We start from the raw sequence: 230,287 nt of genomic DNA on the forward strand, positions 1-230,287 counted from the left end.
CTGCACATTTGTGTCACTCGTTTGGGCTCTGTCACCACACACCTTCAGCAGGGCAGCGCCGCACAAACAGCACACAGGATCCGGGCAGGTGGTCACCAGTTCCTGGGAAATTACATGTTCCTCGAACTGCCACTCAACCTGCATTAAAGATCACCCAGTTTCACAGAAATTTGGTCTTGCATTGTTCTCTAGGCTGCCACTGATGTTTATTGCCTCACGATTAGCTAGAAACAGCTTTATTCCACAGTTGGGTTCCATAGTCTCACTCCTCCTTTCCCTTATTCTCATCCTAAACAATCCAAACAACCTTACCTAGATATAACACTGGACCTGGGGAGTGTAGAGCAAACACATGGCTACTTTGAATCATGCAGAGTCAAATCGATTTAGAAGAGGTACTGCTCTTTTTGGAAAGTATTCATGCCAGAAACCCAGAAAAATCTATAAGAATCTGATAATTACAAGAATCGAAAAATTATTCACAGAATCCATAACTTAGTCCTCCTCTAAGAAGGGAAATGAATAGGCAATATTTTGACTTGATTATCCACAGGAAAATTCTTGATTTAAAGATTTGCATGTGAGCAGAATCCAATTACATGACTTCTAAAAGGAGAGGAAACCATTTAAGACACATCAATATAGCCTATTGATAGGTACCTATAATCTTAAACATTCACTGTTCTAAAGTTGTAACTTCAAGAATCTTGTATTGAAAAACTTTGGGATAGTATCTCTGAAATAGATTCCAGAGACCAGAGCTTTTTCTATGGAAATTGGCTAATCCCAAGAGCTTTTTAAATTAGCTATTTAATTCCTGTCTTTTTAAAATGCACTCCAGTAACACATTTGATCCTCACTTTTGTACTAAAACAAGGTACCACATCTTAGGCTCACAGCCAGCACACTGGGAGTTTTCTAGAAAATAAAGGTAATGCTTTTCAGAAGAATGATCTCCAGCCAGCTAGTCTTGGATTTATGAATCTGATGAGCTTCATTCAGAAATATTCATCCTTTGCTGAACTGAAAAGGTCATTCATTTTTCAGCCCCATCAAATAACCAGCTGATTTTGTTGCATTACCTACTGAACATTTCTGCTTCTCATCAGAAGAGCTAAACTTGCCATTGAAATAGAGGTGCTCAGTGAAAATCAGACACATTGTCTAACGAGTCGGTGCATGGCCCATTCCAGCTGATGCCCTGCCTACCATTTCACACACTGAAATGCAAGGCACTTCATGCTGAATATATTTAAGAATATAATACACAATCAAATCTCCATCCTGATTCATGGCAATAAGGGGAGCATCCTTTTCAGTCATTTCAATCAATCAATCTGCATATTAAAGAATCTTTTCAAGATTTTAACAGTGAAAAACCCCAGGGTGAAGAGTCATGGCCCCTCAGGGTAGCATTTCAGAAGGCTTATTCCAATACCAAAAGCCAAGCCTCTCTGTTCACATGCCAAAAATCAGGTATGTGCAGAGAAAAAAGGGATATGGAGGGAACAAGGGCTGTGTGCATCTGCCCTGTCTGAGGTTGACTTCCTGGCTTTCCCTCAGGGACTCCAGAAGGAGTATTGCCCCTGTTCTATGAACAGATTTTTCTATCACCAGAGTCAGCCTGAGCTGGTACTGAGGTGACTGCCAAGGCCATCACTTAACTGGACAAGGCTGTAATCCATTACTGAAACAAATATTGCAAGTGAACTTGATAGATCAGCTGTTTAGCTTGTTGCTTCCACTTCCCAAGCAGCTGCAGCTCTTCCCAAACTCACTGTATTGATTTTCTGACAACAATGTCACTACAGTGAAATCATGATGAAACAGCAGATAAGAAAGCAAGAGTGCCAGGTCAGCAAAACCAATTCCCACAACACCTTAGAAATAATAGGAGCATTCAGGAAGCCAACTGCTCTTATGAAAAATAAAATAAAATATTTTTGGAAATACAGGGCAAAATCCTGCTTTCCTTTTATGTGAAGTACCCTAATTTCAGTGTACGAGGTCATACTAAATTCCTGCAAGGACCAGAAATGTTCCTGTGACCCTAAAAGCTCCATAGCAGGAAATTTGTAAACACTACCCTTGCTGCCAGGGCACAGATTGCTGTAAAACTGTATGTGAGAACAACTGTGAAACAATTGCCTGCCAGAGATGTTGCTGGGATGTGGCACAGTTCCAGCCTGGTGCAAGTTCTGGGGCACGTAGTGCTCTGTACTTGGCTGCAGAGCAAAGCATGCAACTTACAGGGGCATCCAGGGCAAGATGAAGTGTCAGTGACTGAAGCAAGCCAAACCCCAGCAACAAAGCAAGGCTAAAGCAAAATTCAACACACCTGGAAGCAATTATTAAGTATTTCCTTTCCATTTTGGGGTGGGGGAGGATACACTTTAAACACTGCTCAGCCTAACAGAAGGGAAGAAGTGTTGTTATAATGCAATAACCTTTATTAAAACAAGATGATACATCTATATAAAAAGTAAATGTGCATCTCTTTACCTAGCCTCTCCTGTAAAGCCAAACTGTCACTCCATACCTCAGCTCCCAGTCCTAGTTTTCAGAAATTCATTTTGAGTCTGCTGCCTGATAAGCTCTTGCCTTTAGGTGTAAAACTCAAACTTATCTCCATTCTCATTCTTCAGATACCGTGTCTTCAGTCGCCTGCTCATGCACCACTTGTTCCCTAAATGCTTCACATTAGCATAGAAATGCTTCCTCTAAATTACCTTAGTTCCTTTTTTTACTTAAGAGGGGTTTATGTGAAAATTAAATGTCTATGAGTTAAGACCATATTCTAATCCTAATGCAATAATACTTTTTACTGAGCATAGGTTTTTAAATTAAGAATCTGTTAACATATGTTCATTCATCAACGAACCAAATTTATCCCTGTGTCTTGCCATGTCCTGATCCTCCAGCCACTGAGCAACCTTTGTACCACTGGCCCTGCCCCTGAATGTGTTCATCACACAGGCCAAGCCTGGATAGTTGGAATGCAAATATATGCACAATTAGCAGCATTGCTGGACCATTTTAAAAACCTTCCTGAAAACACATTAAGTGATTTGCTGTATTTTTATGGCTTTTTTCTCATGGCCATTGGCTCAAAAATCTTGCTTATTCTCAGGGGATCAGGAGAGAAAGCAAGAGCTCTTGGACACAGGCTCCCTATCAGGCACAGAGCCTTGTAGGCTGCTCATGGCTGTTGTAAGTCCTAATTGCCCCAATCTGGGGCAGAAATCCCTAGGAACTGTCCAGTAGCAACATGACCTATTCCACTCACCCTCACCACAACTCCCCTCTGCAGAGATGCTTCACTTAGAAAGAAATGTCACACACGAGCTCTGAGCTGCCTCTCCCAGGCCACACTGCCACTACAAGAGCTCAGATTCAAAGGCTAAGTACATGAACGATGAAGGGGAATAGATCTGCATCTGTGATGTGTCCAGTGGCCTGAAAAAATAGAGTTCTGTATGTACATAATGATGTCAGTGTGCTGCATTTTTGTCACCACTAAACCCAGTAAATGCCAGAGATACATTGCTTTCACTGAAGTACCAGAAAGCCAAGATAGAAACATTAATAGCTTTGTATAATGAGGTATTTACTATTTGTGTTAGAATAACCATATGTCAAACAAACTTTTTTAGACAATAACATGGTCTACTGTGCCAAACATGTCATCATCTCCTCACTGCCACACTTGTTCATCAGTCCCCAGAGTACCCAGCACAGCCTTGTACCAAAGGATGCTAATACATTCTCTAATAGCCAGTGTGGGTACAGGAAGTTTATTCTCCATCTGGATATCATGGGATAACCCCTTTCTCCCTCCAAGGCCACCCATTTAACACAGAAGCAGAATGCCCATCACCAGCAGCCTGCAAAGTGAGCCCTTTACATAAGTCAGAGAAGAAGAAAGAAGACTGGGCATCTTGATTTAGCTTCAGTAACCTAATGCAGAAGAACTGCTGGGAACACTTGAAATAATTGTCTTAATTATAGAACAGAAGTACTAACTAAATAGTTATAAGAGATTTTTTTAAAGCACAAACCATTTTAAATGCATCATCTGCCTGTGCATTCAGCTACCCTTTCTGTAAAATTATGTTTAGATTTCTCATTTCTTCCATTTTGCCTTCCCACAGGGACAAACTCAGCAGCTACCCAAAAGGCTGCTACATGACGCCTTCATACCTAAGGCAAGAAAACCCAAGGCTTCCATATGAGAATAATTTATGTCTATTGTTTTAACCAGGGATTACGGCATATAGGGATGCACATTCCTGGTGCTCAGAGCAGTGAACAGGACTCCAGCTGTAAGCCCACACATGCATTTTCTCGGCATCTCCTATATAGAGACTGATAAGTGAAAATGAGGAGCCATTATGAGTTGCTGTACCAAGACCTGAAGCCTGCAATGAGGAAAAGTCCATTGATTTTTTTTATATGATTTAAGAAATCTAAGTGTAGTTTACAGGCTGCACCACAGTCAAAGCCAGCAATTGTGAAACATTAAACTTCCAAATAATTCTTCATTCAGATAGACATGACAAAGGTAAATGGCTGGCTACCACTCAGAGCAAAGCACTTACCCAAATTATTCATTATGAAAGGACTAATTAAGCAACAGGGAGCCTGATCACTGTTCTGAATGAGACAGGAGTGAGACAAAAGCTCACCTGTGCAGGAGGGATGAGAGTTCAGGAAAGCCATGCTCATTTTGGAAAGAAGACAAAGAGAAACTGACACATTTCATAATTCATCTATGGCTGCAGGCATGGGACAGGACCAGTAGATACACTAAAAGATTCCACATTGAAACCCAACAAGACATAAAAATGGCAATGAAATGCATAAATTTTTTCTGTCAGTACGTGTGCAAGAGACCAACTCTGAAACCTCTCCTTACACGTAGGAGATTTGCCTGAGCATTGCATGTCCCTGAAGAGGTGTGCAGGTGTGCTCAGGTACCCAGAGCCCAGCAGGAGAAGGTGCCAGCAGGGGCACAGCAGTGCCACACAGCCCACGGTGCTGTGCCAGCACTCCATGGCACAGACAGGAGACAAATACCCTTACAGCAGCAGAGCACCCCCAGAGCCTGAAACCCACAGCCCAGACAAACGACAGACTCACTTGTAACACCTCCCCAGATGAGTTTTCTACAAGCCCTCCCAGAGCCCTGTTGCCATCACCAACAGGTTGCTGGTGCTCATCTCCAGCTCAGTTCAGCAGACGGTGCTCCCGAAGCAGCTCCACCCCCACAGCCAAGCCTTGCTGAGGGGTGTCCCAGCACCATCCTCACAGCCAAGCCTTGCTGAGGGGTGTCCCAGCACTATCCCACGCTCACAGCAGCCACCCCACCATGGCTCAGCTCCATCAGCCCCGAGGCACCTCATGGCCACAGCTCCTTGAGGTTGCACAGTGGCCTGCACCACTCCTGAGTGGCATTCCTTGCTCCAGCACTTAGTCCCAGCTGGTGCTCTTTCATGTGTTTCATCAGCTCTTTACACTGAAATGTGCCTGAGCACAGCAGCCCCACCACCTCTCCCTGTTGGAAAATGTACTGATTTTCCTGCAGTTTTGGCAACATCCTCCCAGCCCAGAGCGCAGCAAGGCCTCTGCACTGGAAAGGGCTTTAGCTTGGGCACCTTCCAGCAGGCTCCTAGGGGAGCACAGAGCCTACAGCAGCCCTTCCCATCCAAGATGTTTCTGGCAAAGACACACCATTCCATAGAGCAGCTCCCCTCCTGCATTTATCCTGCCCACACTCCCCCAGGACAGCTCCCAGCACAGCCAGTGGCTCCTCTGTGAGGCTGAGGGCACACAGCAACCCCCTGGCCCAGCAGGGCACAGACAGAAATAACAAGGCACAGAGCAGACCCCGCTTTCCATCTCCTTTTGCCAAGAGGAGAAAAGGCTGAGCAGCACAACCCGCTAACAACTTTCAGGCGTCCCTTCTCTATATCCAGTTCATTAACATCCCTCATGGACCTGTGGGGCACCACCTCTCAAAAGGCAGCAGCTGCCTCTCAGACGTGGCATCAGATACAACATTTCCCATGTAAAGTAAAATAAAAGGAGGTGTGGAGCCAGAGCAGGGGTGGGGGGTGCTCATGTGTGCCTAAGCTGTGTCCTGGGATGAGGGTTCCTGGGTATTTTAACCCAGGAGTTCTCTGGGCAGTAGCCACAACACTGTACTTTTATACTGTGTATTTTTACCTCTGCTCAGCATGAAAGAACATGTAATTAGGGACCAGATGTTAAACTCTTACAAAACCAAAGTGTCATGGTCAGCACGGGCTGCTGTGTGCTCATTCCTGTAGAGCAGCAGAGAAGCACAAAGAACTGTTTTCCACCACTTACTCCTTACCACTGTACCTCTTTGAAGCAAGTGTCCTTTACCACTGACAGCTCCGGCAGTTTGTGGTGGAGCTACAGCCACCACAGCAGGTGAAAAGCACATGAGCCCGAGGAGGTCAGCAGAGTTCACCCCCAAACTCTGCTCTGGCAGTCAGACCTTTCTCACTGCTTCCTGAGCTGAAAGACCCCCAGTGCCTCCAACCACCCCCATATGACACTGGCAGGGTCTGATGCTGCCATCACATCAGAGATCCATTTAGGTTCTAAAGACCCTTTGTGATATCAAGTCCAACCATTAACCCAGCTCTAAGCCATGTTGCTAAGCACCACATCCACATGTGTTTTCAACACCTCTGGAGTTGGGGACTGGACAACTTCCCTGAACAGCCTGTTCCACTGCTTAGCAAGCCTTTCAAAGTGATGAAATTTTTCCAAATATCCAATCTAAACCTTCACTGATACAACCTGATCCACTTCCTCATTTCCTATCACTTGTTACTTGGGAAAAGAGAGGTCAAGCATATATAAGGTGCTCTGAAGAACAAAACAGGTCACCACTCAACCAACCAGTTAGTACACATAAAAACACTGGCTGAGCGTGCAAAGTGTCTGTTTTTAGTAAATTGACCAAATAATTGACATCTGAAGGGCAGATCCCAGACCAGTACAGCGAACATACATAGGAACCACCAGTGGCAAATAAGCAAGTAATGAAAGCTGCCAAGAGTGTTTCTCAAAGTTACATAAACACTAAATATGTCACTTTTCCATTTTATGTCTCCCATGATAAACTGCTATGAGACATGCACATGGCTTGAAACAGATAATTGTTGATAACCCTGACTAGTGGGAGAAGGAACCATCTGGCAGATGGAAAACAAGAAGGTGCCAAGAATTTAGCAGACTAGGGGGCCTGTGAATTTATGCAAAGAGGTCTGCAGAGAGGAATATTTAGACAAAAGTTCAGCAACTCTGTTTCTATCTATACACAAACAAATTGGAACATCAAAACTATCCAAATAATTATGAAAATTATTCCTGTTTGAAATTCATCTTGAAACTGTGAGGAAAATCAGTGAATCTCAAACTGTGAACATGGAAGTGAGGAATTCTTTTTGCATACCATAATTAATCACAAATGGTTACAGTACATAGCATCACATTTCATCTTCTGTCCTTCAGGTTTCTATCCTCGCTGCTTTTAACATGCAAATGCCTCTATTCATCCTCTCCTGACCTTGTTCCATGGTATCATTTGTTTCTTTCCATTTTCCTTCACAGTATTTCTTTCTTCCAGTAGCAGAGAAATAGCAACTTCTGATAAGCCCCGCTTTGTATTCCTTTCCTTTCTTTGAAGGGAATTTCTTCTGCCTCTGCTCTCCTCTTTATCCCTCCTGGGTAGAACAAGGGATATCGCTGGATGCAGCGTTCTAATTGAGAATCCTCATTTTTCCACTGAGATCACTGCTCATTAGCCACTTTGCTGCTGACCCTTTGCAACAGCTGAGCTGCAGCCAACATCTCATGCAGTTAAAGGGAAGTGAGGACATGACCCATGTCAGTAGTCACAGGCCAAACACAATATTAATTTATGTAACATATTTAGTGATTTTGGGGCTGGTTTTGCTGAAGCATCATGGATCACCACAAGGACCACACAGCACTGAGGTTGGCCAGGGACATTGTGCAGTCTCTGTCCTTGAAGGCTTACAAGACCCACCAAGACAAAACCTGGAGCAACCTAGTTTGATCTCATAAGCTGACCCTGCTTTGAGCAATAGTTTGGACCAGAAACCCCCCATAGGCCCCCTCCAATACAAATTTATCAGGCCATGACTTCCAGAGGCACCCTGAAATATAACTCTCACTGACCCCTGCATAATATTCCAATTCCAATGAAAATTGCACATGCAGATATTCTTGAAAATCCAACTTAAAGCTTACTAGAATCTTCAGATTTTTTAATATTGTATCTGTAGACCCCTTCCAGTTAGCAACTTCCACTTCAATTGATGCTGTGACAAAGGTGGCTCAGCAGATCCTTCCTCCATCAGGCTAATAATTTTTCATTTGGGGAGTTCCTGCAACCACATTTTCATCTTGTTTTTCAGCATGAACATCCTATTTCCACTCAAATCCCATCAGAATAATGACATTATATCCAGACAGAAGTTTGCAGTACCTCATATTAAAAGACCTGCAGGCTGTGCTGGCTGGCTACTCACCAATTTTTCTGAGAAGAACAAAGAGATGGTAACCCACCACTTGATCTCAATTCCCTTCCCACCACCCTGTTTATAACAAGAATGTTCCTGTCTCAGAACTACAGTGGACACCAGAGAGCTCACCCACATCAGTTGGTGTAAATGGGTCTCTCACAGACAGAATTTTCTTCTGTGAAGAAATATGCCATATAGTTTTACACACATTTTACGGCTTTGTGTTTCACTGCAGAAGTATATGATTCTTTAATCCCAGTTCTCCCATTTTCAAGGCCATTATATTATGATTTTTTTCATAGCTTTCATGGTGTTGATCCATGTGAGGAATGCCAGCTCTTTGTGGATCAAGGGAAGATGGGACACCTTATATTTTGCACTGATTCTCACTGAATTTGCATTGACCCAGACTCTGCACAGTCAATAATGGAGGCCCAATCTTGTGTTCCTTTCATAATCTCATGAAGCAGGGAGCCCCGAGCTGCAAATTAAAATAAATACAAGGAAGTTTTCCAACTTGCAAATATAAAAAATTCTGTGTTGTACCAATTCTATGCATTTTCTTTGCAAAAATTATAACTTACATGAAGAATCATGATGTCACAACAGCCAAGAGCTGTTATTTAGACACATTAACAGAACTCATCTGTTGCCAGGGAATCCAGATAAACCAGATAAACCTTATTTTTTACTTTAAATGTGTGCAATATAATGAGTATTGCTGAAATGTTATTCAATGTATTCTTTAATTATAAAACATGCACATTTTTGTAAGATCTTGCTCAGGATCTCCGATACAAAATGCAAACCCTGTGTACTGACTGCCAGGATAACGAGCAGAAAGCACTGACAGTTGAAGTCAGATACATCAGTGGCAAGCAGAATCACACTCACTTAGAGCCTCCAAATTAAATCTGCTTACCTTATTCATGTGCATAATTCCAGCAGAGTAATATTTATACAACACCCTTAACTGAAACAGCAGTAGAATAGGAACATTTTTGATCCATTCAATGAAGTAACATAACACAGGCACCATTTGCCCCATGTCCAGCCTGTTCCTGTAAAGCAGCCCAGCCCCACACAACTGGGCACAGCTGGCATCTACCACTCCAAAGGGACCCATGCTTACCTTTATGGGATGCACAGGAGCAAAGCTGGAACACCAACTCCGAGACCACCTGTGCGGTGTGCAAGGGCTTATGTTAAACGCCTTTCATTTTCAACACACCACTAGCAATTAGAAATGAAGGGGGAAATAATCTCACTTCTCATGGTCTACAGGATGAGAAACACTTCTTTCAGGATTGCTTATAACGACCTGTATTTCACCTCTAAAGACCCAGGTTCTAATCATAATGGAAATACAAGGCTTGTGGGTTTAAATTATGTTCCTCTTCCCAGTCACGGCATGAAGTTTAATGTCTGACAACTTACAAGGTGATTGGAAAAATAGGGGATTTCCTCCTTTTGTTAAGAAAGAATGAAAAATACTTGATCTAGCACTTTTTTCATTGTCAGCTCCAAGGTTAGCAGCAGCAACTTGCACAATTCTACACATCTTGTGGTTTAGTTGAGTCAGTGCAAGACAGAAGGTTTTCCTGTTTTCATGCACTGAATGATCATTGCAATTCACCTCACCTGTTTGATGTTCTGGCTTTGTTCACAGCAGAAAGCACCATGTGGTTGCCCATTGGCCTTTCTCTTCCATCAAACAGCCAAGTCTTCAGAACCATCTTCCTCCCATGCAACTGAGTGCATGCTGTTCCTTCACCAATACAAGCATTAACTTCAGCTGAAGAAGCACACTGTAATTATTAAATCAAACAGAAAACAAATCCAGGACTATTTTCAAACTTAAAAGTCAAGTTTATTCTGACCACAGCTAGCTGTCCCTCCTCACAAAAGGAAAACTTCTTTTGTAACCATGTCCTTCATCTTTCTGATACCCTATTTTTTCCTGTAATTTTCCACATTTAAATTTTTTTTCAGTTCTGTTTGGCTTGTTAAAGTTCCTCCAATTCTATTTCCTGAATATAAAAAAGGGCTAAAAATCATCTTTTAATTGCCAGTTGTTCACATACATATTTGATAGAGCAGCATTAAACATAGGCTTTAGACCACCAGCATTTTACACAAGCAGGACCCCATTCAGTTCTCCTGAAGCTTTACCTAAACAAACATACATTCCTTTATTTTCACAAAATGAACATTACATTATTTCTTCTGCTCACCAAAGCACACCGGGGTACAACTGTACAGTATGTTGGGTGACTCCTTGCTGCAATGTAGTAGGTGGAGCTCAAATTACAGACCAGATTCAGATGCTGTAACTCTACTGGCAATGTTTGTATCAGGAAAGTGAAGCAGATGCTTGCAATGCACCACTATTAGAATAGCAGTGAGTGCTCTCTCAGAACGACAGGATGATCTTTTTAACATAATTAGGAGCCAAAGGACATTTTTGGAAGCTAAGTCAATTGAGCTCATCTGTTTCACACTCCCGGTGGCAATCAATTCCTGTTCACTTTTACCCATCTTGAAAACTTTCCCAAAAAAAGACCAAGGAGTTCTGCACGCAGAAATTACCGTGCTTCAGCTCCCAAAATCAAGAGCTTTTACTGTAAGGTGCTGCCATGAAAAGCCCTCATGTAGAGACCTCGGCAAAGTTTCAGGCTGAGGCAGCAGGAGCTGAGGTGGTGGCAGTGTCCAGGGGTGGGCAGTGTCTAGGGGTGGGCTGGCGCTCCTTGGGCAGCTCCAGAGGGGCTCCACTCAGCAGCCTGCCCTGCCCGGCTCCAGGGGGGCTCCACTCGGCAGCCTGCCCTGCCCGGCTTCAGAGGGGCTCCACTCAGCAGCCCTGCCCTGCCCGGCTCCAGAGGGGCTCCACTCAGCAGCCTGCCCTGCCCTGCCCAGCTCCAGGGGGGCTCCACTCAGCAGCCTGCCCTGCCCGGCTCCAGGGGGGCTCCACTCGGCAGCCTGCCCTGCCCGGCTTCAGAGGGGCTCCACTCAGCAGCCCTGCCCTGCCCGGCTCCAGAGGGGCTCCACTCAGCAGCCTGCCCTGCCCTGCCCAGCTCCAGGGGGGCTCCACTCAGCAGCCTGCCCTGCCCGGCTCCAGGGGGGCTCCACTCGGCAGCCTGCCCTGCCCGGCTTCAGAGGGGCTCCACTCAGCAGCCCTGCCCTGCCCGGCTCCAGAGGGGCTCCACTCAGCAGCCTGCCCTGCCCTGCCCAGCTCCAGGGGGGCTCCACTCAGCAGCCTGCCCTGCCCGGCTCCAGGGGGGCTCCACTCAGCAGCCTGCCCTGCCCGGCTCCAGGGGGGCTCCACTCAGCAGCCTGCCCTGCCCTGCCCAGCTCCAGGGGGCTCCACTCAGCAGCCTGCCCTGCCCTGCCCGGCTCCAGGGGGCTCCACTCAGCAGCCTGCCCTGCCCTGCCCGGCTCCAGGGGGGCTCCACTCAGCAGCCCTGCCCTGCCCACAGCAGCGCTGCCGGAGCAAGGGCACGGCAGAGGGGAGCAGGCAGTTTCAGAAAGCAGGCACGGAGAAAAAGCAAGCACCGTGCTCTACAAGCAGGTCAGATTTTCAAGCACTGCCCCAGGACACAACAACCGAGGAAAACAAAAATCCCCACTGGGTGCAGCCCAAAGCCAAACATCCAAAGCCCTCTGAGCACTGCACTGAACATGCATAGCGGTAACACAAAACACATTCCACAACAATACAAGTACCTTAATCTGTATTTTAAATACCAAATTAACTATCCCTCCCATTTCTAACAGTGTTGTCTGGAATCTGGGAATACATCCTAACAGGCCAATTAAAAGATCTCCCATTGCTAGATTTTATGTTATTTCACTGATGTTGGAAATGAGCTGAGGGAACCAACGTGTAATGCAGTCATTCAGCAACTGTATAGGCAACCTTATGCAACAATCTTTTAACTAGTTTATTAAATGTTTTTCCTTTTCAGAATAAATTCAACATCTAATGCCAAAATTTCATTAAGAACTCAAAAATCTTAGTAGCCAGTTATCAGCTGTTTAACTTGAGTTACAAGAAATAGACATATTACACATCACTAAAATTTTCACACATACACCCACACATACACACACACTTATCGGCATCCTGTTTATATTAATTTATTTGCACAAATCAATCTCCTTTTTCCTACTCATACTCTTCACATTTTCTGAAGGCACAACACCCAAATAGGCAATGTAAAATGTACTTCCTGTAGAAAAGTCTGTAGTCTCCTAAGAGAACAGTTTGGCAAAACTACTTTTGTTTAAAAACTCAAGTTCCAAAATGAGCCTTCAAAGAGCAGCAGAGAACACCAAGATTAAAAACTACTTAGGGTGTCTGCATTTTTCATATGCAACACACCACTTAACCTTTAATAAATCAGGACTTTTTCCAAGAAATCACAAAAGCAAAAGTAGTAAAATCTTTTTCTTTTTTTTTTTTTAATCATCGAGTTTTAACGATGGGACAGACTCTAGGCAGAGCTCCCAGAAAGAGCCAGACCACCATCTGGCTCCATCACAGAGCAATGACAATTCACAGGCAATGAGTCTCCAACCAGCGCTCTGAACTCAAACGCTGGGCTGGCTCCATAAAAGCTCTATTACAGCCATGAACACACAGCTGTACATTTCCTCCCTCTTTGTACATAAATATACCCTTGGACACAGACAAAGGGAAAAAATAAATCATTTTTATGCATTTTTCTATGCTTCCCTGCTATGCCTGTTACCAATTAATGTCAAGAAATATCTTACGTATCTTATGTTTTGTTAGCACTATAGAATATATATCATATATATAATTTTATTTTTGTTTTCACACATGCTAATGTTTCCAGAATGATAAATGTCTTTTTAAATCCTGCATTTCTTGTCACGCTGTAAATCCACTTCTATTTGACAGTGACTCCTGGACATACATGTCAAGACAAAAATAAATACTGCTGCGATGGCAAACGTTTTAAAACTCTCAGGACACTAATACAGTGGCACTTGAAAGACTTTTTAAATACAACGGAAAAGACAATAGTTAAATAGAAACCTGCTCTGACACAGCCATAAAACCTGCACTACACTTGCAAGATCTGTGTTTGTTTCTGCAAGAGCAGCTCCTGATCTCTGAACACGCCAAATGTTGCACTCCAGCCCTCCGCCCATACCCTTTAAGAAGTCCACGCTGTTATTTTAAGCAAGCATCCCCTCCAGCTGTACATAAGCAACACTGTATTTCCCAAACAATTGAGGTAATTATAAAAATGAATATCATTTATTATTTTCTTTTATTACTATCATGTCTGAACATTTGCTTTCATACAAAAGTCTGATTTTCAGCATCATGTTTTCCAAGGGCATCCCCTCCGCACCAAGGGAGATAAAGATGAGTTAGGAATTGTGCAAGAGTTTTTGTTACCATCTTCAAACCCACAAGAACTTCATGAACACGATTTTGGTACAGAATAACTACCTGGAGTTTGAGAGAAGGAAGAAGGGGTTTTACACATATTTTCAGTTCCACTTGTTTTGTTTGTTTGTTTTTAAATCGCATCTAACCCAAAGCAAGGGGCGGGCAATTAAAAAAAATTAAAAATAAAAAAATAAAGGAAGAACGAAATCATCACATTACTGTATGTTACCCTTGAGCAGTCTCTGGAGGAAATCGGAGCCCAGGCTGCTTTTCCCGGCTCCCTCCCTCCCTCGAGGCGGCCGGAGCGGCTCCTCCGCCCGGGCTCCGCTGCCCCGTCACAGCCGCGGCTTCCTGAGCAACGTTCTGCTGAGGTCCTTCACCTCCTCGGGGCTGCCCACCCGCTCGTAGCCCAGCAGGGCCATGGGCTGGTGGCAGTACTCCTCCACCTGCTTGATCTGCTGGTAGCTGAGCGCGGTCCTCCAGGCACTCAGCGCCTGGGTGGCGTTCCTGGCCGACACCACGAACGGCTTGGAGGAGTAGCCGGGGCCGCTGGTCATGTTGAGGGCGAATTTCTCCATCTCCGGGCTGACCGCCAGGTTGACAAAGCCGTACACCTGCCGCAGGGTCTTGATGGGCTCCACCACCAGGTCCTCGTAGCGCACGGCCATGTAATTGCCCCGGAGCCAGTCCGGGGGGTGCAGGGCGGTCTGCAGGGTCTTGGCCATGCTGCTGCAGATGACCTCCATGGCACCCAGGGCATGGTAGTCCGAGCCGCCCCCCGCCTCCTTCTTCCCGCCCAGCTTGTGGCCGGCATCGAGGAAGGGCATGCGGTGGATGTGCGGGTCCCGGCTCCGCACCACCTGCAGGCTCTCCCGGATCAGGCCGTGCCGGGACTTGATGCGGGAGCTGGCCACGGCCCGGGGGTCCCGCACCAGGTGGATGACTTTGAGGTCCAGGCTCGGGTCCCGCATGAGCGGGGCGAGCACGGCCAGGTCAAAGACGCGCACGCCCTTGATGACCAGCGTGCGGTACTTGTGGCATTCCTCCTGGAAGCGGCTGAGGCGCTGCGGGGGACACTTTTTACACACCCGGTCGTCCACCATGCCCACCACCTCCTTGCGATAGGCCGGGCAGAGCGGCGAGGAGCAGATGACCTTGTTGGTGGCCGCCCCGAAGATGCCGAGCGTGGTGAGGTTCTTGCCGGCGCCCGCCGTGCTGTAGAGCTGGAAGACGGAGAGGTCGCACCGGTACAGGGAGCTCAGCATGTCGCGGGCCGCCCCCTGCAGCGAGACGGCGTCCCCGGGGTACAGCTTCTGCCAGACGTGCCACACCGGCTCGTAGAGGAAAAACACCTCGGGGTTCTGGTTGAAGAGCTCCCCGAAGAAGGACGAGCCCGAGCGCCAGGTGGTGAAGACGTAGACCAGCTGCCGGCGGGCGCTCCCCGGGCCGCGGCTCCCGGGCGGTGGCGGCGGCGGCGGGGGCTGGTGGCGGGGCCCGGCCGGGGGCTCCCCGCAGCGCCGCGGCTCCCGCCGCCACTTGTACTCCAGCAGGTTGAGCGCGGCAAGCAGCAGCAGCAGCGCGTAGCCCAGGCACAGCGCCAGCGCCTTCCGCCGGCACACTTTCATGCTGGGCGGCGGCGGGGCCAACTGTTGCTCAGCGCCCCGGCGCCCCGGGGCCCGCGGCGGGCAGCAGGGCGCGCCGCCCCCGGCGCCGAGTCCCGGCCGGCCCCCCGCGCCCGGCCCGCATAGCGCAGCCGCCGCCGCCCCCGCCCTGCCCTACTTAGCGCCGGCACGGCCGCCCGCCCGCCCCGCGCCTCTCCGCGCCGCCATCGCCGGCGCCCGCCGCCGCAGCGCAGCTCAGGGCGGCCGCCGGGGCCGGGCCGAACCGCGCTCCGCTCCGCTCTGCTCCGCCCCGCAGCGCCGAGCGGGGGCCGCGCCGCCTCGCCGGAGCGCATCGCATCCCTCCCCTCCCCTCCCCGCCCCGCCCCCGCCGCGCCGGGAGAGCCCCGGTACCGCCGCCGAGGGGCGGCCCCGATCCGATCCGCGCCGCCCGCCCCGCGCTCGCCATTGGCGGCCCCGCCCCGCCCGGCCCCGGGGACTCCCGCACCCACCGGAGCCCCCCCGGCCCCGCACCGCCCCAGGGGAGCCCTTCTCTGCCGGGGAGCTTCCGGCAGCCCTGCCCGGCCCGGCCCGCACTGGGCACTCACAGCACGGCGGAGCTGCGCCGGTAACGGGAAAAACAGGAGAGGGGGAAAAACCTGAAAGGCCTGAGAGGATTCCGGGCACAGCCCCCCCGCCCTGAGCTTGGTTTGTGCAAAAACTCGGACTTCTCAAGGGTTCTCCAAAACATTAAAAAAAAAAAACCCTCACACTGGATCTTCCTGACAGAGCTCAGCACAAACCCATCCGCCCGCAGTTCTTCACTCACAGTGTGTTTATAACGGTGCCCGCTCACCGCGCGGCCCCTTCGGTCGTGGGGCGGCCGGAGCGCGGTGCTGCCCCGGCCCGAGGGCGGCCGGCCCGGGCGGTACCGAGCCCAGCCCGGCCCCGCGGGGAGAGCCCAGCCCGGCCCCGCTCCTGCCGCCCGGCTCCGCCAGCCCCGAGCCGCCAGCTGGGCCCCGAAAGTCCCTGCCCCGGGTGGGAATTCAAACGGGCAGCGCTTTCTCCTGTATCTCGGAGACACAGCGCTGTGTGAAGGGCAGCGTAGGCAGTGCTGCAGCTCCAGGCAGCACCGGGGCTGTACAGACCACCACATCCCCCAAATGAAAAGGGCACGGAGGGGCGGGTCCCGCGGGGACAGCGCACTTGCGGGACACGGGTTCCCCGAGGGGCTCCCAGCAATGCCCGGTGACTCTTACGGAATTTTCTCAGCGGTTTCCTCCGCCCCCGACCGAGCTCGGAGCACGCCGGGGCTGCTCAGGGGTTACAGAGCACACTTGGTGGTTCTCTCCTGTTCACTGCTTTCCTACCTAGCAGCTCTCACACTGCTGCAGCCTTTCCCACCGTGCACAGATACCCACGGCCCCGGGAAATTGGGAGCCTGGAGCTGCTGGGTGGCTGCCCCTGGCTAGACCAGTCCCTCCACAACAGAGGACACTGGTGAGATTTTGCTGGGATGTTTATTAACAGCACAGATCTGACACTACAGCAAAAGCTTTTACACTCAGAAAGCAGATAAAGCACAAATTCACCCGGTGTGTGTCTTGACTGGTAGCACACTGTTTAATAAAGGCAAGAAAACAGTACAAAAGGGTGAAGGAGCTAAATGTGTAAACAATCTTCATATCCCTTATCAAAAAATTTCAGTACTCCTCCCACATTTTCTGCAGGGATATTAACAGCCACGCTCCCTTTCTGGAAAATCTTCTAAGCTCCTTCCAGCCTCAAAGTGCAGGGTAAGATCTGCAGCAGGGGGGCTCCTCTTTTCTCTGCTTGCTCCTCCGGACCTCGGCAGGGCAGGGCAGGGCAGGGTGGGGCGGGTCAGGGCGGGGCACAGGGCAGGGCGGGGCAGGCAGGGCAGGGCACAGGGCAGGGCAGGGCAGGGCACAGGGCAGGGCATGGGCAGGGCGGGGCAGGCAGGGCAGGGCACAGGGCTGGGCAGGGCACAGGGCTGGGCAGGCAGGGCAGGGCAAGGCAGGGCAGGGCACAGGGCAGGGCAGGGCTGGGCACAGGGCTGGGCAGGCAGGGCAGGGCACAGGGCTGGGCAGAGCAGGGCAGGGCAGGGCAAGGCAGGGCAGGGCACAGGGCAGGGCAGGGCTGGGCACAGGGCTGGGCAGGCAGGGCAGGGCAAGGCAGGGCAGGGCACAGGGCAGGGCAGGGCACAGGGCAGGGCAGGGCACAGGGCAGGGCACAAGGCAGGGCAGGGCACAGGGCAGGGCAGGGCTGGGCACAGGGCTGGGCAGGCAGGGCAGGGCAAGGCAGGGCAGGGCACAGGGCAGGGCACAGGGCAGGGCACAGGGCAAGGCAGGGCAGGGCACAGGGCAGGGCAGGGCACAGGGCAGGGCACAGGGCAAGGCAGGGCAGGGCACAGGGCAGGGCAGGGCAGGCAGGGCAGAGCACAGGGCAGGGCAAGGCAGGCAGGGCGGCAGCGGGATGGGAGCAGGGAGCTCCCCTGGTGTGCGACACCGGTGCCACCCTCCGCGCTGTCCCGGCTGCGACACGGCCACCAAACCACACAGGCCAGCTCAGAGCCCTCCCACAAGCTGCCCGTGAGGCTGGTGGCAGTGTTTAAATGTTACCGTGACTTTTCATACAGAAGTAATTTGTTAACAGCAGACTTTAAATAATCATTAAATATTCATGAAAAAGTCTCTATTTCATCAAAAATTAGGGGGAAGGGGAAGCCATTTTTTTTACCCTACCGTGCTCCAGAGGAAGTCTTTGAAACCACATTGTGTGCAAATTATTTGTATCTAGTTAGCAAAAGAAATGTGCAGTTTAAACCTGACGAACTTAAAAGGATTGACTTGTAACTCTTGAAACACAATATATAATGAAAAATAATAAACCTCTGGAGCATCTTGTAGCATAAAATTCTTGCAGTTGCTTTATTCTTTAGTTCTAATTCATGAGTTCTTCACATAAAACAAGACTTCTGCTTTTTAATATATTTTAATAAAAGTTCCCATTAAATATTATGGCTTTCTGTGCCCACTACAGATGAAGTGACCATCACCTAGCGAAAACTGAAATGTTTCTTTTTCATTCTGGAACGGTCTGTAGTAGCATCAATTAGCCTTTATTAGATGATGAATGACAACGGCAGGACTGAAACACTGGAGTTCATAAAGCAATATCTCCCACCACTATTGTTCTGCAGCACTAATGCAATAAAGGACAGACACTACAGGGAGCAAAACCAATCCATAGCAGTGAAAAATCATTACAATACCATGAAGTTCAAATTAATCCCTTCTTTCCATTTCACTCGGTTGAGGAGAGATATGAAATTTTCTGAAAAAACCTACAATGCCAGCTCCAGTTCTTACAGCATTTAAAATGTAGCAAGCAACAAATAAAGATAAGCAAACATGAACTGCAGGTATAACATTTGAAATGGTAAAACTCATCAGTAAAGGCAATTATGAAAAGCTGTAATTGGATTGTGCACCTTCCCTGCTGTTACACAGTGGTTCCATCTCTGAAGCAGCGAGGCAGGAGTGCAGACAGCAACACTGCCTTCACCAGACTGCTCCAGCACAACGAGGAAAACACGAGGCCCAGCAGCTCTTGAATTCAACCTACGTGCTGCTAAACAGAATCTTACTTTTCCAAACTGGAGCAATGTAGGTATTTGTGCTGTGCAGGTGGATCCAAGTGCCCACGCACAACACAACTGCAATCAATCAGGTTCAGTGCAGCTGCTTTATCTGATCTTCTCAGAAGTTTCAGATCTGGTAGTCAAGTTAGCACTTTGAATAACTCAATATTAATGAATATTGAATAAGTTTATATGGAAGAGACTTATACAAGCCAACTTTCAAATTACAAGTTTGGAGCTTTTTTTTTTTTTCTTTTTAAATCATTTATATATGTGTTGCAAAGCATTAGAAACATTATATGGCAAAGAAACACAGAAGTATAAAAAAAGGTAAGAGGCACAGAAAGTGTCAAAGAGGAACATTCTGCAGCTGAACAAATACAGCTCTTCACAAATATATTCAGGTATTTCAGTGTACATTTTCCACCCTGTATTTTACTTCATGTCAATCTATTTTAGGTTCACTACTTTCAGTATACTAGATCACCCATGTCAAATAATAAAAAGTTTCCTTTCTTCAAAAAGAAAAATTCATCATCAAAAAAGTAAAATTCAAAGCCCCAACACTTCTTTCTAGGCCAGCTTTACTTTTTGACAATTACATGTAGTTTCCTTTGAGGAGCAGAAGAGAATGCTCCTTTTCCAGATTGTTACATACTACAAAATTTAGAAGTAGGGTGGCTCTATTTACTTCAAACTCTGCAGCCAGCAATGTGTAAAGGGAGGGATAAGTACCTGCAATTAAAATGCCCCAATTTAAAATATGAGGGGAAACCTTTTTTTTTTATTCAATACTTAAATATGTTACAGTTTAGTATTTTATATTTAGTAAATATGTTTATGAGTTTTACATGTAATATTTAGCCAACCCAAATCCTGACTAGCTGAATTTCTTTCTCCCTCAAAGTGATACTGCCCCAGTCAGAATTCTCCCAGATCCCCTCCACAGCATCCCTTCATTTAAGCAGTGGGGCTGAAAAAGGTTTCATCCTTACTGGAACACTTCCCAACTTTCTATTTTTTCATGCTTTAAGATTTGCCTTTCTCATGTTCATAAGGATGCAATGGACACAAGGAGAAGTTTTTCCTGAAGTCAGACCTGAGCAAGATTTTATCTTTTAAAAGAAATTGAAAGATGGAGATTTATGCTGTTATATACCTAGTGTGAGATAAGTTCTGGGTGCTGATTAAATAGCCTTGTATCTAGCCTAATCTATCCAGGATAAATAGAGATCCTCAAATTAATTCTTCAAACATTGCCCAAAAGTGAAGCTAAAGCACAAATTATAGACCACAAAATGTGAACAAAATTTATATGAAACTGAGCAGCTCTCAAAACTTGAGAAACCTATGGTTTTGTTTAAGACTGTATTTTAGTCTCACCACTGGAGATGCGTGAGAAGAATCTGTACAGTAGCATTTAGAATTGCAGGTGTTTATATTTTGCACCCTTCCTTTTAGTATTGTGCATAATGTTTTAACAGCACACTCAACACATCACATTGCAGTGGCAGCTGATTTCCCTCAAAGCACACTTTTTTCCAGTAATGTTGAATCCTTCAGCAGCCATTCCATTAAGTGATGGCAGCCCCAATCTGCTTCCTAAAGAATCCATTTTCTCTTGGATCTTCCTTCTGAACTGTGTGTGCAGAAGCAGCTGCCAGGGACTGAAATTAAAGCAGCCACTCATAAACCAGAAATACAAAGCCAAGTGGACAACCTGTCTGTAACAAGCTGTTCCCTTCCACCCCAGTTTCTCTTTCATGTTCCCTTCCAGTAGCACAGGTGACATTTTCAATAAACTTAATTTCAATAAATATTTATAAATTTTTGTTTGTGCAGCTGAAGGAATTCCAGAACTTTGCAAATGTCCTGGGGACACTGCAGTGTAGATTACTCTCTATTTGACTTTTATTAAAATTAGAAATCTTTTTTTAGCTGTTGTGTAATTGGTTCAAGTTCTAAAGGAAATTAAGAGACTCTACTTTTATAAGCATGTACCTTTAGAACCACGAGCAGCGCACTGTTTCACATCAAAAGCTTCCCAAACCTTTAGCAGGTCACACCTAAGAGCTACCTCAGCCCCACACATTCAGGCATCTCTAAACACCCTCCAACTAAATCCATGGTCCTGGGTTAATGACTATCCCAGCACCCTCCACCCCCGGGCCTTGGGGTGCCCAGGAGCCCTTCAGCTGCTCAGGGCAGCCCTTTCCCTGGATAACATCCCTGTCCCATCCACCCCAGGAATGTTCCATAACATTCCTGAAGGCTGGCATGAAAGATGAGTTTTCCTCTGGTGAAACTGCCTAGAAATCAGGTTTTATTACAAACTTATCTGCTTTCTTTTAAAAGAATTATTTAGTACAATAACCCTGTGCAAAAACAGAGGATGAGAATCTCCAGCCCCTTAGTTCACACAAGGGTCAGAATCCAAACCCAGTCTCATGTCTAAAAGTTTATAGCCAATTCTTTTCCAGAATTTGCCCAAGGCAAAAATCTCCATTCAGTTCATCAGCAGACTGTTCTTTTCTCATAGCACAGAGAAGATAGCCTGAAATGCCAGGACAAAAAAAAAAAAAAAATCACCAGCAACCCAAGAGATGCAGATTTTGTGGTGAAAATGCCCAGTATCAGCTGCAGTCCAAACCTCTATGCCATAAGTTCAGAAGATTCATCTCTACCCTCCTGAGTCTCTATTGCAACAATGTGGCCAGTGTTTGCTCTGGCAGGATCTAGCAGGTGAAAACATTTGGCTAAATCATTCCTGAAACACCAGAGGTGTACCTCTTTAGCATGGCTCAAGAAAGATGAAAACTGGCTTTTACTCCCAGGGATGGCTTTGGTGATCATTCTGATTGCTGGTAATGATCCTGGAAGTTCAATCCTGGGCACAGGCTGTTCCATCTTCCACAAATCCAAATGGTATGCATCAATTCCACCCTCCTCTTCCCACGCCAGCTAAATTTTAAAACAAGAACAGTTTGTCATACAGAATTAAGAAATTCTGCCAGGTTAAATCTTTCTGTGAAAGATTTCTGAGAGCTTTACACAGACCTTATGCTTACCCTTTCTCCTTGCCCACCTCTCTACAGGCATAGTGACCATACACAAGCTCTAATCTCAGACCTAGGTCCAGGCTCAGGAGGCGAAGAAAGATTCAGGAAACACATTCCATGGTTGTTTGCACACAGCCTCTTAGCAAGGTCTTGAAGAGTCAAACTGACGGTCTGCATTTAAGGCAAACAGCTACAAGTTCCCCAGTTCACACAAGAGTAAAAATAGAGCAAGGTCCAGGGATGTCAAAACATCCCGTGTTTAGGAACTCTGAGCTCTAAGTGGAGATTCTCAGTAACTGGGATTTGTAATCTATCCCAAAGGAATACTCTGGGCTCCAACATCAAGTTCATATCCCAGCCTTTCCCATCTTGTGGGGGCATCTGAGGTCTCTTTCCTCTTTTTCATCTTTCACAGACCTTGCAGAACCTAAATTACCTTGGAGCCATTTGCTCCTCTCAGGTTTGAGTGCTGTGTTCAAGCGTCCCTGGAGCAAAGGGGAGAATGAGAGAGGCACAGCCTGTAACAGCTCAGAGCTGCTAAGGGATGTCCCCAGTTCTGCACCCCACCCATGGGCCCGCCCACCCTGTGCCCACTCACCCCCTCCACAAGGCAAGCGGTCAAACAAGGCAGCAGAAAGGACAGAAGAAGGGAACAAGAGGCACAGGGAAAGCTGGAACAGGACCTGCCTCCAAATCAGCACCGAGGTGTGACACTGGCCCAGCCACAGTGCTCAGGGTCCCACTGCACATCCACGCCCTCCCTGCCCTTCCTGCAAACCGCTGCCAGCGCTAACGAGCTGCTCATCAGCTCCCTATCCCAGCAGCAGTCCCAAGTGGGAGTTTCCTTCGTTCAAGAGAGATTTATACAGACAGCTACAGAGCGAGCAGGCTGTGCCTCATTAATGTGTTAGAGGAGCACAAAGGTCACTGTTGACAGAGGAACAGCAGCAGCCATTAGGGTTGGATAACACAGGCACAACAGCATCAAGCAGCAGAAGAGCTGGTGAGGCCAAGGAACTGTTCATGCATAACAGGCACGAACATTGCTCTCTTCCAGGTTAAAAATAAAACCATTTCTGGATATCAGCAAACTGACAATTTTATTGTTGTCATGTCAATTGGAAAATTTTCTGTATAAAATACAAACCCAAAGCAAGTAAGACAAAAAAAGTTATTGTGAAACTACGATTTCCTCTTTAAATAACCACAAACAGAAAACTTTCCAGCTTATGACAGAACATCCCAGCACCAGACCAGACATCAGAAGTGGCAAATGACACAGGCTCACCCATGAAAGCCAACACCGTAGAAACAGAAGCAGGTGGAGGAAAAAACAGTATGCAATTGTCTAAGACTTCTGTATCCTACAGGGGAAAGAGATTTGGACAAAATTAAATTAGCATTTTAGTTGTGATCCTTACAAGAGTGGCTTACAAAATGAGGAGCAGCAGCTCCAGCAGCAGCAAGAACCATCAAAGTACTGGAAGTCTTGCAACAGCACATGCAGCAATGAGAAAAAGAAATTTTAAAATACTACTATGAGCTGTTTTAATAAAATTACCTCAGTAGCCTTATTCAGAAAATGATACGATTTTCAGACTGACAATATCAGGTTTGTAATTTGATAAATCTTGTTATACTGAGCAGTGCTTGATTTTAAGAGAAGATAACTAAAATTCCCATCTAGGATATGCCACTGTTACTGTCTTCTCCTTTAGAATATTCACCTTAAATGTTCAGGGTAGACTGAGAATAGTTGAGAACCCTCCCAACCCCAAACTCCTCACACAGCTGTACAGAAGTGCAGCAAGCTAACCATCTATAAACTACCAAGTTTAGACCTTAGTCCATCTGCAGCGACACAGCGGTGCTTTGCATTTTTACTTATTCAGAGCATTAATTCCACTGAAGCGCTGCCAGTGCCTGTGGAGAAAAACCCCACAAGCAAGCTGCCTCAAGTGATTAGAGAGAGAGTCAGAACAGATTTGCAATTTGTGGCTGATCTTGCTTTTCTCATCCCAAGATTCTGGTTTTTAAGGCGTTACATGAACTCTTTGCTCTCATGTCATCAGGACAGATGAACTCACATGAGTGATAGTTGTGATTCTAAATACACACTTTGGAAAACATTGATTTGTTACCCTTGTTCCTAAGTGGTTGTTGATTCTTACACTTCAAAACTTGCTAAGGGGAGGTGGGGGGAGACCGCATGCGCTTGTACAAGTGTCTGAATAATAACCTGACACTGACATTCAGAAACCAACTCTTCCTCAAACAGTATTACAAAAAATATACACAGCTGCTGTACAGGGAAGTCAAAGGAAGTCAGAGTTTAAAAAAGGCAGTTCAAGTACAAATACTTCTGTAGCACTGGGAAGATTTTAATTGTTGCAAGGAGGCTTTATGCACTCTGCAGCTTTCTGCAGCAGCACAGGGCCCACAAGTCAGCACTGTGCCTGACCAAGCCTTGTGGGGACACTCCCAGGGCCAGGACTGGCTCAGAGCAGATGCACCTGCAGTTGTGTCCCTTGAAGCATCGGGATGTCCGGGAGTGCAGGGCAGGTTTCACCACAGCTCATCAGAACAGCAGCTCATCAGTGTCTAGCAGGGATCTGGGAACACATCAGGGAGATTCTCTCTCCAAGGTCACCCCACGCTGTTCCTGCCCACATGGGAGTTCTCAGCCAGCCTGGAACTGGGCTGTACAAGCTACACTCGGTTCCTCTGCTTTGGACAAGCCTGAACACTGAAGCCTGAACACTTCCCTCTGGTTTCCCTAAGGGAGGGCAGGAGAGGAGCCTGTTACCCACTCATGTCTCCACACCCTCCCCAGGTGAAGAGCTGGACGTTCACACACTGAGGGGTCTCAGAGGATAATGAGCTCCCTCTTCCTCTACAACCACCATTGGGAGACACAGGCCCACACCTCCTCAGGACAGGACTTTATTTCACAAGGATTCATCTGAATGCTACTTCCTGAATCCCAGATCAGTTATCTCCATTACCCATTCAGCACTTCACCCCAAAAGGCTGCAGAAACAGAAATCACACAGTAATGGCACACAGTGACTGTACCTTGTCACTGCAATGTGACCTAAACAAAAATGAATTTCATAAGCAGCCTGGTTTTAAGTCTTCAATAGTACTTTGCATCTTCTACAAAATATTTGTTACCAGATGCCCTCCTTCCCACTTTTCTTTGTGGAAAAGCCAAGCTATAAACAAAAGTACAAAAGCAGGAGGAAATTAGGACTAAGCAGGATCAGAAAGATACTCTTTTCTACAGGGCAAAAAAGCCCAGGCAATCCAGTAAAGGATACAGATTCTTAATTGCTCTTAAGAGACTATTGGGTAAGAACAGCTGTTTTAGAGCCCAGGACACAAAGCAAAGAACTAGAGGTATGACAGTGGTATGCAGAGCACAGGTACTGCAAAAGGCATTGCATAATAGAACAGTTACAAAATAAACCCTAGTGGGTGTGCCCCTTTAGCTCTCTTGCTACTTGGCTTAAGCTTTCTATTATCACTGACGAGAATTCTATAAAAGCTGAAATGAAAATTAATTATTGAAAAGTACCTGAAATGCTAAGTGATTTTCTACCCTGAGGGTTTTTATCTATTAAATGAAATATACAATTGATTCTGCAGATAAAATACTCCTGTGGCAAAGCATCTTTAGTCCCATTTGACCCAGAACACCGACATTTATCACTCCTCCATTTATAAACAGCTACAAGATAAAAGTAATAAAGAAGTTAATTGGATCTGAAGTGATCATCTTCCCACTGCACAGTTAGGATTCTCCCTGTCCCCAGCTGATTTTACTACCTACTTTTCTCTCTAGAAAGCCTCATCTGGTCTGTGCCAGGTATGAATACACAGCATTTAAGAAAAAAATAAATTGGTTTATAATAGTTTAGCAACTAAAAATCTCTACTGAATCCTACTGTGAAACACTATGTTACAGGAAGGAAAAAAATACAAAAAATAAACTCTGCATATTTGTAAAACATTCTTTATAATGTATTACAAAGAGAAAAAAATGTGTATTTTTTTCTCATTATCAATGCATCTATTTAATACTCATTCTAAGAAAGTCTTTACAGTATGCATGCATTTTTCCTATTTTTAGAGTTCCAGATCACCTCAGAGTTCTCATTAGCAAAGAGAATTTCTCAATTCTCACATATGCAAAAATTTACATAATCTTATAACAATGTCTCTCATCAGGAAAAAGAGAAAAAAAAAAAATTTTTTTCCTAAGACCTTTTAGATCCTGCTTCTGGAAGTGCAGCCAGTGAGGCTATTTACATGTGCAACAGGTTTTCCCCAACACATTTACCAATCTCTAACTGTGTGAAGCCTGTGGATACACCAAAGTACCAGCAGTGTACCAGCAGGCCATCATCCAGCACTCTGTGCCTGCAGCTAAGCACAGCTTTGGCTTTTACAAACAGTTCACAAGAGGCCAGATCCCTTTCGATTTTATATTTTTATTACAATCTCCCCACACCTCCATGTATAAACACTGAACCCTCCCCCTCTCCCACGCACAGAAAGGTTGCATGGTAAGGTGATGCAATTTAAAGCCACATCAATGCCTAACATACAGAACAGGTTTGGAGAAGGGAAAGTCTAACATGAAATAAGGAAGTTAAACAGCGTCTTGAATCAAAAATCTAAATAAATATGTAATAAAGTTTAATTTTTCCCACCTTGAAGAATTTTCACAACAGAGGAATAACTTCAATCAAACAATGTAAAAGTTTCCTTTTGCAGGAAAAATCAGTTTTAGAAAACAAGAGTGTACTGAAGGCTGCAATTATTGTATCTGTATGTAATAGCACACAGATCCTCAGGCTTGCTGTCCTGTAGTGTTCCCCAATTTGTGTGCCACAAAGGTGGCTTGTTACTGAGACATCACACATATGCTACACAGACGATGTCTTTGCAGAGGCCCTTTTTAAAAAACAAACTGAAACATTACTGTGGTGTTACAAACATTCCCTGTGATTAAAATGGAGACACAGGAAGCAAAGAGTTACCTGTAAAGTTTATCAGGGTAGGTAGCAGACTGTTCAACTGTTCTTACAGTAAAATCTCACAGCAGGAAAGAAACCCCATCCACTGGATTCAGAAGGTGCCTTTATCTGGACAGTGAAAACAGGAACAGCCACACTGCACTGAGCCATCCAGCACTGCAGTCTGTCTGAAATACACAGTACTTCCAAACAAACTCTGCACTCCCTTAGGGATCTGGAACACCAGTGGGGCAAGAAAACAACATCTTCATTTTCTGTTCAGATTTTATTTGAAATCTAATTCAAATTGTCAAAGCTACAAAAAGGGGGAACATTTGGGTTATTTCTGCTATGTCACAACATTCTAAAAACAAAATATCACTACTGCCAGCAGATCAGTAACACACATTTCTGATGAAACTTCTAAACACAAAAATGTTTCTTTTGGGAAATAGTCACAATGAAGATATTTTGTACAATATAAAACAATGACAGGTCTACAGATGCCGATACTCATGAGAATACACGTGCATTCACAAAAAAAAAAAAATCAGGAATGCTTTTTTGTTTTTAAACAGACTGCTCAGGCACAAAAACAAAACCGCATTTCCAGTAAGTGACAGCATCATAAAAAATATTAACATTGTCAGTGTTTGCTTTTCTTTGACTTCTTGTGAGATCTGTGAGGAGAACGAGACTGAGACCTGGATTTTTTCCCTGACTTCTTAGGGGATCTGGATCGTGATCTTCTTGATCTTTTGGGTGTCCTGGACCCAGATGGCGACCTGCAAAAAACCAAAGTTTTATGTCAAATACTAATAGATAAAAACACCTTTTCCTGAAGTTATTTGTATTCATTTATTGAGCAAAATGAGGAAAAAAAATATTTTTCCCTAGTAACAAAAGTAACAGGATATCTTGCTTTTGAGAAAAAGGCCATTTTTGCATTATAAGGTTTTGAGAGTATTTTAACGTAACTTTAGTGCTTAGAATCCACATGAAAAATAACACACACTCATGTCCTTAAACCCACATCAGGAACTCAGAGCCTTTCACAAAAGCCTCAACTGGCTTGGTTTTTGAATGAATTGCAGCCTGTGTCCATACAGAAATTAAAAACGATGGTCAATTGTGTTACAGGGAAATACTTTTGATTCTCATCACACATATTCAGATTGCGATGCAACCCCACAGAAAAAAAAGGGACACTGAATAAATGTACTGTCATTTAACCCACACCTAAAACATTGATCTAATATAACGAAAACTTCATGAGCATCATATTAGCTCTAAAAAAAGGCTCAACTACTTTTCTACTTTTATTTGAAGTCTTTATTTACATAAGCACAAGAATACTGTGCTTTGTTTTGTGCTACGATTTTTTTAACACCATCAAAGGAGTTTTCCTCAGCCTGACTGAGGAATTTTATATCAGTAAGATATTCTCTAATTCCAAAAGAAGTGGAAGGTGAACTTTCAAGTTACAGCAGCATTAGCAGAATAATAAAATTTCACCTCAAATTTAACATTAACTAAAGACAAATATTTGTGTCAGAGAGGAGGTTAGGAAATACCTAGTTTGGAAACAAAACCCCATAAGCAGTATCCAATTTATTTTTCCCTTAGAAAACAAACTATGGGAGTGAGGAGCTTCATGTAAACTAATAATCAGTGAAAGGCTGCATGGTGTCACTGTAATTTGAGAAGTTCTACAGAAGGGCTACAGAAATTTTAGAAGGACCACAGAAGGCTTATCCTCTGAAAATAAAAAGCTAAGAAAGCAGCATGGTGCTCTAGCTTAAAGCAGCATTTCTTCAAATCACCAGTAAACAGGTAAACAACACCACAGCAGAGCAGGGTCTGGAGCTACAAGGGCAGGAGGCTGTGTGCACTTCCATCCTCGGTGCCCAAAGGAATTAATGCGGAACTGCACTACAGAGCACTGAGGAAAGTACCAGAGTACCAAATGCGCTCTGCTGAAACATCCCCGCCCCAAATCCCAGCTAAACACACCCATTGGCTCCCTGAACCGATACCAGCTCACCTTTTGCCTTTTTTACTGACATCTCTGGGAGAATCTTTGTGTGAGGAGCGGGAGCGGGAGCTCTCCTTGTGGGAGCGCTCGGAGCGCTCGGAGCGTTCCGATTTGGGCGAGGGCGACTTGGCTCTGCGGCTGCCGCTGCTGCGGGACGGGCTGGGGGAAGCGCTGTGCCGCCTTTTCCTGCCCACGGCGGCCACGCACACGGGGAGGGAAAAGGCACAGTAAGAACAGCTGCTCCTTTCTGCAGGGATTTGCTTTAGCCAATGGCATGGCCAGTTGTTTTTAAGTAATTAAGATATTGTAGGCTTTTTGTTATTACAACAAAAAAAAATCAAGCTGAACGCATGCAACAGATTTTTCTCTGCTTGAAAAAAATTAAGGCCTGTGAGTCATTTGGTAGTGTAAACACATTCTGTCACAGCTCCCTGAAAAGTAAGGCCTTTTACCATAGCTACACTGAGAACCATGGCAGAGTTTGCCTATGCAAGCATCAGAAGATCAGTGTCTAATCAGCGACCCCAAACCCAGGGCTCAAAGGATCTGCACTATGAGATGAGTAACACTGAAACTGCTGCGTATCATTTGTGGTCTGTCCTCAGAACAGTTGTCTGACTGAGGCACTGCAGGCAATTCACTGCTACAAGACAGTTAACTCCATTTGCAACTGGTAATCATTTAATCATGCTTCCCCAGGGCATAAATTAGCCAAAGGGCAACTCTGTCCAAAGGGAAGTGGTGCCTCACCTGGGGCCGGGTAAAAATGACAATTCCTTTGACATTTTGGAACATGTTTTAATAGCCAAAGCATGGAGTTTGTTTGGGTTTTTGGTTTTTTGGGTGGTTTTGTGTTTTTCTTTTAAAATCAGATGTGTGATACAAGGTAATTTCAAGGCTGCCACTGCCTACAAAGATACTGTGAGGGTTTTCCTCCCATCCACTTTAGTCCAAGGAGAGCCATACCTCTCTTTTCGTGTAGGTGTACATTCCTCTTTTTCCTTCTTATCTTTGGACCTGGTCTCAGACTTTTCCTTGTCCTTTTTGTCTCTGTCCCGTTCTCTTTCCATCTCTTTTTCTTTTTCCTAGATTATCAGAAGCATCATGATTTCAGATGAGATGTGAATAATTATTAGAGGCAATCAAGCTAATGACAAACAGCATAAAAGCAGTGAGCACTGATGGAACACAGCACATGATCTGAACTAATGGTCACACCCTCCCAGCTCTTCAGCCCTTTGCTTCTGCTTGGGACACAGCACAAACTTTCACAGTAACACAAACTAACAAAAACATGAAGGGTATCACCCTCAGTGAGAAAATCTGAGTGTCTAACTGGAAATGAACAGTCTTCAATGTTACAAATTTCACAGAAACATTACAGCTGTAATAGCTTTTCTAAACTAAATTAAACATGGAAGAATACCAGGAACTTCTTTCTACTTTAAACATGTGCATTCATCCTCATTAATCCAGACTAAAAATTTATGTAGTCTCATAACTAGAAGCTATCTAAAGACTAAACAAGAATACAAGCAAGATTCTGCAAAAACATGTAGTCTGTCAAAAACCAACAACTGTAGTCCATTTCTAGGTATCAACGGGACCATTTTGAAAGAAAATATATCATCTGAGCACACCAAGTCGGTCAAATAAAAAATAACTATAATAATAATCTTATTAATGCTGTTTAAAACTAATTTTCTCCCTTCCTTGGGAAGCCTTTAGCACAACAGATCAATTACTAAATGCAAAATGAGAAGCCTGATGAACATCTTCAGTTGAGAGGTGTCCCTTTCCTTTTCCACACCTAACAGTTTGCCTCATGCAGTAGATCATGGAGTGGTCTCTAACGTTCCTACACGCTCTGTGACACCCAGCTGTACAGTGGGAAACACTACAGGATTTGGATTAAAAAAGGAGATTATCTATTCTGCAGGAAGCACTTGGACTTAGACATGCAGTTTGACAGTACAGTCGCATTTTAACAAGAACTATGTGTTGTTATGTTTAAGCCACCTTACATTCAATAAACTCAAAAAAAAGCCTATCACAGAATCAGAGGCAAACATAAGAACAGTTCTTACCCTCTGGAGCAGCTTGTCTCTATAGTGTTCAACTTGTTCCTGAAAACTCTGGCCTGGCTTCTTGGGTCTTTTCCCAGATTCTAACTCATCCTGAAACTTCATCACCTTAAGCTGTGAAAATAATACTGACCATTAGATTATCTGACTTATTATTATCATCCAGTTAGGCGTGTGGCTGAAAACGAAATTTCCATGATATATGATCTGTATTCTTCATTCCTTCTATACAAGCTTGTGCACACAAATACTAAATTTATTTAAACTGGGTCTAAGTAACAAAACCACACACTCGCCTGCAGGCACCTGCAGTTGTTTACAGACATGGTGAGAACTAAAAATAGAGGGATTTTTTTTCTGTTATTCTACTGAATTCTGTTCCCATCATTAGTACACTGCAATCTTGGTTTATTTCTTGGGTCATTATCTGTTTTCTTCTTTCAAAATGAAATAATTTACTGCAGGTGTCAATATATTCTTTCAACTTCTCGTCTACTTTAAAGTTTCCTTTGGAAACTGTCTTTTTTCCATTTAACCCTCAATGTTAAAATCAAATGACTGACATAATTAGGACATAAAACAATGCACCTCCTCTTCAGGGTTGTTTGCATGGAGTGGCTGATTTGAAAGAACTGATTTTTACCAACATAATACTTTTTCATGTGCTAACAAGCATAGCAACCAGATTCAGTTCCCAAGTGCTGCTAAATGTAACTACTAAATTTGCTGTAGTATCCCCAACAGAGTCACAAAGTTAAGCAAATGTCAGAATTTCTCCATGTGCTGGGTCTTCCTGTGGGTTGTTTTTCGCTTATTTGTTTGGGTTTTTTGGTCCAGATGAACTAAAACCTTCTTCGAGTTGATTCACATCATGAAACTTCACCCACATCTCTTATCATTTGTCAATTCTTTATTCCCAGAGACATGTCCTTGTACAATCGTTCAATTTTTTTTTTGGAGGAGAAGGTGTCTCTTTTTTGGGGAAGGAGGAAGAGCTTGTGTTTGTCAGCCCTCTTCCAAATGTTCATGCTCTGACCCTCCTGCACATCCTGTTCGAACACCAACATTCAATACATGAGTAGATTTTTTCAGTGGTTGAGCTTTTATTTCCAGCAAACACACTAAGTTGTTTTCTCTTCAAAAATATTTAATTCTTCCACATTGGAAACACACAAAGGAAAATACTTTGCAACTGTGTCCGTTTGGATTATCTGAAAGGATTCCTATTCTCCAGGTCCTCAATTCCTTAATATGAAGTAGTCACAAAATCAAACTCTACAGGTTTTTTCTTCCCTCTCAAAAATCCAGCAGACTGGATCTAATTGGCCCTTCCAATTACTGACAGAAAGGAAAGGTATCACAAAACCACACCAATCACAAGTATGTTAAGAAACATAAAACCCAAGCAAGGATAACACTGTTTTGAACAAGATCCCCTTTCCCTTCAGCTACAGAGCTTATGCCAACACCACATTTTTCATTTTAGTCTCAAATATAAGGGAACAATTTGCTTTTCGGGAAAAAGAAATAAAGTAATATTTTAAAAAACCACTGTTATCTCATACCACAGTAAATTTCCCAGAGCAGAGTTCCCAGTTCAGAGACTGCAATGCAGAAGTGTCAGATATCACTGGAGTTGCTGTGAGCAATCTCTACATAATGCTCCACTGCAGGATCACATTTCTCACTAACGAGGAGCTCTTTCCCATGAGCTCAAGACTAACACTCCACAGCCTAACTCCTGTCTATTGGTTCTCATCTGGAGCCTTCCTCCCTCTCTTGTTGAACCCACCTGAGGAGCGTTCAAAGGCTTCAGCCTTAGTTAGAAGCTGAGGCCTTGATTACAGCCCACCCAGGAAGCAAGCAAGCCAAAGGAACGAGTAGGGTTTTGCTATCATAGCTCAGGGAAACCAGACTGCAACAAACCAAAGCTCTGCTTTTTACATTTAGATACCAACAGGTGTGCTGTCAGTAGCCTCCCTCACTTAAAACTGATTTCCTTCCAAAAACTGTTCTTTTCTAATCTTCTGGTACTGAGTCCATGCACAGGGTGTTCAGTGCAAAAAGGCCTTTTCACAAGAGGTGACTCCACATTACACAGCCTCTGGACCTGAAGTGTTCAGAGGTTATCTCAAGTTACTTATGTTCAAACATAATTAATTTGAGATAAATTAGCTGCATGCTACATATTAGGATGAACTAGGAAGCTCATCACCATGCACTTGATGGAATATAGGAATATCTGCTTGGTGAGTAATGTAAGTACTCCAATGTAGACTGACTAGAGACAGGACAGACATCCAAACAGACCAAAGTGTTTTGGTTTTCTTTAGAACAGTCATGCCCCAGCAATGGCTGTCACAAGCCCTAGATTTTGCCAAGAGGGCAAAATATTTCTTTGAAAGCTTGACTTTTCCAGCAAGTCTATGAGCAGTGGAATTTCTGCAGCCTACAATATTATCAACAACAGATGACAGATAAACTGAGGCCCACATGTGAAATATCTCTTCTTCCACAGAGCCCTCTGGCATGCTCCATCAGACTCACAGGTTGCCAAGTGTCTTGGAGCTACGCAATTTCTTGCTTTTGGCCTTTTGTAAAACAGAAATAGAGTCAAAGATTTAAAACAGACCAGAATCTTCTGAGTAGTCATCGCTTTCCAAGAAACAACTGCTATAAATAGTGAAACTATTGGTTAAGCAAAAGCCAATTTGTCTCATCTGTTATTATTAAGCTACAACCAGTAGGATATTTAATAGGGAATCTTTATGCCATTTTGCAGCAGCCTCAAATGAGCCAGCTACAGAAACCTCCACAGACTGCAAAAACCAGAGAGTTATATTTTGTTCTAGTGACGATTACAGATAGCTCCAGTGACCTGACAAACAAATACACAAAAGTTGAGTATTCTGCACACTAAGGAACGTAATCCAGAGAAAGAAATAATGGAAACTGCATGGAACTTCTTGACAAAGATAACCACCTGTCCTTTGTGACATCCAGGAAAATCTCTTTGGCTCTTGGTAGAACAATAAATTGGGACTTCCAGTACCGTGAGGGGGCAGGGGGAGTTTGGTGTGGAGTATCTGTGCAGGGGGCAGGGAGGTACTGAGAGAGCACAGGCACAGGATGGTGTAACAGGATCCAACCCTGCCCTCCTGCAGCTGGGGGGATCAGCAGAAAGGCTCAGCAGGAACTCTCCACACCCTGGTCTCCTGCCTCAGCCACACTCTGCTTTGAGGTGTCAGGTGGCCAACACAAAGGTGAGTAAAGCCAGCTACTAAAAAAGACTAAAATCCTGTTTAACCCTTTTGACAGCACTGATATGTCTGGATTTGTGATGAGCCTGCAGCTGTAGATGAAGCCTGTGCTGTGCTTTTTTGTTTGGAGTAGGATTATCAAAATTTGTGCAGTAAGGTGAAGGCAGAAGTAAGATATAAGATACCCCAGAGAAAGATCCAAAGAGGACTGTGCTGCTGCTTCATTTTGTCTGTGAGTTTATCTACGCTCTAAGGGATGCTTAATGAACAATTTAAATAATAAAATTCCCATTTTCCTACCACTTCATAGCACTAAGGTCTCTTTACAAAGAGGAATACACCTTTTTTTTAGATGTCCCAGGGGGAAGAAAGACACACAAAGCACCATAAAGACCCCTCTGAAATTTGAGTTATAATATAAAGCAAAGTGCCAGTCTTTCCACACTTTAAAAAACAATTAAGAAATCACAGTTCTTCAGTGTTACAGGAAAGGCTCTGCTCCTGCTAAGTTCTGGAAAGATTTCACACTTCAGAAGGATTAACAGGGGCATGAGGGAAGCAAACAAAGGGTTACTAACTTGCCTCCTCTGATGGCACCAGCCTGATGGCCCAGGCCAAAGTCTGTTTCTTACTTCACTTTCTCCTTCCAGCTAACAAGCTTAATTTACTAACTGTGCCAAGAGAAAGAACTGTTGCTTTATTAATGAATTTCAAAAAAATGCATAAAAAAAAGGTTTTCAGCTTCCCTGGCAGCCACTGTGTAGACTGTGTAGTAGAGATTTACACTTCACCAATTTTTTGCCAAATATTTTACAGAACATTTTTTACAGTGCATATTAGGTGGCACAACTGTTAAAGCTGGTAATTGGTTGTTTTTTTCCTCAGCTCCTTTCCTCAAATTTAATAATGGATGTGGGTTTTGGCAGGGATTGGGTACATACTAAGAAGAAAGCATGAGTGTGAATGCTCTGAAGTAGTACAGGGAGTACTTTCCTGTCAATGACAAACTTGAGGAAAATTTTAAATACTCCTACATAGTGTCTGAAATGTTCTCAAAAGAAAAAAAAGGTTTTCTCATGACAATTCTGAAAGTCTAAAACCAAAATGGTAATTTACTTACCAAAAAGAATAAAATGTAAGCATGCACTTGAAAAACACAAATATTTGCCACCTAAAACTTTTACTGACAGAATACATTGATGAAAGAACTTAAAACACTTGTGAAGTGTAAAACTAACAATGGTTAAAGCAAATCACTGCCTAATTTGCCTCCACAACTGCCAAGATACTGTCTTTAAAACAGACACTTGGTCTGAAAGGAGCTCTTTCCATAACTGCTACAATCAATATTACAATCAACACGAAAATTAGTTTCACTTGTACTTTCATTAGTCTAACATCATGTATTTTCTACAAAAATACTGCCACCATGAGTCAGGTCAGACATAAATCCCATTCAGCTTCTTACATTCAGAATTTATTCACTTAATACAGCTGTATCAAACTGCTGTGCAAAGCAAGAGATTTCTAAGTGTTTAGTGAGAGTCTATTAATTTAAATAAAATCTAAATAGTTAAAAGGAGGCATATTTAAGAGAAACAACATTTGTGACATTTTAAAATATTATTGGCTGAACATCTTAGAAGAGTATTACGGAGCTTTGCCAATGTCTGATTATAGCTAACTAGCACAGTATAGTGTGAACAGGTGGCAGCCACAATTCCACCTTCAAAACGTCACCCAGGTTATAACCTGTCATTTGAAGATGCTGCAACTGCAATAAACATTTAGCAACTTCTTAATATCATTTTAGTGCACTGAATAGAAGCTACAAGAATTCTGGTATTCAGTGTCCCCTGGGTTTGAATACTGAACAAAAGCCAGGAAGTCACATACCATTTTAAACCTGATTTTACATGGCAGCATATGTCAGATCAGCTTCACTGCTACACAAAGCTGGTGCTAAATTCCAGTTCTAGTCACCTTCTCAGTCAAGCACAAGCTCAGAAGCCAGAACAAAGCCATACAAACTCTGCTGATCAAGTTAAACAGCTACACCAACACCTGTGCTTGAAGAAAGGAGAGAAGAACCAGGGAGCCCTATGAACTGCACACAAGGCTTCAATTAAAATACCTCCAATTCCACAACTATGTGGGTTAGCTATATGGCTGAGACAGTGAAAAGAGACACTGCTAAATGCAGTAAAATACAGACACTTCAAGGTTAGAAACGGAGAAAACAAGAAAGTAGGGGACTAAAGCCACATCCAGAAGGTAATCCTAAAAGTTCATTTGCCAAAGGGAGGAAAGCGTAAGGGCACCCAAGTGATCTAAAGCTACAGTGGTACTGAAACACAACACTGGAAAGGAACATTCTCAACACTTTTTTTTTTTCTCCATTATTTTAAATGTCAAAACCAGGCAAGGTAACGATGTGAACAAATAAACCTTTACAAAAATACACCGGACTACAACAAAAACCCACTATGTAACAGGACTATAATTATTTCAGTAAAAATAACTCTGAATTGTATGTAGAGAACTCAGGGTGGGTTGAGGACTGGAAAGGTACAGAAGGGTGGCACTAAACACCCCATGCTCACCTCTATCTCTCGGAGTTTGGCACGCTTCTCTTCACTCATTTCTGAATATTTGACTGAAGACTTGGATTCAGGCATTTCCTCTTTAATAGGATTGGAATACATGTGTTGTTCTTCTGACTTAGAACTCTGTGTATCTTCTTCATCTTCACTTTCTTCCTCTTGACTTTACAGAAAACATACAGAATTAACTAAGATGTCTCAGATATCTTAAGTACATATGAAATGTATTATTTCTCTTACTTAGTTTCTATGATTAGTTACTAGTTTTGAAATCGGTGAAGTTAGATTACGTAAGTCTGCAGCTACAAATTAGTCTCCATCTGCCAGACAGCTCTTTCTCATTTAATTAAACTGTTAAGTTTTTATTACTCACACAATTTATACTTTTCATAGAATGAGAGTGCAGAAGAATTCAGGAAATTTACAGTCATCGAATACGTATCTACCTCAGCTACAAAAGAAAACCCACTCCCTCAGCAGAACCTCAAAGTGCTGTAATGGTGCTTCTCAGGTATATTAAGTTTAATAGAAGAATAATATTTATTAGTTTTGCTCTTGAGAGATAAAACTGAGAGATGGCAGATATTCAAAATTATATTCCCAGGCTGACCACTAGAGTGCTGCAGGACTCCATCCAACGCAGGAAGTATTTACAGCATTAACTAAAAGATACTCCCAGCTGTCTGAAGAGCAAAGTAAAAGACAACTCAAAACCAACTTGTGCTGGCATGGAGCCTATCAGCATCCAACGAAACACCCCAGAACATGACTCACTGTGCCTGTCTCAGCAGCAGAAGGCAGAGGTTTAGATCCACTCATTTATACCTGATAGCAACATTTCCATACTACTACCTTAGCTCTTACTATTTGATGCTGAATTCTCAAATCAGCATAAATTCAAGGGTTATAGTTAACAACTCTACCAAAAGATGTAATTTATCATGTTAGAAAAACATCACAGAGGCTGGAAGCATGCTGAACTAAAATCATGAGTTTTCTCCATTTTCTTATTTTCCTACTTTCAAGATTTCATTTTTTGTTCTAATCAAGTAATAACATATCTATCTTACAAGGAGTTCCAAAGACACTCAACCTTAGATACATAAAATAAGTATGTTTTCATTAGAATGAAAAAGTATTTACTTTTGAATTTCCTCCTCCTCAGATTCTTCATGTTGGTCAAAAAGCTCCCACTTAGAAGTAGTAACAGCTAGAAGAGACAACAGTATAATTTCAACAAAAAAAAAAAAAGCTACCACTTAATCAGAAAATTAGTATTAGTAACATATATATATATATATATATATATATATATATAGTATATAGCACATAATAAAAATTACAATGTGGTAAAATTTACCAGCATCTAGCACTTAATACAGACTTTCTATTTCACAAAAATATTCAAACCAGTTCATTATCAGAATATTTACTATTCATAGAACTATCCACTCATACTGCATATCACATTGCAGTAAAGCTTTCAAAAGCAGAAAAGTATTTGTCAGTTTGTAAAATATTGTATTTCAAACCAGGATTTAAGAAGACTGACAGCCACATACCCCGATTTTTTTTTGTTGTTTTCAGTATTTATTCTTAATAAACTGGGAATTACTTTTAAAGGTTGGTATGTCATTGAAGTAGAATAACCATAATAGAATACACTATTTTCCTTTTTGGTTAAAAATTCAGTGAACAAGTTATAACAGAAAATCCTACCATGTTACAATGTGAATCCTATTAGCATTTTAGCACAGATCAGCTGAAAATAATCATTACATAAAGATACTTTCAGAACTGACCTTGAGCTTCCAGTTCCGATTCATCCACTGCTTCCCACTTCGAAGGGGCAACTTTAAATATGGGCTCATTCTTTTTTGAGTCTTCAGTTGTATCCACTGTGGAGAAAGACACAGAAAAATAACTTATAAAGCTTTTTAGAAGGTGAAACCGAAAAGTACTAAGATAACAGTCAGAATATTGGACAGATTATACAATCTTACTATTTACAAAGCAAGCAATCAGGGTTTAGATCCTGACGTGTAACATGGGAAGACACCCCCTGTGTTTCTGAAGCAATTACTATCTAAAGACAGTAAAGCATATTGAAATTAATCAATTTTACAAAGCTACATGCCAGATCAATTCTAGGCTGTATTTCTAAAAACTACCCAGGAAGAAAAGATCAAAGACTGAAGTTTCAATTTGAGAGTTGAAATATTTCGTACAAGGAACTCCATCAAGATCATCATCCAGTGATTTAATTGGGACTCCATCCAGATCATCAATAGGAGCAGCATCAATAGGAATTCCATCCACATCTTCCAGTGGAGCACCATCGAGCTCTTCCTCAATGGGAGCACCATCAAGATCATCTGGTACTTCCTGAAAGCAAATAATATGTCATTTATTTTAAGTACAAATCTACATTGCTCTCCTTTATTTCTCCAATTATCAAATAATTTCTTTTTAAAGAAGCACTTTTATAAACACCAAAACCTCAAAAAAATCTACTTCAACAATTTTTGCTAGCAAATAAAGTTGCTTAATGTAGAGGAAATAATACAACAGTATCTTCCTATAAAAAATTACAGGCAAGAACTCGGAATGTGTCCACAATGTACTGGAAGCTTTCCAATAACTATATTCAAAAGAAGAGCTATTAAGTTGAGATTTAGCTCAAAATCAGTAAATTACTCAGATAAATCATACTTCCTTGATATGAAAGTTTCCCCATGACCACTAAAATGAACAACTGACAAAAAGGGACTATTTGGCAGGAACACCAATTTAAGGAATACACAAATCATAGATACAGCTGTGTATTCTAACTTGTTAGGTACAGGCACTGTCCTTCATACCTATGTTTTCACCCTACTCTTCCACTCTGAGGAATCAGCTTTAGTTAAAGTATACTGCAGCCTTCCCTTCCACTGCTCTGAAAGGCATCTTTCCACACAGTTACAATGCCTGAAACTCCACTGAGAATTCAGATGGGTATTACAGAGTATTTCCAGCACAAAGGAAATATGTGTCATTCTGTACTAGTCTGCTACAAAACACTTTCACAATGTAACTCCACCACACCACCTATTCTACAAGCAACAAACACATGAACAGAATTAACAGTATTTGCTTTTGAAAATATGTTACACCTCTATTTAGGAGCAGCGACTTGGAAGAAAGAGAGGTTTATTCACCCTAAAAGAGCAAAATAATCCTTGCCAGCCCTATTTTACATTAACATATTTGTTCCCTGCCATCTGAAAGCATCACTCCTGAGGTCACTTACCTCTGTTTCTTTATCTTCCATGATATTTACAAGTCCCAAGAAAATATTCTGTAGTTTGATCAGAAATGGTTCTGGATAGATTGCCCAATCCTCCCATGCTCGGAAGCATGTCATCACCCGTTGCTAGAAGCAAGAGGAAAAAATAAATGCTAAAACATTTGTATTGAGAAATTTTATGTGATGGGAAATTAACCACAGAGTACTGCTGTAAATAACTGCTCTTAAGTAGTTCCATACTGAAGTATGGAACAATACAATGGTACCATGCTGGGGAAGACTAGTAATTTTACAAAAATACATATATAGGAACTACATTTTAAGAAATCTCACTTGGGTTTCATTTTCCCTTTAAATTCCTATTACATTATCCATTTCCTGCTCCAATGATAGAAGCAGGTGCCTCTACCAAATCTAAGAGAAAATATCTGTTTGTAAAATAAAACTAAAAACTAAAAATTAACATTGGCTTATACATATTATTGAACTAGAATTGTGTTCCTACTTTCATTTTGTTCAGCCTGCAGAAAAGAAGGCTCTGGGGAGACCTTAGAGCCCCTTCCAGCACCCAAAGGGGCTAAAAGAAAGCTGGAGAAGGATTTCTTACAAAGGCAGGTAGTGTGACAGGACAAGGGGGGAATGGCTTTAAGCAGAAAGAGGATTGGTTTAGATTAGCTATTATCAGGAAACTCCTCAGTGTGAAGGTGCTGAGGCAATGGCACAGGTTGCCCAGAGAAGCTGTGGCTTCCCCATCCCTGGGAAGCATCCAAGGCCAGGCTGGATGGAGCTCTGAGCAGCCTGGGATAGTGGAAGGTGTCTCTGCCCATGGCAGGGGGTTTGGAACAGGTGATCTTTAAAGTCCCTTCCAAACCGAATAACTTTATCATTTTTCTTTTTAAAAAGCATATTTGAAAACATGTGTTTCAGTTTGACACACTAAATGTAATTGAAGATGCAGATATATTAAAAAAATCTGTCTCTATGATATAATTTACCTAAGTTTTAAAATAGCAGATAACTAAAACTGATTCTCAATCTAGAGCCATTGAGAGTAGGAGGACAACCAGGATGAAGATCTTTATACAGACAAACTACTCTGTAAGCTTTGTACTTAAAGCTTCTGACTGAAAAACAAGAAAACAAACAAACAAAAAAAAGTGCAGAGGCATAATGGAAACAGAAGAAAACAGGTCAAGTATGAGAAGCAGAGAGCATTTGACCTCAAAAATCACTCTCAAGTACCCATTGTCAGACTGGTTATCAGAACTCTAAAATAAAGCCTGACACAAAAATAATATGTTTAGAACTTTATGCTGCTCTGCCCAGGAGCTTCTCTCCCACACTGAGCACTTGACACAAGTTCACTTCTGAAATTGAAACACAGGTGGCCCAAGAACAGTAAGAAAGCTAGAAGGCCTTGTCTGCAATTGAAGTAATAGATAAATATGCTCTCAGCTCCACAACTGTACATCTACTGGTACACTTCAGCTGGCAGATGCTCATTTCCTTCCTTAATTTCAAGGCTATCCTTGCAAAAGAGAAAAATTTTTTAAAATTATTCTTTTTAAAGCCTAAAAAGGGACCTTGATGTCTAAGCCACCTATCATAGTATGCAATCTCTTGTGCAGGAACATCTACTTATGTGACTTCTATGTCATGTAAATAACAATGAAATACATACCTTGAAATTTTCAGACTGTAAATGGCCTTGTATTGTACGGTAAGTAGCATTGAGATCAGAGAATATCTGACATAATTTTGTTTCAAAACTAGAATTAAACATATACATTTCTTTAGTTAAACTTTGTAATATATGTTTTCTGGACATACATAATTCATGAAAATACCTGGGACACAGGACTCAAAAGAACAAGGTTCTGATCCTTACAGTAGCCATGAACTGAACTATAAAGCAAATATGATTACTATATATTAAATCACCTTGGACAACAACAGAACTGTGAAGGGAGATCTTCACATCTGCTGCAGTCTCTTTATACACCTTGGAAAGATTGGAGGACGATAAAAGGAGTTTTACAACCTTAAATAGAATGAAAGAATTGTCTCAAAATTCAATCTGTATTTTAAAAAATTCTTAGTTATACTTGTATTTTAATTTATTCCGTGAGGCTCTCAATGAAAGCACAGTGGGCAACAGCTGCCCAGCTTCCCTTGAGCTTCTCACAATGTGCAAAAAATAAACCAGGACATCACAGACACACTGCAACAAGAAACATCAATTGCAATCACTAGTTTTGTAACATGCTGAGTACGTCCCACCATGCTGGCCTAACATTAGAGTGACTCCAGAAACTAAACACAAACATTTAATATGAAAAAGATACTGTCCCTTGGACATTTTTCCTAAATTCTGTTCAGCACCTCAGAAATAAAGTACCTAATATCTCCTTATACCTTATTCAAAGTTTATGGAACGTTAACCCACCCCGCCCCCCTCCCCCCAATCCCCATTTTAATAAAATTAAATATGTTTCAAAAATTTACTTCTTTGTTTGAAGTATCTGCTATACCATATCTTACATATTATCTACAGGCTCCTTCTGTCCAGAGGCACAGGAGGTACTCTCACCTTTATGGAGTTCCATGCAAGTGGTCCCGTTCAAAGGGCACATACATTTTTTGCATTACCAGCATGCTACGTCTTACACATTTTCATGCAAACAGTTATAAATACCATCAGTCTGTAATAGCAGTAGCACAGGAAAGTCTGGAATTTCCTACAGCCACGCTTATCCAGAAATGTACATACAGAGATGAATATAAGAGGGCTTTTTTAACTGCCAATCACCTAAAATATTATACTTACAATTTTCTATAGTAGGAAGCATTGGCAACTTTAGCTGAGGAGTTGTATAACACATCCGACACCAGATACAATCTTGCAATCTACAATAAAAAGCGTCACATTAAGATAACTCCAAATTAAATTCTCCTGAAAACAAAGGCATTTTCACAGAAAGAATATAAGACAGTTTAAACTACCTGGAAGTACCTAATTAGAATTAAGTGGAGAACAACTACATTATTAATAAACATGTTAAGAGGCAATTACCCCCTGTTATACTATAGGGTACTAACTACTGTAACATATTACCACAGCATTACAAAGGAGAATCATGGAAATCCCATTTTAATCGCCTCATTTGAACAGATCATTTCACTGTTTCCAACTTCACAATAAGCCAGAATATTATTTACAAGCAACTCCAGAAAGAATAAAAAATACTTAACAGAATTCCATAGGAAGAGATCATACTTAAATTTAAGTCCATATTTTAGTACAAAGCTTCAACACTACTGAGACTTATGAAACAATGCTTGTAAAGTACATGGATGTGCTGCTAAGTTAGCTCTTCCCCCAAAATACAGGATTATGGAAAATCTGCACACCTTCTTAGGAAGAGGAGTCTTGAGGATGGACAATGACTCTGTAATGCAGTCCACAATTTCTTCAGCAGCTTCTGCATTATTTAGACAGAAAACCATTGCGTCTCCAATGTCATTCTTCCGAGGTGTTAATCCACGTAGAATTTCCTCTAGTTTGTCCCTCTGTCTGAAATATCAGGAAATTTAATACTTTCAATATGAAATGAAAAGTACTTTTGCAAATTTCCATTTAACATTGGTCTTTTGTTTCTCCATCCTTAGGATGGAAAAAAAAATCAACAAATTTTCAGTATTTTGAAATTCTTTTGCCTGAGTTCTTTCAGTTGTTCATGAATTTATGTGTCCATATTACATGAAGGGCAAAAAATTCTTAATCAAGTCTTGATTACATACAGAAATCAAGGGAAAATAGGTGAGAAATACCTAATTAAGCACGTCAGGATTTCTAAAGTAATTATTTTTCTGGATTTAGTTTAGGCCTAAACCAAATTGATAAATTTAAAGCATGCAAGTTGTTTCTGCTACAGAATAAGAGAAACTGAATGCATAAAGCTAGTAATTAAACAATTACTTCACATTTTCCCTGACCTCCATATGCAGAGAACATTTTTAAAAGTCTTTTTTTGAGCCTTTGCAAAACAAGGTATAAGAAACAAACTATTAAAACCTACAGAATCATGACTGGTGTTGTAACTATGAAGAAAAGAATTAAACAAGCAAAAAAAATCCACATGCTAGTAACACATTTGTAACAATAGCAGCAAAATTAGGAAAAGCAGGTCTCTATTTCCACTACCAACAGCCATCCCCAGTACAATGACACCTCACAGCAAAGAACTCTGATGGATCTCTCTCTTCCTATTTATTAACAACTGCTCCCAATTTTAATTTCTGATGAACAGCATCAGTAAGTTTAACATTACAGGAACGGTTTAGTTTGTGAGGTCATAACAATGTTGAGAAAGATGCTACATATACTCAGCTACAGACTGCAGCAGAAAATGGGGAAAAACTCTCAAATTCCTAATTCCTTTCAAATTAAGAGTTAGTAACAATTGGAATGAAAGGTTCAATGATGACAAAACTAACCAAATCAGGAATGTATTAAGCAACAGGTATGATCAGAAGCACTGAGGTGAAGAGACACTTACTCAAACATGTATATAATACTATGACAAGTATGACAAGTTATGGGAGGGCACATTAGAACTACAAAAACACAAAGGGCAAAGCCAGGCAGAGTAGCCATCAAGGCAGCACCATCAATCAGTGGTGGTACATACTCTTCCTTAAGTGCACCCTTCTTGTTGGGTTCCTCCACAAATGCCTCCGTCTCTTGCTCTTCTGACATCCCATGTAAGTATGGATTCAGTGGTGGTGGCCTCCAGAAGGATCCATTCTTGAACATACGGAAATCTTCTGTCCTCCACTTGGTTGGAGCATCCCCCTATTTAATTAATTAAAACAGAAGTAGTTTAATTTGGTGTCATTTTACTTCACTATGCTTGAAGCTATGAATTATCACTAAAATTCTACTTGCCTGAAGAATCGAATAAAGCTTCCATCTATAATACACATGGGCTGGAGTCTGGTTTTCAAATAAAAACCTAAACAAAAGAGCATAGAAAAGACATAAAGCATATTACAAATCTTGAACTGACACAAATTTAAAGGAAGCAATTAAAAAAACCCCAGTGAAACCCTATTCAGAATCCCACCTCAGCTGCAGAGTGAACACAATGAGCTAAAATCATGTGCACCCACAGCCACGCAGAGCACATGCAACTGCTCCACACACTCACACACACGCAATCTGCAGAGAACAGAGCTCCCCAAAGGCACAGCACTGCTCAGAACTCAAGAGCAGAACAAACAGGGTCAGAAAGAACACCTGTGCAACCTCACAGCAAAGCAGAAGAATCATCACTGCAAAGAGTCATTACAGGAGCAACTGCAACCTCAGCACAAGTGGTGCAGGAGCTTGCAGCTGCATAGTCAGGTGACTCATCAAACACCGAATGACCAGAAGTTTTCTACCAGTAAATTGTCTGGCAGAACACTGGCAACATCTGACAGAAGATGTGAGGGACAAGCAGCCCATTTTTAATGGCATATTTTCTCACTTTGCATACAAAAAACACAATGAAGCACTTCAAACTTACTGCAAATAAAACACTCCTAAAAAGTCATTTAGCACTTCCCTGAAAACTTTTTTTCACAGACTGCATCTCACAAGAAATTTGGAAACTCATCCTTTTTTATTCTATTAATGACAAGTGCTGGAAATTCTCAAAACTTCCCTATGCCAGCTGAAGTTTAATTCTATTTTAATTTACATAGAAGAAAAATTACTTCCAGCTCCTCCTGGAGAGCCTGAACCAGGCTCCAAGAAGAGTGGACTTCACATTGAGTTTGTCTTTTTGAGGGAGGAGAGGGATTTTTTTCTTTATTTAAAACGTATGCTACTGCTTCCACTGATTGTGAATCCCTCAGAGGAGTATGTTATTTATTTAAATATATAGAAACGTACTAAATAGTGTATTTGTGTACCATTTTACTTATTTATATGTACACATTAGTAACAACTGAAATAAAAGTGTGTTCTTCCTTATAAAAGGGCAGTACAGCCATAGGTGCTATTTGTGAAGTTTACATCTGCACATAAAGATACATACAGCAAAAGCCAGGCTTATTAGTATTTCAAGAATGCAGAATATTAGCAACAGTGAAAACAGGTGGTGTAATTAGCAAGTGAAGCAATGTAATAAGCACCTGAACATTGGGTTGTTGATTTCTCGGTTCATGATCATGGCTTCGAACATGGGCCCTTCCCGAACCACAAACTCTATCATTCGATGTATCAAAGCGAGCAAATTCCTACAACAACAACACAGTTAAAGAAAAATTGATTCAGACCTAACACTATATAAAACTACACTCCACCTAAGATACTACAACTGTGCAGGAGATTATTTTGCTGTATTGTTAAGAAATCTGCATAAAAGATAAGGCAACATGGAACATATTATAGCTTTGCATCACAGACACGGGCATTCTAAAAATCAAACCATGCCTAGCAGTTGTGGAGTAAGAATTTAAGAGACCTCCTTCCTGAATTTCCAAGGCTTAGCCTACAACCATGTCTTGCTTAGCAGAAGCCTGACACACAAATATGGGCACCTGTACACCAAAGTACAATTAGCTATCAAAAACTAAGCCCTCATCTACACTGTCTAGAAGATTGAAGTGTTAGCTGAAGTTCTAAGGGGAACAAGTGGCTGAGTATTTTGCTCAAAATAAAACACACATGCTTCTGAATAGTCAACAGAATCTGCATTCAGCTTTCAAACTATTCAAGTATGAAAGGCAAATAGCCGCCTTCTTGATGGCAAACAGGGCAATGTATTTATTAAATTTAGATAATCTCTTTTTGGTTAAGACTTAACTATTGGCATAGAACAAAGCTGTCCATCCTTTTGTGTCATACCATCCCATGTTCCCTCCCTCATACACCCAAGAGAACTAAATCACAATTTAAAAAAAATAAAAATCTGTATCACTTCATTCAGCACTACATCCTGAGACAGGCAAAAAGTGGATGTGAAGTGTACATTTTTCAATGCAGAGTCACTTCTAAGCATGCTAACAGGAGTCAGTGACAAAAACTTTATCAAAAACAGTGATAGCCAGTTTCCACCCCTTTGGGATTTTATGGGAACAGGGTCCTGAATTTTTAAAATAGATTACCTACATATAGCAAAAGCTTCACAGCACGTGTCCTTTGAATGTGATGCAAGCCAAAAAAATACAGATTTTTACATTTTTTAACTTATTTTCTTAGATGCAACAAATGGATATTGGTTCTTTACATATAATTAATGAGATTTCCGTATAGCACTTTTTTAATGATTGAAATTCCATAATTGCTACATTATAAAGTTGCAGAATTTTCTGTTAGTTCTTAGCAATGAGGTGACTATTTTCTACCAAGAGTATTCCAAGTTCTGCCACAGATATAATGCACTAGATTAAAAAAATCAACTTAAAAATGTAGTAATAGAAACCTAGCCCTACCATCTGCAAGTGTTCTTTTAAACCATCAAGCATTGAACCTACATTTGCCTCAAATATTACACAAATAAAATTAAACAGCTACCAGTTCAATTTTCCTGTCTGCTTTTTATAATCTCAAAAACATTGCAAAGAGGACATAGTTTCAACAATTCTGTAGCCATTTTATTTACAGCAGTGTTCTGAAAGTCTAAACACCCAGACTCTCCTTGTTATATGAACTGTATTTGAAAACATCAGCAAGAAATCTATAATTAGCTTTCAAGTCTCTGAGTTATTACAGCATTTGTTTATTTTAAGGCAAATCCAGTGTGAACACTTCTGGCTTCCTGCAAACCATCATTGGTTTTCAGCTAATTTTTCTTTCATCAAGTAAAATCAAGTTGTGTAAGAGCAGCTTATGCTTGAAGAAGAACATCTGCTTCGTGAAGACCTCCAATGCATGAAAATAGATTCAGCTCATCCCACATCTAGAAGAGGCTGTTACAGGCATCTTGGTATGGAAGATGTGACTACTACAAAGTGAATTTCTCAGAAAAAACAATTCATCAAATATACTCAAGGTTTATTGTTTACTAAGAAGTAAGAGATGTTAAAAATGGTACTGAAAAATTTTAATTGAAGGAGAATAATTAAATGCATTATCCCACTGAAATCAGTCAAAATTTTTGCACGACAGGATGCACTGAGTAACAAATGGTCTTAGCAGTTGTCATTGGCAATTTCCACAGTCATCAGGAATCATTTTAAGTGTTTTCAAATACAATTCATTTAACATGAGTTCATACAGGCTTTTATAATGCTACAGTAAATAAAATGGACATAGAAAAATAAAAATTTTTCTCTGACAACTACTCTGTGAGCACTGTACAGTTTTACCAGTACTTGTTCTACTACTCAATATGTTTCTCAAATCAAGACTCCTCCTGGTCGCCCCAATTATTCAAGTCTCTCCCCAACAAAAATTGTACTGTCCTAAAATTCCATCAAAAATACAGCACACTGGAGCATGTACTGACAAGTTTGTTAATGCACTATAAGCAGCTTCACAAATCTCCTTCTGCCCCCTCCCCCCACATGAAAAAAAGAAAAAAGGGACTTTGTGACAATTAAGATAGTGTAGTAAAAAACCAATAGTGCATTATTTTAAAATGTCATTTAGCTTAAGTTGGCCAACAAAAAAAAGGTTTTTCATTTATAATAAAACCACATTTATTGGAGCCGATCGTACCAATGTCTGGTCAAAAACTGTATACTTTCCCAATCCATCCCATGATGTTTTCCTGGTCCCCCGCTGCCGCAGACAGTTCAGCTGGTGTTGCTCACCAAGGCCAATGTCAAAGAGAATTTGGTAATCTTTTGTGCTTCTTTACTTTTAAAACAGTGTTGTGTTCCTATGTTTGGGAAAAGGCTTTAGCTTAACTGAGCAAGAGTACACCTAGACTAGCGTGGAGGTAGGAAAAGTGATGGGGACCAATATGAAAAAATATCCTTGCAATAGTACAAAATTATCTTTTTCAGTGACAAAAATTATTAACTGCTGCATTAAAAAAATTAGCAGAAAATCAAAAGTGATTTTCAACTGAACTGGTTATAAAATGTACAAGTCAAAACCTCACAAAAAAAAAAAAAAAAAAGAAAGAAAAGAAAAAAAAAAAAAAAAAAAAAAAACCAACAAAAAAAAAACAACACAACCTAACAAACAAATAAAAAAAACCCCACCACCCAAACCAATAAAACACCGCCCACAACTGCCTCCCAGTACACAGAGGTTTATGTCAGGACTTATGCTGCATCTGTAAGACAATATTTCACCCCAGTGTTCACCCACAAAACTACTCTGCCTCTATTTCTAGTGCTCAAATTAAATGAAAAAGATAGTTACTTAATTCTATCCTCACTTAAAAAAAAAGAGTTAATAAGACAAGAATCGTTAGACTGGAAACCACACACATTTCTTTTAAGTGTCATAAAATAACCATTGCTCAGTCAAGCCATTACCTTTTCCACAACATCACCATTTTTCTTTAAAATTCCGAAGGGGAAATTTTCTATATTTAGATCAGTAATAATAAAGAAAAACATGTACCTTTCTGTTGGGATAACCACTTTGACTATGGCTTGCGACAGAGTCTGTATATGAAGTCACATCAGATAATAAACATAGAATATGTGAGTATTGTTAACAAGTAACAAGCAAAAATATACATATGCAATGAAAATACTACACATCTATCACAAACTTAGCAGGCAATCACTGCTGTGAAGTTATAACTAAGCAATTACACAAAATTCAAATGGTTGTGTCAGTGAACCATGAAGGTTCACTAATTGCAAAGTATCAGAACATTCCTGTCAGAATGTACATTGAGGCACTGAATAGGAACTATGCTGAATATATAAGAAAGGAGTTCTTAAGTTTATGAAAAGATTCTAAACTATTTGACTTGGATCACATTGGTATTACTTTATTCCCAAGTCTTACAAAAAACAGCCCTAACATTTAAGTGTCATTAAAAGAAATCAATAAATTCTTACAAATGTAAATCAAGTTGGTTTGTGATTTCAAGATACTTACCCTTTTATCAGCTAATATGCCACAAAAATAAAAGTTTGAAAACTGACTCCATAAGTAGCATAAAATACTTACTTATTTAATGTCCAGATAAATTACCTTCTACACAAAATACATCAACTCTTCTAGGAGTAAAAAATAATGCTACCCCAATTAAAATGTAGGATTTTCTATAAGGAAACAATTTAGATACTGCAATTTGGCAGCCAAGAAAAGGGGGGGACGTAGGAGAAAAAAATCCAGGGAGCCTGGAGGGGGAAAATGATAGCCAGATTTTAAGCAGCACTAAATTAACCAAGAGCCAATATACTGTACCCTAACACAGACATGAAACAGAGCTTCAGGAATTAAGTAGGTTCCCTTGGGCTACAGCAGGGAGCCAGAGAATTTGCAGACTAAGGGCTGCCAAAGTCAGCCTGAACAATGCAAATCTATGAAGCCATTGAAATACTGTCACAGATGTAGTATTTAACAATGAGATACGGCCCAGGGTACTGTAAGTTACCTTCTCAAAATCTTCCTTGTTTTTTGGTGGTGGTAACATTGGAGCATTGGGATTCTTCAATCTCTCCCTAGGCTGGGCATTGAAAGGCAGTCCTGACGGGGGCGGTGGCAGGGTGTGCTCCATCATGGAGGGTGGAATGTAGATTGGATGTGGTGGGATAGGTACAGCTTTGCCCCAGCCCAGCTTCATTTCAAACGACATAATCATCTTGCCTGAAAAAGGGAAAGGAAAAAACCTCCATCACCATGACGTTATAAATTTCTCCTTGTTAAGTGCAACATTTAGGTTTGCTTGCCACCGTTTACCTTTTGCTTACTTTGTTGATTACTGTTATTACATCTATCTGACTACAACATAGGCAAATGAAGGCCTATTACACAAAATGTTTTATTAAGTCTTCCCAAATGTCTGTCTTCAGGACACTACAGTACAAAATTATTACTGTTTGACATTCAGTAACAGTAGAACAGTCAAGTGTAAACTAAAATCACTGCCAGCCTGGTATCTACTGGAGTTACAGAATGCATCTCACTTGTCTGATAAAATAACCTGAAAATGTGCTTACAGTCTGCAAAGATAATTACAGCCCTGAACAGAGAAATCTGTTTACCATTTAAATTCTTCAATGCTCTTTCAGCATCTCTCCTGTTCATAAAGGCAACAAAGCCACAATTTCTTTCTCTTGCTCTTTCTTCATCAGTTCTTGGCCACATGATTTTAACACTCGCTAATGGTCCAAAGCGGCCAAATTCTTGACATAACATCTCTTCGTTCATCTACGTGAAAAAAAGGTAAAAATTAACATTTTGCCACTGTATTTCTGTGACAGTTGTCTATATTATTGTCCAAATGTCAAAATTTTAATTTTTTAGTTTCTTGAAAAACACCACTTACATTGATAGCCCCCCAATGCAATCTACTGCAGAAACAAGAATCTAAAAAAATTGCAATTTAACTGAGCACATTCAAATTTTTAAGATATGGTCCACCTTACTTAGGGATATCAATGGAAAAAGAATTTTAACTACGCTAGAGATTGGTAGTCTAAACCGTAACTTTTCAGCATTATTTACAGAGCATTTATTCCAATGAATATTGCAAAAAAACTTGTCTGGGCCCAAACATGCCAACACTGCACTCCTTGGCTCCAAACTTACCTGAGGATTGATGTTTCCCAGATACAAATTTGTTGTGCTTGGATCTCCAACATCATGTGACCCTGGTGCATAATCATCCAGTACTAAAATAAAGGAAAAAAAAACCAAAACAAAACAAAAAAAGAAGTCATAACCTCTGCTATGCATTTAAATGACAACATTAAATTGAGTAAGAAAAGAATCAGTATTACCACCAGATGATCTGTTTCTTCTTGAAGGGGCGTCCACTGAATATAGAAAAGAAAAATATGTACAATTTAGTCTACGAATCATGTAGCCTAGACTAACATAAAAAATAAAATCTACTTACTTGAACGCCGCTGCCCATCTGAATCAGACTGGGGTGGTTCAAAACGACTCAATCTACCTTTTGTTTTGTGCCTTTCATCACGCTCCTCTTGGATTCTACAAAGCGAGTTTAAAGTAAGCAACAACTTAAAACCATTCTGAAGTTTTTATTCTAAAATCATGATTTAACTTTGCAATTACGAGAATTTTTAATATGAAATAATGAGTTTGTTAGAACTTCCAAATTGCCAATATGTCTGAACTTCTGTTTCATCAACTGGAATATATCAACCAGAATTATTCCAGCTGCATGCTTCCTTATTCATAGTGTCAAGGTATTTAATTTCCAAACAAAACTGGAAGAACTGTGCTCTGATAAAGTGACTCCAATTCCACATCCAAGTGCCAGAGATCCGCACACCACTCAGGTGACTTTTCGAGACGCACAAAACTCCTTAGTGTCTATTCATCCTTCTAGCTTTTCTAAGCCTTACTCACAGGCATACCCACATGACTATTTCCAGAATAAACTGGATTTTGTCTGAGTTTCTGAGGACAGTACTCACAAGTAACTATTTGGTTCCCTGCAGCCTGGCCTTAAATCCTGATATGAAGATACTGAATCCCAGGAATACAAGGCTGCCAGTTCAACCCACTGACACCAACTAAGTAACACGCAGCAGTGAGGCTCAGGTGCTCCTCACAAAAGCCACATATGGATTTAGAATCTTGTACCTTTGCTTTCTAATGCATAGAGATTCATTTATTTTCTATCTCTAGCATCAGGATGAATATATGGCACTCAGCTGCACTCAATACATGTACTGCTCTTTGTTGCCTTACAACATACATGGAAGCGAAACAATCGGCTTTTTCAAGCATTCTCCAGTTTGCTTTTAATACTATATAAGTTGGAGTCTCTGAACTTGAATTACAACTCTCCTTTCTGCATTATACAAAAGCTCAAGCTCCTCCTACAAATTCCTCTGGATATAGTTTAGAAACACTGACAAAGCTCACTCTTTTCTAGAGTGACAGATATTTCATACTGTCACCAGTGCTGCCCTGTCCTGGGTTTGCTGGGCAGGTTTTGGTAGTGGGGGGCTACAGGGGTGGTCTCTGTGAGAAGCTGCCAGCAGCTTCCCCCACGGCTGATGAAGCCAACACCAGCCAGTTCCAAGAGGGTCCCAACAACGGCCAAGGCCAAGCCCAACAGCAATGGCAGTAATTAAGCCTAAGTTATTTTAAGCTAATTAGGTATACCATTTCACAAGCATTTGAAAGACAAAAAAATAAAAACCTTCTTTGGGAAACAACTGAGCAAGAATGATCTTAAATATTATGTGTTGTTTGTTTACAGTAAAAATTAGCAAACTTACTGCTTTAATTCTTCTTTAAAAAGTTCCAAATTACTCTTTTTCTTCTCCTTCTCTCCTTTCTTCAAAGGCTAAAATTAAAGATATATAAAACAACATTTCAGAAGACAAAATGAACAGGATTAAAAATCATATAACAAAACTTTTGATAATTTCCATGCATATTTTACCCACAGCTTTCAAACCAAGGTAACTACAGGAGGAAAAAACAACAACAACAACAAAAACCAAAACAACAACCAAACAGACTGAAACATTCAGACTGAGCACTATCAAACACAAAGCTAGAAAATAAAACATTGAGGATAATTGAAAATAAACTTTGTTACTTCTCATTCTCACAATGCAGCACATGTGACCAAACATTCTCTCTACTACATACACATTTAAAATAACTGTGAGGTGTTTTGTCACTTTGTTCCATTTGGAAACTAGGATGCTGACTACACCCCTAGCAAACCATCATGCTCTAATGAATTTGACAGATGTGTGTACATATATATGTAAATTATTTTACATATATATATTCAATTATTTTATCCACAAACATTCTACTTGAAAAGAATTTCCTTCTCTTGCTTCCTTTTGGATGTAAATACAGTCTGAAAAAAGTTACTTTAGGTAGTTCAAGATCCTCAGGAAAAACTCTTGAATGACAAAGAATATGGACACTGCAATACTACTTTTTTTTTAGCAGTAATATATGTTCCTTTACTAACTCATGTGAAATATTATCTTCAACAACATTGTTTTTATATAATCAAATTTAAATGAAAACGTTTCCAATAGGCAGACATACAAAATATTTGTGTTACACACTACAGCTTTGGAAAAACTGGACTTCCTACTCACCCCAGGCAAAGTTGTTTGTTTGTTTTTGTTTTTGGGGAGGGTCTGCCAAATAAATAAAATCATTTTTACCTCATTATCTTCAATCACCATTGGACAGGGCAAGTGAGTAAACTGCATTACTTCACAAGTATTTATGAAAAATTTGAAAAGCAGTAATAGTCTTACAGTACAAACACTTGCATATGACAGAACAGAGCTCAGAAAAATAAAAAAATGCTACAATTCATTTCTGTATCTGTAGAGCTTTACATACAACGCAAATCAAAACTGCCATCCAGTAGTATCCCACTGGCCTAACAGTGACATTTGTTTAAAGCTGGAGGGAGGTCATGATGGAGCTGCCCACAATTATCAGATTACATTCCTTTCCCACCCTAACAGGCAGTGTCATACATGTTTCACTTAAGCTTTAAAATTGTAGCTCTGTTAAAAGACTTTTAAGACATCCAAGACATTCATTACACATACACAGTAGTAACAGTAATCATATGCAATTATCACTTGACTTGAAGACTGCTTGTTCATATCTCCAATATTTTCATTACTTTTTATGATGAACCTTGGTCAAAAAAAAAACAAATCCAAAACAAAACAAAAGGAAAAAAATCTCCATCAAACCATGCAGAAGACAAAATAAATTAAATAAAGCAAAGTGTTCAGCTTCAGAACTGTGCAAGTTCTGGAACTCAAAGAGGGACTTCTAAAGGGATTTCTGAAACTTCACCTCCAAAAAAAACCCAAAACAAAACAAACAAACAAACTCAAAGAACCCTATCGAGAAAAACTTGGATCAACACAAAGGTCAATTTATTTTTTGGTTTTAAGTTTAAAAAAGAAATCAAAACCAGATGGTAGCAACAGGAATTGAGAATTGCTTCTAAAACCAGAACTTCTCAGGACTGAAGAAGCTCTTACTTTGCAACAGACACTAATCCCACATCCATGAGAAGTTTGTCCACATTAGCAGCACCACAGTAAAAGGACAGTGCAGCACCAGGTGTGTTGTGCCACAGACAGGGCTCCTGGGCCTCTGCATTTCATCACCCTCATATCTGCTACGGGTTCAGGCAATTCCAAATGTTCCACCTTCTCTCAGCATGTGACACGTGCAGATAAAACTACTCTGCAGGGTCACATGGCCCTGCTCCTAAGCACTTCTAAATACATCAGGATGGAGTTAAGATTCAAGCAAGAAACTTACAGGCTTTTTGGTTTCTATCATTAGGAGGGATGGAGGTTTCTCATTGGATGGCTGATTCGGTTGATTTTTTTGATCTGAGAATCGTGAGGAAGGCTTATAGATTTTACCCCGTTTTTCATCTGTTTCATGCTCCTCTGAAATTAAAGGCAAGTGGAAAGAAAATTTTATTAAGTAATGGTGCAAAATACTGTTCATTAGAAAGAATGCTGTTCTTTAGTCCTGGTCATTCAATTTAATATATTATTTCATTTTTAAAAAGCTGAGAATATGAATTTTACATAACTTAACATCTTTTAATATCAAGAAAAAGAACGTAGATTACATAGTCTAAACCAAAGCATTTTTTTCTTCTTATGGTTAAAACATAAATCACACCACTGCCTACCTCAGTCAAAGCATAAAGTAGATTTTAGCAGCAAGCTTTCTTATCTGCTTCTAATGTAACATATTAATTTTAAAATGCAATTCAAGGCCAATCTTCATCTTTACTCAAAGCCAAATGACCCACCACCTCCAAAAAAAGATTAGTTATACCTTTAGATGCATTAACGATTCCTCCTCTTACAAATGTTTTCACTTTATTGCCATCACCTCCTTCAAAGGCAGCAAGGAATTCTTCATAAATTTCTGCAGCAGCCTTCTCATCCTCCTACATAGCAAATGTTAATCTATTTACTATCATCACAGAACAACCTTCTCTAGATAGTTACTCTCAAATTAGCTATGTGACATTCCTTTTTATTTTCTAGAGATCAAGCTACAAACTGCATCACGGGAGTTTCAATTTTAGACAATTCAAATTTCTGAGAAATGTGGGCAGAACACAGCAAATAACACTCAAAGCCAGTGAGGCTGGTGTGCTCCAATACGTTCCTTTCCACAAGTTTACATGGCAATGTAACATTCCAAAGATGCCAAACAGAAAAGCCCAAATCAAAGGCTTATGAGCCTGGAGCTTTGTTGGCCTCAGCATGAAAGAACAGTGTCCGTTCCATCTCAGCCTTTATGGCCAACCCACATGGCTGAAGGAGACCAACAAACTACAGGACCACCCTTCTGCATCTCCCAGAGAACAAGTTAATTCAATGAATTAAGCTGAGACAAAAATTTAACACTATCATGATCTTTAGGCCAGCATTTCCAACAACTCAGCAGGAGATAAGCCACTGGAACACAGTATGAGTTATGTTTATGAAGTTCAAACTCCAAAAATTTCGAAACTTCCACGTTTACCAGATACCTATTTCCTAAAATCTGGACACTCCTGAGTAATATAAAATGCAGTATCAAACTTAAAGGTTTGTATTAGTTTCCAATACAATCATTAGACAAAAAAATACTTTACAGAACTAACAAGGATGCGTACTGAAACAATTTCAAAAATGACAGGTATTCTTTGTAATGACTGAAACCCAATGACAGACAGCAAAGGAAGAACAGAAAATTACCTAAGGCGATGGTTGTCCCCATCCTGAGCAACACATCAATGGATTACTGTAATTCCCTATTTCAGGAAGCCAGAGAACTTGATTTCTCACAGAGAAGAAAAGACTAAGCCTCTCTGTATTGTAAAGCCATGATGCCAAAAATACATCATACATGTAAAATACAATTCACTTTTGCTCTTAGGTACAATTATCAAAATTAAGATATTTGGTGTAAAAGCTGGTTGCAATCTAAAAGCAAACTTATTTGAGTTATGCATACAAAGGAAAATTTTCACTATATACCATTACCTTCTTTTTTAATTCTTCTTGCTCTTTCTTGCTCAGAGTCCGTTTGGCAGCACTCATTTTGCCAATACTGAATGCTTTAAGCTTACTTTCCATTAGAGGCTGCAAAGGGAGTAAGAAAACAGACACCAAACTGCTTACAAAACAATTAAAATAATGTTACTTTTGACCTTGGTCTAGACCAGTAACTCAAATAAAACAAAGAAAAGCCTTTCTGTACATATCTCTGAAGTTGTCATTATCTAATAGAACTAAAAAATCTGTGTGGCTTTTAAAAACAAACTATCCTTGGTTTAATGAGAAAGCTTTTAACATACCATTCAAACACAGCTGAAATCTGAAGGACACTTGCTGTAAGAGCCTGGACATTTATCACTGTGCAGTGCTGCAGTTTCTAAACCTTCATGCTTTGCACTACAGTTCTTTCCCCTTCCCTCCCCCATCCCTCAAAAAAGCTTTTCTGACTATTTTGCCCAGAATAATGTTTGTGCAAGGTAATGGAACAACCAAATGGAAGCTAATTTCAGTTGTACTTCAAGGTAAAAATTAATAGCTTTGCCAGAACAACAAAATCCATTCTAGATGTTTTCAGCTATCAGTTAAATGAAACAAAAAGCCTCAAATTCAGCTCCTGGATTGTTTGTAATTTCTTTCCAAAATTCTTGGTGATGAAAGCACTCCACATAACAGTAAGTTCTGGAGTATGGAACTGGAATTCTTGAATCTCTATTCTGGTGGTTAACAGGCAGTAAAGCATCAAGAGAAGAAAGACAACAGGATGGAGAGCATGTTCCAAAGACTCAGGCAGTGGGAAGTTAAATGAGAGAAAAGATTCTTCTCTGGAAACTCCTACCTTAATACAGTAACTCATGAAGAATCAGCACAACAACAAAGCCCCAGAAGAAAAGAAACCATAAGCTATGAGCCTTATCTTCAAAATATTTGTGATACTCTTACACAGAGCACATAGTGATGCTTAAAACTATGGGTTTTGCAATGGCAGTTCTTAAAAAAAATCAGCTCAATAAAACATGAAGACAAATAAAGTGAATAACTTAAACGTCAAATTAGTTATTCACTAATAAAATGAATAACTTACTGTAAAAAAAAATCTGATACCAACTGGAAAGGGTTTCTCCTAGGAATAATTTTCTTTGCAAAGAGTTTTATGTCTAGTATCAGCTTCCTATTCAAAAAAGGTTTACATTTAAAAGCACCATGAAAAATAAACTGGTTGAAATATCTTCAATTTATAATCCTTGCTTAGCATCACAAACACCTCTTAGATCTGTGCCAAGCACAGGACCAAGTAGCTCCTATTCCTTCAAAAGTGTTATCTCTCCATGACTGAAGGTAAAGTTGTCAGTGACAAATTTATGCAGGGTTGTCTGTGAAGTTATCTGGTTTATGACACCATGTTTGTCAACGTGAGCTGCTGTGACAGGTTTATCAGAAGCTTTTAATTCATCTGTGTGATTTTAAATTTAAGAAAATCCAGTCTTCCAGTTGTCTGAAAAACAGCTTCTATTTCAGTATGACTAACAATTTACAACCTTGGCAAAACATGAGCACACAGCTACGGCACAGCAATGCAGGCAGAACAAATACCACACTCCTACCCAAGGCTTATCCTGTCATCAGAAAACAATCTCTCACAGTAATGTCACAGGATACCTGCAGATCAGCCACATAAATATTGGTTCCAGTGACATAAGGGAAGCAGCTGCAAGATAAAGAGTTCTGGTACCAAGATCTGCTCAGTTTAGTAAGGGTCTCAGGGAAAAAAACAACTTCCAAGTGGCAGGAGCAATATAAAGTTAAGAAAATTGAACTAACTCATGCTTGCTACTTAGATCCCAGTGGGCAATTATAACATTATCATTAACCATAAGCAGCTTCACAGAATTCCTAACAATAGAACTGTACAAAACTTGAAGGTCTTCCTTCTTCAAAAAATGCGAAATACTGTGAAAAGAGTAAAGCAAATGACAGAAGCAAAGAGAAAGTTGCAGCTCTGTGGTCAAATCTCTGTATGAAAGCCAACTCCTGTTTAAACAGAACATTGCATTGACTGTAAGGTGGCACAAAGCACTCAAGTTCCAGTTCCATCAGTACAAAATACTCACAAGAGATTTAAGAGTAATTGTCCAAATTGTAGCAAGTAAATGAAATCAATAAAACAAGCTACTTCTTTATGAAAAGTTTCTGCTATCGCAACTCGAATAATGCTGTCTTACAAGCAATTTAACAGCTGGTAATTGACTTGCATGTACAAAATCAAACTGAAATATTGAAGAAAATCCAAACCACAGAATGAATTGTCTGGTATTAATTCCCAGTTTGGCTCTTGCTGCCTGTTTTCATTTTAGCTCACAAACAGGTAGGTCTTCATGCAACATACCAACCACACAACCAGGCAAAGGTCTCATCACTGAGGGGTAAGGGGTAGGGTGGCCAGCAGGACCAGGTTATTCCTCTTACCTTTTTCTTTACCATATTCTATTAGAAAGAAAAATAAAGGATGGAATTAGGGCCACATTGTCTCAGCTTAGAGAAGCCAATTACATGTGAAAAGGCATTTCAATATCCCATGACTCCTAGGATTGATCACCTTGTATTCTCAAGCGTTTCTCAGTATAAGAGACAAACCAGAGAGTCCTTGCAGCTCCTTTCTGTTCCAGTACCTACTGTGGATGCAGCACCACGCAGCACAGCTCCTACACTGCTGCTTGTTTTGAAAGTTTCAAGGAGTATTTTTAAACATGAAATCAATGGTTCATTTGCAAACACCTACAGGTTACATACCCAATGCACCAGACTCTGCCTGCAGCAAGTAGTTTTCTTCAAAAACAGGCCTATTTTGAATTTGTGGGTTTGGTTGGAAAATTTTTTTTGGGTTGTTTTTTTTTTGTTTTTTTTTTTTTTTTTTTTTTTTTTGTTGAAGTGTTTTGGACTTACATGTGAATCAGCAGATCCAGCAGTATGTGCTGCATCTGGCCCTCTGACCTGAGGAGAGAATGACAAGGAGGTGAGGCACTCAACAAGAAACAAACAAACAGCCTCTGGGGGGTTTTTCCCAGCTCTTGCAATGTGATTTTCATTTCAATTTCAACATCCAAAGACACAAGAACAAAGACACATATAATGTATTTTAATGATATATCTGACCGAGGTCACATCAGAAACAATATCAAAATAAGGCAAATAAGGGACAGACCTAAAGACAGACTATTAAAAAATCTGAATTTCCACAGCTGGATTTTATAAATACATCACTAATGGCATGACTGGGAAAAAAAGTTAGTTAGTTACATTGCATCTTCAAGAGTTGTCTTAAAGGCTGTTAAAGATTATATAAAGCGCTTGATTACTTTTGGCTTCCTATAGAACAATTTCCAAAACCGCTTTTACTATGCTGTGCATAGACAGAACCTGGCCACCTCAAAAACCTCAAATTGTGACTAGGTACTAATTGACATTATTACTTGAAACCCTAACTGAGCTTTAACACCTAAACGAGCATACATGCAAAATCAGGTTTTAAATAAGCTTAAGTGATGGAGAACAAGCTTTTAAATTATGTAATGCCCGAATTCCAGAAAACCTGACATAACATCTACTAATAAGGTATTGTCTGATGCACAATTCATACCTTAATTGAAATTTAAGTCAAAATAAAACATTTCCATTAGCTGAAATCTGTTCATTAGTTAAACCATTAGCATTACTCCTTATTACCAGGAGTTTATAGTTTATACCAGAAAGAGTAATAAATGATGCTCATTTCCAGTCTTTCAAAACCAACGAGCATCAAATGCTACTCTAGAAGATAATTTACTAGGCCTTGTTTTTATTGTGCATCCTGCATTTTCATCAGCTAAGACAGACATTTCTCTTTCAACAACTACATTCCTATGTTATACAGTAAAATCAATTTAGGAAAAAATTGTCTTCAACAGAAAGCACTTCAGCAACCAGAATTAATTGCACAAAGATAAAGAGCAACACAAAGATACAGCCCTTCCAAGGCAGAAGGAAAAGGCTTTTAGGAATATGCTTGGAGGCTTTTTAAGAAAGAGAAATGGGGCAGGAAAAAAACCCGTGTAACTCTCAAAGATCTCCCAAATCCCCTTCCCTGCAGCACTGTACATGACTCACAAGCACATCTCTGCACAGAAGCTAATAACAAGTTGAGTTCACATGCAGCAGCAGCAGCTCATTAGAATACACATGGAAGCAAATATCTCAAGCATCTTTTACTAATGCCACTTCCTGCAAACTTCTCCTGCTGCATATTGCTGCTGGATTTTTTGTGATCCACAACTGCCTGTGGCACTCAGCTCAGTAATCTGTTATGCACAGGTCTCCATACTGCACAAACATAGCCCAAGGAAAGCTGTCCTACCCTCAAGAGTTTATGAATGTGTAGCCCAACATCACACAGATAGAAGATGTACACTGTGCAAAAGAATTCCAGCACGTTAACAGCATTCTTCCTGCTGCCAGCTGCCACCCTGAGGCAACCAACACAACAGCTGCAATTCCAGCCTTCCAAAATACAATTTGAGACCTGCAGTTAAAAACATCAGTACCAAAGGTGGAGTGATCCAGTGCTGTCTGCCTCAGTGTACTGACAGAGACTGAGCTCCAGGAAAGGAGCTTGTCTGGCAACAGCAGAAGGGAATGGCCACTTCCTGATCCTCCACATCTGCTTCACTTATGGAAGTTTTAGATAGTGACACCTCCCAACAGGGCTGGTGCTGAAGCTGCTAATAGGGAGGACAAAAACAAGGCATTACACAGAGTAACAAACAGTGGGAATGCTCAGTACAACGACAGATTATCCTCAGGAAGAAAATAAAAAAATAATTTTAAAAAAGACAATAAATCTGCTTCTCCAGCAGCAAGCAGATGATGCTGCTCAGAAAAGCTGCAGCGTGTGGCAGCACACAGAGATTCTGTGGGAGTACAGTGGCACTCCCCAACTCACCAACAGGGACCATGGCACTGTAGAGCCACTGATCATTAGCTGAGCAGCAGAATTTCTATTCAGGTGCACTCAGAGAACTTCTAAAAGCAGTTTTAGCTTTCAGACCAACTGTACCCCACAACTACTAGCACCTTTGGAGAGCCATATTATCTTCCTCCTTCAACAACTCTTATTTTTAAGGTCTTCTCTTTCCTATGTATAAATTTAGTTCTACCTTTGATACTGCTTCTGACCAACCAAGCAACTGTTCTGACAAAGCACAAGATGAAAAGGTTCTTGACAAAATTACACATTGCTATCTGCCAGTTTCTAAATAGCAGTTATTTTAAAAAATCACAAATTCTCCCAGCACTGCACTTTGCATCCATCTGCACTGCCTTGACAAAAGGGGCCATTTTGTTTCCTTAAGAGTCAGACCAGCTGCACTGACTCAGCGGAATCGGTGCCTAAGAGAGGGAAACATTTTGGAAGACGTTGCCCACCTGTGCTGAAATCTGGAGCAGGGTTATTTTTTCTGTTCTCATCATGTCAAGTAGCTCAACTGAATTTAACTGCTGAAAGAAAGACACACAAAGCTCTGTCCTACACGTGATGAGATGTGAGGACAGCTCCCTCATGTTCAAAATGCCACAGAAAAAATGCAGTGAATCCAACTTTCAGTCACTGCCAGCACAGACAACTGATAAATGCCTTCTTACGCCCAATTCATTGCATCTCTGCATGAAAAATATCTTCTTTTTTCCCCTCAATTAGACTATTTTACAGCTGGATCACTTTTTCCATCAGTTTCACGCTGCACATTTCTCAAAGCATGTACCAGCACAGCTGAAATGCCATTTCAGCAGCTGCATTGCTCCTGCAGTAAAACACAGCCCCGTCAAACCCCAGTCCTGGAGTCACCCAAAGCTTCACTGCTGAGTCCAGCCAACTTCGCTCAACCTCCAAGAGAAAAACCAAAATCGTCAAAGGACCATACAAATGAGATTTATGGCAGATGTCCATGAAAATGCCAAAGCAGAGTCATCTCTGAGATTCTGATCTTTACATTTTCTTCCAGCTCCATGAAAGCTTCCAAGGAAAATAGAGAACAGCTCTTTAAAATCCTCCTTCCTGCCCACAGTTCACATGGCCACAAATCCAGCTCCTTAGGGTTTCTTCAGACTTAAAAATCTCTTAGTAAAACTGGCATGATTGTGTTATTTTACAAATATTTAAAATACGCTGTATACAATAAATTTTTTTTTTAAATTAATACTGATGTCATTTCATGAAACAACAAAGAGCAACAAAAGCACCAAAGCTGCCAATAGAATCCAGGAGACAATCCGTGGTCTCCTAAATGCTAAATGGTATTTTTATAACTGTAATGGCTACAACTTAAAATATAAATGAAGGCCCTGTCCTTGAAAGAACCAATAGCTTCAGGGTGAAATGTCTAAAAGAAACTGATGAAAACCATTCCTGCCCTGTTTGAACATCTTCCATTGATCCTGCCCCCACACTGGTCACACTGAACTACAGCACAGCTCCTGGTCTAGCTGATCACCCACGAAAGGGAGAGATGGGAAGGTTCAGCCAAACCATTTCCCAACTCATCCCACTGCCAAAATCATGCCAAATGAACCAAAGAGGACAATGGTTGGTAGGGAAGAAGTAGCTAAGGCTGGGACTAGTTTGTGTCAGCACTGACAGCAAGGAAAAACAAATGGGAATACATGATAAATTAAAATGTCAAAATCCAGCAAAACGAGGTTTCCAGCTTGCCTTATCCTTTTTATTCTTCCTTTCTCTCTAGAAAGGAAGGGCTTGAAAACACCTGCAGATTATGTTATGGCTAATGTAATGTATTCAGTCTTTACAGTTACTGGAATAATGCAGATTAGTATTAGCCCCTATCTGAGTAGTCATGACTTGCAGACACAAAAGTACATGGACAGTGGCTTTCTCTGGAGCTATTTGTACAGAATGGTATTCCCCTAGAACCTCAAACTCCAATAACAGGTACAGCTTTTGAGATGAAAAAGGGAAAAGTACAGCTTGGTCCAAGTGAAGTATTTCTTCTGCATATGGTACTCAATTTGAACAGCAGTCTATGTAAGAGCAGCAGCCATGCCAGACAGTCTCTATGCTCAGAGAATAAAATAACAAAATGGAAAAGTCACTGAGCAGCTAAAATTTCAATTACATGAAGATAAAAACTGAACATGTGTATCTGTCATTTCACAATTGTGTCCTACACCAATGTCCTGTGTAGTCTTCGGCAATCCCTACTTTCTCCTCTTTACTTATCCTTCTTTCCTACTTGCATTTCTCCAAATCTGAAGCACCATTCTTGCTATTCTAATCTCAAAATGCCAAAGGAATATTTAATGCTTTTGCAACACATTTCACATGGGAGACTCTCAAAGTTATTTAGCAGCTGCCAGTATCACACAAAGCAGCTGCCACCACAGCAATGCAGGCACTGGGGGCTCCCTGAACCTGTACCACCTCCAGCAATGCTTTTCAAACAGTGAATCAAACACATAATGCCTGGCTGAAAAGATGGATTCTGCACTATAAATATATATAACTATACATATATAATCAAAATAACTGGGTCAAATTCAGTACTTGGACTCTAAGACTGAAGAACAAACAGCAACCATTCTGAAGAAGAGAAGTTACTTTATTTCAGGCACTGGGTCACAGCTCCTCACAGAGCACAGGAAATAAAAGGTCATTGTGTCTTCCCAGCAGGTATCTAGAAGCCAGCAAAGGGCACACCTTGGAACTGCCACTGAAACATATCCTATGGAGTCTGAGAGATATCAAAACATTTCTATTTGCAAAACAAATATAACTTTCAAATACAATGCACCAAAAGAAGCCTACGACTTCAGTTTTAACTACGTAAGTAAATGAATACTAAAATGATTTAAAATAATCAAAATGTCTGATGAATAATTACTTCAAAAAATTGAGCAAACTGGTTATTTGCTCAATTGTTAAACCATAAGCATTTTCATAAAGGCTCAACTATAAATACACATTTTAATCCTTGTCTGAATAAACTAACTAAATCAAAAAGACTATTACTAATTTCAATATCTGAAAAGTCTCGATGTATAAACACATCACAAGCATTGATGGAATAACAAAACAGCTACTGAAAGGACCACACACTGTTCAGCCCTCCAACATTTCCCAAGATCTGCTTCTTGGGAAATAAATCCCAAGAGATAGGCACATCTTATTTTATTTCACTTTTCACAGAAACATTCTCATGGATCCAACTCTGTACTATCCCTATTTTCTTTGGCACATAAAATAATATTGACAAGAAGGAACAAGCAAGATCTAGAATGTAAAGCATGGGAACAATAGCAGTGGAACACAGCACGGGTGTCTGGAGGAATGGGAAACTGAGGGATGAGGGGAAGTGCACACAGGTGGTGAGGGAGGTACAGGACCTCCTCATCTGACCCTACAAACATTCCCTAAGTGTCCTATTGACTTCCAGGGGATGGAGGAGTTAACTGTCTGAACATACCTCTGCAGAACTGACATCCAGGACAGAAAACAATTCCTATGAATTAATTATTACTGTAAACTGAAAAAAGAGTATCATCAGTCCAGAAATAGCAAATTACATAACCAAAATAGCTTATAATGTAACTGCAAAAAGAAAGGAATCACACTGGGGTTGGCTTTCTGTACCATGCTATCAGCTGCATTAATCAATAATTAAGTATTCTATTTCTAATTATATTTGAAATCCCAAAATGTCCTATTCCCTGAAAGCTACTGCCCACAAATTAGGACCTATTTTACTACTCAAGTTTTCTGTCCAGCTCTTATTTGCCATTCGAAGCCAAAAACAAGGGGAAAAAAAAAACCAAAAAACGTTTCCTGGCAATATTTGGAACAGATCATAAAAGGGAAATAAAAATAAAATTCTACATCTAATAACAACTGAATAAACAAGCAAAGACTTTAAGTAACTACATTTCACTACCAACTGCACTAATTATTACAGTTTCCTAACAGCAAAATAAAGGAAAAAAAATAATTCTGGTTTTGCTTAATAAAAAGATGAGCCAAAATTATTCATTTATAGCACTGGAAATTCCTGAGCCATAAGACACCTTCCTCTTTGAATAATTTACACACTCACACACCAAAACCTGAAGGATTTATATAGTCCTGAGCTAAAACCTGAAACGAAAGTGAATGAAAGGGCGTAATCCCCAAACCATGAGCCGCCAGCGCATCCCCCAAATATCCTGCCTTCCACCCTGTCAGCAGGAGCTGCGAGCGCCGGCAGCTCCGGGCTGTGACCACCCGCTGGTTTCAGAGCACCGCTCTGGGCCAAGTTTCCCAGAACTGCAGCACTACCTGTGCCCCGGGGCTGGGAATCCACCCCGCAGGAACTACAGGAAGTGCAGCGGGTACAGGAAAAAGCGCGGGGAACGCCATGGCAATTCTACGGAACTTGTAATTGCATCGCACTTCAAAAGAACCCGCTCCACCTCAATTCGTCCTTTTCCTTCACGCTCGCGAGTCGGAAATCGCCCTGGGGGGCCTCAGTCCCCGGGGGCGGGCAGTGCAGTGAAGGCCGGAGTGGGCACGGCGGGGCCGGGGCATTACGGACCAGCCGCTCCCCAGCCCGGGGACGCGCGGGCCGGCACAGCGCCTCCTCCGCCGGGCCCCGCGTCCTCCTCCGCCGGGCCACGGGCACGCCACGGGGACACAGACGTGCCCGGGGCGGCCTCGGGCAGCGGGGGTGCCCCGCAAGAGCCCCGGGACCCCGAGCCCCCCTCCCGCCTCCCGCCCCGTGCCGGGCCCGCGGTCACCCCGGGCTCCGAGCGCAGCAGGCCGCGCCGCCCGCGCCTCGCCGCCCTGCCGCCACCGGTCCCCGCCGCCGCGGCAATGGGCCGCGGGCCGTGCTCCCCGAGCGCAGCGGAGCGGGCCGCGGGCCGTGCCGCCCGAGCCGAGGGGAGCGAGCGCGGGCCGTGCTCCGGGCGGAGCGGCCTCACCTTCCCGGCGGGTTTCTGCGAGCCGCCGGGCGCCTTCTCCGCCATCTTGCCTCTCCCCTCGCCCAGCCCTGGCGGCGGCCGGGCGAGCGCCGATCCCACCGAGCCCCGAGCGGAGGGCGCGCAGCCGATGGCCGAGCCGCCGATGGCTCCCCCCGGCGCGGCAGGGCCGGCCCCGGTAACGGTGGGAAATGGAGCGGGCGGCCTTTGGAGCGACCCGGAGTGTTACAGCGCACCGAGAAAAGCCCCTGAATGCTGGAAAGGCTAGCGCGGCTAATCCTTCCTTACTGGATTTGATACCGCACTACAATTGCAACTTTATTGAACGCTGTTTAACTGGGGATTATAACCAGCGGTTACATTTATTATGAGTCTCGAATCCCTGTGCTTTCGTGGATTTTTCAGAGTGTAATATGCAGGGGCTGAGATAACACTTAAGGAAAAGACAAGAAGATACACAGAAATTAATGAAAGCTTTAATCCACCCAGTGCCCTGTGAGGGAGGAGGGAGCGGGGCCTGTACCAACAACCACCTGGGGCAGCCGAGAATGAAAGTTCCAGAAGGGAGGAAAAAAAAATAAAATAAAAGGAGCGGTTGAAGAGGGCAAAGGCAACTGCAGAGGGCTGGAAGTTTTATAGAGGAGGGCAAAACTCTCAGGAAACCTCACCGACTGCAGATGTTCGTCCAGCTGTGCAGGGACATGGCCTGGTGAGCGCTGCCCACAGCCGTGTCAGGGTGAGGGCCCAGCTGCGAGCGCCTCCATGGCAGCTGTCACCGCGTGTCACCGGCACCCGGCAGGCCGCTCTGGACCGGGACGGCACAGAGGCGCTGAGGGCAGGGAGGTGTCCCCGAGGGGCGGAGGACGCGGGTCAATGTGCGGGAGGCGCGGGGCGGGCAGCGGGAAGGGCGGACGGCGTTTCCTATCCCGGGCACGGCACCGCGGGCACCGCCAGGGGGCAGCCACGGCCCGCGCCCGCCTCAGGCGGCCCGTGCGGCGTGACGTGACTCCGCCCCAAATTACACAAAAAATGGCAACATAAAAAATAACGATCCCCATCGTTACTTGGGTACGAGCCGCTGTACGCCGCAGTTCAGTCCGCAGCGGGCCAGGCGGTGCTGCTACAGCCGCGGCAAAGGCGAGGCGGGGGGAAAGGCCCCGCGGCAGGACGCGCCTCTGCGGCTGCGGGAGCCTCGGCCGCCCCCCGGCACAGCGGGGAGTGTGCGGTCACGGTGTGACAGCCCGGGCTCCGGAGAGCGGGGTGTGGGTCTAATACACGGCCCGGCAGCCCAGGCTCTCTCCGGAGAGAGGGGATGTGGGTGTAATACACGGTGTGGCAGCCCAGGCTCTCTCCGGAGAGCGAGGTGTGGGTCTAATACACGGTGTGACAGCCCAGGCTCTCTCCGGAGAGAGGGGATGTGGGTCTAACACTCGGTGTGGCAGCCCAGGCGCCAGAGGGAAGGGATGTGGGTCTAACACTCGGTGTGGCAGAGGGAAGGGATGTGGGTCTAACGCTCCTCGGCTATCCCAGCCGTGCTGTTCCCGCGGCCGGCACGGTGCTGGGTCGCGCCTCCACCTTGGAAGAGCTTGCACGGCTCTCCCGGATAAATTTGAGGTGGAGTCACTGAGGCTTGTAAGGAAGGAGGGAGAATTAAACCCACGCATTGACAGGCAAAATTCTGCCAGTCTTTGTAGGATATTTTGAGCCCCAAACTTTCCCGTAGAGGAGTCCTTCCTTCCACATGAAGGGATGCCGTTGGTGAAGGAGCATTACGGATGGATTAGACAGGATTTACTGCCTCAGAATCCAAGCCAAGCCCCTCTCTTCCCCCATCTTTCTCCCTGTTTACTTGAGAATCATTTCACTGGCTGGCAGAGGCACAGGATTAGCACCATCTGTGACCTGCTTTTGGGGTGGTTTTTGACATTGTGCAAACAGGTGCAGCGGTGAGTGGAAAGCAAACCAGCTGGGGAACTTGTACTGGCAAGAAAGGGCGTTTAGGGCCACAGGAGAAGACACTAGATGATGCTCAACTCTCCTGGGACCGTGTTAATAAACCTGGCATGAAAGATGACTGACACTTCTAGATAAAAAACAGTTATCTAGCTGGAAAGAGGAACGTGCCCTTGGATGATAGAGTTTTGGGGCCAGTAATGTTTAGAAAATTTGTGCTCCATTTGGCCTCAATCCCTTTATTTTATCCACCTCATTAATCCATTTTAATTATCCACCTCATTGTTCAAATCCTCTGCTTTCTGCTTAGTCTCTACGCTCTTTTGTAATTAATAAACTGCACCAAATTAAGAGCATCACAATCCAGAGCATGCTGTGAAAAAGAGGAGATATAGTTAGAGTTTCAAAGGTCATCTCTGAAGATAATTTTTCAGAATGAACTGTACTTCTCAATCTGTGCTATTTATAACACATTGCAATAGTACAGTAGCACTGATGTACAGTTAGTGAATGAGAACATATGCCACTGTTTTGGGCTTAATGGGACAGCAAGGGCAGAAAAGAGGGTGGGAAGGAAAGGAAGCAGTGAGATGCAGAAATCCATGGAGAATTAATGCAGGAAAGGGTAGGCTAATAATAACAACAACAATAATATTTAAAAGTAAATTGTAGGCATTTTTCATTATAATGCAGTAGGTCTGGTTGCTGCAGACCCAGGAATTGTTTATTAGCTGTTGTTACAATGACAAGTATCATTAGGCAATATACTTGGGAAAATCATGAATTATCATAAATAATTAACACTAAGCTACATTAAGTAAACCACATGCTGCAGTGTGTTACACTTGTCTTTCTGGCTGCTTTTCCCCCCACTTTCAGATGAAAGCTCTCCACTGCTCTCACTCCAGACCAGGGCACAGAACTGTTGCAATTCTTTAGCAAATGTGAGTGTGAGGGAATGGGAGAGGGAGGATTTAGGGTGCTGTGGAAGTTCCCTACCCTGGGGCAAAGGAAGCATGTCTGAGGACATGGGGCAGGCAGGTAATAATAGTAGGACAGAAGTGCAGTGCTAAGTGTACGGGTTTGGAATTCTGTAGTTTCACACTTTCCTGTGTAGTTTCACAGAGTGGCTCACGGATCACCAAAGCCACCGGCTGTATGTGTGCTCCCCAGTGCTTAGGCAGCAGTCTTCCAGTTCTTCCCTTATTCCTCCCCCCACCTCCTCCCACCCTAGGGATGAAAAGCGGCAGCGAGGATTCTCAAAGCAGGCAGCTGCAGCTCCCCCGTGCACTCGCGGGTTGCTAGGGAGCCACAGAGGAGAGGCGGGCAGCGCTCACAGCCGGAGCACACAGAGCCTCAGCTCCATTGAGCTCCCTGCTGTAACAGGGACCATCGGAATAACGAAGAGCCAGAGGGGCTGTCTGGGAGAGGGCAATTTGCCTCTCAGGTTCCCAGCAGTCCGGACTTGCTGCCAGTGCTCTGCTCCCTGTCCCCCGGCAGGAGGCATCTCTGTGTTACTCCATCTCTCAGTGCTGGTGCTTTACCTTCTCTGGGCTGAGTCCGGCTCTACTCCTGCCATTCCTGCCACTCAGCAGCTGCTTTCCCTTCCAGGACCCCACTGCTCTCTCCTGGGACACGTCTTATCAGGGAACCTGGGCTCTTCCCCCCCGCGGGATTCCTCAAGCAGTGAGACACATTACGCAAACCAGTCTCGGGGCAACGTCTGACTTACACTGTCTGTCTGAGAAGGGTCAGTCATTTGCATTGTAGTTTGCAGGCATTAGTGCAAGTATCAAATAAATGCTTAATTTCCCAAGTTCTCCTGCAGCTTCTTGTCAGAGAGAATTGGCCTACGTGGCCAGAATCCAGATGTGCACACCTATCATGTTTGAAAGCATGGAAGTTCAAGATGAGTACAATGCCAGTCATTCCTTTGCCATACTGGGAGTCCCTTCTGTCAGGTTACAAACGGTGAGTAGCAATTTGTGCTCTGCAAAACACTCCCACTCAGCACATACAAACAAAGCAATTTCTTAGTTATGCACTTTGTGAAGGTTCAGTCCTGCAACCCTTGCAAAGGCCAAGTTGTACTTTGCTCTTGCCATGAGCCCCTGGAATCTGGGACAGTGGTGGATTTTGACCTGAAAACATGAAATATGCCCCCACCCAATATGTTATTCTTCATCACAGTGGAACTAATTTCACAGCAATACTTATGTTCAGATTTGCTGCTGTCAAGAAAAAGGCAATTTTTACCTCAAACCTTTCACTTTAAAAAGACAACAACAAAGCTTTCAGAGAAATTTTCTTAAAATGTGAAGCATTTTAACCAGTTTGCTGTGTTTGGTGTTTTTTCAGATGGGTCTCATTGCTGTTTTTTAAAGCATAAAGGATACAAACCTGAAGATATTCAGCTTCAGGGTAAAGAGGGCAGAAAATTAGAAGCTCCAGATCACAGACATCAAAATGAACATTGCTGTGCAACCATGAGGTGTTGGTTATTGTTATTCCCTTCTACAATATTTACCTTTTCTCTCCTCCAGGTGAGGCTTTAAAATATAGGTATCACTCCCACTTTTCTTCGTCTATTAAGGTATTAGCTTTATAGAGTATAATTGACCCTAATTAGTTACTCAAGAGGGAGAAAGTGATGCAAGTTTTCCTGTTTATCCAGTCTTAAAAAAATAGTGGAGTATCCAAAGGCAAGTTGATCACTTCAGTATTAGATCAAAGCAGTGTCTATTCAATTATTACAAAGTATTGTAATCACTGCAGTAAAAAGTTACCCATCAAGCAAGAGATTGATACACATTCAAGAAAGGATAAAAAAAACCAACACAGAACAAAAGAACCATTTTTGTATGTCTCTGTGTCTCTCCAAATGTTCTTCCAGAGAAAATGCAACCATGAGGTACAGCAAACAAAGTCAGATGAGGCTAAAGCTTCCCTTTCTTTAACAGCTACTCTTTTTAAATGGAGCCAATTTCTACCCTCTCTCTTGTTCAGTGGGGTTCCATGGAAGATGTCACAACAGAGTTACTAAAAAAATTCAGTGCAGGAGAAAAATCCAGAGGAAACAAAGACGGTAAATGTTTTTACTCAAAACTTACTGAGAAAGAAATCATCAAAATCTGTCTTAGAAGTGAAGATATAAAAAGAAAAAAGATATTATACAGGTGGAATTGCGTGGTAGAGGATAAAGTCCAAAAAATCCTACTAAAACTGATATTTGCCAGCATGAGTTCAGTTGGGTGAGGCTAAAGGTTTATGTTCAAAAGCATCTTAAATCTTCCAAACACCATCACTGTATATTCACATTAGGACTTTCTTTTTAAGGTTTTGCTATTTTGGGGGTTTTTTAAATAGTTTCTTTAGTTATTCAAAAAAGCTATGTATAATAGGAGAGCTAAGTACAACCTCTTCCTTACTGTGGTGAGTATGTTTGAATGCAAAACATGCATTTAGCTTTTTTTATTTTAAATTTCCTAGCCTAAAGGCATAATTTCACTGGGTAGGGTTGAAGTACTTTAGATTATTTTTAGGGCTTTTGATATTTCAGAAAAAATAACACCTCAGAAATTACTTCAGCATTGAATAAAGAAAGGTATAATGTAGAAACAAACTCACACTTGGTATTTTAGCACATATTTTCCTTTGAGTCTTCATACAGCACTGATTTAACATTAGCTTCCATTACTTACCTCATTAGGCAGTACCTTCATCAGTGTTCTAAGAGTCTTCTAAAAGGTTACTGGGAGAGAAAGCCTGCAGAAAATTCTACACATGCTAAGAGAAACCATGGTATATGCTGACCATGCCCTTCTAAATATAAACTCTGGTTAGAGAATGCAGAGGCTCTTCATGCACTACATTACGTGGACTCCTCTCTGTGACCTCCAGATGTCCTGATTCTCCCTGGCTTACCACATAATAGTCATGTAATACTAACCTTGATGGACTACATATGAATAAGAGGCTATTTTGAGGTTGTAAGTGCTTCAAATTGTAAGGTTCCCTGCACACTATCCCACAGCTGGCTTGGGAGGAGAATACTCAACTCAATGTAATATGTATGCAGTAGTCTTTATAAAAGCCCAGGCTGTGCTCAGAGATCATTCTCCCTATGAGGAGTCTGCCTTGGAAATAAGCAAAGACTTAGATTATTAGCAATGAGTTTCATAAATATGTCTGCTAACGCATTGGTGTGTACCTCCACCAACACCCAGACAGTCCAGTGTCCACCAGAACTGCCAATTTTGAATCACAAGCAAACCCCACCTGCTCCTCCCAGCCTGGGCTGCCCCAGTGGGTGTCTCTCCCAGGCAGCCAGGCCATAGCCCAGAACTCCTTGAGGCACAAGGGCTGAAATCCTCCCACATCCCTGAACGTCAGGAGGCTGCAGGAAAGTCAGAACGTGTCAAACAAGCCCGGCCACTGCTGCAAGGCCAGCAGTTCCCAATCAGCAGTGGATGCTGTCGTTCTTTAGACACGATCTGTTGCAACAGCTGCTGGTGGCTTTCCAACAGCCTCTTTAGTGCAGGTCTAAAACCTGATTGCTCTCAGTCAACCAACCCCTTCTTATCTAACCTGATGAGAGAGACTGAAGATCATGGTCATTTTGGCCCTCTGTATAGGGCGTGCAGTGTCACTGCCATAGGGGACTGGGGGACAGGATCACCAGAGCCCTACTGGGAGCACCTGCGTGTGTGAGGTGGTGGGAGCAGGGTAGGAATTCTCTAGTGAACAGCCCCCCTCCCCACTGCCTGCATCTGCAGGGATGCAGCACCCAGTCCAGCATCTGGCCTGTCTCTTCTTCACTGTGGCCTCTCCAGTGAAGAGCAGCACTATGAGAAGCCTGACCTCTACCAGAGGCAGTTTCCAGTAATCCCCAAGAGCTTTTCCTCTCCCTAAATCCCACACTGCAGAGTCCACGAGGAGCAGGGCCCTGCTCACTCCTGAGGCTCCCTGCAGGCAGAGCCCTGTCAGTCACTCCCCAAGGAGTGTCCCCTTGCTGTGTCCCTGCACTCCAGCAGGCATCCCCTCTAAAACACATGGATATCACAGCATATTAGGCCTGCTATCTGAAAAATGTCTTTTCTTTAGTATTTTGCTGCTCATGTAATATTTTGCTCCCCATGTTGGCTTTTGAGCACCGTTCAGTTATGTTTATTTTCTTAGCAGGTCTCTTGTGTAATTTTTGTAAGGATTATAAGCAGTGTCACCAGTCTGCCCTACTTTTGAATGAAAAATGCATTGAAAATCACCTTCAGCAACACAATTTAAAGACTTTTTTTTCTGCTAACTTAAAATACTTAATTCTGATTGCCTCCTTGTTCAGAAGATTTTTCAGATTGCCATGATTTACTATCAAATAGAAGATTTTTATGAAAATCTTTGAACAGAATGTCCTAGTTACACTTGACCTCAGTTTATACCATGTGACCATGCACGTATCTGAACATCACCATGTAAAACGGACTTTCGGCAGCCGAGAGGTATTGGATGTTTAAGACCATCTGAAAACAAACAAAAAGAGAACACGTTGAAGCAGCAGAGAGCAATCCCTCAGCCTGGCTTCTACCTGCACCTGCACTAGTGACTTAACCTCTATTTCCTTCAGATGCCTTAAGGAACTGTAACACCCGTACAGCGCTTTCCCCCGTATTTTTATATTCTGATTATGTAACTGTGCTGCTTGCATAACCGCAGCGACAATAAGTGTAGGATTTGCCCAAGGATCAACGCGGAGCAGCTCCCGCAGCCGTTCCCGGTGTCGCTCCCCGCCGCCCGCCCGGGGCGCGCAGATCAAGGTGGGTGCCGTGTGTGTCAGTGACGTTCACCCCGCGCAGCCCGGCCGGGGACGTGCAGCTTAAAATAACGTTTGCATCCACTGCATGAGATAATGCCCCCAAAGAGATCAGGGCTCAGCGGCCTTTGGCAGCCGCACACAGGACAGGACAGATCGCCGCCCCGCTGCCCCCCGTCCTCTGTCCGGGGCGCTTCCCCGGGGATGCCGCAGCCCCGCGGGACCATCTCCCTTTTCCCGGGGCTCCCACCCGGCTCCTGCCGTAGGCGCGGGCGCGGCCGCGCTGGGGGCTGGGCGGGCGCCCCGGTGCCCCCTTTGTGCCCCCCTTTGTGCCTTTCCCAGCGCGGGCCCCGCGGGCAGGGCCGCTCCGAGCGCCGCCGGGGCCGCCTGACCTTGCTCCGGGCAGGGGCTGTCCCGGCCCGCCCCCCCGCGGGCCGCATCAATCATTAACGCCGGCTCGGGTGTCCAGCGCCTCCCACCCCGGGAAACCCTACCCGGGGCGGCGGGGGCGTCTCTTCCCGCTCCTCGGGAGCGCTGGATGCGCCGCCGGTTTCCAGTTACCGCGATGCGGGGCGGCGGGGCGGGAGGAGCGCGGCGGTGCCGCCACTGCCCGTGCTGCAATGAGTGATGCTGCCGGGGGCGGCGGCGGGGGCGGAGAGGCGCAGAGCTACCGCGGATCCTCCGCCGGCGGCTGCGGGCGCAGCGGCTCTGCCCGGCCCGGTGGGCGGCGAGGCGGCGGGCCCGGGGCCGGCCGGGGCAGCGGCAGCATGCCGGCGGCCGAGGGGGACAAGAAGGAGGCGGCGCCGCCTCGCCCCGCCGCCCTGCTGCGCTGGGACGAGGTGCCCGAGGACTTCGTGGAGTGCTTCATCCTCTCGGGCTACCGGCGGCTGCACTGCTCGGCGCAGGAGTGCCTGGCCTCGGTGCTGCAGCCCACCAACGAGACCCTCAACTTCTGGACCCACTTCATCCCCCTGCTGCTCTTCCTCAGCCGCTTCGGGCGGCTGCTGCTGCTGCGGGGCGCGGGGGACGTGCCCTTCCACCACCCGGCCCTGCTGCCCCTCTGGTGCTACGCCTCGGGGGTGCTGCTCACCTTCGCCATGAGCTGCACGGCCCATCTCTTCAGCTGCCTCTCCCCGCGCCTCCGCGCCACCTTCTTCTACCTGGACTACGCCTCCATCAGCTACTACGGCTTCGCCAGCACCGTGGCCTACTCGTACTACCTGCTGCCGGGGCTGAGCCTGCTGGACGCCGGGGCCATGAGCCGGTACGTGCAGCAGCGGCTGGGCTGGCAGCTGGACTGCAGCCTGCCCATCGCGGCCTACCGCCTGCTGGTGCTGCCCGTGGCGCTGGCGCTGGCCGTGGGCTGCACGGCCGCCTGCTGCCGGAGCCGCGCCGCGTGCTGCGCCTACCCCTTCGCCGTGCGCACCTTCGTGTTCGCCATGCCGCTCAGCATGGCCTGCCCCATCATGCTGGAGAGCCTCTTCTTCGACCTCCGCGCGCGAAACCCCACGCTCTTCGTCTACTTCTACCGCCGCTACTTCTGGCTGCTGGTGGCCGCCTTCTTCAACGTCAGCAAAATCCCCGAGCGGATCCAGCCGGGGCTCTTCGACATCGTGGGGCACAGCCATCAGCTCTTCCACATCTTCACCTTCCTCAGCATCTATGACCAGGTGCACTACGTGGAGGACGGGCTGGCTGAGTTTCTCAAGGCCCCGCTGGCTGTCCCCACCTACCTGGGCACGGTGGGCTACATGCTGCTCCTGACCGTCTGCCTTGCCGTGGTCGTCAGGAGGTTCCTCAACGTCGCAGACCTCTGCAAGCAGGACTGACCGGGCTGGCGACCCTCGAGACAGCGACCACTATGCCGGTGACCCTTGGGCTGGAGACCCTTGGGCCGATGACCTTCAGACTGGTGACCTTCAGAGCAGACCCAGCATGTCCTGAAGAAGCTGTGAAACCTGGGAGGAACACACCTGTGGAAGAGCCAGGTCCCTCTGGTGGAGGTTTGCTGGAGAAAATGACCATGGCAGAACTGCTCGTGCTCTTTAAACTACTAGGTTACCAGGGGAAGCAAGCAAATGCTTACTGGTATGTTGCTGCTTAGAGTATAAGCTGAAATAATTTAGCTCTGCAACTAGGAAGAATGCATGAATGGTGAATGCCACTTACTAACAATTAGGTCTAAACTAGCTCTGTATATACATATATATTTATATATCTAGCTATATATTTATTAGCTACATATATGTGTATATATATGTATACACCTGAAGACATTTGTGCAATGATTTCTCATAGACTTTTAATCAACTCCTATGTGAAATTTCCTAGCAGATTATGCACTGACATTTATCTTCCTCTCTGATATTGTAACAGGCCTTTGCAGCCACATACTGGATTTTAAATGCAAACAAATCGATAGCTATCTATAGTTTCTAAGGTCTTACAGCCTTTTCAGCCAGGGAACAATAGATTTAAGAGAGAGGAAAAACAGCTGTGAATTATTACAGAATTACCAGTTGATGGAGAGACTTTAATTAGACAGACAGTGAGTGGTTGGTGTAGCCACTTGGATACTAAAATAAAATAGAAGGATATGTAAAATAACTGAACCAGAAAGGGGTCAAACTGGTTTGGAACGGGGGCAGAGGAAGAAGAAGGATACTGCATAATGGAATGGCTCTTCCCTCTGCATGTCAGGAACATCTGTTGTGCTAAGGGAGTTGCTAAGGGGCCCCTTTGTCTTCCTGGGTAAATCACCCCCAAATCAGTCCTCTAGAGTCAAAGTCAGATGCCAGACTTTCTATAAACCCCTGCCAAGCTTGGTGGGAGTTCTGTGGATATAAAGAGAGTAACTGATGCATGAGATCTAATTCTCGATCTTTTAAAAAACTACATGGAACTAGTTTATACTGCTCTTTAATTAGAGCACTGTCAGATCTAACATCCTAAAATTAGTTGCAGAATAAGATACTGCTGAATCTGAATTCAGCACCTAAAATCTGGCTGTACAAGTACTGGATACTGGCCCTTTTTCATCATTCCCCACGTTTTCCTATTCTGATTAGTTGTGGCTGCAGCTGGATGTGTTGAAGTCCTCTTTCAGAAGCTTTGGGGGAGTTCAAAGACAAGAATTAGGAGGTATTTTCCAAAGCAGTATCTTTTCAGAGCAAACCAGGTATTTTCCTTGTCACACGACAAAGAGCTAAGTACAGATCGATTTACTCTCTAGATACATTTTTGTAAACCGTGTCCAGATTTTAAGCAGATGCATTTTGCTTTGGTCTGACAGAATTAGTGCAATAATATTACACAAGGGGTTTACAAATCGAAGTTCATGTGAGAAACTACTTGTGTAACCCATTGTCAAAAGAAGGGCGGTTTCCTTAGGAAGCCCTTGTGTCAGACTGCATAATAGTGTAGGAGCTGTTTCACTCAGCTCCTGTTGTAGAAATGTATTTCTGCTTGGGTCTTTCCCATATTTGTGGACATGGCATCTGAATCCCAAGACAATGTTTTGAGTCCAGTCCTAATCTTCTGTAAGACAAAGGCTCCTTTGTTTAAAGTGGGAATATAGGAAGGACTGTAGCCCAGGATTATGAAGTCAAATCCTTAACATGGGTCAGAGTCATCACAGACCCAATAACTGATAGACCCTCTAACAATGTAACAGCTTTATGAAAAATTCTCAATGGAATTGCATAAGCTAAAAGAAAATTACACTCACTCAATTTAGCTTTTATCTCAACACATTTTAAGTATAATGGTGTGAATATTTTAGATTCTTAGTGAACAATGAAAATGACTTAACAAAAAATACATACTCTTTGCCAGACACAATTCTGCTGGTATGTAATTTCTGGAAGGTTCGGATGTGATCTTTTAAGGAGATTGACTAGAATTAACTGAAGTAGCAGTTCCCAAATTGTGGCCTCTTGAGTTATTGCTGTTGGGCCATATAAAACTGCATGGCCCTGTATGAGTGGCTGTGTTCAGTTTTCATTTGCCAACCTGCATTAAAAGAAAATGGAAATCACTAAAATTAAGTATTTTACCTATTTTCACTAACTTTTTTTTGTCCTAAACGTAGCATTGCTTTCTTCAGCTGCCAACAAAGCAGAAAATGATCTGCACCACTGGGAGAGGAGGCTGGTTAACAACACTCTTATTTCTTGAAACGTGCTTTAATATTGTGAAAACCCTGAAAAATTCACAATAGAAAGCCACTGGATCAAGACCTGCAACGATGTCATGCTATGAATTTCCACAACTGCATAAAGAGGCCAAAATTCTTTGAGATGCGCTGTATTCAAGTTAAAATAATAGAGGCATAGTAGTTAGAGTCCAATGACTCATCCAAACTAATTATGTAGAAAGGGTTTGCCTGGGAGATGGCACTAGCACATCCAACCAGCAATTAAATATAAAGAAATAAATCAGAAAGGCCAGGGACAGCAAACCTCAGCACTAGAAGGCAGCTCAGAAGCAAACAGTAAAGGCCAAATGTAAAAGACCAGGCTTTTAAAGCATACTGTATAATGAATTATATTTGTGCTTGTCAGTCACAATGTAGAGGACATCTCAAGAGGCAATGTCAAAAATGGCTGCTGCTAACTTGTAAAAATACATTTGATATTTGGAGTTAGGCCACGCGAGGTCATCTATATATATCTCAACAACAGATAACAGTATAAAGTTTGGATTGCAACCAACTGCAATTTTACTGGAATCTTACTGCTGTTACAGGAGTTGCCTGTGAGCCCCAGTCACAATGAAGATTGTGTACCTGGCTCTGATATTATGAATATTGCTTCATTCAGAAGTTTGTGTTGGGAAAGTGTTTAGGCACGTGTATGGGCCTGAGCACCTCATGGAATTATTTGTAAAAGCTGGTTGCAAGCACTGCTGTCTGAGCCACTGTGAGCAGGCTGCTGAATCCAGAGTGAATGGCTACAGGGAGATGTGATTAGAATTTAAGATTTCTAATTAATGGATTTTTGTTTGTCTGTTTCTTGTTAAAAAAAAAAGTGACTACAAATTAAAAAGGTAAAGTAAGTGTGGAGAATATCTAGGGAAATGTTATCTGAGTGTCTGTGTCTATTCAGTGAAGGGCATGTATGTAGATAATTGTTCATTTGCTGTGTCCAATGGACAGAACAAATCTGAGATAAAAAGATTAAAATTGGAACAAGAGATCTATAATTATAGTGCTTGAATTTGCTCACATAGAAGTGAGTCAGCATTTGTGTGACTTGTAAGGGTGCAGGATAACTTTCTGGTGTGAAAGTACACCACTGAAGAACATGTGTAAGCATGTCCAGAGCTCAGACGAGGTCTAACCTGCAGACTATATCCATAAAGAAATCCTAGAAAACTAACCTGCTTGCAGAAGTACCTGTCATGATGTTTTTATAACCTACCATAAGGTCTACACTGTGGATTCCACAGCTCATGTTTAAAACCAAAAAGGCTTTTCAGTTTTCAGGCCTTTTGTAGTAGAATCTGTGTGGGTATGGGAGCCAAGGTGGGGACTGGAGCACAGGGGTGGCCTGTAAATGCCTGGGTGTGTTTCTGTGTTTGGCCAGCACTGACCTCCAGACTGACACACCCGTGCTGATGTGAAGTGGCTGTTGCTGGGGCCACTGCCCAAAGTGTTGGTGGCATAGACACCCCCCCTTGCATTCAGCATGTGCCTAGGACTGCAATCTACACTGGCATATATTCAGTAAGCCTGGCTTCTGGGCACTTCTGAGTAGCCTGTGAGCTTCAAGCTCATCTTCATGTAAGATCGATAAACATGATGTGTAATTACTCTGTTTTCTGTGGTGATACAGTATTTCTTCTGCAGTGTATTCATTTGAATGTCACTATCCAGGATATCTCTGAAGCTCTGAGCAGCTTCATTAGCAAGACTGGAATCTACAGTCTGGAAACAAAGGGAAAGGTTTCATCTGCATGCTCCACTTGTAGAAATGTAGTTAAAAGTAGATGTTGGGTTTTTTTGCTAAAATGATCGTCCTGCTTAGTTGTCCAGGTGTTATGCTTATTATTTATTTCTTGAGTCCAGCTACTTTGTCAAGTTTTTGTCAACAGTGCACCTACAGAAAATGACAGTATGAAAGTTTTCCTTCGTGTTTAAGTAAACTCTCTGAGGCAGCACATTCACAGAGCGTTTTTGCACTAAACTCAGTTGATTACCATCCACATGCCTTACAGAAGCAAGTCATACCTGTAGTAATTGCCCAGATTAAACTGTTTTTCATTGCCTGTGAGAGTAAAAATTACCAAGTGGCCAGTAACAAGCTGAGGAGTCAGGCACTCCTGGGTTCTTATCCTTGCTTTGCCACTACCTGTTCTGTAATCTAGGGCAAGTTGTTTAAACTGTGTTCATTTTGAATGAATTTTAATTCATGTGAAACACTGGAATTGTACCGGGTTGAATTTGACCCTTTGTGTCTCAGTTTCCACATCTGTAAGATGGGGAGAATATACCTTACCTACCTCGCAGGGTTGTTCTGAAGACTAGCAAATGTTTGTAAAGCACTTAAAAATGCAAAGACCCTCCCAGGTGCTAAGAAGAAATATTACTGAACTCCAGCAGAGAGAATGTTATCTTTTTCCTCATCTCATAGGGAGAGGAACATGAACGTTTCCAGGTCATGAACTCTTGGGACAAACCCTTTTCATTGCCATACTCTGGGATGTTCACATCCCGTGTCTTGTGGAGCTGATGGCAAAATTTCCACTGGCTTCAAGTGGGGGGCAATCAAGACCCAGGCAGTATTAAACAGGCTGACTAAATGCTTAAGGGTCAGGAGTAAAGAGAAAACATACATGACTTACATAGGCTTTTCTTCAGAAATTCTCACTGGTAACTTGTGCTGAGGAGCATTGTAACACCCACGAGGCCTCCTTGTTCATTTGGCCATGGGTTGTATTCCAGTTACTATGAAACAATGGAGCAGGATTTCCCAGCAGTGTCTGTAAGACTGAATATCTCAGTTGCCACTGGGAATTTTGAACTACATCAAACTGCTTCTTACCAGAGTAAAAAGACCTGAAATAAATGAAGCTTTTAAGAAAAAAAAAAATGTAATCATTTGAGAATATAAAATTATATTGATCAAACAACTTTCTCTTTTTCCCTCCTGTTCTTCAAAACTAACAACATGGAGTTAATCCTATGGTTGGGTGAAATCTGAACTTGGATCTTTTGACCACAACTGTGTACTCTGTCAAGGAGCCCTGAATAATCATCCTGCTAACCCACTCTGCCCATCAACTGGAAGGGCTGGTATAAAAAGCACCACTGAGAAGAGGACCATATTTTTAAGAGCTTTTCTAACTGGCAGCAGGAGCTGAGGGGAAAAAAAGAAGACATCAAAGGGTTTGAGTGGCTTGTTAGTCAAGGTCTATACCTTTAGAAATTCTCCCAATATCCAAGTATATTCCTAGCTTTTGTTAGACACCTCTGAGTCAGGGCTATATAACCAACACTCAAGTTGCAGCTGAGACTTTACTCTCTTCTCCTCAGATGAGATGCAAGATGGTAGTATCACATGCACTGAAAGACACAGACCTCCATTCAAGACACTTGTGTCTTGGAGCTGGGTGTGGAATAAAGTTTAATAATTTTCACATCTTGCTTAGACAGATGCTGCTTCATTCCACTGAATTCAGTAATAAATTATTGACCAAGACAAAGGAAGCAGGCTTTTGCTCAAAGTTGCCTGGAAGGAAACACCACCAGCAGACTTCTGCTTTCAGGGCAATTGCTTCTTGGGCCATACTCAGAACATGGAAGATTCTGAAGCAGGGCTTTGCTATTTCATGGGAACACCTTAGGATTTGTGGTTGTAGCTGGGGGTTAATAGTGCAGAGAAACAGTTTATAGCAAGTCAATTCTGTCTGCTAGAGGTTCAAGCACGCTTTAGTAGGAGGTATCATGTTTAAGGGGCTGTGCATGCAATGAACAAAAAGTGTGAATTTTGTGTGGTTATGTTGGGAGGGTTTGAAAATTTCCTCTTTGTACACTTTTGGATGCTGACTACTGTATATGTAATGACTATGCATTTTTAGCAAAAAAAAAGGGGTGTGATCTATAAATAAAGTTGATTCTGAGTTCATTTTTGCAGAAATGCATTTATAAAGGTTTTTCTCATTTCTTAGTATAATTTACTGTGACACCTGTGGGATCAGAAACACGATGAATTTAGTTATCTTCAAACAGAGGTAATGCTAGCATGAGTACAAGAACCTTCAGTTCTTGTATAGGGGTGTTGGTATTTCTGAAAATGCTATACTAGCAAGAGTATCATTGCCATTTTGTTGTCCTTTATATTTTAAAGCAATAAAATAGCATTCTTTGCCATTTTAGTTCTCTGCTAACTAATTAATGATAGACATCCCTGCTACATTAGGATCTAATACATTAATATGTATTAGAAGATCAGTGTTCAGCCTACAGTGCTCACTGAAAAATCATGAAATTGGTAGCAACAGCAATATCAAAAATCACAGCAAAATATTGACTGCAAAATGAAGAGGTCTATTTGGCATCAAGCAAAGTTTCCCATTTGGCAGAGTAGGATCGCAAAATACTGTTTTCAGTCCAAGTCAGGCACCAAAAAGCACTCAGTGAACTGCAATTACATAAAGTATCTGCCTTAAGCCTTTTCTGTCAAAATTCAGCAGGACAGGATGTGTAATTGCAGGCTCCCCCTGATACTGTGAAAAGACTGAACAGAATGGAAAACTAGGATCTTCCAGTTGAGGTTTGCAGAATTCCTTCAAAAATTCTAAAATTCTTGAGATTACTTGCAGACTTTGTACATCCTATTTGAAATGTGGCAATGACTTCAAGAATTTGATGATCCCAGCAAAAAGCTCCATTGTCCTCTTGGAAGCAGATGCTTCAAGAGACTACATCCTGCAAATAAACAAATGCTTCCAAACAAGACTTCATCCTTCTGTTAACACTTAAGGGTTTTCATAATGTTATCAGCAAACTCTGGATCTGACTGCTGAACATGAATGTGCTGGAGGAAAACCAGAAAAACCGATTAAGCCAGTGAAGATGGCAAAACACTGAGCAGAATGGTAGGCAACAAAAGTTGCAGCTGCTAGGACAGGTAGTTAATTGAGGGCAGTACCTCAACCTTCAGCTGTGGTGGATCCATAGTTACTCTGATAATCTACTGGAAGTCAGAAGGCAATCTATATTTTGTTACGGCATCACTTCTCTGACAAATGGCCCTAAAAGTCAGGACTGTATTTGAGGAGGAACAAAGGAACATCTGACACAAGAATTACCTTCAGATTTTATTCTCTGATCATAGGATCATGTAAGGTTTGCAAGATCTGCAAGTGGAGATGAAACTCATTAAAAATTAAAAGCTGGTAAAAATGTAGAGCAAATCAGTATTAATGCTAAGGCTACATCTTGGCTTGCCTTTGGGGCAGACACTACAGATGCACTTTCTGCATCAGAAACCCTCCACTACAAGGCAGATTTCTTATCAGGAGTGGCAATATACTTCTGTTAGCGGGGAGCTGGAAATGCTGCTTTTTCCAGAGAGCACAGCCTTTGGGAAATGATGCATGCTTTACAGAAGCAAAACAACCATGTCACACAATCTTTTTGGAGACTAAGCAATTTTATAGAGTTTTCTAATTTGAGTCTCTCCTGCCTCCAAGAGACTGTCCTTGTCCCTCCTGACTGATGAAACATGAAAATAGTTTTCTTTCATTTTTGGTGTTAAGCATACTTTTCAGTATTATATTCTGTTTGCTAGAAAATGTCTGTTCTCTCTCACTCTCCTCTGCTGTCCTGAGAAACTGGGCAATGCCACATTTACAAGAAAAAAAAAATGCTGGATTTTTTTTCCCCCTCTTTATATGCTGAGCTCTCCCCATCCGCAGCCCTGGGCTATGGAATTCAATCACTGGCACTCACTAGTGTTCCAAAATCTCAGCTTGTCCTCTTAGCAGCACTTGGAAAGACAACTAGGAAATGTCAGTGGGGTGGATAACAAGCAGCAGTATCTGTAGCCTTCAGAAATAACACAAATAATGAGGAAAAGGTAAACAGGTCCCTGGGGCAGCTTCTCTGATACCTTTGTACACACAGGCGGCATCTCTCATTATCCAAAATGTAGTGAAGCTCATAAGCACATGCTTAACTTTAATGGGACTGTATGTTTATCTTTGTTCATTGGTGGGGTGAACTTTTCTTTGTGCTTAAATGTGCTATAGAAGCTGAGCCCTAATGAGCAGCCAGTGCCAGGGAAATGCTGCCAGCAAGAGTCTGGCACAGCAGATCCTGCCATCCAGCCTTAGGGCAGTGTCCTACACTCCAACACCCAAGGCTCACATGCCCCCCTCAACTGGAGGACTTTAAAGAATTCTTGTGGCATCATCTGAAAAAAATTTAATACAAAAGAAAGAGCAAAATATATATGTATAGTTAGAAGTGCCCCAGCTTAGTCATGAAATGAAGCTGCAGACTTTCTATTTGCACCAATTACAATAGCAAAACATTGTTTCTTGTAGTGTAGTAGAAAATGATAGCTTGAAGAGAAACAGTTTGGAACAGTAAGTAACCAGAATCACTGAGCACTAAATATATATATTCACTAGCCAACATAGTTAAAAAATATTTATTTCTGTAATATATAGACTCAAAACTTAAACGGAGAAGCCAAATATTCTATGAAGAACACCTTTGTCCCTAGCAATACAGTATATTCCTTCAAGCTATAACTATTCTGCCCCAACAGAAGCATGCCATCTCTTTTATTCTAAAGTTCAGATATTCTTTAGACAATTTAAAAAAATTACTTAAATGTGTTCAGTAAAACACAGAGAACTGAGACTATACAAGAGTGGTAAACCTGCTCAAAGTGCAATATTCAGCTTGTTAAATGAATATTATTTGAAATCCCAGCTAGCTTAGCACTCAGCAGCCCTATCACCTCAGAGTGAATATACAGCCAGTGTATCTTCAGATCTGCTTCTACTGAGATGACCATTATTCCAAAGAATATAGTGAATTGATATAATGAATGACAAATAGTAGAATACCTCCATTACAGTTAATCTGTAATGAGTATATTCTTGTATTCAGACATAAGGCTGAATTACATACATGAAAAAGTTGGTGGTGCCCTACATACTTTGGTTGAGGTCTCCAGCTGTTACTAAAAAGACATTTTAGAACCCTTCCTTATTAAAGGAGGAAAAAAAAAAAAAAGGTGAAATTAGCCTCACAGAGTTTAAAAGATGTATTGATTTTGACTTTGCTGGCAGATTCTTACATGGGTTTGCACAAAGCAGATGAACTGGTGGACTTACAAATATTACCAAGTGAAGTAATCACTGCTTTCTCTTCTGAAAGTCACAGTGACTTTCTCCAAGCAGAGTTACTGGAGACCCACAGTGAATTTGGCCCTCTCCTCTTTAAAGCTCTTGTGGCTTGGAGTGCAAGTCCTCTGTGGAAAGTACTAGATGTTCCCCTAGCAGTTTCCAACACACTTCATTGATGCTTTTTAATAACCCCAAGGAATGTTATTCATTAGCCAAATATGCACATAGAGCCAACAAATAATTATGATTTTCAGGCTCTGGAATTGTCATGATTTCTAGTTTCAGTGTAAGGGCAACACTGCCAGGTATGTCCTAGACATTAGTGACTTCCAGCTTATTACTCAATACTCTTTGTTTCAAAAGCCATTTCAGTCCCCCACTAACTCATGAATGAAACAATCTGCAACAAACAGGCTGGTAAATGAAGTCTCTAAGGTGACAACTTCCCATGTGCACTATAATAGGTCAGCAGTAGCACGGTTCCTTTCACAAGTGATTCCTGAGCTAAATTCACAAACAAGCATCAGACTCAATTCTCTTCCCTGGGCATTTTGCCCAGAAGGCTCAAACAGGCTGGAGAATAATTCTGACTTGTGAAAAGTTCTTTTCCCCTCCTATTCCCTGATCACATCCCTGTGTGCTGTACTGGCCCAGAGGATGCAGCAGGAATGCAGTGAGGCACAGCACATCTCTGTGCTGCTCCAGTCCATCCGTGGCACAGAGCCACACCATCCCACCAGGGCAGCTCCCACACACGAGTAAAGCAGCCTGAGGAGCTGCAGTGACAGCCCTGCCTGCCTGCTGTGCCCAGTGAACCTCACAATAACGAGGCTCAGCCCTGCTGGTCACTAGAAAGTTTTGCAACATTAGTCTGTGGCCAGCAGACCTGTGGAGGACACTGAGGTCAACCAGCAGGAGTTTCCTAGACAAGATTTGGTCTTACTAGATTTAAGAAAGCAAACATTCATTTTCTAACTCAGCCATCAATGATAAATTATATAGAGAATAGAAAATTTCTGTTTCCTTGAAGTTGCTGCATACAGCTTAAAGACTAAATGACAAAAAAAAAAAAAAGAAAAAGATAAATGGATGTAAAAATATGACCACAGGAGGATAAACATGGCTGGAACCAGTGGAGAAACAGATAAAAGGGACTACAGTGGTTTTTTGCAAGTCATGTAACAAAGAAAAAGTTCAAGGAAAAGTCACCTTTAATATCAAAGCATTCAGTGACTACAACCACCAGAGACCCCTTTTATGACTCTCTGGGACCAAAATAGGACTTCCAGTGGGAGGTGGATGCATACAAATTAGTTCTAGGAAAGTAATGTTTATGTATTAAATAAGAACCACGTTTTAATGAATATGTATGATTACGATGGATAAATGCCTTGTTGTAAAGCCTCACAACACACACAGAATAATAATAAAAAAAAATCCTCTATGTGTCCTGCACAGATAAAGAATGCCTGCTTTCTAATGTTTCAAATGTGTTAGAAAGTTTATTCCAGCTGATTTCCGTGTCTTCAGTGCTCTGAGGTCTGACTTGGATCGAATCCTCAATTTCACCAGCTTGAAATGAACAAGGAAAACAAATTATTCACATATATTGAAAAATATTGGATAATTCAGATTGTTTTCATCTGCCCCAGCACATGCACACGGATGAACAGGAGCAGAGCGGTGTGTGCGGGGATGAAGTTGCAGCAGTGGGGCTGCAGTGCCTCTGCGATGGGGCCGGGGCTGACCCGGTTCGGTGCGGTGGGGCCGGAACTGACCCGGTTCGGCGCGGAGGGGCCGGAGCTGACCCGGTTCGGCGCGGAGGGGCCGGGGCTCGCCCGGTGCGGTGGGGCTGGGGCCGGGGCTGACCCGGTTCAGTGCGGTGGGGCCGGAGCTGACCCGGTTCGGCGCGGCGGGGCCGGGGCTGGCCCGGTTCGGTGGGGCTGGGGCCGGAGCTGACCCGGTTCGGTGCGGTGGGGCCGGAGCTGACCCGGTTCAGTGCGGTGGGGCCGGAGCTGACCCGGTTCGGCGCGGCGGGGCCGGAGCTGGCCCGGTTCGGCGCGGCGGGGCCGGGGCTGACCCGGTTCGGCGCGGCGGGGCCGGGGCCGGAGCTGACCCGGTTCGGCGCGGTGGGGCCGGGGCCGGAGCTGACCCGGTTCGGCGCGGTGGGGCCGGGGCCGGAGCTGACCCGGTTCGGCGGGGCCGGGGCCGGAGCTGACCCGGTTCGGCGCGGCGGGGCCGGGGCTGGGGCGGCGCTCCGGGCCGCCAGGAGGAGCCGCAGAAGCGCTGCCGGCGCGGGCACGGCCGGGGCCGAGGGCGGAGAGCGGCGGACACGTTTTCTCTCAGCACAGGAGCCGGCGCTGCATTTCTCATCTGCAGAGCACAGGAGGCAGCACGGGAGCCCCCGGCAGGCGCCTCCGCCCCGCTTGCCCTGGCACAGCTGCCCTTTGCAGCACCTCGACTGGGCGCCGCTACTGTCCCCTGGGCTGTTTGGAAGGGATGCTCCCCATCCATAGAACACTCTCAGGGAGAAGCTGGCACAGACAGCCTGGCTGTCTGGCAAAAATAATGCCTTGGAGGCAGCTGCTTGCTGATATAATCGAATAAGGGAAAAAAAAAATGTTTTGAAGGGGATGATGCCACCCTCTTAGACATTCCTGGAACTTAAACTGAACATAAGTCAGTCAGAGTGAGAAGTATGCATCTTGCCATGCTGACTTTTTATTTAAACATATTGACTAAAATAAATTCATTTGGTGTGTTTCCTTTATCACCTGCATGCCACAGCAGATGCAGATTAACATACCTATTAGACTTACATATTAGTTCAAAACTAGTGTGACAAGCAAACAAAGGCAAGAAGTAAAAAAAAAAAAAAAAAAAAAAAAAAAAAAAAAAAAATCTGAAAGTATCTTCCTTTGCAGGATTTCACCTTTCAAAGCTGAGCAGTTGAAAGTCATCAGTTCAGAAGTGGCTCCTTCCTGACCCAGAACAAGTGAGATGGATGAGCCCTGGTAAAGCTCGAGGTAGCCATGAGGCACACAGCTGGCTGGCACAATGCCATGACCACCCTGCCACTGCCAGCAGGTTGCCTACTGCATGGGAACACCTCTTTTACTCTGTTACTCAGGTTTCTGACTGACCCGTGTTCATAGAACCCGCCTACCATATTCCCAGCTGATGTCAAATAATGTCAAACATATATCTCATGCTACAGTTTTCAACACATTAGGCATTAAAATGTACTTTCTGAAATACTGCAGTTCCTTTCTTGGCTGTAACATTGCAGTGTTAATTGGAATATTGTAACAGTGCTATGATTCAATCCCTGCCTGCTTTATGATTCAAACTCCTGCACAGTTTACTGCAGGAGCTGTTGGACTGGCTGTGCTGTTTGTAGGGCAGAGCTGACACTCATCCTCTCAGTGACAGACACAGACACCAGCTCTTGGCTTGCCATGACCTTCAAGCTCTCCTGGGGAACTCCCATTCATTTTGGCCAGTGACACTTCACTCCCAAACTTCTGCTGAAGATCATAGAGCGCCCTCAAGACACCTGTGCTTTCCTGTGCACTGTTCATTTTTCAAATAAGTCTCTTCTGGGCACAGCCACAATCCAGAGCTGCTCTAAGGCTGTCAGGTGACCTCCACAGCCCTGGTCAAAGTTGGGATATAAGCCAGCCTGGTCCACTCCTTTCTTATTTAACACCAACGGAAGGTTTTCTTACAGTATTATGACTTCCTGTGCAAGCTGCCCAGTGATCTCTACATCTTGTGTTGGCACAAACTGTGAAAGTCAGCAGCCTCATTGTATGGATGCAGATGTAGCATCTCATCAAAGTGTTTCCAACTCTCTTTACTACTTTCTTCCTTTCATTTATTTCTTCCCACTTTCTGACCCAACTTCACTATCTCATCTGTTTCTTTTTACAAATTTCAAGCCTGAAGCCAAATTTCTTCAGATCTGATTCATTCTATGCAAGCTGAGCACTGCCAACTGCCTTGAATGTGGGTGGAAGCTCTCTGAGAGGAACCAAGGTGGAGTAGCCAATAAGTCTGTCCATGCTGCACACAGGACACTGCTCTGTGCCAATGCCACACCAGTGCCCTGCCTGAGGCTTGTCTAGCCCTGTGCAGCCACATGTGCTGCTGCCACACAGGCAGGACACACAAGTGACTTCCCTGCTGCCTGTGGCCTTTCAGTAGTCTTCTCTTCCTGTCATATACAGTTGGTTGTATTAGCACTAAAGAGTAAATAACTCTACATCCCACTTGAAATATGGTTGAAATGTGGCAACATGCAATCATGCTTGTACATTCAGTTAAATCCAGTAATAACATATTGTGTTCTGACATGCCATTGAAGACTGAATGCATTTATTTCCTCACACAGCCCAGCTATAGGTAAAGCTTTTCTGGATGTTTCAGACACATTATATAAACTAAGTCAACACACAACCTGTCTAGATACAAAATACCCTTTAGGAGTGAAATTCTGGTCTCTGAGGAATTTGCTGTTTTTGTCATTAGATTTTGTTCTTAGGATATCAGTCATCATTTTTTTTGTCAACAGATTTTGTGGATCTCAACACGACTCATTGACTTCCATGTCCAATCAATGAGAACTCAGAGGCTTCAACATCTCTTCTGGTAACAACTGCTGGGATTTACTCTCAGGAGTACAGGAAATGTTCTGCAGTACAAGCCCCATCTCTCATGCTCAATGTCAAATGTAACAGGTTTCTAATAATAGAACCACCACAACCTGTCCAGCAATTCCAGTCCTGGATTTGCCACGGGACACATCTCATTAGGTTATAGCTAATACAGTAAACAGTGACCCTTCCCAGTGACATGGTAAAAATAGAAAGGCTTCACATGACAGGGAGTTTTCTCATCTACAACACTCTTCAGAAGGTTTTAGCAGGGCGAGTTTCAGTAACATGTTTACAATTCTTCTTACACAAATTACAAGGGAACTCTGGGGGTTTCATACGGCTCTTTATAGGTAGGAAGGACAACCATCTCCAGGGTACACAGATGCTAAATCTTTAATTTTATACTTCACTTATAATTGTATATTCAAAGATATTTATTTTGTGGTGGGAACATAATAGAAAAAATAGGAATGTAATGCAGAAAATAAAACTTTCTACATTATTCTCTAACTGAAAAAAAATTCTTGAAAATTCTCACATTCCCTTAATTATTTCCAAGAAGAGATCAAGTTGCAAAAGTATCAGTTGCTTTGGGACTAGCTGTCAACATAATAAAATAACATAGCTGTAAACTGTTGCTCAGCTTTGACTACTGGGGGCAGTAATTCTCTGGTCCGGCTGGTGTTACAGTGCATTGTTCTCACCAATGCTCAGTTAAGAGTTACCTTAAACCTACAGAGAATTCGTGTGACACCCACAGACTGAACGGGAAGGACAAAAATGGTGCAGAGGTGCCGGGCTTCAGGGGTCTCTGAGCTACCATGCAAAACCTTCATCAACCCACACCGTGCAGCTGCACAGCCACAGCTCCCCAGGGATCCCAGCCTCCTGCTTCCAGCTGTGCCACCATGCCAGCCCTACCCCCTCGACCACCACCAGAGTAAGAGCTGAGGCAAGGAGACAGGTTACACTCAGCATGCCACAGCCCAGGGGCAGGAGCAGGGCTGGGCAGAGTTATGAAGTCATGATTGAAAACAAAGATCAGACACCCAAGGACAGGCAGCTATAAACTAAACCTGCAGAGAGCTTTACACCTGTACTGCCTGCACACCCTGGGCCAGGAGAGCAGCTTGTTTCCTGTGAGCATTTGGCCAGGGACAGCCTGCAGGACACCCCAGTCAGAAGGACACCTCAGCCTCAGCTAGGATCATTGCACTCATTTCCCAAGGCCAGGGTCACTCTTTCCATTAACCCAAAATCTGGTTCCTGGGCTGGGTTTTGTGGATGGTGCTGTGGTAAATGCAGCAGAGCAGGGAGTGGAACAGAGAAATGCTGCTTCCTCCAAAAATACACACATCCACACCATTTGCTCACAGCATTTCTGTACATATTGTAATGTCTGCATTTAGTTTTGTCCACATGCCAAATGTGCACTATATTCAGAATACATGTACATGATTGTGCCTCCCTTTCCTCCCTGTAACACTGGGTAAACTGTGTGTCCCTGCCTCAAGGAATTGAGTGGAGAGGTATTGGAGCATATTTGGAAGACACCAGTTAGAGCTGTATACCAGCTTCACACTGAATTTCAATAGCAATGTGGTGTTAGCATCCAGCTTTATGACCACTGCCACAGTCTCTCTTTGATACTATTAGATTTCTTCCTAAAGAAAGAGGCCTGAAATGCTGATCTGTACCACATAGGAAAAATGCCAGCAGATTCAAAACTTCTGCATTTCCTTGCTATGGCTTTAGAAGTACTAAAACCTTTTAATTTGTTGTAATAATCTAAGTTTTGTTCATCTTTAACTCAAAATCTGAATGGACATATTGCTGTACTTTACAAGTATCTCCTACATATACTAGATTTGATGCAGTACTTGCTGCTTGGTCATTCTCTTTTCATCTGCCAGAGCCTATGCAATATTTAACTCCTTAACCTTTGAATATTCATCACAATATCTCTTGGTGGATTTTTACCTTTTGCTGACAGCTGCTTGTTTTTTACAGCTTTTACATAAGATGTGTAGATGCAGAAATCTGCTCTGTCCCATCCACCTCTGAGTTTCAAGACAGTCTTCTCTGCTTTTGCAACAGCTTTCATTCAAAATTTTCTTTGAAAACCTTTCATCTGAAAATATTTTTTAAAGGTTACAGGTCATTTATTACTCTGTAGTCAAGAATTTTTTTCCAGATGTCAGAAACTACTATGCTTTAATTATACAGTCCTCTGAAAGGCCTTCCACACTATGAATTCTTTTGTATTATGAAAGTCATTTTATTGGCAAAACATATGACTAACAAAAGGGATATGACTCTATGCTTACTGTAATATGAATTATTACAACACTGTTTACAGCTGAGCTTTAAAAACAATTTTCAGGCAGCTCTGGTTTTGATGACTAAAGCTTAAACCTCTTAGGGTTTTTTACTCATTTTTTAAAGGCAGAGGTGGTGAATTTCTAATTCCTGATGCCATTTTTGTCAAGCCAGCTGTCCGTAGGTCAGGCATATGCACTAGAACCATCTATGCTTTTTTGAGTTCTCTAATGGAAACTCATACAAACTGAGAGAAGATTGTGACGTGCTATCTAATTCATAAATTGAGATAAAGTGAGAGCAGTTCTCCTCAGCCTGCACACAGCTTAAAGCTTGCTCCTTCTGCCTTAGCCCTGAATGAGAAGTTGTTGCCTGAAACATTGTCTGCCTTTTAGCAGGTCCAATGAAAACTCATTTGTGCTGAAGAGCCATGCCTTGCATGATGCTTTCAGCAAGACTCTGCACAAACATTGCTGCTGGAACTCCTTACAGCCATGGCTATTCAACTGGCAGGCAGATCTCAAGAGTTCTTTATTCCTGTCAGACACAAACCATTATAGAGCAGCATTCTCCAAGAGACAGATCTGCTTGTGGGACATATAAATACTGGTTTTCCTTCCATTGATGTCAATAGGAGCATGGCTGGAGGTATGGTGTTATAAGATGCTAAGTTCTTAAAATATGTTCTGAATGATTTCTATTTTTAAGAGCTGTTTTTCTTTGGAGGATGAAAGGTCTGTTCACTTAATATGAAGAACAAGGTCTGTCTCAGAGATGTGGAAGAACATCTATTCATCCAAAAGCTTAGCTATTTCAGGAATAATCTGTAAATTATTTTTAGAGTTTGTTTAAACCGTTGTTAACTATACCTGGCAGATTTCTGGCAAATGCATTATTGTTTCTTTAGACTTCTCCACTCCTGCAAGGAAACTTTTTGGGAGACTGGACTTGTCACTTCTCCTGTTGACACTGTTCTACTTTGTATAAATAATTACACATTCACTGGGACTGGGACTAACACCTCCACCCTCTCCAGGAGGGTTACTGAACCATCAGACTAGAGCATTGTTTTTCTCTCACCAGTTGGCTCCATGAATATTTAAGTATTTCTTACAAAGTGGGACTGTTCCAGTGAAAGGGGCTGATGGTCAGGTCACTGCTGTGAGGCAGAAACCTGAATTTGCAGAGAGGAGTATTCCTCTCAAACACAGGTAGGACTTAGATTTCGTGGGGCATGCACTGCCTTCTTGAGGAGCACTAATGTGATTCTTACTTTCTCTGTGGGATTTGCACATCAATTTGTGTCATTGTTCTTCCATTAAAAATGCTTCTTTAGCATTAAATGGAATAGTTTGCATCAAATGAAATTGAATTTGGAAACTTAATTTTATTTAGAAATATGAAAAATCATATTCAGCTCCTAGGTACTGTGATTTTCTTTCTTGTCCAAATATTCAGTAAATTATTAGCTCATACTAAGTTATAAAGCCTTCTAATAATATCTTGTTCACCATTATGAGGTCCACAAATTCTATGCCTTTTATCTTAGTCTAATCAAAGGTCAGGTAGATAATTTCTGCTTTCTGCTTTAAAAACTGTGAATTTTATGAAGCATACCTTGTTGTCATAGAGTAAAGGGTTTCTGTGAAAGGAAGAGTAACTTGGGAATCCACAGCCTGGAAAAACTTAATTTTCCTTAACTGAAAAACATTCAGTTTAACAAATAGACTTATATTTTAAGGGTAGTTCAAATAGCAAACTAAACCAAAACAGATAAACTGGGAGTAGGAGTGGAACTGACTGCTAAACTATCCAAAACTGAATGGCAGATTTAACCTCTGATTCTTGTATTAATACAAAGTAGCTGAAGAATTTGGAAATTGAGTCAGAACTGTCACAATAATTTTTGAACAGGAGGATGCAGTAAAATCAAAAGCCCTGTTGTGTTTGGATTAGACCTCTGATCACTTTCTTAGAGTTAAGGCCTTTTGGGTCTAAGTCTTGCATTAGACTTTGACTGGAAATGGATGCTGGAGTCTTCTTCTGCATTACAGAAAATCTAAGGGTGACACAAGAGGTATACATTCAGAAAATAATAATCCAGGGCAGATCAGAGACAGTAAGTTCAGAATCTATGTAGTTGAATGAGATGTACTGGACTTTCATTTACATTGCAAAGAGATAATTGAATAAAGGTACTTAAGAAGACACTTTGGTATTAATAATGACAGAAAATTATTAAGAAATCCACAGAGTCACACTTTTGCCTGGGTAAAACCTGTAACCATGAAGATACGTGATAACCAAGAGACAGGCCAGTGAACACTTTAGGATGGTGTCAAGGCAGAGAGAAGTGTCAGCAGTGTTTAAGTTCCTATGAGTCCAGAGCTTTGAAAACTTAGCTGGAAAGCTGAATACAGAGATATTGTACTGGATAGACAGTATAATAACCATGATCTATTGGTTGCATTTAGAACTCAGGCTCCATATGAATCAGTTCTTCTCATGCCCTTTCAAGAATCTCACATCACATATCTACATCTGCACCTATTTACAGCAGGAATTCCTCGCTATTTCACACTGCCCAGGATAATTATTATCAGTGTACTGCAGTACATCTGGAAAGATGAAGGAATGCTGGCTCAGCATACCTCAGGCAAGGCACTGCACCTCTTAAAGAAGGATGGATCACATAAAACAGGAGCACAAGAGCTGCATCAGCCTTTCATGCACACTGAAAGCCAGGGATAATTCCTTTCAAGTAGAAGTGTTACAGCAGTACAGCTCTCCAAATGTAGAACAGGTAACAACAGAAATTGAAATAAATACTCACCAATCCTTGCAAACTCTCTGATTCCCTATTCAAAGGTGCTTCCCATTCACCAGAAAATGTTATGTGGTAGAGGCAGGCAGTCTTCATTCCTTTCCTGCTGGGATTAAAATGAAATTTGGCTGTTATCTCAAGAATGAGACCAAAGACCAGGTTTAGATTCTGGAAAGTCTTTTCTCATCTCAAAGTACCCTTTCAGTAAGTGAGTAGAAGGATTTAAACAGAAAGACTCTTTCAAAACAGTTGCCTGTGCTCAAGTGTCCATGTCCAAACTGAAGTCAAGTATAGTTTAGGAACACTGAAATTAAATTACACTATTACTTATGCAATCTGGCCATTATTTTGTTTGGTAGACATGAGAAATTTCCTCAGAGACTGTTAAAACAAAAATAGTCTGAGGCTCTTGAAAGGATTAAAACAAGTAACTCCTGGAATACAAAAAGGATAAACTGCTGCTTGATTCTGGAACTGCACTTTTGATTCCTAATGTACTAAAAGATTGCTGCTGAGTTAGAACTGAATACAAGTTTCAAGCATTTTTATACCAAGTATATATCTAATTTAGGCATATAGTGCTGTTTCTATAATGCTTTTCCAGTGTTCAGCTTACTTTTCTGATATGTTTTGTAACTGAAATTGCTACTATCTAGAAGTTTCTTGTCCCAGATCCTAAAATTTCCATGTATGTTCCTTCAAATTTTTATAACTTTTCCCCTTAATACTTTAACATCTTAATGACCTGTAATATTTTGCCCATAGCAAGAAGCACTTATCCAGTACTCAGATGTGTTCTTTGCAATACCATGCTGAGACTGATATTGACAATGACATTTCTTTACATATTAAATATCGATGATTCTGTGAAAATCGTTACTCAGTAACATAATAGATCACAGATGTGTTTAAAAACCATAATATTAGGCTAAACTCTGAATTCTGGTCTGGAAGGCATGTGTGCGTCTCCCAGGGCAGTAATTCAGCTCTTAGAAAAAGTAAACTCACTATTGTAATGCACATAGCAAATAGCTGAGTTCCAGCCACCAGTGAAATAATTTGGCCCCAATTTTGCATTCCATGACCCCTGTGCTCTGATGGGAAGTAGGCCATAGGGACTGACTGTAATTCCTGTAGTCAGAACTGCCCAGCCCTGGTACAATTTATTGCTGCACAGGAACATCAGTGATGCAACACCCACTTTCTTGCCAGGGACTCTGTGCTGAATAAGGACAACTGAGGATCCAGCATGAACAGCAGGAGGAACCCAGGCAGTCTTTCTGTACCATCAATATGATGCTGTACCTGGAAGAGAATGACTGTATGAAGATATTCCCTCACAATTACTTCAGCTCTCTTGGCTTGGCTTAATCTGCCTGTTAAAGAAAGGGTATTCTCCCTGTTCTGAATTTTCATCTTTGAGGAAGGAAGTCCTTCAAATGTAGGCTCCCACAGTTTATCAGTCAGATGTAGCTGTTGAGCTGCTCAGTTAAGTTAGGGACTCCTTTTCAAGCCAAGAAAACAAGTGCAAGGATTATTCCAGCTGATGGAAATTTGACTGCATTCTCCCATCTTTTGTTGCACAGGCTGTCATATCATTTGCACATTTTGTAAAGTGCTTTTTCTTCATTGTCTCTTTTGTGGTAATCTGGAAGCAGATAGTGAATTTTCTTATCAGTAAAAGTAGGAAAATAGCTCTTTTCTTCCTAAGAGCATTTGCAGTAAATAAATTAGATCCAACTGTTCTCCTTTTTATGTCTAGCCCTATAAATAACAGTAGAGGGAAATTCAGGAAAAGCAATGAGTGCACTGGCAGGAAACAGTTTCTCATAGGGCTTAGTTCTGATTTCAAATCTGTGTTGCCAGTAACAGCAGACTAATTACATATGAAAGTGCACTGTGAGACTCAGGTCCCAGGTATCACCTGTGCAATAGAATACGAAAGGATAACACATTTGATTCTCTTTAGAAATATCTCTATCCTGCAACTATAGCATTCAGAAGACAGGAAAGAACAAAAATGGGAGGGGAGAGAACTGAAGCTAGGTGCCTTAATACAAACCTGCTTATTGACAGATGATGTAAAAGTCTTTCTTGAATGCCAGACAATTAAAGCACACACACACAAAAAAGTTACCTTCTTTGCTCGAGGTTCTAATTTTATTTTTGACAGCATTCTTGCTGAAAGTACACTCTCATCCTGAAACAGACTTCTCTGCAGCACCCTTGATGCCTTTTGCAACTTTCCTTTCCCTGCTTCTGTACTAAGAGTACCTGACAGTCTTTCACTGCACACACTCCTGCGTGCATTCCCATGTGCCTTTACCCTGTGCCTCCAGTGTCACCTGCAGCCAGCTCAAAGGAAAGGTGGCTGTGACTATCACCAGTTTGATAGCACCAATTGTGTCATGTAACAGCACTGGCTCCACACTCTGATTTTCTCCATTCAAGTCAAAGCTGAGTTTAACAGTGTGTAGTGGAGGTGATGCTTTTGGAGGAGAAAGGATGCAATTGTACAGTAGATTGTTCAAAATATCAGCTCTTTTCATGTCTCAATCTATAAACCAGACTCTGATCTAAGTCTCCAGAAATTTATTCATATACAGGCATAAATAAGTCTTGACATTAAATGAGAACAATGGCTCCAAGGAATAGATAGATAGATAGATAGATAGATAGATAGATAGATAGATAGATAGATAGATATCCCTCATTAAAGTAATTCTATTTTGTACCAAGGAACAGAAAGTCTATTTTTTTTTCATTTTAGTGACACAATTTTCTAGCTGCTCTCCTATTTCCTTCATAAGGAAAACACAATTAATGGTCTCAGGTTTCTTTCCCACATCCACCAAAGCTAAGGGGAATCTGTTTTGTAATTTTGTTTCATAATATTATCCACTTGAAGATTTGCTGATTTAGATTACATCAAGACTGCTAGCTGATCTGTCTTAGCTTTTACAGCTCTCTAGGTAAGAATAGCAGCACCCTGTGACCCTTGATGATGCCCTGCCCCGTGCTGGAGCTCGGAAGCTGACCTGCAGAGACTGAAGTGCCTTGCTCCTCCCCTCCCCTCCCCTCCCCTCCCCTCCCCTCCCCTCCCCTCCCCTCCCCTCCCCTCCCCTCCCCTCCCCTCCCCTCCCCTCCTAGAAGATTTGCCCATGGCACTGCCTGATTCACAGGTACCTGCTGGCAATTCAAGGGCTCTGCCTTTTTTTATTTTGGGGTCTTCTACTCCATATTTTATGCTCCTGTTCCTTTTACATATTGAGTATTTTCCTGAGACTATTATGTTTAAAATGCACTATTAGGGACATAGCACTTGCTTAAAAATTGGTTTGGTTTTTTTTTTCAGACTCCATTCTTCTGCTTGGTACTTTACCCATTTCTGCACCTGCTCTGTGATATGGTCATTGTAAGTGCCTGCTCTTGGTCAGTGGACCCTGGGATGCTATACTAGAAGTGTTGAAAGAATCTTTTAGGAGTCTTGTACTATGAAGGAGCATCTGTTCACAACATTATCAATGTTTCAAGCATCCTGCTTGATAGTGGGTGCTCTGGTTAATAATTATTAGATCTCTTTGCTTACAAGAATGTTTGCAATTTAGCAGTAGTTATCTAATTTATAATTTTTATATTATGATGCAAAACAGTTCAAGTGATGATAAATCAGGACCATTCTCCTTAATATTTTCTTATGCTGGAAAATATGGAATTGACTTTGAACAATAGAAGGTAAAAAATTTTAAAAAAAAATTTTTTTGGATACCAGTTTGTATTTCTGTAAAGAGAAGAGGCAAGTAGAAACTGATATTAGAATTACCCAAACTGACAAATGGAAATACCAGGAAGTAATTTAGAAAAGCCATGCTGAAAAAATGTACTACTTTTATGATAAATGCATCATGTCTGCTCTCTGCTAAATGCTAAAATGAAATATGAAGTTTTGCAACTGTATTAAATATGTCATTACTTAAGGTAAAACTAGCAAAGAGACAAAAAAAAAAAAGTTAATTAAAGAATGTAAGCTTAGTTCCTAATAAGTTCCTAAATTCCTAAGGTGTGGAAATATTGTCAATACTACATTTACATTTTGTATCTCAGTATCAGAAGAACCAGGGGAGGGGAGGTCTATGGCTCATCACAGACATTTTTTATATAAAGCCAGAAACCATTTTGTCATTTGATAAATGAGCCAAGAGCAAAGTTTGACAGACAAAAAGAGAGAAGAGTGAAAATTCCAGCCTGGAGAAGGGTGGAGGCTCTGCAAGTTTTCCAGTGACAATTCTTGTGTGGGTTTTTATTTCTATAAAGTAGCAGATTCAATTGAAGGCATAACATGGATAAATCTTTGTCTTACAGATCTAAGCAAATTTGGGAATCCTAGGAGCTGCCTGGGCATATCAGTTTGCAAGAGTCATTTTAGGTGCTTGGATTATCAAGAATATAGGGATAAATCCTCTCTACTGGATGTTTTCCAATGCTATTATGAAAAGGGACAACTTGCAATTTCAGGAAATACCAAAGTTCTTTTGGAAGTGAAAATATCAAGATCCTGGCACTTAAGACTGCACTGCAAGAGTTGGGGATGTTTTGCCTGGAGAAGGCTCAAGAGCAGCCTTATTGCAGCCTTTCAATAAGTGAAGGGGACTCCCAAGAAAGATGGGAGGAAACATTTTAATGGGATCTGTAGCAACAGGACAAGGAGTAATGGTTTTAAACTAAAAGAGTGTAAACTCAGGTAAGATATAAAGAAAGAATTTTTTATCATGAGGATGGCAGCACCAAAAGAAGGTGGTGGATGCCCCATCCCTGGAAACATTCAAGGTCAGATTGGATGGGGCTCTGAACAACATGATCTGGTCCCTGCTCATTGTAGGCATGTTGGATTAGATGATCTTTAAAGGTCCCTGCTAACTCAAACCATTCTATGATTCAAATGAAATAAAGAGTAGTTGTTGATAGTATTTATGCAAATTTAAATTAATTTCGCAGTGTCAGCTGAACAGGACCTGTACAGAAACACCAAGACAGTACTGAAAAGTCTTCTGCCATGGTAAAAAATGTCAAGGTATTTTGTCTGGGTGACTCTTCACAGAGAAAAGAAGATTTGGTGAGAAGCCTGAAAGCTGGAGCATAAACTAAGCTTCATTTTCAGTAGGGTCATCAGGCCACTTTGGCTGCTGTACAGCAACATCATGATTCACTTTGTCACAGGGAAGATGTCAGGGCTACATAGTGGCACAGGAGGTTTGCACCAACATCAGTTTCAGAGAACATCTCAGGGACAGTCTGTCCCACAGGGTTACATTTCAGGAAGAGGTTTCCACTTTCCACTTAAGTAGTTTTCTCATTTTCAGGCAGACAAGGTCTCACTTGCCAGACATTCATTAGGAAATTTGTCTCTTGTCAGCTTTGTGTACAAAATATCTTTCTTCAATGACTGATAGGGAGAAGTTCTCACCCCTGGATCACCAGCATCACTAGCTGAGCCCAGAATTGCTGGCAGCAGCTGGTGGGGGAAGAGGGGTCACTCAGGCTGGCATTTCTGCAGACTATAAACTGCAGGAGGCAACAACACCCTGGGACAGCAGGCATTCTTTATAATTACTATGGCACTAGCTCTGTAGCTCATACTTTAAATGCCTGTCACTAAAGATTCATCATTCCAAGCCTGAAGATCTGCCATCTCAGGGACACGTGACAGAAAATAGTTTTTGTTCTATCTTCAAAAAGAAACTACTGCAGAAAACTTTTGCTGCAATGTCAACTGTCAAAAGTTAGACATCATTTGTCCACAATTATAAAGAACTTTGCTTATGCAACTCCATACTATTTTTGTCACATAACCTATGCATCATTTATGCAAAGAATACATACACAAGGCAGCATAATTAAGATTGCATGAGACTGTAAATCTGCCATCTTTTGGGTTTGAGCTTAAAACCCTTCTAGGTGAATTTATATCCTCTACCTACAAACAATTCCCACCTGTGCATTCCATGGTTTTATCCCAAAAAGACAGGGACTCTAACAGATGCTGATTGAGTAGCTTCCTGACTTCAAGAATGAAATATCATCAGCATATGAAAGGGTTTATTTTATTTGGTTGCCTGCAAGAGTAGAGGACTGGGCTTGGTGAAGAAGAAAGGTCACTCCTGTTTCTGTGTTCCTAACAGATCATAATTTAGCTGAAGATTAATGTCAATACTAACACATTTATTTATGGGTAACTACTTACTGGCCTTTTACTTTTGTTCCTTCTGCAGCTATTGATGGAAACCAGCCAGACATCTCTGGGTCAGTTTGTGGGTGAATTTTCTCTAGCAACATCATTTACATTTGTTAGATGCAGTTTAATTTGAGAGCCTTGCTTATAATCTGTCATTTATTACTTGTGGTATTCATAATCTATTTAATAGTGGGACACTAAAGAAGTACTTGAGCACACTAGATTCAGGGTGTTTAGGGAACACACATTTAGAGTGAGTTCCCAGACAGGCAGTGCCAGGGAATGATACTGCTGTTTTCCTGATTGGCAAAGGTGCAGGAGCTTGGCTGCATGGGCTGTGCACGGGCTGGGGGCTTTCCCAGAGCCTGTTCATCACCTCAATTTGCTTAACAGGCCTGAATTGCCCCGTTGCTGCACAGGTCTGTAGATATGCTTGGGTGGCAATGTTAAGGCGTTAACTGTTCAGAAGTTTTAAACTATCTTTAGATGAGGCAAAAAACTGCAGCAATCACATATAAAACAGTCCTCAAACATGCAATCCATGGGAACTAACAGCCTTTGTTGGTAGTTTTGCATGGAGCACAGCTCTTCAGTGCATATAAGGTCTGAAATATTCTTATAAAATAGAGGATCTTCTCTAGACTAAAAATTGTGGACAGAAAGGAGCAGCAACGAACTCATGTGTCTGTGCTGTGAGGATTACACAACCTTCTGTCATACACATGGACTTCCAGATCTAGCAATTTTTATTATTATATTATATTATATTACCTTTATTATACCTTCATGACTACACTCAATATACCTAGTGATAGCAGTTAAACTTCTAGCTGCTAACCAGCATCTTATTAGCCACGGTGTAAGTAAAGGTCTCCTTTTTAGCTTTCTTACTTCCCATTTCTGTCACTTAAAATCAGTTCAAGATGCAGCTGCAAACAGTCTCTGCTCTCACAGTGTTACGATCTCTGTTTCCACAGCCCCCTTTTCGTGAGCTGGACTCCCTGCCCCAACCATCCACCAAGTCTTGCCTGGATGTGTCCTCCTCCTTCCTGCAGTCCCACTGGGGGCATGTGGGGCAGCCTCTCCTCAGGGCTGCAGGCCAGGCCTTCTCACCTGGTTGCCAACACGCCTGCACTCCTAAAAACCTGGGCCTTGCAAAACCCACAGAGCTCCCAGCCTCTGCTGTTTCTTGTCTTGCAGTGCCTCTGTGCACACGGGAACGCTGTTTGCACCTCTCACTCCCCAGCCGCCTTGCAGGCTGCCTCCAAAGATCTGAGACATTCCAACAGCAGCTGCACCTCCTCTCCCACAAAAACCCTCGTGGAAATGTAGCAAGCATGGATCCAGGTTAGTCTACTGCTTCCTTCACCCAGCACTGCAGCAAGCAGAGTACAGGTATCATGACTGCTAAACTGCAGCATCCACTTCCTCTTTAATCCTCAGAACATCCTCTCTAATAACAGCGCTTCTTTAAAGTTTTGTAGTGGGACCACTCTTTGTATTTTGCAAGAATAGGTATGCTAAGAGCTCAGTAAATGAGCTAAAAATAAGAGAATGGACTTATATTCTGCCTTATATGCAGGAGAATTTCTGTTTAGTTCCTCCAGTCTTTGTTCAATTGGCTGTGCCTGAACACTTCTACAGACTTACCTCCTTCTTCTGCAAGAGACACATATGCGAAAAAGTACTTCAAAACAGTAAGAGGAACAGGTTCTTTTTAAAGTAATACTCAGAACATAAATTATCACTTATTGATGTGATAATCTGTATGTCATTGTTCAATAGCACTAACAATGTGGGGTTTTTCAAATGCCATGTTGAATAAGAATACTGTGTCCAAAATAAGAATAGTGACTTAATTTTTCATTTCTTTTCTCAGTCAAACAACTTTGGCCCAAATTCTGTAAAACATCCAAGCATTGAGTTCATCACTGTATGCTCTGCCACAGCCTTTTAAAGGGTATCCTTCACAGCCAGAGGGAAAAGGCTACTAAATGGGTCAGGATTACCCATTGGTAAACAAAACGAAGCATTTCAAGTTTACTTTAGAATTTAAATAAAGAAGAAATTTCAAAGCAGCATTACTATTTTTCAAGCTTTGGCGGAGCTGCAGACGATTGCACAGGCGGTAACACTGAGTTCATTCATGCCCCGGACAAACACCCGCACTGTGCCACCTGAGGACAGCGGCGGGGCGTCGCGGGGGGCTGCGGGGCAGCCCCCGCAGGGGCGAGGGGCGCGGGGCCGGGGCTGCCCCGGGCAGAGCCCGCAGCCCCCGGGAGGCTCCGGGGCGGGGCCCGGCACACCCGGGCAGCGCCCGCGCCCCGCGCCGGGAGAGAGGGCGGCCCTGCCCAGGCCCTGCCCTGCCCTGCCCTGCCCTGCCCTGGGGGCGGAGGGCCGCCGAAGCTTTTGCCTCCTCCCCCGGCCCCGGCAGCCACAGGAGGAGCAGGCGGCGGTCGGAGTAGCGGATCCGCGGTCCCAGCCCTGCCCCAGTCGCCGTTGCCGCCCTGAGATGCCGCCCGCCATCCCGCTGCTGCTGCTGCCGCTGCTGCTGCTGCCGCCTCCGCTGCTGCTGGCGGCGGCGCGTCCCGCCGGCCCCCCGCACAGGTACCGAGCCCCGCTGTCCCCGCACAGGTACCGAGCCCCGCTGACCCCGCACAGGTACCGCCCTCCCCTGTCCCTGCACAGGTACCGAGCCCCGCTGTCCCCGCACAGGTACCGCCCTCCCCTGTCCTCGCACAGGTACCGAGCCCCGCTGTCCCCGCACAGGTACCGAGCCCCGCTGTCCCCGCACAGGTCCCGCCCTCCCCTGTCCCCGCACAGGTACCGAGCCCCGCTGTCCCCGCACAGGTACCGAGCCCCGCTGTCCCCGCACAGGTCCCGCCCTCCCCTGTCCCCGCACAGGTACCGAGCCCCGCTGTCCCCGCACAGGTACCGAGCCCCGCTGGCCCCGCACAGGTACCGGGCCCCTCCCCTCCCTCCGTGCCCCGCAGTCACGTTCCCGCCGTGCCTCCGTGGGGTGCGCGAGTGTTTCAGTGCCCGTGTCTGCATCAGGGCAGGAGCGTTTCCCACGGACCCTGCGAGAGCAGCCCGGGGCGGGGTAACCTGTAACCTCTCTAACATAACGGTGGGATACGGTGAGGCATCCTGGTGTCTAAAGCTCACCCTCGTGTCCTCAGCAATAGCAGTGGTTGCACTGGGGTTTTCCAGAGCTCCTCGCGTGTCCGGGCAGTGTGTCCGGAGCCCGAACCAGCACCTGAGCTCACCTGAGCTGAGCCCTGAGCACAGCTGGGCCACAGGGCTCAGCACCAGGAGTGGGGCTCAGCACGGGCTGTGCTACTGAGGTACAAAAAAGTACCAGAGACTTCCTTGATTAAAACATATAAATTCAATGCAGAGAAAGGAATGAGAAATGATTTTGATATTGGTGCTGTTTTAACTACTATTATATGTACTATAAAAAGTCATTGCTAATGACTTTTTAATAATTATTTTTCCATTATAAGAGCAATTTGCAATGATGTATCACACTGGCACACCACTGCTCTGTGGAAGTAGAAAAGGAGGGAGGGATAACAGTCTGTGCCTACCCAGAATTAAGGCCCAAGCAGTTAATTTTTTCTACACCTAAGTTCACATATTAAATTGCACATTCTATATGTTTCATGTTAGCAATGGTTTTAAGTATTTAAGCTGTTAAGACAGTTTGTGCCTCTTATACAAAGAATAATTTATATATATATATATGTATTTTCTATTATTCTCAGGCCTACATTTACATGTGGAGGAGTTGTATCTGGAGAGTCAGGGTTTATTGGGAGTGAAGGATTTCCTGGCGTCTACCCACCAAACAGCAAATGTACTTGGAAAATCACAGTAAGAATTTTTAATACCACAAAATCAATGCTGAAGACAATGAACAGCTATTTGTTGTTAAACCGTGTTTTACATGGGGTAACATATGTGCAATAATGAACTCAGTAACTCAAAGCAGCTCAACTATCTGGAGCTTTTTAGAGTTGCAGTAATATGATAATAGCAGCTGAAACAGAACTGGCCTTGCTTCATATCAGAAGCAAATTTTCATTGACTTCTCTGATGCACCTCAAATTGTTTTAAATTAACCCACTTACAAGCAAATGTCTCTCCTTCTGTCACTGTGGAAAGCAATAGTGAGTTCTATCAAAGAAAAGATCTGAGGTGGTGATTATGAAAAGCAAAATTTCTTGGCAAGAAGATGTATAAAAAGTTTCAATCAAACCCAAAAAATTCAGGCAGGTTTGCTTGAAGTGTGCTGCTAGCGGTGTTCTGCCAGCCAGAACATCTGGAGTCTGTCATACAGCAGGCTGACAGCAGTAGGAAAGTGTTGTTACATTTAAAAATGACTATGAGAACTGGAAACATGTGGTACAATTGATATTTTTTTGATGCTGAAATGAGACAGTAGGGCAGAGATACCATACTCATGGACAACAAATTCCATGAAACAACTAAGACTAAATATTCCTGTTCTGGATGTCCTTATCCACACACTCAGAGAAAGAGATGTGAGTGAATGATTACTTTTCCTCACATCTGCACAGATCAAACTCTCTGAAACTGCCGACCAAAATTCCTCTCTTTTTTAGGCATGGTTCACCAAGAATTCTTCTAACATTTGGGCCTACAGAAAAAATAAAAAGGCATAAAAAATAAATTAGTCTGTGTATTGACAGGATCACTGAAGACAACTTCAGTTGAAAGACTGCATCACTGGCTAGGTGTTGGCAGGAGAATAGGATGTCACAGGATAATTGTTTCCTGCTACTATAGAGATGCTGACGCAAAGCAGGGGACATTGATCTGTTTACAATGTTCAGTTTCAAACAACTCTCGTACCAAATGAGTGATGTGATTTTAATCGTTTTATCTGAAAGGTCCCAGTGAAGCTGCAGAGTTACTTTCTGCACCTTTCTGTTGCATTCTCATTGGGGCCTAGTTAGAGGTTACCTTTGATCTGTGTCTGACCTTATCCAGAAGAGGACGTGAAACAGTGTATGCCCATAAACTTGCTTCCTTGCTGTTGGGCTGAAGTGACAGCAATCAGCATGGCCTACCTTGCAACCTGAAGGGGAGATGCAAATTGTGTTTGGAATCATACACACATGCCTTAGATAAAAGAGAAAAAATTCAAAGTTAGTTTAACAGTATAACTCAGTATTAGATGTTCAAAAGTTCAAAATTGAATCTGGAGTGAAATAATAATTTTCCTTATAACAGCATGAAATTTTCACCATTAAAAAACTTAGATAACAAATGGAGGCAGCACTAAAGAAGAAATCACTGAATCATGCCATATATCTGCCCTTCATATATGGGAGGTAGAGGGAGAAGAGAACAAATTCTTTTACTAAAAAGGTTGTACAGAGTGGTTTCATTGCAGACTTTCTGTGGCTGTTGCTAACAAGATACCAACATCCAGGTGAGCCTGGGCATGGTGAGAAGCTTTACTACAAAGCTGTAGCAGAGCTGTGTCTGCACTTGAGCTTTCTTGACAATGGAAGGACTCGATGGCTTCTGTCATTTCATGATCACTCTGACTCTCAGTTTTCTGCCGTGCTGCCATTTGACTGCCTCCTGCTTGTCCTCTGGAGTTTGCCCAAAGCCAGAGAAAGGCTGCACAGCTGGAGTAGTCCAGGCTTGCTTGTCCCTTCACCCAATTTAACCCGTTTTATTAAACAATAATGTTCACTAAACCAAGCTGATTTCTTTTCCCCCATCAACTGTAGAACGCTCTGTGTCTTTTGGGTGTGCAGGAAGGATGTAGGGAAGGCAAGGACTAATAAACTTGCAAGACTAAGCTTGTACTCTCTTTAAAAAGACCATGGTTTACCAAACTGCGGCAAAGTGGTGCACTCAAGGGTCTGGTTAGCCTGAATTTAAACAACAAAATCCTTTCACCAAATAATTGCTGAGGCTCAGAATAGCTTGCAATAGCACCCAAGTAAGAAAGCCAGTTACACTGCCATGAAGAAATACTCTGTAGTTACTGTTAGTCTTCCTCATTTAGCATCTGGTCTTAGAAAGTGACTAAGACATTTGCCTGTCCATTTTAGCCAAGGGCTGTGAACACCTTCCTGAAAACACTCTGCTAATGCAGGATCTGACCAGTCTGCAAGATTGAAAGGGATGTTGATTCACTTTGTGTCTGGGTCATGAGAAGCATGAAGCTGTTGTTTTCTCAACTACAGGATCTTATCATCCACACAAGAAATGCAGAGAGAGGCAGAATGAGAGTTAATTCATTCTTTAGAGGAAAGTAGGTTTAGAAACATTACAGGTAATACAGATAAAGCAATGTAGCATTCAGGTATCATCTGAAATCTTTCCAACTAGTTTGCTAAAGCTGGAAGAGTCTCTCTAACTCAATTATGGTTCTGTTATTTCAAGAGACTGGGGCTTTTTCAACTGGCTAAAGAAAACAGCTTCTCTATTCTAAGAGCTCTAAGAAGTGTTCAGCACATGCTTGTGGTTCTATTACAACCCTGGCAGACTACCCAGCAGCTTTTCGCTGGCTTTGCTAAGAAGTAATTTGTAGAGCTATTTCCTTTCCTATAGGAATGTATATAGCTTTATCTAAAATGTCATATACACTTACTTTTAATATTCTGTAATCCTTCTTGGCCATCACCTCACATAAATGTTGCATAGTCCGAGAATCTGGACTGCTGTCCTGTGTTTTTCTGGCAGACTGCTTAGTTCCAGTAAAACTCCAACAACTTTATGTGCAACAATAATACTGAAAACTGTCAGAGTTATGTAAGGTTATGTTTTTATAGCTTCAGGAGCTGTGTTCCATCAGGTTTGCTGACAATAAGCAAAGTTTGAAAAATTTACTTATCAGGGCAGTTGGGAATCTGCCCTGAGAGAGCAGAATATTTAAAATAATTTTTTCTGTGTTTTAAGCATTCATTTTCCTATGTCATTGGAAAACTGCCCTTCCAGTAGAAAACAGATCTTTACACATTGGTTGTATTGCCAGAAAAGAAAGAGACGAACAGAATCTAGTGGCCTTGTCAGGAAGAGCAAGTTAATACAAATTTTTAAAACTGGAGATAGAGAGCAAGCAACTAGGCAGAAATCATGATTCTTCCCAGGATGTAACTCCAAATAACTTCCACATTCATTCTCAGTAGAGAGAAACAATACCTTTGGCTTGAAGGTAGCTGATGTATTTTTCAACTCTACCTGGAATTGCTATGGCAAAACATATAATCAGCATCTTTGTATTAAATATATAGCAAAATATATTCAACCCAATATAGGTTTAAAAGTCAAGCAAAATATATGTATGAAAGTTATTATTTAAGGGGATTCCTCCCACAAAAAGATTATTTTTGAAGTAAATAGTCTAAAGCACGTAATTTTGATGAAGAGGGCTTTGTATTCAGTCAGAACAACAACAGAAAAACAGTTTCACTACTTTAACTACTTTAAAGGTAACTGAACTTTGATTATTGATTATATGAAATATCTGCAATGAATGATAACCAAAAACAATCTCAGGATCTTATTTTGAGGTATGTTGTATATATTGAATAATCATGCTCTTTCAAAGAGGTTAGTGATCTACACAGATGATTTTAGGGAATTATGGTCTACAAAAATTCCCTGTAAAAATTTCTTTAGCCTTCCATAGGAATAAGGCATCTTTCACATTAGTTTAGCATCATAATTTTTGAACCTGAAGAAGTTCATAGAGTTAAAATAAGGAGGGAAGCAGAGAGTGAGTATGGGTCAGTTGCACTGTGACAAGGAGAGGCAGAGGATGAAGTGCCTCTGTTGTTGAAAGATACCAGCTGGATGGATAAAATAAAAATAAGACACACCCTGCAGAGGAACCATTGCATCATTCTTCCTTTGACTCCTCCCTCTTTTTTTTTTTTTTTTTTTTTTTTTTCCTTTTCTTTTAATAGCTGAATTCCTTCCAGTTCTTCCTCTGAGGTATCCCATCTTCTTACTGCATCAGGCTCAGATGTGGCTCAAAGTAAACAATACTGAGTCATGCTGGCTTTTGCTTGTTCCCCTGTGTTTCTCATGGAACAATATTTTAAATGTCCTGGGATAATCATTGGCAGTTTTTAGCACATTAGTTCTCAACATTTAAAGAAGTGAAATGGTAGAAATCAAAGAAAAGTACAATTTGCAAAGATGCCTGTGTTTAGCACAAGATTTCTTGGGAGTAGCTGTAAACTGAAACAGCTGCTGCCAGAATGTGGAACCACCATCCTCTGAACTTCTGATTGTCATCTACTCAGACCACAAAATTTTAACTGATTTAATATACTGGAACAAATTTGTTATTTTTGTGAATGACAAATATTTTAATAAGCAAGTATATTTTTAAAATAAAAGTAACAAAAGTAAGTAGTGACTGTAATTAAGGGCTTGCCACATTTCTCTAAATGACCTACCTCCCAAATTCAGCTAAACATGAACAAGGATTATTCTGATAATGAAAACCTGCAGTAGGTTCCTTGTTAAACCTTCATGACCATGTGCCTGAGTTTTTCCTACATGTTTTTTTTACAGACTGTCATGAAACAGTCTGTAGTCTGAACAGAAGTCAGTACATCTATGGGAAACAGTCTTGACCAAGTTCAAATAGCCTAGCTGATAGAAGCAGAGATTAAAAGCTATGATGAAATGTAATTAGAAAGTGTAATGTAGTATAATATAGTGTAGTATAGTATGGTATGGTATGGTATGGTATAGTATAGCCAATGGTAGAGAGAGGAGAAGGGAGCAGAACACTGCACAGAATGACTGACACTATGACCCAGAAGTGCTAGGACTTGAGTGAGTGGCTGCCTGCAGTTTGGGGTTTGGCAGCTCCTCTCCCTCCTGAGCAGGGCTCTGTCCCACATTCCCTTTGCCCCGAGGAGGGACTGGAATGTCCAGGGGCAGCAGTGAGGGCCTTGGGGCTGCAGTGAGTAGAGCAGTGCTGGGTCAGGGCACTCCTGGAACACAGTGAGCACCATCAGCATTACTGAGGGGTAACCACTTGGTTAAATCTGAATGCAATTTTACAAGGACAGCAAAAAGACCTTTACTTACCCCAGAACCAGCCACTTCTCACATTTCCACTTCCTTCTTCAAACTCTGGGAGAGAGCAGGTATATTCAAAGAAGCAATTCAGGCTGAGAAAGTTGGGAAAAATCTCATAAGGACTGATAAAACCATTTAATCTAATATGCTAGAGCAACTTCTGTTCAGCTTTCAAAAACAGGGGAAGGAAAAGGGGAAATATCTTAAAGATGGACAAGTTTTAGCCAAAGCTGCAAGACACTATTGTGGAATATGTTGGACAAATTTAACTGTAGGCATGATATTTTATTTTAAAACATGACAACCTTTAAAGGTCACCCCATTTGTGTCCTGTCATACCAGTTGTACAAACTTATGAAAATGACTGTTCCACCCCAAAAGAACGTATGCCATTTTACATATATACTTCTGGAAAAAAGGCTTCTAACTGCCTAAATTTGACTTTAACTGATTTGTCCAGTCACACAGAGTTTGCACTATAAATGTAAATAATATTCAGGTCTTCTGGCAGGAATACCAAATTCATTTTAGCTCATTTTCTGTTAAAATGACCACGCCTTAATGCTCCTTAGTGATTCAGACCAGAAGAAAAGTGAATGCAGTAAGATTTAGATATGAGAGCAGTGATTCAAGATTAGGTGAGTTGTGGTTTTGCAGCAGTAGCAGTGATGTGTATCAGCACAGGGGCCCTGAATGCATTTTTGAGAGAACTTCGAGCTTAAAAGAAAAATTCTCTGAAACCAGCAGCAGGAACTGTAGTGGAGCTGGGGAGGCAGTGGGCACATGGACCCTGGAGAATCTCAGGCAGAAGTTTGTCCTGCTGCAGGATCAGCACTGGACATAAAAGCAGCCACATGAGTGAGTAATCTGAACACAGCTACAGCACATTTTTCAGTACATCTAGAGCTGCTGCCTCTATGAGTATCTTCTGTGGGTTAAAGCAGTCACTTCCATTTATAGCACTTCCATCTATACTTGACAAGTAATTTTTAACTGTTGAGACTCAATGTTAAACAGTTTGACAATTTCATATAGGAACAGTTTAGTTTTAGTTTATTTCAAAACAGTGTTTTAAAATGAGTCACTGTTAAGGAATGAAAAAAAAAATTCATGAACTCCTAAATAACATGGCTCAAATATGAACTTAATGCAGATATATTAAGTGTGTGTTTAAAGCAGAAAATTATAGTAGTGTCTCAGTAAAGCAGAACAGCTGCAATTATTTTAATAGCTAACCACTCTACATGATATGGATTGAATGCAGATAATTACACTTGCCTGTCTAGGGTCTCTCTATACTTTAAAATACTGTTTCCCTTCTTCAGTTCTGTTACACAGCATTAAGTGCTTTATTAGAATAGTTTTCACTTCTCAATATGCTGCTTTTTTTCTTAAAAGCTTGCAATGTATCTCAGGAAATGCTCTCCTTGTAAACTATTATGTTATCTTAATTTACATCCTTCTCTGTACTCTTGTCTCTTTTGCAACGTCCACAGATGCAGACATGTAAGAAGATTTGCCCTGTCTTATGTTTCCTCAGATATTTCAGAAAACAAAACTCTCTTCTATATTGAGAACACCCACTAATGGTTCTTTTGAATTCTCTGTTTATAGTTTTACATTGTCTTTCCAAATACAATTCTTTCACTGCCTCCACTCCAGTAACTAAATATTAGTGTTAGCCGTAAAGTTTCCAATTTTATTTATAAATGTAAGATGTATGTCAGTAAATTAAAAAAAAAAAAAATCCTTCAAACTATGAAACTTGGTAACACAAATCAAAAAGAGAAGCCATTTCATTTGTTTAAAATGGTAAATTGTTTGTTCCATATTTTTTTCATATTAATCTCATCTGCCTCACCTTACCTGGTGACAGGGAGCTGCATGGCTGATTCTATACTTTCAGCAGAAAGTAAGAGAAACACACCAAGCTGAGCTGGTTTATAATTAATTAATGAGCCTGACTAGAGGATATTCTGGATCAGAAATAAGATAATGGCAAGAGATGGCCACAGCTTTGTATTTAGGATTGGTCCAAGTTACTTTAAAAACTGCTTTGCCTGGAATATAGTTGACAAAAAGAGCTCATCTGACAGGAAGTGAAGGGTATGAAAACAGTCATGCAAACAGTGGGATCTGATAGATATGTAGTCACACTCCCTCTCTGCCTCCTTCCCTCTCTCTGCAGGTCCCAGAGGGCAAAGTGGTGGTTCTTTCTTTCCGGCATTTAGACCTGGAGAGCGACACCCTGTGCCGGTATGACTTTGTGGACATCTACAGCGGCCACGCCAGCGGCCAGCGCATCGGCAGGTTCTGTGGGACTGTGAAACCAGGGGCCCTCGTGTCCAGCAGCAACAAAATGTTGGTGCAGATGACTTCAGACGCTAATACTGCTGGAAGTGGATTCATTGCGAAGTTTTTCGCAGCAGAACCACATGAAAGAGGTAATTACCCATTATATATATGTGCTGAAGACAAATATAACTCAGCTCTATCCAGAGCCACATTAATGCTTAATGGTCCCAGAGATATTAAGGATTGTGCTATTCAACGTATTTATTAATTACCTTGCTTAGCAAATAGCTAAGTGTAACTGTTTAGCCATCTTAGTTCATCAAGTAGTATAGAGAAAACCTGACAAGTCTTAAGAGTAGTGGAAGAACTGTACCTAGTAGTAGACTGGCTCCTCATTAAAAGGGCAGATGAAATTCAATATAGATAAATGTTGCAAGTAAGGGGAAAAAACCCTAACTTTCTGTACACTACAGCAGGTTCTGAATTGACTCTCACTGTTATGGAATGAGATGTTTGGTTTAAAATACATAAATTATGAAAACAGTAGTTGAGCATCCATCCAGTGCTTAATAGGTATCAGAAAAGAAACAGGAACTTAACAATTTTTAGAAAAGAAAATAAGGACCAAAAAGTAACAACAACAAATTACACCATTATAAATCCATAATGAATGTATATTTTGAATAAAGTGTTTCTTTCTGATGTTCCCATCTCAGAACTGAACATGATAAAATTATCAGAAGGAATCAAAGACAACAAGTATGACAGAGTTAGAAGAGTATCACACAAAGATTAACTGTACAGCATGAACTTCTTCATGCTGGAAAAGCAGAAGTCAAAGGGACTGTAGGAGATGGCTTTAAAGTCATGACTGGTGTGGAGAAAGTGACTGGGGACCACAGTCCATCTCTTTAAATAAAAAACCAGATGAGCAAGTGGCTGCAAAGGAAAGGAGAGAGTGATTTTTCTCTGTGACCTGTGAAGCAGTAGAACACTGTGCCAGGGGATATTGTGGATTGTCTGTTTCTGCCCTGGTTTAAAAACACTTACAAAAATATGTCAAAGCAAAATTCATCAGGTACTATTGAACATAAAGGCATTGTGTTGGGAAGAGGATGGCCAGTGAGAGGTTGGGATCACAGGGAGGTGGTGTTGCTCTAGTTAGTGACTCTTTTTCAAGGCTTTTGCCATCGATATGATACCAGACTAGACTTGTTGGGCAGGGACAGTGCAGGTGATGAGGAACTTACCAGGCCTTCCACTTGTAACCTTGTATTGCTGGCTTCTTGAAAGGTATATTAAAACACTGTGACCGAGAACTGAGAAACTAAATAAGAATTCTTATTAATTTACAGTTAGTTTTATAAGAAGGTTCACAATAATATTGTAAATAAGGCTTGCTTACATACATGATGGAGTTTTTAACTTGGAGCTAAGGGCAGGAGAAGAAGAGCCCTGTCTGTCCATGGAGAGCCCCCCAGGCGGCGGTGCCTCTGGGAGTCCTGTCAGCCCCTCCATCGCTGCCCCATGGGCTGTGGGGACGGCTCCTGCAGTGCCTGCGGCTTCTCCTGCCCCTCCGGCCCCCGTGGGTGCGGGAACGCTTCTCTCTGTGTTCTGCTGCCGTTTATTGACCGTGTTTCCCAGCGGTGCCCCGGCTGTGGCCTGGGCCATTCCCGGGCCCTCGGCGCGGCCTGCGGCCCCTCAGGGGCGCTGCCTGGGCGCTCAGGGCCCGCTCCGTGCCTTGCAGGGGACCAGTACTGCGGGGGCCGGCTGGACAAGCCCTCGGGATCCTTCCACACGCCCAACTGGCCCGAGCGGGACTACCCCGCGGGAGTCACCTGTTCCTGGCACATCGTGGCCCCCAAGAACCAGGTAAGGCGCTGCCATCGCGCTGCGGGCACAGCTCGGCTTCCAGTGCCTGCGGCACCGACCCCTCAGGGCAGCGGCTGCCCCGGGACACCGCGGGGACACCGGGCTGGCACAGCGGGCCGGGCAGGGACAGCCAGCACAGGCACAGCCAGCACAGGCACGGCCAGCACAGGGCTGTCCCGCCATGCCGCCCTTCCCGCTGTACCGCCCCGGTCACTCCTGTGCTCCTCAGCACGGCCTCGCACTGGTGGTTCACTCCCCTCACTGAACCCGTTAAAGCATCTGGGACTGCTGAGGCTTTTCAACCAGAGACGTTTTAAAAATTATTTTCTTAATTTAAAAAATACCATGCAAATTAAGTTAGGGCAGGTGAACATCTCAGCACCACACAGGATGATGACCGATGCTGCATTTAAGTCTAACAGTGTTTGAGCATTTTTGGTGTTGGTGCAGTTTCTTATTGAGGTACCCAGGTAGAGTTGATTGACTTTAATAAAAGCAGGGGTGTTTTTTATTTCATATTTTGAAGGCTCCATCGCATAACATGCTTGTTAATTAGCCAGATGCCGTGAGAGCATATGTTACCCCTCCATAGGAGGAGATGTGACAGCAGACTGAGGGCTCTTGTGGTACTCATAGCAAACACGAGTGTGTTCCCTGCTCTGTAGGGCCAATCTCAGTCCTAGCTGCACATTTCCTGGTTGCTGCTGAGCCATCTGCTCTCTATCTTAGCAGGAGCTCTACAGTGATTGAATGTTTTGGTTGACAAGCTTGTTTGGTAGGTTGCTTTTCTTGCCACATCCAGCTTTTAAAATTCATTTACATATAAAGATGACTTTCCTCTTCATCTTCTGTTCATGACTAATCCTTGAAATAAAAAAGCTGCCCCAAATAAATATATTCTTCTGATCTTTCCTACTTTTCCATTTACCAAGACAGTTCTCCCCTGAACTGAAGCAGTATGTCAGCTTAGTCTTTCCTGTAGTCCTTTTTAATCCACATTCCTTGTTTGCTAGATACAGATCATTTAACAATCCTATAGATAGGCAGTGATTTTTAAACCTTTATCTGTAAACTGCAGATTACTTTGGTCCTTTCCAAATGTCTCTATATAAGCCTAAGAACTTTTCCTAAGCTCATAGAGAAGATTTGAGAAAGGCTATATCAGCATAAAAATAAGGGCATTATATCCTGTGCCTTTTGATAATTCTATTCCATAAATCTACCTGGTTCCAAATATATATTATTCATGTACTGTAACAGTGGTTTGCATGGAGAAAAGGCAGAATTTTGACAGGGACAAAAGTCATTTTCCATGACGTAGTGAATAAGCCTCTCTCTTCAAGTTGCACAGAAAAAGTTCCCCAGTCTTCCATTTGCCAGAATTTAGGTGTTGTTGTCTCTATTTCCCTTTCATAAGCACATGAACAATAAAACAAGGCACTTGTTTGGTTGCTTCAAATATAAACCAATAATTAATTAATTTGTTAAAGGTGAAGGAGCTTCTCCTGATCATGAAGAGCTTCTGTTCTGCCACGAAATACTTACTAGTGCAAAGTGCACTTACTGTACAATAGTAAAGTATATATTATGGCCTGCTGTTCTGCCTGCTATGGAAGAATTTAGCATTTCTATTCCCAGCTGCATTACTTCTTTCTATACCATCTTTTTTGATCACAAGCATGTTACTCAGATCGGTATTTCCATTTAAAGTGCATTTTTTCATCATGATTCTGAGGGTTTTGAAACAAGCCTGTTAGTCATCTCTGAAATCAAGTCCCCCAAGGTTACTCATACTTCATGGGGAACAAAATTATGCCTTAAACATCTTAATAGTGCAAAACTATATCCATGCAAAAGTAAGACATCAGGTGATAACAGACTATCATTACTATGGATGTTGAACAAGATAACTTTTACTATGTCAATAATCAAATAAAGTACATGCCATGTACAAATTACTTCTTTTTCTTTGTACAGTCTTAGAAAATTTAATACCATCTTTGTTTGAGTCAGATCTTTATAGAAGTTGATCTACAATCAGCACAAATCAGTCTTGTCATTCAAGCCTTATTTGTGCTATTTATGGGAAGGTGATTTAAATAGTTGTGCTTCATCTGAAGAAGCAACCTAAATGCATATATTAGCTCTGTTTCCATGCAGTAGTTAGGTTATGTTTCCCTTCCTTGCCACAGGACTGACAGAGTCATCCTGCAGGATTTAATTTCAGAGTATTAGATTCCATTTCTGTTTTCTTGTACATTTTTTTCCTTAAGTAGAAAATTCCATAAATAAAAGTCTTGGGAGATAATAGCATAAGTACTGGAAATACCAGAACAATACTAGTTCACATTTATGATTTGTAAACCCTCAACAATTATGGAAATCTGGCATGGAAACAATGTTCTTTTAAGTACTTACTTTGTCTTGGGTTTATAGTTTTACTATTTGCTAGTTTTCTTTCTATCAGTATTTTAATTTCTAATTTTTTAATTTGCCATCAGGTATACACAGCATTGGCAACCACAGTGATGGCCAATAGTGTTAATGAAGTCAGCAAAATGTCTCGTATCTTTGCTTTTTCTTTAGCATATCTTGAATGATGCAATGACATTAAAAGCTCCTTTTCTGTTGCTTACACTTGCTGTAGTTATTTTAGGAGAATTGTAACACCTAACACCTACTAACATTCACTCATAAAAATAACTTTCTCAGAAGTTACTTGCATACATATGAGAAGAAAATGTTTTACAGAATATTTGAGTCATATGCTGAACTATTAGTTGGAGAGGTCATGTGGATTAAAATACTTTATAATTAAGTGGATTAAGGAATTTTCCTTTATTGAAATAAAAATTCAATAGTACTTCACATGAAGATGTCACTTACTACAAGAAGTATTAATAAATTCTGCATGTCAAAACCTTAATGAGTTATTTCCATTTTCCCTTTAGCTAATAGAGTTAAAGTTTGAGAAGTTTGATGTGGAGAGAGACAACTACTGCAGATATGACTACGTTGCAGTGTTTAATGGTGGGGAAATCAATGATGCTAAAAGAATTGGCAAGTACTGTGGAGACAGTCCACCAGCGTGAGTAACTTCCTTTCCTTGTGAGCTTCACTACCACTGTGTGCCATTTTCTAACAGTGCTGTCCAGGGCTTCTGAAAGATTTTCATTTTTAAATTAAACATGGTGTTTTCTACCTCCAACTGAACATGTAGAAATTGCTTAGTATCTCATCTGTCTTGAGGTTTTCTCTGTTTTCCCTCTCTCCATGACTAACTCTGGCTCCAAACCATGTTCTCTCCTGTCCCACAAGCCTCATGAGACCACTGTCTAATACCACCAGTGCCAATCTCAATGCCACTGATACTGGTGTAGCACAAATAGAAATGGTAAACACACATAATCTGTGTGTTTTGGTTATAGATACTGAAGTACAAGGATCCAGCTGAGCTCTCTGGCCCCTTGGCTCATTCCTCACTTTATCTGACTCATTTTCCTCTTGGCCCTTTTTAAAAAGGCAGGATACACAGTCTGGGTTGGATTTTTCAGATTTGGCCTTGCAGTCCTGGTGTTCAGGAAGCAGAACAAAGCTCTTGGCAGCTGATAATCAGTGCCCTCCTCCATCCTCAGGCTGTGTCAGCACTGCAGCAAGGAAAGGCTAATCTGGGCAACCACCATGGCAGCTGTAAATCCAGAGTTCCAGTTAACCAGCCCCCTACTTTTGGTTATATCAGACCCAGCCATCAGAGTAAACTGATTTCTAATAACCTGCCAAAAAAAAAAAAAAAAGGGAAACAATGACAAGTTTGTACTTCAAAGACCTCATTAAGTGTTTTGAAGAAGTCCTTGGTAATCAATATCCAATCATTGACAAAAAGTGAGCCCACAGAAATAATAACCCAAAACATTTTATTTTTGGTGGGTTTATTTGTTGAAGAGTTGTAGAATCCAATACTTAATGTATTTTCATAGCCCTTCCAATTGTGCAGTATCTTATTCATGAAACAAAACCAAATTAAAAACAGCCCATTTACTTACTTCCCCTGTGGACTGAGGATTTCTTCAGTGTATTTTCCCACTTTCCTAATCTGACCCACTTCATGGAAGTGAAGTCTGCAGTGAAGTTACACAGAAGAATTTAACAATACTCCCATTGGCATAAATGTCAGGAATCAGAGTTTTCGGTGATTAATGGAAATTAGTTTCATCCTCAAAACACCAGTGTGTGACATGCCAGCAAAGAACCACATGTTTTTTAGTATTACTCTGAAGTGGTTTTTGATTTTTTTTTTTTTTTTTTAAAGAATGTTATTAATGCTTTTTGGCTTTGACATGCAAACAAATGGAAATATCTTATTCTGGTTTTCTATTTTAGGCCTATTCTGTCTGAGAAAAATGAGTTGCTTGTTCAGTTTTTATCTGATTTAAGCTTAACAGCTGATGGTTTTATTGGCCATTATAAATTTAGACCAAAAAAGTTACCCACAACTACAGCTCTGCCTACAACCACAACAGTCCCAGCTACCTCAGGTAAGTCTGACTGGCTTTATTTCATTTTCTATAAAAATTAATTATTCCAGGACAAGGAGAGAGTTACAGAAATACAAAAGAGAAATTATATTGAAAATTTGAGTTTTGTGGTTTGTTAGTATTAATTAAAATTAATACTCTCCAGGGAGTATCAGAATATACTCAAGGGAGAATCCACTTAACATTATTAAAGGAAATCTATCCAGGCAAGAGTTCAGTGTAAAAGTAACTTAATCCACCTGAGAGAATTTTCCTCTCTCTTCTCAGTTTTGGACAGTTAACCAGCACATTCCATAAAAGAATGGATAAGCTAATTTCTTTTGAATAAAAGGTTCTGAATATTTTGGGAAATAGTTTTATTTAAAAGAACTCTTACTTCTATACAAGTTGATATGTAAAAATTGTAGTGTATTTTTCTTCATATAGTTATTAAGGCCAAGCAAAATTGGTATGGAAACCACCTGAGCCCTCTTCAGGTTCTGTCAACACCCTGTCAATATGACACTCTCCTAGAATAATTTTTATTTGAAAATATTCAGGGATTGGAACTTACAGAGAAATATGTCTCACTAAAAATAAGTCTTCTTTTATATTTAAGACTAGACAGCATATATGAAAGATCAGAGCTGTACTTCTCTGAAGGTGTTGCCAAAAATACCTCATTACTGAGATATTGAAGGGATAAATTCTTAGAATTTCTGTAACCTGAATGTGAGGCATTTCAGATACAATTATAGCAGAAAACCAAATTATTTATGATGTTTTTGCAAGACATAACCTGATTTGTACTTAAAACACATCAAAAATCAGGGCAGCAAAGGCTTGTTGGCAGGAAACCAAGAAGCTGTGGTGCTTTAATACTGCTAATATGAAGGTATTTAAAATAGATGAAAATAAACATTAAAAAAATGAAATCATAGTGACCTGTAAATCATTCTGATGTGACTCTAACAATAAATAATTCAGCTCTTCTTCACTCTAAAGCACTTGTTAATGATCCTGTTGGTTCTAACACTTGGTCTCGAGTAACCCAGGCTGTCAATAACCCTGTTCAGGGTTTTACACAGGCAAGAGAGGTGAACTTCACAAATTAACTCCAAATCAATTTTCATGACAGCATCAGTGTTATAAAATAAAAACATGCAGATTCATCTGAGAGAGGACAACAGAGGCAAAGTGTTCAGAAGGACTTGCCAGGCAGACAGAAATAAGAAGTCCTTTCAAGGTGTGATCAGTTTTGCACAGTGTAGACATTTCTGATCTTCCAAACAAATCAAAGCAAACCTCTACAGTTCAGTTACATTTCTGAGCAATCATTTGCATTGAGAAGTGTCCATTTCAAAGAGACTCATTATCTAGCAAAACAGATCTGTTTAAACTTGCAGAGAACTCCAGGCATGAATAAAATACTAAACTTTAGTAGGCTCTTTCAAGAATGATGTCAGTCTATATGTAACATAAAAATATTAGTATTTGCGGAAATAAATAAATGCTATAAATACATTTGTAGAAGTAAAGAAGATTAATCCAATACCTGTGGTGAGGTATTTGACTTCCTTATATCATTGGATAAAGTCATGCATTTTCCTGTCAGTGTGCCTACATGTTAAGTGGTGGGCAAGTAAACTTCTATTTCAGTTCTTCTCCAGTTCATGTTTTGCTAAAGTACCTTACAAACAATACACAGCCTCTGCTGACAAGTCACAGCAAAGTTGGTCACCAACCAAAATTTCTTAAACTAAAAAAAAAAAAAAAGGAAAAAAGTGCCCCAAAAGGACCAAACAAGAATATTTTGTAATGCATAATCCTAGTTTTAAATTTAGAAAATTCAGAGCACCTCGATAAATTTTTGGCAGCTAAAATGCCAAAACATATCAACAAATGCTATAAACAAAGCATTCAACTTCAGAAAGGAAATGTCAATCCCTAATGTTAAATACATACTTCAAACATTGTGTTTCAAAATGTCTTGAAGAAAAACTACGCAACACTACCTGACATGAAGCTATGTGAAAAATTTGAGGAAAAGAGGTCAGGAATTTGAACTCTGATCCCTTTCATCACAGTGTGGTAATTTCCAATAAAAGCCCCCAAATCCCTGGGAAGTATTACTGTAATATCATATTGTGGTACTTCAGGTGTTCTCCTAGGGCTGTGTGGCAACAGCAGTGACAGATTTAAGATGCCAGGCAGATCTTGAGTAGGAGCCCATTCTCTCAGGCCACTAGACCAGGCACAGGGGAGACACCTGGAAAGAAGATGACTGGAGTTGACAGCAGAGAAAAGGAATATTGTCACTGTGGTGCTCATCCCCTGAAATGCCAGGTCTAGTTCACACATCAGGATTATTCATCTTTCTTCTTGTCTTTTTTTGAACATAGTGCTTTTTATTTGTTTCAAGTGCTTCATTTCAATTTCAATTTACTTTTTGCTCTTCAAAAAGTTGTGAAACCTACAGTTGCTCTGTGCCAGCAGAAGTGTAAAAGGAGTGGGACTCTGGAAAGCAATTATTGTTCAAGCAACTTTGGTAAGGAAGCAAAGTTTCTTTTAAAATTATTTATTCTCTACTGTGTTTTTAGACTCAAGGAATTTTTCCCAGATGTAGTTCTGAGTTCCCATTGATATATAGGCTAATATTTTTACACCACCTTATGTATGTATATGACATTACGTTTCATTCAGTACATTCTTGGAGATATTCTGAAATAGGCACTGCACAGATATCTGAGACAAACATTCCTTCTCAATGTGAGAAGCAAATGACAATGTAAGACAATGCCAGGATTCATCCATTCAGTTACTGTATTGTCATCTCCATTTGCTGTAACCAGCCAATACATCTTATGCTGCCCCTGCTGACTGTTCCACAATACAGTGTTTAGACTTCCAAAGTGCTTTGAAATGAAATTAGAAGCGATGGAAGCTTCTAAGCACTGCTGTCTGCACACAGACATGAATCAATCAGGAAAAACAGACTCTGCTGTGTATTAGCACAGCCTTGGCACTGCTGATCTGTTCAGTTGTCAGGGTATTTCCCCATATTAATACTGCAATCTTTTTTTAATCCCCTATAACATGCCTGGCAATTTAATGGGAAAACTCCCTGCCACCACTCTATTTTCATTTTAAGCTGACTCTTAGTGCACTGCTAATGCCATGAGATTGGAGGAAATGTGCAGGATCCCAGGGCAGCAGAGCAGGGCTGTGGCTGCACCCTGGGGCAGGGTGGGCTCAGGGCAGCCCCTCCCAGCCCTGACCACCAGCCTCTCTCAGTCTGCAGACACCACAGGCTGGTACAACACCAAAAGAAACGGGTAGGGAAGAAACCCAAACCATAAATGGTCTCCTCTTACTGATCACACCTCAGCTCTCGTGGCTCATGGTAAATGATACTATATAAAGCTTGTTTTTTCCTCTAGCATCACAGTAATAAATCACATTCTTCTCTCCCATCTTCTGTCAAGTACTTGACATTTTTCAGTCTTTTCCATGACAGGAGTGAGAGTAAAAATAGTTTATATACTACTGGGAATGCAGGCATATGCTAAGGTAAGAAAAGGAAGTCTGTTGTTCAGAGAATATGATTTATTCTAAGTTTATTTGTAGACTTTATGATTTTAGAAAATAGCTATTTCTCTTTCATCATGCATTTCATTTTATTGTTTCTAGAAATATTGCTGCAACATCCAGGACTTTAACATCCTCAGTTCTCTCTTGATTGAAATGGAACATTCCATTTAATTAAAAGCTCTGCATTAAAGGAAGATCATGTACAAATTTACTAAATCCCAAAATGGGGATTATGCTGTTTTGTAAAATAAATCTGGCTGTACATACTTGATAATTGAAGATTGAATTTATCCTAGGATAGAATATCTGATTTAAAAAGATGACCTGAGAAGAAACCAAATTGTTAATACTAATTAACATTTCCTTTTTATAAATAAAGATGGCTTACCAGTTAATTCAGTCATCCTAGGAAAAAGAAAGTATTTTTGTTTTCATACTGAGAAGTCTTTGAGAGATATGATGGTCAAATCTGTAACTACATTCAGCTGAAATAAGTAAGTTTGTATCAGGCCTCCGAACAAAATCTAGTTCTTAGGGCATTAACTATTCCCTGCTACTCATCTGGGAGTGTCAGAGAGTTGGGAATTCAGGTTTTGGCTAGAGGAGTTTCAATTCAACTTCTCCACTATTTGGAAATGACTCATTAAAACCAATATCAAATTGTACTGTTTAATTGAAATCAGAGAAGTGGGTTTGCATGAGACTAACACATTGTAGAACAATTTCATATTTGGTGCCACCAAAATTTGACAGCAGTGAGTTAGTTATTAGCAGTGAGACTCATATTTTTATTAAGTGTTCCCAGTACTGTTTGTTTCCTTAATAGGGACTAATGTACTTAGTAAGTTTTTATGATGCCTCAAAATTTATGTCTGAAAATAATAAAAATGTACCAAATATATCAAATTTTTTTCTTCTAGTGATAACTGGAACTGTAATCACAACAGTAACACGGGCTGGCAGTCTGCATGCCACAGTATCCATCATTAATGTATATAAGGAGGGAAATTTAGCAATCCAACAAGCTGGCAAAAATATGAGTGCCAAGATTCTTGTTATGTGTAAGCAGTGTCCTCTCATCAGGAGAGGTAAGTACACAGTAGTAACTGCTTTGTGTGTTTATAAAAGATAACAATTATAAAAGCTACTATTTGAAATATGGCCACAAAAATCAATAAAAATTACCGTGATTTTTTCTATAGTCAGCAAGTTAGTATTATAATCAATTTAAAATAACCAGTAATCCAGGGGTTTAATGCAGTTTTCTGTTTTACTGGAAAAGGATTAGGCTCCTGTATATCACGGGAGTTTGAGAAACTTTTTTCTTTAAAAACCACATGATGCAAGGTAAAATCTGATTTGGGTCTCTCATATGAGATATATTTTGCGTTTACATGCATGTATTTTGGAGCTAGTTTTTATACACAGTTGTTTAGAAGGGAAAGACAACAGCCTGCTAAACCTAGAAGAGCAACATCTCACAGGAAATGGCAGAAATCAACAAGTTTCACTGTTGTGTATCTCCTGAATGTATTTACAGCTTTACAGAAATACTCATAATATTAAGCCCACTTTATATCTGCAAACAGCCAGTACTGCTAAAAGCTACCTTAAATAATATTATACAGACATCAACAAACATAAATTCCATTTAATTGTGGTAAATGTGTTAAAAGAATTACTGAGAGTATTTTTTATTGAAGTAACTAAGTAAAAAATAAAACTGTTTTTAGCTCTGCCTCACAAGTAAACAGGTAGAACACGAGAACATAAATGGAGGCATAGCAGGAAACAGTAAAAATAATTTAATAAGCATCAAAAAACCCTGGTATCATTCCAGATACTGCCAGTGCATAACTGAATATTAACTCAAAGTGGGCAGTAACAAAGTGAAAAATCATGACCAGAAATTAGTTTTTGCCTTTAGTTATCTGAAAACTACACACTGGGAGACATAATAATGTCCTTGGTGGAACAGTCTCCTTTTAGGCAGACTTCTGGCTCCAAACCACACATTTCTGTTTCTCATCCTAAATCTCAATGAATTATTTAAGAGCCATCACTTAATATCTGAACTTTTCTATTTATATTCCTGTGATACCATTCCTTCGAGCCCAAGACCTTGCAAATGCCCAACCCTTCTAAGGCATAAAAATACACAGATCCAACTGAATTGTCTAATGCCAGGTCTTACCACTCATTAAGTCCACCTTCCCTGAATGCTTCTGTATATATCTGAAAATTATTTATATCTCTGGGGAGGGAAAGGGAATGAAAAGAATTAAGTGCATTATTGCTTAAGGGCATTAAACTACAAGCTGAGCAAATGTGAAAATATTCAAAATTAATGAGAGATATTCCACCCTGGGTGACAGTGGTAGGTTGTCCAGTGCTGATAGGCACTTCTAGTGCCTCTCAGACTCACTTGACAGTCTGCATTTAAATATTATCCCCTATATATTTAATTATGTAGTAGGCACTTAGCCTGTGTATCTGCTTGATTTTTACATAGCTGTAGTTTGTGGTGTAACAAGCATGGCAAAGATGGGTAAGAAAGTCAGTGTTGCAGGTAGGAAGGAAAAAATGTTGGAAGGCATTGGTAACAAACAGGGAAATTAACAGAAACCACAGGTGAAGAACTGCACTTACCAGATGATGTCCCAGATTTCTGTCCTGTAATCTCATTCTCTACTTTCTAGGTTTAAACTACATCATCATGGGCCAGGTAGAAGAAGATGGTAGAGGCAAAGTCTTCCCCAACAGCTTTGTCATGAGCTTTAAGACTAAGAACTCAAAGATCCTAAATGCCTTGAAAAACAAAACGTGTCAAAATTGAACTCTGCAGCTGGGTTCTATCATCTGCCTTGAAAAGTCATTTTAACTTAGCCTAAGTCATGGAAATGCAACTGACTGCCACCAGCACGGGCACGCTGACCTCCCTTCCCTCCTGTCCACACAAACACACCTGGCACAAAGTGAAACCCATTCCATGGACAAGATGAGAACAGACCCTGCCAAGGCTGAAAGCTGAAGATGTGCAGCACAGCCATCTGATCTCAAACACACAAATTCCAATTACTTGGAAGATGGTAATTTATAACTGTCCAGTTTTTTAAGGAATTTTGTACGTAAAATAAGAATTCTAAGTGCAATATTTATAGCAACTCAGTTTAACTTACCTTTTTTTTCTCTAAAGTTGTTTTATTACATGGATTTCTGCATTATTATCAGTGCTTAATAAAATATTTCAAGATTAAATTGTACACCAACTAGTTATTCATTATTTATAAAGTGGGGCAGCTAAATACAGAAACTCTTGATCATTTAGATGCTCTTGATGGATTGGGCCTTGCACATTGTAACTGACACTACACTTCCTTGCTGATTAAGGGTCTGAGTTTTCTTACATGGAAGTCAGGGAATCATTGATCTGAACAGGAACTTTTCAAAGAATTAGACAGCTGTAAAACAGCACCATGCTTTTCTCCACTGATGACTATCTACTTAGCAAATGTCACTATTAAGTTCAGTAAGGCAATAAGGTAGAAGAAGGTAGGAATTAATTCAGTGGTGGTAAGATGCATATAGAATCTAAGATCCCTTTAAGTATTTTTTTCCTTGTATACAAATACCAGACCAGAGTTCTCTGGATAATCTGTGACCAGGGGCAGGAAACTAATGAAATACACAGTCCCTACTGGAAGTACCTATTGGTTATTCCAGCAGGGGAATGCAGATTGCCATTCTCTTCAGGATTCTCTTCACTGATGGATTCTCACATGTAATGCCAAGAGGCACTGCCACAGTGCAGCTGCAGCACAGCAGCCTCTCTCCCAAAGACTTCATGGATAGATGGGCTGGGGACAAAAGGATCAGAGGGGGCCACAGAGGTACAAAGAGACTGTGCTGGCAGCTCACACCAACAGCTCAGTGCTGCAGACACACTTCAAAGATTGCACTGCCTCACTGACCAAACCAAACAGCACTTCTCTCTGGAGCCAACAGCAGTATTTGTTTGCAAAGCAAGATGTAGTTTTGAAATTTTAAAACTTTTAAATTGGAATTTTAATTTCCCAGCATTAATTCCTATGCAGACTAAGGAATTTTATGCACAGTGCTCACTGCATTTCCTGGCAGCAGCCTGGGGAAAAGCAGTGTGGAAATCATGCTCGGAGCTGTCTTGAACTACAACAGTCTATTTTTATTTATGATGACATCCCCATCTGTCATGCAGCTTTTTTCAGTGAGGCAAGAAAGGTCTGGCAGCTTACTCATTGTCTGCCAAACGGAAGGTAGGGAGAGCTCTTGCCTGCTCTTCTCAATGCTCCCTTTACACCAGTTCCATTTCCAAAGCAATGCACTGGTAGCAGTAGGTCTGAAACAGGCAACAGAGGAACACAGAGCAGTGCCAACTTTCTCAAGTAAGAGCTGGTTACAAAACACAGGTAACAACTGTTACAAGTTTTTTAACTCAGTTTGTAATTACTGTAAATTTCAAACATTTGAAATCCAACTTGCAGCTAAACAAAATTATCTAATCACGACTTCTGAAATAATTTCTACAGAAATAACAAGACCATAGTTCAGCAAGAGTGTAAAGTAAGCTTTCAGTAATCAGTGATTTTGACATTCCTGCTCCAAATGAAAATTTTCATCTCCATTTTTCATTTATTAAGGCAAAGTTAGCTCTAAGACAAAACCAACATTAAAGGGAAGAAAAAACCTTTTCCAGTTATCCCAAGAACTCTTAGTCCTTTCATGACTTGCAGAAAAGTTCGTACAAGGCAACTCTGAATCCTCTAGCCAAGTAAACTCTGGCTTCTCCAAATTGTTTTTTAATATGTAAAATTTTGTTTCTGTGCCTGTCTAGAACTATTCTGTGAGTGTGCATAAGGGAGACCTTGGAACAGCCAGTATTAAATTGCCAAATGAGAAAGCAATACCATGTTTAACACACGTGAACTAGAAAAATCTAAATGATGAGACAAAATTGAGTACAGAGCATTTGGCACTGATTAGTAGCCACATAGATTGGAAGAGCACAGCAGCTTTTAAATAAGACAGAGATTACAGTGTCATATAATTGAGGTATGGCAGAGAACAAACTTCTTTCTGTCTCACTCTGCAGGTTTGTATTTCAGTGACAAGTAAAAACTCCAAAACTCCCAATCCAAAACCCCCGAGAGCCTTGAGGTGCAACAGCTCTCCCTAAGGCCATCCACACCACAGCAGAGCACAGTGCCACAAGGCACTGACCAAGCTCTGAGCGACTCTGCTCAGTCCATGAAAAGCACTCAGAAACAGCTCCATGAGCTCCCTCAGTCACACTGTCAACAGCCTCAGGTCCCCATAACCAACATCCCAGGGCCAAACAGCTGATGGTGCCTCTAGGATCCAAGCCAGCTGGTCTGGAACCAGCATCACTTCATGGCACTGCTTGAAGCTTTTTCAATGACCCAAACAGGATTAGTAACACATTAACACCAGCTACCTTCCTTAAATCTATTACCTCAGCATGACAAAGAAAATATTTTCAGTATGGTAACTGATACATAATGTGTTTTCAATATGACAAATATTAATACAACCATATTTTTCAAAGAGCTTTTATTTGCTTCCTTTCTTGAATATACATAACATACACAGCACAGTTTTTATGTTTGTGCATTATTCAAACATGAGATCTCAGTCCAAATACAAAACTCAGTGATCCTCTTTGCTTTGAACCAGGAGGTTAACTTCCTATTCCCATGAAAAGCCAACACATATCAGAACCCCTCTATACTCTTAACACGTCTGGAAGCAGAGTATTAAAACCTAGTTCAGAAATACATAATTTCATAGTACGGAAAATATATTACCTTTACAAGAAAGAGTTTTATAAGAATTCCTTCAAAAAAGTAAACATTCACATAAGCCTCCACTTTGTCAATCTCCCAAATCAACTGCAGTCAAAGAGCACAATGGCTACCTGCGCCTTCTGGACACACAACCATTTTCAGCACCATCAGAACAGCAAAACTGTCAATCAATCCTTTAGGTGTCATAAATATACTTACTTTGTAATTAAAAATACAGGAATCTCACATTTCTCAGTTACAGTTTGTCAGCTTGAATTATATATAAGCATATAAACCATATAGGACCCTCTAGCACAGAAAATCCACAAAGCCCTTACTGTCCATTGTAAGCAAAGTCAGATAAACTATTTTCACAAAACACAGTATACCTGACATAAAAAAAATTCTAGCTTGGCAACAATTCGGGTGAAGAACATGAAAAAGAAAACCAAATTTAAAAGTAGGATATGTAAAACCTGTGTCAAGCAGACCCTTCTAAAGTACATCTCTCCAATGATAAGACTCAATAACCTCACAGAAAGAAGAGTAGAATGGTTCACAGGAATTGTTCAGCACTGCAAACAATAGCACTCATGTGCTCCACCTCATTTTCATGAAATCACAGGTTTTAATAATTCAAATAATTTATCTAGATTTTAAAAACCCAAGATACTAAACATTAAATATTCACAGATTAACTTTTAAATTCTGTTCCCAATCCCAATCACGTATATTAAAATGCACTATTGAGGCACTGCTGAAAAATCCAAGCAGGGTTAGATTGTCTTACACATAACCATAAACATTCAAGAAATGGTTGGTCTATTTTGTGTTCAAAATGTCAGTGTTTCCACAAAAGTGAAAAGTGTTGATGATTTGATTTACTGTATTCTATAAATGTTAGTTTACAGTCAGTGTTAAGGTACAAAACTAGAACTGCCTCTTTCAGAGCCATACAGTCTTCACATGCACTGTAACCTACAGTCATACATAATTTCCAACTGTGATGGAAATTTTCTATTATTCTTTATCCGACTTCTCTATTAAAAATAAACTGCTGCATTTTCATTTTAAAATAAAGGCTATCTTCTCCCATGACTTGAAAAACAAGTATCAAAAAAGAACAAACAGTAAAAATAGAAGAAAGAAACACATTGTGCTAGTTATGAAGCTCTAACACCTGACAGCCACAGACAGTCTGAGGAACATTTAAAAAACTCCTATATACAAATTTTATATACATACCAGGATTAAGAGGTTAAGAAAATCAGTGTATCTGTTTTTGCATTCATTTCGACCACCTGGGCACCAAGCTGAAATTCATGCAAACGCATTTTCAAATGTATTTTTGTGCAATAATCTTGTCTCTATGATCTGGCAACAGAATTAGGTCAACACTTTCACCTATGGGTATCTGAAAGTACACACCTTTTGTGTAACAGTCAGTTTCTTGGATAAAACATGGCATATTTAGAAGTTCGAAAGCCGAGCAGGTCTCTCATTTCGTTCCGGAATTTTGACAGGTCCTGCCGCAGCTCATTGAGGTTCTCCACGGTGGCCTGATCTGTGCTTTGCATCTTCTGCCTCATGGAAGTCAAGTACCGGTGCACTAAGCAACACATCACCTTTTGGTAATTCTCATCTCTCTTCTGTTTCAGATTTCTCCATTCCTTTCAACAAACAGAACGTATTTAATAAGGATGTGATTTTTGAGCCCTAAAAGCTTTATACAAGTCTACAGAGAAGAAACAAAATGAACAAAATAACAAAGCTATTTTTTAAATACATCCTGAGGTACACAAATGTACAATGCATATAAACTGTCCACAAAATCCAACTTAAATTATAATCTGCTGTACCAGCAAAACTGAAATTTTTTATCTACCTGGCTTGGTAATTGTTCTGTGAGCAATCAAGAGTTCCACAACCCTGAATGTCTCTCAGTACAAATTCCACAAAGTGCTTAAATTTGTTTTTTCAATGCTATTTTCGTCAGCAGGAAGATGCAAAATTAGAATGCAAAATTGCAGGGTACAAAAAATGTTTATAAAATAAACAAACAAAAAATGCTTTCCCTACCAATGAGTGGCTTCAGTAATTTTTTTTTTTGGTTATTCTAACACTTCTGTAATATGTTTAAAACCAATTACCTTCTCCAAAGAATATTCTAACCTTACCATTTTTGAGATTAGCACATACTTCCTTGAGGTTTCTATGTGTTTTCATTCAATCAAAGCCTTTTTTTTTTCAGACTATTTCTGGGGGAATTGGGGGTTAGAGGGAAGTGGGTTGAAATTCCCAAACCAGAAAGTGAATAAAACCTTACTTAAGTAGAAATAAGTAACACTTATTTATCTTGGATGCCAACACACAATATTCTGTAGTTCCTATTTATCTTAATAGCCTTCTGACAGGCAGCTCCATGCAGCAATCTGGGTTTTCATTTCAGCAAGCAGCACCTTTCCAGCTGCTCCAAGAGCCCAGAGCTCGTCCAATCATTCCTCACCTTGAGGCTGTTCTGACGTTTCACTTTGCCACTTGATGTATGAGAGCAGATCCATTTACTGAGACTGTTGAAAAGGTAACAAATAGTCTTGGGAGAGGGTATAACGTTGAAAGGTGGAGGGAGTGTGCATTTATCATCAAAGTAGCTAAGCCAAAGCTTGGCACGAGCAAACTTCCACTCCTTATCTTCATGATTCTAAAACATCAGACACATTAACAGAGAGAAGAAGTAGAAATATCAATAGGTCATTTTTTAAGTTTCATTTTCTCATACCTGAAAAACTGACCATAATTTAATTTTGATTATATAGCATTTCAATAGATTATAGAATATTTTAACAGGTTTGCTTGAATATTCTAATATTAAATACTTAAATACATCTTTCTTCAATTCCCTATATACTCTGGTATAAAATTCAGAAGGCACAATCAAATGCCAAAGCACCACACATATCAAAACCAGCATTTGAACAGCTTATACCAAGAAATCATCAATTCCCAGTGGGCCAAAGCCCTGCACATATTCAATATGGAAATGACATTTTTTTTAAATCAAAGTAAATAAAAACTTGTCATTTGAAGGAAAAATATGAGCTCACAGAGCTCATCCATGAGGTCTACAGGTCCATGAGTTTACACATCATAGGAAGAAATTTGTATCAAATCCAAAGATACAGGTAATTGGTAATTAATCAGACACCACTTACTGCTATCAGCTGAAAACTTTTGTGAAGCATTGCCACGAGGAGTTTAGTTAATACTATCACAACCACCACGTTGTAGGTCCCAACAATAACAGCACCCACAAAAGACTGTAACTCTTCACCGTAGCTAAAACGTGTCACAAAGATCGCAACGTGTGCCAGGGAGAAGATGTACCAGAAAAGAGCAAAGCATGTACCAATAAACCTACAGAAACAAGGGAAAAAATCTGCTTAGGTAAATTAATTACTAGGGATTAAAGGCTAAAATAATACAGTTATTTTATAGAACTCAAACTCACGAATGGAATGTATCATTGCTCTGCTGTTCACAGAAAATGCCCGCACAGTCTTTTTCTTCATTTACAGTAAATCCTTTATCATAAAGTTGGGTCAATCCAATTGTGAATGAGAACAAGACAAGAAGAAACATGCCCAGAAATTTTCCAAAATCTTGCAGCATCTGCCCCATTGAAATCTGTGAAATAGATTTATTTATAACTTTAGTAAAACATGTAGTTATTTTGATTTGTATTGTCTCATTCAGCCTTTGGTCAACAAAAAAATCTATTTACATTTTCAATATTTACATTAAATTTTGATATGCTAAACAGACCTTAAGGTCAGGAGATAACCTTGTATTGTTTTCCAGAGAAAAATTCTAGATATTAAAAAGAATATACAAGTAATTTTAACATCACCTGGAAAATTAATATCGTCCAAATAAAATAAGTAATAGTATGCACACTTTGTTATTTATTTGCAATACCAATGGTAATAAGGAACTCACAGATCAACAGACAAAAGTAGTAAATTAAATGCATTAAAACATAAATGCCATCATAGAAAGGTAAGAAAACACTTAGAAGAACACTGAATTAATCGAAACATTTAGAATCATCTATCACTAATTAAACAAAAAGTAGTATACAAAAGCCCACCTGCAGAATACAAAATTAGTTCACTGTATATTTTATGTATGATTTTAAATAAACACATGTGTAGGCACACAGAAATTGAAGGATAAAGCATACAAAGTATGACAGTAAATTTGGATCATTAGTTTCCATTTCAAAATACCCTATACAGAATTCTGCAACATTAGAAATACAGCACCTTTCAAAAAAACCAATCATATGCTTGTGATTTTTTCCAACATAGGAATTTGCTTTTGACATAAGCACAAATTTTTACACAGACACAGCATAAACTGTTCATATAATTTAATTAGTCTTCCTACAAACTTCTTCAGAACAGTGTACCATTATAAAGAATGCAAATATATGTTATGTGGGATTGGGCAAATCTGATCTATATAAATCAGTGTGTGGAAAGCCTGGTCCTATATGAATCAAAATCTGTATCAAATCCCAGTCTAGAACTGTAGCACAATTGCCAGGTTTTGCAAGTCCAGCTTTACTGGGAGATCAAGTCCTTTGCAGCTGGAAACTCACCAAGTACGTCCTGCAGCACAGCACATTCAGAGTCTGTACAGTTTGTTACGGCCATGGAGATTTTGCCGTGGGCAGAGCTCTGCACTGATTCTGTGCACGTGTGCTCAGAGGATGACTGTACTCCCCATCAAACTGTTTCATCACATCCAACCCTTTAAGGACAAAAACCCAACCCAAATCCCAACAACAAAACATTTCCCCTCTAATACATGGTTCCAGCCAAGAGAGAGAAAACGTAGACTAAACAGGAACGCACAAAAAGTTTGAACTGCCCAAAACTATTTTGTTTGGAAGAGAGTGTAATAACCCACCCCAAATGCCAGTTGCTTTCTTCATAGGTTCATGCTTTCCCTCTCTAAGTATTTACAATTTCAAAGCACTTGAAATCTAATTATCTCATCTAGGGAAGTACTACTCTACCTTCTGTTAATAATAAAATCCACCACACACAGCCAATTTACAAATCTGGATTATAACAGGTTTTATTAGCCAATGAGTCAAGTAACTGAAGGCTTAAAAATAACTCTTAAGAGCCAAGAGAACACGCTAGCTGCCTTCCCCCACCCCCACTGCTGGGTTTCCATGCCATATTTGATTACCACCATCTGAACTTTGTGACCTACTTTCAGAAAATACTGTAAGAGTTGTTGCACAGGCCCTACTGGCCAGCAGCAATAACGTAAGCTCCTGTGTGCCTCTGAATGGGGTGACTGTTGACTGTTTTTATTTACTTGGAAAATTTCATAACACAGTCTCCTAATAAAAAACTTGTGAAAGATCTGGAACATAAATAAATATGCACATTAAACAGTGAATTTCTTTAAAATGTGGAGAGACTTCAGTGTTCAATCACTTTGTACAACCCTAGTGCTTAATACAACATCAAGATTTTAGTATCGTTTTCAAAGTGTGCAAGTACATTTCCATTTAAAATGTATAAATTAGATAATTAGATAATTAAAATGTGAGAGGTTTTACTGTCATCATTACTGGAAGGCTCCAACAAATATCAAGCAAGAAGAAACCTGCTCTCCCTTCTTATAATTGCCAATAAATAGGTAAGTATTGCAATACTCCTGAGAGATTTTATTTTTCAAACAAAAGCAATTTGCACAACTCAAGGTGCAGCTTCAAGATCACAGACATAAACAGAAAGTCTTTTGATTACTCTTCCTTGTTACACAATTACTCATCTATCTCTTTAGAGATAAGAAGCTAAGGCAATTATTTGAATAAAACTTTACAGGAAGAAGATGATCCTTATACTTTCCAAACTGTGAAAGCTTAAGGCATTATGTTAACCGTAAAAGAGATTAAAACAAAAAGACGGTATAGGTATAGCTATCATAGAAAAGTACATTAACTGAACTACACAAGGTCTTTCACTCTTTATCTTACCTTTTCCCATCTGAATCAGTATATTTTACACAAGAGATTAATTTTTAAAAAATCAAACTTCAATGCAGTATTACTTCTTTCTACTTTTCACTTTCTTATTTTAACATTTTTCCTATTTTCAATAAGACTCTTGATAGCAAATTAGGTTTAATATTTTTTCAAAAAGTAATGCTATTCACCTGGAGTGGTCCCAGAATGGAGCTGGTTGTGTACATGAAGAAGAGACGCAGGTAACTAAGAACATTGGCAAAGGCAAAAAGACCTTCTGCCACTAGGGTAGGATGGAATGCATCCCAGTCCTTCCTTTCAGCATAATCATGAAACTGCAACATAAAAAAGGACAAGTTGAGATCACTAACATTATAAATTCAGAAATGTACCCTTACCCCTCTCCCTACTGCTACTTCCAAACCAGGCAAGAGCACAGAAGAAATTAACATGTATCACTCATAGGTGTCAGGCTTTCAGACAAAGGCATTTTAAAAGCCATTCCAGAGGGAGCCAGAAATCAGACAATTTAAACACCTAACTCTGCCACTCACTTGTTCAAAGCATTCATTCTCTGGTTCTCCTTTACTTCTACTGTTTTGCAGAGTCTATTGAAACAGTGACTTGGGTACTTAGTAAAAATGTTCATTGCTTTGTATAATAGGCCTCAGTCAAAAATAGCATTGAAAAGAAAACCAATGTACACATGCAATTGCAACGTGGTGGCAGCTGATCTTGACCAGTTTTGGAAAGACTTATGACTTGGGGTTTCTTCAACAGATTTTATGAATGGCTACAGAGAATGGGAGTTACAAGTAAATGGTTTCTCGAGGTATTATCCACTAAGTACTACTATTTAACTTAGTCAGGGAACAACCACAGATTCCTAACTTTTGGTTTGGCTGATAATATTCAGCATTTATATTACCAGCTTCAACTGTCTCAAAACGGACATTCAAAAACCAAGGAACTCCCAGCTCCTTTACAATAACACCCAAAAGCCTGCTTCACAAAGATGGCAAGAAATAGGGGTAAATACTTTGTTACACACTGCAATTGAACGTGTACAAATCCTTCTGCTACAGAGATTCTTCCTTTATTTCTTACAGTTTCAAGGCCTATAAGGGACTTAAGATGCAAAGTGAACATTTTTATTTGGTTTTCTATCTTATTTATAAACTCTAAAAAAAAATTTTGGCCATATAAAAGGGGGAACCCCCCCACTATATGCCTATTGTATGGGACAGGAGTCCTGCATCTTCAAAAAGGTTACAATTTAAATTGGCAACAATGGGTCTTATGTCAGCAAAGAACTACTGCTAGAGACATGCTGGTTGCAAAGCAAATGGCTGGGAAAGCAGCCCAATGTGGCATTCTCCTTCTAGTTTTTTTCCAAGAAATGGAGCCTTCCTTTCCAAATGATTACCAGCCTCTGAATCAATGCTGGGATAGGGAAATGAGCCAAACACCAAGTTGGGAAGAACTGAAGCAGTTTATTTTCCTCCCAACTGCCAAACAGCTGTCAACTTGCAGTTTTCAAGATACAATAATGGTGCTACTGCACTGGTTTGGATTTTGCTGTAATATTCAGATTCAATTGGTCTGGCAGTTTGCCATGTGCTGTGTGGTTAACAAGACATGCAATAGAATGGCAATGATAATTTTCAAAACTTGTATTTTCAATCAAATCCAGATGGCTTTTCATAGAGACAAGACAAGGCTCCCTCTATGGTCTCAGGGCTTTTATCCTTACTACCAAAGAAAATCCCAACCAAAAAAACCCCACCAAGCAAAAACCAATTAAAAATCCACCACTTATGACATTCGAGTATATGTAATCAAAAGCTAAATATAACAAAAATGCACTAGGCAATCCAAACACCGAGAATATTATCAGCTTTCTGCATAGTACTGAATCAGGCAAGCTCAAATGCCCAGTTTGATGAGATGCATTTCCCTAAACAAAACTCAAGCCATTTGGAAGAGCAGCCAGTTCTTACAAGGAAGACAATAGCTCTCTTTGGGGGTTCCAAGTGGTTGAACATGTTGTGATGTGTTTTCTGACTCCCATTTGCCTGATCAACTCTGCTTTGAAGACCAAGGTGCAACGAGACCTGAGGTCTTGACAACGGCATGGCCCACACCACATAGAGCTTGTAAACCCAAAACCTACACTGCACCACATCATAGGCTATTACATGTACAATTAACCACAACACCCTACTCCTAACACACCACACATAACACATCTTCAGGTATTTTGCAGCAATGTACTAAAACCATACTTGCTCAGTCAGCCCCAGAGGAGCTTTGGGTCTATGAAGATTGGTGCTCACCTTGTTATGGGCAACAACTTTAAGAGCAAAAGTTGCCAAATACAGGGAATTCATGACAAAACTAAGCTGATTGCGGGATTCTTCTAAAAAATCTTCTAAACCATCATACCAGAGCCTCTTAACATCTGACCACACCATTCCTGCAGGAAAAAAATAACCTCATTTTAATGATTATGTTGCTTAGATATAATTTTTAAATCCTACTTGAAATCTATATTAGAATATTACATGCAGAAAATATATATTTCTATAGCCTTTAATTAAAATTACCAAGACCACCTAATGACACGCTTTGTCCACAGCAGACTTGATGGAACAAAAGAATTTACAAAATGATAATATTTAATTTCAAAGCAAAGGTGGAATTTGACTTGTAGTGAAAATCTGAAGTTTTCAAGTTTCTTTTAAGACCTGCCTGTGTTTGCGTAGGAGATACTACATATTTCCAAAATCTGCAAGAACTGCTCAACAGTTTTAATACAGCTCAGTTGTGAAAGGAATCACCATTACACAAAAATTCCCTCATCCTGAAGTATCAAATAAATCACCTTCAGAATTACTTAAGATACAAACTGTGTTGTTTTTTACCACATCACTGCTTTTTACAAGTTTTTACAAGCAACAAATGATACATATCTAATTACCTTACATTAAGAAAGGTAAATTTTATTGTAAAAAAACCCACATTCCACACAACCAAAAACAAGGTAAAAGTTATGGACTTTCAACCAAAGCTCTTGAATACTCAACAAATGTTATACCTGTGCTCCCTCTGCTGCATCAACCAGAAGTGACATGCGGCCTTTCTGGTACAGTTAGGATAACTGGTGACAATGACATACAGAAATAGAAAACTACAACATGGGAAAACAATACTTGTTTTTGTGTTTTGAAACCAGTATGAGGTAAATGCACACCTCTAATTTCTTAGACTAAGATGGAGCATGCATACATAAACATACAAAACATATACTTTTATCTTTAAACCACTGTGCAGCAAGTCCAAATTTTGTCGGTAACTACTTTTCCAACCAAGCATTACAGAACTGGTCATGAAGGACTGAGTTATTGTTTATTGCTGATGTACAACTAAACTGGCAATTTTTTATATACATTCAGCAATTGTCATCCAATCCACTCAAATCATACCTACCAATAAGCCATATTATCAGAAGATAGTCTATTCTCTCAAGTGCTGGTCCCATTGTGTTCTTCTTATTCTCATTGTAGACAAGGGAGTACAAATTAAGTAATAACAGAAATGTGAAATATGAAGCTCCATGAATAATAAACTTCATAAAGGGAGTGTGAATTATTCGACCTACTCGAGATTTAGGAGCTAACAAGTAACACAGGGACAGGAGTGGCCAGAAAATGCCAACCATGAGAACAGTGAGGATCTTCTTGCAGGTGTGCTTGCGCCGATAGCCGGCCATCTGCCCAAACCACACCGTGTTGAGAAACTGCTGGCAGTTGGACTGGGCAACAAACTGGGGGGGGAGAAACAAACAAGGAATCATTCTAGGTTTCTTAACACACATTACTCAGTTGCATAATTAAAATTAATTCTCTAACTATATGTATACCACACAAAAAAGCTGTTATTTTGCAAGCCCTGCAGTAAAAGCAAGTTATGCTGAAACCCAGAGGAACACCAAAATACTTCAGTGTGCTTGATGAGTGCAGGCCAGAAATGTGTAATGCTGGTTGTGGGGCATTCCAGAACTACAGCTCAGGACTTTTAAATGCTATGTATTTCAACAGTTTCAAAACAGTTTAAGCCTATACATGTAGAACAGACGATTATATAATTCCTTTCATAAATGCTAACTAAAAATGGATTTTGCATGAAAAGGAAACTTCCACTCTATCCTTGGTCCTTTTACTAGAATCCCACAAATACCCATCTGCCTTCCAGCACAGAAAACTAGAGTTACAATTTACAAAGGGACAAAAAATTACAATAACCTACTGCATGGAGAAAGTTGCATACTGATGGCACAAAAAGTGCTGCTCTTCTGGAACAGAGGGGCTATTCAGTTATACCAGCACAGGTCCAACCTAATTACTGAGCAGCACAGGCAAGGCCTGAGACAATGCTGAACAGTTAATGACCAGTGAGAAGATGATAAATCATGTTTGACACCCAAGGATCCATGCCTCTCTAGGCAAGGATTTAATGAGGAACTGAATAAATAATTACCACTACCACAGCTGTTCATAACAAAGCAGTAGCCTATACTCCAATATAGAAAATACTACATTTACCTCCACAGTAAGCATCTTGCAGCATCCCTGTTTCACATACTGATACTTGTGTATTACCATCTCTCCTGTAACTCCTGCAAATTTATTTCCACTTCTGTGTCCAGAGGCAAAACAACAAAGGAATTAATTACTAGCAAAGTATGATATGGAAAGTCTATCAAGTTACTGCAAAGACAAACCTCTTTTTGATTATACTTGATTGCAAGTTTTAAACGGCTTAAGTTCATCCTCTCTTCCAACAATCCTCGCTTGTCTACGTGTTCATCACTGGAGGTGTGATTCAGAATCACTTCCAGCTCCCGGGAATTCCGTGCTTGTGCAAGTAAATCCTTAGCAAAGGTTTTACACTGTTGGGCGAGCTCCTCATAATCATTTCTGAAACACACAGAAGCAGTATGTACTACTATACTGCTCCTGCATTTTCAGTAAATCGTGAGATATTGATATGATTAATAGGTGTGTGATTTCCAAGAAAGTCAGCATTTCACATAATTTCTGTTTATTTTTGCAGAGTAGAGCTGAAATTTGAACTACTGGTGCAACTACACATTGAAATGTCTATACCTAAAGTTATTTAAAGTAATTAAACTGTCAAAATGACAACTAATGAGGCATACATTATATTATATAACTTACTATGGTCTAATTATCCGTTTAAAAATTCCACTTAAAAAAACTTAAGAATATTTTTTTTCTCATGCGTACATATTTCTACACCTGTAATTTCATAAAAATACTCAAACTGATTTGTGTTTTCAATTCCTACCTGAACTCAACCTCAACAAGGCTTAATTCTTTCAGGTCTGCACTAAGTTCAAAAGCTCTTAGGATTGGATCCTCCTCCGTCAACATTATTAAGGCAGGACTGGCCAAACATCGATAAATGTCAAGACGAAATCTGTGACAAAAAAACAATGAAGATGTTTTAATTCATCAGCAGCTTCAAATCAGAACCTGTTCCAAAGGTTTGCCTAAAATGGCCAGCTGAAAGACAAAACAATTTGGTTTGTTAAAATCAGACACTACAAGCATTAACTGCAGTATGTCCTGGAAGATACATGACATATTTAGTATCCAAAATTGGGGAAACTGGTTCCCTCTTCTTTTCCTCACTACTTCAACTGTTATCAGTACATCAGCAGAAGTTCTAGATTAAATTAAGAGCTGCTATCTCAAATATTTCTATTGTTTGTCTGCTTTGGATTCACTGACATCTATTCTCATACTGAAGTTCAGATACAGGGAATAGGATGGATAGCAGAATGTGGTCTGTGGTAGCTCAGTACCAAAAACTCAAATCCTCTCAGTTCTCTTATTTTTTAGTATGGATACAGATTGAAGTAACTATGCAACAACTCTTGTGTATTGTAACTGCAGTACACTTATGATCTTTGAACTCTGCGATTTTTTAATCCAAATTCTCTCATAATTAATTTTATTCAACCCTCAAATATGCTCTCAAGATAACCACACAAAATGTTTAGCAGATTACCACCTCCCTCTCCTTGTCTGAATCTTTATTAAAAAGCTTTCTACTTTCAAAAATACTGAAAAAAAAATAAAAAGAAAGAAAATTGTCTTTAGTTTGCATTCATCAATCCATGCCACATAAACACTTTTAGAAACAGGATTCAAAATTATCCACTTCCTCACTCTGGCTCACAAACCCCCAAGTACTAAAACTAACTTGAGAAAAATTTTATTTGCATAGTCCCTACGGCCCTAAGCCAAAGGTAGCTGGAATGTTTGAGACACACCTGGTAGAAAGGAAAGGCACACAGTGACTATGCATAGTGACTAGAAGTATAAAACCAAAATGGTAAAAAGCCACTGCCTCCCACCAACCTCTTCAGGCACAACCCATCCCCAAGAACTACCATCTCTCACAATAAGAGCTACAATACTTTAATGGAATCCACAGATAAAACTTAAAAAAAAGAAAAAGGAAACATATTGAATCTTAATTCTCTGCAATACCAGAAAATTAAGAATCTTCTTATTATGCCTTATAACTGCTATGTCTTACCTGGAATGTCGCAGACTATCTTTTTTGTTCTTGGCAGTGCACAGTGTGCACTCACAGCCCACAGCATGAGGTTTGGGTAATGATATGTCTTGCTTCAACAGCATAGTGAGAATTTCATAGTTGTTACGATGAGCAGCTAAAATTACTGGTGCCACATCCATGGTTGTTGAGTACTCTGGGTTCTGAATGCGCTCCATTAATTTCTGGAATAAAATGTAGGAAGTATCTAAATTTATTACCTACAGTTCTACTACATGTAAGGGGTTTTTTGACTGTTCAACGAAGAATTTCTCTTTCAAAATACTTTCCAATGTTTCATAACATGAACAGAAAGAAAAGTATGTAACAACATTCAAATACCTGTCAGATAAATACTAAAAAAGAGTAAAAGATCCAGATATTTTTCTGGTTAATTTGCATAGAAATATTGCCTATTTTCCCAATACACACAGGATATTAGAAATTGTTATTTTGCTCTTGTTTCTGAAAATTTTATTGTATTTAGTATTGAAGTACAGAAAAAATATCTTGAATGTGTTATTCTCCATTACACAACACCTTATTCCCTGCCTCTACCTCCTTTTTGGGCTTTCAAAAGTTCTTTGGTACTTCAGCATTGACAAGGGAAGCTTCAATTGCTTAATTTCAAGGTGATGATCTGATGTTTATGGATCTACTCTGAAAATCTATGAAGCCCCAAAACATGAATAAACACTTTATAAGTCAAGGCTGCTAACTACTTTGCAAACAGACTACTAGAAAAGATTTATTATCACTAGTTTTTTCTTTTCTGAACTTGGCATGTGTTTGGCAGGTATAAAGCCACAGAATTCCTTAGGTGATAAAGCAAAATAATGTATTTCAGCTTTCAGGACAAAACAGATTACAAAATAACCCCTGGTGTCCAGATTCTATCTGCTTACAGATGCAGAATTTAAGAATATTGTTTTAAATACTACAGGTACCCCAAAAAAGCAATAGCCTTCACGACCCCAACCAAAAATCAAGAAGTAACAACACTTAACCACAATGGTTGGTCTGGAGGATCGTTTTGGTCGGTGATTAAGTAGAATGTCAACAGCTCCCACCACCTCTGAGTCAATAGCCACCAAAAGTGCATCTGAGGACTGAGTAAAGAAAACAAATCATATGTGAAAACAGCAGTAACTTAGACAGCACAAAGAGACAAACTCAAGACAAACTGCATTTTTTAATGTATTTTTTTAATTTAATTTTTAAGTACTAAAATGATATTCTGTATTATCACCAGGCATACGATCAGGATACAAATTCAGGTTGCCATTGCAGGAGTTCACAAAGCATTAGTGACAATTTGTACCACTGCACCAACAGCAGAGGAATCAATTGAATAAACTGCTTTCCAGCAAAGATGATGCGGAAGACTTACAAAAATCAAGTTTAAAGACCCAGTGTGCCAGGTTATTAGATAAAAAGCAAGTGTTAGTGTAACACAGCTCAGGCATATGGGATACTTCAGCCCCGCATTTGTAATTCTGGGGTATAGCTAGGAATATAAGCTTTTTCCTTCTTGGCTGGTAACCAACCACTTCTGCACCTTCTATTATGCTGAGACAAACAGCTTTTCACTTTCCTTACAGATGATATTCTTCTTCTTGATTCATTTACAAAAACTTGGATTTTTACTTAAAAATAATAAAAGAAAAACACACAGCATTTCTTACTGCCACTGATTCAGGTAGTGAAAAGTTTGTGGTTTTATTTATGTCCAATATCAAACAATGTAACAAAAGATGCTACTTTTCCCTGTCGTACATATTTATTCCATCACAGCTTCCCCTCTCTCACCAGGAGCAGAGATGCTGCACACATTTAAGGAAGTCCTGTTGGTAGGACACTGCCCTACCATCAAGCACAGATCAAGTTTAACAAGAAAGCACTACAGGAATACGTTTGCCTTAACTTAGAATCAACTAATATAATGTGAATTTTTCTGTGCTACCATTCAAAAAGTTAATATACTCTACAGCCAAAGGTGTTGGTTTTTTTTCCATTTTACGCTTTTTAATGTAAGGCACTCACACCATGTACGTTTTTTCTTGAGGATAATGTGTGCATTATATCAGCAGCAGTAATAACATTTAAAATAAAACTCAAACTTGTTAATATCATAGGAAATGTTACTTAAATATTTGCCATGCCAATAAAATTCCCCTAAAAGAGTCAACTTGTGAGAAGAAACCACTTTCATGATTACTTTTTCCAATTTACTAGAAAAATAATTAAACTGCCTAAAAGGCAGACTGCATTTATGTCCAAATTCTGACAGATTAACAAATAAGATATATGACCACACTAAACATTTTTAATAACATTTGCTGGATACCTGGCAGCCATAATCCAAAAGCAGCTGTAGTATGTCCAAGTTCTCATTTTCAATGGTTATGGTAACAGCATTTCGTCCAAGCACATCCACACAATTTATGTTCATTTCACCTGAGCTGTTTTCCTCTAAGAGTTTCTTAACCATGTAATAGTCACCTGCAGAAGCAAGGTAGGGATATCACTTCATGTTATAAAATAATAAAAAATGTGGTAATTTTAAGGACCTGCTACCATCAAACAAAACACTGTTCCATAGCTGACAACAGTAACTGAGTGTATCAGACAAGTAAGAAGTCAAGGCAGATAAGCATTCTCTCATCAGGGAGAAAACCAAGATATTTCAGATCTCTCTTCAGGAAAGCATTAGACATGTACTTTAACCCACCCCTTCAGTTCCAGTCCTAAAAATAAACACACAGAAAAGCAAGGGTGCTTTTTGAAACTGTCTCTAGGGTAACAAATTACTTTATAACACAGAAGACCATGACCAAGGCAGATCTCAGTGTAGAGCACCTATGTGCAGAAGTGTATGTAGAATACAGTAAAATACATACCAAGAGTAGTGAACTAGCTGTTATACAGACAACTGGGTTTTGTTACTTTCTTTTGTTATGCAGCCTTTTAACTCTCTGAATTTCTGTTTATAGTTAGAGAGAAAGCCATGGCTTCCTCTGATGTTCAGGACAGACTGCACCGGCCGTGCAGATGCAAGGCATCCCATCACCGAGTCCCAGAGCAAAACTATTAAGTTGACTGGGAATGCCCGTGCAGAAATACCCCTGTGGTTGTGAGCTGACCAAGCTCGGGGCCAGCACGGAGCTCTAGAGAGAACACCCGGCTCCCGTGCTTATGGCCCCGGCACACACAGCCCTGCAGCAAACCATTAAAAACATACCCTGGAGTCCAACGTTTCACACTTTCAACGTCAGTTTGATTTAAGGCCACGTTTCGACTCAAAAGTAACTAAATATACACTTAAAGCAAGCAGCATATTTTATAAAGACAGATCTCTTGCCATCCACCACCAATGGTGCAAACCACAGGACACCGGTCTCGCTTATCCTGGGGATGTCTAGATAAGCCCCAATTTTACTGCAGCTCTCTACTCAGAGACTCTTTTAACAGCGAACACCCCCCAGATGCCTCCGACACAACCCGAACGGGGAGGAGCCGGCCCCGAGCCCCTTCCCGCTGAGGGCCGGCGGGCCCGGAGCCCCATCGCGGCGGGACCCGCACGCCGGGCCGGGGGAGGGAGGGCAGGGCTGGCACCCGGCCCCGGCCCTCGGGGGAACGGCCGAGACCTTCAGGGGCGGCCGGGCCCGTACCTTTGTCGCAGGCCAGCAGGAAAAGCTTCTCGTCCAGTGTGGTCTCCTCCTTCACCTGCCGCACATCCTTCAGCGCCAGCAGCTTGTTGGGCGAGGCCGAGGCGGACGGGTCCGCGCTCTGGTACAGGGCGGCCATGGCTCCGCCAGGCCCATGCGGGGCGGTGTGGCGGCCCCCCCGCTGCCCCTCGGCACCGCTGGCGAGCGGGGCAGCGGCCCCGGCCAGCTCACCCCCGACGGGCGGGCGGGCAGGGCACGGCCGGGCGGGGCAGGGCAGGGCTGGGCAGGGCCGGGCGGCCGCTCCCCGCCGCAGTGCGCAGGCGCCGGGCCCGCCGCTGAGGCAGCGCAGGCGGGCGGAGCGCGGGGCCGGGGCTGCCCCTCCCCACGGCCGGGCCGGGGACTGCTCCTCCCCTCCGCACAGCCGGGCCGGGGCCGGGGTCTGCCCCTCCCCACGGCCGGGCCGGGGACTGCTCCTCCCCTCCGCACAGCCGGGCAGGGGGACGGCGCCTCAGGGCACCGCTGCAGCAGCGGCTGGTGGGCCTTAAATCTGTTCTCTCGCAGCTGCTGCTACAGTAACTGCGGCGCTGCTCATCACAGCATCACAGGGCTGCCCATGAAAACTCATTTCAATCTCCTCAAAGCAACTTCGAAGTAATAATTCTGGACACTTAGAGCAATGGTTTATAAAATAGGAAATACTGGCCTTTATGGAGTAAGGTCCCAAGTGTCTGGCAGGTAAATACGATACTTCAGGATTATATAATTTAATAAGAGATCGTTTATTCTTACAGCATAGAGACTAAGTAAACCTCCATTTAGCCTCTCCTGAATGAGGACTGGGACTGAGTTGTCTCTGTACGAAACTCTGTCAGCATCTTGGACTGCGAATGGAAACCAAGTGAATCAAGTCTTGTCCCAACAATGCAGAATCTATTTGCCTCTGCCTATTTACTGGCAGACAAGACTCTGTCAGTAAATAGGCAGAGGCAAATCCAAGCACTTAATTCCCTCCAGTCCCCATTATCTCATCTAATGGAAACTGTATGGATGCATCCCTTACTGTTGCTATATTGTGTGAAAATAGTGAAGATGTAAAACTTAGTCCAACTACGCACCCATCAGAGTCTCGGGTTCTGCCACACTTAGGACTGGCCTCAGGACCTGAGAGAAAGCAGAAGCTTCATACTTAAAAAAATAATCTCTTTAATTTTGATTTACTTTCCTTATTGTTTGGCTTTTGTTAACAACTTTATTAAATGTCCAGCTCCAGCATGATAAGTGAAAATTTACAGCTGATGAAAAAGGAGTACAAATAGTTACTTTAAAAGGACTAAGGAAAAATTATGGATTTCATCTCATCCAGAAAATGCACCCCGTCTTTCTACACAAAACCTCTGCACATGATACACACTTTAGAAAATCCAAGGAATGATATATAAGGAAATGCAATACAGTACTGAGAAATCCCACAGTGGACTAGCCAGCTCTTTATTGTTTTCTTAATACAGTATTTTATGAAAGGTTAAAAAAACTCAACCAACAGCTAGTCCAACTGAGAAACTTAGCACATATACAGACCTAATAATGACAGGACATTTCTGCTTTCTATTGCTGTTTTTTTCATAGAACATGTTTTGTAAAAGTTTCTACTAACAGAACAAAATTACTACATATATTTAAAGATAACTCCCACAAAAAAGTTTCATCAGTTTAATCAGTATTCATCAATTACCAGATATTATCACAGGCCTTTACTTGCTCTGAAGTCAATGACAAGACTCTCATTGACTCCAACAAGAGTTAAGCTCTCCAAGAATAAGGCAAGGATGATAATTTCTGTGCAGTTTGGAGTCCAACAGAATTGGAATGCACCTTGAGACTACATGTAAGTAACACCCACAAAAATCAGTGTTTCATAATTGGTCCTGAAACAACATATGTAAAACAACTCAGGTTCTGACAGTGCTATGGAAACTAATGCAAATGGAGCTTGATTCACATGGGTTCTTCCAAGCAATACAAATCTATGATGTTTATTTGTTAATGAGCATGTTCTGAAAACAGTATTAGCTATAAATAATTCATGTGTTATGAAACTGAAGAAAATTAACTAATATAAACACATTATTAAAAGATAATTGATGAGTATATTTGTGCATACAATTTTTCTCATACTAAGTTTCAGAACTCTGTAAACTGCGAGGCATCCATTGTGCTTAACATGGCAGAAAGTTGTATTACGTGTCTGCATTATTTAATTCTGTTCAGTCCTCTTCCCATCAAACATGCAAACACTGTCATCACCATTTTTGGCTTCACTTCAACCAGGTCATCTGGGAGAGCATAAATACGAGCACCGATTTTTCGAGCAACTGAAATGGCATACCTTGGAAAACAGGAGAAAACAAATACTGTTATTTTTCTGGCATCTACTAATATGTCAAAACTCACAACAACAAAAGCAGATTTCAATAGCAGGATATGCCTGTTTAACAGTACTTAGGCTGTAATAGAAAATGAACATTATTGTGAAGAAAGCATGTTCTGGCAATTATACTGGCAGATGGTTTGCTAATGGTTATCAAAGCATTTATTTTGGTCAAAACCAATATGAGGTATGGCAGACTATTAAAAAACCAATTACAGTGCAGTGGTGGTAGGTCATATCAGTTGTGAATCTGAGTTCATACTCTAGATACACTAGAAAAATAAATAATATTAGAATTTATATTCTATTCAAAAAATCAATTGATATTAGTGTTATCTTTCTCTTAACAAATCAGTAAATCATGCATTACACTGTGAATTCATGCCTTTCCTGCATTTCAGGAAATTATGAAGCATTCCTTTAAAACTTACTTGGCATTATTCAATTTGTCTTGATAAGAAAGGTCTTCTCTCTTGACCATTTCTGGACGAACTGCTTTTGGTGCAATGGCATCTATTAAATCTAGGACAGGTAAGCTAGTGCTAATTGATTTGTCCTAAAAGAAAAAGAATCATAAGATTAGTATAAGGAATCTGCTTTGATTACTCCATCTTCAAAATGCAAAAAACCCAACAGCACATCTTGCATGCATGCTGAAAGACAAAAGCTGCGTTCTTACTTCATAGTGTGAAGGTTTTCCTTACCCTCTATGAATTCTACTGTTCTTTTCTGCAATTAGTATTACAATGTTCACTGTGCTGGTATCTTACTGCACAAGTGGTTTAAATTGATTTCATCAAACTTCCCTCCCTAAGCCCTAAGGAAGGAAGGGAATTTTGATAGAAATTCAAGGACCAGACTTTCAAGACAACAAAAAGATCTTTACAGGCCCCCATATATATCTTTTCTTGCCATTTGAATGACTTTAAAAACAACCAATGTTCCCCCAAAAACACAGGCATACCAAAGGCAAGATATTTGGACATATTCTTGTCATACTTAAAACTTATTTAATACCACCATTATAACAACTTGTATAGAAATAAGAGAAGCAGCAACCCCTCATAAGAAAATGAAGGCCCAAGTTACCTTCTAAAGTGAAAATGAAATATTTTTACTTAATTTTTTGATTAACAATGCTTACCTAATTAAAGTTCATAACATACTAAACTCTCAAATATTTAACTTGCTAGAGTCTCCTGTTTTGAACCACAGACATAATTGGTTCAGATTATAAATGAACCTGTACAAGCATGTTACATTTGTGTGCAATTATTAATCAGCCATTTCTAGAGCAAGAGATTCACACAGAATACCACACCTGACACACATATGGCTTCTTTTGTTTGGAACACTTAAATAATGTGGAAGGAAAGCTTTCTTTATCAATGTGTTATTTGCTGAATTCGAACAGCTCATGTTTTCCTGCTGCAGCTCAGCAGGGCCGAGGACGACACAAGGTGTCGCTGGTTACCGCGGGCTCCCTCTCCCGGCTCTGTCACAAAAGGATGTTCTGTGAGAATATCCCTTTAAGCAGCTCCTCGGAGAAGTGCTCATCTGCCCCCGGTATTTCCAAAATCTTTTTTCTTGCTTGTACAAGCATGAGAGTGCCCATATCCAAAAACTTGGAAAATATACGACATGCCAAGCCCAAACACTTATAACTTCAGACAGAAGCCCCTTTGAAGTTTAAGCTGCTTTTTCTTTTCTTTGTTGTTGGGCTTTTTGTTTTCTATTTACTGCAGCTGCTATAATTTCTTTTATTTGTCAACAGATTTGTAAAATACTTTGGAACATTCAAAGACTGTCAGAAATATCTCCATAAACAATTTTTCTAGCTGATGGGAGCCACTGTTAAAACCAAATCATTAACAGATCAGGTTAAAAATCCCAGGTCTTTTACTATATGTGGAAAGAAAAGTAAATAAAATTGATTACCTTGAAACTTATAATTGAAGTTTTCTTATTTGCTTTTGCAAGTGTCTGATTCACCCACTTAATAATAATTTCATCATTCACTTTTTCACCCTCTCCAAGGTCGAATAGTACATTCAAGGTATACCTTCAATAAAGAGAACAAGAGCCCAAGTTAAAATGAGTGGTAGAACTCAGCTTTGCTTAACTCTTCTTTGTAAGAAAAGGTAAAATATTACTTGATCACAGTAACAATGCCAAGTACTCCTCTTTGTAAGGTATCCTTACCTTACCAAGTACATAGCACTTGAAGGGATACTGAATGGAAGAATAAAATATTATCTCAAATCTCATAATAGTCACTGTAACATCTTCATGCTCAGTAAAATCATAATTTTACTTTCTAAGTTAAAATGGCTCCCTACCATCTTAGTGGGAAAAAAAACTGAATCACAGCAGTCTGAGAACAAAAACCACCAAGTGTTTTGGGATAGGTCTAAGAAAACTAATTTGAGGAAAAGATTTGCAATAAAACACTCCTTTATGAAATCACTTTATACCTATTTTTTCTTGCTTAATACAGTAGCAAGATTTTGATTTGATGATACTTATGTAACTACAGCTATGATGGTCTACAATTTTTTACCCTTTTAACTTCTATAGTATATGTATTTCCATTTACTTGGGTTTTACAAATATTTAAATTACTCTCTACTTACAGAAAGACACATGACTCAACATGACATAAGTTGAGCTCTTTTCACTTGCTGCAGCATTTATAATTTTAGCCACAGTTTCTAGTTTATAAGGTTTTAACTGTCACTATAAATGGTGGTTTCAATCACTGCAGTATGCAAAATTACTAAACACATGTACAATTTTATCTTTGAGAACAGGGATATTTAGAGATTGCTCTCTACTATACTAGTTGGGTGACCTGACCACTATTTGCCTTGATATACAGACACACACTCAGACACATATAAACACATCCATCATACACTGCGCCCAACTTACCTTCTCATCAACTGCCACACCAAAGCCAAAGTCAGAGTTGGATTACCCTCATTTAGATCATGTCCAGCAATACCAACCAGTGAGAATTTGGCTTTTGTCTTCCCAAGTTCTACTGCATAATTGCAATTTTCAATCTAAAAAAATAATTGTTTGCAAATAATGGAAACACCTTAATATTTCTACAATACAGACCCATAATCTATATGTATTTTAAATTACTTTGGCTTACTATTACCTACAGTGAGAGCTGAAGCTAGAAAATATTTCCATTCTAGCTACACTGTGATTAAAATAACACAGTTTTTACTATAAATGCAATTATGCAAGACTTCAGTGATAATTTTTTCCATATCTGAGAAAACCAAGTTTCCATTAAGGCAGGGAATAAAATATATTTATATCAAAACTATACTTTGAAAGATATTGAAATGTGTTCTTCTTAAACTGGCAGTAATTTTTATCTTCTATATTTCAGGCTTCACAATAATCACAAAACTAAGTGAAAGCTTGGATTCTGCAAGTCTTGCCCAAATCTTCTGGGCAGGATACAAAACTGCTCTGGGAGGAAATGCCCCAGAGTATAGGAGCATCCAGCAACAACAGCCATGTCAGGCCTGAAGCTTTAATTTATAGATCCAAATCAGGCCATCAATTAAATATTGCCAAAACGTGTCCACATTTAGAAACTAAGGTGATATGTACTATAACTGCTATTTATTCTTTGGGATAATATCTGAAAAATAGATTTTCCTTTTTTTTTTCCCCCAGGACTGTCTCAGTAGCACAGGAATCCTGACAACACAGAACTGCCATCAGCACAGTGGGAGCCAGTGAAGCCTCCCAGAGCATCCACCCACCTTTTTCATGTTGCCACCCAGTAATGAGTAAGGAGGTTTGTTGACGTGGCTCCAGTCAACAGGTACACGTGTCATGTCATACAGTTGGAAGATGATTAAAGCATCAGAAAGGTCACTAAATCAGAGAAAAACAACGGTTTTAAGCACAAAAGCACAGACCAACAATGAAAGTGAGTACTTGAGACTTTTCACAGTATAATTAAGTTGCTGAAAAATTTCAGACACTTAAATAAAAACTGGTGCCGTTCTGTAAAGAAACTGGCCTATATTCTATTGCTTGATTCCTGCAATTATATACACCAAATTCTGCATTTCATTTCATTATTTTCACAAACTTTCATGAAGCAAGCTCAGCCACTGGCTTCAATTAAACAATTACTTTCATAGGGCAGACATAGACAAACCAGCTGCTAAAAGAGTTTTAATTTATTGATCTAGTTTTACTCCTCTAAGGACATTCCCAAATGTTAAATGCTTTATCTGCATTTAACTTGCTCATGCTTTATCTGCAGATGCTTAGTGATGTATTTTGCTAAAGAATAATCAAAACCATTGAAATTATCCTGCAAAAAGAATAGGTACAAGTGAGGGAGGGGGGAAGATTTAAACCTTCTTAGGTTTTCTAGATGATCTAGATTATTCTAGTTGACTAGAATATTCGAGTCAGATACTGATTAATGTGGTCCTACAAACCAGTTTTGAAGTGGAAACTTGGAAATCACTATTGTAGTAGAAATACAACTTCCCCCTCTTCTTTCCTTCTTCTTGTGTTACCCAAGGGAAATCAAATCATTCTTTAAAAAAAAAAATCTTACCTGTATAAATGATTAACATACGGGCTTACACCCAGTGAGTTCATCCAGTTTCTGAAAGTCCTTTCTTCCTTACTTTCTCCTATGGCAACAAATATAATTCTATGTCAGTTATTGGAGAAAACACTTTAATAAGCAATGTTTAAATGCTTCTCATATCCCCCACCACCCCTCCCTCTCACCCCAAAATGAGTTCATAATTTCCCAAACACTAATCTATACTACAAGGCAATCCTATCCAATTCAGATTTGCTCAGTTCTGGGCACAGGGCAGGGACACTACAGGGAGTACTATTATTAGACTACATTTATCTGAGTAAATACAATTAGATAAAATATAAAAACAATTTTTTATTCTATTTCACAGAATTAATATATCATGGAGATGATTAATAATAATTTCCTGAAACTAAAATGAGTGGAAACTGCATTCAACAGTGCCATTAGATCTGTTTGAAATGACATCTTTTAATAAAAAGTCAGTACTAACACATGGGGCACTACAACTCCACTCTCCCCTCACACAAGTTGATAATATTAATTTGCAAAGGGCCTCCCCAAAGCAACAGATTGGGGTTTTTTTGTTTTGTTTTGTGTGTGGTTTTTTTTTTTTCTTTTCTTTTTTTTGGTTTTTTTTGTTTGTTTGTTTGTTTGTTTTTGGTTTTGTTTTTTTTTTTAGTTCTTTGCACTGAAAAGGTGAAGAGGCAGTGTTGCATAGGTTAAATTTGTAAAGCTATTTATGCTGCTAAGGGGCCCAGTTATCCTCACAGTTTAACCAGAAATTCTACTTACAAAAACTGCAAAAAATTCATTAGGAAGTAAATCCCAACCTTCACTTTCCTGACTGAGATTGCTTTTATTATTGCAATCATGAGTCCTAACCTAACTCTCTTTCTCTATAAAGCTACAGCCTTGCAATGATTCATTAATTTTCTACATACAATACTGCCCAAATTTTAACAATGTCTCTGTGGCCATCAGCATGTGAATCAGTGCTGCATAAGCTGTTTTCTCTTGCATCAAAGAGGAGCATTTGAGAAAATATTTAGCCTGAATATGTGAGCTTGGAATAACCTCTTCACTTTGTTCCCCTGGGTTGATAATCCACAGTTAAAAAAAACAGGGAAGAAGGAGGAGGGAGAAAACCTCTCCAAACAATGAAAGAACAGATTTCTCCAACACTGAAGCACAAATATCTAAGCAAGAATTTTCTTTGCTGTTTTTGTTTGCTCCTTAGAGGGTAACAATACCACGTTTGTCTGATGAGGTTTAAATAGCATGAAAAGTGTCTCATTTAGTACTGCAGTTCTAGGTTGACTAACGGATTAATGAATGTTTTTGTAAAATGAAGCTACTGTGTAAACATGTATTTATCATCAGACTAGAAAGAAAATCTCTTTAACATTATCTTTCTATGCCTAGACCTATGTCATAACATTGATCTTTAGATAGAAGTTACCATTTTAATTTAGGTTTTTTTACCCTTTTATACAAAAAGCTCTGAACTTCAGAAATTTCAGCTGTAGTTTACAGTTTCTAACAAGGTAAGTTTTATTTTAAAAGTTTCAGCCACCTTACCAGGTTCTTTCCTTTCCAATTATTATGAAATAGTTGATATTCATCTTACTGATACATTTTCTAGATTAGGATTTTTTTTCATATGGAATTTGAATTACTGTTTGTTTCATGTTTTTACTTGTAAAAATAACCAAAGAGCCTGATGAAACTGATAAAACAGAAGAAACAAAGAAAAATACTATTCTGCAAGGTCATCAGAGAGCTTTGTTTCACATATTTCTTGCCACATTAAAATTTAAAAGAAGAATCACACATCATGACAAAGTTATTAAAAATAACAGTTTTTCCATTTAAAAAAACAATCATAACTCAAGAATTATATATAATTTAAGTTTATAAATAGTATCTTTGAGATTATAGTATTTTGAAGCAAGTGCCTTGTGCTTTTATTTATTGATTTTATGGTTACTGAGCTTTGAGTTGATTTGCAGTACCTAAAATACCAACTGCAAAGTGCTTTTAGGAACACTTGTCCATTACAATGATAGTACCAAGGATATTTAGTGAACTCTTACTAAAAACGGGGTAGCCACAAAAACAGATACTCAGCAACTGCACTCAGACTGAAGATTTTAAAATGCTTGCTTAACATTGTCAGGAGAATCCAAAGTAGCCAAGCAGGAGCAAGAGCATGCAAGCTGGGCAGGACCCTTTTGGAAAGTGGGAGTCCAGGAACTAAACCCAGCATACCAGATTTAATATGCCACTCTAAACAAATCCCTTTATCATGCAACACATGAGTGTTCATAAGTTTTCCAGATGGCTGAGAACTGACCCATTTTTTCTCTCTATTCTTTTATTCAAAATATACCTTGTGATCCTATCAGGAGCATATCTTCTGCTGAGTGGTGCAGCAGATAGCCAAAATCATTGGAAAACTGCAGAAAGGGGGCAGAGCTACACAAAAGAGAGAGGAGCAAATTTGGTAGTATCCTTTATATTTATTGCCATCTCTTTTTTGAGACCATTACACTGTGGAACTGAGTGGAAAGTAACCATAGGGAGGGGGTCAAGAATCCAAAGAGCTCCAAATATATCTAAGATTATCTCTGGAACACAAAGGAGCTCAAGATACAGTTGCATCAGAAGTTCAGCCAGCCTGAGTGGGAATACTTAACCCTCTCATGGTGACAGCCATGAAGACTGCCAGTAATCTAAGCAACAGCACAGGACATCTACACTGGAGGAAAAGTGGGCAGACACAAGTCCCTCCTCTTCCTCCCCCCAAGAACTGAGCTCTCTGCATGACTTTGACTACAAACTGCTGCTTTCCCCACAGGCGAGAGGCTCCTTGGATCAGCAGCAACGTGCAAAGGTGGTGCAATAACTGAGCTCAGGACTGCCCTCTCCACCCCCACATAATATCAAATGTTCAATCTGCTCTGTCAGTATTCCTGAGAGATACGCTCTCTGTATTTCAGTGCACATCACCAGATGTATTATCAGGGTTTATGCACAGCATTAGCTGTCTTAAAATAAAGAGGACAGCCACACCATACTGATCGAGTGGGACAGAGATGGGATTTATGCAGGAATGAAGACTCTCAGGAAGCTCTACTCACCCACACATGCCTACAGCTTGACATCTCGGTTCATGGAAAGCCCTTTCTGGCTAAACCCCCAAAATACCTGTATGGCATTTGACTTACTGCAACTCTTGCCCTCATTTTATATGCTGTGGGGTTTTTTCCTTCTCTTTTACTTATGACGGCATATTAAAACAATAGAAAAATGTAAGAACAATGCAAAAAATCAACCAGAAAAGGATAGAGATGACTAAACAGTAGGGAAAAAAAAAGAATGAAAAATTGCAGAATAAACACTTTTATGGAGTACAGAAAAGTACTAAATACAGTACCTACATTAGGAGGGGTCAAATCTGCATTTCATGAAGCAAAACAGGAAAGCATTATAAATTATGAGTCAGATTTCAACAGACAATCTATGATGAAACTATAAAGAAATAAATGTCATATTTTATATCACTAGCTTGAGAAAACATCAGTATAAACACAGGACTTAATGGAAAACAAATAATACATTAAAAGAAAAAAAAAACATTAACAACGTTGCCTTTGTGCTGAAATAAACTATTTTGATGGTTTAGATCTACTTGACACATGGCAATTATTATTTGAGGGCAAAAAGGAGTCACCTACTTTTCTTTGAACAGAAAACAATGGCATGATTATCCATCTCCAAAATATATACTGCAAATAGTTAAATTTGGCCAGTATTTATCATTACAAAATCATAGTCTAGCATTCAGCTGATTGTTACTTTTTAAACTGGTTTGGCTGAGACTTTGATCTCATCTAAATGTTTCAGGAAAGTCCAGAAACTAATTCAACTGGTTTTTCCCATGCCATTGAAAACTTCCAAATTTAACCAAGTTTTCAGCATTTCAAATCACACCAGTGACTTTATCTTCAGAGTAGAGAAGCTGAACTGAACATATTCCACCTCCACACAGCTCCTGTATACATTTCCAACAGCTGATATTTCTAACAAAACTGAAGCAGAGCAAGAGCAGACCTTTCCTTCAGTCATTTGTCCTGGCCAGCAGGGACTGCAGTGACTGGGCATATCACAGCTGAAAAGGGAAGACAACGTCCTGTGCTCTACAACCTCTATCACATCACAGCTGGCACCCAGCTGAAGCTAGAAGAGCAAGAGGCCTGAAACAGGAAAGCACTGAGGGGTACAAGATTTGTGACACAGGGATGCAGCAGCACAGACAAATTATGAAAACACAGGAGCAAAGGAAGATGGACTCACCTAGATGGAAAGGAAACCTGATAGGAACAGTAAGAGGAAGGCACGAGAAGGCAGTGCAGAGGACTATGTGAACATTGCTGATGATTCTCCCGAGTGCGGCACCCCTGATTCTCACATTCCTTTGAGATCAGTGAACAATTGTGAAATACACTGGCAGGAGCCATTCCATTATCCTAGATTAGCTGGTCCACAGCAAGGGCAACAGCCAAAGACTGTTACCAATTATCCCTTTATCTCTGGTATTAGAGATCTGAACTGTACAGTTAAAGGCCAAATTCCCTGATATGATAGGATCTATAATGCTTTTTATGCAATAGATTAATACAGGTTGCTGATACAGAAGCCTTTTCTTTTAAAAAGAAGTTTCCTACTTTAAAAGGCAACAAACTAATATACACATATATTTGAATGCACTATGTGGAAAAGTACTTTTAAAGACTATTAAAATTGCATAATATAGCACTGCAAAGAAAAACTAGAATTTGTACATCAGCTAAAATACAAATAGTGTGGAAAGAAGCTTGGGAAACTGAAAGGAAAGTAGGAGGACAGTTTTTGCTCCTGCAAATGAATGACAGAAGGTTATTCAGGAATAACCACTTGGTCAGGCTAACACAAGTAACAATATACACACTACCAGGCTTTTCTACTAAGGCTTGTATTGACTGCTAGCAACTAAACACAGGCACCAACACACAAGGATCCTATATCACAACCTAGAAGGAATACCTAAGTAGAAATGACTAATATTCTTATCTTCTGTATAGTCAGAAAATTCAGTACCTTCTAATAAATTGACATCATAAGATGAACTGTCAGGCTTGTGCAGGGCTGGATATGTGTTAAAGAGATTTGCAACAAAAGCCAAATTGAGCTTAGGGTTGCCTGCAACCACATCAGCTGGAGTTACAAACTGTCTGCAGCCCAATTTATCTGCCTGTTGGAGCATGTATTCAGCCCTCCTCAAGTCATTTTTATCCTAAAAAGAAAAAGAAACAAAAGTTAATTTACAGTTAAACCTAGTACTAGATTTTACCAATTGCCAGGTAGGGAAGTCTTTAAATGACCCGTGTCAGTTCCTCCCTCATTCTGACAATGCCTGAGCTAGCTCTTACAGTCCATGACAATTCCCATCTGCCTTCTACTGTCCTTCACTTCTGTGGCTGTCAGCACAGCATTCCTCATGAATCACAGCAACTGCAGCCAGGAGTATAGAAATTTTATTTCCATTTCCAGGCTGTTGATTCCCATATTGCGTATCCTACATGTACCAAAGGTTCACCATCACTGCTTTAAATTGATATTCTCAGGCACAGTAATTCCAGATGATGCCCAAAACTATCAATAATAGCTTGAATGCTTCAAACTTGCTGTCCTTTTAATATTTTTTCCTCTTAATCATTGTAAGTTGGCAACTTATGTGCTTTGTTCATTGGTCTTAATTAGTAATATATTGGTTCATTGCAAAACGTGATCCTACGAACTGTAGGAAATTACATGGAAAAAATTAACTTCTACTCTTTCTCATTCTCAAAAATCCCAAACAAGAGCAAACAAAGCAAACAAGGAATTTAAGAGAACTTGTAGGCAAACTTGCACATGTGTTTCATGATTATAATGGACAATGAGATTCTACTTTAGATTCTGATTGATTTATAGGTATATAGGCATGCAGTTCAACTTTGCATTATGAAGTAGCTTAGACAAGTGTTTTCACATCATTGTAGGTCAGTTTTAGACCCTCTGTTCCTTCATAACTTAAAGCTTGATGGTTTCCTTCACAACTTAAAACTTTCCGGCTGGTTATTGGAAGGGCTCACATGTTATTTCTAAATGCTATTTGGTTACAGGAACGAACAACGGTTTCTGAAGTCTACTCTTTTTCCTTCTCTGAATTCCAGAAGAGGAGAACTGAGCAGGATCTTGTAATAATCATGTTGTATGAGCCAAATGAAAATCAGTATACACTACTCCAAGTAAAACATTGTCGTCTCTGCATTTCTTGATTTCAAGTGTTTGAGTCTTTGCAGCAGCTTCTCACGCTGCTTCATGTAAACAATATTATATTCTTAGAATTTATCTGTATGTTTTGCATTCTTGTTCTCTGAGAGAGAACTTGACTGATGGTCATATTGACCAATGGAGTCAGGAGGTTGTAACCTCTTTGGGCCAATCTTGGCCCTCTGTACAAAATATATATAAGCCTTTGGAGTCAGATAATAAAGAGCTTTCCATGATTCACCAAGCTGCTGCCTGCTGTCCTCTGTCAAGGTCCACTCCCACGTCACAACGTGTTGCCCCTCTAAAAGTGTGGGGTAACAAAACATAGCTCTAAACTTTACACTGCAGGATGCATTATCCTGTTTCAGCAGCACTGTAGAACTTGGTCAAGTTTTTGCTCATTTAAGCTTTTGTAACACTGAGGAATCTGGCTGAGTTTTTGCACACACTAAGAAACAAGAGAAGATTCAGGGATAACCAGAATGTTGGATACATACACAGAGGTCTCAGATAATTCCAGTCTATTTTTACATTTCTGGAGACTTACATGAAATCCTGTGAAGTCAATTTTAATGGGCAATTGTTCAAGGTCATCTCCTTTGGGTGCAATCTGATTTAACAGATGGTAGTATGCTCTTGAATCCTGAAACAAACAGTGTAATATTAAAGAAATAAAAAGGCAAGCAGCAAATATGTAGCCTTTCCCAGACATTTATTACTCTAATAGTCCAATCCAAAAGCCACACAGTGTTACAGGAGTCAAAAATGCAGCATCCTAATTTCAGTGAATATGGATGAAGTCATACAGCCATTTTACTACTCTGTTTCACACAGAACTTACTAAGCCAGTGACAGTCTGGCTGACAGATTATTGACAGACAATAATCTGCTAATTATTCTGGACAATGCTAGTTAAATTTATTCTGCTGAATATTAACTAGACTGTTGTAATTAAGATATTCAGGGCAAATTTATGTACAAAAAGGATCAATTTTGCAGTAACAAACTAGAAGAAAAAATAAACCCCTACTAGTTCTAGTATTTACTACTTCTCTTAAACACCATATAATATTTTTCCCATATTTCATTTTTCATATAAAACCCTAGCTACAGTCTGCTTTAATAACAATTTTCTTGGTAGCATTTGAAAAGATGTAACTTGCAATTTAGGACATGTTTTTCACCAATGAAAGGAGGTATAACCACTTTAGGGAAACTTCCTCCTTTCCTTTCAGTTTTAAAAAATTGCTGTGTTCTCTCATCAGCTGGGCTACTCCAACGCTCTGCATGCCTTTGCAGAATGACTGAAGAGAGAATTATGCAGCTCTGCCACCTGCCCCAAGGAACCTGTCAGCCCCCGTGTCAGTCAGTTGACACCAGCAAACCAGTGACTGGCACTTATTAGGCAGCTAATAAGGTGGTGCAAGTTATCCTAAATAACTCTTAACAGCCATCTTACAATATTAGAACTTCCCTGGCTATCAGCTTGTTGGAAGTGTTCACTTTGCACTGTGATATGATAACACAAGGGATGAGCAACTAAATAGGATAGAACAGATCAAAATAATGCTCTTTCAATGCTGAAAAACGCAGGATAAACCTACAGCCAGAGAAAGCAGATTACTATTGTATCTAAATTCTTCTGATCTGACATTTTTTTTCTATGCATGGTGTGTTTTAATACCACTGTGTTCCATTATGAGAGGAAATAACTACATACCTTAATGTCTTGGCTGAAGTTACTGATTTTCTGCCACCCTGCATTGGCCAGATGGTAATTCACCCAACGCAGCAAGAGGTCTTCTGGGGAAAGCTTCATTAGCTCATCCAGCTCTTCCCCTTCATTGAGCAAGGCAATCAGAGCTAAAAGCAAGTTTGAAAGAAAGCTGAAATCACTGCTATTGTGGTCTGAGCTAATTCCAAGTGGCTGACATTGCTATAGCTGGCATTACTCTTACCTTCATTTCTGGAGATTTCTATATCAGCAAAAAGGCCAACTTTAATGATCTGCCACAGGAGACCTAATACCAAGTGTGGTTTTCCTTCTTGCAAATCTTGTGATCCAATATTGACAACTGTGCAGCCAATGGCAGATGCTGAGTTCAGAGCCAGGTTTAGGTTTTCCTATTTGGAATATCATAATTTAACAAACTTGTGAGATTGTACTTTTTAGTAAAATTGTTCATGTTAAACTTTGGAAGAAATAATGCATTATTTCAATGGCTTCCAATGGAAAACTGCACTCCAGAGTTTGGTTGGTTTTTTTTTTTTTTTTTTTTTGTTTGTTTGTTTGTTTGTTTGTTTGTTTGTTTTTGTGAACTACCTTGCATCTTACCAAAATTTAACAAAAACAATGACAGTGTTTAATATGGACCCACCAAAAATTGTGAACCACCTTCAGCAGATGGGATTACTGAGGAATACTTTCATCAAAATACTTTTTGCCATTCATGAGCATCAGTTATACAAATTAAGCAATACTGCTCAAAATATCAGAGTCTTGATCCTGAAAAACATGTTCATACGAAATTCCTGCATGAAGTCCTGTGCAGGATACTACTGATATCACTGTCATCCCATCTTAAATCTTACACATTTAGTCAAGCAATTGTTAAAGTGTAATTGAATGAAGAGCATAAGAAAATCATGGCAATTCAAAACCCTAACACTCAAAGTAAATCTAGTGATTGTCAAAGATATTGACAAAGATCCCAAGAAAAAATAGCTGTCAGCTCTCATCAATGTTACTATTTTCTTGTGTCATATCTACAGAGGCAACATAAACACATTCAGTATCATCTTTGCTGACAAATCTTCTTTAAATAAGTAGTGATTACAAAACCCACTTGGAGGATGTAGAACATTGCATGGTTTAACTTTTCATATTTTAATGTCACTGCCTAAAATGAAAAGTCTGCCATTTAACTGAGGTTTTTCATCAGCAGTTTTTTCTCATTGGGCCAGTAACTTATGGATCTACTTCCCTTTCCAGACCTGTTCCTGCATGGCTAAAATACAATCTGGTCATCTACTCAAAGTCTGAAATTATTTTCTTCAGGTACTTGTTAAGGCAAAACAGAAATAGCTAATAAGTAAAGAATTAGGGAAGGCAAGAAAAAACTAGTTTGTCTGTAAATCATCTAAGAAATAGGAGAATGCAGTAGAATTTATTACCAAATACAATCTCATTCTTCAGGATTTTTTTTTTTTGTTAAATATAATTTTTAGAAATTTTTTTCCTCCACCAGAAGAATTGTCATTACAACAGAAAAATACTTTACTTTTTCATTTGTATCAAGTTCCCATCCATGCAGTACTTACAGAAATAGTGAAAGGAGTGAGTTTTTTCTTATTAATAGCCCTTTCATCAATTGTATCTGGTTGTGAAAAGTTGATCATTTTGCTAAGGAAGAAAAGTCAAGAGTTTATTCAAACTTCCATTTCTCAGAAAATATATTATTTGATTATAAACTACTAACACTAAACTAGCTGCAAATATTTCTGACAACATTTAAAAAAAAGACCATCCTCTAAATCTCCTCTCTCTGTTTAATAATTGCACATTCATTCAGAATGCCCCAGATAATATATTGTATTTTCCTTTTATAATTAATAGATCACATCTCTAACTGCCAAAGAAAGTTCCTGAGAAGATTAAAACTGTAAACCAAAGTAACTTAAATGGTCTCTATTGAAAAACCGTAGTATAATCATTGTATTTCTGCACTGCATTTCTGTAGTACCTTGTATCTACATGGATCTCAAAGACTAATTCACATCAATACTAATAAACTAATCCCTTGTTACCATGGTGTGTGAGTAAGTACTAGTAATCCACTTTAACTAGAAAGTTACAGCAGACTAAAGTTAAGGGACCTACTATATGCTCTCTGTTTTACATAGATTTAATTCAGATTTCTGTTCCTGCCATCTCATGATTCAATGACTATAATTAGTAACTTTAAAAAATATTTTAAATAGTGAAGTTTGCTAATTATTTCAAGTATTGAATTTATGAACAGTTTAATTATCTCAGTTTAATTTATAAACAGCCTGCACATATCTGGCATGTATAATTATGGTCTGAAGTGGAAAACTGCTTCTATAACATATGTACAGAGTCACAGAAAATATGCTAAAAATCTATGGGCAAACAGATTTTCCCCACCGTGCACCCAAATTGAAATATTTAAGAGTGGAGACTTGACGTTAAAGCTTGTCTAGTTTTCTAATTCACGTCACTGTCATCAGCATTTAACCACTATTTTTTTTTCCTTCTCATAGCCTTGGACTCACCAAAGAAGGATGCCATCTGCAAGGGATTTAAACAGACTGGCATCTGATGGGTTCATGGGTAGGAGGTGCTTACAGTCTGGGTCATCTTGTAGAGCTTTATTTATCCAATTAACAAAAGCAACTTTTTCTTCCTCTGAAAAGAAAGACAGCATTAAAATAAAAGATTAACATTTCCATGATCACTAGTAACAGCATACTTGGGTCAAAGAGGTTATTGTGCAACAAAACCCCATAGTTTCACAGAGGTCAGTTATTAAAAAAATCAGACCAATGAGAAAGAACACAAAAAATGGTAAGTACAGATTGCCCTTTCTTCCACTGCACCCCCTAAGTATCTGGTGATTTTCTGAAGGGTAACAAAAATCATAGGAACATCATAGGGAAGGTATCCTCATGGCTGACTTCGAATTCAGTTTCTCAGCAATTACAAAGAGGAGGGGAAAATGTCTCATGTAAAATATGCAACATCTCACTCCACGTGCTGTTAGTTGAAAATGCAGTGTTTCATTCAGCTACTGCTGGACTTCAGAGACTGCCCTGAACTGCTGAGCTGTCTTTAGCTTTGAGAAACTTAAAACCTTTAATATCTCAGTTTTAAATTCTCTTTCATATTCAGTGCATAATTTATTACTATGTATCTAAGAAAGGTTACCTGGATCACCGTCAATTAAGTCTCAGTATCCAAATTCCCAAACAGTAGAGGTGGGATTCACCTCACCTCGAGAAGCACCTGACTCATTACACTTTCTTCATTGTCAGTGGAAAGCAATGTGGAATTCTAGAGCACACTTCACCTCATCATAAACGAGATGGCTGGTGAGGCCAGGCCAAGTGAATCATGCACTAGTGGGGTTCATTTCTCTCCACCAAAAATAAAACTGCATCTAAAGAATCACCTCTCATGCCCTACAGGCATCCTTTGGGATGGAGCATATCCCCTTCTTTGAGGATGTACCAGGTACAGATGATGCCAGAATTCTACTGAAAGAAAGGATATTGCCACCTTTGGCTAATCAAAGTAAATCTTCCTCATATATAGTACCTTTACACAATCTGGAGCCACACAAATTCCAGACTAAACCAATCAAAAAAGTAGTAATATTGCTGATTGCAATATGATCCTAGAAGGTGGTTCACACTCTGGCCAGGAGCTGCAATGCAATTAGGCACAATTACCAACTTAAATTACATGCAGCAGGGACAGGTAGAAAAAACCAGATCAAATATTAAAAGCAGCTTCTTCAGTGTGAGACTGAAGTAGGAGTGAACAATTCTGTAATGACAGAGACAGGTGAGGAGGCCAGTCCATCCAGAAGGGATATGTGGTGGTTTGTTAATGGGGTTTTAATTCATGTTAGTTAACACTGTGGAAATAAAAACAAGGATTCATTTCTTATCTGAATATAGGAATAAGAGTCCATTAGTATATAATGAAGGCAAAAACTTGACTAGCTTTACTAGAAGTATGCCAAGGGGCCATTTCCCCTCCCATAAGATGTCAGTGCTTGTTTTCCTCTTTTGCTTTCACACAGATGCCCAACTTGCCTCCAAGTCAAACTAAGCAACAAATGAACAGAGTTAATAAACTATCATCCACACTTACTTGGTCTATTTCCGTATGCTTTTGCTGTGTTAATTTGCTTTCATTACCAACAGTTTCCAGTTAGGATCTGTTTTATCTGTAGTGTAAATTTAAAGTATCTTTCTCCATGGAACATTTGCCCATGTTTAATTATTTCTTACCTGAATAAGAGTGCTGTGTCCCCTCACTAGATATTGCTGATGTTCCTCCAATTGCTGTAATACCTTGCTTTTTGTTTATTGATTTTCGGAAAGATTTGCTAACATCTTTGCTTTTTAATTCCTGGATTATCTGAAATTAAAAAACAAAAAAATAGAAAGCATTTTGTGATTGATTGTACCTTCAAATAACTGTTAATTCACTAGAGTCAGTAGTTAACCTGACTGACTTTCTTTGATATTTATATTGACTTCTGTTCTAAAAAGAAATAATTACTGTTTGGATCTCTATATCTATACTGGATATGTAACATATTATTTCACAGTGAATACCTCTATTACACAGTTCATACCTGGAAGCAAGTATTTGCATGTTTAGAATCTCAGAACGAAAGAACAATAACTAATTCAACGAGCAACTTTCTGTAATTAGTAGTAGTACTCTTAACTTCGAAGCAAAACATCATCATCCCCAAATACCCACAAACCAACAGCCTGGTAAGTTCTTGTTTCTTTTAAAATGCTCCAGTGAGTGCTTCTCATTTAGAAAAGCCTAAAGCTTTGAAATCTGCTCAGTGAAAAGGAAAACTTGTACCTCACTCCAAGTAATAAACAGCGTTGAGTATAGAGATTAAGCATAGTAAAGCACTACTAAGAGCATTTAGAGGCTGGTGTCTAATTCTCTGCTCTTTTGTCAGAGCAAGGGTTTACCCAACAGTTCTGACAATCTGTAGTCGTTCCCCTGCCTTGGAGGAAACAGAAAACAAGACTGATTGCAACTACTATTCTTTCACATGCTGCTGAAATCAGAACCATTAAATTAAATAGGAGTGTGAAAGATAAAAATTAGAAGAATAACTGTATAGGATATTCCAGGTTATCGCAGAAAATGCAAAATAATAGTTACATATAAAAATAGTACTTAGTTTACCACTTAATTCTCAGTACATATCAGATAGTAGAGAATCATCCAAAGGGAATGTCTTACAGAGACAAATTCTTCAAAGTTGATTTTCCCATCCTTGTTGCTATCTGTCACTAAAATTATTTTTTCTACAATCTCCCGGACTTTGTAACCAGGCAAAGGCAGACTTGCTTCTTTAAAAAGGTCTTGAAGCTCATAATCACTGACAAACCCACTGTTGTCAATATCTGTAGAATGAAAGCACAAGTTGTAATATTAACATATGCATATTCATGTACTAAGGTATGGTAAGTGTTAAGAATAAACAAAGGATGATAAACACAGTTCTAGGAGATGAGTGTTTCTTTCTCTCATATAGGCAAGTAAGTATGAAGGAATGCTTGTGGATTAGAGGCACAACTGTCTAGGACTTGTGCCATTGTGTTATATGCTTTCTCAGGAACTCTCTTATGATCCCAGAGCACAGATAAAACAAGATAGCAAATTTGCAATTAGTGAAGTGTAAGACTTTCTTTTTTTTCAAGGCTCCCAACAAAATTATCTATAAACCTTCAAGTCAAAGAGACATCAATTATATATATGCTTACTACAATATTAAACCATTTTCAATCAGTAAGCTCAAATCTGATGCAGGTTGTTATTAGAAGAGCACACTTCCACAAGAAAAACTACTTAGACAAGAACTCTGCCTGACTGCATTTTATTTCTTATCCTGATATCTGATAAACATTTTCTGTTCTTTAAAACTTTTGATGTGGTTTTGCTTGTCTGTGAAGAATAAGTCTGAGATGATCTGCATCTGTTTATTAAAAGTGACCTTCTTTAATCTATTAACTGGCTCTGTTAGGAGCAATTTGAGCTGCCACCTTCACTTACACTTGCCTCCCAAGGCCACATGGCAGGAATGTTCATGTACAGCAAAGTATCGGAATGCTTTTATTCAACAAGAGGTTTGATGTTTTGGAAAGAAATTAATGGCTGTATCATAAAAAAATAAATTGAGTATCATTTGTGTTATTCATGATGAATAATGCAGCAGCATAGAAACAAACAAAAATACCCTTTGTACTTTCACCTTTGGACAATCTCTTTGCAGAAAACTATCTTGGATTCATCCTAGTATAATAAAAACTCATTTTACACACCCATGTTTTTATCCAAAATAACACATAAATGAATCAACTGCATTGCCTGATGCTATTTTTTTAAATCTATGTATATTTACATATATACATGTATATGTATATTTATACAAGCAGAATTTGAGCATGCCCAGTAAAATAGTCTTACCTGTGCCTTGCCCAAATCATAAAGAGAAGTACTTTTAAAAGCAAAAAAGCTGTAGTTCATACACAGTATAGATGAAGTCCAACCAAATTCAAGTCCAAAAGAAATCATATCCTGCCCAAGTAAGGCGGGATATAATGTCCATAATTTTATATATTTAATGCTAATATTTTCCATGTTTGACAACAATTTTCAATGACTTTCATGATCATATTAGAACTCCTGAAAAATACTAGTTTATAGTATTTTCCCAGCTCTATGAATGATATATTTGTAAGAAATTTAAGAGAACATCACAATGAAACAGAAACAGATGATGTGGCCACTTTTCTTGTCAAGAAAAGTGTCAAGGTGTCTTGTCAAGCTGGTCCCACTTTGGGTTTTCTTTTCATTTACTAGTTAAAAACTTCTCTTCATACTGAATTATTATCAGAACTCAGCCAATAATACCAGAGTGGATGAATGCCTCTCATTACAGAAGGGCAACCAGAGAAACGTGCTTTCATCTCCAGCCATAATTAATTGCTATACAGTATTTTTTTTGTAATCCATAATGCACTATGTAGCTTCTGTACAGCTTCATAAGAAAGCTCCATTTCACTGCAGACAAAAGGCTAAAAACATGGGGTAAAAAAATAATTTTGTGGTTTTGATACTACAAAAAGTTCACAAATCAATACACAAACTTGATGTCTGTATATGTATTAATTCATCCACTGCCTTGCAGACATGTAAGACCACACATAATAACAGAGATGGTCTAACCAGCAGAGGACATGCTCATGTGCTCACTCAGATTACCAGCTATTTTATTTCTCTAGGTTCATCTTTCACTGAGGGTAAGTTTCCATGATGACAAGCTGAGAGTTAAATAAATGCCTTCTCTCAGTTTACCAATGTAGCTGCAAGCACCTTATCCATAAAGATATTAAAAATGTGAAAAAAAATTATAAAAGTAAAGATGCTTAAATTTTATGTTTTACAGAAAAGATAAGGAAAAAAATGCTTCTCAGTGGAGAAACACAGGAGAATTACAGATAATTCTTAAAGTAGAAATATGAAAACATGCAGGCGGGGAATGGAGAAAAAGAAGGAATGTAGATGGTAAAAACCAAACATATAGAAAAGCTGTCAGACAACACCAGTGAGTCCCTACCTATGCTAACCTCTCTCAGTAGACTGATACATGTATGTAGTGCTCTTCTCCTTGGTCTGTCATTCCAGCACCATCAGGATATAAACTACTTGAGTTATAGATGTCCTGATGATTGTTTAACAGCAACTCATGAATTATCTTTCATGGATGCATCTTACTCCCTTTAGAACTTCTACTCTTTGTTTGGTCTCAACAACATCCTGAGTCAATGGGTTCATTGTTCTATTATTTATTGTGAAGTTGGTTCTTTTTATTTTAATCTTCCTAACTCTCTACTGGGGCATCACATGATACCTGTATTGGCAGAACCTGAATAATTACCTCTTCATTTCTCCACATTACTCATGGTCTTCCAGATCTCTAATATACAATTTCCCAATAGTTTCTATACCAAGAAAAGACTCCTAATATTTAAGACTTCTTGCCTAAAATGACCCTGTTCCCTACATCATGACTTATTACAAACATGGTTGTTTGATTTCCTGAGCTGCATAGTGACACATCACCCCTCAGAACTGCAGTAAATAAGAAATAAAGCAGATAGGAACATTCACAACAGCAGTGCAATCTGGAAAAAAAGGTTAGTTGCTATATAATTTCTTACACTTTCTGTCTGCTCTGATTAATCTGTAAACATCCTGTGAAGCATACAAAATTGTACAGTTATTTATTAACATCAGCTAGCTACAAAGGATCAAAAAGATCTCCAAGTTTACTTAAAACATAAAATTTGATTGAATAAATGAAATTATTAGTTCACTAAAGCATGCAAGTAAAGCAAAACCCAAGTGTCAATGATGTAACATGAAAATATATAACACCTGAAGCTTAATCAAACGTTCTTCAGAAGTAAGGAGCTGAAAAAACTGAATTTTGAGACTCATTATATAGCATAGACAATAACACAAAATATGCTACCACCCTGCAAGAAAATGCATCTGCTTTTAGTGCTGAAGTTGAAAGAAATTCAGTGAAAATAAGGGGCTCTATGTAAACATTCTTTCTATAGTTTTTTAGATATTATTGGCAATACAGCCCTATCAAAACCAAGTGATCCACAAAGATTTCTTCCACTAATCTTAAAGAGTTTTGCAGTGTTAATAGTACTTATGATTCCCTTATTTAAAACATACCTATTTTGTCAAATGCTTCTCGCAGCTCTTCAAGCTCTTCACGAGATATAGTAGTTATGTTGTTCTCCATCATCAGACAGCAGAAGTGTTGTCCTCAATTGCTAATACCTAAAATTAATAATAAAAAAGTAAGATAGATATAAGACAGGCTGTAATTCCAGACACATATAAGTTACTGACCTATTCAACACAAGGTACCAGACCTGAATGACATGTCCAGGACTGGCATACTTAAAACATTACAAATAACACTTTAAAGTACCTCAAATATCTAGCAATTATTTTCATCATAATGGCAAGTGAAAATTCACAATAACAGCATCTGCTTACATACATTTAATGTTTTCATTTGCATAGAACGAGCTCTGCCTAGCAACCTACCTCCATTGCTTGAGTGGTCTTCCAGCATTAAAATCTCCTCACACTTCAACAGACAATTTTTGGAAATATTAATTTCTGAGAGAGATGCAATATCATTGCCAAGCAGTGGTCAGTGCTGGGATCTAGTCCTGCAAAGCACTGAGCACTACAACATTTACACAGCATAAACCCCAGCGGGACACTTCCAAGTACCTGCCTACAATCCATCAGTGAACACTGGGGAGCCTTTCCACAACTGCTCCAGGAGGTACCACCTCTGGAACTCTGCCACTCTTCAGACACCCTGTTGTCTCCTAACACTATCAAAGAGCTGAATGAAGGGTTTTACTGAGCAAAGATTGGAGTATCAGTGTGAATTTTTCTCTACTGACCTCCTTAGAAAAGTGGAACAAAACAGAAGGCACCTTCGCAATGGTTGATAAAATCCCATAAAAGATTTTGCCTCTTATCAAAGATTTACTGCAACAGGATGATTCAGATTTATTGGTGGTAAGTGCAGCTTTGTAAAGGAGTCACGCACAGTTGTGTCAACACACAAGTTTAGATTTGCATTTGCCGTTTTCCCCTGTGCTGTGCCACTGGCACACACAGGGCAAGCCCAGGGCAGCACAGCCCTGCCTGTGCTAAGCTCTGAGCAGCACCTGGCTAGAGAGAGAGAGAGCACAGGGTGTTTGTTACAGGAGGGGTTGTGCCGTTCCTAAACATCCAAGTTTCATCTTTGCCTTACTTTATAAGCCAAAGGTGGCAAAAATCCACCTCACATAAATATTTTCATCAGTTGTTCTAAACTTGTCTTTTCCTTCTGGTTTAGTTTTTTTGCTTTAGAGTAAGAAAAAAAACATTCCTGGAATGACCAAGCTCACAATAAATACATTCAGATCTGCTATATACAGCTGCTTCTTCCCCAAATATCATGCATTCCAGCAGAACAGGACTGTTACCATTGGACAAAACTCTAGAAGAGGAAACCTGACTTCAACAATTGGTTTAACCATGAATCACACTGGATGCCCTTAGGAAAGACTGTACCTTTGTTTCCCACCTTTTGTGGAAAATTTTTCTTCCACTATGCTATATAAACAGAGTTCTTAAACAACAGTGGGTTGTTTTAAATAGACCTTGCCTATTTTACCTGGGTTAGTATTTTCTGTGTCTTCACTGGGACACACTGTGAGTCACACAGGATATGGCCCTGAGTGTGGGTGGCAAGTTAAGTCTTTTTCCTTCATGTCACTGGGTCTTATTTAAGTACTAAAATCCTTCTTACCCATTTTGCTAAGCTTACTAACAGCATGTACCAGTCTCCATGCTGAAAAGAAAAGAAATTAAAATATATATTCAGAAAAAAATAACCCTTCACACAGATGTTTCTGGAAGTGCAAGTACCTCCACTGGGAACCTGGTGTGGCAATTAAAGGAAAAGAGAACTGTGGAAAAATGAGTGAAAAGAATAAAACATTTAAATGCAAATTACTAAGCAAATTTAAAGGGATCCAAATCTAAAAAGAAAATCCCCAAAACCAAACAAATGACACTCCTCTGAAATACAGAAATGGCATGACAAAGCATAAGTGAAATATTTAGCTATGCAAGTATCAAAGACAACAGCATTTTTGCTGGCACCATTAATGTTTTTAACTATTTACCATTATCATGACTCAGATCTTATAAATTTCTGCAGAGTTGCATGCAATTAGTTTCTCTCCTGCCCTTTTATGATTAATAATTCAGATTTTCCGTCACATTCTATTCCATAAAATAGCAGTCTTCGATTTCCAAAGACGTTGATTATTTCAGTTACACAGTAGAAACATCTGTTCTTGAATGAAGCAGAAAAAAAGCTAATAACTGCTCTAAAGAGACAGCCTTAAATAGCCTATGATATCCTTACAGGGTAAATTATCTGGTCAATTAAATGGCAGACGTGCTGCAATCATGGTTCGGGCATTTGGGAGAGACAGAGTTTGAACATTCAGAGACAACACCTTAACTAGTCAGACAATTCCAGTCCACAAACAGGGACCTTCTATCTAAGCTAATAAATACCTTGCACACCCAGGCTCATCACCACCCAAGATGACTCAGGGCACTGGTGATTCTGACAAGATTTGGCCTCCGGAGGAATCTTGCAACTATGACTACTTGTTGAAAAGTAAATTAATTTTCAGAGAACATTTCTCTGTACTCCAAGAGAACATTCATATGACACCTAGATTTTCTGTAGTCTCCACCTACATTAAACTGTTTCCTGCTGCTCCAGGACAGGGTAGGTACAAACACTGTTTTAACGCTGATGAAGTACCCTTTTAGTCTTTTTAGTCTTTGAAAATATGCTTAATGTGAACTGACAATATTTATGCAATACTAGCCTGCTTCCTATGCCTGGAAGGCTTTTTCAGTCTAAAGACAATTCACCGGACTCTGCTGGAAATCATCCGCATCCAACTAAGATACAAATTACTGTTGGTACCATCACGGTATTTCTTTGTGTGTAGAGGAGTATCTGTGGCTGACAATCCACGAAGGATGAAGTGAGTAGGTCCAAGAGCAGCTCCTGCCACATTTTTGACCTGTTATCAAAGCTGTCAGAAAAAACAGACCAGATAATTGGCAATCAGGCCCAATAGTTGTCTCTATCCATGCAGGCAAGCAGCAATTTCTTTTCCAGATCTTCATTTCAAATTCTATTTGCCTCATTTCCACACGCAGCTGCTACTACAGTGACAATGGAGTTTAGAATGCTGACTCGAGAGCTTATTTTCTTTTGTTGCTGTTCTTTTTGTCTGCATCAGGGACACACCTCCTCCATCCCTGCTGCAAATACTGCCTATTGCTGCATCATTCTTAAAGCTGTTATCTCTAATGACAGCCAAGAGAGCATCATTTGCATATACAGGTTGTGCTTTTATGTCAACAACCAGCTGGTTATTATTGTGTACTATCTGTAATTACAAAACATGAAAATTCTCCTTCTCTTATTTGTCTTTGAATCTGCCATAGATTCTAAAATCCCCCCAAAATACAGTTTAACCTGTAGTATTCCTGTGTTAGTTATCCAGGACTCTTTAAGTTGATGTGATGAGAACAGAGTAGCTTTCAAGCACTATTAGTGTCTTTTAATCCTTCTCCAGAATAAACTAGGAGTTCTATCCAGTCTCAGTGAGAAAACGCATTATAAGGTATAAGACACACAAGAGAAACTTTAAAACAAGAATATGCATCACATATTCCCCTTAGTAAGGAAAGAGGAAATGCTAATTAAAAATTACTGGAAATGTTTACATAAAATGACAAAATGAATAACCATTAAAGTTCAGTGACTTTATAATTTTATTATTATTGTTGTTTGCTCTGGTACAGCACAGAAAGATAGCTTATCTTTCCTGTATCACTGGTAAGGCTGCAGGAGACATCATTAGGAAAAAAATGCACTGTATAGTGTCCAAAGTGAAAGAAGCCTTGATTGTGAAACACAGTCACGGAATCACAGAATGCCAGGCTGGGAGGCACCACAAGAATCAGCCAGTCCAACCTTTCTTGGCAAAAGCACTCTCTAGACAAGATGGCCCAGCAGCCTGCCCAGCCAAATCTTAGAATTGTCCAATGTCTGGGAATGCACCACTGCCCTGGGGAAGTTATTCCAATGGCTGACTGTTCCTCTTTGTGAAAAAATTGCCTTGTGACCAATTAGAACGTCCCCAGGAGCAACCTGTAGATATTATCCCTCCTCTTTTCCACGTGACCTCTTTTTACAAGGAAGTAATCACCCTTTAAATACTGGAACATGGTAATAAATGTTTCCTCTAAGCCTTTTCTCAAGGCTGAACAGACCCAGTTCTCTCATTCTTTTCTCCTGTGGCACCTTCCAGTCCTCTGATCACCTTTGTGGCCCTTCTCTGCACCCTTGCAGCCTGTCTGCGTCTGTCTTTGTGGCAGGAATCAAAACTGGACACAGCATCCCAGGTATGGCCAGCTCTCTAATTAGCTCAGAAAGAACTAATCTAACACACTTGTAGGCTGACAAGCACTGGGCTTTATAAAGAGATTAAAAAATAGACCCACTCGAAATGCAATAAAGAGAGTGCTTATCAAACTTAAAAACAGGAGAGCACAAAAAGGTCAAAGTAATTAGCTATATATATACATACAAATACCTACATATATATATATATATATATATAAAGGTATTGCAAGCACATGGCTAATTTTTGAAAGAAGAGATGGGGTATAATTATGGTATCAATTACAGTTATTAGCAAAAGAGTATGAAGAACAAAGTTCTTCCAATATGATACAGTCAGTCTGACGCTTCACAACCTGGAACACTCAGAGATTGTTTCTCAGCCTGGGCTTATAAACATTACTGGATACATTTATGATGATCAAACGTATTTAATTACTAGAAGTTGGAGGAGAGCAATGAAGAAATATATAAACCAATATTCAACATATAAACCAAAATCCATGGAATTTTCCTCAGTCTTTTATGAATGGCATTACATAGTGAACAAAGTACAATTTAAGAGGGGAAAATAGTATTTTTAACTTTGCCCAAAAGTGTATGCACTGACCTTTGCTAAAGGAAGGCTATCAAGTCAGCCAAAGTGATAAATTTTGTGTCCATAAAATATGTATCTCATGAAAAGAGGACTAGATGCACACTGAAATTAATTACTCACTCCATAGGAATTTATTCAACATAGTACAGTAACTCTGGTCAGTAACACAATCAACATTTCCTCTATGCCTTTAAGATAAACCTGGATGACTTATGAATAAGCAGTAAAACAAGCTGAGATATCTAATTATTAGACTGGCCATGGGCCTGCTCTGAGTTCACTTACTGTCGTATAAGAACAGAACAATTTCATGAGGCTCAGGTCAGGATTAAGAGCAATTCTCTAATAAGGCTGGTAAAAGCTTTCTTTGGAAAGATACCTTTCATCCAAACAAATTGTCCTCAGCTTCCTTTGGCTACTGAGTGTACAGAATAGCCATGCAAATTTATCAGCAGTATCAGTTTCACGCAGTTTCCTTTACATGCATCATTCAAGAGGATCTCAAACTGCCTGTGCTTTGTGTTGTTGTATTCAGCACTCCAAATAAAATATGTCAACAGAAACCTCACCTATGTCTATACCACTTGTAGGCAAGTAACTGTGAAAAGGGCTGTTGCACGCTGAGTTCATGGGAGAACCTTGCATGAAACATTCAGGAAACTTACTCTGTTTACAGTCTTGCTACACCAACATTTTGGGCTGAATTTGCCCAAATGGATTATCTCAGATCACAGGTGACCCATTCTGCTGTGGTTAACTTGTTATTTTTTAAAGATTTCTACAAGTTTCACCTGCTTCCACCACAGAGCTATGAGTGTTGTCATCAAGAACAAATCTGAAATAGTGATATTCTCTGTGAAACTGGGACATTGAGGTGACACAAATCAATACCACCAGCCCTGCAGAGCTGCGCACACAAGTTACTACATTCTAATTGCATTTTCTGATGTTTATGAATAGTGTCATCCTCAATACTAGTTATGGTTAGATCATTTCTGCAAGTAACAGAACAGCAAAGGAGTTAAATTTATTTCTGTAATGCAGTGTCCAGGGCTCCCTACCCGATAGCAAACCATTTCCAGGCAAATACATAAACAAAGCTGCTTCCATGCAACAAGCAGCTTTTCTTTAGGACTTGAAAATACCAGGCAAATCAGTATTAGAAAAATAGAAACAAGATTTTTCTTACAGATCTCTTGACAAGACACAACACTTCTGTTTTTCAGAAGACAAGATCAGATGGTCTACAAGAACAATGTACCCCTTAATATGAAGCAAAATCATTCTACTTTTGAGATGAGATTTATGTTGTCCATTATGAAAATGTCAAGATTCAGTATCTTAATAATCTTCATATTTTATGTAATTTAAATATACTACCTTTCCAATAAATTATGGAGTACAGAATCAAAGTATACAAGATTAAATAATAAACGTGCCATAATACAACAACAAATTAAGAGACACAAAAACAGTTTCCCTCCAGAATTTTTAACATGGTTAGATTCAAAAAACTCTGACCCAAAGTAAAAGTTGGATACAGTGAATCTGCTCTTACTTTTATTATGAACAGCCCTTAGCTTGGTGAAAGTTCATTAACAGCATGTAGATGGTATCCAAATCATGTCAGAAGAACTATTGACATAAGGAAAATGGAAGTGTAGGAAGAACCTGAATACGCTCTAGCCATAAATCTTAATTACCTTTTATGCTATCTCAACATCTCTCATGGTTTTCATTCCTCAACAACACACATATTTAATCAAGAAAAAGAACACAAAAGGCATAAGGACTTGATTTTTAACATAAACATATCAACTATCCACTAATAAGACTGTTTCCACTAAAAAGTCTTTTCAGAATTCACTGTGAATAAAAGCAACTTATGAAATAGAATAAACAAGAATAGAGTTATTACATTCTACAGTAGAAAAGGATGGTCCTGTTAGGTCTTTTTAAAGATGTTTGAGCCTATGACTTGGTAGGCAAACAGCTTGGAAACACAAGTTTAAATGCCTGGATGACATCAGAAGCTTGGAAGGTGCTGCCAACCTAAAGCAGTTCAGCTCTGGAACATCCTGTCAAGCCTTACAGCTGGCCTAAAGGAGATTAGTTACTTTGGCATTCAGGTACAGGACATCTTCCTTATTACCACAGCAAAGGTACCAGGGTTATTAAGAACACGTTTCTCAATTGTATTCCAACAGCTTCAACTGGAGCTGCATTTGTGGATTTTCAAAATATCTAAAAATCATGCCATAAATAAAGTAATGAAAAACTTGGGAAACAAATTAGTGTAATGGAACTGCAATCTCCTTCCAAGGGAGACAAGAGCAGTCCTTGTTTGGTGCTGCCATGGAAACACAAGTGTTAGTGTAAACACTCAAAGTCAATTCCATAGTTCATTACACAGAATGTCATATACATACTACACACAACTGCAACACAAAGACAAAAAACAATGGGCAAAAACAGTGTCAGAAGTAGGATTAGGGAATTCCCCTGGGAGACATGGGATCACACAGAAGACCTTCAGTTTGTTGAGCAAATCATGTAACCAGTGTCTCCTCAAGTCTATTGGAAAATGTACATTTGTAGACATCGTTAGGATTGTAACACGTGACCCTTGTGGGTGTGGTTCTAACCTTCTCAACGTAAATCATTTCAGTGTTGCTTTGCTTCCACCCTATTGTCCAGTCTAGAATATTTTTTACCTTTTACTGACACAAAACTACAAAACTACTTACAAAGGAAATCACAAATCCTGGTATAAAACTTGCTGCTGTGTAGCTTACACTTGAGAGACTCATCTTCATCTCTGTGTTTCTGATACATGACTATATATAGTTACTATTGGGTCCACTTCTATTTGCCATTAAAGCCACATGTATTTCCAATGAAAAACTTCATTCCTGTTAGTCATGAACATGTTTTTCTTAGCTCAAGAACACTAAAACTGTCCACTATAACTCACAAAAATAATGTTAACAGAAGTGAAGCAACCTCACCACTTCATCTTTTTATCCAAGAATCTGAAGCTGGAGTTTTGAACATAAATTAAACATTTAAAGGCATTTAAAGGCACTGTTCTGAAAGTAAAACCCCTGCTTTTCCATTTTACACAGGGCAATGTATTTAAGTAATCCATGATTGCAGAACTACATTCAAATTAATTAGCAAGGAAGTAACAGTTAGAATTAAGGTGAATTAATAGAAGAAACTTCTTTACAGGTGTAAACTTCAAAATGTTTAGGTGGGTCCAGGAAGCATCTGATTGAGCCTTGAACAGAAAAAGTTCAATTAATACAATGTATTCTTTCATTTAGCTGACATATTCATATCTCTTCTCACCATCAATATAATTTGCCTTCTGGATGGGTCATTTGATACTCTTCAAAAATCAGTTTACTATACTGAAACCTATGTCCCATGCTGACTCATCATTTGGCTTCCTTGCACACAAAAGTGCTAGACCGTCCTTCCCAGAGAACTTGTTCAAGCTCCCATCAAGCACCTTCCCTGCTCTTCTATTCCCAAGGCTTCCCTTGCCTCACTGACCTTGTCCCCATGTGAGTATCTTTGCTTGTGCATCACTTCTGAATGTGTCCACAGAGACCAGGAAAATGCCCTGTCTCTGGAGGGCCACAGCTGGCAAGGATCATGCTTTCCAACTAACACTGGAAGCTGCTATCTCAGATGCTGAGACCAAAAGCAAAGAAAAAATACAGGCTGAACCAAAACTACAGCAGCCAAACACAGGAACTGTGGCAAAATTAACTCCTATGAAGGCCAAAGCATCATAGCAGTTTTAACATGCACAAACATGTTAGAAGGAAAGAGTACCAAAAACATAAAGAAAATTTGATGAAAAAGTAGGGAACAGTTAACTCATAAAACCCCTTTGATTATCAGTAACTGCTCTGAAGAACAGAATTATTTTCTAAAGTCCAAACTTTGTGTCTCTGAGTCATTTCATTAGAGCAAACTACACTAAAATATAAATGGAAAGGCTACACTACTAAAGGCCAGTTCGTTCAGGAACTCCATCCTCAAGTCACTCTTTTGTGCCTAGGCTGATATTACATATCAAGTTTACAATAGCAAAAGAGAGTTAAAAGACACACGAGCAAACGATACTTAATCTCTTTCTTTCTCTGTCTAGGTTTAGGAACATGCAGCTTTTGTTAGCATGCAATTACAATGACAAATATAAGATGCATTATTTTAAAAGGAAATTTCAGTTGGAAAACATCCTGAAATACTTATTGAAATACCTGTATCAATAAAAACTCATACTCAGAGCTCATGATGTGTTGACAGAACTCTCATTTGACAGCAGGACTTTTTAGGTATCCCAGTAATCTCAAATAAGATTCATATGTCAGAGTTTATATTTTAATTTTTTTTTTTACTTCCTTAATAAACTATAGCACTGCTAGTTAATTACTAAACAAAAAAGCTAATGAGAAGCAGTAGTCTGGATTACAAAAAATAACTTTTCCAAAAAAACCACAAATCAGACCGTAAGCAACTAAAAACCTCAGGAAATATGGAATAATACCTGTCTTCTGTTTCCAAATACTTCCCATTAATATCAGATTAACTTTTTAAGCCCTGCTTTCCAGTCACTGGAAAGACTTGAAGCTTGTTTTAGAATTAAACGGATCCTTGTGTATTTTGTCAACCCCACAAACTGTGCCAAATTACAACTACACAAATTATGAGCTTCACAGTTTTTGAGACTGCTGGCTTTTGCATTTTATCTACTCCAATCAAAGCGTACTCACCTTCAACTGTTTAATCCGTTACAATGCCACTGATCTTTTGCCAGGCTGTCAGTGTTTGTCCCAAGCCTCTGTTTCTTCCAGGTTTGGTGCCACTTGAGAGGCAGGACATACTGTACTACTCCCTATTCTTTGCTGAGGAATAGGCTTCAGCCTTCTAGAGCATTCATAACTTCAGAATAGGATCTTTTTCTTAAGCCAACCAGAATATTATGAACCATTTTTCTCTCCTCAGAGCATGAAGATAACATTTAGTTACCACGTAACTGAAAGAGCAGAACTATGAACAAAGCTCTCGGTGAACAAACAGTAGAAGAGGCAGAAGGGGAGGGAGGTGCTAAAACACCACAACAGCAACACTCCACAAAACTGCCTGTGTCTGTTCTTTGGTAGCTGAGGTAGGAAACCTCAGCTTGCTACAAATAGTAAAACTCCAGCAGAGAGACACAGGTTAACTCTTACTAATGAACTTAGCTTTAAGGTCACCCCAGACGTTAATCATGGGAATATCATTAAGAGCAACAAGAGAAATGCATTCATTCTGCCCTCAGCAGATGAATTTACAGCCACATATTCTTCATACTCTGGCTAACTGCAGTTATAAAATAGTACTGAATAGATGCATGGTGCCAGAATATTTTCCAGTTTTCATTAATTATCAGATGGCAGTAAGGCCTTCTGACACCCACTAATGCCTCCTTCAGCTCCACATGGTCCAAAAGATTATTAGATTAGACTGATCAGCTACTATACTGCAAGCAAGCCAGGATTTTCTGTCATGGAAAATTCATAGGTTATTTTTGGGTTTCTTTTTTTATTGGTCCAGCTAGAGGGAAAAGGAGGGTCCTCCACAATACGTGGCAAAAGCAACTGGCAGCATTTCAAAGCAGAGCCCACAGATGCCCAAGTGCCACCTGTTTGCCAGCTCAGAGCCTTGAGGAGCTATGTTTGCCCAAGTGCTGAGGATAAAAGGAGCACATTAGTAAATCTGAGTAACTAAAGCTAAATAGAGTATTGTTTGTACCTTCTAAACTAGAAGACAATCTGGGGCACACAGGAAGCTCATTTGCTGGTGCTGTAGTTCTTAATAATTAGGCCAGAATAAAACATCTACAGTTGTTGTTGCCAACTGTCATTTTTAATCATATTTTGTAGATGAAAAAGAACAAAATTCCTGAGCAATTTTTTTTGTAACTAAATTATTCAAAATCTCAGCCTTAGGATTCCTGTGATTAGGAGATAACTAGATATTCTTTAATGAAAACTATTTCTGATGCTTTGGTGAAAATTTTGCCATCTTTTTTACAAATATCAGAAATAAAAATTAAAATATAAACCCATCAAAATCTTGGGTTTAAAAAATTATCTTTTTTGATAGTTTGAGCTCGCAACATGAACAGACATCCCTAAGCATTTGAACTATACATTGCAATTATGCAATAAAGTCATGATTAAAAAAAGAAAGTCTAAACAAAAGATATATCCAGGCATTTCTACTAAGACAATAAAAATCTAATATTTTGTTCATCTGCTGGAAAACAATGCATAAAAGGATGCATGATTTCTGTTAATTAGAATTTTTGTTTTTAAGAATTTTTGTTTACCTTTTTATAAGTATCATGAAAAAAATTCATCTCACAAAATAATGTTAGGTTAATAAAAGCCTTTACAAAACAAAAAATGATAGTTTAAAAAATTATTTGTTGCTTTAAAATAATTACCTGAAGTCCCATAAAGTGACAAAGATACAATTATACAGTTATCCAGCATGTACTAAATACAAGGAACAACACTCACAATACAGAAAATACTGTAAGCTGGATCACCTTTGCAATGAGCCTCTTTGCTGAAACACTGAGTATTCTTAAATATAATGATTTTGTGTTAGCCATTTTAAGATGTCCCAGGATAAAGTGACAATTGTTTGCTCTCACACACTGCAGTATGTGCTACAGCATTCCAAAGCGCCTGGATTACAGTCCAAAGCCCTTCCAAACTGTGACATTTTCAAAGGAAAACATTAATATTTCTTACACCACTCCTAAGCCATAACACTTGTTCAGACTTCGATAGCATATTTTCACATATTTGGCAAATGAAATACATAGCCAAAAAGTGACTCTGTGATGATAAGATGATCAACTGTGATCAACAGATAAATCAGTCTGTTGGGAAATCAGCTCTTTCACTTTGGAGGAGATCATATAAAATAAGCATTTTATTTCACATAATACTTGAGACATAAAATTAAGACATTCACATAAAATTGAGACATTTTGGGTTTTAAGTTAGCTACAAGCCTACACCAAAGGAATCATTCTACTCCTACTGACCTTCACAAAAACTCAGTAACTCTGTCACATTCTTTACTGTCACTTTATATGGTGACAATTAATGAAAAACAACTCATATTTCTAAGTCTCCAAAATTAATGCTCTTGAACATTAAACAATATCCTATATTTAAATCCCTGGTTTTAAGTTTCTAGACAAGACATAGAAGTATTTATTGTGCTGTTACTGTCACTCAGCAAGTCAGTACCATGCTTACCTTCCCCAGCTTTCCCACTATTGCTGGTCTGTCTCCTGCTGGGTGAGGAGTCCAGTGGGAAGCAGCACAACTGAACTGACATCTTAATGAAGCTCTTCTCAGGCAGCACACAGACCTGAGTCAGTCACTCATCCAACATATGCTTATTTCATTGGGGAGGGCTGATATGGATTAATCCTATTGAGTTTAAATGCCTAGATCTTAATTTACTTAGTAAAAAGCAGAATGGCAGCTTAAAGAATAAACTCTATGGCAGAAGAGCCTGTTCCACAGATTTACCACACCAAAAAACATGCAGGAGGGAAAGCATGAAGAAATTTTGGAATGCAACCAAAATATGTGCTTCCATTATTAATTATTATTAATAGATAATTTCATAATTTCTACTTTCCCCAAGGCAGTCAGTCTATGAGACAGAAGTTTATTAAAAAGCCCAGTGTGGCTGACCCAATAGCTGCCTTTCACACAGCACAAGGGCTGCCATTTCAGGCTGCAAGTCACCTTAGCAAAACAAACACAACAGCAGTGCCAGAAGCAGGGATTTGCTCTGGCATGACAAAAACCAAGTCTTGTGGTGCTGCCAAGCTTCTCTTGGGAGCAGCTTTGGTTGGAGGTGACCAAACCACCTTGTCCATGGTGAAGAGGCCGATGGAGAGGTTTGAGTTTCAAGCAGAATGGTCAAAGATTCTGGAAATTTTAGAGTGCACACATTAGTTTTAATTATTTTTTAATCTCTGGTAAGACCAGAACAATGAAATCCCTTTTGAGAGATCAAAGATATATAAATCTCAATGATTAAGACGAACAAGATATCAGCTTTTAAATGAGCTTGTCCAATAGGTCTTGCACTGAAGTAGTGAAGTAGTTACCTCTATATGCAACTCTAAGTAAGTGAGAACTCTTTTAAAAAAGAGGGAATTATTGATATGATTAAAATGATAACTAACTCTCTTTAAAAATAGAGAAATTATTGCTAGAATCTAAATTTATGTGCACTAATATTTTGTAATTTGGGATGTGAAAAATATTCTGCCCCATACAAATAAACTCAGCCAAAATTAAGTGGCTGATAAGGGTAATGATAAATAAAATGAAATATATCTTTACATTCAGTTATTTCACATTGACCACATCATATTACCTGGAAAGGGAGGAGGAAATCCTCACTAGCTTCAATTAAATATATCTTGATTCTATAAATCAAGCTTGGAAGGACTAGAAACATTGCAGAAGCAAAATAAGTAGCTCAATGGAAAATTATAATGTCATACTACTTTACGCTGCCTTACCTTTAGGATACGAAAGAAAGAATTTCATTTGCCTTTGTCATAAGGTGATAAATTAGTGCAAAGAATAGCAATGGGACATGTGCAAACACAATAGAAGAAGAGGAGATGTGGAGTTACAAGACGAGCTTGATAAATCAGCAAGACAAAAACATTCCAAACTATAGAAATTTTGGAAAAGAAAACATATCAGACAACAGCTGGATTGAAAGAAACAGCTAGGTCCTGAATGTTCAACAGAAACAAACTCTTGAAATCACATTCAAATAAATATAATCTTGCTGATAACATATGACTTAATATTTCAGCTTTTTTACATGTCAGTGTTTTTAATCACTCTATTCTAGCACTGATTATTAATGAGATGAAAGGATGAATACACTAATTGAATGAAAGTGGGAAATACTGGATCCAGCTTTTTTTTCCCCTTTGTGACTATTATTATTATTAAGAAAACATCTCCCAAGAGAGCCCTGAAAGTGGGTTGATAATCCTTTCCCACCAAAAGCATGCATGGAGAAGCACACATCCTGCTTTATGCATAATTTATTTCTGAAGCTTAGCAATACCAGTCTCTCTGATGAGCTATTGTGATGCAGTACCTTTATTCTCCTTGGACACCTGTATGCAATAGCAGTAACCAAGTAAACACCTCCACATAAAAAACTAGGAGTTCATCAAGTTACATTTAGAAGTAGCAAAACAAATAATTATTTAAATAATAAGGCCATGGCTAACAGTCAGGATTCCCTGCATGTGACCAGAAGAATCAAAGCTGAAATCATGTAATTAGTAATTTTATCACAAATATAATACAGCAGAGAATAGAGAAACCCTCCTTACTGTTTCATCTTCAAGCCCTTTTTGAAAGATTTAGCAACAGCAATGATTAAAAACTGTAATAAGGAAACCAGCAATGCAGAAGGGGTTCTGTCAGTAACCTGGAATTCCTGATCCATATTGATCTGACCACTGTCAGTTGTTATTTTCATTGTTAATATTGCTTTAAAAATCACACCACCATCACTGATTGACTGTTTGCTCCTTGAATGCCAGGCTGAAAATGAGCTAAGACAACATTTTCCACAGAAGGTCTTCAAACCTAGGCTGTAGGTTGAACAGCAATTGCAGTTGCTCAGCTGAGTTATCTTTTGCCAGAACTACATTTACAATTTATTGCTTCCTTATTCTCTGCCACAGTACAGTGGAGCCTCTCCCAGGGATAGTTGTTTGTTGGGATCAGGTTCTGTTACTTGCTGGGAGTCCTGTCCTGCATTTATTAATCTGTTTATGTAGACCTGGTGATTTTTGGAGCTTTCATGGAAACAGCATGGATGTGAAGTATTTCAGCCATCATGGAGAATGCTATGAAAGTATTTTATTTAATTACTGCAATAAAAAGGGTGCAACTAAACATTACACTGAGACTTTACATAAAGTCTTACATGTAAGAGTATCCCTAAACTTTTCAGTTTAGGTATTTCCACATAGCAGGCTGTTAAGGTGATATCTGTTCTACTGACAAAATCCTCGCAGAGTACTGGAAGCTCTAAGCACTGGGAAAACACTCACCAAGGAACAAAGTAATAGATACTGCTCCACTGCATCTAGATTTAATTTATTTGCTTTCCAAAAAAAGATGGAAAAAGGACAAAGAACATGAATCCCTCTTCTCCCTCCTCCATTGCACTGATTTCTATAGTAAGCAGTACAATGGGGAAAGTGGACATTTAACAGAACTTTTATCAATATTCCCACACATAAACTCTATTCCAATTTTTATCAGTACAGAACACAGAACCAGATGGAAAATTATAGCTCCTAATAAGTCTCTCAGAAAACAACAACTTCCCACTATGAAAACTGGAGCAATGTTTTTGGAGTACAGTTTTTCAGATTTTCATTGAAGAAATATTTGAATAGAAGAATCTACATAACTTCAACAGTTAGAATTTTCAAATGTAGTTTAAATGACACCGCACAATTTTCTCCAGCATGCCTAGTACAGAGTTCTAGACTTCACTAAGGGATTTTTAAGCATCACTGTGGCTACAAGGTTTTTTAAAATAGTAAATTCCAGATTCGGTAATTTTTTTTTTAGGAAACTAGACTCCCAGAATTTTAACTCCCATTCAAAAATTATCAACTCAAAAACTCTTGATGATATATACTGACACTGGTATTAACACATTTCTGTGAGTTTCTTCCACAGCTACCAGCCTCAAGAATAACACTTTTCTAAAAATACTGAGAAGCAAGAAACAAGTAAGAAAAAAAATACATAGGCAACTATTTTTAAAAGTAGTAGTTGCAGATAAACAAAAAAATAGTAATTGCTGCTATACAAATAATAAAACTAGGTTTCAAAGGAATGAATTGTCTAATATACCATTTCTCCAAATTACTAAATACTGTATTTTACATTATTAGTAGTGTATTAGTAGGCTTATTCATAGAAAAACATTAATAAGTGCTTGTAGAACTAGGACCTGTCAAGATCATTTTTAGAAGTCAAATAGATTTTAAATAGATTTCCCACTTTTTTCCCCTCTTGTACCTGTTAGTTTCTGCTTAGCTGGATGTACACAATCTGCTTTCAGGTTTCTGGCTTGCTTGCCTCCTTACCACCATTTACTGTTCGCTTTTGTTACTGTTTTGTTTAACCATCAGACCAGTACTCAGGGTGACACACAATTTTAATCTGTGCCACTTCATTCCAGCCCAGTTGACTAAGCAAGAGAGGCAGAGATAAAAGCCACGAGTGCTGAAATCCACATTGTTCCAGTGCACGGGGGCAGTGCCCTGTGTCCAAAGGTCAGGCACCTGCATGACTGCGGAGGGAAATGGGACGTGGAGCACTGCAGCCTCTCGGTGTTACTGCAGCAGCCCGGCTGGTGAGGAGCCCTAAAACTGAGTGAAACCACCTAGTGCAGCTCACAGGACCCCATGCTCCACCTCAGCTGCATTTCCCCTCAGCACCGCTATCAGCCTGTCAGCACAGCTCCTGAAGGAACACACACTGCACTTACATGGACTCCTTTTGTGTGCCTGCAGGACAGCTGAGATTGACCTGCAGTCATGCCAGACTCCTGAAGGAACAGCTCACAGCCATCCACGGAGTGCACGAGCCCCAAGAACAGTAATTATGCCTCAGAATTAAACAACAGAGGGAATGAAAGTACAATTAACATGCTCTTGTGCTCTCAGACCTGCTGGTCCAATGGAAAGTCACTCAGTGTCTTAAAACATGTTACAATGACCTGCAGAGGCATGCAGTAAAGAAATAATGAAAGCCAAGAAAGAGAGAGGTCTGAATGTGGAAGAATGCATGCAACTATATAGTGAGAGGACTGCTCAAGTAGGGAAGAGAGCAGAAAAAAATAATTTTAAAGTTCCAGCAGCTTTGGCAGAAATCTTGCTAGTGCTGCACGCACTGAATTTGACACTTAGTTGTACCTATCTGCATTAATTTCTTCCCCTGACCTGAGTTTTGCAAGCTGGGCTCTGCATATCTAAGATTCCTTTCACCAACATGAAACAGCTGCATTGGAGGAGAAAATAGAGAAAGGTCTCCAGGTACATTATCATCATTAGCTATTAGTAACTCTCTTCAAATGCATCATAACACTCCTGCTTCTCCTCCTGAGGGCCAAGAGACAAACGAGCAGCATAACGAGATGAGAAAGACACAAGATGCTTATCCTGTGCTTAAGAAAAGCAAAAAATGAAACCAGGTGTTTCAGGAGCTGTTTCCCTGGAGGGTCTGTAAAACACCAGGTTGTGTGAGTGAGACTTCTCACATTCCTCACAGCCCAATGAAGTTGTTATGGGCACTCTCATGGGGAGTCTTCTAACACCATGTCAGCTGGGGAGATGTGATGGTATGGTGAGAAGTCAGTAACAGCTTTGCAACAGGGAAGTAAAATTCCCAGTGAAGAATGAGGCGCAGGAGGTCTCTCTACTGAATTGTTAGAAGTATTTATTACAGAAAAGAACAAAGCCTGAATTGCATGCTCAGTAAATGCCCACAGAAGCTGCAACACAAATTTATGTAGCATTCTACCTGTGATAAATGAAAGCATTTCTACAATATCTATATTAACGCAACCTGTTGACTCCAGAGATTTCCATGCAAAAGCACTTTTTTCTATTAACCACTTTGTGTGTCACACCTATGCTTTAACAGCAAAAACAATCACCCTAAGATTCAGTAAATTCAGCTTATTTCTTAGGATTACAGAGTCTTGAACTTCCTAATATACCAACAGTATCCTGCTCTCTCTTATGTTCATCAGAGACGTTACAGGAGTTTTAACTCTACATCAAATTGCCAAGCACTACAGTTTGCACCTTCCTTAGTGTGACTGTCATCGCAGTCTTGGAAATTCATACTCATAATATTGTTTTCACAATAATAGATATTTTAAATTGAAATGGTCTAGAAAATTTTATGTTCAAAATAACCGTGATAACAAAACCCAGATGTACTCGGTCTTCCTGAACCACTGAAGTTCTACTTAACAAACCACATATAGTTACATGGCTCCTGCTTTCTCTCTAGGAATGACTCCAGAAAGACTTAAACACTTTATAAAGTCAGCTGGTAGAAAACACTGCAATATATGCTTGAAAACAAACTAAGATGAAACCCAGTTATATTTTGTAAAGTTTCTTGAAGTATGTTAGGTCCTTGCCAAGAATTTTATTGAAATGACCAACGTGTGTTTTGCAGGACAAAAATAACTCTCTCTGAATGAAATATTAGCAATAGGTTCCTGAAAGCATTAACCTGAAATGGTTCAAGTAATCGAAACACACGTGGGTTATTTTACACGCAAGCGGCACAGCCCGAGCACGGTGGAAACAGGCAACAGAATTATCCTCCAGCGGGATTTTATTTCAGCCCAGAAACAACGCTAAGCGAAGCCCATGCACAAAGAGCCTAATGACAAAAACAAAACCCAGAGTTCAGTATCCCCTCCCGTACTCTCTCTGTGGCTCACACCTGCCCGTAACCCCTTGTTTTATCCGTTTTCTCTGAACGCTGGGGGCTGGCTGCCCCCGCCGCAGGGTCCGGCCCAGCCCCGGCCCCGCCCGCCCCGCGTCCCTGGGGCTCTCATCAGCAAAGCCCTCCGGGCTTCACACAGAGAGGCGTTCCACAAAAGAAACATAATAGAAAGCAGCACACGCTCAGAAAGTAACAATAATAACAACACAAAAGCAAAAGTGTATCTTACACACGCTGCTCATCGCTCCCTGCGCGGAGAAGCGCCGAGCCCGCTCACCTGCCCAGCGCCTCCCGCCGGCTCCGCCCGCCCGCCCTGCCCCGGCTGCGGCCGCTCCCACGGACACGGACACGACTCCGCTCACTGCCCGCCGGCCCCGCAGCGCTCCCCGCGCCTCCCCCCGCCACCTGCTGCTGCTGCCGCCACCCCCGGGCGGGCCGGGCCGGGCGGGGCCATGGCGGGGCGGGCCTGTCCCACACCTGACACCCCGGGGCGTCCCCTCTGCCCGGGGAGCGCGGCCACGGCCGGCCCGGAGGGAGCTGCCCCGAGCGCTGCCCTGGCGCCCAAGTTTCCTCCTTACTGCCCCTCACAGCGCGGGCGCTCCGCTCCCCCTTGAGCCACTCTCAGCACGGTGTCGCTTCCTTTCTCCCATCCCCTCAGTGCCCGTGCTCCACCAGGCGCCCGCCGGGGCCGGGCGGTCCCTTAGCGCTGCTGCCGGACCGGCCGAGGCTCGGCGCGGTGCGCTGGCCCCCGCTGGGCGTTACCTGTCCGTGCAGGGCCCCGCAGCAGAGCCCCGCTGGGGCGGTGAGGGGCCCGCGGAGCCATCCCGGACCGAGCCGGGGCCGCCCCGTGCGCGGAGACGAAGCGGTTAAAGCCGAGCGGCGCCGCGGGAGGAGGTTTGGGCCCCGCCGGCCGCCGTCCCGCCGTGCCCGCCCCGCGCCGCGCCGCCCGATTCAAAGCGGAGCCATGGCGGAGCAGGGCCTGGGCATGGCCTCCATGATCCCCGCGCTGCGGGAGCTCGCCGGGTAGGACGGGCCCGGGGCCGCCGCGCAGGGCCGTGTGTGTGGGGGCTGTGCTGCCATGGGGGAAGCGGGCCCGGCATGTGTGGCGGGGAAGGGGAAAAGGAGGTGTGCGAGGTGTCCCGCGGCCGGGCCCGCGCCTTCCCCTCAGCCGGTCCCTTCTCCCGCCACCTGCCGGGGTCTGTCCCCCGGCCCGGGCTGGCCCTGTCTCCCTCTCTGCCTCTCTCCCTCCCGGGGGGCGCTAGCAGAGCCTGACTTCAGAGGCCCGGTGGCCTCCGAGCCCTGGGGGTTCCGCTGTGGGTGCTCTGAGCGCTCACTGAGCCGCAGGAACCGGAACGCACCGGGCTCCGGAGCTTTCATGGCAGCACGAGCGCGGCTGCTTTGTTTTGTAATAGGCTGCGAGTTGATCTGGAGCTACAATTATGTACTGAAGATGTGACCCTACAAGTCCTGTGTGCTGAGGGACAGGCTGGTCACTAAAACAAGAAAATTAAATCAAAACCAAACACCCCCTCCCCCCGCCCCCAAACCTCTACACAACACCAAGAAATCAATTTATATTTATTTTTGAAGACTTCTAGAAGCAAAGAAAATCAGTCTTTAAGTTTTTGAGATAGACTTTAAATAATTATTTTGTACTCTAAGATTGGTAACATCAAAATATTATTCTTTTAATTTTAGTGCTAGTCCAGAGGAATACAACACAGTTGTGCAGAAACCAAGACAAATACTCTGCCAGTTCATTGACAGAATTCTTACAGATGTAGATGTTGGTAAGCATTACATTCCTATCATCTAAAATTGTCTGCTTTATACTTTTAAGTAATTCCTGCCAAAAATAGAAATGAAAACTCTTATTTTAAGAAAGTTTTAGTTGAATACAATACCATTTATGACTTATTTTTTAATAAAGTCAGCAATGAAGTATTTTCTGTTAGGATGTGAATATGTAAATGAATGTAAATAAACCATACCCACACAAACCCCCAGAGAAGGAGGGGCTGAATGCAGTGCAGGGCTGTATGAATACAAATGCTCACAGCATGGAAAAGCAGGAGTGTCGTGTAATGCCACTGTCCATGAGTAACAGAGCTTGCAATTCTTAATATTCATGTGACTTTCAGAACTGAAATATTGTCTGAATCTCAGATAGTTTCCTTTTTGTACTAATTAACACTGGATAGGATCCCTGGGGGATCTGGATAAATCTGATATGATTCAGATACCTGAGGATGGTAGGTGGAGCAGCATTAGACACTTTCACTCTTTTGTTACAAAATTTCCTGCTTCAGTAAGCTGAATTTACCAGTTAAAACCTTTTATATTCTGGAGGTTTCTCCAGCAAGACTGTAAACCTAGGGAAATGTTAAATATTTGCTATTCTTCACCCAGCACACAGTTGGATAGAATTTTAACTAAATGTTAATGCGTTTCGTGTTAATAATATTTAATGAGTAATTTATACTTTTCTTCATACAGTTTGGAGTCACATAGAGGGTGACAATATCTATGAAATTATCTTCATGGATTAAAAATATATACTCTCAATAAATAATTTGGGAAGTTTATTGCCATATCATAGCATTTTGTATATATTTTCAGAATATTTCTCATAAGGTGTGAACAAAATCTGTGAAGTGGTTTGTTGCAATGCTGATTTAAATATTGTTGTCTTCTTTTTGAAAGTTGCCTTGGAACTGATTAAGAAATCAGATTCACAGCCAAGTTCTGTGATGTTGCTTGATTTTATTCAGCATATCATGAAATCTTCCCCACTTATGTTTGTAAATGTGGATGGAAATCAGGAGGAAACTGAACACAGTTGCATTGGTGAGTTTGTTGCAAATGTTTGTGTTGAAGCTTGGTATTTTCAGGATTTAAATTTGCAGACAGTGGGATCATCCAAAAGAACAGAAATGGGGGAAAGGCAGATGTGTAAGTTCCTCATTATAGATTTATAAATTAGTATGATGATAGACTTTGAATATTGTGAATGGATTAGCACTTGTGATAATGGAAATTTCTCAGGACAGAGTTTGCATTATTCATTACCATTGCATAGATATATTATTATATAGTGTTGATGAGATATATACTGTACTTGTATTCATTGCCTGAAGATGGGGGGTTTTTTGATAGAGGAAAATGTCTGGAAATACCAGTGTACAATGTGTGCCTTCCATTCCCAACCCCCATGTTCTGCCCCCTCTTTTCCTCTTTTTCAATGGGATCTGCTGATAAATGTCCCAGTGAAGACTCTGTCTACTGAGCATTTATCTCAAGGGATGTAGTTTTAGTGATGAACAATCTGCTCTTAGGGAGGTGCTCAATTGGAGATTTTAGTTTTTATCTTAATAATAAAGATTCTCTTTTATTGTCCTAGAGTTTAGTAACTGGATCATAACAAGGCTTCTTCGGATTGCTGCAGCTCCAAACTGCAACACATTGCACAAGAACATTTGTGATGTCATCTGCTCTTTACTTTTTCTGTTTAAAATGAAGAGCTGCTCCATTTTTGAAGCACTAACTAAAGACTTGCTACAGCTTTTTCAAGACTTAATAATCTTGCATGAAAGAGATGCACAGAAGCATATTTGGGGAGATGGACTGGTCTGGCCAGTGACTGTAAAGAGATTTTCCAGCAATATAAGTGACAAAGTGGGATATTTAAGATTGGCACCATTACAGCTGATGGGTATGCCAAATATAGAACATTTGGAAGTTGTATTAATGTCTATTCTGACAAATATTGCTGCAGATATGTTTTTTGTAAGACAAGATATTGTTCTTTGGGGCATAGGCTGCTCCCTGTTGGAGTACGGCAGTCCAAAAGTTAAAACTTTGGCAATGAAGTTTGTGGTGAAGTTAATTCATTTAGGAGGACCTCCAGAACAGCTGGCCAGTATATTCTTCACTGTCTTTTTTGAAATTCTGCAATCAGCACTTGAAATAGATACTGAAGAATCAGAACTCTTTGGAGAACCACTGTTACTGTTGGTGAGGACATTGCTGCCTTTTGAAGCAGATTCTTACAAAAATATTGAACCTGTCTACTTGAATATGCTGCTAGAGAAGCTCTGCTCTTTGTTTGAAGGGGATGTGTTTAAGTGTCTTCGGTGTGAAAAGCTGAAAACTGCCTTTTGCCACATACTGCAGTATTTTCTGGAGTTTGTTCCAGCTGGATATGAATCTGCCTTACAAATAAGAAAGGCCCGTATTGGTACCATATGTAGAATTTTTGTGAATGTGCTTGGAACTCAGGAAGAGCAAGAGGTAGGTTTGTTTTAAAAACTGAATATATTGTGTGAATAGATCATATACAAAAACCTATACCTGTGCAAAGAAGAAAATCTAGGAAATGCTATTTTTAGTTGTGTGTTCAGGTCAATACTCCTTTTTTCTCATCTGTTTCACATGTTTCTACAGGTTCTTAAATCTGTTGGACGTAGCTGAATTCCTATATTTTTCAGATGTATTAAACTGCTCATAAGCTATGCAGGCACAGCTGTCTGCCCACAATCATGATACAACATGAGAGTAAGGCCCAGAGTGCACTCATATGGGGGCAGCTTTGCAAGTAGTGTGCAGTAGCTTGAGATGCTCTTACTTTCCAACCATATGATTTTAGTCATGTTTGTTAGGGACAGAGAAGTTTAAATTAAAATAGAGTCAATGGTTTAGGTTGTCAGGGACCTTTAAAGGCCATCTTGTCCAACTCCCTGCAATGAGCAGGGACAGCTTCACCTGGATCAGGGTTCAGAGCCCCAGGTTACTTGACCTTGAGTGTTTCCAGGGATGGGGCATCCGCCACCTCTCTGGGCAACATGTGCTGGTGTGTCACCACCTTCCTAGTAAAAAATTTCTTCCTGATACTCAACTGAAAGATACTCTCTTTTTGTTAAAAACCATAACAAGGTGTTGATAAGGAAATGTTGATAGATATGATGAGTGTCTCTATTCCATACATTCATCTGTGTATCCTACCTGTTGGTTAAACTTTGTGTGTCTGTTTGATGGCTTTGGTGGCAAGGTATTTTGTCAGGAACTGGGAAACAGCTGAACAAGCTGCATCCTCTCTGGTAGCAGCTCAGGAAACTTCATTTCTCATAAGACCTTTCATCTTGTAATTAAGTTTTTTGAACTAAAAGGTTTTTATGAATTTTTTTACCATTATATTTTGCAATTTAATATTTTAAGTCAGAAGTGATAATAGCACATCTTTAAGTAAGGCAGAACATACATTGTGGTACCTCTGTTGTTTGTCCATTCCAGTATCTGGTGAGTCCGCTTTATGCAGCATTAAAAACACAAACAGAAGAAATCTTAGAGGAGCTCCAGCAGAACCAGCTGGAGAGCTCAGACACTGATGGGTGGAGCAGCAGCAGTGATGAAGTTCCAGAGAAAAGACTCCGACTGAGCCTACCCACAAAACATCCAAAGAAATCACCTGCACCCTTAATGTATGGCACTTAGTAACTACTTTTACAGTGATTTGGCTGTTGAATAATAATGACAACTTCTTGAGGCAGTTTCTTCTTAATTAAGATTAAGATTAAAAGAGCTTCTGGGGAACAAATCTCAGTTATATTTTGAGGGATCAAAATCTACTGGTGATTTTTAAGCCAAACTTTATTAAAGAGACTTTTTTTAAGGTGTTCAATGAAAATTATTTTCAGGTTTTCACACTGAAAACAAAGCTGTGAGCATCCATAGTGTGACAGAATTGTGTAAGGCTGTGCTGTTACAATGGATATACTTAAAGCAGGTCTAGTTAAATCAAGTTGTGCTCAGGTGAGCAAAACCAGTTCTCTCAACCTCTGCTTGTGCTGTGCTCCCTGATTTTCTTGGACTTGTGCCAGCAGTTGATCTCTTTCGTGTCTTTGGGCACTCAAAATAGGCTGGGGCATGCTGCACTCCAGGTGTGGGCTTGTGATCAGCCTTCACTCTTTGAGTACAGCCCAGGCTGTAGTTGACTTCTTTGAAACAAGGTCACACTGCTCTAGTATTCCACTTTTCCACAAGCCTGCCAGGTCATTTCTCCAAAGCTGCTCATTAATTAGTCAGCTGTCAGTCTGTTCTATTGCATCAGGGTTTGTTTTTTTTTTTTGCCAGTTGCAGGACTTGTCATACAGACCTTCATGAAGTTCTTGTCAGCCTAATTTTGTAGACAGTTGTAGTCTTGTGAAAAAGCAGCCCACTTTTCTCCACAGAGCTGCCTGTCTCATTGTAGAAAGGAATTGAGAGCACGACTTGCCTGTCATAAATACATACTGGCTGTTTCCAGTCACCTTCTTGTCCCTCATGCAGATAGAAATGAGTTCAAGGAAGACTTTTTCCATAATCTTCCTAGGGAGTGAAATTAGGCTGACAGGCCTATAGTTTCTTGGATTCTCTTTTTTTGCCTTTCTCAAAAATGGGTCTAGTGTTTGCCTTTCTGTGGTTACCAGGACCTTCCAAGGACTGTAGAGTTATGCATTTATAGCCTTTCAGATAAATCCGAGTCATACTAAAATTCAGAGTTAGGCTCTTTTCAATCCAAACAACACATTTAAGCTAAAGCTTCATTTTGTATTTTTCTAATCCTATATCAAATATGGATTAGCTCTGGTTTTGCTATGGTTATTTATCTTTTCTGAAATAAAGTATGTGTTAGAAAATAATTAATATGGTCAAATTACAGACTTAGCCCTGTAAACATGAAACTGAAGAGTGCTCTGTGGAATGCAATCACTAAGAAAGCTGCATCCTTAATATCTCTCCTTGAGGAAGAAATTCTGCCAGAGGATGTTCTGCAGGCTGTGGAAGGGATGGCTGTAATTCTGCGGTTGGCTGCTCTGTGCATAGTTCATTGTTCTCCCCCAACAGATTCCACCAGGTAAAGGTGCCAAGGGGAAACTGTGGGACCAAGAGTTTCTTGTAACTCTCATTACGATTTATGTGATTACTTTAATGCCTGTCTGTGTATCAGGATCAATACTGGGTGGGTCCAGTACATTTTCATAGTAACTTGGCTTACAGGCAGTTAATATTAATTGTTGTTTGTTGCACTGTTGTGTTTTCTGTTTTAACAGTAAAGACTGTGGAGGGTCTCCTCCGTGTAACTCTGATACGTGTAAGAAATCTCCTCCAAGCTCCTCAGATTCAATGGTGAATATACAGTTCAAGTGGATTTCCTCTGATTTTACCACAAGAGTAGTGAAAGTCTGCAGAAACCTGTTAGAGGCTGCTACACAGATTGTTAATCTAGAACAAGTGGTTGACAGAATGGTAAAAATCTTTGATGCTTTGCTATATGCACAAGGTAAGAAACCCTTTAAGATGTCTTGTATTTTGTAAATTAGGAATTCATTTGACTGTATTAAGTCTCTTTTGGTAGAAGTACTGAAATTATGAATCTTGTGCTAGTATTCCAAGTCTTTTACAAAAAAGGTTAAAAAAAAAGAGCATTATTTTCCGTTTAGAGACCTTAGTTTCATTCCTTGTTGAACATAATTTACTTCTTTTTGTCTCTACTTCTGTTGATTTTTTATCCGATCAAGAGAATACATGAGGATAGTGAAAATAAACAAAAAGGATCAAGCTTTAGCCGTTTTCTTTTAGACACACAGAGGCACCATGCTTTATTATTTTTTGTTCCACTCAGCAATTTCAAAGCTTGTGAGCAGCTTCAACAAACATGGCATGTGTGGTACCAAAAATATTGAGTACTTTCATGGATTTTTTTTAAGTAACTGGTAGGATAGAGGACAGACTCAGTTACCAGGACTGAAATGTTATTATGAAATGTTATCTGGTGTCTGTCAGCTTACCAGACACCACAAAGTCTACCTGAAAGTCTTTGCACAAATCCAGAGATACCAAAGTTATATTCAATCTGCTGCTCATGTGTTACATTCTGTCATATGTTCAGTGAGATTTTTAGGTTATTTAGCAGTACATGATTTACTATTACATGCCTAAAATGTAGGATATCAACGTGTGGGAATAGTGATACTAACCTTCGTTGATAGAAAAAGTAATATTTTGTAGCAAATTAAGAACATGAAATGTTTTATAAACTCTATAGACCTGAAAAAGTATATTTTTGTTATTGTTTTGCTGTTTTTTTCCCCTAGTGAAAATTCCACTGAGTGATCAGATTCTTGATGACTTATGTGGATTGCTGTCTCTGCCCTGGATTTACAGCCATCCTGATGATTCTTCTTTTAAGCCATCTATTTGGGGGTTTAGTCCTGTCGTTTTGAGTCAAAAAACTGCAGAGAGTTTCTGTAAGTATGTTAAAGTATATAAAACCTAGTTCCACTTTGGAATGATTGTTCTAAAGTAAAATTATTTTATTTGCCTTCTTATGTTAATTGATGGTATTAAAAGTTTAAATCAAGTAATTATTTACTTTGTTTTTTCTCTTTAGCACCCCAAACTCAGTCACACTGTGTGTTCCTTCTGTCTCTCTTCCCAAGCAACATTCATCTGGATTGGAGAAAATCAGTTTATCACTGGGCATTACAAAGTCACTATGAAGTAATTCGGGCCACTTGTGTTAAAGGATTCTCTGTCCTGCTTCATCCTGTGCAGTCCTGCAGCGGGATTCCCAGAGCTCTTTTGTATGTACTAATGCAGCTTTTCTGTCTTTGTGCAAGAAGAAAAAGGGGCAAATAATAAATGGAGTATAAGCACAAAAATAAATGTTCATTTCATATGAAATTTGCTAGATCTTAATTTCAGAAATCATCTGATATCAACAGGATAGGTGCACATGATGATGTCTGTGTGACATAATAGTGTTCACTTACCATGTCAGTATACAAGTTCCTTTGCTAACTGAAGACCCCCATTTAAATTAGGGTGGGGAAGGGAGATACCTTTGTCAGTGAAATCTATGTGGTATTTATCCAGATGTCTCTTAAAATCTTTTCAGCTTCTCTGGCTTTTTTCTGTATATGTCTTAGTGTCTTGTGTCCTTTTGTTTTAGTCTTCAGTTCCTTCTTTACAGCATGCCAGCCTCACCATGCCCAGCGCTGCTTCAGACATTTAACAGAACATGAGGGTGACCTGAAAAGGACAAGGATGATTTAGTGAGACAGACCCTTAAGCTGTCCTGATAGTACTGTCAGTGTAGTTAGAGAACTCAGACAATGTAGAAAAGAAATTTCTAGATAAATGATCTATTAAAATGATTTCATTTTTGTTTCCATTTCAGAAATCAAATCAAAGATGAGTCTGAGCTAGTCAAGGAGGCTTGTGCTGCTATAGTTGGGAAGTTATCTTGTTGTCTTTCCGGTCCATTTCATGTACGACCTTCCTTAGCAGACTCTGCTATTAAGGATGTTACTCATGATATTTTGTGTAGCAGCCTTACTGTGACTTCTGCTCATGGAAAAACCTCTTCTGTGCAAGCCTGTGTTTTCAAGCCCTTTCTCACTCTCCTTGACAGCAAAGCACCCAGTTCAGTGAAGCTAGGTATGTGACTTTAGTAACATTTTACACTTCCATCTGAGGTACTAAGTCACTGTTTCTGAACCTTTCCCCATTCCATTCTATGTTGAGTTTCTAATACTTCTATTGATGTTGAAGTTTTGTATTTCAATTGATATCACTCCTGATATTTGATGTTGTCAGTGATACTCTTTTTAAACTACCTTGGCTTAAATTTGGTCTATGGCTGTATCTAAAGCTGTAATACTTGATAAAACCTAAATTCTAAATATCTTCTCTGATTTCACAATATTTATCCTTTTGGTTAAAAAAAGTAAAGTGTGCTTTATGATTTGTTTGCATCACTCTTTTGTGCACTTCAGTAGATTTTGAAAAAGTATTAAATATATGTTTTCCTTCCCTCCTCCAACCATGCCACCCAGCATTTATAGAAAATATACCTCATCTTTGCAAACACCTGGATTTTAATACTGATGAGTCCAGTGTGAAGACTCTTGTTGGGTCTTTATTAAATCTAATGGAAGATCCAGACAAAGATGTACGAGTGGCTTTCAGTGACTGCATAAAGAACATACTAGAATCCTTAGACTCTGAAGAAGGATTCATAAAAGAGGTGAATTCATGTTTATTTTTGGGTTTTGTTCCTAACTTACTATGGTTTTTGTTTCACTAATGTCAAACACTAACATTAATTTGTTTTTGTTTTCCCATGTACCAGCTGTTTGTTTCAAGGATGAAAGAAGCCTACACAAATGCCAAAATATCAAGAAATAATGAGCTTAAAGATACCTTGATTCTCACAACAGGAGATATTGGAAGGTATTTTTGATAGTATCTTGAAAATTGACCAGTTTCACTTTGTGATACAGTATCACTTTATGATACAAAGTGCCCTTTAAGTGTTAGAGTAAATTACTTATTTTGAAGCCACCTTTTCCCCAAGTCCATTGCAACTGTACAGAGCTGTTGATTTCTGTGGAACAGAATATTCCTCATTTTCTTCTGCCCTGTCATAGGGAGTGTAGATAAACCATGCCAATACAACCAGGACTCGTTTTGCATGATGGCAATTGCATGTTCTTAAGTCATTCTATTAATGCAACGATTCAGTTTTCCTTTTTAATCTTTTTTCTTCTGCTTACTTTGTAAGGGCATCCAAAGGAGACTTGGTACCATTTGCCCTCTTGCATTTGTTGCACTGTTTGTTGTCCAAGTCAGCTTCGGTGGCCGGAGCAGCGTACACGGAAATCCGGGCCCTGGCAGCAGCCAAGGCTATCAAGCTGCAGGCTTTCTTCAGTCAGTACAAGAAGCCAATCTGTCAGGTAAAATGAGTGTCTGGTTTAGAAAGTGCATGTATTTGAGTTCTCTGTGTGTATTTTGAAAATGGAATTCAAGGTCAAAATTGCACTATTGCTCAAGGTGAAATCTCCTAGGACAAGAAATAAATGGTTTTAAGGAAAAAAATGCTACAAACTTCCAGGAAGGAATGGAAAACTTTGATTTTGTTGTGATCTCCCCTCAATAGTGTTGCTTCTCTGTTCCCTAGATGCTTCACTCTGAAACAGAGAATCTTGCATTCTGTAGTACTATTGCTGCAAGACACTATGATTTAAAACTGGAATTGAAGTCAGCATTTCACAGGCATAATCCTGCCATGATTGATTTAGGTTTTTTGTAATATCTGTTACCTAATGACAAAAAAAAGTCCTGTTTAAAAGAAAATCGTCGAAAGCAGACTTTTCTAATTTTGAATATTTTTTAATAATGTAATATTTGATTCCAGGGTTGCAAAATTGAATGTAATTATTAAGTGGATGATAATTCAGTTCTGTCGCAAAGTAATAATCATTGATCTATGCGCAATGAATGAGAGAGGAGAACAGATGCATATGAACTTTTGTGAAACTTTTGTGTTCAGTTTTACAGCGTGAACGAGGGGAAAATAATACTGAATACCTATTTTTTCATGTTTAGTTTCTAGTGGAGTCCTTGCACTCCAGCCAGATGGTGGTGTTGAGTGCTCCGTGCCAGGGCAATGAGCTGCAGAAAGAAACAGCTGCTCACCAGAGAGAAATGGCTCTGGACACATTATCTGAGATTGCCAGTGTATTTGATTTCCCAGATCTAAATCGCTTTCTCTCAGTAAGTTGGTCAGTCTTTTTGATATTTTGTATTTGTGAATTTCAATTTTAATCCACACTTTTTCTTGGGAATGCTGCAGCTGAGAGCTGAAATGCAGAGGAACAGTTTTGTCAAGGAGTTAGTGGGACGGCTACAGCGCCAATTGAAGTATGATGGATAAGAAGCTGAAGTTTATAATGCTTATTAAGTATATCTATATTAATGATTTAGTGCACTTGGAGGCATCCTTTGTAAGGTGTGATTTTTGCACGGTGTCAGCTTTCTTACTTTCAAAAGAAGAAAACTACTATTCTGTGGATACAGATCTTTTTGATCTGGTTTGATATCTGTTCTACTGGAATCCTAAGTAACTTCAGAACCATACTTGTGTTTTGCTTGTTGGTAGATGGGAAGTGCCCAACTGTTAAGTCAGCAATGTTTTAGCTGCACCATAGGCTGGGCAAGTGTTGTGTGTGGGCATGTTGGCATTTTTAGTTTCTTCGGGGTTTTTTTAAGATTTCCTTTTGTGGAGAATTTGGATTGACCCAAAAAATGCTAGCTCGGTTTTTGTTTACATGTTTCTTAGTATGGATTTGATAAAGCAGCTCCTAAAGTAATTAGCTCTATCTGCATTTTTACTAGGTATTTTCATCTTATTGAAGTTTTTCTCTGTTCATACTTATGGTCATAATTATGACCAGACATGTGTAGTGGTACTGACACAAGTGGGACTTAGCCTAACCCTGGGGTTTTGGAGGGTTTGTTTGTTTGTTTGTTTTTTCCATTAACTGCAGTTCTTAATTTACCAGCGGACCCTGCAAGTTTTGCTTCCTGACCTTGCAGCCAAGGCCAGTCCTGCAGCCTCCACACTTATCAGAACCATAGCAAAACAACTGAATGTGAACCGAAGAGAGATTTTAATCAATAACTTCAAGTACATCTTCTCTCATTTGGTCTGTTCCTGCACCAAGGATGAGCTTGAGCGGGCGCTGCATTACCTCAAGGTAAATTGCCATTTGCTCTGTTACACCTGCAGATTAGGAGCAACTTGATGCATAGCAAGCTTTCTGCTTTATTTAAATTAAGGTATTGCAAAGCAGAGGTTGGGAAATTGCATATGCAGAAGTTTTGTTCTAATTATTTATAATCAGTTCCATTGGCTCTGAGGAATGTGTCTGAGGTATTTTAGAACTTGGCAAATTCTAAAAGCTTGGTTTGTCTAACATTGAGCTGTTTGAAAGCTTTTTCTTTGATTTCTATAACAAACCAGCCCAATGCCTCCTGTCTCTCAGTGTGCTAATTGAATTGTGATTAAATGAAGACTTTGTGTTTGACTGTAGAATGAGACTGAGATAGAGCTGGGCAGCTTGCTGAGGCAGGACTACCAGGGCCTGCATAACGAGTTATTGCTGCGGATCGGGGAGCACTACCAGCAAGTCTTCAATGGTCTGTCCATATTGGCTTCATTTGCCTCTCAGGATGATCCCTATCAGGGACCTAGGGAAATAACCTCACCAGAGCAAATGGTAAGGGCGTCAAAATCGTCATGCTCAGTTTTTTCAATGATTTTTTTTGGCCATTTTGAGAGTGAAGGCAATTTACCATTCTCTGAACATCACTTATTTCAGGCAAAAAGTGGAAGTGAGGCTGACATTTCCTGTTAAGTGTTTCTGTAACAGAGAGATCCATACCAAATCATAAAACCAAATCAAAACAAAAAGTGCCCGAACAAACCAACAACACACATGTAAACATCCTAACATCCAACAAAACAGCAAAATCCACAATCTAATAGGGATGTCTGTCAATAACAGTGATATTTCTTAAGTAGCTATGTATTTGGGATTCTTCTCATATGTATTTCAGAATTAGCATTTCATACCTGCTTTTTAATTTCTTAGGCTTTGGAATGTGTTAATTGTAAGATTATTTGTAGTTTTAACTTTTTTTTCCTCTTCACAGGCTGATTATCTGCAACCTAAATTGCTTGGTATCTTGGCTTTTTTTAACATGCAGTTACTGAGTTCCAGTGTTGGCATTGAGGATAAAAAAATGGTGTGTAAACTTAATTTGGTATATTAAAACAAAACTAAGCAAAGACTCTTTTAATATTCCAGACTTACTTGTGTGATCATGCAACTGTCATGGATGCCTCAAAGATACTAGAGTCCCAGAATGATTCTTTAAAACTGGTGATCTCACTGTGGGTAGGAGTTCTGTGTAAGCTCCAAAGGTCTTGGTTTCTTTAATGGTCAGATACTGTATTACATATTTCAGTCAGATGTAGTGTTTGCAACAAGTCAGTCAGCCAGGAATTCTAAGGGAGAAATCCAAGTGTATGATTTTTAGTGTGTGAAATGAACACGAGTGCGAGGATGAAGGAATATGGGAGAAAACTGCAATTACTGCATGGGGTTATATAAGAACACCAAAGGGTAAAGGTAAAGAAAGAGGGTGGAAATCCAGGAGAAGCTGGACTTCATTAGTTTTGGTTCTCACAGAACAGCTTCTTTAAGCTTTGCAGTAGAGAGCATTTAGAGAAATTAGAGCTCACAGCTTGAGACAAAGTGAAAATTCTGCTGAGGCAGTGCTAACCACAAGACTGGCCTTTTAGCCTCCTCACAGAGGGAGTGTAGATGATTGCAGCAGGAAGTTTTCAATGCTAGAATGTACATAACCTTTGCATTGATAGACTGCATTTTCTCTGGTGTTTTTTTACTCTTCAGATATTCATGTTAAGATGTTCTCATTTTCACAGCCCCCTTTCTTCATGCTTTCTGAATTTCTTAACTTTTATAGCATTTCTTTTGCTGCACCTGCTGCTGTTTCTATCTTTCCTTCTGTTTTTTTGTTCTTGTTGAGTTTCCCCTTGCATGACCTTTTCTCAAGCTCAGGTTTATTCCTGTGTTACTGATCTGTCATGCTGGACATTTCACTACCTTGTTTGGTGTAGTGTTACTGTCACTGAAATACCTCCTGCATCTCAGTATTTCTCTTCTGTCTTTCATTGACAACTGAGCTATTACCTGTTCCCTGATGCTTGCCAGTCACTTCTGTGAGCAGTTGTATGTCAGCTCTGTTAGGGTTTTCTTGGTTTGGTTTTCCTTTAAATGCAAGTTTGTTTATTTCCTCTGTATTTCCTAAGCCTTCTCTTTTCAGCTTGGGATATATAGTTAATTGTGTCTCGTAACAGACATCTATAATCATTAACTCCTTTGGTATCCACTTCCCTCATCAATCTGTCAACAGCCTAAAGAATGTAGGGTTTTGTTACAATCTTGTCATTAGAGATTCCCTTTCACCCCCTTTTTCTTCTAAATCCAAATTCTTTATTAGAGCATCAACCTAATTTTGGTGTCTTAGAGTATGATTTCTTAAGCAAGGGTAGCCTGATTTTAATAGAAAATATGACTCCTACCTGTTTTCCTGAGTATCTAATACACTACACTGACTTTCATCTGTCTAGGCTTTAAACAGCCTGAGGTCTTTAATGACACTCATGGGTCCCAAACACGTCAGTTCAGTCAGAGTGAAGATGATGACCACGCTGAGAACAGCTCTGAGATACAAGGATGACTTCCCAGAACTATGTTGCAGGTGAACTGATGGTGTACTCAAACAGTGACATCCCTGCTATTTTTGGCCTTTAATATACTGTTGAGTTTTGTTCTGTACAGTAATCTAAACCACAGTGTTGAAATAGCTTAAAGTGCTTCTCATGACTCACCTGAAATGTTTCCTGCAGAGAAGAATCATTGATTGTGTTGCTTTGTTGCCTTTTCTTGTTTAGAGCCTGGGATTGCTTTGTTCGAAGCCTGGACCATTCCTACCTTGGCTCCTTGCTCAGCCATGTGATAGTGGTGTTATTGCCCCTCATACATATCCAACCCAAGGAAACCACAGCAATATTCCACTTCCTCATAGTGGAGAACAGGTACTGCACAAAATATTTTCAGTTATATGGTTTAATTCCTGCAACAGGAATGGGAATAATCCCAAATTCAAATCATCCAGCACTGAGATGAGAAATCTTGTTTTTATTCTAAATAGTTGTTGTCCTATAAAATTGCCGCTTCTCTAAATTGTGTTTGAGATCTTGAAATATAACAGGTGGTAGCCTCATCTGAAAAGGGTTTTTTATATTGTCCTTACAAATATATACAATGCTGTGGCCAAGTTACAAGCCATTCAGACACTGAACCCTGCCAGGTTTTCTTCAATGTGTTTATTGTACTGATATGGAAAATTACTTCCCTTTACAGAATAATAATGATTGCTAACATTTGCTCTAAGCTAAAGAGAAGTGCATGAAATTGGAAATGGGGAGGAAATTAGTTATTTTCTTCAATAATTAGAGCTATAATTATGAAGTGCACAGATTATTATGTTGAATAAGTTTTCATACATTCCCTTCAAATGTTCACGCCAACTGAAAATAAAATCAAAGTTTATTACAAAATACTTTAATTCTCATGAGTTAACCTTTTTGAAGATAAGGTTGAGTCATAATTCTTTTTCATCTTATATTTTGTAGCTTAAAAGAGTTTTTTTTAGGAATGTTGATACTTAATATCTTGATTACTTTTGTTGTGTTTTCATTCTTCTTGCATTGTATCATAGCAACAGTTTTCACAATAAAAGGTAGCAATAGGAATAATAAGTCCATTGTAGAAGGCCATAGTAGCAATATTGAAAGAGATTTCATCATTGCATTCTTTTGATGGGTTTTTAAGGTTTTTCTGATTCACCTAATGTTTGCTGTATTCTTTACAATATTTTTTTTTATAATTTTTAGGGATGCAGTTAGAGACTTTCTGCATGAAATATATTTTTTACCTGACCTTCCTGAACTAAAAGAAGTTCAGGTCGTCCTTCAGGAATACAGAAAGGTACAGCTTCTTTTATTTATTTGCTTGGCTTTATTGCATCAAATAAATTCATGACAACTGAGGAAAATGTGAAGTGTATTGTTAAGTGGAAATACATTTATCTGCCTCCACCACAAAAAAAGGTTTTGTGTATCACAGGCATAGTTTGAAGCATGTTCTGATTCTTGTTTAGGAAAGAAAAATACTCATGTTCAACATTCTTGTTTCTGTATAGCATCTCCTGAACCCTGACTTTTCATTTCTTTTGTGCCAGATTATAAGATGAGAAGTCAACAGTTTTAGCTATGGCCATATTCTCTTTACAGGGAGAAAAGTTTGTCTCTCCTTAGGAGTACTCTTTAGTCCATTTCATTTGCTTGCCCTCAGAATGGTTAGGTAATAGATAGGAAGTAGCAGTTATTTTGTGGGAGTGATGCAACAAAAGTAGAAATTAATTTGATTTTAGACAGACTTTAAGCAAAGCATTTTCTTCTGATTTTATAATTTTTATTTACACCATCATTATATTTACTCAAAAGTAAAATATAGCACCTTTTTGAGTAAAACATTTTTAAAAATAGGCAAGAAGACAGTGATATATGGATATAGTTGAGAACATAGGCAAAAAGGCAGTTGTTTCCATGTGTTCTTACTTGTGTTCTTTGAGATGCTGTTCAGTCATATTCCTGTTATAGTTAACTTGAACTTCTTCTGTCATGTTCAGGAGTCCTCCAAAAGCACAGACTTGCAGACAGCCCTGCAGCTCTCTATGAGAGCTATTCAGCACGAGAACGTGGATGTTCGCATTCATGCACTTACCAGCCTGAAAGAAACATTGTACAGAAACCAGGTACAGAAAACTCCCTTCAGCAGAACTAAAAATAAATCAAATTAGCATCTGGACCAAAAGTCTAAAACTCCTTATTGTTACAGGGTGTTCACTGGAACTGGGTTATTCTTCTCAGTTCATTAAGCTGTTTCTTCATATAATGGGGAAAACGGATTCTTTTTCATGACATTCTGTGTAGGTGGACTTTCAAATCCTTCAAATCTTTGTGATGTTGATTCAGCAAGGCTAGTGTACATTTTTTTACCCCAACTCTGAGGAATGATGTATTTAAGAAGTCCATTTCAGCAATTTATTATGTGAGCTTATTGTCTATTTAGGGCATGTTTGACTTTTGCACCAGGAGCCTCATACATAAAAGCAAGAGTGTGTGTGTATGTGTAATAAATGAAAGAATTAAGACGTGTTTGACCAACTCACACCTTTTCTTGTCTTCCTTCTTTGTCTTCCACCCTCAAAAATTTGAATCCATTGATCATATTCAAATAAATTTTATAGCCATGTACAAGCTGAAGACACTGCTTTACAATTCTGTGTGGTTATTAGCCCAAAGGGTGTATGTGACCCATTAGAAAAAGTAATAAGTCTCCTTATAGTTAGAAGATTGTGGGACTTTCTTTTGCCAAAAATTAAAAAAAAAAGTCCAGCTAAAAGAACAAACAATCATTGTGTGCACTCCTGGCCAACCAGTAATTCTTGCATCTCAGGTCAGCAAAATCCTGCCATGCCTTGCTGAGTTAGAGGTCTAGCAAAATAATTGAGACAAATCAAACTTAATTAGTTCCACAGCTTGTGGAACTATTTGCTCTGTTATGTTGGCTGTGGTTTCAGTTTTCATTAAGCATAACAATGACAAACATCTTGATTTTTTTCTGTATTTGCACTAAATGTGAAACGGAGGAATAAAAGCTGGGCCAAAACAAAAAAAGAAAGGACACCCAATTAAAATGATGGGCATAGATCAAAGGACTTGAAACACTGGGTTTTGTAGAACTTCAGAGTGAAGAAATGTCCAAGAAATGGCAAATAATAAGAATAGAAATGGCAGCAAACTCAGAAGGTGTCAAAACAGTTGCATGAGAGAAATTGGGAGGAAGTATTGGAACACATGAAAAGAAGGATAAGTGAAAAAGATTACGTAGAAAAGAAAAGATGTACTTGGTAAGACAAAGAAAGAAAATGAAGTTAGTAGAGAGGTGCATGATAATGAAATACAATATCGGCCATGACAGCTTTATTAACTGAGGCCCAAATCCCTCATGCATTTGTTTAGTCCTTCCTAGGGTGAGAAGTAGATTACTGCAACTGGACTGTAGTTACCACTTGAAGTCATGGCTAAATGAAGTCAGAAATGAGTTACAGGTTGAAGATTTCCAAGATTATTTACAAATATGGTTGCAGAATAACTCATCTTTATCATTCATCTTCCTAGGAAGAATTGATCAAGTATGTCACAGACAGTGAGACCGTGGAGCCAGTCATCTCCCAGCTGGTGACGGTGCTTCTCATTGGCTGCCAGGACGCAAACTCCCAAGCTCGGCTGCTCTGTGGGGAATGTTTGGGTGAACTGGGAGCCATAGATCCCGGCAGGCTCGACTTTTCAACAAGTGAAACTCAAGGAAAACACTTTACCTTTGTGGTAAGAAGCCTTGCAGTTGTGTTTTGTTTAGCATTAGGGATCTTCTAAAAGTCCTTGGGAGGAGGGAACCTCTTATCTCTAGACCTTTTGAAAATCTGGACTTGCTGTCTCACATAAAACAGTTTAGAGTTATGCTTCCAAGTGATTATTGAAAGATACAGCTTTTACTCTGTTCTAGTAAAACTCACATTCTGTTTGTGATTAAGGCTGGCGTGGAAGATCCAAATTTTGCATATGGATTGTTAATGGAACTGACCAGAGCTTTCCTTGCTTATGCTGACAATGTTCGTGCTCAGGATTCTGCAGCGTATGCAATTCAGGTAAGATACATAGTTAGATCCTGCTTTTATTTCACAGATTATTTTCTGTATCATTGAACTTAAAACTGTGCTATACAAATTTTCATTTTGAAGTATATGTTTAAGTGCTTGAAACTTCAACCTGTAACAGGTTTAAATTAGGAAGTACACTTAGTATTCTGGGTAGTTCTCAAATAAGATAGATCTGTTTGCTTTTGTGTCACAATATTTTAGGAGACGTCTGATGTTTTAGAGGTAACTAGCAGTCCATACATAGGGATTAAGGACTAATCCTGAGAGTGGCTTAATATTAGCTCAGATTGCACGGGCAGATATTAAAAGCAGTATTCCTAAGATGGTTTCTGCTTACAGTTTTAAGAAGCAACTGAAAGGGAGCATACCCTTCTTTTCAGGCTTTAGTGTTTTGTGCTGGTTTTATTTAGCAGATGGTGGGATTTTGGTTTCTTTTTTGTTCTTGCTGTTTTTGATGTTTAATATCTTTGTGAAAACTTCAGGGCAGTTCTTTAGTCCGGGAGAAAATAGGTGGTCTTGTGTAGTCAGCAGGATAAGAATTTTATTAGCACATGCCCAAGGTTGTGCACTTCCTGCACAAGGAGGAATCAGATTAAATTGTAGTCTTGGTTTATTGGCAGATGTGAAGAATACAAGATAATGTGGTCCAAACACCAGCTGGAGAATCTGAGGAATCAGTAGTTGAAATCAAAGCAGCCTAGTAACAAGGGATTATGAGTGTTGGATGACAGTTTTGCCGTTATGATTTCTGAATTAAGCATTCCATAACTTCTCTCTCATTACTTATCATAGAATCATTCAGGTTGGAAAGATCATATCATATACATGGGGTTTTGATCATGTGCATGGGATTTTGTACTGTGGTCATGAAAATTCTCAGTGCTAACTTGGTGATGCACACCATGCCTTTTCAGGAGTTATTGTCCATCTATGACTGCAGAGAGACAAACACTGACTGCCCTGGCTCCAGGCTCTGGAGGAGGTTTCCTGAGCATGTGCAGGAGATCTTGGAACCTCACTTAAACACACGGTATATCACAGCTTAAGGAATGGCTTTTCATAACAGATCTGTTTTGGGTTTTTTCTCCAGGCTAGTATTAACCTTATATGGTTTTGTGATTGTCACTGTTCTGGGAACAATGATATATATTTTTACAAAACTGAAATAAGCTCGTTCTACTAAAAGCTGAATTAGCACTTATTTGAATGTAATTCATTCTAAATCAAACAGGCAAAACTCAGAGCTCATACTTTGCTCAGGTCTGCCTATTTGTCCCTAGAGCATTGACTTAGATGATGTTTTGAAGCTGTTGTTTGTTTTCTTTCCACTCTACTCAAATCTATCAGCATCCTATTACCTTTTATAGAAGTAGGAGGAGCTCACTGAGTTTTAATTTGACTTTTTCTTCACACTATTTTTATCATTACTTCAACAAAATAAAACTTCAAATTATGTTGGTGTCTTAACTTGAAATAATCAGTTTCCCTTCTGTTTCCTCATGAAGACAGTCATGCTCACCTGTGATAAGCTTTAACTTTTTAGAAAACAGACTTTTTTGCCTTTCTTGGCTTTCATGTATACGCTGGGTTTTTCCTGTCAACAACATAGTACTCTATTTATCAAACTCCATTTCTTAAAACTGATTATGAATAGCACATTAAAATATACTTACAGCCTAACAAGTTATGATAATTTTTATTTCATATTTCATTTTAAGAAGCTCTAGAATAAAAGACGCTGACTACTGCAAGTGGTGATTTTAATTCTATTTTTAAAGATTCAGAAGACAGAACTTAATATTGTTCCAGTGAGGGAATTTCATAAGTAGAAATGTGCTATTGTTTACTGTATTAAATGAAAAGTTAGTTTTATTAAATGGATATTTCAAAATTACAGGTACAAGAGTTATCAGAAGGCTGTAAACTGGTCTAAGGTGAAGAAGCCAATTTACTTAAGCAAATTAGGTGTTAATTTTGCAGAATGGTCAGCAACTTGGGCAGGTTATCTTATAACAAAGGTAAGAAAAGGAATCTTTCTCTTTGCAAAAATAATGCTCTTTGCAAGACAATTCTTGAACCTCATTTCAGTTTCTGCATATCAAGGATGGATGGGAGAATATGTCTGTAGGCTACAGGCCTCTTTCAGGACTTTCCTGCTTCTTCAGCAGGGTACTGCACTCTCCCTTTCCAGCACTGGTTCCCGGCAAGGCTTCACAGACAATGTCAAAGCTAAAAATCAAGGAAACCTGCCTTTTTTCTGACACTCTTGTGAAACTGAGAGCACTGACAAGTGCTGTGAAAAGTGTCTGAAATGCTTCTGGATTTACCTTCTCAATTTTGGAAAGATTTCCAAAATCTTTCCAAAATAGCTCCATGGTCCCAGCGCATAAAAATTACTTGTACCTTATTTCTCTTTTCCCTCTTCTATATCTAAGTTACCCACCAAAAATGTCACTTCCAAATCAGCCACAGTAAGAAGTGAATTGAATTACAATAACTCAGTAACTACACTGTCCTCTTTCAGACAAAATGTCTTCATAATATCCTACTTTCTGCAGGCTTTTAAGGGCAAAAGAGAGGCTCAGTGTAGTGGTAGACTATACCAGTTTTTTCTATGGCCAGTGTGAGTTCACAGTGGTATAAAACACATGGAGAAGTGTAAATGTATGCAGGACTTAACTGTCTTTTCGTGCTGTCAGCAGTTGCTAGGTGCATTAGCAGCTGCCATCTGGTATCCCTGTTGCAGATTTAAGTTGGATGAACCTTCTGTAGAAGATAGATATCTTAAAATTATTTGATGGACTAGAATTTGTGTTCATCAACAAAAGGAAATCTATTGATTGTTCATGTATTTGCATTTTTGTAATGATGCTTTTCCTGGAAATAATATTTTCCTATAGGTGCGACATGATCTTGCCAGAAAAGTTTTTGATTGCTGCAGTATTATGATGAAAAATGATTATAAAGTGACACTTTATCTCCTTCCACACATCCTTGTGTATGTTTTGTTGGGCTGCAGTGAAGAGGATCAACAAGAGGTAAGAAGTGTAAGATGGTAGTGTTTTTCACAGGAATGCTCAGGAGCTGTTCCTCATGAGAGGTGCTCAGCTCTGTAGGCCTACACGAATAAATTGTTCAGGTGTTAAATTCCTTTTTGTCTATTAATAATGTAAATTTTCTGACATGGTTTTGAATATACTCATACAAGTTTGTGTTGGAACTGCTTTTCTGCCGATTTCCACCAGTTAGAACTAGGATCAGATATTATGTAGTTAATTGTGACTGCAGTAACATCAACAGCTGGAGTGGTACAAAGAGGAAGAGTGCGACAAAAACAGCCAGTAAATTGAACTTGTATAATTCCAAGAATTCAGAGTCATAATTTTTTCCTCTCCTTTGATTGCAATTACAGTTTCAGTAGATAAACTATTCAGCTGCCAGAATTATGTGGAGCAGGATTTGTAGATGTGTTGTGGCAAGGCAGGGGTGGGAGAGGAGTCATCCTGCTTTCCTTCAGTTTGCTTGAGCTGTCAGTGCATGTGCCCAAGTGCTGCCATTTTTACTGGGAGCAGCACATGTATGTACAGAGAGATGCAGGTTTGCAAGGACTCTTTGCAAGCATGACCTGGGGGAAACAAAGCAATTAGAAGATACTGAAAAGTATAACTTATATTCCATTAATTTGAAATTTCACAGCTAAAATATCTGTGTTTAAATATTGTGGGCGTGTAGAGGCGTGTGATGATTTTTCTTCTGTGAGCAAGTAGATTCACAATAAGCATCTGTTGTTTATGCTAACTCATACTTTATGAACTAAAACAAACAGAAACAGATATTTTATCATGGCATTTAAACAGAAACAAAAAAAGTAGATCTGTAATCTTGTAACCAGTAGATAACTTTATTCTTATCAAATCTTGAAGTATTGTATTTGTAGAAGAGGTGCAGTAGCATTTGTTGTCTTGAAACCTCAAGACTTTGTCCCTCTACAGAATCCTTGAACAACAGCTGCTCCTTGGTTTGCCATTTCTTCCTTTTGAGATTGTGAGACAGCAAGGTTATGCAAATCATCTCCGAATTATTAAAATACACGCTTAAAAGATCAGTATTTTAGTTTGATTTTATGTTAATTGCTGTTTCCTACTGTTTTGCTGTGGGTATGGCACTTTGTCTTTTACCTTTGTGTAGGTTTACATGGAGATTATGGCTGTGCTGAAACACGATGACCAGTCCAGCAGGAGGCTCGAGGACAGCGCCTCTGACCTGAGCCAGCTGAGCACACAGACAGTGTTCTCCATGCTGGACCATCTCACTCAGTGGGCGAGGCATAAATTTCAAACACTTATTGCGGAGAAAAGTGCTGGCAAGTCTAGCAAAGACAGAAGTGATCTAAAAAGTGAGGAATAGTTATTTTTATTTAAAATGGCATTAACATTATTCAAAGAAGTATTTATGTTTGCAGCTTCACATTATAACCATTTACAAATGTTGTATAACATGTAATCTCTTTTATTATTTCTTAATATCATATTGTGATCTCCACCTCTTCCACCCCAAATGGATTGTTCTGAATGCCTGTTACAAGAGCTAGATATTTTAAATTTGGACAATGAAATGTTAATTTCTTGATAGTTTTCTAAACAGTGTTTAACTGAATATAGTATTATAAATAACATATATTATATTCTGTGCTGTCTTCCAAGATGTAGAAAGTTCACCAGAATTGTTTTAAACAAATTATTGTTGGCAGAAGAGAAAACCATGTTCTTTAATTAGTACAGTTATCTCACTAAATTGTTAAATGAGTTAATTGAATTTTGATGCATAAGATAATCCTTACAAATGAAACCTCAATCGACAAACTTTTTAATATGTCTTTTTTTCAACAGCATCAAGTGAGGACTATGGAGAATATCAAAATGTGACACGTTTTCTAGACCTCATTCCCCAGGATACACTGGCTGTGGCCTCCTTTCGTTCCAAGGCTTACACAAGGGCTGTGATGCACTTTGAATCATTTATAACAGAGAAGAAACAAAATATTCAGGAACATCTTGGATTTCTTCAGGTTCTGAAGTTCTTTTTGGCTTTTGTATTTTATTTTCAGATGAAAATGTGTATGGTGAATAAAGCTTGGTCAAATTCTTCTTTGTAATGGGAAGAAGAAAATATTTATTTGGGCACTTGTTGAATACAAGTGTTTAGTTATCTGTGTTTCAGCACTATTTAGTACTTTCTCTTGCTTTTTATATGAAAAGGAATGAATAGTTTTCTGTTGTATAATAAAATATTGTAAATTCCTGAAAATAATTAAATGTGGGTTTGTTGATTGTATAACAGTTATTGCTTTGAAGTTGGCTCTGTGCCTTTTGCCAGAAAATACAGCCAACTATAATAACAAAAGAAAAGACAAAGTACATTGGAAGAAATTCCAAGTGGCTTATTCTAAAGTAGAAAAAGAGCCAATGCTAAAGGTGTTGCAGATTATAGAATCTTTTTCAAGAAGTATTTTAACCTGTGGAATGATCCTTTTTGTGGTTCCCTATGGTTTATATTCCTCAATGACATTTCAAATTTGAAAAAAACTTAGTATGTTGCTTTTTCACCAAAAGTAATCATCTTTATGCTATCATGTAATAATAGGATATTTATTTTGCTCTTTATAGAGGTTGTTTCAAGTAACTTCATGTGGTACTCTAACAATAGTATGAGATCATTAATATTACTGTACACTAAGCAGAACTAGGGCTCAACTTTAAGAGGAGCCCAGCAGAGCTGAAACTTCCATGGAAATTTATTGCCAATGAGTTCTACAGAGTAGTGTGGACTCCATGTTCAAGAAGTTCTGTGATTCTGCATGTTATCTATAAAATACCTTATTGTTTTTAATGCCATGTCCAATTGTGTCTGAATACAGAGGTTGTATGCTGCCATGCACGAGCCGGACGGAGTGGCCGGGGTGAGCGCCATCCGGAAAGCAGAGCCATCTCTCAAAGAGCAGATCCTTGAACATGAAAGCATTGGCTTGTTAAGAGATGCAACAGCCTGCTATGATAGGGCTATCCAACTGGAACCTGACCAAGTAAATAAAAACTTTTTTTTTTCCTTTTTATTAAATATTATTTAAAATCTTTTTAGCTCACAGACAACTAAGGCAAAAAAAATTCTTCAGAATATTTTAAGTAAAATTGGAATCTAACTGCTTATTGTGTCAGTTGCTAAATCATTACTGCTGTTGAAAGTGGTTTATGAGCTGAAACAATTCTCTTACTGGATTTTTTTAATATTCATTTAGCTTATGGTGCAATTAGTTATGCTTTTTTCTATTCTAAAACCACCCAAATGGGCACATTTCTTCCTTCAGATTGCCATGAATTTCATTAATGTGTATGTGGGGTTTTCATTTGTTTTTTTCTTCCTCTTTCTAGATTATTCACTATCATGGTGTAGTGAAGTCCATGTTAGGCCTTGGTCAGTTATCTACTGTAATAACTCAGGTCAATGGAGTGCTTGCAAACAGGTACTGTAATCATCTAATACACAGTTCATTTGACTAAAATGAACCTCTGGTATAAATCTCTCCCTCTGTAGCCATTTCTGCTCATTATCAAACATTTGAGGCTTATTAAACATAATTGAATTAGCAATGTGAAGCCAGAAAACTTTGAGTGCTTTATCTATAAATTATTTAGTTCCAGAAGTCCAGAAATTTTCATAGTTCTTGTCTGCACTGTGAGCAGTGTTGGTATGTGCTTTAATTTCTTAGATAGAATTTTTGTATAGTTTCCCATGTCACTGATTCCATTGGTATTCTGTAGTCTAATAGGCAGATGGATTAAAAGCTGGTAGTTTTTGATGTGTACCACAGAGGTTAAATGCACTCTTTGAAGGTTGCATTTGCGGGATCACGTTGTACAGCTTTTAGTTGTTGTCAGTGCATGTCCTTTGGTTTTACTGACTTTCTTTAGAAGCAAGCTTATCTTGCCTCTTTTCAAGTAAGAGAAGTTTTAAATAAAGAACATTTGCTAATATAATGTAGGATTAACATACTGAGAGGAGACAGCACAAAATGTATTGCCTTTTTTTTCTTTTAATAGGTCTGAATGGATTTCTGAATTGAACACTTACAGAGTGGAAGCAGCCTGGAAACTGTCACAATGGGATTTACTGGAAAATTATTTGGCTTCAGGTAAGTTATTATTACATAAAAGTATTAATACTTCATTGCAATTCTTAACAATTGTGTGTTTTAGTTTAATCATCTTGAATCAAGTGGCAGATATTGTCATATTTTTGGATTTTACTGGTAGGAAGATTGGTTCTATCTTCTGGATTTTGTTAACTGTGTTTGATTGTAACCAGTAGAGTCTTTGAGCAGAAGTTTGGAGTGAATATATCTTTTGGGTCTGTTTGGCTGGATGGATTGTGGAGTTGAATTTTACAGTGCTACTAACATGCAATTATTTTGTTCTAAGAAAGTTCTTTTTCCAGTAGTATGTTTAGACAAATTAGCATGTTCAGATTAAACTGCTTAAAGAAGCAGAGTTTTCTTTTTCTCCCCAAAGATGCAAAGTCCACTACCTGGAGTGTCAGACTGGGACATTTACTGTTATCAGCCAAGAAGAAGAATGAAGCGGCTTTTTACGAGACGCTCAAGGTGGTCCGAGCAGAACAGATTGTGCCCCTTTCAGCAGCAAGCTTTGAAAGAGGCTCCTATCAGCGAGGATATGAGCACATTATCAGGTTTCTCTTTTTCATGGCACTATTCTTAAATTCAGAAATCACGTAATCAAGTATGCAGCAGCAAGAATTTTGCATTTCTACAGTAAATGGTACTGATGTGCATTTTTGGTCACCTTTTTTTTTAATATTCATTCAACTGAAAACTTTTGATTAATTACGAATTTATATTTATCCTCTATGGAAAACATTCACAATAAAATGATCTGGTCTTTCAAAATCAGCTAGCAAGCTAATGTAAATAAAAAGGGTAATAAAAAGCAGGTAATAAAACCCAGCAAGTTAATTCCATGCTTGAAATAGTGCAAATAGGCCTGTAGCTCCATTAACTTAAGAGCATTGCTTTTGATCTGAATGGAGGCTGAAAAGCACTCCCTTTTTTATCAAGAAAGAGCAGTAAGAATTAAACCCCATCCCTTTCAGCAGTTCTACTTTTCTTTATTAATAAACTTCTAATTTGGCTGTAGTAGACTAAAAAGTGAATAGCCTTTTTGAATAAAAGGACTAAATACTACTTCTGCACTGTAAATGCATCCTTTTGGCAAGATATTGACTGAAGCCAGTTGAAGTGTGTATTTTACTTACTTCTCAATTCCATTTCCTGTTGGTAATTTCTGCAGTGTTGTTTGGGAAATGAAGTTTGAGTATTGAGAAAGAAGTGTTTCAAAGCAGCTTCCTTTAGCCATTGATCCAGGCTACTTGGAAGCCTTTCAAGAGTCACTTTTTCTCTGTCAGATGTACCCACACATCTGGGCTCTGCCAGTGACAACTGGGGCATTTACAACCACTCAGCTTTTCATCTTTACAGTGACAGATATTAACAGTTATGGTATTTTCAAATAAATGGAATAACTTCACTTTAAGTACATTGCTTTTAAAATTGGATTCGTTGAAATGTCAGACTTTCTGAAGAATTGTTGAAGTAACTAGTGGGTAGAAATACTTTTGCTAAAGATTGACATCCTGTCTGGGTGATCTACATTGTCTCTCTTTTCAGCAGCTTGGTAAAGGAATATTGAGGAAATAACTAATCAGTTTATAAATCATTGATTTTGTGTGTTTGCTTTTGCTGCATTTTTGCTTTTAGCATAAATCCTACTGGGTGGCATTATTTACAGAGCCAGCTTTTAGAAAGAAAATTGCAAAAACTTTGTAAAATTTGCATATATCTCAAACATCAATCAATTTTCACCAATTTTTTGCCTTTCTTTTGCTAACACAGGTTGCATATGCTGTGTGAGCTGGAGCACAGTATTGGGCCAATGTTTCATCAACCAGATAGTGACCACAGTAGAGATTCTCTGAACTGGTGTGCCCGTATTGAAATGACCCAAAACTCTTACAGAGCAAAAGAACCCATTTTAGCACTGAGAAGGGCTTTGCTTAGTCTCAATAAAAGGTGAGGACATGACTGTCTCTTGTGTATGTTGTATTCTCAGTAATACTCTGGGTTTCCATGGATTAGTGTTAGAAGAGATAAGATAAAACTCCGGCAATTTGTTGTAGACAAAAGTAGTCATCCAATATTATGGATCTACTGTCTAAAAGAAAGAGAGGCAAGAAACAGGGAGAAAGTGTATTTGTTTATAGGCCTAAATGGGAAAAAAAAGGTGAAAGAAATGTATGAAAATAGTTTTAAATTATAATTATGTAGTATATAACTTATTGAGAAATTCAATTTGTGTTTCAATACATTGTGATATTTAGTTCAGATTTTAAAGTAGTGTTCAAAATAGAAATGTTTCATTTTTTCCCCAAATGTCCCTGCAGCCAGGATTACAGTGAGCTTGTTGGTCAGTGCTGGCTCCAGAGTGCCAGAGTTGCAAGGAAAGCTGGGCATCACCAGACTGCCTATAATGCTCTGCTGAACGCTGGGGAATCCACCCTCTCAGAACTTTATGTGGAAAGAGCAAAGTGGCTCTGGTCCAAGGTAAGGACAACAAAACTGGAATTTAATTTCTTACATGCAAGAGGATAATATTTTTAGTTTTCTTCAAGGAAAAAATGGCACACAATCAGCATATGTAAAACAAGATATGTCATCTGGGACTGTCAACACATTGCAGCTGATTCTCCAGCTGCTGGTCAGCCCTGTTTTGTACCCGTTGACCTTCCTGGCACCTTTGTATAAAACTGGTGGATTACCTGCCACTGTCAAAGCAGACCAGGCAAATATAAATTATCTTAATAATAGGCCTCTCCTTAATTTGTTTCCTTTTAACTTACAGCAGTAGGCAGCAAACATGAGGGCAGTTGTGGTACACCTAAAGGCACAACAATGCTGAGATAACAAGGAAATAGAAGCATTTGAAGTTAGTAATACTCAATTGCCACAGCCAGAATAGCCTAGAACAGGTCTGGGGACATAGCTTTGCCTTAATAACAACTGTAAGAGGGAAGTTTTGCACCTTTCGTATTTAGAGTATATAAAATGTTACTTAAACGTATTTAGAGTATATAAAACGTCATCCATTTCTATAAAATGTTTTCTGTCTTTCCCTTAGGGTGAGGTTCATGAAGCACTAATTGTTCTCCAGAAGGGGGTTGAGTTATGTTTCCCTGAAAATAAAGCACCCTGCAATAGCAAAAATCAGCTCATCCATGGTCGGGCAATGCTGCTAGTGGGCAGATTTATGGAAGAAACTGCTAACTTTGAAAGCAATGCAGTCATGAAAAAGTATAAGGTAATCTGGAATACTACTGTTAACAAGGCAGGAGCTTTGAATATTAATGTATTTTTTAAGTAAGCTTTTGTTCTGCTCCTGATGATGTCAAGCAAGTATAACATAAATGGATTAAATAATACATCAATGTGTAGGAGGGAAAGCAGTTCTTCTTGTGAGGGTTTAACTGTCTTAACCAGGTTTAATGTAACACATCAGTACAGGGAAGTCTACAGTTCATATAATTCTTTTAAAATAAAGAGTTACAGAAGCATGGCTTTGTTCTCATGCTTGCATAGATTAGAATTCCTCACTAAAATGTGGACTACTCTAAATACACAGAATTGACTTGGTGATACATTGTACTACTCTTCACTGTTACTTCTCTCTCTGGGAGTGACTTGTAATGGATTTAAATATGTTTCCAGTCTCTGAAGAACTGGGAAAAGGGACAAATGGTATGTTCTTGAACAATACAGCACTGCATGCTTCATCTTGTGATGCCTATGAAATACTTTTTGGCATTGATTAATATTGCCTCCTAAAACAGTAGGAGATGCAGGTATTTATGCTTCCTTAAAAGCAGCATGTCTCCTGTCCATGTTTTGGCATTTGATACAGTTAATAGTTACTGCTGTCTTATTTAATAACATACTTCTGTATCAGTCATTTAGAGAAAAAATGTAAACGTATCAAATCAAAGGAAGGTTGAAATAATGTAAACAAATGAAATTTCAGCAGATTCTATGAAAACACTAACACTCAGTTCTCTCTGTTAAGTATTAGCACAGGAAAGAAGCCAGTGTTATTAGAGAGGGGATGTGCCTCTCACCAATTCTTTTCTAATATATCACGCAATTTTTTGTTGTTCTTTTAAATATCATAGTTTAGAAGGAAAACAGAAACATGAAAAATATGGAATCATAGATTCATTAAGGTCAGAAAGGTCATTGAGTCCAACTGGTAACATCATGCTGTTTCACTTTCCAAAAAACTCTAAGAAACTCAGCACTGAGTTATTGGGATCAGGAACCTGATTTTAATGAAAGTATGATCTTTCCTAGTTCAGGAATCCCATATCATTCTGTCTCCAATTGTCTGTCTCCAAAACCGAAAGGTATTTTGAAAACAGACTTTTAGTCTGTAGAGGCAATTATATTGAGGCAAAATTAGAATTTTTGGAGTTACGGTGTTAACAATTAATACCTTTTTCTGCATGTACTCTGCACAACATAACTAATACAAAATTCTTGTTTCTTGAGAATATTTTTAAGTTAGCATCCTCTCAAAAGTAATTATCTCATTTTGATTTTCTTGCAGGATGTTACAGTTTTCTTGCCAGAATGGGAAGATGGACATTTTTATCTTGCAAAATACTATGATAAACTAATGCCGATGGTAACTGACAACAAGATGGAAAAGCAAGGGGATCTGATTAGATACATAGTTCATCACTTTGGGAGGTTAGAGGGGAACTTTGCTTAGTTTCTATAAAGGATAACAATTATACTGGGAATAAACATTTCCGTAGGAATATATTTCCTTTCATCAATTCCGACTGACTCAAATTTCTATGCAGTATTGTAAAATAAAATACTGCATGCTTCCCTTTTGTTTTCATACCTAATTAATTTTACTTCTGACTAAGCAATTGTGTCTCTTTTGTCAGACAGTTAAGTATTAATATGTGGTTTTGAGTAATAAAAACAAACCTTTTGTATATTTTTTGGTTCTTGCAGACGCATTAAAATGCTGATATAAATTTTTAAAGTTAGAATGGAATATTAAACAAATAAGAATGTAAAATTTGTATCACTTCTAATATATATCATTAACATATTTTGATTTAAATGTGTAATGACAGGTCTCTACAGTATGGAAACCAATTCATCTATCAGTCAATGCCAAGAATGCTGTCTTTATGGCTGGACTTTGGAGCAAAAGCATATGAATGTGATAAAGGTAGAACATTTTTTCCCACCCAGTACATAGTTCCCAGGTCATTCTTTTGAATAGATGATTGAAAGAGCAGTGAAGTGTATTTACAGTTCTGTTTAGATTTATTGCCTGATGTTATATGGAAAAAAGAAAGTAATATTACCCTTGTAAAATACAGGATGTTAATATGCAGGAAAGTATTAATTATTTTAATTAAATCCCCCAGAATTTTTTCAATTATATAATTAGACAGCATTGTTCCTTGGGTAACTGAAGTCATTAAATAGATACAGGGAAAATCCTTGCAATGCCCCTGGTCTCCATTTTCAAGGTGGCTCATGAGTGATGAGTGGTAGTTTTGTATGCACTTGCTACAGTAAAGTGTTAGGCTTTAGGGCTTTTTTTCAATTGGTTTTGATTCCAGTGTTTGAAGGAATTTTACTGAAATTTTCTGCCTCATTTTACTGAAATGAAGGGGGTAGAAAAAATCTTGTAGACAGCAGCATGAAGGCGTGCGAAACTAACACCACAGATGCACTTTGGGCAGGAGATTTTGGTACAAATGAAAATTACAAACATTGCTTGCAGGTCTGGAGTGAAGCAGACAGATGTGCTCCTTTATCTTGTCCTCATTCTACACACTTAGGTCAACTGTGTTTGGCTGCAGATCCTGCACTCTGAGGTGCTGATGTGAAACCCGAGCTGGGTCCTCAGGGGAAGGGGTGGAGATAGGAGATGTGCTAATTTCATCCTATGGAAAGCCTTTCTTCATTTCCTCTCCACTAAAGAACATTGGAATCCTTTTATCAGGCAAATACATGGAGTGTCTTTAGTCTATTCTATGCCATGGTATAATTTTAGAGAAATAATTTTAAGAATGTAAGGAGATTTAATTTCCAGGTATTCTGCTTAGTTAAACAGTTTATGTATTCAGTCACTGTATGCTGTGTTAAAAAGAACTTTACAGTAGGAGCTTTTTGTTGCCTTCAATTTTTTTTTGCTTATGAAATTGCCAACAAAATATTACTCTATAGCCTCGATTTAAATGGCTTTCTCTTTCCAGTGGGGAGAACCAGGAACATGGTCTTTTCTTTTCATTTTACAGCAGGTCGTTCAGAACGTGTTCAAATGAAAAATGATCTGGCTAAAATAAACAAGGTGATTACAGAGCACACGAACCACCTGGCACCTTACCAGTTCCTGACAGCCTTCTCTCAGCTTATCTCCCGAATCTGCCATTCCCATGACGAAGTCTTTGCAGTTCTGATGGTGATTGTTGCTAAAGTGTTTTTAGCCTATCCACAACAAGCAATGTGGATGATGACTGCTGTGTCCAAGGTACCTTGATAATGTATAGCTACACCTTTATTAAGTTTACAAAACTGTTTTTCTCAGAAATGTAAATATAACCTATTTTACTCCAAGCTGGTAAGAAGGATATGAGAGTTTCATTTGTTGTGATACAGTGTTGTAGAAGAGGATATTAATGCCATCACTGCAATTTTTTTTTTGCAGTCTTAATTCAGATATTAGAGTTTCAATGTTCCAAATTGGAATGCTAATATGCATCCAGAGTCGTATGGTGTATTAGGAAAGGAAATTTGAATAAGAAATAGCTGATGAATTGTGTAGTTATGGGCAATAGATTTTGTTGTATTTACTAACTGTGTTTTAGTACTTTCAGTCCTATAATCATAGGTAGATATAAAACTAATTACTTGGCAGTAAGGTCATTCCAAAGCAGACTGGGAAGTGCGGTGCATATTATTTCTTTAGGCTGGTGAAGTAACATTCAGGATACACAGACATATACTTCAGTATTGGCCTATTGTATGTTTTGGGACTCCCAAGAATGGTTTCAGAAGTAACCCCCACACACCCACCAACAGTACCACTTCAGCTTTTCAATTGAAGCACATCCTTCTCTGGATATAAAAAATGATAAGCAATAAGTAGAGGAAAGAATATTATAATTACTGGGGGTGATTCTCCAACTTATTGTTTAATAAATTTTAACTTTCTTTTTTTTTTTCAGTCATCTTACGCTATGCGTGTCAACAGATGTAAGGAAATTCTAAACAGAGCTATCCATATGAAGGAGTCTTTAGGAAAATTTATTGGAGATGCCACACGCCTTACGGACAAGCTGTTGGAACTCTGCAACAAACCAGTACTTACAAAAATAAACAAATTCATGCATGTTGTAGGATTATTCAAGAATGTCATGCAAAAACTGCTTCTGATTGCTTTCATTAGCCAATTCACAATATTAATTATAGTTATAATAACTTATTCTATTAATAATTACTATATATCAATATTAATTATTATTACTTCATAATATTAGTGCAGTTTAGCAGAAACTTTAAATTGTAGAAGATTTAAAATAGCTCTAAATTGAGCACATTGTAAAATATTTCAGTACATAATGGCTTGTTTAACAGTGTATAGGCTTTACCTTTTTTTGTACTTTCACATATCATTCATGTCCATTAATTTTCAGTTTTACTGTAAAAATAGGGTGATTGTGCTTTTATGAACAAATTAACTTGATAATAAAGGTAGAATCAATTGAATTATTTCATTATTGTGTATTTATATTCAAAGTGAAAAATAAGTCTGGCATTAACAGCCAGATATATTTACTTCTTGATTATTTAATTTGCAGTATAGCTTGCTGCTTTTCTTATTACAATCAGCATTTATTATTCTAGATTATTTATTAATTAATGTGAAAGGGCAGTGTTATTTTAAGTGCTTGTTAACTTTAAATGCTGTTTCTAACTTCGATAATTTTTTTTTTCAAGGTTGATGGAAACAGCTCAACATTAAGCATGAATATTCATTTCAGAACACTGAAAAGATTAGTAGAGGAGCACACATTCAGTGAAATTCTCATTCCCTTACAATCTGTAATGATACCAACTCTTCCTTCAATTCCTGGTACCCATGCTAACCATGACCCTTTCCCTGGCTGCTGGGCCTACATTGCAGGCTTTGATGATGCGGTAAGGCTCCAGTTGGCTCCTGCTTTTTTCACTTCATGTTGAACAAACATACCTTCAAATACATCTCTGCTCTCTAGAAATGGGAGGCAGGAATAGGAAATTCCATAATTACTTTTGTGGGAGCTGAGTGGCTTCTGTCACAGCAGCCTGAGGCAGGTGTGGGGCCTTGGCACTCAGATAAAGGTTTGGTCTGAGGTTGATGTCCTGCAGCACCATGCAAGTGCTAACACGTTGGTTGCAGTGGTTTATTACAATTACACACTTTAGTTTGGATAATCTGATACAGATGTTAGTGAAAGCCTTCATTTTTCTTTAGGTGGAAATTCTTGCCTCACTTCAGAAGCCAAAAAAGATCACCTTGAAAGGTTCAGATGGGAAATCTTACATTATGATGTGCAAGCCAAAAGATGATCTAAGAAAAGACTGTCGGCTCATGGAATTCAACTCTCTTATTAATAAGGTTTGATGAATGAGATAATCAGGTGCATTATACTTATTGACCAGGACAGAACACCGAGTTATCTAACAGAAAAGCCAATTTAGCTTGAAATAAAGCTCACTGGAAGAAAAGGAAACTGGTACAAAACACCTTGTTTCAGCAAAAACCAGTAGCAATTGATATTGTATGACTTCTTACAGACTTGTGAAAACAATAACAAATTACAATATTCTGCCAAAACAATTGTTTATTTTAGCAAAAATAGACAGGACAGGTTATTTACAATAAATAAATACCTCCAAACTTTCTGCTCTCATGCTTAATTTCTTATTTAGTAATTTCAAATAGATTTTATAAAACATAGGTAAATTAATCTTTTTATACTAAAGTGTTGCCATACCTCTTATTTTATTTTAGTTCTATTCTGCTTTTCAGCAATATGCTTAAGGTTAAGGTACCATATCTTCTGTGAGGTTAAAACAATGACAGTGTCTCTGAAACACTAAAAGATTTCAAATATTGCAGTTTGACTATTTTATTGCAAAATCCTCATTTTTTTAATTTACTTTAGTGAACAGATGCAGATTTCGCTTTCATTTGCCTTACTGCAGACTGTGAAGCTTAGATTTGTGAATTCTAGATTATGTGATTGGAAAGTAGTTATAGACAGAATGTAAATGCTAGAGATCCATTTTGATCCTATCTGTGTTATGTGTTAATCTCATTTTCCTTTTGTGAACAGTGCTTAAGAAAAGATGCAGAGTCCCGTAGGCGAGAGCTCCACATCCGCACCTACGCAGTGATTCCATTAAATGATGAGTGTGGCATCATTGAGTGGGTGAATAACACTGCTGGTCTGAGAAATATCCTGATAAAACTTTATAAGGAGAAAGGTAAAGAAATATATTAGACTGTAGTAAAAGTTTTTAGATAATGTTAAAGGGCGTGGATCTTATTAAGTAAATGAAACCAATGTCAAGAGTCAGGCTAAAGACTAGGTAGATGTAGTCACATGTATTTTTATCTATCTGCAATATATTATTATTCGTATGTGTGGTAGACTTTTGCTCTTAAAAGGAAAAGAGTTGGTGCTTGGAATGAACAAGTTCCTTACAAGAACTGATATCACAGGCATCTTAATACTTTCTTACACACAGTGATGTAAATTGTTTCAGCAGCATGAGAGTGTAAGTGCAGCACTGAATAATAAAAAATACCATGAACTTTTTCTTTAGATTCGATTTGTTAGTTTTCATTTCTGTTACATTTATGTGAGATAATTAAGATTACACAATTGAAATAAGGTTAGGAATACAGCAGCTTTCCAGAGAAAACAAAGCAGCTTTGTTAACAAAGCAGCTTTCTGATCACTGCAATAAAAGTTTGGGGAAGAACTTTCCTGTACCCCACAACTGACATGGTTTATTTTTCATTTGATTGATTTAATTTCAACTTTATGGAGATATTTATTTTCTTTAAATTACCATATTGTGATAGTACATTTCAGGCTTTATATTTGGAGATTTCTTTTGCCTCACTGAGGAAATCTGTTGCAGGTATCTACATGACTGGGAAAGAACTACGGCAGCACATGCTTCCAAAGTCAGCACCTTTGTCTGAAAAGCTGAAAATGTTCAAAGAGGTCCTTCTGCCTCGTCACCCTCCTGTCTTTCATGAGTGGTTCCTTAGAACGTTTCCTGACCCTACTTCATGGTGAGTGGGATCAGACTAACTCAAGAGCATCTCCTCTGTGTATTTCCCTGAGAGTTAATGGGACTACAGGATGGGGAAGCTAAGCCAAACAGTGCCTCAGAGCACTGTACCTCTGTCCCCACAGGTACAACAGCAGGTCAGCCTACTGTCGCTCTGTCGCCGTCATGTCCATGGTGGGTTACATCCTGGGGCTGGGAGACCGCCATGGGGAGAATATCCTCTTTGATTCCTTCACTGGGGAGTGTGTGCATGTGGATTTCAACTGCCTTTTCAACAAGGTGAGAAATGCCACTTGCTCTTTATTTTGTATGCATGTAAGTTACAAATGTCTACTGTCTTGGGTTTTTTTCCACATTTTTACTTTAACAGTTGTGTTCTTTCTCTCACTTGTGTCATATTTTTACCCAAGAAAAGCCTGGAATATATAAAGAGGATGTGATCGTTCTGTATGCTATATTCAATGAAAACCAACTTTTTGATTTAGCCAATATCAGATGACCTGATGTGGACACACTGAAATACCCTAAATTTTAGACTGTTTATATTTTGTGACTCTCTTCTCTCCACTATCACCCTCCAAGCAAAACTGTAATTGCTGCCTTCAGAATTCTGCTTCTGTGGAGAGTTTCTTGTTCTCTCTCACACAAATTTAGCACTGAATTTCCAACGGTTCTGTAAAAATAAATAGCAGAAATTGTGGCCAGATTGGTATTTGGAGTTTTGGTGTTTCAGTTGAAAGATGCTTTTAGTGTGGGACACGTGGACTTTTTAATTGAGATAAGTGAGGGAGAAATACTGTTAAGGTTATTTCTTCTCATTTCTTTTTAGTAAGTCTAAATTGTCCTATATAACACTTAATTTAAAAAAATGTTTTTAAGCTAACTTTCATATTATAAAAGAAAAGTTAGCATTTTGCAATGAGACTACAGAGCATAAATATATATTTAAGAAGAAAATTTTATGCCCTGTATTAGTGTGTTAAAACAGGGAAAAAGAGGTTATATGGACAATGTTATCTTTTACTCACTGTAATTTCCCCTTATCAGAGTAGGACTGAGCTGAGCAAACGTCTCTTGCCAGCTAGGAAACTGTCACTGACAAAGGGAGGAAAAATCCTAAAGCCAATGCAAATGTTACTTTTTAATAATGCTTAAAACACTTAGAGCATACCTTTTTTCCTCAATGTAAAGGGAGAAACTTTTGAAGTTCCGGAAATCGTTCCCTTCCGCCTCACTCACAACATGGTTAACGGGATGGGCCCCATGGGAACAGAAGGGCTCTTCCGAAGAGCCTGTGAAGTCACTCTGCGGCTGATGCGTGATCAGAGGGAGCCTCTGATGAGGTATGGCAGCTGCTTTGGCTACAAACTCCTCAAAGCTGTCTGGAGTCTGAACGTGTGAAACAGTAACTGCTGGGGAATATGCAGTTCCAGCATATGCCTATCCTGCAGCTCGCTCTCACCATGGCACGGAGCTAAATATAAAGCAGTATAAATATTCAGTACTAACTACAGGCTCCTGTCTCTTAGTGTTTGTGTTTTGAAAATTAAGTGTATTTTATGTATCATATCCTTTTCTAATTTTTTAATTTATTTAGCGTCTTAAAGACTTTCCTCCATGATCCTCTTGTGGAATGGAGTAAACCTGTTAAAGGAAATACAAAAGCCCAGGTGAATGAAACTGGAGAAGTTGTCAATGAAAAGGTGAGTTTAAAACAAGCACAACATAAGGTTTTCAAATGTCAAATGTTATTGTTATGAATTACATATTTTCTAATTGAAACTTTGTCTTTTTTTTCATCCATTTAAAAATTTCTCTGGCTGTTCTTTGTTATCTCTCTGTTCATAATTTTTATCTATAAGAAGATTTTTTTTTTACTGATAAAAAAATGTAATTTCTCTGCTAAAGAACCAAATAAAAAAGCCTGTAATTCACTTGTTAGTGTTAATAAATCAAGGACAACATCAGCAGAAGCAATGGATCTTGTTACCCCTCACTTGCTCAGTCCTCCAGATTTACAGTGATGTAACATCTGGAGTCCTTTCCATGTGTATTTTTGTGCTTTTCCCGAGTGGCTGTTCATTATTGAATAAATACATGCCATGGTGCATATAATTACATGATTAAAATTAGGATTTCATACTGTTTCTTTATTAGCTGTTGCTGAAGACTATATTATTCATCCAAAGTATAGCTTAATTTTTATTATCTTCCCTCCGTGCAAAATGTCTTATTTGTCCCTTTCTATATATATATATATATATATATTTTTTTTTTTTTTAAAGGACTGTTTAATGAAAATAAATGTGTAATAGCAGGTAATAGTTAGGGAGCACTGACAAACACAATGGCTAAGATAAAGAAAAACTACATCACTGAAACTGTATCACAATAAAGAACTTACCTGGGCTATTTCAGCACAGAAAATCTCCTGGTCTTCAAACAGTTACTAACCAGGCTGTGTCTACATAATTTTCTTTTACAAGACCACCCACATAATTATATATATTACCTGCTTTTTCTGGAGAGATGCCAACATTATGCTTGAACTTTAAAAGAAAATATGTGAGTGTAATTGGTATGAACTAGCAACTCCAGTGGGCCTTGGAACAGCTCATTTTGAGACGCTCAGCAGAACCTCTTTAATTTGACTTCTTAATTTTCAGTTGCTCATAATTATGAACTAATTTTTTCAGACTTAAATTTTATCCAGAATTCCAGGAACAAGGCTAAATGATGCATTTATTTGAAAGTAGTTGCATGAAACAAAGCTTTCTAATAATTCTCAAATATATTTATATAGCTCCTTCAGTCCTCTCTGGTAACTTTTAACTGTAAAAATATAAGGCAAAGGTTATAGCTTGACCAATGCATATCCATTCTAGAGTATTGTTTTTAAAAGTGAGTAGCCTTTGTTTTCAATGTAGCTGGTATAGGCATCTGGATTTTGTATTAAATTATGATACAATTTCAAACAATCCTAAGAAATACTGTTTCTATTTTGAGAAGTGGAAGTTCATGAATAGTACCAATTGATTTTTTTTTCTTCTTTCCAGGCCAAAACCCATGTCCTTGATATAGAACAACGGCTGCAAGGTGTCATTAAGACTAGAAACAGAATCAAAGGATTACCTTTATCTATTGAAGGGCATGTTCATTACCTCATTCAAGAAGCAAGTGATGACAACCTGCTCTGCCAGATGTATATGGGCTGGGCTCCATATATGTGAAATTTGTTCCCTTTGGAATGATACCACAAGTGCTGTAGCTATAATATTACTTCTGTTGATTTTTGGCTGCAAGCAGAAGAACAGGCTTATGGTCTTCCAAAATCTGTGTAAAATGTACAGTGCCCTTGCAAGATGCTATGAATGCGTATGTGTGAGGTGTTAGGATTTACCTTTTGTACAGACGTAGAAAGCAGTGCATAAGAACTGCTTAAAATTAGACTATGCAAGGCTCTGCAAGTGTCTTACTCTGACTATATGAAAAATTTTCATGATCCTGTGGATGCTCTCTATAAAGTACTGTATATTTTTGTAAACCTGTTTCTCATTTGGCTTAGATTAGAAAATACAATGAAGTTTAATACTGATACGATGTAAAGTGGTTATTTCAACTTTTGTACTCATACTCAGAAGTAATTGCTTTCTAAAAATTATTAGTATTTCTTTCCAGCAGTATAGACTTTTCAACTTTCTTCCATGTAGCCTGGCTATCTCTAGGAAAGCTTTTGGGATATTAAATCTTAGCATAAGTAAACTGGTAAAGTGGTACCATGTTCTGAACCTGTTTCCTTAGCCCTTGAGTGCAGTGCTCTAACAAATCCTCCTGAAGGACAGGCACAAAGCTGGGAGTTGGAGGAGTGTGGCTGTAAGGGCAGGGCTGCAGGCAGGTGTTGTAGCTGTGACTGTAACATCCCTGTGGGCTCCCGAGAGCCTTGCACAGCCCTTTTCCTCCACTGGAAAAAGCACAGCTCTAAGGAGTGTTTTTCAGACTCCATTTCCGAAAAGGTGTTTTAACACAGGCAAGAGTTGACTAAAATATGGTTGAAAGGCAAATACTAACTTACAGTAATGTGTGCTTTCTAGGCATCCAAATCCAGGGAAATGAGGGGTAGGGGGATATAGGGAAGAATTATACCCTTTTAACCTACAGTAGGCTATCATTAGAATTTTTGTGCAGTAGTTTTGTTTCTCCTGTTCTGAGAAACAGCGCTGTTAGGTTTTGATCACAGGCTCACACTGTGGTGTGACACTAGCGTTTGTTCTGTTCAGCTGAAAACCAGAGGTTTGGGAAAGTAAAATAACGGGTCTGCAACTGCTTCTGTGGCGTTTGTTTCGCTGTCGGTTTAGTGGGTAGTCTAGAAGTGTTGTCACTGTCCCATAAACATGACGAGTTTATCTAGTAAAACATTTGGAACATACAGTGGTGTTTTCCGGTGTTGTGTTTGAGTGCTGACGTTCTGTTTTTCCCGGGCTGTATCAGTTTATCGCGGCGCAGAGCCGCCCGGGGAGCTGTTGCACCGTTCG

The 230,287-nt window shown here is 39.9% G+C and overlaps 7 protein-coding genes across 14 annotated transcripts; 3 read left to right on the top strand and 4 right to left on the bottom strand.

The window, feature by feature from the left end:
• Nucleotides 1-11,834: 11,834 nt before the first annotated feature.
• CHST2 (carbohydrate sulfotransferase 2) lies at nucleotides 11,835-15,732 on the bottom strand. The gene is made up of 2 exons (XM_083868800.1): nucleotides 12,057-15,732; nucleotides 11,835-11,890 (listed from the first exon to the last, which is right to left on the bottom strand). Exon 1 carries the CDS (start codon nucleotides 15,630-15,632, stop codon nucleotides 14,343-14,345), a length of 1,290 nt encoding a protein of 429 aa, XP_083724926.1. The 5' UTR covers nucleotides 15,633-15,732; the 3' UTR covers nucleotides 11,835-11,890; nucleotides 12,057-14,342.
• An 11,881-nt stretch (nucleotides 15,733-27,613) lies between these two features.
• Nucleotides 27,614-68,696, bottom strand: U2SURP (U2 snRNP associated SURP domain containing). Of its 5 annotated transcripts, none has more exons than XM_083868206.1 (27): nucleotides 68,457-68,696; nucleotides 60,742-60,789; nucleotides 57,787-57,885; nucleotides 56,585-56,699; nucleotides 56,051-56,184; nucleotides 54,001-54,068; nucleotides 52,644-52,738; nucleotides 52,525-52,560; nucleotides 52,334-52,416; nucleotides 51,787-51,952; nucleotides 51,177-51,388; nucleotides 50,186-50,229; nucleotides 46,798-46,902; nucleotides 45,566-45,632; nucleotides 45,309-45,472; nucleotides 44,029-44,191; nucleotides 43,445-43,524; nucleotides 42,299-42,386; nucleotides 40,621-40,743; nucleotides 39,557-39,713; nucleotides 39,131-39,226; nucleotides 38,472-38,538; nucleotides 37,329-37,491; nucleotides 31,469-31,579; nucleotides 30,348-30,466; nucleotides 29,391-29,567; nucleotides 27,614-28,131 (listed from the first exon to the last, which is right to left on the bottom strand). In XM_083868206.1, the coding sequence occupies exons 3-27, from the start codon at nucleotides 57,877-57,879 to the stop codon at nucleotides 27,993-27,995; spliced, it is 2,865 nt and encodes a 954-aa protein (XP_083724332.1). In that variant the 5' UTR covers nucleotides 57,880-57,885; nucleotides 60,742-60,789; nucleotides 68,457-68,696; the 3' UTR covers nucleotides 27,614-27,992. The 5 variants fall into 5 exon arrangements, with proteins under 5 accessions (XP_083724332.1, XP_083724331.1, XP_083724330.1 ...); XM_083868205.1 differs by lacking the exon at nucleotides 68,457-68,696 and adding an exon at nucleotides 67,792-67,861 and having other exon boundaries at nucleotides 52,528-52,560; XM_083868204.1 differs by lacking the exon at nucleotides 68,457-68,696 and adding an exon at nucleotides 67,792-67,861.
• A 6,770-nt stretch (nucleotides 68,697-75,466) lies between these two features.
• Nucleotides 75,467-90,179, top strand: PAQR9 (progestin and adipoQ receptor family member 9; the record flags this gene model as incomplete). Of its 2 annotated transcripts, none has more annotated exons than XR_014590794.1 (2): nucleotides 75,467-75,551; nucleotides 89,836-90,179. XR_014590794.1 is itself a non-coding variant. In XM_083868677.1 (2 exons), one exon carries the CDS (start codon nucleotides 76,168-76,170, stop codon nucleotides 77,374-77,376), a length of 1,209 nt encoding a protein of 402 aa, XP_083724803.1. In that variant the 3' UTR covers nucleotides 77,377-77,635; nucleotides 89,836-90,179. The 2 variants fall into 2 exon arrangements, 1 of the variants encoding a protein (XP_083724803.1); XM_083868677.1 differs by lacking the exon at nucleotides 75,467-75,551 and adding an exon at nucleotides 76,168-77,635.
• A 15,277-nt stretch (nucleotides 90,180-105,456) lies between these two features.
• Nucleotides 105,457-127,528, top strand: PCOLCE2 (procollagen C-endopeptidase enhancer 2; the record flags this gene model as incomplete). The annotated part of the gene is made up of 9 exons (XM_083868265.1): nucleotides 105,457-106,175; nucleotides 106,712-106,820; nucleotides 114,220-114,475; nucleotides 116,074-116,198; nucleotides 119,150-119,286; nucleotides 120,579-120,733; nucleotides 123,177-123,260; nucleotides 125,224-125,391; nucleotides 127,003-127,528. 9 exons carry the CDS (start codon nucleotides 105,457-105,459, stop codon nucleotides 127,137-127,139), a joined length of 1,890 nt encoding a protein of 629 aa, XP_083724391.1. The 3' UTR covers nucleotides 127,140-127,528.
• A 2,382-nt stretch (nucleotides 127,529-129,910) lies between these two features.
• Nucleotides 129,911-146,644, bottom strand: TRPC1 (transient receptor potential cation channel subfamily C member 1; the record flags this gene model as incomplete). Its single annotated transcript, XM_083868678.1, has 13 exons — nucleotides 129,911-131,813; nucleotides 132,650-132,844; nucleotides 133,356-133,557; nucleotides 133,652-133,827; nucleotides 136,381-136,524; nucleotides 138,526-138,665; nucleotides 139,679-140,015; nucleotides 140,973-141,168; nucleotides 141,560-141,691; nucleotides 142,820-143,022; nucleotides 143,845-143,946; nucleotides 145,185-145,339; nucleotides 146,509-146,644. 13 exons carry the CDS (start codon nucleotides 146,642-146,644, stop codon nucleotides 131,586-131,588), a joined length of 2,346 nt encoding a protein of 781 aa, XP_083724804.1. The 3' UTR covers nucleotides 129,911-131,585.
• Nucleotides 146,645-147,959: 1,315 nt separating this feature from the next.
• Nucleotides 147,960-189,376, bottom strand: PLS1 (plastin 1). Of its 3 annotated transcripts, none has more exons than XM_083868964.1 (17): nucleotides 189,273-189,376; nucleotides 170,428-170,535; nucleotides 166,915-167,078; nucleotides 165,930-166,059; nucleotides 164,187-164,319; nucleotides 163,212-163,293; nucleotides 161,849-162,014; nucleotides 161,611-161,753; nucleotides 160,438-160,533; nucleotides 158,673-158,868; nucleotides 156,970-156,990; nucleotides 153,537-153,615; nucleotides 152,722-152,836; nucleotides 151,865-151,998; nucleotides 150,872-150,995; nucleotides 149,365-149,489; nucleotides 147,960-148,891 (listed from the first exon to the last, which is right to left on the bottom strand). In XM_083868964.1, exons 2-17 carry the CDS (start codon nucleotides 170,498-170,500, stop codon nucleotides 148,756-148,758), a joined length of 1,917 nt encoding a protein of 638 aa, XP_083725090.1. In that variant the 5' UTR covers nucleotides 170,501-170,535; nucleotides 189,273-189,376; the 3' UTR covers nucleotides 147,960-148,755. The 3 variants fall into 3 exon arrangements, with proteins under 3 accessions (XP_083725090.1, XP_083725089.1, XP_083725091.1); XM_083868963.1 differs by having other exon boundaries at nucleotides 189,225-189,306; XM_083868965.1 differs by lacking the exon at nucleotides 156,970-156,990 and having other exon boundaries at nucleotides 189,225-189,306.
• Nucleotides 189,377-189,936: 560 nt separating this feature from the next.
• ATR (ATR checkpoint kinase) lies at nucleotides 189,937-229,027 on the top strand. Its single transcript, XM_083868857.1, has 47 exons — nucleotides 189,937-190,018; nucleotides 190,694-190,785; nucleotides 191,699-191,842; nucleotides 192,396-193,285; nucleotides 194,285-194,472; nucleotides 195,693-195,887; nucleotides 196,084-196,313; nucleotides 197,128-197,280; nucleotides 197,424-197,616; nucleotides 198,213-198,472; nucleotides 198,871-199,061; nucleotides 199,167-199,267; nucleotides 199,599-199,770; nucleotides 200,423-200,590; nucleotides 201,379-201,573; nucleotides 201,910-202,095; nucleotides 202,532-202,624; nucleotides 204,036-204,166; nucleotides 204,360-204,503; nucleotides 205,365-205,458; nucleotides 206,162-206,287; nucleotides 207,717-207,923; nucleotides 208,130-208,243; nucleotides 209,170-209,285; nucleotides 210,153-210,273; nucleotides 211,156-211,293; nucleotides 212,444-212,651; nucleotides 213,145-213,323; nucleotides 214,173-214,337; nucleotides 214,684-214,775; nucleotides 215,353-215,444; nucleotides 215,821-215,998; nucleotides 217,218-217,394; nucleotides 217,766-217,925; nucleotides 218,500-218,679; nucleotides 219,979-220,121; nucleotides 220,523-220,620; nucleotides 221,702-221,934; nucleotides 222,632-222,766; nucleotides 223,404-223,604; nucleotides 223,921-224,064; nucleotides 224,786-224,936; nucleotides 225,600-225,756; nucleotides 225,881-226,034; nucleotides 226,947-227,098; nucleotides 227,353-227,458; nucleotides 228,812-229,027. The coding sequence occupies exons 1-47, from the start codon at nucleotides 189,960-189,962 to the stop codon at nucleotides 228,983-228,985; spliced, it is 7,980 nt and encodes a 2,659-aa protein (XP_083724983.1). The 5' UTR covers nucleotides 189,937-189,959; the 3' UTR covers nucleotides 228,986-229,027.
• The last annotated feature ends 1,260 nt before the right edge of the window (nucleotides 229,028-230,287 follow it).

The sequence above is a fragment of the Zosterops lateralis genome (assembly GCF_965231275.1).
Source record: "Zosterops lateralis genome assembly, chromosome: 10".
NCBI classification, from domain to species: Eukaryota; Metazoa; Chordata; class Aves; order Passeriformes; family Zosteropidae; genus Zosterops; species Zosterops lateralis.

What these genes read in the sequence shown, in the direction of transcription:
- CHST2 (XM_083868800.1), bottom strand. Translation starts at nt 15,632, where the DNA reads ATGAAAGTGTGCCGGCGGAAGGCGCTGGCGCTGTGCCTGGGCTACGCG.
- U2SURP (XM_083868204.1), bottom strand. Translation starts at nt 67,836, where the DNA reads ATGGCGGAGAAGGCGCCCGGCGGCTCGCAGAAACCCGCCGGGAAG. An exon ending in CGCAGAAACCCGCCGGGAAG is followed by an intron (nt 60,790 to 67,791) that starts GTGAGGCCGCTC and finishes TTCTCTCCTCAG; the next exon opens with GTCAGAGGGCCAGATGCAGC. An exon ending in AGCTTTATTCGATTCTTCAG is followed by an intron (nt 45,473 to 45,565) that starts GCAAGTAGAATT and finishes TTAATTAAATAG; the next exon opens with GGGGATGCTCCAACCAAGTG.
- PLS1 (XM_083868964.1), bottom strand. Translation starts at nt 170,500, where the DNA reads ATGATGGAGAACAACATAACTACTATATCTCGTGAAGAGCTTGAAGAG. An exon ending in ACTTTGAAGAATTTGTCTCT is followed by an intron (nt 166,060 to 166,914) that starts GTAAGACATTCC and finishes TTTTAATTTCAG; the next exon opens with ATAATCCAGGAATTAAAAAG. An exon ending in TGATGTCAATTTATTAGAAG is followed by an intron (nt 156,991 to 158,672) that starts GTACTGAATTTT and finishes CATGAAATGCAG; the next exon opens with ATTTGACCCCTCCTAATGTA.
- ATR (XM_083868857.1), top strand. Translation starts at nt 189,960, where the DNA reads ATGGCGGAGCAGGGCCTGGGCATGGCCTCCATGATCCCCGCGCTGCGG. An exon ending in CTGCAGCGTATGCAATTCAG is followed by an intron (nt 208,244 to 209,169) that starts GTAAGATACATA and finishes ATGCCTTTTCAG; the next exon opens with GAGTTATTGTCCATCTATGA. An exon ending in CAGTCATGAAAAAGTATAAG is followed by an intron (nt 218,680 to 219,978) that starts GTAATCTGGAAT and finishes ATTTTCTTGCAG; the next exon opens with GATGTTACAGTTTTCTTGCC.